This window comes from Pezoporus wallicus, unplaced genomic scaffold, assembly GCF_028554395.1.
Source record: "Pezoporus wallicus isolate ANWC-B61680 ecotype Strahan unplaced genomic scaffold, APGP_CSIRO_Pwel_v1 contig_8166, whole genome shotgun sequence".
NCBI lineage: Eukaryota > Metazoa > Chordata > Aves > Psittaciformes > Psittacidae > Pezoporus > Pezoporus wallicus.
The window spans coordinates 2,975,323-3,202,630 of NW_026638114.1; the positions used below are offsets into that span (position 1 = coordinate 2,975,323).

At 55.7% G+C, this 227,308-nt stretch overlaps 11 protein-coding genes across 23 annotated transcripts; 6 read left to right on the forward strand and 5 right to left on the reverse strand.

Annotated features, from left to right (window-relative positions):
- Positions 1–634: 634 nt before the first annotated feature.
- Positions 635–27,696, reverse strand: PDGFRB (platelet derived growth factor receptor beta). The gene is made up of 23 exons (XM_057409548.1): positions 27,444–27,696; positions 14,730–14,807; positions 13,266–13,562; positions 12,558–12,827; positions 12,166–12,293; positions 11,667–11,841; positions 10,933–11,125; positions 10,609–10,724; positions 9,992–10,118; positions 9,178–9,389; positions 8,372–8,466; positions 8,074–8,206; positions 7,700–7,804; positions 7,498–7,608; positions 7,037–7,190; positions 5,947–6,113; positions 5,674–5,792; positions 4,831–4,953; positions 3,794–3,905; positions 3,419–3,518; positions 3,194–3,299; positions 2,475–2,713; positions 635–1,998 (listed from the first exon to the last, which is right to left on the reverse strand). Exons 2-23 carry the CDS (start codon positions 14,788–14,790, stop codon positions 1,848–1,850), a joined length of 3,294 nt encoding a protein of 1,097 aa, XP_057265531.1. The 5' UTR covers positions 14,791–14,807; positions 27,444–27,696; the 3' UTR covers positions 635–1,847.
- Positions 27,697–35,593: 7,897 nt separating this feature from the next.
- On the forward strand, positions 35,594–46,727 carry CDX1 (caudal type homeobox 1). The gene is made up of 3 exons (XM_057409576.1): positions 35,594–36,020; positions 46,061–46,206; positions 46,448–46,727. The coding sequence occupies exons 1-3, from the start codon at positions 35,594–35,596 to the stop codon at positions 46,652–46,654; spliced, it is 780 nt and encodes a 259-aa protein (XP_057265559.1). The 3' UTR covers positions 46,655–46,727.
- A 6,217-nt stretch (positions 46,728–52,944) lies between these two features.
- SLC6A7 (solute carrier family 6 member 7) lies at positions 52,945–64,894 on the forward strand. Of its 2 annotated transcripts, XM_057409556.1 has the most exons (14): positions 52,945–53,091; positions 57,617–57,797; positions 57,889–58,020; positions 58,542–58,776; positions 59,436–59,574; positions 59,834–59,968; positions 60,512–60,615; positions 61,092–61,216; positions 61,585–61,697; positions 61,779–61,910; positions 62,245–62,344; positions 62,451–62,551; positions 62,680–62,847; positions 64,080–64,894. In XM_057409556.1, the coding sequence occupies exons 1-14, from the start codon at positions 53,059–53,061 to the stop codon at positions 64,287–64,289; spliced, it is 1,908 nt and encodes a 635-aa protein (XP_057265539.1). In that variant the 5' UTR covers positions 52,945–53,058; the 3' UTR covers positions 64,290–64,894. The 2 variants fall into 2 exon arrangements, with proteins under 2 accessions (XP_057265539.1, XP_057265538.1); XM_057409555.1 differs by having other exon boundaries at positions 61,585–61,910.
- Positions 64,895–72,109: 7,215 nt separating this feature from the next.
- Positions 72,110–99,534, reverse strand: CAMK2A (calcium/calmodulin dependent protein kinase II alpha). 2 transcript variants are annotated; one of them, XM_057409562.1, is made up of 19 exons: positions 99,263–99,534; positions 93,924–94,018; positions 90,496–90,555; positions 87,419–87,473; positions 87,036–87,101; positions 85,553–85,625; positions 85,217–85,319; positions 84,620–84,703; positions 84,080–84,174; positions 83,562–83,684; positions 82,720–82,803; positions 81,372–81,414; positions 79,844–79,884; positions 75,979–76,011; positions 74,850–74,898; positions 73,859–73,934; positions 72,991–73,085; positions 72,389–72,626; positions 72,110–72,266 (listed from the first exon to the last, which is right to left on the reverse strand). In XM_057409562.1, the coding sequence occupies exons 1-18, from the start codon at positions 99,322–99,324 to the stop codon at positions 72,394–72,396; spliced, it is 1,470 nt and encodes a 489-aa protein (XP_057265545.1). In that variant the 5' UTR covers positions 99,325–99,534; the 3' UTR covers positions 72,110–72,266; positions 72,389–72,393. The 2 variants fall into 2 exon arrangements, with proteins under 2 accessions (XP_057265545.1, XP_057265546.1); XM_057409563.1 differs by lacking the exon at positions 75,979–76,011 and having other exon boundaries at positions 99,263–99,532.
- CD74 (CD74 molecule) lies at positions 77,457–153,304 on the reverse strand. Of its 4 annotated transcripts, XM_057409571.1 has the most exons (9): positions 153,151–153,302; positions 151,852–152,027; positions 151,662–151,753; positions 151,511–151,564; positions 151,190–151,285; positions 150,883–150,976; positions 150,275–150,463; positions 149,863–149,952; positions 149,413–149,665 (listed from the first exon to the last, which is right to left on the reverse strand). In XM_057409571.1, exons 1-9 carry the CDS (start codon positions 153,219–153,221, stop codon positions 149,658–149,660), a joined length of 870 nt encoding a protein of 289 aa, XP_057265554.1. In that variant the 5' UTR covers positions 153,222–153,302; the 3' UTR covers positions 149,413–149,657. The 4 variants fall into 4 exon arrangements, with proteins under 4 accessions (XP_057265555.1, XP_057265554.1, XP_057265557.1 ...); XM_057409574.1 differs by lacking the exon at positions 150,275–150,463 and having other exon boundaries at positions 153,151–153,304; XM_057409573.1 differs by lacking the exon at positions 149,863–149,952 and having other exon boundaries at positions 153,151–153,304.
- Positions 89,019–226,014, forward strand: MYOZ3 (myozenin 3). 5 transcript variants are annotated; one of them, XM_057409581.1, is made up of 8 exons: positions 89,019–89,025; positions 220,907–221,030; positions 221,629–221,715; positions 222,097–222,251; positions 222,486–222,554; positions 222,647–222,794; positions 222,960–223,131; positions 225,837–226,014. In XM_057409581.1, exons 3-8 carry the CDS (start codon positions 221,685–221,687, stop codon positions 225,997–225,999), a joined length of 738 nt encoding a protein of 245 aa, XP_057265564.1. In that variant the 5' UTR covers positions 89,019–89,025; positions 220,907–221,030; positions 221,629–221,684; the 3' UTR covers positions 226,000–226,014. The 5 variants fall into 5 exon arrangements, with proteins under 5 accessions (XP_057265564.1, XP_057265563.1, XP_057265560.1 ...); XM_057409580.1 differs by having other exon boundaries at positions 89,021–89,025; positions 220,907–221,039; XM_057409577.1 differs by lacking the exon at positions 89,019–89,025 and having other exon boundaries at positions 221,610–221,715.
- On the reverse strand, positions 103,612–109,230 carry ARSI (arylsulfatase family member I). 2 transcript variants are annotated; one of them, XR_008972196.1, is made up of 3 exons: positions 108,257–109,230; positions 105,173–107,299; positions 103,612–104,599 (listed from the first exon to the last, which is right to left on the reverse strand). XR_008972196.1 is itself a non-coding variant. In XM_057409561.1 (2 exons), exons 1-2 carry the CDS (start codon positions 108,574–108,576, stop codon positions 105,895–105,897), a joined length of 1,725 nt encoding a protein of 574 aa, XP_057265544.1. In that variant the 5' UTR covers positions 108,577–109,230; the 3' UTR covers positions 103,612–105,894. The 2 variants fall into 2 exon arrangements, 1 of the variants encoding a protein (XP_057265544.1); XM_057409561.1 differs by having other exon boundaries at positions 103,612–107,299.
- Positions 126,545–148,286, forward strand: TCOF1 (treacle ribosome biogenesis factor 1). Of its 2 annotated transcripts, XR_008972195.1 has the most exons (17): positions 126,545–126,683; positions 127,163–127,218; positions 128,744–128,886; positions 129,525–129,631; positions 129,901–130,243; positions 132,748–132,842; positions 133,277–133,513; positions 134,150–134,419; positions 139,206–139,362; positions 139,526–139,668; positions 141,396–141,569; positions 142,059–142,320; positions 142,572–142,663; positions 143,402–143,630; positions 144,196–144,744; positions 146,733–147,407; positions 147,843–148,286. XR_008972195.1 is itself a non-coding variant. In XM_057409547.1 (16 exons), exons 1-16 carry the CDS (start codon positions 126,573–126,575, stop codon positions 146,987–146,989), a joined length of 3,225 nt encoding a protein of 1,074 aa, XP_057265530.1. In that variant the 5' UTR covers positions 126,545–126,572; the 3' UTR covers positions 146,990–148,286. The 2 variants fall into 2 exon arrangements, 1 of the variants encoding a protein (XP_057265530.1); XM_057409547.1 differs by having other exon boundaries at positions 146,733–148,286.
- On the reverse strand, positions 158,582–161,870 carry RPS14 (ribosomal protein S14). The gene is made up of 5 exons (XM_057409584.1): positions 161,751–161,870; positions 160,374–160,524; positions 160,080–160,241; positions 159,614–159,690; positions 158,582–158,692 (listed from the first exon to the last, which is right to left on the reverse strand). The coding sequence occupies exons 2-5, from the start codon at positions 160,520–160,522 to the stop codon at positions 158,625–158,627; spliced, it is 456 nt and encodes a 151-aa protein (XP_057265567.1). The 5' UTR covers positions 160,523–160,524; positions 161,751–161,870; the 3' UTR covers positions 158,582–158,624.
- NDST1 (N-deacetylase and N-sulfotransferase 1) lies at positions 178,371–188,223 on the forward strand. Of its 2 annotated transcripts, XM_057409551.1 has the most exons (14): positions 178,371–179,262; positions 179,644–180,126; positions 180,335–180,422; positions 180,596–180,750; positions 181,841–182,026; positions 182,380–182,508; positions 182,669–182,851; positions 183,208–183,304; positions 183,452–183,575; positions 184,047–184,221; positions 184,425–184,595; positions 185,463–185,572; positions 186,395–186,497; positions 186,610–188,223. In XM_057409551.1, the coding sequence occupies exons 1-14, from the start codon at positions 178,753–178,755 to the stop codon at positions 186,727–186,729; spliced, it is 2,634 nt and encodes an 877-aa protein (XP_057265534.1). In that variant the 5' UTR covers positions 178,371–178,752; the 3' UTR covers positions 186,730–188,223. The 2 variants fall into 2 exon arrangements, with proteins under 2 accessions (XP_057265534.1, XP_057265535.1); XM_057409552.1 differs by lacking the exon at positions 179,644–180,126.
- SYNPO (synaptopodin) lies at positions 206,498–219,711 on the forward strand. Its single transcript, XM_057409399.1, has 5 exons — positions 206,498–206,687; positions 208,397–208,493; positions 209,260–209,546; positions 215,500–217,340; positions 218,456–219,711. Exons 1-5 carry the CDS (start codon positions 206,498–206,500, stop codon positions 219,224–219,226), a joined length of 3,186 nt encoding a protein of 1,061 aa, XP_057265382.1. The 3' UTR covers positions 219,227–219,711.
- Positions 226,015–227,308: the final 1,294 nt, after the last annotated feature.

The window sequence follows — 227,308 nt, forward strand, 5'->3', positions numbered from 1 at the left end:
AAGGACATCAGCCCACAAAACACCTACTCCTCTTTTAGCTGCACAAATGGCAGCATTGCAACGATAGACAACTTAAAACAGAAGCTGTTTTGCTGGGGGGCTCTGGCAGAAGTTTCATATGTTGAAGTAAAAAGAAATCTCAGTGGCTCTGAGGTGGCAGAAGCCCAGCAAGATGCTGAGGGAACTTCTGAAGCTGTAAACCTGCCTGTGCAGCTTCTGCATGCACAGAGGAGCATAAATGAAGGGGTTAATGGGAGTGGGGGCATGCAGCGAGCAGAGCTCCGTGCAAGAAAGAGCCCTGCCAGTTTCTATGGTGTCAGACCTGCTTTTTGGGGCTCAGCTTCCATCTCTGCAAGAGGTTTGTTCACAACTGATTTGAAAAGCCCGGTGTTCCTCCTGCTTTGAGTCTCCTCATTCAAGTGCCTGCTTGAGAGCGTTAATCCCAGGCCTGCCTGTGAGGAAGGAGGTGAGAAGCAGGAGGAAGGTCTCTGCCCTTTTATTCATCAAACCACTCTCCAAGGGGGAGAAATCCTCCCTGGTTCCTCCTGTCCTGCTTGGTTCCCCATGGCACTTCATCCACAGCCCAGTAAATGGCTATGTCTGGCCCCCAGAAAGTGAGATCCAGTTCAGCTGTGACCAAACATTTCCCAGTCTCTCCCTATCTCTCTTTTAAGATACCCCTGGGTTGGTGTTCTGGCATCTTTATTGCTCCCCACAGTCTTGCTATGACTCAGGAGGGACCAGTGAGACCTCCCATCCTGAGAAAGGGTGTTTGAGTGGACAGTCTATCAAAAGGGATCCCTTGCTTCCCAAAGATAAGGCACAAACGTTTTGCAGCTGGCAGGGTTATATGATTTCCCAGCGGAGGAGCTGGGCTTTGTGGCAGTAGATTAATGAGTAGCCATATTGCTTCTTATACTGGCCCTGGCTAGTGGATTAATATATTTGTTCCCTTTAAATCTTCAATAGAGAATAATTAGCTTAGTGTCCACACAGACAACACGAACAACACTGGGCTGCCCTCTTTGCTACAACAACAGTCATTGTGAGAGCATTCCGAGTTCTTGGCCTGCCCCTGGGGCTCCTGGTGCCATGCAGGGCACAAAAGGCTTCAGGGTGTGACAACCCCTCTAGATGGGTGCAGAGCTGTGCCCCAGAGCCATGGGTACCTGTAGTGCTTGTGATGCTCTTTCCACCACAGAAGAGCTGTCAAGAAGGGAAGATGGTGATTCGGTATCCGAGACGCTGTTGTTCTCTCCAGGACTTGGCTGTGCTTGGAGGAGAATCTACCCAATGTACTCTTGATCTCCAGCAGCTGAAGGCTGGTGTTACAGGTTCTCTGTGCCCCAGCAATAGACTCCAGGCACATCATCCATCCCGCTGGCATTTCACAGAACCACAGTGTGGCTGGTGCTGAGACCATCAGAGAAGTGCTGGTGCAGAGGAGATGAAACTCATCGCCGTGGAGGGGGGAAGAGGCTGGAGTATCATCTTAGTAACACAGAAAGTGGCATCTCTTGTGGAGAACCAACCCACGTCTTCCACTTGAAAAGAAGAGGTTGGTCTGCGAGATGTCTCCCTCCTGCAGTGGTTTCATCACCGAGGAGGATGTGGCAGTGATCTGGAAGGTTGCTAGCACTGAGCCACCTCTTTGTAAGGGGAAAGGGGATGGCAATGGGGAAAAGTCTTCAATTCCCCACCCAACGCTGGGAGACAGGAGGGAAGGAGGGATGCTGGGGCAGGCGGGGTGTCCCAATGTACAGACACAGAGCATGGCTCTTGTGACATCTGGGTCAGCCCCTCGGCTGGCCTCTCCATAGGGAGATGCAGAGGCAGCCCAGCTCTGACTACAGGAAGCTCTCCTCCACCTCTTGGTGCCCTGTGGTCAGCTCCTGGCAGCCTGGCTGTGGGTCGGATTCCTGCTCCTCGTCCTGCCGAAGGCCCAGGGGGCTGTCACAGGATATTGTAGATGATGTGTTGGCCTCATTCAGCATAGAGCTGAAGGGAGACAAGAGGGAGAGACAAATGAGTGCCTTGCCCTAAGTCTCCTGATGGGAGAGGATTCCCAACAGCTGAGAAGCGTGTCAAGCTCCAGGCACCCCCACTCTATCTGTATAGCTTTCCGGACAGCATCAGTTTGGTCAATTCAGCCCTAAAACTCAACATGCGCCCCTTTGTGTTCTGCATGCCATGGGTCCCTATGTGCCCTCCTCCTTGTGAGTGGGGCCACTTATCCCCAGCTGTGCTGGCTGATGTATGGGGATGTGAGATGGCACCGTATCTTAGCTCATGTCCAGCTCCCCTGGTTCATTTCTATCCCTGCAGGCTCAGATGGGGGTGACACTGCCCTTCTTTTCCTGGTAAGCCCAGCCCTGGTCTATCCCTCAGCAGAGCATCCCCATTTCCTCTTGAGGCCCCTGTTTTCATGTCTGGGGAGTCAGGAGAAGGGACGGCTTTCAGAAGCGATGCTTTACCTGGCCCGGCTGATGGAGGCCTCCTGAGGGAGGTCACAGACTGCCTCTGGTTTGGGGTCGGGCAGAGGGATGATGTAATCGTTCTCAGCCCCGTTCTGGTGCACGGACGTGTAGAGGATGCTGCCGGGGGGGGAGCTGGCTGTGATCCTGGCGTTGTTCAGCCTGGGGATCGTGGGTCTTGTGCGGACAACAGCGGGGTGGTCGCTCTTCATGAACTCTTCATCCACCTGCTGGTACCTCTGCAGGTTACCAAAGAAACGGGAAGGTCTCGTGAGTGGAGAAGATGCACTCGTGTTGTATTTGCTTTCCCTGCCTCCTAGGCTTTTCCTAGAGGGCCTGCCATCTCCTAGCTGGGTTCAGCTACCCTGACTCTACCAGAGACAGATCATGAACGTTTCCTAAAGGAGACATCAGGGGCACAACTCCACAGCTCCAAAACACCAAACAGCTGGAAGCAGGGTTTTGATCTCCTGGCAGTCCTGATTTCTGCAGTTGCTTAGATCCAGGCTGCCTGTCTGGTAATGCTGATTGTCTCAGCAGTATCCCCAGGATGCCCAAGCCACCTTCATTGGGTATTCAAGCTAATGCAGACTTAACCACAGCAAAATCCTCTGGTATAGCAGCCCTAAACACTGGTCTCCAAACCCTGACTGAGGACTTAACCAAAGCTTCCGTAGAGCACTCTCCTGTCCTTCCAGCACAGGCTCCTTTGAACGTACCTTTCTGTAGCAATCCACCAACAGGTTTCCCATAAGCACCACCAACTGTGAGAAGGATGGTCTGATCTCGAACTTCTCCTCCCAGCACTTCTGCATGATATCATAGCTAACAAGAGGGATGAGAGAGCACTGTGGTGAGTTATTGGGTGGGGAAAGGAGAGGCAGAAGTGCTTCTGTAGCTTGTGTATTGCAGGCCCAGGGCAAACACGTGTGGGCAACACTTACATTTCATCAGAGGCATGGGTGGGTTTGGACATCCGATAGCCACGTTTGATGGCATTGTAGAACTGTTCATTCATAGGCAGCTCAGGGTATGGAGTCCCCCCTGGGTGTAAAGGGAGAGCAGGAGATCAGGCTGGTGGATTGCTGCCACCCCACGCTAACATGCATTTCACACCAAGGTTTCCTTTTTCTTTACCTTTCCTGTTTCATTTCGTTCCCAAACGACAATGTCAGCATGGGAAAGAAGGAGATAGGGAGTGAAGTGCTGCCCTGACTGGTAAGGTTGGGACTTGGGGATTAGAAATGGGAATCTGAGAAGGGATCCTGCTAACATGCTATCGGACCTATAGATACCACCATGATCTCCAGGGCACTTACCTAGAGTGAATATCTCCCAGAGGAGAATCCCAAAGGACCACACATCACTCAGGGTGGTGTAGAGGTTGTTGAAGATGCTCTCAGGAGCCATCCACTTAAGGGGCAAGAAGGTCTAAGAGGAAAAAATGGAACAAGAAGAGAGTCAGCTGCGTGTACAGCCCTTGTTTCAGCCAGCACTGGCGGTGCTGTTCCTGGGATTTGCTTGCACAATGAATACCAAAATAATCTCCAGGAAGGATTGCAAAGGGGCCCAGTTTCATTTCCCTTTTTGGAAGGAAAAGCAGCTATGGCAAGGCTGGATTGGAAAACTGCAGCCCCTCTGCAGGAGGGTCTCCTTGCCCAGGCACTGAGTGCCTGTCTGCTGTCCCATGCAAATGGCAGAAAGCACAAGAGAAGAGCAGATAAAGACTGAGGTTGGAGGGGCCTGGCTCCACTCTCCGCTCCCCCAGCCTCAGTTTCTATGGGAATTACGTGGCCTGCTTTGCTTGGGGTTGCACATCCCCTAGTACCTTAGGGCTGGAAGCAGGCATGCTGTGCTCAGGTCACAGGGCAGGTTCTGGGCAAGCTCAGTTACAGCCTCATCCTCTCCTGCCTTGAAAGACTGGAGACCTCTTTCTGGAAAGCAGCTGCCTAGAGGAAAGCACTTCCTCTTTGTCTGTGGTCTGGTGGTTGGAGCAGAAGTCTGCGAACCCCTTCCCAGAGTGGCCAATGACCCACTGCAGCACTGTTGGGTTGCCCAACCTTGTACCCCTCCTGCCTGCAGCTCAGGACCAGACTCAGTGCTGTATACGGAATGGATGCAGCACTGCTGCCAGTGACCGGCTCTGCAGGGACCATCCTCAGCTTTACTGCTGCTGCCCCTGTTCTTCTGTAAGAGCCTGGGGATATGGACATGCAATTCTACTCCACAACCTGCAGAGCACATCAGGATGCTGGCACCATCTCCTGGGGGTCCTGCCCTGTCACCGCTCCCGACACAATGATGGACAGGCCCAAAGCCCCAGGAAGAAGGGTCTTGCACAGCTCCTGGTACTCACGCTGCCTTTGGAGATATAGTTGGAATCCCTCATGATGTCTCGTGCCAGGCCAAAGTCACAGATCTTCACCAGCTTCCCCTCACAGATGAGGACGTTCCTGGCAGCCAGGTCACGATGCACACACTGTAGGGGAGAGGCAGGACACTGTCACTGCGAGGGACCGCCAGACAGCCCAAGGAAGCCCTGACCATGACCTGTCTGGCTACAGGCAGAGAGCCAGGAATTTCCCTCCTCTCATCATTGATGCCATCCTCACCCCCTCTCTTAGCCCTGCCCTGTGTTATGTTTCACACAGTCCAACTCTATTACTGCCTGCCCTAGGCTAAGCCAGGAAAACCATAGGAATCCTAAGACCTTATGAAACCTTAGGAAATCCCAGAGCCCAGTCCTGTGTGATGGCTTAATTTCCACTAAACAAGCACTTCTGATGAGGCCTGGGGGGCTCAGAGCATGTGGTTTAATAGGGGTGATGCGGAGAATAGTGGCTCCACTGTGGAGTGCCTTGTGCTGTAGCACAGGGAGGTCATCCCTGTTTGGTCATCCTGTAAACAGGATGATGTAACACCACAGATGTGCTGGGCATGGCTTGGGAGGAGCTCAGAGTCAGGGAATTTGAGGTCTGGAGCTCAAACTAAGCCAGGGTTAGTTGTCATGTGCAAATAAAGTCATGCTGATCCCCAGGTCTGTGTTTCCAAACAAGTGGTCAGCAGCTATTCAATCTCACTGCCACTTCTCCCATGAGGAGGTTGGCACGGACAGAGGGACAATGAGCTGACCACAGCACACAGCAAGGCAGCACTGGTCTTCAGTGCTGCAGGCACTATGGACCAGAGCCATACATACATTTTTGGAAGCCAGGAACTCCATCCCATTGGCCACCTGGAAGCTGAATCCCACCAAGTCCATGTAGCTGAGGAGGGGAGACTCATTTATCAGTGTCACCCGGTCTGTTCTTTCAGGAGCTGAAGAGCAAGCAGAGACTGATGTCAGTGTTACTCAGGCAACTGCTGAACTCATCCCAAGGGTGACCTTTGCAATATAAATCACCCATCTCTGCAAGCAAAGGCATCCATCGCCCAAAGTGCAAACCCCTCAGCCTCCCGCTGTGGCTGTTACCTGATGGGGAATAGCTGTCCAGCTCATATGGGGTGCCGTAGTTAGAGGACTCGATGTCGGCATACTTGACTTCACCCTTCATGTCAGACATGGGCACATAATCCAGGGAGTCGTCCTTGCTCATGTCCATGTAACCCCCATCACTCTCGACAGACAAGGAGAGGTGACTGTGGGGAAGCAAAGAGGCTGTTCAGATCCAGAGGAGAGGAGGAGACACAGGGAATGGGGACAGTGATCTGTGGGACTGCAGCTCCTGAGCCCTCAGCCCCAGCACTGAAATGCCCCACACAGCAGGGAGTGAGCAACTACTGCATCTGGGAAACAGTACCCATCTTCGACATGCTGGTGCTGGGCAAGGGAAGTCTGCTGCATGGTTGGAGCTGTGGGGCACATCCCCATGGGCTTGGGAGACTTCTTAGTGCTCAGGAGGATTTCAGCTGCCTTCAAGCAGGAAGTTTAGAGAGCAGCTGTGCTGATGTCTTGACACTGCTCTGGTTTATATTGTTTCAGCCTGCTAGAAGGAAATGCTGCTTTCTAACTTCCCATGGGACCATTTCTCTGTGCTGATGTGCCTGCATCCCTTACAGCTGGCAAACAGATGAAAGAGTATTTCCCTTTCTTTGTAGGACCTCTTGTGCAACTGCACTCCTTATAGTGCTTCTTCCTTAGGCTCAGTAGCAGCACAACCTGCCCTGAAAATGCAGAACTGAGGTCTCTAAGGGTAAAGACATGCTGGGAAACCCTTTGTGTCTGTACTGAATGCATAGCCATGGTTATGCCAGTGAAGTTAGCGATGCCAGGGAATATTCCCAACTGGCATGGAGCAGCCGGCATGTGTGCTAGCAAACCCATCCTCCAGGACACACATATTGCCTCTGCTAACTCCTCATCTGCCAGGAGCTGTTTGGAGGTGGCTGTTTGACACATGGGCTGGTCTCCCAAGGTAATAGAGCGATCAGCTGCGTCCCAGCGCTGGCCCAGCTTTTATTGCACTGGTCTGGATTAAATGTACTTATCCTTCCTGGGAATACCAGCCTTATTGATGGGGGCTATGATGGGGTAGGCACCAGGGAGGAGGACTTTCCAGTACCTTTGCACGTGGTCCTCCTTGGGGGTGTTCCCGTAGAGCTCTGCCTCTCGCCGTGCCTTCTCACCATAGCACTGCAGGAAGGTGTGCTTGTTGCGGTGCAGGTAGTCCACCAGGTCTCCATAGCGGCAGTACTCGGTGATGATATAGATGGGTCCTGGTGGGAGATAACACCCAGGTCAGCCCTGCCTTGGCCCTGTTCAGTGAGTATCATCCCAAAGGAACAGTGCCAGGTTGCAGGATGTCTAAGCAGGGCCAGGAGGGAGAGCCCCCTTTCTAGTACTGAGCATTTTGGGACTCTGAAATCTGTGTTTGGGATGGGAGGTGGAGGTTAACAGAAACATGGCTGCTCAGTTTCAATCACATCGGAAAGAAATGCTTTCAGAACCTCACAAGGTTTTCCATCGGGAAGGGTGAATCATTCTGAACCAGAATTATTCACTCCAAGGACAGTTCCCAGGTACCTCCTTTGGTGCAGGCCCCCAGCAAGTTGACGATGTTGAGATGAGGTCCCAGGTGGCTCATGATCTTCAGCTCGGACATGAGGGCTTGCTTCTCGCTGCTCCGGGCAGTGGCTGTTGGACAGGGCAATGAGGGGAGTTAATGGGCACTGTTTGGCCTTTGCAGCTTGAAAATAGGGAAAGGGATGGTGTGGGGGAAACTCACACTTGAGCATTTTGACCGCCACTTTCATGGAGGACTGCGAATGGCTCAGACCATGGGCTGTTGCCTCCACCACACGTCCAAAGGCACCGGAGCCAAGAGTGCGTCCTGCAAAGAAAGAGCAAGGAGAAAAGTCAGTGATGGTCCTTGAGGAGAGGAGACTGGAAAAGACAAGTCCCTGATCTGAAACCACACCAGTGGTCCTGGTGGGCATGCAAGTGGTTGTGAGCTATGATGTTTGGGATTGGGACCACATCCAGGGATCTCTGCTCCTTTCTGGGTTGGTCTCTTCTGGAGATCACAAACCCAAACCTATCCCAAACCCTCAGACATCCAGGACCCCGAGGGTCCATCAGTGGGACCTGCAAAGCCTTTACCTAACACCAGCTTGTCCCTGGGCACCTCCCAGCTGGAGTCATAAGGCAGCTGCATGGGATCCACATAGATGTACTCGTGCCCATCGGAGCTGACGGACTCGATCACCTTCCAGCGGATTTCATAGCGAGGTTTCTGGAAAGGGGAGCAAAGGGAAGAGAGGTCTGAGAGGCTGAGGGTCAGAGAGGGCATGGGGGATACTGGTAGCTTTGTTAGGGAGTCTTTGGTCCCTTCAGTCATTGCCTCATTCCCTGTCTAGCCAGGGGCATGCAGAGACTGATGGAGCCCATGGGCTTTTACCTTTTGCCACAGGACGATCAGGATGATCAGAGAGATGACGGTGAGGACCAGCAAGGCCAGGATGACAGAGATGATGACCACCTTGAACGGCAAGGCTACAACAGTAACAGGCACAGCAGTCAGGCTCCTCCACCTCTGCATGGCCTGGGTACCCCAAGGAAAGGAGGACACAGCAGTGCAGCTTGTACCCTTCCCCTTCCCTCTTCTAGCCACTGTCCCCCTCCTGCTACATGCATCTCCCCCAGACACTGGCCCTGAACTCTTCTCTGTGTGGGGACTGCCTGTCCTCTCCTCCTGGGCAGACCTGTGCCCTGCACCCCCATGGACAACAGAGTGATGGGTGGTTACAGCCTGCTGCCTTGTGAGGGGTTTGACCATGGGGCAATATAAGGAGCCAGGGGTTTGCCTGGGGGGCACTGACAGCTCTGGCCTGGGCTCAGACCATTCTTCCTCGGGTTTAGGATTCTCAGTGTGTGGATGTTTGAGTCCGTGGCACCATCTAGTGACCCACGGGTTAATAACAAGGCACCAGGGATCTGTTCAGGCCCTCCCATCTTGCCCCCCTAGACGGATGACCCTGCTAGTGGTGGGAAGGGGATGCCCACGGGGCTCCAGATTCCTCCTGGAGCATCCTTTCCTGCTCGACTTAAAGGAGGCTTTATCTGGGGCAGAAATACCCAGGTTTCCTGCCTGTGAGGACGGCAGTCATCGGAGGACTGTCCTGGCTCCAGCACCTGCGGGCTGGAGACATGGAGAGAAAACTCCATCTCCCCACCGTTGTCCCAAGTGTTTCCCTCAGCCCTCACCATGCGGGACCAGCGTGATGTCCTGCGAGCTGGTGCCCAGGAAGTTGTGCACGGTGCAGCGCAGGAGCAGGGGCTCGTCCACCCTGTGCAGGTGCAGGGTGCTGTTCACGCGGTACACCTGCAGCTCCGCATGGTAGGTGGCGTTGGTCTGCAGCCCGATCTCTGCCGACTCGTTCCCCAGCAGCCGGGTGGGCTGCCCCTTGGTGCTGCACCTGGTCCAGGGGAGGATAAAGGCATCTGAGGGGCAGCAGGGACCTCCATGGGCTGCCTGGGTGTGTGGCCAGCAGAGCACAATAACATTATAGAATCACAGCCTCATGTGGGTTGGAAGGGACCTTAAAGCTCATCCAGCTCCAACCCCTGCCACGGGCAGGGACACCTTCCACTAGAGCAGCTTGCTCCAAGCCCCAGTGTCCAACCTGGCCTTGAGCACTGGCAGGGATGGGGCAGCCACAGCTTCTCTGGGCACCCTGTGCCAGTGTCCCACCATGCTCATAATGAAGAATTTCTTCCCAATATCTAGTCTAAATCTCCCCTCTTCCAGCTAAAATCTATTCCCCCTTGTCCTGTCCCTACAAGCTCTTGTAAAAAGTCCCTCCCAAGATTTCCTGTAGGCTCCTTTAGGTACTCAAAGGTGGTAATGATAAATTTCTTCCAACTCCTCCTCTCCCCCCCCCCCCCCCCTATGTGGGAAATCTCTTCTGAGGTCAGCAAGAAAATTTTGCCCTAAGTAATAAAATAAATAAATAATAGTCTGTTATTGTAATAAATGCAAGTATCCAGCCATTCCCATGGGCTCTATGGCTCCACTTACCATTTGATGTCTCTGCAAGTAGACCAGCTGATCTCTGGCTGGGGCATGCCTTCAGCAGAGCACGTCACAGTCTGCTCCCCACTACTGGCACTGCTGTTCTCCTTGAGATCCACCACTTTGGCTGGCACTGAAACCAAGAGACAGTGATGGGAATTAACCCTCCTTTCTGACTGCAGGATGGAAGGGGAATGTGATTCCATTGTGCCCCTGACCTGGCCTGGGGATGAGGAGGCAGTGAGAAAGGACTCATTGCATTGATTGTGTGGGGTTTTGAAAGCTAGCAGCAAAAAGAAAGGTTTGAGGGGGTATGGAAGAAACCTGCCCCCATCTAACTTGCTTGGAGAGCACAGGCAAGCACAGGGGAAAGTGCCATCTCTATATCTACTACACTGAGAAAGAGCGTGAAAACCAAGTTGCTGATGTCTGCAATGCGTCCCTGTCCCCCTTGCTCTGAGACCAAGGAGGAGATGTGAGCATGCTTCTTTCTTGAATGTTCTTTCTGTAACTCAGACCACTCTGGAGCCACAGCCAGAGGACTGAGGGCTTCAGCTGAAGGTCCATCTTCACCCTGAGACTGCCCTTGCTCCACAGCCCCATGTTAGCATGCCCATCCTCACCATTTATCTGCAGATGGAAGGACAGCTCCTGCTCATCATCCTCATTGGAAGCCCGGATGGTGTAAAATCCTCCTTCTTCCTGCTTCACCCGCACCAACACCAGGCCTGTCTGGTACCTGGAGGAGACACGGTCCCACAGTGATGGATGTGAGAAGGTATCTGGGGACTGATAATGCTCAAAGGCAACCAGCTCCCACCCATCCGAGGCATGCTCGAAACCCACCCTTAGAAAGTCATTCATCAGCTGTGTCCAACCAGCAATTTGGAGGTTGCCTCATGAATTAACCCTTCCCTGTACCCTGGTGAGGAACGATGGGCCCTCACCTGGTTTCTGACAGGTTCCTGCTGGTGATGGTGAACTCGCTGCTGCTCTCCATGGTCAATGTCTTGTTGTTCTTCAGCCACACGATGCTGGGTGGTGGGTAGGCTTCCACCTCCACCTGGATGGTGCGGCTCTTGTGCACCTCAGCGTACACGGTGCTGGGCAGGCGGGTGTGGAAGCGCACGAAGCCACGCTCTGAGAGGGGACAGGAGGGATTGAGGGGTCAGAGAGAGAAACAACCCCTTCTCCAGCCCTTTGGACAAACATGGATCTGGAACAAAACCCTCTGAACACACAGAAGTGGTGGGGCAGCTCCAGGTCCATCCTTCAAGGCTTCAAGCTCGGTGTGAGGGGAGCGTGGCTCAGAGCCACACTGGACCAGAGCAGCTCATGGGGCAGGTGGCATGTTGGGAGAAAGCTGTTATCTTGAGATGGGGCAGGTTCCCTCAAATTACATGCGAGAAGGACAGATGCAACTTGAAGGTGACAATATGATCTCACATCACTTTGGCACTGCACAGTGCAGAAGAGCTCTTACCTATACCCTCAACTATCATAAAGGGTCACAAAAGCCATAGTGGGAGGTTTGGGATACTGAAGTGGACAGGGTGTTACGAGGTGAGGGTTCCTTTTTGCCATGGTTACTTAGGGCAGTGCCAAGGGACTCTGACTCTGGGACATCCTGCCTTGACACCCATGTGCTGTGGTGGCTTTGGGTCTGTGGGCATCAACACACCGATCACATGGACCGTGATGTCCTTGCGGTCTGTTTTCTCATGGTAGCCCTCAGAGACATTGCAGACGTAGGTCCCGCTGTCCTCCAGCTCCGCATTCTGGATGATGAGGATGGAGCGGATCTCGTGGGTGGATCCGGGCAGGAAGTCGGTCACTGGCTCCACGGTCTTCCCTGCCTGCACAACAGGGACAGGAGACAGGGTCTGAGAACTCAAGAGCATGTTCTGCCATTGGAGCTACAAATTCATGCTCACAGGGAGGGAGCAGGAGGAGGCAGAGGACCCCAGTCTGCTGCCGTAGCAACAGGGAACAGGCACTGATCCAAGGCCACTGAGGCAGCCTGAATCTAAGGATCATCCCATCAAGCCCCTCTGCGTGGCAGCAGCAGCATCCCACAGCTTCCTGTGAAGCTTCACCTAAGGTATTGATGAGCTATTGCCATGGGATATCAGGTGAAGGCTGGAGCTGCTGCCTGGAGCCCATGGGGCTGGAGCACTCACCTGCTTGCGGGGATAATCCCAGTTGAAGTTGACCAGCTCATTGCCGCTCACAGTGCACATCAAGGTAACGTTTTCTCCCTGGCGCACTATGGTCTGCACTGCGCTGATGGAGACATTCACGGATGAGACTGTGGAGAAGGTGCAAGAAAGGAATGAATCATGAAGGAAGGGATTAGTGGGTGACAAGTCCATTTATCCTGGGTGGACTCGTTCATTGGAAAGCAGCTGACACTTCAGCAGAACCCATTCTGTAATGGAGACAGGACTAAATCCAGCCTCTGGATTGATCAAGAGCATCACTAAGGAGACAGCTGGAGAGCTTTGCTGTCCCCTGCCACTGGGCTGAAGGAACAGCCACAGCAGGTGCACAGGACAAGACAGTGGCAGCTCACCCTGGATCCTGTAGACGTAGAAGGTGTCTGAATCCACCTCCTGGTCATCCACAATCGTCCGACAGAAGTAGGTCTTATCCTCAAAGAAACCTCTGAATCCCTGCTGTGGGTCATAAGCTGCTGGGATGGGGTTCTCCACCTTCTTCTCATAGAGGGTCACCTGCATCTGTGGGTTTGTCACACGGCATGGGATGATGGCCTCGGTGTAGCCCGTGATGAAGATGAAGAGCTCTTCAGAGGTCATTGTGGGAAGGAAGACTAAGGAGGGATCTGTGGGAAAACCAGAATGCTGGTTACAGAAAGCTGCTTGAAGCTAAACCAGGGCTGCTCTGTGCTCCTCCAGGACTGCCCCAGGGCTCTGTCTCCTGACAAGTGGAATGCTTCTTCCTTTACTCCCCATAGCAAAGCAGAGCTGCAATGTCACGGGCTTGTCAAACCACTTGTGGGAGGGTGAGAGAAACTCGGATGCTGTTGTCTAGCACCATTGCTTCCCCTGCCACTTGTCCAAACAGCACCACACATGGGCTTCTCCCATGACCTGGCATACCAGAGACATGCCACAGCCAGATGACATTATGAGGGCTCTTCTGCAATGGGAAGGAGGATGTGGGGAGGCCAAGTGCCTGGAGATGGAATAATCCAAAGTCCTTTCTCTCCTGGCTGCTAAAGACTGAGTAAATGGGGGGATGAGGCCATGCTTTCCCCTACCTGGAACGTAGATGTAGATGGCTTTCCTCTCCGCCGGCTCCGGAGCCTGCTCCTGGCTGTAGGTACATGAGTACTCCCCGGTGTGACGGCCCGTCACGTTCTTGAGGGTGAGGTTGCTGACAAAGGCACCATCCCTGTGCTCCAGTGATGCGGCGAGGGGCTGACCCTCCCATTCCCAGAGCAGTGCTCCATCCCCATAGCACAACAGGGAGAAGGTGCTGTGGAGGCTGAGGACAAGCTCAGTGTCTCCAGGTTCGATGTGCAGCCTGCTGGCTCCGGATGCTACCTTCAGCAGACCTGGGAGAGGGGGGAGATGAGACCAGGTTGGATTCCTCTGCCATCCAAAGGAAGCACGCTGGAGCACAACCTCGTGCCAATGTGTTTGGTTTGTAGGTGTTAGCCTTTACACTGAAAAATAACCTTCCTGGATTTGTCCTCCTTGGTCACCATAGGAATGTCCTGTCAAATTAAACCTACGTGGGTCACCATTCTCTGTACCTCCTGAAACCCTCACTGGAGAGGAAATAAGACATCATGGGTTTAGCAGTGTTCAAAATTGCCCATGTTGCCTGTGGCAGTAATGGGCAGAGAGCCTCCCCTTTTATGCTTTAACTATGTCTTGTGTCTGCCCAACCTTTCTGTGAGGTAACTGCACCCTCAGTGCCACTCAGTGCTGCTTTGTTCTCCTCACCACCCGACGAGACCTTCAAAGGCTTGGAATGGCCATGCATTTAGCAGGCAAGGAGGAGAGGAGGAGATGAGGCAATTCCCTGCTCTGCTGGCTGCCTCTCCACAGGCACAGTGTCAGACAGGACACAGTCTAGGCTGAAACAATGTCAGTTTACAAGAAAGTGAAAAAGGAATGACAGCAAAACCTGGCAGGAAATCCTTTGGAAGCAATAGAGCAGGCAAGGTCTTCCTGAATGGCTCCCCATGTCTCTCCCAGCTTCCTTGCCTAGATGTCCCAGTGGGACGTGTGGTCCTCCCCAGTGACCCCACTGGTGGGGAGGGCAGCTGGGAACAGCCCCCAGGGACACAGCAATGCTCTGAACAGCCCAGATGCAGCTGGGTGTCCTGTTGTGCTGCTGCGGGGTTATTGTATAGATGGGGTCTGATCAAATCCTTCCTGCTGTTGGAGTGACCATAACGTCCAGTTAATGGGGGTTCTCAGATGTCTACTAAGGACTGAGCACACCTGACAGTGCTCCCTTTGCAATGGTCTTCTCATTCCATCCAGCTGTGCATCAGCATTAAGCAGGTGAGGATTTACATCAACCCCACCATAGGGCTGGGCATGGATGTGCCCATGGACCCAGTCATTAGGAGGGACAATGTGCCTACAGTATATTGTGCTGCCCAACAGCATTGCTTTTTTCCTCCAGCTTGCCCTGGAGTGAGCATCTCAGGGCAGCATCCCCATGCAGGGCCCAATCCTGCACACCCATCCCCAGCCACAGCACTCACCAGTGAGGATGAGGAACCACAGAGATGTCTTCAGAGAAGGGCACACCATGGTGGGCTGCATGGCTTGGTGGCTGTATCCTGCCAAGAGCAAAGCAGGATGAGCTCAGCGCTGCAGCAGGGGTGGGGGGGTCCCTCAGCCACCCTTCTCCAGCTCAGAAACCTCCCATCTCTTCCCGGTTTTCAGCCTTTTCCTCCCAGCTGGGTGGTTGGTTCCATCTCAAGCCGGATCTGCAGAAGGAGCTGTTTCTAAGACATCTCCCGCTGGTAAACAGGGATTTTGCTGGAGGCTCCAGCAGTTGTGTCAACTCTTGCTCATTCAAGTCAACTAGTCAATCTGTGCTCGAGATGCCGCTCCCCCGGCTGCAGAGCCCTGCTTCTACCTCCCCCTGCTCTGCAGATTGCCTTTTTCCCCCTTGGTTTCTACTTCCCTCTGTCCCAGTGAGATAAAACTTGCTGGAAAACAGATCCCCCTCCAACCCTCCCACATTTTCTGTTCCTTCCAGTGAAATAAAACAAGCCCAAGGAACCCCTATAAAAAAAAACTTGTATGTAACTTTGAACTATGCATATTCTAAAAGAATATTGAAGAGGGTTTTGTAGTTAAAAGTCCCTTTTAACATTTCTCAAGAAATCTTTCCTACAGAGCGTTTTTAGCCCTGCCTGGTGCAAACCAAGAGCCCGGATGAGTTTAAAACTCCCTAAGAGCAGTGGGGTCTGCCTCTCATGTAACATGGTGACAGTTAACCCTTCCCATAGTGCCTGCAGAGTGAGGGATGAGTATTCCTATAAAGCAAATGCAGAAGCTGACAAGGGAGGAATTAACAGGGAAAAGGGTTTTTCTGTGCCTGAACAAATGAATTCAACAGTCCTGAATCTGAGGATGCTCAGCATGGAGCTGAACCTCACAGCTCCAGCCCTGCTGCTGGGTCACAGGAGGCATTTTGACCCTGCTCACAAGGCACAGCCAGAGGAGAAGCCCTGTGATGTGGACGCAGTGCCTGGGGAGCTGCTGGCCAGGCACGAGGATGGCCAGTGGCAACCCGGACTTGCTGACCCAGCCCCTGACACCGTCTCTTCTGAGACACCTCTTGGCCCTGGCGTGGCCTCTGGGTCTGCTCCGTGTTAAGGAGGAAATGGTTTTTAAATGACGTGCGCTTGTCAGATGTTTTTAGTATTCTCTTGCTTTGGCTCAGCAAACCCTTCCAGGTCTCCAGCTTATTCAGCAGCTTCCCTCTCTGCTCCAGAAAACCCGGCCGTGACTCCTGCTCCCTTCTACTGTTGCCAGAGGGGACGAGAGCACCCACAGGGAAGAGCTGGGGTGGGCAGGGTGAATGGACCGAGGTGAAATTCAGGCTGTAAATGGATGTGACCTCACTGCACCCACCCTCAGAGAGCACCAACCTGCAGGAGGGAGGAGGAGGACGGGCAATGTGAACTCACTGCCCCCCCAGCACTGCCATGTGAACAATCACCTCTGTTTCCCAATTCTCCTTTACAGAGGTGTGTGATTCATCCATTATTCAATGATCAAGGTTCTAAGGATAGCTGGGACCCTCTCCTTCACCCCTCCCTGCCTGCATGCACAAGCCAGGCTGTATTCATCCCCCACCATCCCCCAAGTATCTGCCTGCCAGCAGCTATGCTCTTCCCAAGCTCATGCCCAGCTTTTAGCTGTGTCCAACTTCATGGCTGTCACTGTTAGTCCTGTTGCAGGCAAGATCTTGGCTTCTCTATCCACATAGACAAGTCCCTCTGATCTCTGCAGGCTCACTGATGGGGCAAACTACTGCTCTGCCAGGGCTGGTGGGTACATGCTGCTGCCAGGCTACTATGGCTGTTGCTTCAGCGGGCAATGAGAACCCTGCAGGCTCCATCTGCTGCCTCCCCTGTGTTCATAGCTGGTTTTAATAAAGCTGCTGGGTTTGCAGAAAGGCATTTCACTTGGAGATGCTTCCCAAGCAGAGTGGGAGGGTGGCAATGTCTCAGAGTGGTGACCTCTCCCTTGTTTGTCTGCTCTGGCCAGGGCTAGAGGCAATGCTCGGAGATGCTGAGCCATGCCTGTCCCGCAGGACGTATGCAGTCTAGCTTGCAGAGGGGCAAACCTTTCTCTCCCAGTCATGGGGATGTGTGCTTGCACATGTGGGTGAACACAGGCCTTTCACAAGGGATGCAAATGCACCCAGAGATTGAGAGCACTTCTGTTCCCTTCTCAAGCTCAGCTTTTGTTCTTAGCAACAGCACGCTATGAGTGCCAGACAAGGAGGGGCTGAGGTGGGTGCAGCCACACTCAGTGATCCTAAATAAGACACCCAGATGTTATCCCACCCAGGGATGAAACACAGGCACCTACGTGATGCTCAGCTGCCTTGCACTGTCTCCTTCCAGTCCTATAAATTAGCAGGGTGCCACAGACCCCTCAGACTCCTACATCCTTCCCACGGGCCAGGATCTGAGCATTTTCAAGCTATAGGGCCTTTTGCCTTCTCCCATCCTGGCCAGCGAGGTCCTGCAGCAATGCCACATCCAGCACTCTTCCCTCAGCCCTGCAGCTCCACGGTGCCTTCAAGGTGAAGTCCCAGCTCTCCATCCCCACACTGTACCCCTCACCATCCTGTCCTCACCACCAGCACACGTACAGACCTCCCCTCTGCCCCTGTCCAGCACTGCAATGGGAGGGCAGCCATCAGGGAGCTTTCCTCTGTTTATTATTCTAAGGGAGGAATGTGGCTGGGAGAGGAGACAGGCGGTCAGCTGGCTCTCAGCGAGGCCGGGTGATGCAGCCCTGCGCCCACATCCAGCCCTACATGCCTATGGGGTGGCTGCGCTCGCCGGGGGTTAGGGTCCCTGAGGACACCCCATGGAGGAGGGTGGCTCCCAGCCAGCCTGGAGCTGGACACCATGGCATGGGACGTCTGGGATGGTTTTGAGTCCAAACGAGACATGGGTAGAGGCGACTGTCGCTGCCCAGTGACACAGCCACACTGTCCCTATCTCTGCTCTGTAATCACACCAGGCTGGCCAGCACGCTGTAAGCGTGGCCGCAGGAATGCGCTCGGCGCTGCTCCTCCTCCGGATGCCGGGAGCGGAGTTTGCAGAGCCGCTGCCCGCTGGAAGGAGAGTGTCTCACATGTGGCAGGGGCCAGGCGCTGCTGAAAGCCCCTTGGAGCACCCCTAACCTCGTGCTTTTGCAGTGCATTGCGTGGGGTGATGGGATAAACGGGGGGACCCCGACATCCCTGAGCACCCACAGTGCTGTGCAGAGGGCACTCCGGGCTCTGACAGCTCATAGAGATGTGATCTCACAGGCAGAACACAGGCAAAAGGGCCGGAGCAAAGAGGTCAAACAGCACAGCCAAGGCCACACAGCAGGGCCATGGCTGCGCCAGGACCAGGATTCGAGTCTCATGATTCCCCATCTCATGACTTCACAGCAACCTGCTCCCGTTTCTGCTGCATCCCAACCCTGATGACAGCTGGGCTTTCTCCTCTGCCTCCTCTCCTGATCCCCTACTTGTCATAGCTGGGGGCTGATGCCTCTGTGGCTGATGGACTTGGATGGGAATTTCTGCAGCAGGAGCAGGGCTACACCCAGGGGGCTGGATACAGGGAAGAGCCGTATCCAGCCTCTGCTGGGGATTGTCCCACCTTTATTTAGGGAGGACCATCCCTTCAGCCATCTCTGCCACTCTTCTTATCTGTGCCTTGCTAAGGAGCTCACCAAACCTCAGTGATTTATTACCGTTCTCCCGTTCCAGACCTATCTCTTGTTTAAGAATGCTGGTAAGCCAAAGATGCCTTTGCTAATGCCCAAAATATGTTGTGTGGGCTCAGCCTTGACTATTCTTGTGTAACAAGGCATGAACTCCCTTTGACTTTGCTTGGTATTCCCTGCCACAGCTTGGAGCCCCCTTCCCTCTGCGCGGTGCTCCTGGCAGAGCACCTCAGCACACATGGCAGCTACTGCTGGCATAAGCATCCCCAAGCATGGATCACATGGGACAGGACCATCTCCAGCTCTGCAAATGCCTTAAACCATGAGGTCTACACAGACGGGCATCCACACCAAGGAGGCCTTCCCAGCCCTCCTCCCAAACATGCCTAGACCATGTTTCTTGCCTCTCCTCCACAACCAATAATGCCTTACAAAAAAAAAAACAGTAAGGGGGGACCTTCAAGCATGCCCAGAGCTGTGGGAGCTGGGAATAAGCCTGCAAAGCTGGTGCACAGTGAAGGGGATGGCTCAGCATGACAGGGAGGGTGAAAGCCCCCTTCGAATGAGCTCTGGTCCCTACAGACCATCCATCACCACAAGGGGATGTGCTGCCTGCTGGAAACCAGCAAATCCCATTTACGTTTCCAGGGGCAATTCCTGCATCCATTGCCCCACATTGCTCTTGTCCCCCTTGCCTGAGCCTCCCTGCTCCGGTGGCGCTGGGCAGAGATACTCCCAACTAGCACAGCCCACGAGGGCATCTCTGTTGATGGCTGTGGGGAGCGCAGAAGCGGAGCCAGGCCTCTCACGCAGCCGCTGGTCCTTTCTCTTCCTCCAGCGTTCTATTTCTATCCCCTTTTCTTGCTGGGGCTGTGCTTCCAGGCGCTCCCACAATGCTCCCTGGCTCTGCTGTCCTGCCAAACAGCGAGGGACATCTGGTGCAGATTAGCGGGAAGTAAAATATACTTTATTTCTTCTTTGTCTGAGCGCATCTGAGTCATTAACTGAGATCATGGGTGCCCGTATGCAATAAAAAAAGCCCCTTATGAATCCCATGATCCATGCCACTCACAGCTAGGGAGCCAGGGCTTCTCCTGGCTGGGGGGGGGGGGCACCATCCCCTTGCTTTTGAAGGCAGAAAGCTTTCCAAGCAAAGCCTGGCAACCCATGAAACCCAAGCCGTGCTTGTCCGGCAGTGAAACTCCTTGGCTTGTCCTGTTTTCTTCTGCCACCCTCCCTCCGGCCTCTGCTTCTTTCCCACCCTTTAATCTAAATAAAACTGAGCTGCTTTTTTTTCCCTTCCCTTGGCTGGAGCCGTCCGGAGTTGCAACATCTCTGCTCTGGGGTCCCTCGGCTCCCATGACACCGTGTTTACTCACAGGCCAGATTATCATCACAGAGCCCTTTTGCTTTTTCCCAGCACATGGCTAGGATTAGGCAGGGCACACACATGGGGAGTCACCCCAGAGCCCATCAACAGCTGCTAATAAAATGCAGAGGTAGGAAACGTGAAACCAGGCAGAGGAGCAGAGGGGATGGGGAGCTCCTGGGGTCCCACAGGACATCCCTGCACAAAGAATGAATGCCTGGGGGGCAAAACCCTCCTTGCCCTGTCACCTTCCAGCACCAAGGGGCCTTCCTGGTGAGACCAAGGGATGCTGAGAGCCCTGGGCGCCCGTTTGCAACGTGCAAAGATTTGGGGGGTTCTTTCCGTCACTCAGAGGTGAGGTTTTGCAAGTGCTCACAGACAGCATCACTAGCACCTGAGCGGTCCAAGTGGTTTTGGCAGATCTCTTTGGTCTGTGAAGTGGTTAAAGCCACGGCCCTGGTGTGGACCAGGGGTTCTAGGAGGTGGTCAAAGCAGGCGGCAGTAAGCTCAGGGTTATTTGCCCACTGATGGGGAGAGCTCTCCTGCCTGTCTCTGCTGCAGAGAGCAGGGCTGGTGTGACTGGAGATCCTGCCCCGGACCCTATATCCTGCCCCCAGCTTTGGTGGTACCTGAAGGAGGTGTTTGTGTAGACGAGAGCACTGGTTCTGCAGCAAGCAGCAGGACATGAGCTCGCAGAGCCAGCCTCCTCCCTTTGACAGCATCTGTCAGAAAGCTGAGCACGAGGATAGTGCCTCCAAAGCAGGGGAAAGCTGCTGGAGAGGATGACGAGTCCGTGTTGGACCCCAGCAGCGTGATTCAGCAGCCCCGGGGTCAGCCATGTGAGGAATGGTGTGGGGTGGTGAGCCCCAAGCAGCCCCTTTTTGGCTGCATCCATCCTCCCTCTCCGAGCACTGCAAAACCCATGCACGTGCCACCCAGCAACCCCCAGCCTTGGGCTCTCGGTGAGGAGCTGGCACAGGGGGACGTGGGATCACAACAAGCCCCACACTCTCACCCCTATTCCCCCCCATTTTCCTCCTCTGTTTTAAGCCCATGGGAGACGGAGGAAGCGAGTGACCCGTTTAGTGCAGGTTCAAAATAAAACAAAACATCTGTTTGGAGGGGTGCCAGAGTTATAAATAATCCCCCAGCCCCAAGTGTTGGTATCCATGGCCCGTTGGGCTGCGCATGCTCCCCCGCTTCCGCTCTCCGAGGAAAGGCCAGACCCTGGGGCTGATCCCCGGGGCCTAAGAGCTTGGCCCAGGTTGTGGGAAAACCCAGGGGGGGCCAGGGAAGGAGGGATGGGGGTGTTGGGATGAACGGCTGCCACGCGCCGAGCAGGGCTGGTGTGGTGCCTGCCTGTCCCTTGTTGTGTACCCCGGCCAAATCCTGCCCTCCTTGGAGTCCCTAGGGCAGCGGGAGGGTGCCCAGGCCATGGTGATGCTGGGGCTGGCCTTGTGGTGGTGCTGGGGGCTGGCCGGAGCACTGCCCTGGAGGGTGTGCACGACCGGGGATGCTCATGAGGGGGAGTGGAGCAGGGCTGTGTTCACCCCTTGCACTGTGATGACTCCCTGAGGAAGGCGCAAATGTGCCCCTTTGGGAGTGTTTCAGTTCCTGCTTCCAGCAGGATGCTCTAAAGGATGCAACACAGCCCAGCTGGGGGTGTCCGTGACCGACCCCCAACTTCTCCGTTGCCCCTGACAGCAGAGACACCACGCTGCTTCACAAGCATGTGAGCAATGTGAGTGATGAACGTGGCTGCAGGGCACCCAGACCATGAGCCAGGACACACACAGCTCCCTGCATCGCTCCACTGCTGGCCCCTCCAACAGGGCAGCAAATCCTCAGGGCAGCAGTGACGCAAAGAGCTCTCTGGCTTCTCCAGCCCCAAACCGGCATATGTGGGGTCCCAGCTCCTGAGCATGTGGGGCTGGATGGGGCTTGCCTCTCTGAGCAGAGCCCATCTGCTCACCCAATGCTTTTCCCCTGCCACCAGTGGAGTGGAGAGGGGAAGCAGGGGATATGGGACCATGGGCTGGAAACCATCTTGGCTGCACATCCAATGCCCTGGTACCCCCAGGACTTTCCCTGCTCCTGTACCATGGCTGCCAGAAAGCCAGGTCTGCCTTCAAGGGAATTAAAGGGAAGCACTCTGCTAAGGTAAACATGAGGAGCAAACGGTCCCTAACACATCAGCATCTCCATCACCTGCTCAGGGTCACTGTTTGAGGGTGGCTGCTAAGGCAGGGCCAGAGCTGGAGCCAGAGGTCCCAGCTGGGTTTAATTAACACTAATCATCAGCTGCGAGGGGAAGGCAATAGGGGCAGGACAAGAAAAAGCCATCCTGAGCCCTAGTAGGGTGTAGGGGCTTTGCAGAGCCCCAAGAGCTGTCGCTGTTGTGCTCTTCCCATCCCCACATCCCAGCAGAGGATGAACAACCTGATCCCGCTCTGAAAATTGCCCCGAGACAGGGAGCAGGGACCAATCTGTGTGGGTACATCAGCTCTTCTTTCGGCTGCCTGAGAAAGACCAGAGCTAAAACGCTTTGTTCTGGGGTTTTAGGCTCTTGTGGCCGGGATTAGGTGCTCACCAGCTCTGTGGTCAGGGCACCCTTTGCCATGTGCAGGACCCGGAGAGGAGCCTGGTGCTGTGGCTGGGGTCGGAGAGGATCCCCACAGCAGGACCTGGAGGCAGCAGTGGAATTCCCTGGAGCAGGGGATGCAGAAAGCCAACACATTCTCTATGCATCTACAGGCTACAGAAGGGATGCTTCCCTCCTGGATAACCTCATCCTATGTCCTGTGGCCAGGAAGCACCAGCCATGCCTGCTGTAGAATCATGGAATCAACTAGGTTCTATGGACCTTTAAGATCATCAAGCCATCCAGCATGAAGAATCCTTTATAACCTCCAACAGTTCCTCTCCCCACAGTCACAGAGCAAAAATCAGCTCCTGTCTGCATCCACACACTGCAAAGGGCCTCTGTCCCAAAACCTCATGGATCCTCCATTGGAGAAACTGAGGCAGGACTCAGCACTGGGGCTGCCAGCCTCCAGCACCCCCTGCCCTCCCCTGAGCGCTGCTTCACAATGGACACCAAATCCTGCTTCCTGCACAAGGAATCCTTGAACCGGACCATATTCTCCCAAACAGCTCCCAGGCTGGAGAGGGAAACTTGGCAGCTGCCTGTGGGCAGAGAGGAGGGGACCCCTCTCTCGATGCTGGCAGCGCTCACCCCAAGGAAAGCAGGTTTCTGTTCTACAGCCATTTGCTCTGCAAAGGCTGGAACCGAGGTGACTTCAGTTTGCGAGTGGAGAATGCACTTGGAGCTCGAAATGGTGCATTTTCTGCTGGCCCCGGTTCAGACAAACCCACAAGCAAACATATTTTTTGTATAAATAAGACAGTGTGTCTCGCCAGTTAAAGCAATTCAAACATGAATGTAGCAATTTAATTGGTGCCAATTACTGTGTCTCGGTAGCATTAAGATTTCAGTCACAGACTCTTTCGCGTGGTAGACGGGCTAGGAGGGAAGGCAGAGGGACCAGCAGGATGGGGCCTCACACCGAGGGGCACGTTTGCCTGTCCTCTGCCTGCTTTGGGACCCCCGGCCCCCGAGCAGCCCTGGTGCTGCCCATGGGATGTGCTGAGAAGCCCCTCTCCATAGCAGGAAGAAGGTACCTCCTATTGCATCCGTCTCCTTGTTCACAGCCCAGGGTCTGACAGCCAGCACAGTGCCCTGGTTACATCCCTGCACTCTCTAGCCCTTCCCTGCTCCTGCACCTCACATCCTCCATCACACACTGGCTCTCATTGAGCCCGGGGAAGAGCATAGGATGCTCTCCCCAGCAGAGACCCAGATGGATGGATGAGCAGGGAGGATGAGCCCACCCAGGGTGCAGGACATGCACCACTTTCACAGCACCATCCTGGCTTTCCTGGCAGTAGCCTTTCTGCTCCCTGCACAGGCTTTCCACACCACAGTGCTCCAGCTCTGCAGGTTGGTGTTTGCAGGAGAGCCAATCTAGGGCATGCCACAGCCTGTGCCCCAAGTGTGTGCCCAGGGATGATGAAAAACCAGGATGTGAAGGGCAGCCCCTCACTGTAAGCCTATTACCAGGCTGGGGGAGCAATGGACCTATAGGACCACCTTGCTCAGTGCATGACCCATCTCAGCACCCCTCTGTGCATCCCCGGTATATGTCCCTGTCCCAGCTGGGTCTGCTCCATGTCCCCTGTAGTACCAGGAAATTGCTGCACTTCCAGGAGGAGGTGTCCCGGTGGGATCGGAGCAGGGCAGGGATGCGCTTGGCTTAAGGACCCTAATTAGGCAACTGGGGAGAGAAGGAGGAGGGAAACAGCCACCCCTAAAACAAGCCTTATTATGTCCAATTTGCCTGGCGGAGCGGAAGGAGCCTCCTGGAGCTGCTCCAGCCTCTCAGGAAACAATACCCGGTCTATACCCTCCCCTTGCAGCTCCTCTCCAGGGGATTTCTTTCTCTCGGTTAAAGTACAAACAAACAAACTCCACGACGTGTTCAGCCTGGATCCTCCCTCGCAGGAATAGGGCACATCCAGCCAGCCCTGAGCCCGCAGGGTCCCCAGCTTCCTCCAGCTCTGGGCCAAAGGCGGCCGCTGGAGGCTGCGCTCCCGTGGGATTCGGCCACTGCGCAGATCTTCCACTCTTGCCCTTTGCTGCTGCATCCTGGGAAGATGCTTCCTGGAGTCTGACCCTATGAACACCACTGCAACCCCATCCCACTTCAGGATCGCATCAGACACTGGGGCCGGAAGGACCTCAGGGACTGTCTGGCCCTAGGGTGCAGTGAGGCACGGAAGTCCTTGCCTGCACTCTGTGGCAGTGGCTGATCCCACCTCCCCGTCATTCAGGTGATGCTATAGCCAGCCAACATAGTGTCTTCTTGTATAGCATCACTAGAGAGCATTTCTTAACCTCAGCTTTCCTCTGGTGCTCACTAAGACAATGTCATCTTGCCCTCATCCTAGAGAAGGGCTCAGTGCTCTCCCTAACAATGTTGGTCTGGAAATCCTATCACAGACCCATTAAAAATGAAGCTGAGGGAGACCCTGGGGTCATTGTCCTGCTGCAGTGCTCACATCTCCCCAGCCAGAGGTTTCCCCAGCATGTCCTTTGAAACCTGTGTTGCCAAAGGCACCCAGTCTCACATATCTAAACCCACAGACATTTCCCCTAAAAGCTAACTTTTCTCTTTGCAGTGACCTTCCCTGTACATGAAGACAGTGTGCTACCTCCTTATGACACCTAGTGACCAAAGATTCCCATTAACCCCTCTCCATAACCTCTGCAGCCCCTTCTGAGCTTCTGATCACCCTCCTTGCTCTCCCCAAGCCTTTCCACTCCATGTACATCCCTGCTGAAGCTCTCAGCATCATTTGCTTGGGAGGACCCACTCCTTCCACCTTGCCTGTTCACACTGCCTCCAGTCCTGCGCCTTTCAGCGCATCCCATGGGAAGAGCTGTGGGTTTCACCCCGGTTTCACCCCACCACACTGCAATCTGGTTTGTGTCCACTATAGCCCCCAGATACTTTCCCACCATACCAGCTGTTAGCTGCCAAGGTTGTGCACAGCCATTAGTATTTCCTTCCTAATGGCAGCACGCCGACACAGCTTGCTGTGCCTGGTTGAGACCAGACTTGTGGAGCCCTTGGGTGCTCTGATCTGCCCATACACTGGCTGCCCATCCAGCTTGGTGCCAGCCCAGAGCTTAGTGCATGTGCTCGTCCATCACCGAGGTGGTTAATGGAGAGATTGCAGAAGGACCAAGCCCAGGCCCTGTGGGACCCCACTAGAAATGCCCAGGGCTTTGGTTAGCAAGGCAAGGCTGACTGCTCCCTGACTGCAGCATTAGAGCCGAGTGTGCTTGGGTTCAGACCATGTTCCCTGCTCAGACCTGAACCCGGTGCAGGGATGCAGAAGATGAACCAAGGGCAGGTAATTGGGTGGTTGCAGACCCTCTCCGTTCCTTCAGTGAGGACCCTCCATGACACTGAGCTGGAGGAAGGGACAGCTGGGTTTAGGGAGAGAGAAAAGCCCTTTGCACTCTGCAGATGGGTCACTGTGACTTGATGCTTCTCCGAAACATGACCCCTCTTGATGTACCAATTGACACAGGGGTGCTTCCTGGACCCGGGGACGCAGACAGGGCTGGCAGCTGCCACCGGGGCCACAAGCACACCCCAGCCTGGGTGACATCAGTGTCAAGGAGTGACTTCAAGCCTCATGTCAGACTATGCCCAGGGCTGCCTGCCAGCCAGGATGCCTACCTGGCATCTTCTGCTTTGAGCCAGCCCAACACATGCCCTCTGCCAACCAGAGCCACCTCTTTGGCACTGCCAATGGAGCATGCCCCTTTCCCAGCAGCATGGGATGCACAGGATCCTTGTCCTGCAGGGTGCTGAGGGGCAAACAAACCTTCAACCAACCCCTCATTGGTCCATGTGGGGCACTGGGGCTCAACATCACTAGTGCTTGTCATTGATGGAACATCCTCTGAAAAGATTTGGGAATGCCAAGCCCCTTCTAACAGGGTTTTCATGCCACAGTGACTACTTTTAGCTATTTGCCCACTGCTTTAGCAGAAGCCCCAAGTGCTCTGGGGCAAGGATAGAGGAGGACAATATCCCTTTCCACCTGCTTGAAAGCCTCCCTTGGCGAGTGAGTGCAGGAGCTAGATGCTCTGAGCCCACAGTGGTCCCAGTCTGAGCATCAAAGTCCTACAAGTCATGCAACCCCCTGTCAGTGAGCTGCTGCGGCTGCCGGAGTCAGCACAGCTTCATCCCAGACCAGATCCAGCCTGTTGGAGTCCCTTAGCTCCAGGGCTCCTGGGACACTAAATAGTTGCCCATAGCCATGCCTGTAAGGGTTTTACCAGGCTTTCCCCCTCCAGTATTCAGCACACCAGGGCAGAGGGCCTGAGCAGGGCTTGTGGACATTCCCTCTATACCTTGGCCTTGCCTACAGGGACAGGAGTCCCATCAAGGGCACGGGCTGAAGCAGAGCGGTCCTAGGAGCACCCTGTATTTAGGGATGATCATGGGTGTGTTTGGAGGGTCTTACACTGAGGTGACACTGTTCTGCAATGGGGCACACTCACACCTTTAAAAGATGCCTTACTGGGAATGGCAACCCCATGCACAACACAGTCCTCTCACAGCTGCCAGGTCGGGAAAGCCAGAATAACTCCCTGATGCAGGGACAGACCAAGAGCTCCCCACAGAGAAGCAGAGATCCCTTGGACCCCACTCCAGTTGCAGCAGAACCCCCTCCTGCCCTACAGCCACAGCTTCCCCTTGGATCCCTTCAGCTGTCCTAGCCCAGGACCTGGGGAGAGCTGATGGGATGGGTTTTCCCATGGGATACTGCAGAGCTCATTCACTCTCCACCAAACACCACCTCCCCAGGGCTTGGTGGGGCATTTTGGGGTGCCAGCCCCTTGCAGGGGAGCAAAGCCCCTTGCAGGGCACCCAGGCTGGCTCAGTGAGAGGATCCTTGGAGTCCATAGCACCTCCAGCAAAGGTCTTCCTGGTTGGAAAGCCAGAGCAGAGAAGGAAAGCGAGCCTGCACCCGGGTGGGCGAAGAGAGGGCTTACCTTGGTCAGGGTCCCACCGGGCGAGCGCCTGTGCCGCACGTCCCACGGGCGCTGGCCGCCCCGAGATTCCTTCCTTTCCTCCTCCGCACTCTTTATCTGCTGTGTGCCGAGGCTCTCCCTGCCCTCCCAGCCTTCCCCAGCTGGCAAGGCTTTCCCACTTAAAGGAGAAAGAGAAGGAAAGGGAAGAAACGAAGTGGAGGGGAGGAGGGGAGGGAGAAAAAGCCCAAATCAAATCAAAAGGAGAGGCTGGGCTGTGCCAGGGCTGGGCTGCAGCCAAGCCCTCTCTCTACTCCTCTAGTGCATCCCTGCAGCCCCCAGCCCGTCTGGGACATTGGGTCCGGCCGGCTCGGACCCCAGAGTGGAGCGGAGCCCCTGGCTAAGGGATGTGCACGCGTGTGAGTGCGTGTATAAATAAAAGAGAGCTGGGGAGGAGGAGAAGGGGGGAGGCTGCCTCGCCAATGAGGAGCGGGGAACCTCCGACTTCCTCCCTCCACCCTCTGCGGGGACCCTTTGCAGAGCAAAACTTGCGATTAAAGCCCGGCAGACGGTGCCATGGAGGGAGGGGGGGGAAGGCTTTTAAAGAGGAGGAGAAGCCAAAGAGGCTGCGAGGAAAGGGGAGTTTCGCTGCAGGCTGCAGGAGGGGAGCAGCGAGGGCCCGGCTAACGGGAAACAAAAGGAGCCCGGCCCGGCTCTCTCCTCCTTAAACCGGAGGGACGGAGCTGCTCTCTCCCTGTGTCTGCTTTCAATTCTGGCCTTTTTCCCTGTTTTCTTTTTCTTTTACACTTTTCCCCTCCCCACCACCCCCCCCCCCCCCCCCGTTTTCTTTTTCTTTCTCTTTTTTTTCCCCTTTCTCAGGATATGAGGGGATGTTTAGAAAATCCGCTGCCCACGCCAGCAGCTGACTCATGTTTTTATTAAAGAAGGCCTGTACTGAACCGGCTCCGAATATTCCCCCCGGACGCCTTCCCGTGCCGGCGCTGCGCCTCCAGCCCCGCTGACCCCCAGCCGCCAACGCGCCCTCCCAGACCTGCTTTATGGAAAGAGAGATAAAAGCTCTGTGGCGCTGGGATGCTGCGGCACAGGTTGGGTTTGGTTGGGGACACGGAGCTGGTTGAGCTGCTAAAGGGTACGGAGCTGGGAGAGGTGGCAGGAGTTTAGATCTTACCATGCCATCAACTCCGATGTCCTGCACCCCTCCTGCGCTGCGGAGGTGCAAACCAGCTCATGAACCTGCTTTAAATCCTCCCCACACCTTTATGATGTCAAAGAAAGTTTCTGAGAATCTCTCAACAGGCAAAACTTTTTCGTTTGTCCAAAAGAGGATTTGTTTTATTATTATTATGCATTTCAGCACTGTAACAAGGTGCAGAAGCTCTTTGGATCGAAACTGTCTTATGACCCATCAGTTCTTACCACCATTTCCATCTGGGGATGTGTTTTTGTCCGATCCAAACAAGACAAACTGCAAAGATGCATCCTGAAAAAGGAGACTCCCTAAAAAGATACCTTTCTATCATTTTTTTTTTCCTTTCCAAGAATTGAAAAGCCCTTCCCATAAAGACAACACTGAAATCTGCGTTATTGATTTATTTGCAAGGCAGGTTCATTCCCTTCTGCCTCACTACAAACGCCTGCACAATGGGCACAGCTAATGATTCCCGGGCTGGATGAGCCTAAGAGATTGCCTCTTATCGTCCATTATCAGTGTTTTCTTTGCATCTACGGAAAACAAAAGGGAAAGGTCTTTATTCCGAGTAGCCACAGAGGGTGAGGAGAGTTGGGCTATGGCACCCCCCTCTATCCACACGAAGTTAGCAGCACTTTGCTCAGGGCTCACACACCGGCTCCTTGCCAGCACGCACAGGGCACAGGAGATGCTGGTCTGGTTAAGCCCGGGCAGGAGATGGAGGATGGAAAAGGAAGGATACTGCAGAGGCAGCCCCCGGGAGCTGGCGGGCTTTTACAGCGGGCCGTGCAGTGGAATGAAGGGTGATGGCCGGATGAAACCCTGCTTCTCCTCTGCACTAAACTGGCTGATTCCCTGACTGCAAACGTGGTGACAGGCACATGTGAGGGGGCCCTGGCAGCACCCCCAGTGATCCAGGATAATCTGTCATGCAGAAGAGTTATCGAGTGTGAGAGCGGCTCATATGGGGGACAGGCTGAGAGGGGACGTGCTGCGCACATGGCTCTTCCCGACACTTTTCCCGAGGGATAAGGACGTGTCTGACAGGACCCTGCGCGGGGGGGCTGCTGGGAATAGCTCAGCCGAGCTATTTCCAGGCAGCATTCCCCCTCCAAGAACAACATCGCTGCTCTTAACGCAGTGGGAGAGGGAGAAACTCGCTGGTACAATCCTGCTGGACCCCTCGTACCAGGGACGGGCTACCTGGGGTGAGAAGGGGGTGGAAAAGCAGTCACAGACCATGCTTGACAGCAGAGCATCCTTATCCCGAGGTCAGACGTAATTCCCCCCTCTCCCCTTTGCAAATAGATGACCCAAATGCCCACTCATGGGCTGGGAGCAGGGACAACTCGGACAAACAAAACCTTCTTGCAGCATAAGCCTGCAAAGGGCAGGGTTCATTGTTTTGGGATGCTGGGAGAGCCCCGGAGAGCTCTCAGCATCCCGGCAAGCACACAGCCGCCCGTGCTGTGCATCCCCAGGGAGCATCCAGGGCTGCGTGCTTTGTTTAGGAACAGCACATCGGGGTTACAGCAGCTCCTGGGAAAGGCCAGCCCGGAGGAAGCGCTGAAGCCGGAGGGACTTGTGGTGCGAGCGGGTGGGTGGAGGGGAGCAGCGCAGCTACGTCTGCCTCATCCCCCTTCATTGCTCACCTCTATTTTTGGTGCCTGCATTCCCCGTTCATGGACTTCGCGATTCCCCCGGGGCTGGGACAGCTGCAGTGTGGGCTCAGAGCGGCTCCGAATGGAGATTTCCAGCCTCAGTAAGCATCGTTAAGTGCTAGCGGAGCTTGGGGTCATACAATGAGATAGGGACTCTCCAGGGAATGGTCTGCTCTGGCATCACCTGGACCAAAGCAGCTCTCCATGTAGATCTGGGACCATGGGTAAAGATCATATCCCGTGCCTGATGTGGAGAAGAGACACCAGGTGACAAACAAAGATGGGAATGGCTGTGCTAGAGTCAGCAACAGGTCCCACGTACCAAGAGGTGAGAGGCAGGTGGTGAAGAAGAAGCAGATGTTGGCCTTTCCCACTTCTCTGCAGGTTTAACGAGGGCCAGATTTGCCCTAGCTTCGTTTCCTCCAAACTTCTATCAGCTCCAAGCCAGCCCAGGAATTTCAGCTTCGCTCTGATGTGGTGTCGAGCCACAGACCACAAGAAAGGAGCAGTGATGCCAGGGAGCACAGCACCACATCGGGGCAAGCCGTACACCATGGCAGCTGCCAGCCCTTGTTCCTGGCTGGATGCAGCTCTTGAGACCTGGGGGAGAGCTGTTTGGAGACTTCATCCAGCCCTTTGCAGAGCTCTGCTCTGGCCTCTGGAGGAACCACTACCATGGGCATGGTCCTGCTTTGTCAGGGTGGCAGTGGGTGACAGCAGTGCCCAGGGAGGAAGGGGAGGCAGAAAGTGCTGTGGTCCTTCCACAGTGAGTGTACAGCCAAGCACAATGTGCTGGGGAGCATCCCGTGCTGGGGAGCACCCTTCAGCACCAGGAACACCAGCCATGGACACTACAGGGTGACTGTGTCAGGAGGCAGCACCAACCCATGCACGGTGCAGTGCTGTGTCCCTACAGATGCCGACCCATCCCCTGCATCTGCTGGGTTCAGGCACTTTGAGGAGGCTCTAACCAGCAGCAGAGGTTATTACTTTGCTGCCTTTCCCCACCATGGGACCTTTCCACCCCCATCCCACACATTCTTCCTAACCCCCACGACGAGCCTTGATATTAAATGTGCTCTGTGGAGCCCCGGGAGGCAGCGGCAGGCTCCTGGGTGAATACTAATAGCGATGCCGTCCGGTCGCCCCAGCCTTTCCCACACATCTGCAGTCACTTAATGTGGGAGTCGTTAACCCTCTGCTTACACAGCGCCTGAAACGGGGAACGAAGCACTGTCAGGATGCTCCTTGCCAAGGCCTGACCACCCTCAGGAATATGTGTCCCTGTCACAGGCTGCAGGGTGAGGCATCCTCAGCTCCCATCAGCTGCACAGAGAGCACCCAGCTCTGTGCTGGTGCAGGGGGAATCATCACCAGCATGTGAGAGAAGGGGCCCTGCACATGGTGGAAAGCCATGGGAGATGCCAGATGTGTCCCTGTCCCCTGTATGTATGCTCTTGAGGATAGTCCCAGGGTTTGTGCCATTTGCATTTTACCTGGAAAGGAAAGCTGATCCGGATCCCTGGGGAGCAGCTCTGTAGAGCCATCCTCAGCATGGGGACACAAGTGCCAACAGAGATGCTGCCCAGGCATCTGGGAAAAGCCAAAGGGCATATGGGATTCTGCAGTGGGGCTGATGGAGGTGTGACAGGGGGGGTGTCCTCTGCAAGAGAGTTGCACTGGTGTCTGTTGCCAGACAGGAGGGGATGCTCTTGGGTGTTCAGTGGAGTGGCTGTGCTTGCCCCATCCTTCCATTGCTCTCTGGGATGCTGCTCCAAAGACATATGGCAGGAATGATGCACAGGAGACATGCTCTACTCTCCCCGTCTCCCTGTCTCCCTGTGGGGGGGACCTCACAGCTCTGGGATGTGCTGGTCAGGGGCCACAAGTTTGCCTTTGAGAGCAACAGGGGCTGGGGAGAGTGGGATGGCCACAAGCTCATGGGGCTGCCAGGGAGCTGATGGGGCAGGATGCTCTGGAAGAAAAGGAGAGTGAAGGGAGGCACCTTCTTGATCCTCTGTAGGGATCTCCCTGTCTTGCTGAATCCATGGTGTGGTTCAGAGCAAGCCAGGGGACAAGGCAGGGCTTGGTTGCTAAGGTGAGAGCCTCCTGCATGGGAGGAGGAGTTGATGGGGCGCTTTCTGCTGCAAACCTGCTCCATCTCTGACAGCTGCCTGCAGCCTGGCCCCGGGGACTTACCCGCGCTTCCTTCCCCAGCCCTCCGGCTTCCAGGAGATGGCATCACTCGATCACGGATAGCAGCACCGAGCCCCAGGGAGTGCCTGGGGAGCCCTGGTTGCTCTCCCTCTGTGCTGCATCTGCCTGGTTTCCACCAGGAATCTCAGGGCTGGAGGAGTAGCAGGAGCTCCGCAGGCTGACTTTGATGCTGGGGGTCCCTGGGGTGGATGGGGAGGGTGCTGTCATCTCCTATCACCCAGCTGGGGGCCCCTACAGGTTGTGGCAGCCCCTGACCTTCTCATGCATGGGGCCCTGCAGTGGGTGTCATCCTGAGGCACCGAGGGTCACCAGCATCACCCTTCAGGCCCATTCTAGCAACTTCAGTGAGCCCATGGAGGGGAACCTCACCTGGCTCTTCCACAGCATAAAATTCACCAACCATGATCCTCACCAGCAATAAACAGGCCAAAGAAAAGGAAAAGAGGGAAGTTATTGCTGGTGGATCTTTATGGCCCAATTGTCCTCTCCTGCCTGCTTGCCCCGCACAGGGGAGCTGGTGGCAGGGCCCTGAGCAGGCACCTGGCGATGCTGTGCCCCAGTAAGCCCCTCACCTACCATAGGATGTAGCATGTGGGGTGCTGCACCCAGACTCCCTGCTCCCGACAGCTGCCTGAGCCCTTGGCCTTGGCTCCAGGGGCTGGGAAAAGAGAAAGGGGGTCCTGGCTGCCCATCACTGTCTGCAGGATACAGCCAGTGGCAGGAGTAACCCCAGCATCCCCATCCCTGAAATGCAGCCACTCCTGGTGTGGGACCCAGCGGCCACCTGGCTTCAACCACCTGCTCAGGGGGAAATTTTCTTCTTCCTTTTTTCCCCATTTTCTGAACCAACATCTCTGCTGGCAGGAAGAGGAAGGCCTTGGCTCTCTTGTTTAAACTCATGGCTGTGCTGACACCTTGGGAAAAATCCACGATAGATGGGGTTATAGAGCACATCAGTCAATCTGTGCTGCAGTCTGAGCAGAGATGCTCCCTGAGTAGGATATCCATGATGGTCACCTTTGTCACTAGCTAGGACAAGGCTGGGCAAGGAGCTGGGGACACTGGGAGCACAGGAAGGATGCTGCAAATAACTCATCTATCATGGTACCTCTGGCCTTGCTCAGTCTTAGGAGGCAGATGCCAGGTCTGGGGGAGTTTTCCCATTGCTGGGACTTTATTCTGCTCTTTTCTTGCAAACCAGCCCCCTTACCTCTTTCCCCATCTCCCCTTGACCTCATCCTGCCTCCCACTTCTTGCAGGGAGTGGATGTGCCACAGGGGCATCCATGTAATATTTTCAACGAGACTCAGCCAGAATCAGGCCTGCAATGGGACGAGATGCCCAGGATTGATGCAGAGCTGCTGCAGGTCCACAGCTCCAGGGCTGGAGGTGGCTCCTGGTTGAATGCAGGTTGGAGACAGCAGCAGCCCGACCTGGCTGTGTCTCAGAGGGCTGTGAGGAGGGGACAAGAAGCTCTCACAAAGTCCACCTTGAGTAAACAGATGACAGCAGTGCTGCAGGGGCTCGGGGACATGCCGATCCCTCCATGAGCACAGGAGAGCTCAGGATGCTATGGGGAGGAAGGGCTGGTGTGCGGGTGAGTGGGGCCCCATGGAGCGCTCATGATGTCCCCAACCCACCAGCTAATGCTGGGGACATTGGCCACCAGCAGCAATGGGGCAAGAAATGGCTGTGCATTGAATGTACTGAGCTCCTCAAGTCAGAGGGGCTTTGCTGGGATTCTTTTCCTGTTAAACCCCACAGATCTGAGGCAATCCCAGGCTGTTCATATCTGCAATCAGAAAAAGCTCTGAGTCTCTTACTTTATCCCCTCCTCTCAATTTCACCCTAAATTCCTTTTTCTGCCTTTTTCCCTCTCTTTTTTCTGTTCCTTGTCACATTCCAGGCTGTTCATGTCCCAGAAGGGTGAGGACTGACGAGCCCTCTCCCTGCTCACGTTTCCAGCAGGTGAATGGGATGATGCAGAAAAAAGGATCGAATTGGCCTTGGAGGAGGCGACAAAACACCCTTCTGAAGCCTCTGTGGGGTTGTGTTTGGGTTTGAGGAGAAAAAGCCAGCCTGTAAGTGATGACTGAGACTACATGGTGGTGGCCAGCACAGCCAGGGTGACACAGCTTCAGCAGGACCTCGTTTCTGCTTGGTTTTCCCTATCAGAAAACATGGAGATGGTTTTGCTTCTTAAAGGAGAAAACAGATGAGGAACAATGCCACAGGGTCACAAGCCCCTCGGAGCCACTTCGGAGCCCAAGGACTACCCACTGGGCCCATGGTGGGGCTTTCCTTCTGCACACAGCTGGCTCTTTCTGTCCGTCTGTCCTGCTCTCTGAGGCTGAGCTTTGCTGTAGGGGTTGGAGGGATGCGTTTGCCCCGGATGGAGTAAACACAGGGGCACCCAGTGCCTTCCTTTCCCATCAGACCCCCTTTTCTGTATCAGTTGGATGCTGCTGTCAGGCATGAGAAAGCAGCACAACGAAGCATGGGTTTGATACCCCCCAACATCAGTGTTGATGGCAGGCACAGACCAGTTTGCCCCTGCCCATAACCAGGCTTTAATAAAAGAGCTTATCCCAAGGCACCCTCCTTCTGGGGTACCGATGGCTGCAGGGATCGGGTGTGCTCCCTTGGGGCATCCTCATGGGATGCCCTAGTGTCCCCAAAGCCGGCTGCTACAAAGGGACCATATCTGGTAGCATGAGGACAGCTGTGGGGTGGTGACAGCGGAGGGGACAGGGGGTCTCCAGTGCTCCCAGGGGTCACCCAGTGCCTCGTCCCTGCTGCAGCTGGGATGGGAGGTTTGCATTGTCCCCCCTCACCCGCTGGGGTTCCTGCACTTTGAAATGCAAACCTGCCTTTCAATGCAAATGCTGCGAGAGGTTGGGCCCAATAAAAGCCTGTGGGCAGGGAGGTGCCTGGCCCCAGGACACAGCTCCCCAAGGCGTCCAGGTGAGTGGTGGAGAAGGAGGAGCAGCCACCTCCTGCCAAACCAAACCCAACCAAACCGAGCCCAAGGCGGCCGCAGTCGGCGGCACGGCGGCGCAGCATGTGCATGGAGCCGGCCAGGGAAGATGTATGTAGGTTATCTTCTGGATAAGGACACCAACATGTATCCCAGCCCCGTCCGGCACCCCGGCCTCAACCTCAACCCACAGAACTACGTGCCGGGGCCGCCTCAGTACTCGGACTTCGCCAGCTACCACCATGTGCCGGGGATTAACAACGACCTGCACCACGGGCAGCCGGCAGCCGCCTGGGGCTCTCCCTACACCCCTGCCAAGGAGGACTGGCATTCCTATGGGACCCCTGCTACGCCTTCCACTGCCAGCCCCGGGCAGTTTGGATTCAGCCCCCCAGATTTTAACCCCATTCAGCCCCCGGGCTCTGGACTCCTGCCTCCGCCCATCAGCAGCTCGGTCCCCCAGCTCTCCCCTAATGCCCAGAGGCGCACCCCGTATGAGTGGATGAGGCGCAGCATTCCCAGCACCAGCAGCAGCGGTAAGGAAAACCCCCCAGCACTGCTCCCCTGCGCCATCCTCGGGATTGAAGTCCTGCAGGGCCGGATCCTGCTCTGTGGCTTTCCCTGCCCAGGGCATGCCCCTGCCTTCACCATGGCGCCTGGCCCCAAACTGCAGGGGGACCCCACCACTACGTTGGCAGGGGCTGAGGATGGGCAGGGAGGGCACTGTCCTTCCCTGCTGTCGGCAGATGGGGTTCTATGGCTGGACCGTCCTTTTCCCAGCCAGTCTCTTCTCCTGCACCCCTGCCCTTGCCTGGTACGATGAGCAGAGCCAGAGATCACACAGATCCTGGGGCTCAGCAGTCCCAAGGGGGGTTGGATGAGGTGCCATGTATGTTCAGGGGTGAGAGTGTGGGGCTGCGGCTGTGCATGAGTGTGAGCTGGTGTGCAGCTGCATGTGAGAGCCCAGGTATGGGGATGTGCAAGGTGCCTTATGCTGCGTGCATGTGTACTCTGTGTGTGCATGTGTGCAGGGACGGTACCGCATGTCTATACGTGGGGGGAAGGTGCCACATGTGCTCTCTGTGTGTGTGTAAGGTGTATTCAGTGCCCATGAGGTGCTGTAGGCTCTGTGTATGTGTAAGCACCGTGTGTGCATGGGGCTTGCTGTGTAGATAGTGTCACCGAGTGTGTACGGGGGATGCTACACGCTCAATGCGTGCGCACACAGTGCATGGTGTGTGCAAAGCGTGGTGCCTTTGGGAACGGTGCCAATTGGAAGGTGCATGTGGGTGCTCCAGGAGCAGCACAGCTGCGTGTGCATGTACACAGCGTGCGGGTGCCCTGCACCCCACGAACAGGTACCACCCCTCCTGTGCCTGCCGTCGGTGTGCTGTCCCCAGGGTCCTGTCCCCATGTCCCCGGGGTCCCGTCCCTGCTGAACTCCTGACCTAGGGCCAGGAGGAAGCGTCTGGGTGACCCCAGCCCACTGCCCTTGAGGCCCTGCTGCCCACTTCAAAGGCACTGGGCAGATCCCCCTTGAGGCCAGCCCAAATTGACAAGGGCTTGGCTTTGTCATGGAGATGGTGGTCGGCTCCTTTGGCAGCGAGGTGAGGTGCGGGGCCCTTTGTCCTGCCCTGCCCGTGCCCTTTCATCTCCCCCTCCAGGCTGTGATCCTGCTGCCAGCCCAGACCGGGACCTCTGCCCACCAGCCCTGCCTGGACCCACCACCCCTGTCCCTCTCTTGTGCTGGCCATGAGCTCTGCTGAGCACTGCTGAGGCCAAACTCACTACAGGAGTGGCTCTGGGCATCTCTTGGGGGCAGGTTTACTTCTGGCTACCCATGTCCCTGGGGTAAGAGCTCTCTGTTTGCAAAGTGTCTGCAATTTTAGGCTTGTTTCTGGCTCCCTGCTGATCAAGACCCATGTAGAGACCTCCATGTTAGGGGCTTGCGCAGATGTGCCTGGAGTCTTCCAGCATGGAAAATTGCTCCTCCTGTTTGCCACATTCATGTGGCAGGGATGTGGCTGTCCCAGCGGGACCAGTGACTGTAGTGGAGCAGGCAGAACATCCCAGTAAATGTAGAAAACCAGCCTGGGTCTAGGAAGCAGAGGGGAGAGGCAGGCTGGTGTTTCCTGGCCCATTTTAACCACTGCATAGACCTATTTAGGGAAAACGCCTCCCCCCATACCCAGTGATGGAGACCCACAGATGTGCCAGGGCTTGGGGTTTTCCTCTTTCCTGCGATGGAAGTGGGGGTGACCCTGCAGCCCCTCCAGGCCGCTGGGACCCCCCCACACACACACTTCTGCAGGCTTTGTAGGTCTGAACATCTCAGTTTCTTCTGAGGAGAGAGATGGGAGGGAAAATTAATGAGGGGAGAAAGAAAGGCATCAGCACAGCTCTCATGTGGATCAAGGGCATGGCTTTACACCCAGCAGTGGGCCCGAGATAAAACTGGGGCTTGAAAGTGCCTCTGATTGAGTTAGATGACAATTGAGTTGATTCAATTCTGGAAAGCTATCATTAGTTGCTTAGTCTGTATCTCTTAGATGAAACACATACAAAGGGACAAGTAGATCAGCCTTGTTCTTGCAGACAGACGAGGAGCTACCCCAGCAAAGCCGCAGTGATGCAGGGATGGGTGCTGGGGTGAAACCCCCTTTCTTGTGGTGCTTCCTTGGAATGGATGACCAGCGAGATCCCTTTCTAAGGCATTTGCAGGTGAAGGACCTGTCCTTGCATGTCTGCTGGCTCCAAAGCCAGTGCTGCTGGTGCTAAGCAACTGCAGGATTTGACCATGGTGGGACTATGTGCTGGGAGACAGTGGGATGCAGCTTGTGTTTTCCAGGGCTGCCCGTCAAATATAAAAAGAGCCCTTCGCCATTAAACTTGAAAGAGAGCAGGGCAGAGATGGGTTTGACAGAGATAGGGGTGGAATTCTGAGATGAATCACTTTATTGAAATCAATAAACTGGACTTTAATCAGCGTGGATTGATTAACAACCCATCTCACCGCAGTGGGAATAGGAAATGAATTCGCGGCTCTTTTGCTATAAATATCAACAGTTTCATTGCGAATGCTATAAATCAGAATACTTCAGAGGGTTGTAAATTAAGGTTCCCTCTCTGTCTTGCCTTGTATAAACAGCTCTTGGCCGTAGTTTGAAAGCTGCTGGGAATGAGCTATGCGGTGGTAACAGAAGACTTTGCTCAGGGAATATGAGTGTGCTGGGGCTTCTGCAAATGCAATCCAGAGGCTGAGGGAAACCAGCGAGCAATCTCCCAGTGATTCATGGCAGAGTCAGGCTTTACCAGGAGTGATTCTGTATACCTGCTGCTAAATACATGTGTGCTTCACCCAGCTGAGCCAAGGTAACCCTGCAGCAGAAGGGACTGCGACACCAGAGAGCCAGTGCTGGAAATCAGGACTTAGAGGGGACCAAGCTGGAAGATTGGCCTCATTTCTCCCTCCGATGTCACCTCTTTTTCTGCTCATAAAATGTTCATGAGCAGTGTGGCAGAGCCTCAGCTTCCTCCTTATTCACAATTATTTGCAAACTTCCCTGTGAATTGCACCCCTGCTCTATAAAAAGCTCAGGAAGGCGCTGGAAGCAGCGGCTGCCTGGACTTTGAAATTCACCCTCTGCTCGTTAGTCATGCAAATCCTCAGATACTGCCTCGGGTCTGGATTTTAGGTCACTAATCGACCTGGGGCCGCAGGGCTAAATATTGCAAGCGAAAGTGCAATTGGGGCATCCCTTGGAGAGGTGAATGTGCTCAGGGCTTCACGTGGCATCAGTGCCCGTGATGCCCGGGCAGGATATGGGATGATGGAGAGCAAATAGTGATGCTCTGAGCATGGCAAGTGGCTATCTGCTGGGTGTGCAGTTTTCTATCTGTTTTCACATTTTCCAGCTTTATTTGTTGCCCTAATGAGATCCATAAAAAGTAGAGGAAAGACTAAAAACCCCAATAATGAGATAGAATCATTTTCCCTGGACAGGCAGGGCTCATGTGTACATTTTGGGGTGATGATGGTGCTGGAGGACAGTGTGTCTCCTCAGTCAGTCCCTGCATGGGGTGGGGGACCCCTCTTTAGGAGATGGTTGTTCTCTGTAAGACCCTTTGCTCCCCCAGCTCTCTTGGTGTGTGCATGCATCAGGCCCCATGAGTCTTCTCCCCTTGAATTATTAACCCACAACCTGCTCCTGGCCCCCGGTGGGATTTGTTGCCTGCTCAGCCTGCTGGCCAAGGTACAGGCTCTCAAACTTTCCTAGAATTGACTTTCCTTGAGCAAAAAGGGCTTCCCTGGAGCACTGGCAGTACCTACGTGATGGGCTTGGCCAGCTAATACCCCAGGATTAGCAGAGGGACACTTTAAACCTCTGGTCAATGACAGATATTTCCTACAAGGGGACCCTTCAAGGACGCTCACTCCAGTGATGTTAGCTTTGAGATTGCCTGGATAAGGGAATGGATTCTTCCACCCTGTCTGCCTCACAGTAAGGATGGGCTGAGCCCTATGGGGTTGTGAAGGGGGCGAGGAGTCCTGGTGAGCAGATGGGACCACCAGCACCTTGCTGACCTCTTCCTGCCACAGCCAGGCCAAATCCAGCCGGGTGGCAGAGCTGGATGAGCTGGATCCAGGCTCAGTGCCATGGGGCTGGTGTGAAGGTGATGCTCTGGAAGGGGCTGTTTCCAGCCCGCATGCGCTGGCCAGCCCTGGCTGCCCTAGTGCAGTCTTTGACCTGGCACAGGAGCCTGGTTGGCAGCGCTTGGCTCAGCGCTCATAAAACCATGGGAGCAACTGAAGGAATCTGCTGGTTGCCAAAATAAAGGGTTGAATCACTGCAGGGCTGGGAAATGCCACAACGCCCAGCCTCGGGGTTGAAGCATCTCCTGTCGTATTGCTCCGTGTCCAAGAATGCAGGGTTGGGATTAGGAACCACCAGCCCACTGCAACCACCAGCAACCTTCTCCTCATCCCCTTGGGGTTTGCAGCTCCTGGGAGGAAGATGAGGCTTGCAGGAGGGGTGGCTTTGCCTATGGGTGTGGATGCAGATCTGGCCTCATCCTGCTGTGCCAGCAGCACAGAGCCCAGCCAGGGCCAGCCTGTGCTCCTGTGCACCAGTCTGTGCTCCCTGCATCCAGCTCTTCACCCAAGTGATTCTGCCCCTTCCCACCTACCAGGCTGACCTGCATGGATGTGCCGTACACCAAACCCCAGTCTCTGCCTCCTGAATCAGGTTTTATCCCTCATGGGTGCCCATGGGAGCGTTGCTGCTGCTCTGAAGTCCTTGGAACCAGGAAGAAACCCCCAAGTTGGGACAATGTCAGGCAAAAAGCCATGCACGGAGCTACCCTGGGGGTAGGAGGGTTGCTGGGACCCTCAGCACCCTCAGGCATAGACGGGTCCTGCCGTCAACCCTGATGGCTGAAATGATTTCTCCAGCTTGGAGCTGGGGGAGACTTGGCAGGGTCCATTGGAACATCCATCCTCCCTTTCTTCCATCACCCCTTTCCTCTGCAGTACAGAGGCATTCAGTATGGTGGGGGGTGTGTGGTTCTTCTCACCCAGTTTTTGACACCTGACAGTTGTCTAAATCCAACGCCCTTTGTCAGAGGAATGATCTCAGGCAGGGATCTGGGGAAGGATTGCCCTCTGGAGGGGTTCGTTTCTCTCTGGTGGTGATGAAGCAAGCCACATGGCTCTGGTTCTTTACCCCGTGTTGGTCCTCCCATCCATCACTCCTCTGCTTCCTGTGGCAGAGGAGAAATAGCTGATGATATGGAAGCATGCACGGAAGGGGGAAGGCTTGTGAAAACTCTGACTTGCACGTTCCCAGCATTCAGGGAGGGTGGGGGGATTGGGTTTATCCCCCTTCCAGACCACAGAGGAGCGTGGGTGCTTGGGGGAGGCTGCTAAGGAGGGGAAATGAGGGAGCAAGCGAGTGTGGGGCAGGGGGGCAGAGGGAGGTGTCAGTCAGTGCAGACCCAGGCATTCCCATTGCCAGTGGGTTTAGGAACAGCAAAATGAGCTGGGCTGCGTGTCCGGAGCAGCAGTATCCCTGCTGCACAGCACGGCTGCTGTCACCGCTGCTCGGCAGAGGGAGCATCGACCCCTGCTCGCAGAGGCAGCTGGAGCACATCTGGCTGCCAGATGAGTGTGGCTCCAGCCCGCCTGGAGGCCCCTGAGCTTCAGGAGCTGACCCCAGCCCTCTTCTGGGTCTGTGGTCTCTGTCATGGGGCATTGCTCTGCTGTCCCTATGTTTGTCCCTATGTTTGCAGTGGGGAGGATTTCCCCTCCTGAAGGAAGGGGGGTTAAACTGCCCAGAGTCCCACCAGTCCCAAGGCTCTGACCCTGGGACTCCACTCTGTCTCAGAGCTACTTATGCGCCTCAGTTTCCCCACCCATAGCATTGCCTAATCTATGGCAGAGGTGGGGAAAAGCTTTCCTTGATGCTTTCCTTGTAGAGGAATGGCAAACCCTGATAGAGCACTGATTCTTCTGGGGTGGGAGGATTTAATTCTCTTTCCAGGTAGATGCTGCTCATTCAGAATGAAGCAGCTTTATCATGGAGAGAAAGCACCCACCCCAGTGATGGGGGAAGAGACGCCCCATCTTGCTGCACTTCAACTCCAGTGTGGACAAGTTCTTCCCTTGGTTCTCACTGGTGATGGGACTTTCCCACCTGGTGCTTCTCAGCATTAGAATCTTGTAGTGCCATCAGATAGTGTGGAGCCAGGTACCCACTACAGACAGATGAGGCTGTACAGATGGAGCCAGTGCACGGCCAGAGCTCTGCCAGGAAGGTGACACCACGCAGGGCAGCTCCAGGAGCACATTGCCCAGGCTCTTCACACCAATCATGCAAGCAGCCGCCGTGCAATGGGGCGTGCAGAGCTGCTCAGCAGCCTGGCAGAGACACACCAACACCTCCTGTCCAAGGTGTCCCCAGGCCTCCGCAATGGGGCGCAACACCCAGCACCATGATGGGCTCTCCTCTTGGTGCCTCCATAAGTGGGTCAGAGCTGCCCTGATCAGAGCCCTGATGGCTGCACGGTGGCTCCCTGCAGAGCCAGGGTTTGCTGCTGCTGCAATTTGGAGCTGCTTTGACCTGTGAAACAGAGACCTTTGGGAAAGCCATGCGGGTTTATGCTCCTCGCTGCTGGCAGTCGCGCTGCTTCTGCCGTGGCTGTGAAGGCTGTGTATTGAGGATGGGGACCTCTGTTCAGAGATGGCCTGATCCCCTCTTAGCCATGCTGGGTGCATCGCTCTGTGGGACGTGGAGAAGTTCCAAATAACACACATCAACTTATGCTCCTTCTCTGTATTCCACATCCTCCCAGGGTGCCACTGCCACCACACTGTTACTTTCCTCCCTGGTTTGAACCAGACCCTTTGCAGCTGTTCTTGGACCTCCTCCATAGCCTCAAAATACCCCATATTACCTGTTAGAGCGTTTGGGGCACCGTTTCCTATTGAAAACATCCTCTGGGCACAACGGGGCTGGAGAGAGGGAATTACCATCTCTCTGACAGGCTCCACCATGGCCATGAGGGTGCAAAGAACTGGATGATGGGCACAAGGATCTAAGTGGATTTGTCCTTCCCCTGCCAGGCTCCTGACCCAGTCCAGGGCAGGAGCTCCATCCCTGGGGCAGGGATGCCATGGGGAGTGGATCCAGGCTGGGGTTGAGACCCCATCCTCCCACGTGTGTGTGAGCATGAGTGCGGGTGAGTGCACGCTCAGGAGCGCGTCCCCTGGGGTTTGCACAGCACATTAAAGCTGTTCCCTTATCTAATCACGGCTCAGGTGAGTGCTATTAGGGTTATACATTAACAGTAGTAACGATACCCTCTCCCCACGCAGCCATTGGCCCTGCCTTGATCCCAAAGCCGAAACCACTCCCACTGGCCCTGTGGATGGCTCCGTTTGGCTGCCTGAGCAGTTCCTTTGCCTGGTCTTCTGGGGACAAACAGGAGGCACTTTAAATGTGTATCAGGGCTGAAAGGGTCCAGCGGCTGTGCTAGGAGGCATCACCAGCACTTTGCCGCCTGTTCATCCCATCCATGCTCCCTCCTGGTGAAGCAGCTCCGGGTTATCCTGCCTGTGGGACAGCTTGGTCCACGTCCACTGGACTTCCCTGGAAATGTGAGAGTGATTCCATCCCTTTGCTCAACCATGCTCCCCACTGCAGTGCCAGGGTTTACCCATAGGGACCAGGGCTCCTCATAAGGAGCTTGTCTGAATTTCCTCTTTCCTTTCCCAAAGCCATAAAAAGTCTCCAGGAGAGAGTTAAGTGTAACCCAGCATTCATATTCAAGGTGGTTGAATTATTCATTGTCAATAGTATTTCTTGAGAATCCTTCTCTTTATCCCGTGAATCACTCTCAATACATTCCCGAATACAGCAAACATCCGTAACCAGCAATTAGTTGACATGAACAACTTTCCATCACTGGCTTGGTCAGAAGATCTCTGCTTTTAGTCTTTGTTCTCTTCTACTGGGCATAGAGAGACTGGTACCAGCTCACACACTAAAGTCTCACCAGCACAGCCGGTAGCTGTCAGACCTGAGGCAAAGAACAGGCTTCCTCGAGGATGAAGAGGGAAGAGGGAATAACAAAGAACAGGCTGTGATGGATCTATTTACAGCTGCAGCATAATTCTTGCTGAAATTCATGGCATATGTGGTATTCACAAACCGCCTTATTTCTTTATTCTTTAATTTTTTTTCATGTTATCTGTCAATTCCTTTGCTTTCCAGCTGTGTTTTTTTACCACAAGCAGAAGCATTCAAATAGCAACATTGCAAATAAGATCATTTTTAAGTCATTATCTCTTCAAAAAGGTTTCTGCTTTCAAATGAAAAAGAAAAAAAGGCAGATTTCTGTGAGAAAAAAAGCCTTGTAGGAGTCCCTGATCCCGAGCTGACAGAGGAGCCTGGTTTCTCACGGAGCTGCTAAACCTTGCATCCACCTCCACCAGCGCATCTGGTTTATTCTGTAGCACCCTGGGAATCGCTGTGGTCGTGAATTGAGCCCAGGTCCCTCCTGGGCTGGGATGCAGGATCCTTCTCACACTGATGAACCCTTCTCCATGGTATGGACAGGGACCCAGTGGGAGAGCAAGAATGTGGGGTTCTATGTGTGCCGTGTGCCCCGGTGTCACTCCAACCTAGCACCGTGCTGTAGTCAGGTTTGTCCTGAGCTGCCAAAGAGGAGACAAGAACTCAGCAATGCTGTTTAGGACCCCTCGTGCATGAAACCACTGTGTTTCAGCCGTGTGTCTGCAGACATCTCCATACACATCTTGCTCAATCAAATCACCTTTCTTACCCTGTCTTTGCCTTCGGTCACCCTGTGTGGCCAGAGGCAGGCTTGCTCTCAGTGGCGGTGAGGAGGGATTAGGTGTTCACTTCTAAACAGCTCCAGGATGAGCTGAGCTCCACACTCTAAAGCAGTGATTGGATTCATCATATCCCTCAAGTATGAGTTAGTGGCTAAAGACTGGAGGTCTGGTTTCTGTTCCTGGCCATGTTGCAGCCTTGTAATGCTCCTACTTTCCTTCAAGCTGGAGAGTTTCACTGCTTCTTGGGGACCACACTGGACTTCCAACCATCACCCTACACTCGCATCATGATAAGCCCATGCCAGCACCTCCAGGGCAGTGGCAGGAGGACACAGAGTGCCATAGTCATGGAAATTGGGTGCTAAATTGAATCATGGGGCTGCTGCTTTTGTGCCTGGGAGCATGGGGTCAAGTCCCAGCAGGGCAAGACATCTCTTGTGCCCACCCCAGCTCCCACTTGCATGCAGGGGTGCTTCTACAAGTGGTTTGCCAGGACCTTTGCTGTCCCTTGCTTGTTTAGTAGAAAAGCAGCTGCCTTTTTGCATCCCATGGGATGCTGTGAGGGAAATGATCCCGAGGGAACCCCTCTCCCACTTGCAGTGTACCATGACCACGGGTTGTCCTGTCTCCAACGCTCTTTTACATTTATCTTTCAGCATAAGAAGTGGCTTAGGAAAATCTGCACCTCCTTGCAATGAGGAAGAGGGGGAGAAATAAAATTGGGTTGGCTGAGAAACACATTTGCAGCTTGGGGGTTGGAGCTGTGCTCTGTGGAGATTCTCTGATTAGAGTTTCTGAAGCACAGCTTTGCTCTACACCACCCAACCTCCTACTTCCACTAGGGATGGTATTGCTGAGACTTCTCAATGTCCTCAGCCCACCACAGGGCTTGTAGCTCCTCTTGGGGACAGTGTGTCATGGCACATGGGATTTATGGTCCATCTTCTCAGGATGCCTTTGAATCCCTCCTGCTCTTTCCACCAAGCAATCTCCCCAAAGCCCAGGTATTTTCCAACATGGAAACACACCTTGATGCTTACCAGGATGGACATTAAATCTAGTAGGAGTCTCCTGCCTCTCACACTGGTCCCCAGGGCATTGCCATGCTTCTCCTCAGCTCTCCACGGGTGGTTATGTATCTCCTCCGTGCCCCTGGGGATTCATCTACCCCTCCACTGCTCCCCTTTATCCCCACATGCCCTGCTCTGCTCTCTCTGCCAGGCAAAACCAGGACGAAAGACAAGTACCGGGTGGTGTACACGGACCACCAGCGCCTGGAGCTGGAGAAGGAGTTCCACTACAGCCGCTACATCACCATCCGCCGCAAGGCTGAGCTGGCCGCTGCCCTGGGGCTCACTGAGCGTCAGGTCAGTGCTGCAGCATCCCAGAGAGCCACATCCAGGCAGAGATGGGTATGGAGAGAGGAAGGGATGCAGCCCAAGCAGGCAGTGCCAGTCCCACCTTGCTCCACAGACCTCCCTTCTCTTCCAAACTCCGGGAGGATCTCCCTGCCCCAGGGGGACCCTGAGGGTTGTCATCATCTGCATCCATCCCCATCTCTGCCATCCCCATCTCTGCCCCATCTCTGACATCTTCGTTCTTCCGCAGGTGAAAATCTGGTTTCAGAACAGGAGGGCAAAAGAGAGGAAGGTGAACAAGAAGAAGATGCAGCAGCAGAGCCAGCCCACCAGCACCACCACACCAACCTCACCGGCTGTCAGCACGATGGGACCCATCGGAGGCCTCTGCAGCAGCAGTGCCCCGAACCTTGTCTCCTCGTCTCCACTGACCATCAAGGAAGAATTCATGCCTTAACCCCCTTCACCAGCTATAGACTCCAAGAGATAAGCACTATGCAGCAGAGCCCAGCCAGCCCATGTGCTCTGAAGAGTGACAGCCCCTTCCCAAAGACGTGATGGGCCCTGGCTGAGCCAACGGGGTGGGCAGCGAGGCTGGGCAGGGTGGCTCTGGGACCATCCCAAGGGGCTGGTGGGGTCTCTCCCATGTAAAAACCATAGGGTAGGTAGTATTGCTCTCCTGTGGACACATGCACAGATCTGGTCTCCAGTACTTGTAGCCCAAAGCAAGGTCCTAATGTCAGCAGAAGGAAGGGGGTGGTGGAGGAGGATGACTTTCCTGTGGTGCTTCAGGTGGAGCTGGTAGGATGCTTCCTTCTGTCCTTCTGCCTGGTGCTTTTGGAGCAGTTCGAACAAGACTGGACTGAAAAGAGACCTGGCTGGACTCAAGGCAGAACAAGTTTCCGATGAGCTGTTCTCCTGGATCTGCTGTGCTGGGAATGGGGGTGCTGAAGGCAGAGAGAGTTGGACTGCAGGAGCCAGGCAGGACTCTTGGCTGTAGGACCCAAGGGGGCACTCCTTCAAGCCACGGTGATGGTGATGAGCTGGAGCACGTTCTTGTCAAGAGATCCTGCACATCCTCACCCACATTCCCCACTCTCCCATAGTGCCCATTCCTGTGCTCCCAGCTCTGCCCCTGCAGCCACAAAGGGACACACAGACGTGTGTCCAGCAGCCCTGGTGCCCCAGCTGTGCCATGGTGAAGCGGCACTGCACCATCCTCTACCTGCAGCACAGAGAGGAGAGGAGGGAACCAGGCACAGGCACACGGGTGTCAGACCACTCTGCTGAGCCCCGAGACCACTTTCCTACAGGGAATAGGAGAATGAGAAGGTTTACCACTGGGACAGGATGCAAGAACCGGACCCAGGTCCAGGAGGACCGATACCAGGAGAGCTTTAGGGTGCTGCTCCAAAGGACCGCAACCACCAAGGGCAATGGGAGCTGCTGTCAGGGTGGGCAGGGGGTGTCCCAGGCAGAGGAAGGGCTGCACATGCTCTGGTGTTTGGTGATGGAGAGGTGGTTTCCAGAAAGACAGAGGATTTTCTTCAAAACCCAAAGGACTGCAGGTTTTGTTCTCCCTGTCTGCCTCATCCTCCATGCACTGTATCACCTCTTGCCTGCTGTGTGTCAGTAACTTTTCCTGCTGGTGAGCTGCAGCTGAAATATCCCTTTATCCTGCTGGGTCCTGACCACTCCATTGTCCTGGGTTAACCTACAGTCCAGTTTCAAATGCCCCAAAGGCCACTGGGTGCAACTGGGACACAAGAGAGTCTGCAGCTCCTGGGCTGCAGCTTCCCAAGACAGACAGGGATGAGGAAGCAGAACCCTTGCATGGCCTTTCCCAGCACCATCTCTCCAAGCTCCAGAACTGTGGAGCAGCAGACATTCCCTTGCTGCCTGCAGAGCACCCTCACATCACACCCAACACTGCTTGTGCACTGCATCCCTCGCTGCACTCTCTGCTGCCAGCCTCTCATCCCTCCCACCATGTCCCGTCCCAGAAAACAAGGTGCCCAGGCACACTCTGGGTTTTACAAGCAGGTCCCTGCCACCCTACCGTGCCCACAGCCCCACTCCATCCCTTGTGGGATTTGGGTCTCCCTCTGTGGCGGCTGGGGACACCTCCATCATCCACCACTGCCAGCTGCATGCAGTGGTGAGGATGCTGTTTGCATTGGCTCGGGACTTTGGCTCAGTTTATGTGTATATAAGGCAGAACTGGTTTTCCTTTTTATATTTTAGGCAACAATATTGGTGACAATAAACGAGCAGGAATTCTGTGGGTTTGTTGCTGTCTCCTCCCAGCCTATGGTGCTGTGGCACAGGGAGGATGCCAGCCCCGGGGTTGCACCAGCACTGATGCTGCTGAGCCCAGACCCACTGAAATGGGATGGATGGATGGATGGATGGATGGATGGATGGATGGATGGATGGATGGATGGATGGATGGATGGGGGATGTCTTGGCACAGCAGCCTTGGCCCTGTAACATGCAGTGCGCTCATCCCATAGTGATATTGCTGGCAGTGGTATGGCCCATACCATTGCATGGCACAGCCACATCCCATTGTCACCAAGGGAGGTGGCTGTGCTGGGCAACCCATCACCTCCAAACTCACAGCCCTGGGGGCAGCCAGGGAAAGGGTGAGGCCAGGCTTGGGTTGGTGGAGGCCAAAGAACAAGGCCAGCTGCCCACAAACGTAGCCGCCTCCCATTGGTGCTTCCTGGCCTCTAATCTTGTTTTATGGCTGTTGATGGGCTGAATATCCTCCTTGTCCAAGAAGAGCAAACAGAGAATGAGGATGTGAGATAGTGCCTGGGACAGCTGGCATCGGTGCCTGACACTGTCCTCCCCTGCATCCCAGTCATGTCCTCCTGCTCCTGTTGGGCACTGAGCACAGGGCTGTCCTCAAATCCCTGCCCAAAATGGCTCCTCCACCTCCAAAATGTGCCAAGTGTTGCCTGGGAAGAGGTGTGGGGAGGTTGTGTCCAGGTGCCTGGGCAGGAGAGGCTGTGGAGGGACACCTGATGCAGGATAAAGTCCTGTGGGTGGAGGAGATGGAGGAGCAGAGGCAGGATGAGGTGGCGTTGCAGAGATGGGCAAAGAGATTCTTCCTGACCTTGTGAGTGCAGCTGCACCTCCCACCGCACCCTGGTGACTCCATGCTCACCGGCATGGCACCTGGGCTGCCCGTGGCATGGGACCACCACCTCCCTGCATCCCTGCAGGGGGATGTGAGGCGTCAGGAGCTAAAACAGGCTGGGGAGGCAAAGACAATGGAGCTGGTGCTGGGTGGGAGAAGGGATGAGAGTGGATGGGCCACCTGCACAAAGAACTGGGCTGGACTGCGGAGACTGGAGTCACTTCTGCATGGAGACTTCAGCATGGTCCCCACGCCAAGGGCTGGATCATCCACATGCATCCTCCTCCCGCACCCAGCTTTGCCTGCCTTTGACATCCAATTTGTCATTGCCACATGCAGACTGGCCAATGGGATCCAGCCATGGCAGGGGATGAGATGGTGGCAGCCCCAGGCATCCCCATCACCTGCAAGGGGGAAGCTTGAAGGGAAACAGAATCCTTGGGGAGGATGTAATGTGCATGTCCCCCATTCACTGCTGTGCTGGGTGCCTATGAGTGGGCAAGGGGCTGGGCTGGAGGGAAGATGCTCCACCGCCCTCCCAGCGAGCCTGCGTGTGCCGTTGACAGGATGAAATTCCAACTGATACCCTAATCTGGCGCCTGCCTGTTTGCACAGCAGGGTAAAAGTCCAGCGAGCCGTGGGGCTGTGCCCTTGCGTCCTGTGTGTGCACAGGGAGCCAGCGCTAGCGGGAAGAGGCAATAAATGCACCCACACGCCCAGGCACCCCTTCCCCCAACACACACACACACCCCTTGGATGGGTGATGAAATGCATCTGCTGCGTCCCAGTGCCTGTGTCCTCCCCTGCCTCCTCCCTCCACCATCCTTTGGGTAGGGATAGGTGAGTCCCGCAGGGCCCCCTCCATGCCAGGTGAGGGGCTGTGGACCCCATGTCCCCACCAGCTTTAGGACCTTTGGTCCAAAACCCCCCACACGTGTCACCTTGTCGGTTGCACCCCAGGCAGGTGACAGGCACCTGGTTTACCACCTGCAGCAGCTGCCTCCCGAGTGGCACAGCCCCACATGGGCATCCTACGGGGAAAGCCTGGGTGCAAGAACAGGGAACCCTGGGGACTGTCCCCAGAAAGCCCCTGCAGCTTCTTCCTGCTCCATCCTCCACGCTTCCCACCGGCTCCCGCTGCCCCTCCTCGAAGGAATCATCATCAAAATAAGGCCACGCACACCATGTGCCGAAGACGCCGGCAGCCTCCGGCATGGCACGCTTCCCGGCGGTGACTAACCGGAGCCGCTGCTGCCTTCCTTGTGTCTCGTGGAGCGGATCTGGGCACGGGCCCATCTTGCTGCCAGCCGCCACCTTCTCGCCTCTTCCCGGGTGGCTGCCACTGGGATGCGGGTGTTTTCCCCCTGATGGCAGCACGCACAGGGCCAGTGCCTGTCGGGCACTGCATCGGGATGGGGAGATGTGTGTGTCCTTCCCTATGCTTCAGCCCAAGGGAACGGAAAGGGCTACTTGATGTCCCAGGGGTGGCTCAGGTGTGGGAGAAGGCAAAGCTTGATAGAAATGCTTGCAAGCCCCATATGTGCTCTCTAGTGTTGGGCACTCGGTGATCGGAGCATGGGGACCCTAACCCTAATCCTGTCCCCTGCCCAAGGAGGGTTTTGGGGTACCTGTACTGCATTGCTTCTCATGGGAAGACTCCTCTGGCTCCTACTGCCTCTGGCAGGTGCTATTCCATGAAGTGGATCTCTTGCCAGATCCAGGGTGATGCAAGACTCGCACCAGCTCTGCAATGAGATGCTGGAGCACCCCAGATGCCCTGGGTGGGATGTCTACACCCTGGTGGTCCAAGGTGATGGAGAGATGATGTTGCTACCAAAACAGCACCAGCTTAACCAGAGAAGGGAGCTCCAGGTACAGAGCATCCCACCAGCAGTGGTATCAACACAGATAACTCAGGGTAGTGTCAGCCCTTGATATCCCTACTGGTAAATACTGCCCTGCAGGCAAGACAAGGGCTTGAAGTGCACCCAGGGAAGGCTGAGTGGTTTGTGCAGGGCTCAGTCCATGTGACGTGGGACTGGGACAGCTGTAACAAGGTGCCACCAGTCTCTTCCCTCCCATCCTGCAGAGGTGGCCGTGGGACACTTCTCATCAGTTGTATCCCAAGGGAAAAAGCTGAAAGGCTGATTCAGATCACACAGGTATGAAGAGCAAACAAAGCATCCTGCCCTGAGCAGGAAGGGTGAGGTGGGGACAGTGCCCAATGGGGCCAGCCTGGCCAGATCCAGGCTCAGGATTCCCACCAGCATCCCAGGAGAGGGGGAAGTGATAAATGAGTCCAAAGCAGGAAGAGCCTGCCTGGGTGGCTGCCCAAAGACCTTCTTCTTTTGGGGAAGCTGAGTGCAAATAAAGATGTTGCGTTATGCAGTTTGCTCCTTCCTTTTCCCGCTGGGAAATGCAGGTAAATGTCAGCTCTGAAAGGCCCACAGTGCAAACAATGAGCCACTTCATCGTGCTGGAGTCTGCAGAAACGTGTCTTTATGCTCAGGAGGTTTTCTTTTGGGGAAAACTGTCATAAGTGCTTGGAGGGCTGTAGGAGCACGATGGCCATGGGGTGTCAGGGAGATGTGCTCTTACATCAGGCAGGCTGGGTCCTCTCATTGTCCTCCATATCTCCAGTGCTGCCCGTTCAGCTTTAAACCTGAGCAAGGCGGTTGGAGCACTGCAGGAAAAGGGACACACGCCCTGGTGGACGGGGCACAGTCCAGGGGGAAAGTGAAGGACAAGAGGATATTATCAAGGGAAAGAGGTATTGCTGTGGCAGACAGCAGCAATCCTGGTACCACATTGGCCCTGGGGCATGTGGGGTTGTCCCTCTTGGGGACATTTCCCACCATGAAAGTGGGAGGAAAAGACACACATCACCTCTCTGCCATCTCACTGGGGATGTGACTGAGCATGATGGGGAAAAGCCTGCACACCCCTGGGCTTTGGGGCTGTAGGATCCCATTGCTGACTCAACAGGGACATCCAAACCCTGGGCATGTGGCCTGTGCTCCAGCATCAGGCCCATGATATGGTGGGCTCAGCTTCTCACCCATGGACCTGTCCAAGGATTCTTCTTGCTCACAGTGGGATGCACTGGTCCTACCCAAAGGGATAGATGGATGTTGAGCATCCCACTCCCCTCCACTGGGATCTGAGCTCCAGCAGCATGGGGAGAAGTCACTTCTGACCTGCTCAGGCTCCAACCATGTCCTGCCATGAGAAAATCAGCTCAGAGCTGGACAGAAAGATGCTGGGAGCTTCTGGCACCTGCACTTGCACTGCTGCCACCACTGCTGGGGCACATGGGACCAGCGCGGTGCCTGCAAAGTCAGCTCAATCCTTAGGGAGACCTGACGCATTCATGCCATGAGTAAGGCAGCTCCCTCCCTCCCTGCTCTCCCGGCGGGGGGCTGAGGTCCCGGACCCCCTCCCCGGAGGGGTGCTTTTGACAGACAGCCCTTCTCCAGCCTGCGAGAGCCGTCCCTCCTCCCTCCCCGCTCAGCAGCCATCCTCAACTCCAGGAACACCTTCCCTCCAGCCTCGCTCCCCCCGTTCCCCCGCCGGCAGGAAGGTGTTTGTGTGCCCCCCCCCCCCCCCCCGTTTGCCTGTTATCGCTTCGCCCTCTCCCCCTTCTCCCTCCCTATCTCCGGAGAAAGCGAGAGGAAAAAGTGTCAGGAGCGGGGAGCTCATAGCAACAGGATTCTGGGATGAAGAAGATTCGGCAGCAGCATCTCCGGGAGGTGAGAGCCGGGAAGCGGGGATGCCCCCAGGGCTGGGAGCCGGGGACAAGGCATGGACTCGCAGCCATGCCCTGTACGGGAACCTCCGTGGGGAGACGACAGACTTTTCCCTGTCAGGGATTGCCCACGGGAATAGTGTGTGTGCGTGGGGCAGCAGCGGGATGTGGGGCAGAAGGATGGGGACATTCCGTACGCGGGGCTCGCTGTGGTTAGTGGCCAGTGGAGGGCCTGAGCTGCCCCTTCCCCTGCCCCTTCCCGCGGGATGCCGGCGGTGATTCCCGGGGCAGAGCTGCCGCCCGCAGCGTGGTACCCCGGGGGGGAGGCTCCCAACGGCCCCAGGGGGGGCTGCCCGGGCTCGGGGTGGTGGAATGTGAGGGGTTCCCCCCCATCCTCCGGGATGAGCACGGGGAGCTGGGTAGTGCCTTTCCCACCGAATGTCTCCTCCTCGGATGCGTTTAAAGGTAGTGCTGGACCCTGACTTCTGGGGTCAGGGCAGAGCTGAAAACCCTCTTTGTACCCTTATGGAAACCCGTTTTAAGCCCCATTCAGGCTTTCCTATCCTTGGCTCCCCTTAGAGCCACTCCAGGCTTAGAGTCCCCATCTACCCTCACACTGAAGACCAAGCCCCTTCTCCTGCACGGGGGCACGCTGCTGCTGCCGGTGGGTCAGCCCTTCCCAGAGCATCCCAGGCTCTACCCTCTGCCAAACCATGCCCACTAACCACAGGGCAGAGCTACTCCAACCTGCACCAGCCTTCAGATGAATGAAAACCCAGGAGAGTTTCATCCCTGTCAGGAAATTCCTAGGATATTGGGATATGACGTAAAAAAAGGCAGCAGTGGCCTGGTGAAAGCCAGCAGCCTTGGGGTTGCCTTTCCTCCTCCGTTGTTGTTTGGAGCCATCATCTGGCTCTTCCCTCTCCTCCTCTCTCCTGCAGATTGCTTTTTCAGATGACTTTGTGACTGCAAGAGCCATTAAAAGTTGTCCTTGCCCCTTCCAAAGGCTTCCTGAGATCCTTGAATTCCTCTGCTGCTGGTGATCCTGTTCAGCATTTATTCAGGAACTCATTTAGTCCCGCAGCTATATGCTGGAATGGAAAGCAGATGTCTCCGGAGTTATTTTCCTCATTCCCACTGCTGCCCAGGGCCCTGCTGTCCTTCATTACCCCAAAATACTCTTGCTGAGTTCCAGATGGAGAACCTGATGCTCACAGCCACCCAGCACCTTGGGATCCCCATGTCCAATGCTGGGATTGGGCTTGTCCAGAGCCATGCATGGCCAATGGAGGAGTTTGCACAGCCCCAGCTGCAGCACCTACCCTGGGGCCCCAATAGCATCCTCTCCCTGTCACTGTGATCTGCTTTCCAGCAGTGAGCAGGGAGTTTTAAGCCTTCTCACCAGGCATGTTTGAGACATATGGAAATTCCTCTTTAATAGAGAAGATCTTTCTCAGGCTCTAAGGATTTCGGGTTCGCATTTGCATAAGAGAAGTTCCAGAAGAGCAGAATGGATGGGTTTTATTTGTTTGATTATTTGCTTTGGGGGTTATTCAGTAGAAGTGGACTAAAGCCCATGGAGAGCAGTGGTGGGAGCCAGGATTTGGGCTGTGCCTCCCTGTACCCAGCCAGGCCTGAGCCGCTGCCCTCCTCTGCCTGCCTCAGACCTTCCCCACTCCTTCCCCACGGTTTTAGGATGAAAGTCCATAAGAATTCGCAGTGGTGCACACTCCCTCTGGACACCGCTGCAATGAGTTTGCTTCAGCCTCAGCAACCTCCTCATATCCCCTTTGCCGGCTCCAGCATCACTTGCTCCCTCTCCTGGCATGTGCTGCGATCCCAGGCTGGGGGAACCCAGGGTTGGCGCAGCCCTTCGAGGGGCTCCTCCACCCCATCGAGGTGTTTCATTTACCTCCCTTTCTAAGAGATTTTGCATTTGAATTTTTGAATTCATTTTTATGCTGTTTTCTCTCATTTTTTTTTATTCCCCCCGAAGAGATTAACCAGCAATTCAAACTAATCCGAAGTGACTCACACTCTACAGACGCACTGTGCTCGCACATGGCTCAGATCCACAGGGGAGGAATTTGGTGCCGGGTGGCATTCCTCCCAACCAAAGGCTGTGGTCCACGCAAAACCACCGACAAAATAACCCCACAATGCCCGTTTGAATGGAGACAAAATGTGATGAAAAAGTAACTTTAATCTGGCTGGTTTCTCATGGATGCAGCCGAGATTTGCACTCATTAAAACAAATTGGTTTACAGAAAATAATTAGCACAAGGCAATTTCCTTATGGAAGCCAGCTCTTGTCTTGGCAGAGACTAAAATGCTTTTTCTTCCCAGTGACCTTTGCTTTGCTGACTTCTTTGGGAGCATCTTGTGGTGAATAATGGAAAGTGATGCCGTGTTCAAAGAGGACGTGGTTGCCAAGGGAGCTGTTAGTCCCCGTCTGTTTATAACCGCGAGACAGGGGCCCGCTTTGAAAGATGGCTGTTGACTGTGGAAAGCACTAGAGCAATATTGTAGCACTACAGCACTTCAGCTGCGGCTGGAAAAGAAGGTTCCTGTTATGACAAAGGCTGAAAAGGAGCATTAATCCCCAAAAAAGAGGACGGAATTGAGCCAGCATGTGAGATTTCAGCAGTCTGAAGTAGTGTGCATCTCTCTGCTATCTAGGATAAAGATGGGCTGCAAGCCCTAAATACTGCATTTTGCAGTTCATTTTTAGTAAGTCAAATAGGCCAGGTTTGCTGTGATTTCTATGGAAATGCTATGATTTGAGGCATTTTGGGGCATTACAGTCCTGGAGCAACCTGTCTGTGTGTTTTCCAGCAGCATCCCTGGCCCATGTTTCCCCAGCCTGCCCGTGGCTGCAGTGTCTCACTCCTTGGGGCCTATCTGACTCCAGGTCAGTCTCTGCTGTCTGCTCTGGAGTCCCAAACTTTTAAACTGCAGAGCTCCAGCTAAAGATACCAATAAGGTGGGGCAGTCATCACTAAGGCATGGGTGACAAACTCTATCCTATGGACTCTGGAAAGGGTGACAGAGATGGGGACTGGGGAAAGGTTTTCGTTTGGAAAAGGTCCTGTTGGTTCCTTTCTTCTCATTTGGTTGCTTCTATGTTGATTTCCATGCCACATCTGATGGATGGGCTCCTTCATTTAGACAGGTCATGCAGCTGCCCTTCTGCAGCTGTTCAGGATTCAGGCAGAGGTGCAGGAATTAAGCAAGAGGATTTAATGATGTCCCAGCATCCCTGCCTGCTGTTTTGGTGTGATGCGTACCTGGAAAGCAAGAGGTCCCCAGCAGTGTGACAGACTGGGAAGCATTCTGGTGGGTGTAAAGACCAAACTATGATGGCCCCATAGCTCCTGTTCCCATGCAGAGGGACCTTTGTGAACACAGGGTTTAGCTGCTGAAACTCTGGGGGGGGGGGGATGTAGCAGAGCAGTCTGTCCCTCACCCACAAACACAGGTTGCTGTGGGTCACGCTCACTGTGTGTGCTGGGTTAATTATCAGGCATGGCCATGGTTTGGAGAAGTTGCTAAGCTGGAGAGCTGTGTTAGCTGCAGGAGGGCTGCCAGGCAACAGCTTTACAGCAACAGGATTGGGGTCACATTCTGACTTTTCATCCTGTGTTTCTGAAGCTTTTTCTTCTGGCCCTTGCCTTGTGAAGGCACCATCCAGCGGGTATGGGCTTTTAATGATGGGGTTTAGTGTAACACCAGAGCTCAGGCTCTGCAGTTCAGGTTGGCTTTGGGAAGAGTTTGCTCTGCTTGTCCTGTCCCCCGGGGGGTTTTCATGCTGGGTGGGGATGGGTTCACCCCTGTGTTTGGTGCCTTAGGGCTATGAGCTGGGGTGCATCCTGTGAAGGGTGGGAGCCTGCAGCCATCTCCATCAGCAGCGGCTCCTTGTCTCCATGGGAACTGACAGCAAGAGTGTCCTTTGGTCCAGCCAGAGAGGAGGAGGAGGAGAGGAGATAGCTGCCACCTTCCCCAGGGGCTGAAACAGGGCAGCACTGGGCTCTGCTCATCCAGCTCTCATCTCCCAGGGGATGGAGGAAGGCCTGCTGCAGGCTTTAAGCACATATGTCCAGTGGGGACCAACAACTCCTTCTGGCTGATCCCTCCAAATCCAGGCCCCTCTCCCTCAATCACATCCCATGGGCTTGTTCCCTACAATCCACGAACTCAGGGACATGGAGATGGCTGCTTTTTTTCTTTTGAGAGCCCAAAAAGAAGGGAAAGTTCCCAAATGGGCTCCTCCTGTCCTGGTCCCAGTGCCTTGCCAGCAGGTACCACAGCATCCTCCTGTCTCTGTACCTCAGTACCAGGTGAACTATGCATCCTAAAGGGAGTCAAATCCTCGGGCAAGGTAAGGACTGGACAAGTGTCAGTGCTGTAACTTGGAGTCACAAACTCACACCAGAGCTTTCAGAGCTCCTTCCTTCTCCGCTCTTCATCTCCTGCTTTTATTCCTTCCTTAACCCTCTCTGCTCTATCCCATGCCCTACTCTCTTGCTCAGCCGGTGACCCCAGAGCTCCTGGTGAGCCCCAGCAGCCAGGATGGGGACCTAGGCTCTGGGTGCCCAGAGGACAGAGGGAACTGGACGGGGCGGCTGGATTTCCTCCTCTCCTGCATTGGGTACTGCGTGGGCCTCGGAAACGTCTGGAGGTTCCCCTACAGGGCTTACACCAATGGAGGAGGTACTTGGGCATCCTTTGGAGGGGCCACATCTCCCCCTGGCTGAGCTGGGCTGGTGCAACGTTTTAGGGTGTTTTTCCTTGCTTCTTGCAGGAGCTTTCTTGGTTCCTTACTTCATCATGCTGGCCATCTGCGGGATCCCCATCTTCTTCATGGAGCTGTCCCTTGGCCAGTTCTCCAGCCTGGGGCCGCTCGCTGTCTGGAAGATAAGCCCTCTCTTTAAAGGTGCGTGAGTGAAGTCCAGAGCCTCTGTGTGGCCACTGGAAATGCTGCTTGGTGAGGACATGGACCAGCATCCGCATCCCATGATCCTCAAAGCTCGTGTCAGAATCAAAGGTTAAATCCTGGGGGCAGGTGGAGCAGGCTGGACTTCTGGGTTAGCTTAGTAGCTGCAAGATATGTATGAGATCTATCAGTCTTTGGAGGCTCTGGATGTCATGTTATATAAAAAGCCAGCCAGTGTACAAAATACAGCCCCAAAGCTGAGCAATGGCTGTGGAAGACAAAGGTAATAATAAAGCATTCAAAAAAAGGTCAAATCAAGCACTTTTGACATTAAGTTGGAGTAAAACCATCTGTATGATGAAATAGATCATCAGTTCAGAGAAGGCTTCTTCAGAGGGTGCAATAAGGTCCCCCCACCGGTTAAACCTTTGGCTGCTGAGCTCCAGTATCTGACCCTGGTTTTGGGTGTTCTCTGCTCCGGAGAGATGGCTCATTCCTTCTTTACCCTCTCCTTCCTCCAGGCGTTGGCATGGGCACCATCCTCATCGTCTCCCTGGTGGCCATTTACTACAATATGATCATTGCTTACGTTCTCTTCTACCTCTTTGCATCCCTCACAAGCGACTTGCCCTGGCAGCACTGCGGCAACTGGTGGAACACCGACCTGTGCCTGGACCATCATGTCATCAAGGCGGGGAACGCCACCTTTCCCGTCAACATCACCAACACCGTCAGCCCCAGCGAGGAGTACTGGAGGTACAGAGCTCAACCTGGCCATGGGGACACAGAATCATAGAATCTTTTGGATTGGAAGGGACCTTCTAAGGTCATCTAATCCAACCCCCCTGCAACGAGCAGGGATGTCTTCAACTAGATCACTTTCAGTTAAAGATTCCCTTTCCTCTTGTCTTTCAAAGTTTTCTACAGTGCTCCTTGTAAGTCACTCTCTGTATAGACATGGTTGGCATCCAACCAGCGAGAGCATGGGGATGGGGTGAAGGGTTTGTGCTGGATGCCTCATGGTTGGTGTTATGGATGCAGTGATGGGCTCTCACGGTCAGCTGTGGGCCATGTCTCAGTTTAGGCATTAGGATCATGTCTCTGGGATGTGGGAGATGCCCATGAGTTAGCACTGCTTTGCTGCCCTGGAGATACGTTAGACTGAAATGCATCCCATACCTGGACTGGCTGGGAATTCACTCTCAAGCCTCCAGGCACCCCTTGTGGGCTCTTTAATGCATGGTGAAGAAATCCCACCAGCTGCTCCCCCTTCCCCATCAAACAGCTGTCACTCATCGCTGGGATTTTTGACAAGGTTGTTTTTTGAGCAGAGGCATTGCTGGGTCCAGAGAGGCCTCAGGGAGAAGGCAGGGATTGCCCATGACCACTCACTAGTGGCTCTCCTTTCTCCCTAGCCGGTACGTCCTGCACATCCAAGGGAGTTCTGGGATTGGAAATCCTGGGAGGATCCGCTGGAACTTGTGTCTGTGCCTGCTCCTTTCTTGGACTATCGTCTATTTGTGCATCCTAAAGGGAGTCAAATCCTCTGGAAAGGTAAGAGCTGGACAGTCTTTTTGGGGGGATCTACAGCGATGCTCACCAGTGCCTGTGATTCTCTGCACATCTCGGAAAGTGAGACCCAGAAAGAGCATCCTGGGCATGGGTCCCACATCCAGACAGTGCCAGGGCTGACACCACTGGTCCTGCTGCATCCCAAGGACCGGGCAGTGCAGGGAGATGCAGTGGAGGGCTGGGAGGGACCACTTGTGATGTGCTCTCGCCCCCAGCTCTCTCAGTGGGCTCTGCTCTGCAGGTCGTGTACTTCACCGCCACCTTCCCCTACCTCATCCTGGTGATGCTGCTCATCCGTGGTGTGACCCTGGAGGGGGCCTGGAAAGGGATCCGGTTTTACCTCACGCCCCAGTTCGATCACCTGCTCTCTTCCAAGGTGAGCAGGGTCTTGTCCAACACAGAAACAAACCTTTTCTCCTGCACCTCCAGTGTTCAGCAGAGGCGGGTCCTTTGGTGCCTTTTCTGGCCACCCTCTGACCTACAGTCCTCTCTAGATTGATCCTAGACCAGAAGTACTTGCCTTTGAGCAATGTCTTTGCTCCACACCTTGTCTATAGGGCTCTTCTCATGGGGCACAGCCCCATGCCTGCATTTCTGGTTCTCCATGCAGGGGATCCATTCTCACCATCTCCCCTGGCTACCAGAACCATGGGCAGGATTAGCCCCTGGGATGGGCTATGGGGTGCTGGATTTGGCTGTTTTGTTTTTCTCAAGCAATCTCAGTGTGCAGAGCAGGGATTTTCCTGGGATCAGCAGTGTTGGTAGCAGAGACCACCCAGTTTCACAGGGGCACTTAAATGTTACACTGGGCTGGATCTAAAATCCTCTCCTTAGTCCTTCCACAAGCCAACTGACCCACTGTGAGTGCTGGGTGCATTAGCAAGGAAAAGCTCTCCTCAGACATGCTTCCTTTCCCCAGGTGTGGATCGAGGCTGCCCTGCAGATTTTCTACTCCCTTGGGGTAGGCTTTGGGGGCCTCCTCACTTTCGCCTCCTACAACACCTTCCATCAGAATATCTACAGGTAGGAGCCAGCTCCTGTCTTGTGAAGAGCACGGGTTGGGGGAGCCACTGAAACCTCATCTGGTAGGTTCAAAGTACACGATCACTGAGCACTGCTCCTTGCCCAAGCACCTTATAGATACCTGGCAGCTTGCACAGGCTCAAGAGGGACAGAGGGCTCTGTAGAAGAAAGTTCTCCTAAGAATCAAGACACAACATCTGGCTGAGAAGTTTTGGGCTGTAGGTGCTGAATGCTGAGGATGTTTGGGGCTGGAGTTACGCCTGTTTGTCCTGTCCCTTGTCCTAGGGGAAAGCAAGCTTGGAAGGAACCCCACAAAATGACCTATGCCATTAGATAAACACTCCTTTTGACTATGAAAAGCACATGCCAAGAGAGGGCCTGGAGGAGAATCACTGTGGCACTTGGGACTGGCAATGCCACTGGTGTGGGGTGGGAAGGAGTGGGCATGCTCAGAGCATCTTCTTTCTCCTCTGTAGGGACACCTTCATAGTGACCCTGGGCAATGCCATCACCAGCATCCTGGCAGGGTTTGCCATCTTCTCCGTTTTGGGATACATGTCCCAGGAGCTTGGGGTCCCTGTTAACCAGGTGGCAAAAGCAGGTGAGGCCAAAGACCCTTTCCCCTTCACTTTCTGCCTGGGTGCACTGAGGAGCATCCCTTCTAGGGTGGGAGGCACCAGAGGGGATCGTCATGAGGGATGATGCTATATGCTCAGCTGGCCAAGGGGAGGGAAGAGGAGAAACCAGTTCCTGCCATGCAAACTGCAAGCAACACCAAGTGATGTCTAATAAAGTGATGTCTGAGCAAGGAGCATGCTGGTTCTCCTGCACCTCTCCCTCTGCTGCAGGACCCCTCCTGCACCTCAGTTCCCCACTGTGGTGCTGCTCTGCTGGACTCTCCTCTCCTCCATCCCCCTATGTCCAGCGCTGTCACCCCCTTTTCACCCTGCTGTCCTTTGCCTCCTTTAGGTCCTGGCCTGGCTTTTGTGGTGTACCCCCAGGCCATGACAATGCTCCCCCTTTCTCCATTCTGGTCTTTCCTGTTCTTCTTCATGCTGTTAACCTTGGGCCTGGACAGCCAGGTAAGGACAGAGCCCACTCAGCCAGCCATGGTGCCTGGGCAGCCCAGGGGCTCTGGGGATCCTCTTCTCCTTTGCATGCAGTTTGCCTTTATGGAGACCATCGTCACAGCAGTCACAGATGAGTTTCCTTACTACCTGCGGCCAAAGAAAGCTTCGTTCTCTGCTATCATCTGCATTGCCCTCTTCCTGATGGGGCTCATCCTCACAACAGAGGTAAGGGTTGGGGCTGGATGCGTTGCGGAGAGCTTAGGGCACAGGCTGAGTTTGCAGAGACACCGATATTCACATCAGCTGTCGAGGTGGAAGAGAGACAACTGATGATTTTGGGCTTCATTAGGATGTAAGGTCCAAGGGGAGCAACACAGCATTATCCTGTCCCTGCACAACCCCAGAACAATGATGTCTTCTGTGGGTGCCAGACCACTGTCTTCCTCAGTGCCCACAGAGGGGCTAAGAGGACTGTATCCCCAAAAGCAGGAGGACATGGGTAGGGGTTTATTGGGATGATGGCCCCAGAGATGCTGGCCACTGTGCTTTGCCTCCACAGGGTGGGATGTACTGGCTGGTCCTACTGGACGACTACAGCGCTGGCTTTGGTCTCATGGTGGTGGTGATCACTACTTGCCTCGTGGTGACACGTGTCTATGGTAAGGTGTCTGTCCCCACAGGGGCACGGGGAAGGGTGGGCTGTGTCTATGATACAACTGTGTCTGTATCACAGCTTCTGTGTCCTGCTCCCTCTGCCTTCTCCAGGCATAAAGAGGTTCTGCCGAGATATCCACATGATGCTGGGCTTCAAACCAGGTCCCTACTTCAGAGCCTGCTGGATGGTGCTGTCCCCAGCAACAATGATGGTAACTACTGGCATCTCCTGCCCCAGGGACCATTCGGGTTCTGCTCGGAGGTTTCCATCATCTCCAGGCCCTTTTTGAGCAGGAGACCTTCAGAGGGCTCTGGGGTCTCACTTTCCTCCCATCCGCAGGCTCTCCTGGTGTACAACATCGTCAAGTACCAGCCCTCCGAGTACGGCAGCTACCGCTTCCCCGCTTGGGCCGAGATCCTGGGCATCCTAATGGGAGTCCTGTCCTGCCTGATGATTCCCATTGGCATGGTGGTGGCTGTGCTCCAAGAAGAAGGGACACTGTGGGAGGTAGGAGGTGCTGGGGCCGGCATTGCTGGGGAGCACCCCACAAACACGCAGGGGTGACCACGAGCCCCTGTATCTTCTGTCACCTTCTGCATCCTCTCTCCTGGAGGTGCGTGTCCCCATCCCTCCTTGCTGCCCATGGGGTGTGAGAGATGGTGCATTCCCAGGGCATGTCCAGCATCACCTTCCCGTGGTGCCCGGCAGGCACTGAGTCACACTGCTTCCCAAGGGACATCCCTTTGTGCATCCCCCCTCCAGAACAAGCCTTGTCCTTTGGGTCTCACATTGTCCCTAGCATGGGGCAGGCATGGGCGCGTGGGACTTCGCACCCATTTTGCAGGAACAATGACAGCGAGGAATGCAGCTGCCATCCCCTGCAGGCAGCCACAGGCAGCACGGGTGGGATGCTTGGAGCAGGCTATGGAGCTGCCTGCAGCTTTCCCAGCCCTGCTGGGCTTTGCTGCTCTCCCCGGGCTGTCTGAAGCAGAGACAGCAGAGCCTGCTTTCCCCCCACCCCAGAAACTCCCCAGCCATAGCAGGGCACTTGCACAGAGCTGCCTTCCCAAGAAGCTTCAGCACAAGTTTCCATCCTATTCTATCCCATCTCATCCCATCCCATTCCACTGCATCCCATAACATCCCATCCCATCCTATTGCATCCCATCCCATCCCATTGCATCCTATCCCGTCTCCATCACATCTTATCCCATCTTATTGCATCCCATCGCATCCTATTTCATCCCATCACATCACATCCCATCCCATTGTACCCCATTCCATCTCATCCCATTCCATCCCATCCCATTGCATCCCATCACATTGTATCCCATCCCATTGCATCCCATCCCATCATATCCCATCCCATCCCATCTCATCCAATCCCATCCTATCCCATCCCATCCTATCCCATCCCATTGCATCCCATACTATCCCATTGCATCCTATCCCGTCCCCATCGCACCTTATCCCATCTCATTGCATCCCATCGCATCCTATTTCATCCCATCACATCCCATCACATCCCATCCCATTTTACCCCATCTCATCCCATCCCATCTCATCCCATTCCATCCCACCCCATCCCATTGCATCCCATCACATTGTATCCCATCCCATTGCATCCCATTCCATCATATCCCATCCCATCTCATCCAATCCCATCCTATCCCATCCCATTGCACCCCCTCCCACCCTCACTGGGTGCAGAGGTGTGCAGGGTGCCTGTCTCCCCGCAGCGGGTGCAGCAGGCCAGCCGGCCCACCATGGACTGGGGCCCGTCGCTGGAGGAGAACCGCACGGGGCTGTACGTGGCGAGCCTGCCTGGCAGCCAGTCCCCCAAGCCCCTCATGGTCCACATGCGGAAATACGGCGGCATCACCAGCTACGAGAACACGGCCATCGAGGTGGACCGGGAGATGGAGGAGGAGGAGGAGTCCATGATGTGATGGGACCCCGCAGGCTGGGAGGGGGCTCACCCCCCAGTTCACACAGGTTGCACTGTGGCACTTCAGGACAGCCCCAGCGGGTGGGTTTGGGAGCAGTTGGGAGGTGCTGACCCTGCCGGTGTCCTCATCACCGCCCTGACCCAGCCAGGATGGAGCTGCTGCTCGTCCCTGTGTCCCGAGGTGTTTCTGTTCAGTGTGACGACTGTGTGACACGTCTGTGTGCTCCTGTGACGGTGTCTGGCTGTAGTGTCCGGGCTGCCCTTCTCCACCCTCAGCCCTAGCCCTGCCCTCCCCATGCAGGGATGCTCCAGCTACAAGGATGCGCCAGCTACAGGGATGCAGAGATGCTCTGGCTGCAGGAGGTGGGGAGGAGGAGGACATCCTCTGCATTGGTCTGCTCTCTACTTGTGTGTATTTAACTCCAGTAACCCACAAACACGTGTGAGAAAGGACTATAGCATCCTCCATGCCCTGAGGATAGTGTGTACCGGAGGCACTGCAGCAAAACCAGCACAAATCAGTGTCCCGCTCAAGGAATGTGACCTAATAAATGAGCAGTTGAAGCGATGAGAAGGAAGAAATAATAAAGCTTTCTAAGCAAACCAGCTTGGGCCTTTCCAAGCTTGCACATCCCCCAGGGACCCCAGTGGGTCAGGCCAGCTTTTCCCCATAGTGTCTGGTAGGGCTGGGGCGAGCTGTGCTCCATGTGTGCAGGAGGTCAGAGATGTCTTAGCTGGACCCAGCTCCAAAGGAGGATCAGTTCCCATCCCCAAGGGAGATCCAAGGGTGCTGCTTTTCCCAGGGAAAGAAGGGCTGTGTTTCAGTGCCTGTGTGTGATTTTGGGGTGTCTCCCAGGGCTTATGTCCCAAAGACCAAATCTGCTGATGCTGCTGTCCTGGGAAGTGCCAGTGAGGTCCTGGATGGGGCTGTTGGGACCCAATGCTGCCAGTCCCTGTCACCCCAGTGTCATGTGCACCTTCTCCCATGTCCCACCAGCTCACCATTAAAAAGCAGTGTGTGACACAGCTTCTGCTTGGGTTATTTGGGGATCCTCAGCATGCAAAGAAAGGCACATCCAGGGATGCTTCCAGGGGTTGGGGGCACAGCCCTCATGTGCTTTGTCCTGCAAATCTCTGTCCTGGTCAGGTAAAAGCTAAAAACCCAGGATAAAGCGAAAAAATAGTGTTTATGGCTGGATGATGTGGCCCTGGTGCACTGGGCTGTTAACCCCATGGGCCATGCAGCCCAGGAATGAATCCTGGGACAAGGCTGCAATTTTCCTGAATGACCCTTCCTAATGGTGGAGGAGCTTTCGTTACTGCCTTTGTCCTGCTCAGGCACCTCCTCATGCACGGGGGTCCTGAGCATCCTCCCCAGCCAGCTCTGCCCTTCCTTTTTCCTGCAGGACCACCAATGGCTTTCCACATCCCCACAACGCACCCCACTATGGCAGCAGGGATGATGGGGGACCCCCAGCCTCAGCTCCTCCATGTGTGCGGGGCTCACGACTGTGCTGCAAAGCACCTTTGGCAGCTAGGCAGGGTTAATCATTAGAGACCAGCCATAAAAGCATCGCTGATGGAAAGTTCAGGCTGTGGTGGCTGGGCAGCAGGGAGGGCCTGCCATAAACGTTTATGGCCCCAATGAATCCCTCGCTCTAACCTTGACACTATTTACCGAGCAAGAGGCCTCAGCAGGTCATGGTGCTGCCCAGCCATTGCTGGGGGTGCTGGCTGGGGAGCACAGGCTGGGCTGGCCCCTGGAGGGGCACACATGGGAGTCTGCTTGGTGTGATGGAGCCGGTGATGGTGTTTCATGTTGCTGGTGGCCACCATGTGCCAAAGGAACCAGGAGAGCCTGATGCGTTCCCACAGCATGGAGATGGAGGTGCTTTGGGCTGACCAAGCTGGTCTGGTTTCTGCATGTATCTGACCTTTTTCTATTTGCATGAGGTCCTGTCACATTTCCTAACCCCCCCCCCTGTAACCCCAGGATCCTCAGAACTTGGTAGCTGCTGTCAATCAGTTGCAGAGCGATGGGAAGGATGGAGCAGAGGCTGCACCAGGGATGTGTTGGGAAGCAACGCTGATAGCAGTGAAAGGAAACCAAGGGCAAAAGATGCTGGGGCAGTGGCACAACAGAGGGGTCATCCCCAGGGCCATGTGTGGCTGAGCACAGGGAGGTGTGGAATGCGCTGGTGGCAGCACACCCTGCTCCTGGCAGCGATACCGGCATCCCGGGATACCAGCCGGTCTTCCCAGGGACCACGGAGACAGGCACATCCCCCGCGCTGCTTTGGGCTCCAGGGAGTCCCGCTGCTCGCTCCGGGAGCCCGGGGCTCGCTCCCGGTCTGATGCTGCTCCCTGCCGGGGACGCGGCACATGGCAGGGATGGGGATGCGGAGGAGGGATCTCGCTGCCCAGGAGCGGCGGGGCCTGACGTGCGCCGTGGGGCACAGGGACCGTGGCAGCCCGACCCCAGCCCTTATCCCCCGATGCCACCCTGACCTCATGGGCAAAGCTGCCCCTGCGATCCCCAAACCCACCCTGGGGTCCCTCTGGCTTTTCACAAGGGCGGGTAGTGTCAGGGGAATGGCTTCAAACTGACAGAGGGGAGATTGAAATGAGCTCTTAGGCAGAAGCTCTTCCCTGTGAGGGTGCTGAGGCACTGGCACAGGGTGCCCAGAGAAGCTGTGGCTGCCCCATCCCTGGCAGTGCCCAAGGCCAGGTTGGACACAGGGGCTTGGAGCAAGCTGCTCTAGTGGAAGGGGTCCCTGCCCGTGGCAGGGGTTGGAGCTGGATGAGCTTTAAGGTCCCTTCAACACAAACCATTCTATGGTCCTATGACATAAAGCTCTCCCGAAGCCCAGGGATGGTGGTGGCCAGGCAGGGTCAGGCATTGCCCACGGTACCAACATCCTGCAGGCAGGAGGAAAGCCCCCGTTGCCTGCAGCCGCTGCCCAATGCTTGATCCCAGCCTTTCTGCTTTCAAGGAAAGAGCGCGGTGACAGCGGGACAAGGCGGTGACAGACAGTGAGTCACTGCAGTGACGGAGAATCACCCGTTTCCATGCTCAGAAGTTGGTAGCTATTTATTGCACTTGAACACCAAGAATAAAACTGACACTCGCCCTCCCTCCCACACCCACCCCGCACCCGGTCCCCCCGCCGCCCTCCCCAGATAGAGCATCCGATTTGAGCAGTGATCATTCTGTTCACAGCCACAGGTTCCAAATAAAACAAAGGAAAAGGAAACAAAAACATCCCCCCCCTCCACCCAGAACCCTCCCACCCCAAGCTCCCACTGAATCCAACACGGTCACACTGCTCAACAGTTCGAGTGCACTTACGAAAAGAGAAGAGAAAGGCTTCAGCTGCAACCGCACGGACTGACAGACACGAGGGGACAGGCAGCCACCCCTCCCCGGGGCCTGATCTTCTGTTACGTGACAAAGCTTGGTAAACTCTTCCTTATAATATATTTTTTTGCAATCATCTTAAATAAATATTTCCATAGAGGTTTCCTGTAAGTATATAGTTTTATATATATATAATATATATGAGAGAGAGATCTCATTTTTTTTCTCTTAAATCACTGTTAACATTTTCCCTGCTTGTCCAAAAAATGTTACAAAAGCCCTAAAATTGTGCAACAGTTAGAAAAAAGGGACAACAAGAACCCAAAGAAGGAAGGAGCCGCTCCATACAGCCCCCTCCTCTCCCTGTGACCTGCAAGAGGGAAGGACTTTTGGCCAGGAGCTGGTGGGTGGCCTTTAGGGATGGATGGCAGAGGGGCCATCAGCCCCTCCTCTGATGTTCTACAGCCTGTTCACATCTGGGTTTCCCTGTCTGGTGTGGATGAGCTGGGATCTGTGCCTTTGGAAATGGGCAATGTGAGGTCTCTACCCTGCTAGGAGGAGGATGGTTGTTGCATCAAGAGAGTGGTGTACACCGTGAGGTGTCCTGCAGTAGGGAAGAAGGGTTAGCCCTTCTCGTCAGAGGAAATGGTGATGGGATCTTCTGCTGACAGACACGCCTTGGTCCACAGGGCTATGTGGCTTTCCCTCCCAAACGTGGCACTGCTCTTTGCTGGTCCTCCCCAGCGATCCTGCCATGGGCTGCAGAGCAGACCATGATCTCAAAATGGGAGCATATGGTTACTGCTGCCTGCTCCAACCTCTAGGGCTCCATGGGGGCATCAGCTCATAGAAGGCAAAGGGAAAGGAAGCAGGTTTGGGGTCAGACAGGGGTTTGATGCCTGGCAAAGAGGACATATACTTGAGGAGGAGGGGACAGACAGCACTCCTGTCTGTGCGTGACCAGGGGAAGGAGCAGAGCACCCACTCCCCCAGCAAAGAACAGAGACCCAGGATGGCCTCTTCCTTTTCTGGACCAGCAAGAGCTGAGACATGATGATGTTGCAGCTGAACCCTGGCAGGCAAGAATGGAAAACAGACCATTGCCAAGCTCACCAAGGCGCTGTGAGCCTGAGACCACCCCAGCAAGGGCTTCCCCTCGGATAGCCCGTGGTCTGTAAGAGGTGGAAGAGATGACCCTTTTGAAGGGTTTGACCCGGATAGCCAGGCACCCAAACGAGTTGGGCTTTGTCTGTACTAGGGGATGAAATGTGCCACAGCCTAATCTCCAGCCTTGAGGCTGATGGGGATCCAGCAGGTCCATGGTAGTAATCTCCATCCCAACAAGGTAGCCTTGTCCATATTGCTTATGCTCTGGTCCTTGTCATCCCCAGGGCCATGGTGGGATTGTTGGGGTGATGCCAGTTAGCATGTGCCAGGGACAGTGCCAGCAGCTTAAAGGTACAGACATAACAGCAGCAGCCCTGGCTCTGTGAGCCAAAGGACAGTGGCAGTTGATGGTTATGTTTTAGTTTTCCTGCAAGTTTAGGAGAAATCAGGAGATACGAAGGAAGACAAGAGACAGAAGCTGTTCACCATGGCTACTGAAAGAAAGGGTTAGTGGTGTATCAGTGCTTGCACAGAGAGGCTCTGGGAATACAGAAACCTGCTCTGGAGAAGCAGGGTGAGATGGGGAATAGAAACCAGGCAAAGCAGACCCCTAAAGTGCAGGTGCTTAATGCTGCCAGCGTGGGCAGGTTGGGAAGTTGGGTCTTCCTTGGTCAGGCTTCAGCTTGACTGGAAGACTGGAAGGAGTTGAAACCCCAGACTCTGCTTCCCTTGGAAAGGATAAGGAACATTTTAGGTGGTGCAAGGACATCCAGCTGCCTCCAGAGGAACCTGTCCCTGGAGAGACGACCACATTGAAACCTCAAAGAGGAGAAACCACCTCCGAGAAGGCACATCAGAAGCCTTACTGGAAACCAAGATGTTCCTCCCTACCAATGACGGCCCAAAGTGGGCTCTCAATGAAAGGAGATTGTGTCCATCACAGTATCTCATCCTCCATCCCTCGCAAACTCCACTGCTCCTCCTGTCCCAGTCCTTCCTCCAGTAGTGTCTGCTGGAACAGCTTCACCCTCACAGCTCATCCGAGGTCCACAGCTATCAGCAGCTCCAAAGCCAGGCTGAAATGGCATTTGCACTATAGCCCCTATGCAGGGCCCTGCTATGACCTCCTCCATCCTCATCCATCTCATACCGATCCCCAAAACCACTACTGACACCTGGAGAACCTGGGCATCAGGAGGTGGATGAGACACTCACTGTGGTGTCAGAGGGAAAGAACTGTGAAAGAGCCAAGTCCTTCCTTTAGAAAAGAAATAAAATCAGCACTACTTGACTACAGGAAGAAAAAACAGGTCTGTAAAACCACCCAAACTCTACCTTAAAAGCTAATCCTCTCCCTGCATGGATTTCCCTGCTTTGGGGCCACCTCTTGCAAGCCAACACAGCTCCACGGTCAAACATCACAGGTCCACCAAGAGCATGGAGAAGAACATTTGCATCTTCTACACACATCACCAGCAACCACCGCACCGCCGGCACAGCGGGACACAACAAAACACCTCTCAGGGCCTGTTCATGCCCCAGCAGTTTGGATTTCTTCCCCTCTATCCAGTGGAAAAATAGTTTTGCAGTCGGCAAGGACGAGGCTGCATTTTGCACAGCAGCTGTCCCTGCCTCAACAAGAGAGCAAAGCATTCAAAACCACAGAAAAGGCAAAATACACACTCAGAATTTACATGGAAAAAAACATCACTTTTTTTTCTTTTTTCCCCCTTTTTTGTTTTTTTTTTTTTTTATGTCCAAAACAAGCATTTTTTTTTGTTGTTCGTTTCTTTCTTTTTCAACACACACACTGTCTAGAAAGTTAAACACCATGCAGATGAAAAGAGTGGAGATAGAAAGTTCCCCCAGGGCAGCAGTGCTGCAGGAGCCTCACCTCAACGAGCAAAGAGCTTCCAGTCGGAAAAAAGAGAACAAGAAATGGAAGAATTGCCAGGAAAATATCCAACCTCGGACCTCTCCCTGATGGCAAAGAGGTGAGACCAAAATTCCCCTTCCCTGCCATGTCTTCTGTCCTGAATGCCATGTCCCAGTGGCTCCCCAAGAGCCGCTGCCTGGGTTTACCCTGCAGGAAGACCCATGGGGTGCAGGAAGGTGCCCCAGGAAGGTGGGTGCCCCTGGAGATGGGTGCCTTTGCCCACCCAGTGCTGAGGGATGGGATGGGATGGGGTGGGGACTGGCATCCGCAGGGCCCCTGGTAGGAGCATCGTGGCAGCACAGCCCATCTACAAATGTAAACGCAACGGAAAACAGCAACCCCCAAACCCACCCCCCCCGCCCTAAACAGTTGAACATTTCTAGTTATTACATAAAGATCCATTTCAGCAAATACTCAAAGTCAAGTTACGAAATACACAGAAGGTTGTTCTCCCTATAAAAAGGCATGCGCTCAAAGTAGAAGACAGCTAAAGGCTTGTTTGTTTTCTTCAAAGCACAGAGTTTTGTTACTAAAGCTCGCATTCCTCGTTGTCGCTGGAAGGAGTCGGGTAGGTGATGGAGGTTTGCACCCCGAATCCATGCCCAGCTCTGCTGCCCCCATCCCAGCATGGGGAACACTGGGTGCTGCATGCGAGGGGCAGGGCTGGAGGATCCAGGATGGGTCGTGGGTGAGGAGGAGGGCACAAGAGAGATGCTGTCACCATGGCATGGCTGGGAGAGCCCCGGCTCCCGCCTGTGCCAGCGCAGTGCTGGGAAGCAGTCATCTTTCTCCTCTCTTCTCCCATCTTTTCTGGTCCCTACTCCAACAGGAGAAGGGAGGAAGGAGGGAGAGCACCCCCATCCGTCCGGAGCCAGGGTGCAAACCTACTCGCTTTCCTGAGGAGTCAGCCTATGCTCCTGGGAAGGGGAAACAAACAGATAGCCTTTACTCACCCATCCAAACACTGCCCTCCTCGCCTGGGGGCACGTGGAAAATGGACTTTGCAGATGGTTTAAATTGTGGTTCCCCAGTCAAGGCTGCCTGGAAACAGTAGTTCGGGTCGGGAGCAGACAAGAGCCACGGTGACAGACAGGGACCTTGATAGCAGCAAAGCAAAATCCACTGCACACAGGGAGGGTACAGCACGGAGCGGCTCCAAACTACCCCACCGCCTTCCTCGTCCTCAGGGGGCTCCCGGCGGAGGTGGGGATGGAGGCAGATGATGAGTCCGAGCCCAACTCAGGAGACGTGCTGGGTAGTGGGGGGGGGTCCCACCAACGCCATGCAGCTGAGGGCACATCACCTCACTGGCCAGACACTCGGGTTTAGGTTCATGGTTTCTCTTTTCTTGGTTCATGCAGAGGAAGGGGGCCCCGGCGGGGTGGAGGGGTTCGATGGGAGGTTTGCGCGGTGCCGGCAGGGCTGTTGCGTGTGTGCGGTGAGAAGCGAGGGGTTATTCCAGCGGGAACCAAGCAGCAGAGCCAACAGCCAAAGTCCCGTAGGTGAAGATGTCGGAGGGGGCGTCCCCTTGGTAGTCAGTCAGTGACAAACCCGACACGGGCAGGACCGCGCTTCAGCTGCAAAACACAAACCAGGAAGAGAAGGAGCTTGCTCCGACCATCGCTTTGGCAGAGCATCCCTCTCCTTATCACCTGCATCGTCCCCTCCTGCCCCCCACTCCCCATCCCCGGAGCCTCACAGGGGTTACTGCGGTAGGACCGAGGGTGCACCGGATCTGTGGAAGTGGACAATTTGCCATTTGCCATCCCGGCGGTGCCAGATGCGGGTCTCCTCGGACTGGGCAGTGCGGGGAATCCCTCCCGCGTCCACATACTGCGTGATGCGGATGTAGGCGATGCATGCGGACTCGTCTCCCATCAGGTGGATGTGGGGATTCAGGATCGTCGTGTGCACAGGCTTGCTGTTCCGGGACCACACTGAAGAGGGCACAAGGACAAGTGGCTTTAGGCAGGGGAAAGAGTCTGGGTGGCTTTTGCAGTGCGGGAAAGGAAGATGCTTGGTTTAGGCTCTCTGCTTGGTGGGGCTGAGTCAGTGCTGCAAGGGTGGGCTCAGGATGGGTCCACGTAGCAAGCAGCTAACCAAACAACTCCTCTGCATGCAGCCTGTCCCCAGCTGACCTAACAGGCTTGATTCTCCTCCTGCTGGAATCTTCCAGATCAGCCAGAGATGCTCCCAAAACCACCCTTACCCTCCTCTCTGCAGGAAGCTGATGGAGATCAAGACACAGCCGGGCCCATGGGAGGTGGGAAGGGTCCCTCAAGATGCAAGGGGGCTGCTTACGGTTTTCGAAGTAGAATCGGTGGAAATCCAGGCCTTCCACGAGGTTGCCCAGAGCCTCGGGCTCGAAGGCAGTCATGCCAGGGTCACACATCTTCCTGGGGAGGTAGCAAGGGGAGAGAAAAGGGAGAGGTTATCTCAGGCATGGGACCCTGCAAGCCCATGCTCAGGATGACTCCCTCAGCAAGTAATTCAAGCAGAACACTGACCTCAGCCTGGTATGCTGTATGAAGCCCACCCCACCTCTCCTCCAGCCCGCTGACTGCAGCCAGGACCCCAAGCAGGCAGGGTAAATTCTCCATCATTCACCATCTCAAATTAAACCTCCCAAAACACGGCTATCTTCTTTGTAAGAAATAAAAACAGCAGGGAAAGAGTCATATTCTCTGCTCTGCATCAAAATATCCCTGCTGTGATTCTCTGAGGCAGGGATGAAGACCTGCACTCGCTCAAACAATGCTAATTAAATAGGCCTTGGACACAGAAGGGTACTCTGAAGAGCATCAGCTCAGCAAGTAGAAAGCAGTTATGCTTCCAAACAGCCTGTGGCAATCTGGATATAATGGATACCATGGATGCAATGTTCCCTCTTCCACCATAAATCATGTTTACAGTTAGTTATTCATCCTTCTGCAAACCAGAAATAGGCTCATCTATAATAATGAGACCAGAGAGCTGTGGTCAGCTTAGTGTGAGAGAAGCATCAGGTTTGGAAACTGATGTCCCCTGCCTCCCAGTTTCAGTGCCACACCGCCACAACCTCGCCACCCTGGGCAGCAGCAAAACCTCCTGGGCTACACTTCCAGTGGAAGCACCCACTCTGGGAGGCTGAGCCCACACCCCGATCCAACCCCATGCTGAGCATACTCACGTGTAGGACTCAAAGTCACCATTGCTTATTGCTTCGATCAGCTGCTCTGTGACTTTAATGATTTCTTGCTTCCGTACTGTTGGTGTAAAGAGAAACAGGAAATAAAAGGAGAACACAAAGCAGAAGTGCTGGTGTTGGAACATCAGTGAGAGCTCTTGTTTTCATTAGAAACAGACCGCATGGCTTTGGGGGGCTTTGGAAACTGTCCAGGGAAAAAGCAGGGGAGTGACTTGGGAAAGAGATGTGGGAAAGGGCTTTCACCCCTGAAAGTCAGGGCAGCACAGAAAACCCCTGTATTTTCCTAAAGAGCAAAAGGTTTAATCACAGAGTGGTGAGCTGCCCTTGGCCACTGTCAGCTCATCTGGGAAGGGACTGGGCTGCAAGGGCAGGTTTAGCTTCCTGGGATGCAGGAGGAGCTGTCAGAGGTAACCCTGGTCTTATTAACAATGCTCTGCTTCAAATGCAAAGGAGCATCATGCTTGATTTAATTCAAGGATTGAGGAGAGGGACACCCACCACTTCCCAAGCACCACCTGCCTTCCCCAGGAGGACTCATGTCCCATTAACCCTCATGTCAGGCCAAAGTCCATCTTGGTTTGTGCTGAGATCGCTTTGAGAGACTTTACAAATTAGCACTGGTACGTTATTCCCTGGGTTATTCTTAGAAAGCTGACTCTGGCAGGCAGGTGGGAGGCAGGGATTTCCCCTGGAGGCTATTCCCAAAGGGCCATTTCTTTTGGAGGAGCGGGTAGCTGGGCTGCTATCCCTGCAGATTCCTGCTATTTCCATGCCTGTTTTCAGGGAACATCCCTATTTTTGGAACACCCCATCCTCCTCACCATTCAGAGGATCAACATCTGAAAGGCCCAGAGGCAGCTCGATGGTGGTGGGCTTCTCCAAAGCCAGTATCTCATTAGAGATGGCCAGACTAACAACCCCGGGGCACCCTCTGGAGCATCCTGCCCGCTTCCCCGTGTGCCCCCACCGGTACCTTTGGTGTCTTCATCCTCGATGGTGGTGTTGGTGCTCTCCGACGATTCCTGAGCAAAGAACAGAAAGGAGGGACGGGGCGGTGAGAGGGGCCATCTCCCCACGCCAGGTGGAGCTCGTGTGTTCGACAGCCCCCCGAGTCCGACCCGACTGTGCCGACGGATGGAAAGCAAGGAAAACACCAGCAGGTCCAACCCGTCCTCAACCACAGCTCTAGGGCAGCGCTGGCAGAGCCCTCCCTGACCTCCACTCCTTGTAGCCAAGGGCACAAGAGCTGGGCTGTGGAGGGTCCCGTAGGAACGGCGCTGCCTTTCCTACCGACACCTGTGGGGACAGAGATGGGGCAGGTCCAGGGGGGTTTGGTGGGTTCCTAGGAGCGTTGCCGGAGGGGCAGGGAGAGGGGCTGTGCAGGGGTGGAAGACACCATGTTGACTGTACGATAAAGAGAGAGATGTACAAATTAACAGCGAGGAGGAGCTGGGATGAGAAAGAGGGGACTGTGCAGGAGTGAGAGAGACCACACTGACCGCAGAGTAGGGAGAGAAATGTACGATAAAACAGAGTGCTTCCAAGACCCACATGGACCATCGAAGGCTGAGACACAGCTCTTTCAAGAAACAGCTGAGCACTACACAGATTTTGGGGGGAAAGAGGGGTTCTGACCCCCTGTCTCTCTCCAGGAGCCCCATCAAGGCAACTCTGCTAGCGGAGCTAGAGCAATGGCTCTGCTAGCTCTTCCCAGCAGAGCCTTGCTTATGTATTACCCATAATACCCCGATGTAGGTTGGCAAGGTGTCCCATGACCATACAGTCCCCGCAGAGGCATGGAAGGTGTTTCTCCAAGGCTCCTTGGACCGATGCAGCCTGCAGACCTGAGTCAGGAGAACTGGGAGAAACGGCATGAGAACCCATCAGCAAGAACCAGGGCTGGCTTCCTACCAGCCGGTGGCCAGCAAGTGCCTGCACCAACCCTGTTTATGGGGTTTGTGGGTGATACGGCTTTGAGGATGTTCCCTCCAACCCCGGTGTCCCTTCTTCCCTACCCCGAGGTAACTTCCAAAAACGGGGGGAGCTGGAGCATGTGGAGGCGCCCAGCAATATCGGCATTGAGGAAGACGAAGGACACTCACCATTAACTGAACGCTGGAACTGGACTTTCTTTTCTGGAAAAACAAGGAGAAGAGATGGAACAGGAAGAGACACAGAGTGAGAAAGGCTGAAAGCAGCACGTGAGAGGCAGCAGCTCCTGAGCCACCCTTCGTGGTCCTCTTGGAGGGTCAAACGAAAGGCACGGGGGGGGCAACCTGGTGCTCCTGTAGGGGTGTGCTGCAGGCTGTGGTGCTGGTGGTGCCATGCCAGCTCCCTCCCCATGTTCCTGCTGGCACCTGACCTGCCGCAATCTCTGGTGTTGCTCATCTCAAGGACCTGGCTAGTCCAAAAGGGAGTCTCCTAGGACTTGATGGCCACTCTGGTGGCTTTGAGACCAGGCCATCAAGTTCGCAGGAACAGGAGTGGGATGCTGAAAAGCTAATGCAGCTCCACCACCCTTCACCCTGTGTGTATGCCATACTGACATTTAGGCTCTGGAGCTGTTCTGGGTGCATCTGCCCATGCTGCTAACTAGTGCGGAGATGCTCAGTTAGCTTTGGACCTAGACCAGTACTAGTCTGGCTGGTTTAAAGCCAGCGTTTCTTTTGCTACTCAACCCCACAAGGCAGACACACCATGTGGGAAGCTGTCCTGAGCACCGGTCCAGTGCTTTAAATCAGGACAAGTCTCCTCCAAAGAGAAGACCTTATATTTATCTCCATTCCTGACCACTACCACTAGGCTTTAAGGCTTTGGGGTTGCATGACCCCATAGCCACATTTCTGCCTGCAACTCCAAACTACTTTTGGACTCTCCTTGCTGTGTTCTGCTTCGCATCTCCATCTTTAATCTGCCCAGGAGACAGGGGGATGTGCATGCTGGCCTCATGCCCTTTCTCCACCTCCAGCTCCCAGGGGATGAATCACAGCAGGCAGCAGGGAACACCAGCGTGCAGGAATTAGAGGCTGCAGTGCCAAATAGTGAAGTATTTACCAGCACATTTAACAAGGCACTGGCTCTTCCTGCTCTCACAGGGGAAAGCAGCACACAGAGTGCAAACCTCCTGGAAAAGCCCATGGAGCAACCCATTAGGGGGTATGTGTGGGCTGCAGTGTAAAAGCTGTTGCTATCCATTCCCCCTCACTGCTCCTTTCACATCCTAACTGGCTCCCCGCAGCAGCATCACTGAGTTTCCCCCTCTGCTGATGCAGCTCTCTCCTCCCTCACCAGGTCCTACTTTAATCCTCATCCCTCCTTCACCAAAACAACAGATGTCCTAAAGGGCAGCGTGAGCTGCAGTACTTCAGAAGGAACCTCGTGTGGAACAGAGCTGTTGGAGTGGGGCTGACAGCTTCTGCTACCCAAGGATGTGAGAAGGGGCAGCAAACTGCAGAAGTTTCAGACGCAACAGAATGCAACACAAAGCAGTGACCGCGTCGAGTCTGGACATACAGTAACAGGATGCGACACGGGGCAGTGAGCTCATTAATTTAGGACGGGACAGGATGTGACATGGGGCAGTGAGTTCATTAGTTTACAATGGGACGAGATGTGACACTACACAGGGCAGTGAAGGTATCGTAACTGCTGGGACCAGAAGACTTCCCACAGACCCCAGCGCAGGGCTCAAGAGGGAGTTTTGGTCCCATGAATGCTTTAGTAGGGGAGGAACCTCCTCAGGAGGGTGTTTTGAGTCCTCGGAGCTTGGGCTAGCACCATCCCCGTGCTGGAGGGCTGTGCGGGCAGGCTGGGAGGCAGCAACCTGCTGCCCACTGCATTGCTTTAGGCAGGAACAGCAGCAGCGGCTGCTCTCATGGGGATGGTCAGTCCAGCAGATTCCTCCATAAGGGGACACAACTCTTCCTGCAATGACCCACACCGTGTAGCCTGACTCACAGCCCTGCTCTGAGCAGGCAGGACCGTTCCCTTCCCACCCAGCCAAGGCAGGTTTCCACTTTCCTGCCTTGCTTTTTCAGCAAGATGGAAAGAAATGACCACCGACCAGTGATGCCCTGACATGTGCCAGCTGCCCATGGAGGGCCATCAAAGCTTTGTCCAGAGCACCCAGCCTCCCTGTGCCCCATGAGTGGGTTATGCTGTAAATCCCCCCAGATTAAGCATGGGAATGAGGTGGGAATGGTAATGCTGAGGGTGGCCAACATAAGCAACCTGTTGGGAATGAGTTTGCCTCTACTTTGTCTTCTCCTCTTCTACCTTCTGGCCATCTAGCCAGCTTGTCTCACCTCTCCTTACTGGAAAGGGGGCAATAGAAATGCAAACTCATTCTGCAGAGCCTGTACACCCTATTGAGCTGAGTGTTGGCTGGCTGGCTGCGCTCAGGGTGAAGCCTCCCTTGCTGCTTTCCACTCTCCAACAAGGGGCTGAGGACTGGGGATACCAACCAGCCTCTGAAACCAGACCCTCCTCACTGAGTTGTAGTGATGGGCTAGAAGCCTGTTTACCCAAACCAGCTATTTTGCTATAAGTGCCCCACTTCCCAGGATAACAGCTGCCCTCAAAGCTACTTTGAAGTCCAAGAGGGAGTGTCATTAGCAAGTTGGGCTGGCAAATGGTCTTCTACCACCACACCATCCCAGCAATGCTAGAGATGAAATTCAAGGCTGTCCCTTTCTGTTGGGCTGGGCCTGACGAAGCCTCTCCATGCACCAATCTCCTTTACAGCTTAAAAATGCATCTCCTGATGGCTCTCACAGAATCATATCATAGACTCATAGAATGGTTTGGGTAGGAAAAGACCTTAAAGCTCAGCCAGTTCCAACCCTTGCCATGGACAGGGATACCTTTCACTAGAGCAGCTTGCTCCAGAATTGTCTGTTGTGGAGCTGAGCCCAGGTTTGGAAGCTGTGCATGGTCTCAAGCCTTGCAGGCTTGTCCTGTCCCAGCTGCTGGGTCTGGAAGGAGTGGGAGAAAGACAATCCAGCCCCAGAGCCCTGACTCCACTGAGGAGAGCAGCAGCCAGCTGAGGGCTCTGCGCTCCAAAAACCCTGCTCCCCTCACAGCCCAGCAGCTGGGTGCCTGTGAAAGGGCCCGAGGAAGGAGAGCAGCCATGCTGCAGTCAGGCTCCCAGAGCTCTGCCTGACCTGTCCTGTGGTGGGGAATGTGATCACAGCAGCTCTCCCTGCTGGGTGATGGCTTGTGTCCATGAGGGAACAGGTAAGGAAAGACCTTGGGTGGACCATTCCTTCCTGCAGGAGTTTGGCAGAGCTTGCTAACCACTGCCAACCACCACATCTCCATATCATCACAAGAAACCGCTCAGCAGCAGGATTTTGCTGCCTCCAGGAGCCACCTTGTCATGGCCTGGCCCCACATCGGAGGGTCAAGCGAACCTGAGGGCTCTGCAGGCCAAGAAAACAAGCACCAGCTTGTTCTGAGAGCATCACCAAGCCATTTATTCTGCCAAGTATCACCAAGCTCCTTTGCCCTGCCTGCACTGGGCACAGCGGGCCGGCAGTGCTGCTGAGAGGGCTGAAGACACCTATGTGCCACCCAGGAGCACCTCAGCCCTTGGGGACAGGATGGGACAGGATGGTGGGGATGAGCCCAGCCCCACCAGCCACACACTGGGGTGAGCAGGAGATGCAGCCGTCCATCTCACTTGATGGGTGAACCCCATGTCCCCTGTCCCCTCTCCTGGTCCATCCTCTGCCTCTCCCCTTCCCTGGGGGTCAGCAATGAAACGCTCTCCTCTCTCCCCTCTCTGGGTGCGCTGTGCACTGCCTGTCCTGGCAGGAGCCGAGCACGGGGACACACGGGGACAGCCGGGCCAAGAGCTGCCCTTTACAGCACCGGGTGCCGCGGGGTCCGGCGCTGCACGGAGACCCCACCGCAGCGCCCCGCAGCAGCGGAGGGCAGGCGGGACAGGGCGGCGGGGAGCGCGCTTACCTTCACGCCGTCATTCTTCTTGTTGCCGCCGCTCTTGCCTCCTGGAGAGAGGAGGAAGGAGATCAGGAGAGCCAGGCAGGGCACCAGGACCAGCAGGGCGAGGAGCAGCAGCATGGTGCCGGGCGGCAGGATCCCTCGGGAACACCGGCGCTCGTCCTCTCTCCAGCACAACCCTCAGGGGTGACCGTCCCGGCCTGCCCCGGTGGCCCGGGCCAGGGGCATGCCCCGTCTCCTCGCGTCACACTGCGCGCTATGGGGGGGCCGCAGGGCTGTGTGCGGGGGGTGCTGGTGCCCCAGCGTGGTGCAGCGCTGTGGAATGGGCTCCCCGCCTGCCGCCCTCTAATTTTAGCCCCACGCTGCCGGGATCATGTGCTGCGGGGCCGCCGACAGCTGCAGCCATGCTCTGACATGGATGGAAAGCAGGAGCCTGCCCCAGCGCCCACCGCCCGGCCCGCACAGGGACACCCTGGGATCGGAGGGGCTCAGCGCCATCCCCTGCCGCGCTGTGCGTGGGACAGGCAGCGCGATGAGGGATGCTTTTGAGTTTCCTGCCCTTTGATGCTGCGTGTCCCGGCGGCGCGGGGGCTGACACCGGATCCCCCCAGCTGCTGGGCTGCTCCAGCCCCACCTCAAGCTGCCCACAAGTGCTAAATGTGGGACCAGCACGATCCCCCCATGACAAATGCAGATACCAGCCATGGACACAGCCCCAGCACCCAGTGGGGCCACAGCTCCCATCTCCTACACCTCGCTCCTGGGGTGCCTTGGCAAAGCACCCATCTAATACCAAGCAGATACCACCAGTCCCGTCAGCATGCCAGGCTTGGCTGGCTCATCCCGTCACTGCAGCACCTCTTCTGGGGCCATCCACAGTGGTGGGGAGGGCTGGAGGTGACAGCAAGAGGATGAGCTCTGTGCCTGGGAATGGCCAGGATGCACTGAATCCTGCCTGTGGAATCCTATCTGCAAGGCTTGCTCTGAGGCAGTAGAGTGTCCCCAAGAGGACCCTGGGGCAGGGGAGCTTGTGGATGCACCATTACCTCTTGCCATGCAAAGGTTGGCTCCTTGCTCTGCTCCTGTGTCTCTATGCAGACTTTGGGATATAGGGAGCAGGAGGAGATCCCTGCAGGATCAAACCCAAGGGACCCTGCTGCCATCTGCCTGCAGTGGAACCCAGGGAGCTTTCCAGCACTTTCATGGTGTGGAGGATGCTCTCCAGAGCCAGAAACATCTCTAGGAGGACACTAAACCAGCTGCTTGAGCCCTGGCTGTCCTCAGCACCCACATCCTTACCCTGGCACAAGCCAGATGGTTGGATGTAGACTAAACCTCTGGTGATCACTGTGCCTCAGCCAGACACCTCTTCTCTTGCATCTCAACCCAGCCTGAAGGTACCAGGTAACATGGCCTGGCCTAGCATCAGGCTGCAACCTCAGCCCCACTGTAACACCAGAGGCAAAGCCAGCTCTCCAGACCCTATAGGTTTGCCCTGTAAGACAAGGAGGTGAGCCCCGGAGACGGCACCTACCGGAGAAATTCCTGGTGGCCAGCATGGTGGTGAGGATGGCCCCCTGAAAGACACAGAAGGCAGAAGGAAAGGGTGTGCTGGGTTCTTGCCCCCTTGCATCCCTCTGCTCCCCCCAGCCTTAGGGATAGAAAGCCCTGCTCATCACCTGTCCCCAGCCACCTCGCTGGAAGGAAACAGGCCCACGGGATGATATCCTCCTCCTGCCATCAAAAGCATCCCTGGGTACCCGACTCCACATCCTCAGCATTGGGTTGCATGCTCCGAAACTGCCTTTCCTCCAGGATTAAAGGGATATTAAATATCCCCAGGACACATTTCAGTCTCATTCTACCTTGCCCTGGATGTAGCACGACTCCACTGACTGGGGCTGGCAGCAGGGGGAGGCACCGGGAGCGGAACCGGATTTCATTGCAATTAAATCTGCGCCAGCTAAGTGCAGCAGGACAGGGATTTTTCATGGGAGCCACGCAAAGATCACCACCACAAAACAACATTCATAAACATGCTTCCCCTTTTCCAGACGAGGCTACCAACTAACTGCTCAGTGAATAATGGGATTACTTCGGACTGATAGCTTGCAGTAATGAATTACTATTTTGAAGTGTGTGCCTGAACTAATTGGATTACTTGTCTAGCCAAAAAGTAATAATAGTTTATAGCCAGTTTCTTTCCTTGATAATCCTGTTAGTGGCCTGCAGCTGTACTGCTCTGTGCCACATCACCTCCAGTCCTGGAGTGCTGATGGCTCTGATCGTGGCACAAAGCAGAGCTGTCCCATTCTGTGTCTCCAGCTCTGGGGGAAGCACTGTGATGTCCAGAGCCTGTTCCCAGCACTGTGCTGAGGCTCAGAAGCACCAGGAAGGTGGGTGCTTGGCAGTGAAGCCTGGGGAGACGGTGATTTCAGAGGGGGTCCAGGCTGCGGCACATGGCAGCATCCAAGAAGGGGAAGCTTGTTGGGATGCTGGTGCGGATGAACCAGAGCTGTTTGACTGTCTATGGATCACTTTGCTCCCTGCCTGCCCAGTGGATTGCTCATCATGCAAAGGGGCTTCCCTGTCCCTCTCAGATCCATGTCCTGCCCCACAGAGGAGCTTCCTCAACACTGACTCCAGTGGCAAAGTCCTCACCTCGGTGCCCAGGGCAGCCATGTGTCTCAGTGCTTTCCTTCACCATGGCTTTCCTCTAACCCCAGTCAGATGCAGCCACCACTGCACTCAGTCTTTTTTCCCCTCTTTGCAACGGGGCTCCCCAAATGTCTGTCACCCCCATGGCACCACCCTGTCCTTTCCCACATGGGGAACAAACCCACCATACATTCTACAGCCAGTTTGGAGAGTACGAGAGTTACCTTCAGCTTCCTCCGGGCATTGAACTTCTTCAGGCAATCCACCGTCTCCTGTCTGTGCATGCATGATGCCACAGTGGCACGGTGCTGGGGGGAGAGAGACACGGCTCAGAGCAGGTCCAGGGTGGGAAGAGGCTCCCCCAGCCCTGCTCTCACACACATGTACATGTGTGAGATCTCCCGTGCCCAAGGCAGAGGCCAGAGCTGCCTGCAGCAGCAGCAGCAGGAGATGAAACTTTAATAGGCAGCAGGAGATCACAGCTCTGGAGTCAGCAGGATCTGCTCTGGCGGGGGGGGGGTGCATTAACCCCTCGCCTGACCAGTCAGTGTGCTCTGGGTCTGCACATGGTGTAAGATCCCAGGGTTAAACCCATGGACTCCTCCTGCCTTTAGGTGCTGATCCAGGGTGAGAACCAGCACCTGGAGCAGCAGGGTGCAGCGAGCAGAGGGGAGGTTGCTGATGGGGTGTGTGGATGGGTAAACATGAGCCTGCTCCCATCATCCCTGAGGAAAGCCCCCCCCCCCCCCCCCCATAGCACACTGTAGTGCCAAGGAACCAGAATGTCCCCACCAGGGCTGGGAACATGTGTGTCTCTCCCATCACCAGATCCCTGGGGACATGCTGTTTGCATTCACACTCCCGGCTTTTCTCTGCTGCAAAGCCTCAGGGAAAAGACTGCTCTGAGAGCACTGGGAGGAACCATGCCAGGAACCATCTTCCCAGGATGGAGAAGAGAGCCAGGCAGTATGTTTGATAACATGTGCTCCCGGTGAGATGTTCCCCTCTTGTGAACCCCCACATCTCCAGATCTTCGATCTTAACCACTGAGTGCCACCAAACTCACTGATATCCAGGGATGCTTCAGAGCCTCTGCTGCTGTGATGCGCTTGGATGGGTTTATGGTCAGCATCTTGTTGATGAGATCTTTTGCTTCGGGAGTCACTGTGTCCCACTCAGGGGAGGGGAACTGCCAAAGCAAAGGGACTAGGGTGAGAGACTGCAGGGAGCAATAGAAGGAGCAGAAGCCTGTTGAGTTGATGCTCCTGCAATCCTTTGTTCCTGCCTATGGGACAGGGTGGGGAGATAGTAGCAACTGCAAGGAGCTGCCAAATGGAAAACTGAAGAGCAGGAGTGGAGGGAGAAAAGTGGAAGGCCCAGGATGAGACCTATCTGTCCTGCAAAGTGGAACTGAAACAGGTCAGTGTGCACATGGGCACGGCAGCTTGGACGGAGCAGAGGAAGGAAACTTGCTCCCATCTATCTGAATTTGTCCTGGTTGCTCTTCTGGAGCAGCAGGCTGCAGGGCAGGGACAGCAGGAGAGAGGGGACACTGAAAGGGGGGAGCAAGAGAGACCCACTCACATCATAAGCCCCAGCCTTGATCTGCTGGTAGAGTCGGTGCTGGTCTTCATCCCAAAAGGGCGGGTACCCAACCAGCAGGATGTAGAGGATGACGCCTGCCCAGGAGAGATGTGGGATCAGTGGGAGAGTTCATTGTTGGAGGTATGAGCAAACTGAACCCAGGGAATGGCCCAACTCAAGCAGAGGAACCGAGACATTAGGGGAACGGGAGGATTTGCTCCCTGATTAAGGAGCAAAAGGCTTGTTGGTGGGTCCAGCTCCATGCTGATGTGCTCAGCAGCTGGGGAGATACACGGCAGCCACCATGCACAGCCTCAAGCTACGTGCCCTGGCAGGGCTAGGCAATGCCTCCTCCCCGTTGTGAGTGGAAGAAGGCTCCCCTGTGGCTGCTGCTGTGCCACTTCCTGGGTGAATCCTCCACCCTGACCTCCTGAGACGTGTCTAGCAACCGTGACTCAGTACATGCTGGATGAACAGCCTGCCGCATCCCACGCAGCCATCCCGGCCCTCTCCTGGCATTTCAGCCCCGGTCTCACTTACCACAAGCCCACAGGTCCACGGCTTTGCCATAGGGATCCTTCCGGAGCACCTCGGGAGAGAGGTATCCTGGGGTGCCAGCGAAACCTGGGACAGACAGCCCGTCACACACTGCCAGGGCGCAGCTCCCACCCCACACAGCTCACCAGCACTGCCATGAGAGCCAAGAGCCCTGGTCCTGGCACATGCCAACCCATCGGGACAGGCACCCTCCCTCCAGAAACCTCTGTTTATCCCAAAAGCAGAGCAAACCGTGACACCCCAGGCTGGTGCATCAGTCTTGAGTGCTCTGCCGTGCACATCCAACACTTGGAAGAGGCTTTCCTCCACCGGGGTCTGTCCCTGTTGCTGGCTTATCTGGCTCACCAGGACATGTTGGTGACTCACCAAGTCCTGTGGAGCTGTTTGCCTGTGCCTTGGATCAGTACTGGGCTGTTTCCAGGGGCTCAGCTGGAGCCATCAACCTCTGCCTCCCAGGCTGGTGCTGCCAGGATGCTCCCATAACCCGGAGTCCAGTTCCAGGGGATGTGCATCCCTCCTGGAGCATCCCCTGACCAAACAAGGACTGAAGCATGCCCCACCTCAGCCAGTCCTACTCACCAAACCATGCTTGCTGGTCCCCCTCCACCTCGATGGCGAGGCCGAAGTCAGCCAGCTTGACGGCAGCACCCTTCAGCTTGGATGCCAGCAGCAGGTTCTCGGGCTGCAAGAGGAGAAAGTGGTTGAAGAGGAGCAAAACATGGACTACAAGGACCTCTCTAGCCCCTTTCCCTTGTGCTGTTTCACCCCGGAGCTGGTCTTTGCTGTGTGGCTCTCCAGAAGCCCTACATGCTGTTCTTCGCTACTGTTTCAGTTGCCTTGGAGGACACTGGGCATTGCTCCACAGGGTTTTGCATGGCATACGGGGTTCACAAGCAACTCCCCTGCAGCTCCTACCTTGAGATCCCGGTGGACCACCCCCATCTGGTGGCAGTGCAGGACGGCCTCCAGGATCTGCTGGATGCAGTGGCTGCAGGAGAAAGACGAGAGCTCAGGGAAATGCCAGCAAGGCAGAGTTCCCTTTGACACTTCTGCTTGGCTGCATTTCACCCCCTGCCCCTCTCCCCATCATGCGTCCCACCAGCAGCCCTGTAGCACAGCTCACTGTCCCCCTCACCAAAAGCCACACCACCATAGAGAGCAGTTGTAACTGAGTAAGATAACCAGTCACTGTGAGCATGGAGGTACAGCTGATCCCATGGGGTCCCCATAGAAGCAACAGCAGAGGGGACCTGGAGACCAGTGGTGTAGTCCCAGTGTGAGCCCAGACTTGGTCTCCAAACCCAGATGTGTTCCTCAAACACAGAGGTAACCTTCACTTCAGCCCCATTTCCCTGGCCTCCTCTAACACGGGTGGCTCTTGCTGTGTCTGTTGGCTTTGTATCTAGTTCATCAAACCCCATCTCTCCTGCACGCATGAGAAAGGAAGGGAAAAAGACCAAGGCGATGATCACTTTGCTCCCAAACAGCTGTGTGCAAGGCAGAACGCCTTTATTTACATGTATTTGATTTTATTTGCATGACACTAATAAGTGGATGAGTTGTAACTGGATTCAGCGCAGGCAACCCATTAAACGAGATTGCTTTCTGCAGTATTTCCACGCAGACAGAGCTTACCACTCCCTTGGACATTTGTATGGGCTATGCTTATCCTGGGGGCAAAGCCAAGAGGCACAGCAATAGCTGGAGAGCCCCTCACACAAATGAGGCTCCTGCTGTCCCGTGGCCAAGCTGCATGGACTGAAGGGGTGGCTCAGATGGTCCCAGCCCCTTGCCTTTGCAGCAGAGTACCTGGTGCCAGCAGGACGATGGGAGGAAGCAGAGCTCCAGCACATCCTCCCACCCAGCCTGTCTTTACTGCTCCTCCTTAGTGCTTGCAAGTGGTAAATGCCAGAGAAATGCTTGCAAACGACGGTAGTGCAGCTGCGAGTGGAAGGGGTGAGGACTGTGCAGTGTCTGTGCTATCACGCTTCTGGCTGGGGCACCAGCATGGTGCTGGGCTTTCCCCCTGCCAGACCAGAGAGCCTTGGTCCTTCACAGGGACATGAGATGTGTGCTGGGCCATCAGGCCGGGGAAGAAGGATGCTGCAAGTGATGGCTGGCAGAAGCCTTATTCAAAGGGAAGCCATCCCTGCAGTAACACACACACTTCTTGGCGCAGGGGCTGAGTGAGTTAAAAAGAGTTGGGTTTGTGGTTGGTTTTTTTCCACTACACATCTGGTTTATGTGGATGTTCTGCAGAGCGGCTGTAAAACACCTCCCAGCATGGAAGGAACTTGTGCTGTGCAAGCCAGACACGCAGGACCCTGGGAGGGAGCAGCTCACAGGAGAAGGGGACAATTGCTGTCCCCTCCACAGCCCGGTGTGTGTCCGTGCTCACCTGGCATCCGCTTCGCTGTAGTATTCCCTGGCCACAATGTCCTCAAACAGCTCCCCACCAGTGACCCTGCAGGAGAACAGGGCAAGTCACACTTGGCCATCTCAAAGCGCTGGACTGATTTACAGCACACTCAGTGCTGGCAAACCCCTCCAAAATACCACTGCAGCATGCACAGGGGGAGCATTGGGTGTGCAGGGCACAGACTGCCTTCTGCCCAGCTCAGGGAACCCAAGCTTGACTCAAACCCAGCCTGTGGGAAGGTTTTGGGTGAGGTGACGGATGGGGGAGAGCTTGGGGGGGCTGTGGGATGCAAGGGTGCATCACCCTGGGGTGGAAGCACACAGCTGCCAGTGGATTAAGAGATGCATTTGACTATTACTCACAGGTCAAATATCAGGTAGTGATGGCCCTCTTCAGAGATGCTGTCATGGAGCCGCACTGCAGCAGAGACAGAAGGGGTATGGGGTATGTTTGTCTCCCACCCTGCACCCCTTTGCTCCCCTTTGGGCACAAGCAGGAGCTGGGGAAGGGCAGAGCGGGGCTATTCTTCCTCTTGCTGTTGCTGCTGGCTGGACCCCAGCACGTCCCCAGCCTCGGGCAGGGGTGCAAGGCTCAAAGGTCACATCCAAATCAGGGACTGACGGGACTGGTGCCTGGCTGAGGTCCCGGGCAGCTGCTGGGCTATCTTGGGTCCTGGGCAGGCTGCAGGAGCAGGAGCCTCAGCCCTCTGCCCCATTGGGGTACAGGGAGAGCTCAGCCAGGGCGCTGGGCTGCCAGCCCAGACACTGACACTGCTCTTGTTTCTGCTCATGACCTTCCTTTCCTCCTTGGGCAGTCTCAGGTCAGGGATACCCAGGAATCACCATGTGATAAGTTTCCTTTGGAGGTAGTGCTCTCCCTGTCTCCCATCTCTTCCTGTGGGGCCGCATCTCACCCCGATCATCACACCAAGGGTCACACCATGCCAGGTATAGGCTGGTGCAAACCTGTCACCCTGCAGCAGGTTCTGGTTATTCAGGCTTAGATTCCCACTTGGATGCTTCCCCACTGCTGGCCTCTGCAGACATCCCCTGCACTCCAAAACCTCTGTCTGCTCCCTGGTTTTCTCCAGCACATAATCCCAGCTTTTCCACCTTCCTCTGCTGGAAGAAACATATTTCCTCCTGTTTCATCCTTCCTGGGAGGGATTTGAAGGTATTGCACCAGGGATCCTGCAGAAGCCAAAGTGTTCAATGGGGGATTAGGTGGGTTCAGTGCGGATAGGGTCAGTGTAATGATAAGCAGATGGTCCGGATACAACCCCTGCTTTGGGAAGCCCCATTGCCTGTAGCTGCCAGGAGCCAGGAATAAGGTATAAGAAAGAGCAGCCGCTCTAAATATAGCCTGATCCTACAAGTATCTGTTACTGGCCATAGTCACAAAGAGCTGTGCTGGCCAAACCACTCCAGCTCAGCACCAAAAGCCAAGGCAGGGGCAGGACACAGCTTCAGGGCTGAGAGTCAGAAGGTTTAACCTGGAGTTAAACCTCCAGGGCTGGGTGTAGCCAAAGTTTCCCCAATAAGGAAAGATTCCATGAGGAAAAGCAGCTTTGGGAAACCACAGCTCTCCCTGATACATCACCCAGTGCCGTGGATGTGCTGCAGGTCCTGGAGCTGCCCTCGACCACCCATGCGAGGCACAGTGCAAAGCACAGATTGGCTCCTCCAGGATCACAGCCACAACGCAGCATTCCCATAAGGAGATGAAGGGGCCCCTCCTCACAAGTAATGGGCCAGCAAAGCCCCTCAGCAGCTGGGATGCTTCTCCTTGGGAGAGATGGAGAGCTGTTTTCTGCCTTGCCTTCCCCTTGCCCCCCGCAGCAGCGACTCTTCTTCCTCTCATTAGGGCTGGTCTGCAGTGGCAGAGCTCATTCCAGCTCCTGGTGGGTAATTAGCTGGCTTGTGCTGCATGCAAGGGAAGCTGGAGCCCAAGTTTCCAAGCAGCAGGAGCGGGGGGGGGGGGGGGGGGGGTAGGGGATGAAGGGACAGAGGGTGAGGGGTGGAGAAGAACCTCCTGGGTATAAATAGTGGAGATTGGGCTGTTAGCATCTCATGCCGTTAACCCCTTCCAGCCCTGTGCTTAGAGCAGGGGTGCTCTGAGCCTGCAATCTCTGCAGGTCATGGCCAGTGAGGTGTGGTGCAGGGATGAGGCAGCAGGGAAGGCAATGGGCTCCTCTATTTCCAGTATTTCTTGTTATTCACACACTTTACAGCACATTTCCTTCAGGTCTCAGCAATCCTTACATGCATTTTGGAGCAAAGGAAAGGCTCCAGATGCTGCTGTGACCAGGGCAGCCTTCACTTCCCACCAGGACTGCAGGGAATGGGGTCCTGCTGAAGCAGGGAATGAGGAAGGATGGAAGCTGGATCCTGCAGTGTCCAGCACCCCAGCAATGCAGGGCAGAGCTGCCACTCACCCGTGTGCCTCAGGCAGATGGAAGCTGACAGGCTCCTTCCAAACTGAAATATTTATGGAGCGGGAGCCGCATGGCTGGTCCCAGTGGCCCTGGGTCTGTCCCCCTTCATCTGCTGCAGGACATCTTGGGAAGGACAGATCCAGGCCACCGGGAGCAGCCAGGGGAGCATGGACGAGCTCCCAGCTCCTGGCTGCAGATTCCAGGGCTGCAGAGCTATTGTCCTACCCCTAAACGCTTTCCCCAAAGGATCCCACCGGGGTTGGCACACCCTGGGGTGCAGCAGAGAGGGGATTCATCCCCATTCCCACTGCTGAACCACCAGCATCAGCATCACTCTCAAAGACGGGGTTTGGGAATTCTTTTTGCTGCAGTTTTTTCCCCTCCCTTCTCTCTCTTTCTCTCTTCTGGCCTATTTTTGTCTTTTGCAGGGGCTCAGGAGTTTTCCTGAAACAGCTTTTCCGAAGGAGGCTACTCTCAGATGGACGGTCGGTGGGAAAGTCTTCGCTTCCCCCCGCCATCGCTCCTCCTACACTCCCCGTGCTGCTGCTGCTGCTCCAAGCTGCAGCCGCTTTTTGGAGCATGCAGAGGAACACAGCACCCGGGGAGCAGAAGAGGAGTAAAAATAGCCCCTTGCAGCCTGCTGGGGCCCCACTTCTCCCTGAGGAGCTATGGCCAAGTGGGTTAGATAGGACTGACCCCCCTGCGCGTGGTGGAAGCTTCTCCCCATGACCCCGTTTGGAGGTGCTGCCTCCCGTGAGGAAGAGGAGGGATGCTCTGCGGATCTACAGGGCAGGCACTGAGCCCCTTCTCCATCTCTGGGGTGGTGGCTGGAGCACCAGGGAAGGACAAACAGCCCGTGATGCTGCAGGCAGGGTTATGTTATTGATAGGGGCCCCCCAGCCCTGGCAGCATGAGAGAGCAGGGGGGCACAGAGCCAGCATGAAACAGTGGCACATTTGCCCGGCTGCTCGGCTGGCAGGCAGGGAAGGAGCAGGATGTGCTTACCGATGTTGGGGTGCTTCAGCAGGCGGCAGATCCGGGCTTCTCGTTCCAGCTTCTGGTGATCTGAAAGAGGCAACAGCCCTAAATTAGGGTCTGGGGAAGGGGATAATCTGCTCCCAGCTCCTGCCATGCTCTCTCGGATGAGCTGCCAGCACAGGGATGCTGATGGGGATAGAGCAGCTGGCAAGGAGCAAACCCATCCTTTTTCTGCTAAAGAAAAATGGGCCTGGGGACATGCTCAGCATCAGGGCCTAATGGACAGTATCCCAGCAGGGATGCAGCCCCCAGTCACCAACGCCACAGGCAGTCCTGGGCTTCGAGTGATCCCTCACCCTCTTCTCTCCCTTCTGTTTACTGAACAGCCCCCGATCACCTCCAGAATACCCCGGAGCTGCCCAAGTTATCACTGCCAGCAGCACTTGCCGTTTTCTCTAATGCAGTCAAGCACAAGCACTCAGCAAGGGCATTCCTGGCCCCGCATGGTACAGTTTGAACAGCTGAAGATAAAGCCGATCAGCGAGAGATGTCAGGCTGAAACGGGGCCATCCACTTCACTCCCTTCTCCATCCCCAGCCATTTCACATCACGTCTTTGCTTTCTTATATCACAAAACCCTGGCTCTGAAAGTCTGCTTTGGTCTGGTGCTGGACTCCAAACAGGCAGCACAGGTCCATCTCCCTGGCTTCTGCCAGCCTCAGGGATGTGAGACAGCAGAGCTCTGGGTAAAGCAAATTGAGCTGAGCCAAAAAAGCCTCCTCTCTGGGGCAGCTCAGAATGATTTTCAAATCAGTTTGTTTCTTTTTCCCTGTCTCTGCACTTTTCTCCCTCCTTTTACCTGCCCCAGCCACCCTGCATGGAGGTGCCTTGTCTGGAGGCACTTCACACTACAGGGAACCCAGAAGTGAGGATATAATTAGAGCGGCTTGTCTCTCAGTGCTATCACTGTTACCTTGCAGGTTCACACCCCAGAGTCTCGCTCTGCATCAAACCAAACCTCAGTGTTTCTGATGCTGAGACATCAAGGCGCTGCAGCCCCTTCACTGCTGGGGCTGGAGCTTCCCTGGGGCTCACCATCACCCATGCAGCAACTGTGGGGCTCTGCACGGACGAGACATTCACCCTGGGGCTTGAGGTGGATTCTGAAGCCTCTGTTGGGATCTGCAAGCCAAAGGCTGGGACAGTCTTGTTGGCCTTGTTCAGCCCCCAGCAATGTTCCCCCGATGAGGAGCAGCCTTCCCAGGGTGGGACACAGCAACAGGGACAAGGCAGGGTTTAGGCTGTTGCTGTTCACAACGAAAATCCATTGTGGGGTGTAGAGCAGGGAGAGGATGGGGGAACGGTGTGACCAGTGCGGACAAGCACTTCTCTGGGCAAAGGGGAGCTGCTTTCTGCCCCTCTTTGCTCCTGCCTGACAGTGACCATCGGTGAATCACTGATTTTCACTTTTTGCCTCAGTTTCCCCATCTACAACCTGGAGCCAAACGGGCCAAGGGGAATCTCGTCCGCAGCAAAGCTCCTTTGCTTGCTTAGAAGAAGGCAGAGATCACAGGAAAGGGCAGGGAATGTGACCCCCATCCCTTTCCCACCACAAACCGCCCGACTCAGCTCCATCTCCCTGGCTGAGCCGCGGCACCTTCAGCACCATGCAGCCCCCCCCCCAGGCGCTGCCCCCCTTTTTGTACCCTCGCAATCTGTCACCACCAAAACGCCTGCGAAGGCAAAGCCGGGCACAGGCGGCTTGGCGGGAGGCCGGTGTGCTTTGGTAAAGTGCAGACAGCACGGGGAGGGAGTGGGAGACCAGCGAAAACCAGGCAAAGAGGAAAATGGATCAGGGAGATGAAAGGGCGGAAGAGATGGAGCGCTTCCAAAGGGGAAGGGGCAGCGCTGGGGAGCCAGGGGCACCCAGGAGGGTCTGGGAAAGGTGCTTATCCCTATGGAGTGAGGGCTGGGCACATCCCTGCGGGAGAGTGGCTCCTTGTTCGGCTTTGGGGATTCCTCGCAGCACCATTCCCGGTGTTATCGCGGCAGAACCGGGGGTTTCAAGGCCATCAGCAGAAGCAGGTGGTGATTTCAGCAGGGAAAATAACCGCGGTGAGGTCTCTCCAGGGGACAGAGGGACACGGAGCTGCGGCAGGGACGGGGCAAAGCCCGGAAGAGGATGGAGAGGGGCAAACTGGGGAAGCGGGAGAGCGGAGGCAGGAGGGAGCAGAGGGAGGGCGGCTCAGTCTGCTGCTCCAGGCGGCCCTGCAGGCCAGGAGGTGTTTGCTGCCCATCGCGCTGCTGGCCGGGGTATGGGCAGGAGCTGAGCGCCGACACCAGTGCAACCAGAGCAGACCCTGGACTGGGAGCCTTCAGCCTCAGAGGGAGGGGATGGTCCACATCCACAAAGAGGGATGCTGGGGAGAGCAGGGGGGAGCTCAGCACCAGTGCTGTGCCTCTTCGGCAGCACTGCAGGAGGGAGATTGCAAAGCACTCGTTTAATTTGGGGTCAGAAAGGAGTTTGTCACCGTTTTCTGCATCTCGGTTTTGCCATTGGAGGTGAGCAGCGGCATTAGGGAAGGAAACCAAGGAGGGAGTTAATGAAACCCTCGCTCGCTGCCGGCACCCATCCTGCACTCCCTGATGGACCCGGACAGGAGGAGCCAGAGCCAGGGGCACGGCAGCTGCTGTCCCATCCTCTCCATCCTCTTCATTGCAGCTCTTGCTGTCAGATACTCTGGGGCAGAGCGGTCCCTGCCTCGGGGCAAGGGCTCACTGAAGGTTTTCTGTGCTGGTTCAGCTCAGCCTTGCCCCGAGGAGCAGCCAGAACAGATCCACCAGTGCCTCTTCCAGCAGCAACATGCTTCACCAGAGCGATTAATGAGAGAGCAGCAAGGGGTGGGGGACCATCCCCGGGCAGAAATGAAACCAAACCCCCACTTGAAGGATCTTCCTATCTCATTGATGCAGGTACGTGAATAAGGGAACCTGCAGCCCCTGAGACGGGGGACAGAGGTCACCTCTGAGGGGTGATGCTCCCAAAATGACTGTGCTACCCAAGCACCCAAGGCTGGCAGCAGTTTGACCTGCTGCAGGGCTGTATCCATCACTTTGCTGCAACATGGGGGGGGGGGGGGGTATCTCAGTGAGAAGTGGGGTTCTGCAGCTCCACAGGCAGGTTGGGGTCTGGGACACCCCCAGAGCACTGGTATACCCATATGATTGGATGGGATGCAGTGAGCAGCCATGAAGACATCTCCTTGGGATGTTCACAGCTCAGTGTGTACCACACAGAGATAGGGTGGGATAAGGGGTTCCTCCACAGCACATTAAACACCCCCTGCCTTGCTGCACATCAAAGGCATCATCCCAAAACCATCCAATGGGGATAAATTCCTGGTCCAGAAACCCTTCTTGCCTCTCACCTCCCCAAAACCACCATCAACACCTACCTCGAGCAGACAGCTTCTTGGTGTTGATGATCTTGGCTGCATACTCTTGTCCTGCCAACACCTTCACACATCTCCGGACAATGGAGAAAGCACCCCTGGAAAGACAAGAAGCCAGAGGGAGAAGTGAAGGGCTCAGCCCTGAACGTTCCTGTGGGGTGAAGGACAGGGATGGGGCTGAGTGCTGGGCAGGGAAGGGGCTAAACTGGCTTCCTTGCACCACTGTCCTTGGGGAATGAAAGGGACAGGCACATGGATGAACACAGGATTTGCCTTTGGGACACCCCAGGCATCATGCACCTTTCCTCCTCCTCTCCTTCCCAGGCTCTGCCCTACCTATTCCCTCGGATGGAAGGGGCAGTGATTTACCAGGGATATTGGCTCCGAGGGACACCAGGATGGCTGCAGCCACCATGCAGCATTCTGCCACTTCACTTCAGTCTACGTGCATGGCTTTGCATGCTCTAGACCACGCGATCACAGCAGCACTTTGCAGAAGGGTGTGAGCACCAGCCGTGGGTGCAGGCCAGAGGTGCAAGGTCCCCCCATATGCAGAACTGGACAGGATCAGCACAGGGGACCTTGCAAGCCAGGACCGTTGCAGCAGAGCAGGATGGGTACTGCTGTTGCTTGCACACACATGAGCCAATGTGCAAGGGTCTCCTGGCAGGAAAATGAGTGTTTGGGATGCTCCAAAGAACCCTCTCTGCCCCCATACCCCACACCGCAAGCCCTGCCAGCTCACAGCACTGAGAGCACACCAGTGCGATGCTGAGAGCTGCGGCACTGCACACACACACACACACACACACACACGCATGCTCCAGCCCTGCTGAGCACAACCTTTGTACCAGGTTCCTTCCCTGCCAAACCTTTCCAATCGCTAAAATAACAACTATCAAAAGCACTCCCACCTCCAGCCCCACCTTCCCCCCCCCAGCTCCCGCTCCCTGCTGAGGAATAAAAGGCCGCAGGCTGGCGAGCAGCAGCGGATAATTGATTTTAGTGGTGGGGGCGGGTGGAGATGGGCAATTTGGGGTTGAATGGGATCTTTAGGAGAACAGGGGAGCGGCGGGATGCGGAGGGATGGAGCTGGAGCCCCAGCGGAGCCGGCAGCCCACGCACCCAGCGCCGCCACGCAGAGCATCGCTCACGGCACGTGCCAGGGGAACAGCATCCCGGTGCTTCCCGGCCTCCCCATCCTGCTGTCTGATCCCGGCTGCTGGAACAGCTGAGCTGAGAATATCCCTGTAGTTTGAGGGGGGGGTAATTGGAGAGGGGGAGCAAAATGCTTTGTATCCAGCTTGCCATGGGTGCGGGAGATGGGAGCCCTCACCAGCCCTGCAGTGCCGCTCTCCCCATCCCGCTGGGAACCCCGCACAGCCCAGGACTGGGGGACTCCTGTGTATCCCTGTGACCCATCTTTCCTATTTTTTTCTCCTAAAGACATATGTGCTGCTCTTGCAGTGTCAGAAACGTCTGCAGCAGAGAGTGCAGGAAGCAGGGAAGCCCTCACCCATCCGCCCCAGCTCGGGGTCTCTGTTCCAGCCACAGGGTTTTGCTGCAGGACGTAACATGGGGTTAGAGGGACGTAGATGTCCCGGATGCCCTGGAGGCTGTGGGACCCATGGCCACTCCTGGTCCCAATGCCCACAGCCACTCACTCATCCATTTATTCAAACTAAACCGAATGGCAAAGAGGGAGCCGTGGGATGTGGGATGCAGCATCCAGGGATGGGATGAACTGAACTGGCACAGAAGAAGGTCTCACACCCCTGCCTGCATTCATGGCTTTTGGCTTCACTGGGCCTTTTTAACAGAAACCAAATGTCTTTTTGGGCTCCATGAAGCACTGGCAAGACCCTGTGAGCCCGGAGGGCAGAGGGGACACAATGCACTGGGTGCTGGACAACCTGGGTACAGCACACTTGCCATAGCCTCATCCCAGTCCTAGTCAGGTCCTTCAGGGAGTCCCTCCTTCACCAGGGGCTGCCTGCGGGCACTGCAGGGGATACCAGGCAGGGAGCTCAGCCCCATCTGGGTGCAAGAAACCCCTTTGGAAGGAGACGTGTCCTGCTCCCTGGCCATGGCCAGTGGTGTGGGTCAGTTCCCTCCTGGGGTGCTGGCTCTTTGGATGGACCCCAAACCTGTTGGCAGCTGGGGGTCCCCATCTCTACCTAGCTCCGAGATGGGGGATCCATCCCAGACGTGACAGCATGTCCCAGTTTTAGCACTGGACCACGAGTAGTGACCATGTCCACGTCCCCACCATCGGCTGCCATTTCAGGGTGCCCCTGGACCCGCAGCCCAGCATCCAACCCTGTCCCTCCAATCCCAAGCTCCAGCACCGCTGCATCCCAGCCCCGCAGTCCTTGGCCCTTGGGCCAGGTGCGACCCATCCATGCCTCGGCCCCACGGCCTTCCCCAGAGCAGCAGCTCTGCCACGGGGCTGCTCTGCTTCTCCCTTTTTCACACCTTCCCTGCCAGCGCTGGGCTGCGCTGCTGCCGCCCTCCCTCTCTTCAACACCTCCTCCTCCTCCGAGGCATTTTATCTCCTCTCTGGAGAGCGCAGTGTGGGCTGGGGATTTTTTGTTCCTCCATGTTTGCTTTTTTCCCTTGGTCTCTTTAATTACCCCCATCTCCCGCAGCTCAGCTCAAACTGCTCAGTGCCGTGCTTGTCCCCAGCCTCACCCCCAACCTGCCATGGAAGCGGATTTGGAGGTGCTGATGGAGCTGCACCTCATGTTTGTCCTACTCCACAGGGGCCGTGGGCAGGATCCTTCCCCACTTGCTGCTCCCCACCTTCACCTGGTCCCCTTCTGCAAGCACGGAGCAATGGGGGGGATTGGAGTGGCCCATTGCTTGCTGGGCTTTGGCAGGCATGAAGGGGTGGGTTTTCCACAGGTCCATGTCCCCTGCTCAGTACAGATGCCTTCCCCATGCCTGGGAGGTGCAGAGGATCATGCCCCATGGGGCAGGCCCTGCAGACCCCTATCCACAAAGCCCCTTTGCGGTGCTATCATTTCATGTGTGGGACCTTAACCCCCTAACCCACCTGGGTGTCAGGATGGGTGACAGAGGAGGAGGTGCCAAAGGAGCATGGTGGGTGCAGCAGCCTGGCACCCAGCACCTCTCTTCCTGCCAGCCAGGCTTGGGGACACTCCATATGCCCCGCAGGGGACTGTCCCAGTCCCTTGGGGCAGCAAATTCAAGATGGACCCTTTCTGCTCTGAGCTCCTGTGGGATGCTGCTTCCCTTTTGGGTCTGGATGTAGGAGAGTTGTGCTGTCGCCCTGCTTCACCCCTGCCAGACCCCGCTTCCCGACCGGCACTGGGAGCATCTCGCTGCAGGAGGAATGCCATTTCCCACCGTGAGCGCTGCTGCAGCAGAGCAGAGGTGCAGCTTCGTCCTCATTTCCTTCTCTAAGCCCAGAAAGTGGAAATTTCCCCATGGGAAACTGCTGATTTTTGAATGTGCCAGGATGCGCTGGAACCCATCCCAGTGGAAAATCCCCAACCAGCTCCACAGTGCCTTGACCAGCCTGGAGAAACCCAGAAGCCCCTAAGCTGGGAACACACCTCGGTGCTGCGGTGGTACCTGTCCGCCGGAGTGGAGGGAAAAGCTGAGGGATGCTCCAAGCTGGGAATGCTGCCTGGAGCTCAGTCCCTGCATCACCCTAGGGGTCGGGTGGGCTGGGGTATGATGCTCACAGGGAGCTGGCACATGTTCCTTTATTCAGGAGCATATCAAAACACATCTGTCAACGAGGCTTTACACCGTGGTGCTGAGCAGTGTGGGCAGCCCCCGAGTCTGGGTGCTCAGCCCCCAGCGTCAGCACCCTCCTAGCTAAGTGCTGCATCCCAAACACATCCCGGTGCTCCCCATCGCTCCCGGCCTTCACGCTCCCCTGCACATCCCCGCAGCCACATCTGCCCAGGCAGGACACAGCAGCCTCCCCGCAGGCTCCCTGCAGCCACTGCCTCTCCTGCCCACCCCCTGCCACCACCTCAGAGCCTCAGAGCACGGAAAAGCCGAGAACCCTCTGGAAAAGCAGGTCCCAAATCTCACCTTGCCACCAACTCCCTATTCCCATGCCCGCAGTGCCAGCGGGGACTGTCCCCACTGCAGGGACCTGCTCCCTGACCCACTGCTCCCTGCCAGAACCGCAGTGCCAAGGGGATGGATGTGCACATCCTGGGACCATGCGTTCTGTTTGCATCCAGGGAGCTGCACTTTGTGCCACTGTTTGGCTGGGGTATATTGACAATGCTCAGACTGGCCCAAAGTCCTCCCCTGTTTCAACCTTCGATTTCTCCATCCTCATCCTCTCCTCACCCCTGTTTCACACTCCCACATGTGTGTGGGCACAGGTTTAGGCACAGGAGATGCAGGAATGCAAGGCTGGAGCCTAGGGATGGACACCACTGCACATCCAAAGCCCAGGCACCAACCACCCGGCACAGGCACCACATTGCCGAGCTGCTCCGATGGGGACGTGGCCACATGCCCCAGATTCACAAAACAGCTCCAAGAAAAGGCACAGAAACCAAAACACAGACACACGCCTGCTCACTCCTGCACCCGCTTCACAGCCACACGCTCGGAGAGACACGGAGCATCCCTCCCTCAGCCCCGCATGGAGGACCTGGAATCTCCTGGAATCCACCCTGGGATGCTCGGTGTCCCCCAGGATGCTGTGCACAGGCATTTCTGCTTGCACACACATCACACCCTGATCCAGGCACACACAATGACACCCGGAGCTGCCCAGCTGAGCCCTCCGAGAAGGGTCAAGCTGTGGCTCACCCAGAGGGATGCTCACAGTGGGATAGGGGTGGGAGATGCCCCAACACTGTCCAAGCGCCACCAGGGGCTGCCGGGCAGGCTGGGTCTCCTGCAGAACCTCCAGACCCCAGTGAATCCACAGGGAGAAATCCCCTAAGGAAATGCAAGGGGCACCCGCGGTTTGGCTTTCCTCCTCCGCGGTCCTGTCCCTCCTCCCAGCTGGAGAAGTTCCCAGGGGAGCCGGCAGCATCCTCATTCGGGAGCGGCTTTTCCCTCGGAGTGGCAGCCGCCCCCTTCCCTGGGCAGCTCCAGCCCCCTGGGGTTGACCCCAGCTCCCAGCCGAGCACCCGAACTCGGGAAGGGATGGAGCAGGCAGCCCCCATCCTAACCCAAATCCCCCCCCCATCCTAACCGAAATCCCCCCCATCCTAACTCAAATCTCCCCGCACCGCTCCCTAGTGCGTTTACTCCATGCCTGTCTCCTTTCCCCCATCTCTGGCAGCTCCCAGCTGGAGCACAGCCCCACTCCGAGCATCCCATCCCCATCTCCAACTTACTTGCCCAGTTCCTCAAAGAGCTGGTACTCCTCGGTGAAACGATTGCAGGTGATGGTGGCCATTCCGAGGGGCTGGAAATGCTCCCTCCCCAGTGCCGAGTATGGGACAAGCAGCTCTCCTCTCGCTCCCTCCCTCTCCGTGTGCTCCCGGGGCTCTCTCCTCGCCGAGGTAAATAAGGGAATATGTTTGATTGACAAGCCCGGAGATAATGATGAGGGCAATTTGTCTTCTCAGCTTCACAAGCCTTCGTCAGCATCCCCGTCCCCATGGCGACCACCGCTGCCAGAAACGCCCTGTTTCTGTTGCCCGGGCAACTGCAACCCAAACCCGCCAGGCACCCGTGGGGACCAGGGCCCTGATGGGGACCCGGCCCTGGGGGCTGCCCGGGGGTCACTCTGCTGCTGAGGAGAGGGGAGGGGGGGGAAGCCTAAAATGCAAATATTAAAGGCAAATTAAAGGACATGGCAGTGGAAGGATAATTGGGGCAAAAAGGGTTTCCATGGAAACCCTGGTTTTCATATTGCAGGAGAATGCTGTCACCCCGGCAACTGATTTTACCCCCCAAAATATAGGCCCTGCAGTAGCATCCCTCCAGGACTGGGGGACTCTGGGATGGGGGACACTGGGGTGGGTGGGAGCCAATGGAGCAGAAGTATGTCAGGAGAAGCTGGAGCAACCATGGCAGGTCCCCAGGTCCCTAGGCTGGCCTTTCATCAGCCAGGGTCCCCTGACGGGGTGGCCCCGATTGCGCTGCAGGGGAGGGCTGGCAGTGCTGGGGGATGCTGGGGGTCTCAGGATGGGATAGGAGCAAAGTCTGCCCCCTCCTCATCAGGCTTTTTGCTGCTACTTTTAACTTCAGAAGACACAGAAAGGGAAATGAAAGTGGAGTGATGAGGGCCAAGACCTTGCTGCCAGCACCCACTGGGGATCCAGCACCTTCTCCTCCATCTACACATCCCCCCCCCCATGCACCTTCCCACCTCTGAGCCCCCCAGAAGAGATTTCTTCTAAGCTATTGCCCTGTTTCTGGATGATTTTGCAGCAGGAGGAGCTACCACAACCCCAAAAGATGGGGCTCCCATCACTGGCTGGGAGGGTATTGCCTTTGGCAGCTGAGATGGATTGAGTTCCCTTTCAGGCTGCCATGGAAGGGTTAAAAGGAAAAGAAAAGGCTCCAACCAGACAAAAATAGGGAGAAATCTTTGAGAGGAGATAGAGAAGGAGGAGCAGAGAGAGGGAGAGAAGAAAGGAGGTGGAAGTGGAGGAGGACAGCAAGTGGCGGAGTGAGGAAGAAGAGGGGGAGGAGGAGAAAGGTCTAATGGCTTTTCCATTAATTGCACCATTACCCACCTTCATCCGCACCTTGCATCCCCGCATCCAGCCTCCCGCTCCTGCATGGCCCAGCCAGAGGGGGACCCTGGTGCCAAGGACACAATTCCCACTGCACGGACAGGGCGTGCAGCCGTGTGCCCTAAGGGCCGACGGACTCCAGACCCATAAGGCCTTGCCATCACATGGGCAGAGCACACCGGCCACCACGGATGACATACGTGTGCAATCTGTGCCCTGGGATGTGGTGGTACCCAAAACACCACCCTGCCCATGCCCGTCTCCTCCCCATCCTGCTCCCACATGACAGGGGATTCATTCATCCCACCCAGAGCTGTGCCTGGAGGCAGGGGGCTGCCGTGGGAGCTGCTGCAGCCATATGGATGCTCATGGAATGTTCTCCTCCTCCAGCTTTATGCTGCCAACCCCTATCAACCCCTTGGAGCCAAAGGATAAGAGGAAGAACCCCCACACCAGACCCACAGATGCCCGGGGGCAGCTCACCCCGCCTCGCTCCTGCCTCTGCTGTCATACGTGTGCCCATGGGCGCTGCAATGTGACCTGCCCCCTCTTCCTGCGCCACCCTGGGGCTGGCACATGTGTTCAGCCCCACACACATGATCCCGCAGTCAGGAGGAGGCACCTGGCCCTTCCTTCCCTCCCTCCAGAGCTCCTTCTGCACTCCGACACCCTCACAGGGGGCAGGGGGGATGCCAAAGCTCTCCATGGGGACCCTGCCTCCCTCCCCAGGCTTCTCCTGCCTGGCACAGATGTGGCTTTCTAGGAAAGGTTTCTCCCTTCCCGCACTCTGTTCATTTTCCCCCTTTTTCCTCTGCTTTTTCTCCCTCCTGGGGGTGAAGGGGTGTCAGGCTCCTGGGTGCTCAACATGCTCTGCTCTGCCGGTGATGCACTTCCCAAGCGGGAACCGCTGTGCGGCTCCGCTCCCGGGTGCCTGGAGAACACCCAAGGGGAGCAGAGCTCCGGACGGGATTGTCCCGCTCTGCCTGGGGGCTCTCCCGCCAGCTCCCAGCGGAGGGCAGCAGCTCCAGCCCCTTCCCAGAAGCCCTAGGATTTGTTTTGGATGTCTCCCTTTGGCCGATGCCTCTGCTCCCGGCCAGCCCAAGACGTGCTCCTGCAGGGCCCTGGAGAGCCAAGCCGCCGTGCTCGGGTCTGACCGCCTGATGGAGACCTTCATCCCCAGCAGCTCCTCTCCATCACTGGGCTGCGTCTCCAGGGACGCCGCCTGCTCTCCCAAATATACACACACACAGCGGGTTTCTGCAGCCCAGGATGGGCACCTGAGGTCTGGTGCTAAACCCCAAATGCACTGGATGGGCTCAGGGAGGACCAGTGTGTCCGGGGGGGGCTGCAGCAGGTTCCCCCCTCCTCCCAGGACATTTCATGGGCCTCCGGGAGCTTGCAGCAGTTCCTCACATGCAAAACCAGTGAAGCTGCCAATTACATATTGCAGACATCCCAGAATTACTGGGACAGTTTCACACACAAGCTGGGGTCTGGGGGATGTTCAGTTGCTGTCCTATGGGAAGCTGAATTTGGGGTTATTTTTAGATAAAGATTATAAATACCATGGTAAGAAGAGTTGATTTACATTGAGGGTTGTGTCTGCAGACGTGCCCTGTCCCTGCAGGTCCCAGTGCTCACTCCTGCAGCCACAGGAACCTGCTTTGAGCTGGGACACGGTGTCCCCAAGGCCACCTTCTCCCAAACACCAGGATCCATGGGCAGGGATTCTCCTGCGGACATGGCCATGAATATCTGGGGACCCCCAGCAGGAGCCACATGGCTCCCTGGAGCTGGCTTTGGGTGGGGAGAAACCTCTGCAAAGCCTCTCGTCCTCAGACCCCTGGAAGGAGAAAGGATGCGACTGCCTGGTATGAGATACAGCCCCTGGTCCAGAGCAGCCTCTCCCCAGCACGAGGTGCCCAGGGTGGACACCCTCCCACCATGGCATTTCGGTAAGATGCCCATCCCCTTTCCACCTACTTCCCAAGTGGAAGATGCCTGTGGGGCTGGAAAGGAACCTCCAATCCTGCCTGCTCCATCCTACCCCCATCCTCATCCTTACACTGTCCCCATCTCCATCCCATCCCAACTCCATCCCACCTCCATCCCCATCCCATCCCAACTCTATCCCACCTGCATCCCCATCCCATCCCAACTCTATCCCACCTGCATCGCTATCCCATCCCAACTCCATCCCACCTGCATCCCCATTCCATCCCATCCTATCCCCACCCTCATCCTCATCTCTGTCATCATCTTATGCCCTTCCATCCCACCCCACTCTCACCTCCTCCCAGCCCGCTGGCCCTAGATGCATCCCCCTGCCCCATCCTCTCCGCAGGGCCTCATCCTGCACCCAGCTCCTGCTGGAGTTTGGGACAGCCTTGGGTTTGGACTGCTCTTTGGAAGGTGGTTGGGAAGGAGGGGTGTGCTCAGCCTGTCTGTGCAAATACATCTCCACCACCCGAGCACCTCCCCAGCTGCATTAACCCCTTGGTACCCAGAGTGCACAGGCACTGCTGAGGGGCTTGAACTGTGCGAAAACACAGGATTTGGGCACAATCTTCATTCTTTCCTGCAGAGACCATTAATGAGCAGTGGTGGGATGGGGAACCCAAGCAACAGCCAATGTTCAAATACGGGACTGGAAACAGGTGAAGGACAACTGCTGTCCTCGGGCTGGAGGCTCTGCACTGAGCACTCAGAGATGCTCCTGCTGACTTTTCCTCGTCGTTTGCAGGGACCGAGACTTTTCTTCAACTGTTTCTTTTTGTAAAAACTCATAATGCAACTTTTTTTTTTAATTAAAACAAAAGAAGAACGCAGACCCAACGCTATGGCCAGGCTGTGAGCCTGGCACCAGCCCAGCGACTGGAAATGAAGCAGGACCAGGCCAACCTTGTCATGGGGATATTAGTAAAAGTGAAGGCAGAAAAATCAAATGTGTTTTCATGGAAATTTCCATTTTTGAAGAAAAAAAAAAATAAAAGAAGGACTAAACTTGGATGCATTTATATAAATATGGAAATGAAAGCTGTTTCCCAAGCCTTGTCGCCGCCCCATGGCCAGCCCCGCTCTCCCGCTCCCTTTGGCATCAGTTCTCCCTTTGCAGTGCCTTGTTCCAGAGCCCCCAGCAGCCATCACCCCTTGCCCAGCTCCAGCTCAGCCTGCAGCAGTCTCCTGTTCTTCAGCAAAGCATTGCTTTATATTCAGCAACTGGTTGGCTTTGCCAGTGGGCACACTGATGGAGTGAATCCCATGGGACCGGGCTGGACGGTTGAGGTAGTTTGGGGATGTGCAGCATCCTCCTGGGGCTCACCTCCAATGGGGTGATGCTGCAGGGACTGGTCTCCATGGAGCAATGTGCTAAGGGAGCCAGGGATGGAGAAGGGGCTGATGAAGGAGCTGAGTTCCCCTCTGAAACCTCTCCTTAGGGATGCAGGGGGCCGACGGGATGGCACGGTGATGGGCGTGCATGGAGCACCTGGGACAGATGCACACACTGCCACGCTCCAGCTTCGCAAACTCCTTCTCATCTCTACAACAAGAGGTCTCCTCTATTCTGCCTCGCTGTCAGCTTTCTCTTTTTTTTTTCTCTTTGTTTCTATAGAAAATCCCAATTCCCCCAAATAATCCAAGCTAAGAGTAAGAAGGGGGGAAAAAATACAAATGTGTCATTGCATTCTCTTCCCATCCCCGTCCTCTCTCTCACACGCAGGGCTTGAAAGCACACTGAAAGGTATTCAGCGTGCACGCTGCCAATTGTCACATCTTTCAATGACAGATTTTAAATGAATGTTATTTTGCAAGGGAGAGAGAAAGGGGGGGGGGGTAAAAAAGAGGGGAAAAAAATAAAAAAGAAAGCCCACACTGCTCATCCAAGAGCTGACAAGTCCTAACGGGCCTCATTTTCCAGAGACAAAAATAACTATTTTCAAAATTCACAGCAGGGCCTTCGCCTACACACGCTGCACCAAGAGAAACCTGTGGGGAGAAATGTAAAACACATTGTGTAAATGGAAATGCACCATGCATCCCAAGTGCTTTTCGAGCTATTTACCCTCTTTCATCCTCGCCAGCTTCTCCTCCGAGCACACGTACGCATGCGCGGGGGGGCTCGGCGCTGGTCCCGAGCTGCCGCAGGGGCTGGCTCCCCATGGCAGGGGGGTGATGATGGGGAGGTGTTTCCCAGTTCAGTGCTGGTGCTGATGGGAGAGTGGTGCCCATCTGCAGGGAGGGGGTGTGGTGTGGTGCTGGTAGGCAAGAGCTGTCCCTGCCCCTCTCCATGGCTTTGGGGTCCTGCAGCTAACGAGCAGCACATCAGCCTCTGCAGAGACCTTCTGGGGATGTTCCCTCTGCCCCAAGATCAGCAGTGGGGATGTGGGGATGGGGCTAACCCCAGCACAGGGAAGGGGTAGTTGGATGGATGGATGTGTGGGATGGATGGGGAGGAGCATGGGTGCATACAGCCGTGCACATGGTGATGGTAGAACCTGTGGATGGAAGGGTCTGCTGGGTGGCTGATCCATGTGAAATCCACCAGAACCTGTGACAAACCTGCCTCCCAAATGTGGGGTCATAGGGAACCATGTGTCCTCTAAGATCATCCAACCACATCTGCATGGGCCATAGTTCCTCACAGGGGCTGCTCCTGGTCCCCCAAGCCAGTGGAGGGGAGAAGGCATGGTTCCTGTAGCAGCAAGGCTGAGTCCAGCCATTGCAGTCTCAGATCTGATGTCCATGGTCAGGAATCCATCCTTCCACAAAGAAGTACAACAGGGAAACACCATGGTCTTGGGTTTGGGGGAGCAAGAGCAAATGTAGCAGCCGCCTGGAAGCAGGCAGAGTCAGGAGCATGCATATACAAGGACAAGACGAGGGACGACCTGCAGGCAGAGCCACCCCAGGGTCTCATGCTTCCTCCTGCCATTGCAATGGTCAATATCAAAGCTTGTGATTGCCTGCAGAGTCCTTGGCAAAAGGGTCTCTCTCTTCGGAAGGGGCTCTGCATGGGCCAGCTCAGCTCAGCAGACTTGCACTACATCACCAAGGACCATGACCGAGCCCACATCACCCTTCCTTGCCCACCAGGACCACCTCCCTGCTGCCACTGGTCCAGCCAGAGAGGAGAAGTGTTTTGAGGTGAACCCTGGATTAAGGAAGAGTAAGAGACTGTTGTCCATCTCCATATCTGTCCCTCTCCCTCGCTCCCACCCCCTGGCACTGCCTTCCAGAGCTCCAGCCTGGCCAGGCTGGGTCAATGCTGGGGGAGTCTCCCATCAGATGCGGTTGGACATGAGCCTGGTGTTCAGCTTGCGGAAGAAAGAGCGCAGCTTGCAGATCTTGCACTTCTTCTTCTTCTTGTTCCTGCTTTTCAGGGGCTCCCCACCACCTTCCCACTCCTCCCCATCATCCTCGCTGGCCCAAGGTCCCCAGGCACCGCCATTGAAGTCCGGGTGTGCTCGGGGGTTCTCCGCAGGGTACCGCACTGGGATGGCCGTCCGGTTGTAGTGCACCAGCCTCATCAGGAGGGTCCTGACCACGTCTGGGCGCTGGTCCGAGAGGTCGTAGCGCTCATAGGGGTCAGCGGTGATGTTGAAGAGCCACACGGACTTCCTCAGGCCATTGGTGAGACGCTCCAGGTTCCACCAGCTCCCTGGGAAGTTGGTCAGGGTCTGTGGGGGGATCCAGTCGCTGTATCCCGGGTCACCAGTGAGAAGCTTCCACTCCCCGACGCGGATGGAGGCCTGCACGGCCGTGTTCCAGATACCAAAGCCATCCTCCAAGGAGCCATACTTGGCGTGGTTGTACAGGGGGTCAATGTTGTGCAGGATTTCAGTTCGTGGCGACTCCTTGCCCTCACTGATGGCAGGCCACACGTTGTATCCATCCAAGCCTGGCACGTTGCTCAGGTTGCCCCTGGCCAGGCTGACGAGAGTCGGGTACCAGTCTGTGATGTGAACCAGTGCCCAGCTGGTCCGGCGCTTGCGCTTGATGAGGGGACTATGGACAAAACCGATGCCACGAACTCCTCCTTCCCAGTACGTCCCTTTGCGGCCCCGTAGCGGCCAGTTGCTTCCCCCAGAGAAGGTCTGCCCACCGTTGTCGGTGGAGAACACAATCACACTATTGTCATAATAACCATACTTCTTGAGGGCCCAAGTGATGTTCTTCACCGCCTCATCCATGCACGTCACCATGGCAGCGTACTTGCGGCGGGCAACATTGCCCATGGAGCGGTAGCGGTAGATGTACTCCTTGGGGGACTGCAGAGGCGTGTGGACCGCTTGGAAGGCCACATAGATGAAGATGGGCTCCTTGGGGCTGTGGGATGCCAGGATCTTGCTGACGCGCTGGGCATAGAGGAAGGTGGAGTATTTCCCACTCTGGTCCCAAGCCACGTCCTCCCCTTCGTGCAGGTCGTAGCCACAGACACCCGGTCCATCACAGTTGTCATAGGTGTAATAGTCCACATTGCCCGTCAGGGAGCCCAGGAAGGTGTCGAAGCCCCGGCGGGTGGGCAGGCACTCCTTCTTGTAGAAGCCAAGGTGCCACTTGCCCACCATATGTGTGGAGTAGCCGGCTTCCTGCAGCTTCTGTGGCAGGGTGACCTGGTCGAGGGGCAGGCAGTTGGGCTGCCGAGGGCGGATGATGGAGTGCTGCAGCCCTGTGTGGATCTGGTACCTGCCAGGGAAGAGCCAGGAGGAACCAATGGTGACAGGGAGCAGCTCTGAGTGGGAATGAGATGGCATTTTATGTGCTGGAGACCACAAATGTATACAGATCTCCATGTCACCCAAGGCAGCCCTGTAGAGCAAGCTCCACACCAGAGACCTGGAGGTCCTGATCTATTCAATGATACTAAAAGCAGATGCAAAAACAAGAGAGGGGCTGAGCAGACATCTCAAAAGCACACTGGGCTGCCCCACCAGGATGCCACCAGCAGTTATCCCTGCTGCTGCCTGCCCATGGAGGGTGGCTGGGCTCTGTCAGGGCTGGGCAGCACAAGCAAGAGTTGTGCAGCAATTCCTGTGGGTTTGCAGTGCCATATCCATAGGCACTTCCTACGGTGAGTGTTGACTTCCCAAGGCTGCTCCAGGGTAAGCCCCTTCTGTCCTAGGAGGCAGAACGTCCCAGGGTAAGGGGAGATTTGACTGTGTGCTATGGGAGAGGGCAATGGACCAGCAACCAGCAGGCCCTCGATAATGCAGCACTGAACACACAAGTGGGAAATACACAGTCCAAGGGACTCACAGATGCAGGGGAGAATGATCCTTCAACCCCATAGCCCAGCAGCAAATCCCCAAGGACCAGTGTGACAGCAGCATGGGACAGCCAGGGGATGCAGCTCCTTGCCTGGCACTGCAGGACCTCATGGCCAGAGACCACCTTTACCCAAAGTGACACCCTCTACCCAATAGCATCTGCATTTTTGGCCTTGCCATGTGCTACTATCTCCCACGAGAAAATCAACTGTTTACTCATGAAGCCTTCTAAGGAAAGCCAGCAAGATGCCTTCTCTGGAGGTTCTCCATCATCTGCCAATACACGGGGCCATCTGCCTAGCAGTGAGCTGGGGTTAAGCTCCTCAGAGCTAAGGAAGGGACAGGAGGAGGGACACAAGTGGGATGTGAGCCTTACCTGCCAGTTATGAGCTGGCTCCGGGACGGGGTGCAGATGGGCTGGATGTAGTAGTTCTCCAGCTTAACCCCCTCGGCCGCCAGCCTGTCCAGCGTCGGTGTCTGGATATCAGAGCCGTGGTACCCAACATCGTGATAGCCCTGGTCATCAGTCAGAATGAAGATGATGTGGGGTGGCCTGGAAAAGGTGGGGGGCAGCACTTTCTCCATGGGGTCCATGGCCACGTCGGCCACCAAACTGGGCTTCATCCAGTCCCAGGATAAATAGCCAAAGCTGAGCAGGCTGACGAGCGAGAAGCCCGTGAGGGCATAGACGGCCATCCCGGAGCACGCCTGCGAAGGGAGCTACTGTCCCAGCATCGTCTGGGAGCCACAGAAACAGGAGATATCCCGGTCCTGCAGGGGAGCCCCCCAGGTTATGGGATGATCCCCGCACCCCCTGCAGCTGGTTTAGCGGGAGCAGCTCCCAGGAAGGCACACTCTGGAGCACACAAAGAGCTTTAATCCGCCGGGGCTGGGTTGCCTTCAGTCAAAAGAAAATAACCCTCGCGCCGCTCCAATCAAACCCATCTGCGCGGCAGGACGGGCTCCTCGCCGTGATCCCCAAGCATCCCGAGCGCTGCAAACACTTCCTGCCCGCCTGGCGTTCTCTCGCTGCTGTTACTGCTTTATAAAGGACCCCATTAAAACCTCGCTGGAGGAAGTAGCTGGCGTCTCCTCTGCTATCCCGACACGATGCGATGATCCTTTCCTTTCAACTCCTGCGGAAGAGGGTGCTAAAGTTCAAGCCCAGGGGTACCGAGCGCTCCTCCGAGCTCTCCCAGGGAAGGAAAGCCGTCCCACTCCTTTACCCAACCTCCGCTGCAAAACACTGAGTCCCAACATCTGTCTGGGACGTGGGCTAAGCCGCCAGGTTTATGGGGAGCCGCAGGCTCGGCCCCTCCCAGCTCAGCAGCTCCAGGAAAAAGCTGGGAAGCTCCAGAGAGTGCAGGGTCCTAAGCGTGGTGTTCCCTGAGCCACCAACCCTGCCCTCCCTGCTTGCCCTGAGATGTGTGACCATGGCACGGGTGGGATGCTCAGCCCAAGCCCCGCAGCATCCAGACAGGAGCGGGAAGGGCTGTGTCCCTGGGGCGGATTGCAGGGGCCAGAATCACCAAACAAATAAATCCAATCCCCATCCAAATAAATCCTGGGCAAGGGGAAGCTGCTAAAACTTGTTGGGACACCCCCAGTGTTGAATCAAAGCACCCAGGGGCATGCAGAGCGCTACAGAGTGGGCTGGGTGCTGCTGCACCCATTTTCCAAGTGGGGAAACTGAGGCAGAGAGGGGCCGTTCATACTGGCCATGGCCACAGCCAGCCAGGGGCAGGATTTGGTGTGCACTAGGTCCCTCTGTCAACGCAGGGCACTGCTCTGAGCCTGGGGGCTCAGGATGGGGAGCAGGGGGGTGGGAGGCAGGGATGGGTGGCTGCTCCTTCCCTGCTGGCAGCAGCCCCGGCTCACTGGAAGGAGCACGGCAGGGCTGGGTTGAGCCTTTCAGTGAGGTTTGATTAATCCCTGGGGCTTCATCACTCATTTCTTACGCCTGCTTCTCTTCTCCCTTCTCCTCGCTCCTTCCCACCACTCGCCTGCCTCCCTCACGTCTCCCTCTTCTCCCCTGACAGCGTTAAACAGTTCCCTCCTCTTGGCAAAATCTGGACCTGACTGAATAGGAAGAGAGGTAGTTTGGGATCCCCAGCTGCTGGGTCCTGTTATTCCTCCATGGTTCCCAATGGGTCCCTGCTACCCAGGGAGACCCCTCTGTGCCCCCCTTCAAGGGGCTGTAGGGCTCCCTGAGCATCCCAGTCTGTGGCCCCACAGACATGGCTCCATGCAAACCTTGGGGCAGAGACAGAGTTATCACCATGGTTTATAATCACAGCTCTTTCCAAATACATAAATAATAGTCAGTTTGGGTGAACAGCACAGATTAGAGAGGAAACTGGAGATGTCAGGGCTGAGATGAGGCAGAGAAAGTGTGTTTGAAGCAGCACAGACCACAGATGAGCTGTGTCTTGTTCGGCATGGGAAGGGAGGTGCAGGACGGGGGCAGCAGAAGGGATTCTCTGGCCACAGAAGTGGGGCTGGAGCCCACCTCCAAGGAGAAAGAGCAGAGCTGAGCACCTCCTGGGTCCTGGATCTGCATGGAAATCGATGCAGGGTCCGAGCTGGTCCCAGGTCTGGGAGCAAAGAGCAGGGTTAACTCAGCTCAGGGCTTTCCCAAGGGCCAGATGGTGAATCAGTAGTGAGTTTGGTGGCACTGACCCTGCTCTGAAGGGTTGGGGCAGCCAGCTGGGTCCCAGCACATAGACACCTCCCAGGAAGGGGATGATGGGTTCTCCTCCAAGGCATGATAAGAAGGTAAAAAGCATCAAATGGCACATGGAAATGCTTTCGCTCCCAGGAACAATGGGGTGCAATGGGACTCTCAAATCCGTGTCCCTGAAATCATCTGGTGGGGAGGCAGGAGGTGGCAGGGAAGAGGAGGAGGAGGAAGAGGAAGAAATGACAACCCTTTCCTGGGTCAGGACGATTCAAGCCAGCCACATGGCTGCTCTGTGGGTGATTAATGCATCCCAAGGTCTAGGGATGGAAAAAGGCCTGCCGCCTCCCTCCCCACTGCTCTTCATTCCAGGCAGTCACTCGTCCAGCCTTGCTCAAAGATGTCTCATGAGCCAGGAGCTTCCTTGGAGAGCTCCAGCACGTTGCACAACAGGGAGGTTTCCCCTGGCAGCCAGCCTGGCCATGGATGCTGAGCCAGCCGGCAGACCCTGCCTGCTTCAGTCCTGCATCTGCCCAGGCGAGGACAGCCCCGTTCCTCCCCATACACCAGCTGCTGACACAGAAGACACTGAACCTCACTCCCAGCCTGACCCATGGCGGTTTTATTGGTTCAAGGGGATGGGGAGTCCCGTCTGGGGAGCTGGGTGCTGGTTACAGACCCAGCAGTGGCTCTGTGGGCAGAGCATCACCCACCTCACCCCAACCCAGCTTCCCCATCCCAGAGTATCACCTACTGCACCCCAGCCAAGCTTCCCCGTCTCACAGCATCACCCACTGCACCCCAACTGAGCTTCCTCATCCCAGAGCATTACCCACTGCACCCCAGCCAAGCTTCCCCATCCCACAGCATCACCCACTGCACCCCAACCCAGCACTTCCACATATCCGCAAACCCTTCCCAGCTAGAAGCAAGCCCCCCGTTCCAAGAAATCACACAGCAGATGGGATAAACCCATCAGCCAAAGCCCAAAATGCCCTTTTTGATGCATTTCAACCTGGTGACATGACCCACAAGCAGCAAACCCTGACCACTGCCTGGTCCCTGCGTGTCCCTGCAGCTGGCAGAGCTCCCCGCATTCGCACAGCTGGTTCTTTAACCAAATATTTGAATATTCCCTTTTTTTTATTTCATTAATTTCATGTGGCCTGGGGCAAGAACGAAAACAAACACAGCCCTTCCTGCTTGTTTCTCCCCACTGCCCCCCGGCTCCGGCCGCACTTGTGTTTTGGCTCCGAAAGCACTCGCTCCAAGCGGGGTTATGCAAACAGGCTCCACATATTTCTCAGCGCCTGCGATGTGCCACGAGGCCACACAGCAGAGTTTCAAACCAAGCTTCAAATCTTCTACTTCTTTTTTTCCCCTTATTTCCCCCCCTTTTCTTTATTTTTTAACCCTTCCAGGGGCTGGAGCCCCTTCAGCCCTCAATGCTGCCTTTCTCTCTCCATCAATGGGGCATTATGGCAGGGGAATTATTGAAAGCAGAACTCCCAGGCTTTACAATGGGAGCTCTGTGCAAGGCAAATATTGCACAATCTGTTTGCACGGTGCCCTTCCCCCTCACGCTTTGGCCTCGGGCCTGTCGAAATGGACCTTAAAAATAAGAAATATGAAAGGGTTTTAATAAGTCCCCTCTCTCCTTCTTCAGAGCAAGACATTTGACCTAACGGGGCATTGGGGAGCCAAGCCCGGCCTCGAGAAAACACAGCACGTCGCTCTCGCCTCTCAGATGTTTAAGGGTTTCCGCTCTCCCCGGCCAACGTGTGATGCATTTACTTTTTTATTGGCACGATGAAAGAGCCCAGGCAAGTCTGGAAAAGAAGGGAGCAGTCCCAGGAATGGTGAGAGCTTGTTATTTTGTCTAGAAGGTGGGGAAGAAGGGCTCAGAGGAGGGAGAGGCAAGGAGATGCATGGGGAAGGAAGGAGGCTCGAGGCATCGATGGTCCCAAGCTGGAGGTGAACGTCTCTCTATTGACTTTGGGAGCCTCCAAGAGGTCCCAGTCTTCATGCCCTTGGACTAGGGATGGATCATGGTTCTATCCTGGTCTTCTCTCTGCCATGAGCACTCTGCTCCCCTGATGTCTTTCTTGTGACCATCTCCCCTCCCTGGTGCACAACAGGCAGGCAGCACTTCTGCCAGGCAGTGCCAGGACCTGTTTCCTCCCTGACATCCCCTAAAAATCACATTTTCCCACTCCAGGACCTCATTTTCCCCACTCCGAGCCCAGCACCTCCCTGCCTCTGGCCACAATGGACCCTGTGGGGAGAAGATGATTTTGTAGCAGCAACCATTGAGGCGAGACCTCAACCAGATTACAGGGATGGGGCTTGGATTGGGGGAACTCAGAGGTTTCTGAACACACCATAATGTTCTTTCTGGAAGCTGGAGCCAAGGGAGGAGAAAAGAGCAAATGTGCATTGGTTCCTGCTTATGCAACCCTCATGATCGTTAAAGGAATGAGGAGCACTGCAGCAGCAGCCATGGCATTGGTTGCCAAAGCCCCAGGGTAGCACATTATGGGGGCAGAGAGGAGAGCATCAGCCGTGGCTCTGTCAAGGGCTCAGCAGCACTGCTGGATGTTGCTCTTGGAGCCAAACAGCCTCTTTTTTTCAATACCCTGCCCGTATTTCATTGCCATTTGCGCAGTTGAAAATAATCATCATCATCAAAATGCACTTAGAAGCCGTAGCACAATATTAGAGTCTTTTCTAATGTAAACCATAGCCTCTAACAACACATGTTGGGCTTGGCGAGGATTTGTTCCCAATCAAAACACTGCAGCTCGCCTTCCTCCTTTCCCAGTCTCCCAGCACTAGTGAAATATGAAATAAAATCCCTAAATTAGAGCAGTTCGGCTCTTTAGTTAAGGAATTTTTCTTCCAGTTTTGGTCACTGAGGATACATCTCAATGATTCTGCAAATTCTGCCATGAAATGGCTTCAACACCTTCCTGCTCGTGTTTGATTTTCCTCCTTCCCCTTCAATCAGGAGACTTCAGTCCATCGGCTCCCCTTCCTCCATCTGATATTCCTCCCCTCGCCGTTCCCCACTTCCCGGGAAACTGCAGCTCGCCGCCTTCTCCTCTCCTCTCTCTAACGACTGGCGTGCTTGCTTGGAAGAGCTGGAAAGGAGCCCATGGGTTTGGCACCGCTCCTTTCTTCCCATGCCTTATGGCAAGCTTTCCACATCGCCTGGGTGCTCTCCCTCCTCATCCTGCTCCCCCTTCCCAAGCCCAAAATCCACACCCCTGGAATCAAGGCGCATCCCACTGCAGCTTCCCAGCAGAGCCCTGCTGCTCGCGTGATGGATGGAGAGTTCCCAGTTGATGTGAGTCAGGGATGTGCTGGGACATGGATCCCCACAGGATGTGGGGAGAACGTAGGGGAAGCAACCTCAGCCTGGCTTTGCAAGCAGGACAGGCTGGAGGTGAGGAACCTGCCTGTGTGATAGAGATGGAAAGCTAGAGAGCACACCGGGCAGGTGGATTTGCGCTGAATCCCATTGGGCTCTCATGGCTCAGGATCCTGATATTGCTCTGCCTCAACACACGTCTCTTCCAGAAGGACTGACCTTTGCTAAGGTCTCCTGGCCTCAGTGGACTGGCTATCTCTGAAGCAGAGGAGTAGGTCCCAAGACAGCGGAAGGAAGGATTTAAGCATTTAGCATAGTTGGTTTCTGGCAGCGATACTCTGTGACCCTAACATCAGCTTCCCCAGCTTATTGATTTTGGACTCCCCACCTTCATTCCTGACATGATTTATCATGGGATACACAGAAACTCCTCAATCCTCAAAGCATGCAAGATGCTCGCATCTCCTGCAGCCTTGCCTGGGCTTGGGAAGAAAGAGCAATTCTTCCCAGCACCGGTGTCAAACATCCCTCCATCCCATAGCCACACCAGGCTGAACACTGGTGCCTTTGGCAGAGCCAAAGGCTGTTCACCCTCACCACGAGATAAGCTCCATCACTAACCCTAGGAAGGCAGCTCTCCTAGAAGCAGCAATGGCAGGCAGGGACCCATGGACCAGGCACACTGCTGGGTCCATAGGAGCAGCCCCATCACCTCTACCTCCTCTTAACACCCAACCAGGGTACTGGCTCCCCTCCCAAGCCACAGCATGGGACCAGCCACCCACTCCCCAGGGCTGGGCAGCCTCCTGTCTCCTGTCTGCTCTTAGCTCCCATCTCCCATTTCAGGTGCAACCTCTTCAAAGGCAGCAGTGGGTTTTGGCTGGCAGGAGATGTGATGGCCAGGATGCCTGCCCAGAGCCCCAAGCCAAGGCATGGAGGAGGGGGATGAAGCCGGCACTCCCCGGCTTGGCTCAGGTACTGGCTCCAGACAAGGAACCCTTTCTCGCCGGGGGAGCTGCAGCAGGGCAGGGCAGGATGCTCTGAGCTCCCTGCTTGTTTATAGCCCTGGTTCAGAGCAAAGAAAACACACCTGCCTGTGCCAGCCGTGCTCCCACCTGCACCACAGCAGGGGGAACAGCCGCATGTGTACCCAGGATGTGCTCCCTTCGCATCCCAGGGGTTGCTTCTCCCCAGGGCACGGGTGCTGCCACCCTCTCTAAAGGTCTCTGCTCTGCTGAGCACAGGCTGGGGAGCAGTTCAGAACAGGCAGAGCCCAATTAGACATCGCATTACTTAATACAAAAGGTATCAATAATCCAGCAGGAGAGATGAGAGCTCTTTTCTCGCTGAGGATGCCAAGAGCACAAATTGCCTTCTTGTAAGAGAAAGGCTTAATTTCCATAGAACATGACAGATTAAAGCACGAGTGGGTGAGTCCACTCTATTATTCATCAGCCTTCACTGCTAACAGGAGAGGGTGTGCTGCCTCCTCTGAAGTTTCTTCGAAGGCCCAGGGTGCCCACATTTTATATGGGTAGAAAGCAAGGTATGAATGGATGGAGCTTTGAATGCTCAGTGTTTGCATTCCCCTCTGCCCTGGGATTTTATGCATCAGCCTTGTCACTGCTATTGCTTCCCAAGATGAGTCAAACCAGACAGTCCTTGTTTAAACCCAGAGACCAGTCTGACTTCTGGACCTGAACCAGAAGAGAAGAGGTCCAGGATAGCCGTGCTGCTGCATCAGTCATGCCCAAAGCATACCAGAGCTTCCTTTCCTAGTTGTGCAATGACTTCCATCAGCAGAGAAATCTAGGATTAAACTTTGGAGCTTGAATACCTCCCTTTTGAACAGGAAAAAGAGCAAAAGGAAAAGAAATCCCAGTTTCTGTCAGCTGGATTTAGTGGGGAGCACAGTGGAGTAGTTCACTTGAATGAAAAACTCCAGAAGTGATTCTCTGGGGGCAGCACATTGCATTTGCAGCTCTACTCTGCAGTGAGACTGATACATGGAAATAACTCCATTCCAAAGCAGAGGGGCCTGGAGCAGCCTCCTCCTGGAGCTGTGGGTTGGCATGAGCTGTATTTACTCCAGCGCAGGCAGCTGTAAGCCCACCAGATTGAGCAAAGAAATGGGGGTTACCCAAACAGAAAGCACCAAACCCAGCTCTGGGGGACCCTGCAAGGAAACATGGGCAGCAAGGAGGAAAATTGAGGGGAAGGGGCTGGAAGCAAAGTCCCGGGATGGTGCTGGGAGCTGGATCTGAGCCACAGCATGTGCACAGGGAGTCCTGTTGCACGCAAGGATGGCAGATAAATGTGCTCCAGACACCAGATCTGGAATGCCATCTCCCTGTTTCAAGCCCACCCCTTTTACCATCAAGGGTTTTCTGCTCTCAGTCGCAGGCATAACTTACAGGGTGGCTGTTGGGTGGCTATACCTATATCAGTGCTGCAGAGGGTGATTCATGATTAGCTGCAGTAATCCAGAAGCTATACAAAATCACTAATAATAGGTCTTCAAAACCGACATTTTAGTCAAGGTAAGAAATGACTGGAGCAAAATCCAATCATGCTTCGCTAAAACTATAAATGGAAAGGTATAACCCATATTCAGCTCCCCTAAACACCCAGCTAAACGAAAGCAGGGGTGTAGATCAGCCCCAGGAACCAAGCCAAAGCACGGTCGGGATCCCGCCCTGGATGAAGCTGATTCTCAAACAGGCTGAAAGCAGCTCCCAGTGCACCGGGTGCCACAGGACTGGCTTAAATCCAGGATGAGGAGAGGGATTTGGGAAGGGGGAAGCATGAACACGGATTATGGAGCTGCCCTGGCAGCACGTGACGGGCCGCAGGAGCCGAGGCTCCAGCTGCAGGGATGCGGATGTGGGGCCCAGCAGGGTTCATGGTCCTGCCGAACACCACTGATTTAGCGCTGCCGTGCGATCCGATGCACAGTTGCTAGGTGACCAGAGCACAGGGCTGCAAGGTCCAGCCTCTCAGCATCACATCCCTGGTACGCATCAGGATGTGGCTCCGTGTCAAGGAGCAGCAAGGCAAATACAGAGCTTGTGCAGGGGGATTCTGGAGAGGCCACCTGGGTCTACACAGTCCTGTCCCACAGCCCTACATCCCTATGGGCAGGGAGGGCACAAAGCTTTCCCCAGCCACAGGTCCCAAAACTTCCTTTCCCTTGCAGTTCCCACACTCCTCCTGTCTCCAAATGCTTGCTTACCCTGTTGGGAAATCTCTTCTCACCCTGCCTGACTTGCACTGTTTCATCTGCCTACGGATCGGGTAAGCTGACAAAATGTGCTGAACACACCAAACGGAGCCTGTTCCCTCCACCCGCTCCCTGCCGCTGGCTCATCCAAACCAGCGCCGCCGCGGCCAAGGCCTCCAAAATCTCCTTTGCCATCGACACTGCAGCAGAGCGTGGCGTTTGCACGGCCAAAGACAACAAGAAATTTGCAGGGATTTTTGTGGTATTAAGGGCAGCTTAGAGACTGAAGCCCAAGGCAGATTCGCTGTCACAAGATTCACTGAGAACTGTAACATTCAGCATTGCAGCCGGCTTTATTCCATGGTTCTGGCTTGGGAAGTGGCAGCAAATGTTTCTGCCTGTTGCTGTGGGACTGTAGATAGTGTGGGATGAGCTGTTCCCCACCAAACCCCATGGTTTCAGCATAGCCAGCCCCTCTTTCATACCACTCTTCCCAAGGGAAGCGATGTTTTCACCCTCCTGCCTCGGAGAGGTCTTCACAGCGAGTCCCGGGTGGGTGAGGAAAGGTGGGGTTTAACCTCATGGAAGCTCCAGGGAGCCTGGAAGAGAAGGAGTCTTTCTTACTTTTTTCCTTACCAAATCATCCGGTGTTTCAGACTGACCACTTAAATGAAACCAGACTGTTAAGTCCAAGCGATTACTCATAAGCAGCTTCCAATTACTTCTAATGTTTAAAGAGAAAATAGAAGAACCTCCTTGGGGTATAAACTCAGGGCAGAAGCTGCAGCTGCAAGAAGAGAGCCTGTGTTACCTGGACACACACCCTCCTTCACATCACACTGCATGGCCGCATCCCAGCATCCCACATCCCTGGTCCCCTGAAGCACACAGGGGTCTTTCTATCAAGAGCAGCATAAGAAACAGATGGGAGTGAGGGGATCTGCAAATACACATCCCAATATACATGCACTGGTGCACACAGATGCTCCTGCAATAGCATCAGGGGTGAAATGAAGTCATGCTCCATGGGAAAACAGGGCTAGGCAGGCCATCAGGGCCAGGGAGGCACAGCCAGCTCCCTCCACAGACTGCTCCCATCAGCAGATAAGATCAGAGGTTGGCAGAGCCACCCTCCTGTCTGGTGCACTGCAGGCTCTTCCCATCCCAGCAACAGATGAAGTTACATGGGAGCTGGCTGGAGCTCACGGTCGGTTTTGTTGTCAAGCTCACACCACCACTGTCCAGGCCTCGTGGGATAAGAAGAGGACAAGATTCCAGCTTGGATACCTCCCAGAACACTTGAATCTCCTGTCTCGGGCAGTGCCTTGGGCTGCTGTTCAGGAACACGGGCTGTCCCTCTCAAAGCAAAACTGCAAAGAACGTCTAGCAAGAAGCCCACACAGTGTTCCAGGGGGATGCTGCAGCTTCCAGGGAGGCAGGCGGAGAGTGCAGAGGCAGCGAGGACCACTGCTTTTCCCCAGGGAAGGGCACAGGGCTGGGAGCTGCAACAGATTCCCCACGGGGGCAAAAGACATGGCCGGAGCAGGAGCATCCTCCCTGCTCAGTACTACTTCCACGTGGTGCAGATGCTCTGGGAGCAGTTACTTACTGGACAGTTACTGAGCAGTGCTCCAAAATTACTCCGAAATGGGGGCTTCACATTAGATCGCCAATGGGGATCAAAGGCAAGGTTTTTTTCCCTGCCTGCTACAGTGATTTTGGGGAGCTTCCCCCTCTTTCGGCAACAGGAATGGTTTGTCAATGCCACCACTGGTGCTAACTAAAGCCAGGTGAAAATAAAGTCCCCTGCTCCTCAGTACCAGCATCCCATTTGTAGCCAGCATCTCTCCCATCTAGGACTTCAGCAAGGACTTCCCAAGAGCCTCTGGTTGCCAAGCCTGGCTTGGTCTCCAAGAGGCCCTGCTGTCCTCTGCCAGCCAGGGACATCTCTGGGTCTGTCCATGGCCACCACAGCACAGGATGGGACTTTGTCACCCTCTTGTGGCTTACAAGGGCCGGCAGCCTTGCTGTGGCTTTGAGGGGCCACATCCAGGACCTCTGCTCCAGGGAAGGCAGGGGAGTGCCTTCAGCCTGCTCCTTGCTCCAGCATCCCTGCTTTGGCTGTTTGCTCCCGGGGCTTCAGGAAGGCTGCTCCTGGAGGATGAGCTCTCCCGCTTCTTTGCACTGTGAATCACTCATTTCAAGAGCTAATTCTTGCCCATCTGGTTCAATACTGGCCAAGGAAGAGCTTCTCTCAATCCGGACGCCCCTGCTCCCCCCACGCTCCCAGCAAGCCACTGAAAGCATCTGCGAGTCATTCAGATGGGGCTGCTTCAAGGCACTCCCTCCTTCCCAGTTTAGGTGCTGGAAATCTCCTACCCAATTCCCAAAGCAGCCAAATCTCCGCTAGGAAATTAAGCCACACCAGCCTCTAAGACAGAGGGAGATTCATTCAGCTTTATCTGAAAGCCATTTCAAGTATGTCCAGATTCCTAATGAAACATGGATAAAACCCCGGAGATTAATGACAGTGTAGGGCTTTTTTTGGATAATGTTTTTTTTCTGTTTCCAAGAGAAGCACATATATATGTGCTTTGGTGGAATCTCTGAATAGCTGCATACATGCTTTGGCAGAAAAGCCAACTTAAATCCCTGTACTGCAATAACCCTCGAGCAAGATAAGGCAAGAATCTGTTTGCAATTCCCATGTACTGTTGTCATACACAGATTAACAGGCATCTCTGGCTGCGCTGTCCCCTTGGCAAGGCCAGGAGAACAGGGACTAACATTGCTGCAAGAGCCCATCTCTGCTGTCTGCACCAGCGCAGATCCAATCCCGGTCCTCTCCCGTGTTATTTCATAGAATCACAGAACGGTTTGGGTTGGAAAGGACCTTAAAGCTCATACAGTTCCAAACCCCCTGCCATGGGCAGGGACACCTCACACTAGACCATGACATCCAAGGCTCTGTCCAACCTGGCCTTGAACGCTGCCAGGAATGAAGCATTTACCACTTCTTTTGGCAACCTGCTCCAGTGCCTCACCACCCTCACAGTAAAGAACTTCTTACTTCTACAGAAGCACATGTGTACGTGTTGTTCCTGCATGAAACTCGAGCTATTCTGGTACACCAAAGTCACACTAAACCGGAGAATGTGGCTGGAGCCAGCGTGGGGCTGCATCCCACTTGAGCAGAGGCAGAGTGTTCCACAGCCTGCCCGGAAAGCCAAAGACAAGACAATTTTGGGTACCAGGAGCACAAGCTCTGTATCCTGCCCACTCCTCATCTGGCAGGGAGCAGGGTGGTCAGGTAATGGCTCAAGGGTGGTTCTCCCAGTGCCTCAGAGGACATCCTTGTGCTGGGAGGAGTGGGGCATCACTGCTCTCCTCGAGTCAGCTCACACACCACTCATGTGCTATATCACCTCACAGCAAAATCCCCCATCAGGAGAGGGAAAGCCACCTCAAAACAGACCCAAAAGGAGGGATGTCCAGCAGGATTTGCCTGTGCTGGGTTGTGGCTGCCTCTCTTGTGCAGGGCTCAGGCTGGCTCGGCACTCATGTTCATGGAGGATGAGGATGCTGTAAGCAGGGCCATCACCCCAGCCCCAGCTCCTCATGCCACAAGCATCAAGAAGGTCTGGCGCCACTACAGCACGATGCAAAGCTCATGCTGGATGTGCACATGCAGGTCTTCCTTGCCTTCAGACTGAGCCCTGCCCAAACAAGGGTAGACTTTTGGTGGGTCCCACGTCCTGAGGCAAAACACCTAACAAATGGGCCCTCCATGATTGCAAATAGCACTAATGCACCTGGCATCTGTCCACTCCCTTTAACTACTGTGGCTTTCTCCATAAGCAGTGAAAGCAATCACTGTAAGAACAACTCTAAAGCTCTCACTGAGATGTGCTAAACGAAATAAGCACATATAAAGAGCCTATTACTGGTGCTCTCCTTGTGCCCACCAGGCTTGTTCAGGCACAAGGGGACCAGGGGCAGTAACGTACAAACCAGAAACCATCAGAAAGAAAGAGGTCTTCCTTATTTTTTCTTCTTTTTTTTCCCTGTTTTCAGATCACTGCATCTCCACCATCAGCACATGGCTGAGCCCACACCAGGATGGGTGACAGGGCAGGGAAGTGGGACACACAGTGATGCTCCTCACAGCGAACTCTCCCTGGGTGACCCATTCTGTTAGTTCATCAGCTTACTGCTGAGAAACAAGGGCTTGTTCATCCTCTCTCAGGCTTATCCTGGGACACTGAACCAGGAGAAAGGGTTTTGCTTTGGTCAGAATTGAGCTGAGAAAGCACAGGATGCTGGAAGGGCACAAGACATAGCACAGGTTCACAGTATGACCCTGGTGTGAGCAGCCTCTTCCCACTCCCTCTTTCCCCTCCTTTTCCTGCTGCACTGCTTTTGACTTATTAAAGCAGCAAAGGATGCCTGATGGGAGAAAAGTAATACCTCAGACCTACGGCTTCATGAATGCAGACACAACCCCTTCCCTCTCCTCCCAGGTACAGCTGCTGGAATCTGGATAAACACAGCGGAGCTGTTGTGGCTGTTGGTGTTGGCTGTGCTACGCCATGAGCCTGCCAGGCCTTTTAACAGGGATATGCTTGCAAATGAGAGCAAGAGCCTGGGGGACAGCAGGGCTGGGATGGGGGTTGATTCATAACAGCCCTTCTGCTCACTGCATCCATGTATGTTAGAGTTACAACCAAAAAAACAGAGGAATTAAACGGCTTAATGCTCCTGTGCCAGCACTGAGTAACTGCCACGGCAGTAGACACAAGCAGTTAGACGTAGCAGATATACACTTCCAATCGAGACTGTTAAGCATATTGCAACCAAATTTTAATGTCACGTCTTCTGCTCGTTGGAGTTCTCAAATCTGTTCTTTCAGCTACTGAAATTAAAAGGCTGCTTTATATTCTGCAGGCTTAGAGGTGACTTTTCCCCCCACGATTATTGAGTTTGAAGCTGAGAGGGCTGGCTCGCTGCGAGGTTCAGTGATGGAGCTGTTGGGATGTGTGTATTTTATTACTACTTTTTTAATTCCTGAGCTGTTCCTTCTCATCTGGCAGCAAGCTGCCAGCGAGTGAGTCAATATTATCCAACTCCTGCCTGATGGCTTAGATGAAACGGTTGGATCACCTCAAGCAAAGCCCTGTCAGCAAGCGGCTACATCACAGAAACCCACCTCAACCTTGGCTCTGTGGATCCATCCCAGCTGTGGGGCAAAGGATGAAGCACAGGGACACAGCCCAGCTTCCCAGAGGGACCATGGGCTAAGCTGGAGGTGGTGGGGAGGGCTGGGCTGTGCTGGGTTGGGTTCTCTCAACCCTGTTCTTCCACCTTGTGTGGAAAGCCTATAAACACAACATGGGAATGGAGCGTGATTTATAACCCCCACGGCCCCAAAGGCACCATGGACCAGATGTTTCAAAGCTGGCTGCTGGTTCCACCACTGATAAAGCAATAATGCACTTTGGGCTCAGTTTTGCCTCCAAAATGAGGCTGGTTTATTAATTAATAACACCCAGGTCCTGGGGGGCACCTGCTGGGGTGATCCCTCAGCAACCCAACATGGATTAGCAAAGCTGCAGGCACAAAGATGCCCAAGCGAGGCCGAGCTGCAGCAGGGCCATGTACACAAAACAATGCCATGATTCATCCGAGATTGCCATAACCCATCGAGTTTCATCAGGATGCTGTGGCATTTAAAATGGCATTTCCTCCCATCTGCTGCGCATTAGCAGACAAAGAAAAAGGAGGAGGGGGAGAGAACAGCAAAACAAAGGGGGGGGGGGGGGGGGGAGAAAGAAAAAAGCCGGGATTCCTGAGTCAGACTGTTCCCAAAGCAGCTCCTTGTCCTTGTAAAGCCCCAGCCCACCCCAACGGGCTGAGGGCACTGAAACTGGCGCTGCACAGTTCTGCCCCCAGCGCTGCCCAGGGCCTGGCTGCAGCCCAGGACGTGCTCCCCAGGCTGTGGTGAGTGGTGCTGCTGTCAGAGTGACCCAAAGCCCTGCAGAGCAGCACCCGGCGGCCCTCCCTCTGCACCCCGAGCTGCCAAGCAGGGGCTACAGTGAACAACCCCCCCCAGCTAATCCCTGGGCTGGCTTGATCTTTCCTTGGTCATTTCTTCTTCTCCATCCTCCTTAGATTTCTCTTCTGTTCCATTCCATTCTGTTCCCTTTCCCTTCAAAATGAGAACTCCTTCCTCTGTCCTCATGTCTCCTTTCAGTGCTCCCCCTCTTCTCTCTCTGTGCTGTGCTCCCACCTCCAGTCCTCACCATCCCTTAACACCCTCCATCTCCATCTATCTCTTGCACTCCCCCTGCCCTGACCCATCCCCATCTCCTGCGATACTCTCGTCTCCGTCCCCAAGGGTGCTTTTCAAGAGGGAGAGTGCAGGGGACTTGAGCAAGGAAATTCATCTCAGCCTCTGAACTGGGCCAGGAAGATTATCCTCCTAAACATGGATTGCACATTGAGCCAACAATCTGACTCATGAGACTTATCAGAGTTACTGCTGGAGGCAACAAGGGTCCTGTCCCTGACCACCCATCCCACCCCTCGGCTGTGGAGCCAAGGCAGAGGGAGCAGCATCCTTGAAAACAGCCTTGAAAACTTACGGAGGGACAAATGCATTCAAGTGAAGCCTGCAGAGCAGCAACACATCCCTGCAGGCCCAGGGGTCCAGCAGATGTGCCTGGAGACTGTCAGCTCCCACTGGAGGCAGGACAGCGCTCTCCAGCCTGCAAGCACGCTCCCTGACCCCGGGCTTGGCCCGGACACAAGCACTCATTCAGAACGGAATAGGTGTGGACGAGGCTGACCCCAAGCCATAACCAAGGAACATGTGAAAGCGGCAGCGAGCAAAGCTCTCAGCTTGTAGAGCTGAGGGCAGGGATGGGGCTGTGTGGTTCTGAGCAGACAGAGCTCAGCTGGCTCCTCAATTACAGCTGCTTTATCCCCTGTCTGGATCTGAAACAGCTTCCTGCAATCCCTCCGTGACTCAGTGTCTTGGCATGGAGAAGGCATACCCGAGAGGCTAGCTTCTGAAACCCACCGGGGACGTTCCACCTTCCTAAAATAAAGAGTGGGCAAAACAGTTTCGACCTCCCTCCAAAAAACGCACACACACACAAATCCCTCCTTAGTGTGTGCGTGTTGCTGGGTCTCAGCTGGGGTAGGTTTTCCTATTTATAATCCTGCAGCTGTTTGCGGACTGAATAGCTCTATTTATTATTTGGCATGTTTACCAACCGCCTCAAATACCTTCGCTACCTGTAATTGTGGTGCAGCGTACATACTATTTGTGTTCAGATTTCTTCATTCAAGTGGGTTGCGTTACTCCCAGGCCCCACGCTGCGGTTTGCTGAGGGTATTCATGGTTCCAGGGGACGAGGCTTTGGACTCAAGTGACCCTAAACTGTAGTGGACCTGTGAAGAGATACCTGGGGGGGAAATGGAGTCAAGTTTTCAAGACATTTGTCCATGATGCTCAGGGTTTTGAGATATTCAATTTGGTTTTCATAAGAGCAGTTCTCCTGAATGCGTTTTCTCCCATCTATGCTCATCCAAGTTTTTCCCTTCCATATTTTACTGAAACTGGTCAAAACCAAACCATTTATGCTTTCTAGTGCACATGAGTTCTGAGCCAACGGAGAGGAGAGGCCTTGAAATGCAGCAGAGCAGGGGCTTGTTGGTATTCTAATGTCCGGGGAACTAATGCACCCCATTTCCCCAGGCACCCTGCAGAGCATCTTCCCTTGGCACAGAGAATGGAGAGCCCTGGAAAAGCTGTCCTGGCAAAACACTTCCAACCCGGGCCCAGGGCACCGCTACCATGGACTTTGCTCCCCTCTCCTGTAAAGTGAGCTGAGGGATCTGCCTGTGTTGTCCTACCCTGAGAGCTGTCGGGATGTTCTCACCCTCCTTCGTCACCCTGCTGGCATCTCGACGGCTTGCTGCTCTGGTGACCTGCCACCCTCCAGCCTTCCTCCCACCCACCCTCCATTCAGACCAAGAGAAACAGCACTGCTGCACTTCTCTGCACCACACAGGGATCCTTTAACTGTGTGACATTTGTCTGGAGAGCTCCATTGCTCAGGAAGGACCCTCTGCTTCTTTTTAGCTGAGGTCTGGGCAGCACCTCCTGTAATCACAAGGATCCTGGTGGCAAAAGGCAGAGACAGGAACTGGGTTTTAATAAAGCAAACCGAGGGGTTCCCGGAGGTATAAAACCATTCCAAACTGCACCAAAGTACATCTAAATCTGTCCATCCCCATGTCTGCAGCAGGCTGCGCCCTTTGTGGACCAAGGAGGCTGAATCTCCACCCAATCTCACTATCAGAGGCCAGCTTCTGCAAGAGGCACCCACCCTTCACTGCTCTGTCCCAGGCTGCTTTACCTGGCTCTTCCCCTTGGGTTAGGAGATCCAGGTCTCCAAACCAGGCCTTGCACCTTGGGTCGTCTCAGAGCATCAGCAGTCACCCTGGGACACAGCCCCAGGCCAGCCACCCTGCTGTGGCGTGTGCTGGAGCCGCATGAACACCGAGCATCAATGAGTGCTTGTGCCAGCCCCAGCCAGGGATGTGATTCATTTCACAGGAGCTGTAAAGCTGCCACCCGGGCAGTGGCTCTGCAGCTCTGGGTGATGCCGGTCTCAAAGGCACAAGAGCCAGCTGGAGCCGGGCCAGGTTTATATTTAATCTTGCCTATAAATACAAATAAAGGGCCTGTATCTCAGCGAGCGATGGGCGCACCATGGACATTATTGAACCTCCCAAAAATAAACCCCTGCTGAAGCGCAGGGACCCAGGCTGCTCCTGGAGAGTGTCAGTGTGGAGCAGGGTGATGATGGGGCAGCCGCTTTCCAGTAGCTGCTCTGCATCAGCAGCTCCTTGTCCCTCTCTTTAACTTGCTTGGTTTAGCCCCAAAATTGCCCAAGCACCTCAATTTCCTACAGCACTACATCAGCCTTGAGAGAGCATCATAGGAGCAAAGCCTCTGCCTTCAGAGCAGGAAAACTGGGTGGATGTCATAGACCCACGAATCACAGCCTGGGTTGGGTCGGAAAGGACCTTAAAGCCCACCGAGTTGAACCCCTGCCATGGGCAGGGATGCCTTCCCCTAGAGCAGGGTGCTCCAAGCCCCTGTGTCCAACCCGGCCTTGAACCTTGCCAGGGATGGGGCTGAAGTAACCACAGCCCTCCCCACCCCGTTGTTAGCGGCCTGCCCCCCGTTACCCCTGCCTCAGCCCCCACTGCCCACGGCGGATGCAGCGATGGAGCCCCCATGTGCGCCCCGGTCCCCGTCCTCCCCACCCCGCACTACAACTCCCATCGGGCAGCGCGGCGGAAGCGGCTGTGACGTAGCGGGCGCGCAGCACGCGGGCCCCGCAGGCCGCGCCATGGCGGCAGACAGGCGTGGGGCTCTGGAGCTGCTCGCCCTCATCCACCAGCACCTGCTCCGCGGGGGGTTCGCCCGGGCGGCCCGAGAGCTGCAGGCGCAGACCGGGCAGGTAACCGGCACCGGGGCACCCGCACTGGGGGCAACCGGCCCCGGGGGTGAGGCGGGTAACGGCCTTCGGAGGGTCTGGGCCCCGCTTGCTCCCTCGCCAGGCCCCGGCCCGCTTTGCTCCCTCACAACGGAGGCCCGGCGCGCCCTGCGCCCTCCGCTTTGTGCCGCTTCCCGCTGCTCCACGCTGGACCCACGTGTTGTCCTGGCCGGGGAGAAGGAGTGGGGCCGGCAGCCCGCCGGGTAAAGCCGTCCCGAGCACGTGTTGAGCAGGGGAGGTTCCGCCGCTGCCGCTCAAGGAGGCGGCTCCCGGAGCGGAGGGCCGGGCCGCTGGTGGGGAGCGGGGTGTTACTGGGGGGGATGTGTGCGGGGAGGACACGGTTCCGTTATCCCGGGGATGCTGGAGGGGCCGCTGCTGTCTGGTGTCGTCCTGACCTGGGGCTGATGCCTGACGCCTGACTCGTGTTCCCTGTGCTTTCACAGAAGCTGCTCCCTTCCCTCTCGGCCTCTCTCGAGGACATCTTTACCCACTGGGAAAAGTAAGTCAAAGGGGGGAGTGCCTATGGAATAAATTCCAGCCTGTGTTAACATCCAGACTGCATGGGACGTGTGAGCTTTATCTGCTAGAATTTCCTGTGTCAGAGTATTTCTGATGATAACTGTTCAGCAGTCTGAGCTCGGGGATAAGTTGTTACACTCTAGTTTTGAGCAGCTGATGCTGTTCTTGCTGGCTGAGGTTAATACTGGAGTATTGTGGTTCTCAGAATCATGCTTTACTGGCAGAAATCTTTCCTCCAGTTCTGTTTCACTTTTGTTTTAAAGCCACATGATTTGCAGGAGCGTTGACCCAAGAGCAGGGAATTAGAGCAGATGCTGAAATGCCAAAGTTCTTACAGGATCTTAAACCTTGGCACAGATGATGTATCTGCTGGCTCAGCCCAGCACTTTCCTGTGTAGTTATTTCAGTGAGTACCCCATGTGAAGGTCTGCAGCACCTCCCCTGTGGGATGCAGTGATGTTTGCACCCACCCTCTGTACCGCTGGCTTTGGTCTGACACTGGTGGCAGCAACAGAGCTGGGTTGTCTGGAGCTGGCTTCTGTGCCTGTATTAATGAGCGCTGGAATGAAGATGCTCCTCAGAGATGTCAGCAGCCTCAGGAAGCGGGTCTTTGCTCCAAAGATGTCTTTTGCTAGAACACCTTGTGCCTTGGTGCAGGATGTGGCAGTGTAGAAACAGGCTTGCAGTTCCTCCCTCTAACAAGTGCCTTGGGGCACTGCTGTTTGCCTTCATGCAGTATCCCTGAGCTCCTGGTCACCCACAACAGATTCTCACAGTAGTCCCTGTTGTGTTATCAGCTGCTGCTGAATCGGGAAGGGTTTGTAGGGTCAGAGCTGCCTGCATGGCTTGCCCTGTTCTTTTAAATTGTTAAGAGTAGTGAACAGGACTTTGTAAATGTGCCCTTGGCTTTGCCTGCTTGAAAAAACCTTGCTGTTACAGCGCTGCTACTGAAACACTCTAATAAGCACAGTCTTTACTGGCCAAACTGTTAAACTAACTTTGTTTCTAAATCAGATGAACAAATAGAATAGGGCTTTTACAGCCTTCAGACTCACTTCTCCTGGCCTTGTGTCATACCAAGACCTGTTTGGCGCTCATTGTCCTAACCTTGGGGTTGCGCTTACTGTCTGGCTGTAGCTGCCTCCTGGAGTAGGAATTTGTCCTGTAGGATGCTTTTGTTCTGTTGTGAGAACCAGCCTGACCATACACATTTTTACTTCTCTGATGAAGTGTGAAACACTCTGCTTAGGACACAGGAGAAAACATGTACAGTATCTCTTCTGAGTATTGCAGGGGATATGTTGCTCTCAAGAGTTGCCTGGGGAAGACTGGAGTTGTTCCTTGCAGATTAGAGAAGTATTTCTCCCACCCCTTTTAGGAGCTGTAGAGGAATGGCACTGATTGTCCTTAGGCTGGAGCCTGACCTGAGAGTAGGTGAATAATTGTATTTTATTCTTTTTAAGACACTTTTTTCCCCCATTCTGATGCAAATTCTGTTCCTTCAGAACTCCCTCAAATACCAGGAGAAGAAAGGTGAGTGATGATGAAGAAGCCATCCCAGGAAAGATCAGAGTTCCTGATCCCGTGAGCAGCTCTGAGAGCTCAGACAAAGAAGAGGATGAGAAAGAGAAGGCAAAAGCTGCAAATGGTAGGAGCGTTTCACCTCCCTGGAACTGACAGAGTGGGATCAGAGGCTTGGACAGAGAAAATGCTTATAAAGTGATGGCTATTCCCTTGTGTTTAACTAGTTTAGCACTTCCTTCTCATGTGGAATTTCTGGGAGCACAGATGTCTGCTGGAGCTAGGAGAAATCTGTTGCAATTCACTGGGGAGAGATGGGTGTTGTTGCTTGGATGAAGCATTGGGAACCTAATGCTGCCCACTGTGGGGTACCTTCTAGTTGGTCTCTGGTGTTTGTGGGCCAGGAAAGGCAGGCCTGACTGACAGATAAAGGAAGAATTTATTAGTTGGAAAGCCTCTGTCTTGAGGTTGTACTAGATCCCTGGTGTAGCTGATGTGGCTCATGTTGTGTAACAAAACCCCATGTATCTGATGTTTTGGCTCGGTCTCATCTGCTGTAGACCAGTCCTTGGGAGCATTCAGATCTGGGCCGGTTCCTTGTCTTGGTGGTGGGAAGGATGGGGTGGAGGAGAGAAACACTTGCCTATTGCAAGGACGGTGTTGGGGCAGGTGTAGGGATGGGACCCTGCCCTCCCTGCAAACCAGAGGCCGTCTTGATGCGAGAGGTGCACTCACAGGATGTCTCTGTGGCTTTCTGCCATTCAGCAGTCGGCCTTCCCCTGGCCAGCAACTCGGCAGTGAATGTAGAAAGCAGTGAAGAGGATGACTCCTCATCAGAAGAGGAGACACCAGCTGGAAAAGGTGCAGTTGCGGTAAGGCAATTCTCTTGGCTTTGAAGGCTGATAGTACTCTGTGGTCAGGACTATCCCAGGCTCATTAGGATGTGTAGAACTGGTGGCTGGAATTCATATTTAAATGCCCCTCCTATGCTGGCATAAGCCTTCTATTAGATCTGTCCCGCAGGTGCTTCCCTAAAGAGCTCTATGGCTTGCCTGGCTGCCAGGCTGTTCTTTAAGATACATTACATCTAGCTTAGCCCCTCATCTGTTTACAGGCTTCTAATTTCTTTTGTTCCTTGTAGGTGCCACCAGGTGTGGTGAGTGGCAAAGCTGCCACCAACTCCTTGCACTCTCCGAGCATACCCACTGCCCCGGCAGGCAGAGCAGCCATGCCCTCTGCTGCAAACAGAACTGTGTTCTCAAACAAGCAGCTGCCCAATGCGCCAGCTGCATCTCCAGCCAAAGCTGGGCAGAAACTGCTTGGTCCTGGGAAGCCTGGACATGCCACAACAGCCATGACCACAGTAGGTCAAAGCAAAGCACTGGTATCGACCAAAGCACCAGAAAGCTCCAGCAGTAGCTCGTCGTCAGAGAGCGATGAGGAAGAAGAGACACCGGCTGCAAAGGGCCCAGCTCCCAGAGTGGGTAAGGAGCCAGCGGAGTGTGGTAGATGCATGTGTGCTCCAGCTCCACCATGGAATCGGGTCTGAGCTGTGCTTTCAGCTTGTGCCTTTCAGCTCCCGTGCTGGAAAGCTCAGAGCGATGCTTGCTCCTAGGGGAGGCTGTGAGAATACTGCAGAAGAGCCAGCTTCGGAGCTCTGTGGGATGAAGCCAGCATGCCTGCTCCCATTTCAAGCAGCAGATTCTGTGCTGAGATGTCTGTCTGGCAGCACCCAGCACTATGGGGTTGGAGATAAAAGCATAGCATATCTGGAGGAGATGCAGTACTAACACTGCAGATGCTTCGAGCTTTTTGGAAGGGCACTGCAGCATCTTCTCTTTATATTCCCACTTGTAAAGTGATTGCTTTTCGGTTTTGAGGTCTTTAGGGAAATCTTACTGCTTTGAAGTGTGTGTGTGAAGTGTTGCCTTCTTTGTCTCTGTCTACTCTGCTGCAGGCAGTCCTGAAGAGCCCTGTACCCCTGAGACCTTAGATGAAGTCAGGTCGATGGAGCGGTTTGCCTTAGTCGATGAGGAATGGGTTAGAGACCAGTTGAGCAATCTGGACATCCATAAATCCATGGGTCCAGATGGGATGCACCCGCGGGTGCTGAGGGAACTGGCGGAAGTCATTGCTAGACCACTCTCCATCATCTTTACCAAGTCTTGGGAAACGGGAGAGGTGCCTGAGGACTGGAGGAAAGCAAATGTCACTCCAGTCTTCAAAAAGGGCAAGAAGGAGGACCCGGGTAACTACAGACCGGTCAGCCTCACCTCCATCCCTGGGAAAGTGATGGAACACCTTATCCTTGGTACCATCTTAAGGCATATCAAGGATAAGAAGGTTATGAGGGGCAGTCAACATGGCTTCACCAGGGGGAAATCATGTTTGACCAATCTCTTAGCCTTTTATGAGGAAATAACACAGTGGATGGATGATGGCAGAGCGGTGGATGTGGTCTACCTTGACCTCAGCAAAGCATTTGACACAGTCTCCCACAGCATCCTCACGGCTAAAATGAGGAAGTGTGGACTGGATGATCAGGTAGTGAGGTGGACTGCGAACTGGCTGAAGGAGAGAAGCCAGAGAGTTGTAGTCTATGGGGCTGAGTCTAGTTGGAGGCCTGTGACTAGTGGAGTGCCTCAAGGGTCAGTACTGGGACCGGTATTATTTAATATATTCATCAATGATTTAGATGAGGGAATTGAGTGTACTATCAGCAAGTTTGCTGATGACACTAAGCTGGGAGGAGTGGCTGATACGCCAGAAGGCTGTGCTGCCATCCAGCGAGACCTGGATAGGCTGGAGAGTTGGGCAGGGAGTAACTTGATGAAATATAACAAGGGAAAGTGTAGAGTCCTGCATCTGGGCAGGAACAACCCCAGGTTCCAGTATAGGTTGGGGAATGACCTGTTAGAAAGCAGTGTAGGGGAGAGGGACCTGGGGGTCCTAGTGGACAACAGGATGACCATGAGCCAACACTGTGCCCTTGTGGCTAAGAAGGCCAATGGCATCCTGGGGTGTATTAGAAGGGCGGTGGTTAGTAGGTCGAGAGAGGTCCTCCTTCCCCTCTACTCTGCCCTGGTGAGACCGCATCTGGAGTATTGTGTCCAGTTCTGGGCCCCTCAGTTCAAGAAGGACAGGGAGCTGCTGGAGAGAGTCCAGCGCAGGGCAACAAAGATGATTAAGGGAGTGGAACATCTCCCTTATGAGGAAAGACTGAGGGAGCTGGGTCTCTATAGTTTGGAGAAGAGGAGACTGAGGGGTGACCTTATCAGTGTCTATAAATATATAAAGGGGGAGTGTCACGAGGACGGAGCCAGGCTCTACTCAGTGGCAAACAATGATAGGACAAGGGGTAATGGGTACAAACTGGAACACAAGAGGTTCCACTTAAACTTGAGAAGAAACTTCTTCTCAGTGAGGGTGACGGAACACTGGAACAGGCTGCCCAGGGAGGTTGTGGAGTCTCCTTCCCTGGAGACATTCAAAACCCGCCTGGACGCATTCCTGTGTAACATTATCTAGGTGTTCCTGCTCTGGCAGGGGGATTGGACTAGATGATCTTTCGAGGTCCCTTCCAATCTCTAACATACTGTGATACTGTGATACTGTGTGTGTTGGGAGAAGCTCTGAAAATGGTCCTTATCCTGGCTCTTTTCCAGAGGAGCTCCAGCCATGCTAGGTACCTCTGGAGGGAGCTGTGTGTGGCTAGGCAGCTCCTGTAGGGTCAGAGGGTGGCCAGGAAGGATTTCCCATCTTTGCCTGCACTGAGGGGAGGCGTTTGTGGCCCAGTGTTTGTTTGGAGAAGTTGTTCCCAGCAGGCCACTGATGCTTTCAGCAGGGCTAGGCCCTCTTCCCTGCAAATCCCCTTAGTTCTCTCTGTGTCATGTTTTGTTGTCCTGACTTCAAAAGCCACATTAGCATCACGCTAATGGGGGAGCTCAGAGCAGGCAGCAGCTGTGACATCTCCTTGCTTGTGTTTCAGAGGCAAAGCAGGCAGCTGGGGCTGCTGAGAGCAGCAGTGAGGAATCAAGTGATGAGACATCCTCCGAGGAGGAGCTTGCAACTCCAGTGGTCCAGGTAACCTCTGCAGGCCAGGTTCCTTGTCTCCAGGAAATCACTTGCTTCCCTTCAAGTAGAGAGGAAATGCTGCAATGCTGTATTCTGACAACACCCCATTCCCTGGGTGTGTGAGATCTCCAAAGCCAAAGAAACATGCTGTGTGGCTGAGAGTCCCACTAACCCCTGCCAGCACCAGCCATTCTATCGCCGTTCCTCTTAGTGCCTGAAGTTGAGGGTGATTGTTTGGTCTGTAGGAGGTGATTGGTGTGCAGGTCCACAGATACAGTCAGGCAATCCATGGAGAAAGTGGTTTGCTTCAGATACACCCCAAGCTGTGGTCAAATTAGTGAGGTAGCCTTCTTTAAAGCAAATTCCATGCAGTTACAGCTCTCAATGGGTTTCTTCCGAGATGTTAACTGGCTGTGATTCCCTTTTGTTCCACCTGTTCCCAGGCAAAAACAGCTGTGAAAACAGTGCCGGTTAATACAGGGCCTGTGAAAAGTGTACCAGCTACTCTAGCATCCCTCAAGAGGAATGCAGTGAGGCAGACAGCAGTGGCACCAACCCAGGCCAAACCTGCACCTACAACGGTTCCTACAATGGTTTCTGGGGCTGCAAAGCCCGATGACACATCAGAGAGCAGCGACTCATCAGACAGTGAAGATGAGGAACCTCCATCAGTAACCCAGGTGCGTCTGTCTGAACTTTTGTCTCTCTTTGCATGCCCCTCCAGGGCCAGGAATTGCAGTGAAAAGGAATTGTAAATGCATGTAGTGTGTAGCAAGGTCGTACTGGGGTGGGAGGCAAGAGGCAGGGGATGTTTAAAGGCACCTCGGTGTCTTTGCTCCGAGTTCTATTCAGGCCATTGTTCCCTTCTTAAAAATAATTACAAAAAAAAAAAAAATCCATCAGTACTTTTAAATAAAAAAGCTACAGCAATTCTTCTGCCACCTGAAGAGGCAAATTGTCATGGTTGAATTTGCTTCCCAGCTGTAAATTGCAATAAATAGTGTCTAATTTGCCAAACTGAAGCGCAGCTCAGCTTCCCCACTGTGAAGAGTGCAGTGTGCCGCAATGCACCTCACTGGAGGGGACTGGTTGTATCACAGGCTGATGGAGAATTCCTGCTCTTGCTTTTCCATCTTGGGAGACCATACCCACGCAGCTAGATGAAAGGATGCCTTGTGTCCTGCCAGTTGCTAATCTTCCTTTAACATTCACCTATCCCAGGAGGCCCTGAAATCTATTCCCTTGATTACAGTGTGAGCAAAATGAATTATGCTACTGTGATATTTGCCTTCTTTCACTGTTCTTGTCTTGTCCAGACAAAGCCACCTCCAAAATCCTCCCAAGCCGTCCCGTCCCCAGGGAAACCTACACCAGCAGCATCACTCTCCAGCAAAGCAGCTCCAGCAAAAACACTTCCCCTCTCCCAAGGGAAGCCAGCACCAAAGCCAACAGTGCCCAGGCAGGCCAAAACCACACCGGGAAGTACTGCTGCTCCCACAAAGCCTGCTGAAAGTGCAAAGCCAGTGGAGAGCTCTGACTCCTCAGACAGCGAAGAGGAGGATCATCCTGTGCCTGTCAGCCAGAAGGTAGGTAATATTGTGTTCAACTCAGTGCTAAGGGATGGGATATGCAAAAAAATTGTTTATCCCTTAAAATGCTACTGATCTCCTTGAAACACCAGCAGTATGTTGTATCTGTCCCTTGGAGAGGAGGATCTTTCTTTGTACTTGGAAACTGGGGGGGGTAACCTTTTTGATCCCAACTGTTTAACTCGTGCTTTGCCCCTCAAAATGCCCATCTGTAACTCTTGTGTGTGGGGTCATAGACAGCTTGGTCTTGGCTCTTCTGTGGGGATTTATTTAGGACCTCTCTTGAGAGAAGGACCATGAACTTAGTCTGGACTCAGGTGGCTGAACTTACAAAGAAGCAAATCCCTTTCTGAGAGCACCCTCAGGCATGTTGTACAGAGACGTTCTGCATTGACTCTGAGCTGCAAGGCCCTGCAGAAACTGCCCTGAGAGCAGCATTTTGGAGATGGCAGCTATTATCTGCAAGGGAGGAAGGGAAGCCGGGGGCAGAGGCTCACGTGTCCTAGCAAGGAGGCTCTTTGTCACCACATCCTTTCACTATTGACAGGCAGGAGTCAGAGAGGCTCTGCATTTTTGTCTTCATAGCCTTGGTCTGCTAAGGTGGGTGGAGGGGGATGGAACTCTAACAGTTGGCTCTGTGCTGCTCTCTTCCTGCGTGATTTTATGTGAAGCTTCAGTTCTGGGTGGCAGGAGCAGCTATTCTGATAGCTGTGTCATGGGGTCCTGCTGCAAGACTATCAAGACTCATCCACGTTAGAGTTCTAGGTGAAGGATGTGCTGGGGTAGGTTTGTTTCTCCCAAGTGTTGATTGGAAGCTGGAAGCAGCAGGTAGCTGTCTTGCCAATGGTTATTTAACCACTTCAGCATCTTCCCTCTTGAAGACTGGTGATTACCTCTCAACAGCCACAGTCAGCAAGGAAGAGCTTGTCATCGAGGAAGCTCTATTTTTGCCAAACAGGCTGTTTCTTCACATATAAGTAGCCTACAGGCAGAGACCACGAGTGAAGCCTGAAGATAAACCGTTAGGCTTAGCTGTGTCCACAGTCCTGTCCTCCTAGTCAAACTCTTCTTAGCTCATCCTCACCATCTGCTACTTGGGCATATGCTAACCACTGACTTACTGTATCCTGCAACTTCCTCTGGCTTCTGTGCAAAATCCAAACAGATACAGAGCGTTGGAAGCTGCTTCATCTTTCCCTGTGGGGGTGGATTAGCACAATTAAAATGAACATCATGCTTAAATTGAACTGCTTAATTGGTATGTTTACCCCTGAAGATTCAGGAATATTTAGTCAAAGAAGTTGACAAGGTGTTTGCTTATTTGGGGATGGGGAAGGATGGTGATGGGGCACAGTCTATATTGATCTTAAAGATGCTGTGAGCTCCTTTTCTTTTGGAACTGCTAATTCTGCTCTGCTTCCTCTTTCCTGGATGTTTTGGATCAAAGATGGTACTCAAGTCCTCCATGGATAGGCTTCAGCTTCTGCTTACCAGGACTGGGCATGAGATGCACATGTGTGTCTGGAACCTGTCTTTCTTTAGCATCCCAGGAAAACCTGTGCAGGCTGCACTGGTGGAAGCTGTGCCTGCAAGTCTTTGTCTTGGACCACAGGCCAAATCTCCCACCAGATGGAGAGGCTCCCTTCCTGAGCCCTGTCCTTGCTCCTGTGCAGATGACAGTTAAACCTCTGCTGTGTCGTGACATGGCTGAGATACTTGGTCCTGGTGCTGATACCCTGGTGGTGCACAGGCAGCAGTGGAGTGTGATTGTTACAGCATGCGCAGCGCACGTGGCTCAGTGTTGTTTCCCCTCTTGTCATGCAGCACTGCATGATGCAAATGGACCCAGTGGAGTGGCAGATGGGTTGTGCGGGCGCTGAGTCACTGCACTGAGCCACAGGCAGCTCAGGGGGCTGGAGAGGGAGCAGGAAAAATGATTTCCTCATGACTTTCCTTCTCCCTGAGTTACTTCAGTACCTGTGGCGCTTAAGTTGTCTGCCTGTGTTATCTGCTCCCTGGGCTCAAACAGGAGATTTAGGTGGGGTATAAGGAAGAAGCTCTTCCCTGTGAGGGTGCTGAGGCGCTGGCACAGGGTGCCCAGAGAAGCTGTGGCTGCCCCATCTCTGGCAGTGTTCAAGGCCAGGTTGGACACAGGGGCTTGGAGCAAGCTGCTCTAGTGGAAGGTGTCCCTGCCTGTTGCAGGGGTTGGAACTGGATGAGCTTTAAGGTCCCCTCCAACACAAATTCTATGAACTCAGCCATGCTGCTGGCTGTAATGGATGGGAACCTATGTGGGAGCTGATTCCTGTTCATGACTGAGAGACAAAACAGAGTATGTTTTTGTCAGTGTGTTCAGTAGAGTATATATGTTTATGGAAAGAGGCAGGAAAACATAAGGGTGCAGTCGTCTTTTGACCTTCGCACTTAACAACAGGGAGATCATGAGAAACTGCACAGCCCCATGAGTAAATGAGCTGGCATAAAGCTGACTGTTTTTCCTAAGGGTATAAAAGCAGGATCCTCTTGTAGCTGAATCTGCCTCACCTATGGGTGGATGCACCGCATGGGAATTTTCCCAGTTACCTGAGACTCCTGGCATCAGCTGCAGCAGGGCTTCCCAGCTTGAAGTGTGGGCCTGGGTGATGATTTGATGGTAACTGGTGATGTATTTCTTCTTAATCTCTGTTCTTTCTATGCAGTAATGATTTGATGCATTGCTAGTTTTCCTCTGTGCTTTACTTACATCTCTCTGATTTGCTTTATTGTCCTTATTCGCTACATATAGAGAGCTAGATACTTGATTCACTTTAGTGTGCTTGTCTGCTTTAGTGTGCTTGTCTATTAAACTGCGCATGTTACACGGTGAGTGTGTTGTGGTTTTGTTGATGCCTGTCAGCAGAACACTGGCCTGATCCCACCTGAAGCCATGCTATAGGATGTGACAGCTGTAAGCCATCTGGCAGTGACCAAGATGAGGTGGATGGAGGGATCTTGGCCTCCCCCCAGGAAGATCTGAGGAGTCCTAAGGCTGCGTAAAGCTCATGGTGGTTTCTCTGTGGATGCTGTTGTGTTCTTTCTGTGTCAGGATGCCTCTGTACAGCAGCTCTTTCCCAATCTCTTGCTAAGCTAGGAAATGAAGCAGCCCTTGTGCTTTGCATCCAGGTAGAGGGAGAAGTCAATCCCATTGCTATGAGGGTCTTAGAAGTGAGTGAGTGGGCTCTGATCTCTATACACTTCTCCCTTGCACAGCAGTGCTTGGGACGAGAGGGAGGGAAGCTTGAGCGTGTGAATTTTTGTGTCTGCTTCAAGTAGTTCTCTTTTCACCACTGCAAATCTGGCCTCTCTCCTGGAGCTAGTGACTCACTGGTACCAAAACAAAACAGACAAGTGAGGTTTGCAGTCCCCCCCCTCCAAAGTGCTAGTGGAGGTTTCTGTTTCTCTAAGCAGAGTCAAAATGTGCTTGGCTTGTTCGGAGAGCTGTTCTGTAATGGGATAAACATGCAGATGCTGTTGTCTGTTTAGTGTTTGGCTTGGAGATGATAAACACTGCCCCAGTGGCAGGCCTTGGTAGGGCTGTGCCAGGAAGCACAGGAAGATCTGTCCTCCGGGGAAGCTGCTTGGCTGGTGCTCTCACATACTGGCCAGGAGCAGCCCTTGGCTGAGCTGGCACTGCTGAAGTGCTCCTGGACCTCTGCTGTGGGCTGAGTGGGTATGGCTGTGTTGGGAGAGGGGGTGGCACGGGCCATGCAGACAGGCAGGAGTCTCTCACCTTGCAGGAGTGTCGTGGCTGGAGATGGAGCACTGGAGCAAGCTGCCATCATGTGTGGGTTGGATGGGGTCTGCCTGCCCTGGCAAGCATGGTGTGCTCTTTGGCAGAGCAGCCCAGAGATGAGCCGTGAGTGGAGTAAACTGAGTGGGTGCAGAGCACTGCTTGAATATCAGTGGTGGTGAAGTTCCCAGATCCCTCTGCCACCACCAGCCCTCAGTGGTGTGCAGGAGGGGGCGTCTGCAGCCTTTGGCCCAAGCCAGAGGAGGAGCTGAGAACAGATCCTCTCACCTGGCAGTTGTGTATCTTCTGCTTTGATAGTCGTGGCTTCCCAGCACTGACACACTGCTTGCGGCACTGGCTTGTGGTCTGTTCTGGGACATCACAGTGTTGATGGGAGCTATAGAAAGGTACAGCCCAAGTGAGTTGCAGAGGTTTGTTGTCTGGAGATGTCTCAGTTTTTAGACCTGTTGACAGATTGGTTTCCAGGGTGGATACTGATCTGTCTCTGCCTGCCCTCTGTGTTCCCAAGTGCTTGTCAGCTGTGTCGATGCTGAGCTCTCCAGCAGCTCTAGAATGGAGCTTCTCTCATACTGCCTCTGAATCTTGCAAGTGTTTTAGCACAAGACTCCCCAGCTCCCACTAATTCTCCAAGCTGGGGGAAGGTCCTGCTTAAATGATATCGGGTTGCAGTGATTTTCCTGCCCCCAGGCTCCTGTTCAGTGTCTCAGCCTCAATAAGGAATTGGTGTTATGAACCCTGTGTGCTCGTGGGATAAAACACACATGGGCTTCCTGTTCAAAAGCATATTGCTAAAGGAGGAGGTATGTGTCTTCAGCAGCTCAGTCCAGGCACTGCCTGAAGCCCCTTCCAATCTTGACAGGCCAGAGATGGAGTTAGTAACAGCTGTGTTAAGAGTAAAACAAAAACCCAGCTTGAGCTGAAACTGCATGTAAACTCCTGGATAATACCTGCACTAATTCCCCATTTCTGGGCCCATGTCTCTTTTTTGTTAAGAGGTTAACAGAACAGCTTGGGCCTGTTCCCAACCTGAACCAGGCTCCTAAAGCAGTGGGAAGCACCTTGAAAAGCCAGACCTCGGAAAGTGAGAGCAGTGACACTTCTGACAGTGAAGAGGAGTCCCCTGCAGCACAGACACAGCCTCTGCAAGCTGGTGAGTCCCTGGTAGTGGCTGGGATGCCTCGCCTTCATCCTTGTGGGTTTCCTTTTGTCCCCTGCGTGTGGAATGGCCCAGCTTGGTGTGATAGCTCCTGCTCTGGTCAGCCATGGAGAACAACTCTTTCTGATGGTGACAATCTTTTATGCTTTCCTTGCAGTGAAAACGAATGCTGTGCCACAGCCAACAAGTGTAAAGAAGCCACCAGCTCCAGCAGTAGCACCAGCCTCTTCTCCTGTGGAGATCAGCGATGATTCCAGCAGGGAGTCAGATTCAGAGGAGGAAACGGTGCCCCCTTCTCAGGTAAGGAGTTGCTGACCTATTGTGTGTGGGTCTCTGGACTCACGAGGTGGTAGTTGGTGAGTGATGAGAGGCGTAGAGAGGAACCTTCCCACTGGCTGGATCAGTTTTCCTTGGTGGCATCTCTGGGTCTCATTGACCTGGCTCTGGGCACGTGTCTCGGCTGCAGCACGCTCACAGTATGAGGGGGCAGTGGAGGGTGTGAATGTTTGGGCAGGAACATGAGTAGATACACAAGGCCAGGCCTCCTTTGAGACTCTGTCCCCTTTGCCCTGCGCTAGGGAGTTAGGTTGGAAAAGCAGCCAAATCTTTGCAGGCAGAGTCTTCTCATGAGCTGGGTAGCTCCAAGGCAACCTTCCCTCTGGTTCCTCCCAGTCCCTTGGTTGTGTGGTGTAGCTGGAGCTCTCTGGACTCCCCCTCTACAGGACTTCCAGGGAGGCTGGAAGGATCTTCCCTGTAGCAGTATCACAGCGACCCTGCTGCCTTTCAGCTGGAGGAGCCAGACTTCTGCTGATATGAGGTGACCTCATATCTGTGCCGAGGGCACTGCTGTATGTCGTGGAGCCAATCCCAGCTCTCTCACCTGAATCTCTTCATGTTGCATCTTTTTGTGTCTCCATGCCAGTCCTGCAGAGCAGTGGCTGAGGTGCCTCACTGTGCTGTCTTGGGTCTCTCTGCACTTCTGCTGCAGTTTGAGCCTGAGGAAGAAACCATGCAAAGAAGCACTGATTGAGGAACATGGCTACTGTTCCTATGTGGTGGTGGCTTGGCTGCTGCTCTGAGCCCAGGGCTTAGTGTCCAAGTGCTCTTCTTGTCCTGCACGTGTGTCCCCTGCCTGCCCAGCACCCTTGCTGAGAGATGCACTCCAGGAAACTTCCCTGTGTTTGCCTGATGCTGTGGCCAGGGGAAGGGCTGCTGGGCAGGCAGCCAGCCTGAGCAGTGCTTGATTAGAGCCTGTTTATAGGATGAAGCCTGTATAAAGTAATGCAGTTGCTGTAACTGGAGCTGTGTGCAGGACCGCTGTGAGCTCACGTCGCAGTGACGGCTCTCGGCACGGCAGAGCATTGCCTTCCCTGCTGAAGGCCAGATGTTGTGTGAGGGAAATGTCAGCCCACAAAGGCCCAGCTTGTGAGGGAGCTGGGGAGGAGGGAGGGCTGCTCACGTAGCCTTGCTTGTAGCACAAGCCAGGGGGCTGAGCACTCCTTCATCGCTCCCACTCCCTCCTCTGCTGGCATTTGTGTCTTGGACTTGATGTCAGTGTCTGATTTCCATGCCCCTGGCTCTTCTATTTTTAATCCCCCTTACATTTAGTGTGGAGGTTTCAAATGGGAGGCAACAAAATTGCTTCTTGTTAATGTGCTTTGTGAAATTTGTGACTTGCTTGTGGACCTGAAGGCAGATTTGCCTTGTGGTTGGTGTCTTTGTTGCCAATTAACTCTCAATGTGTGATTTTTAGAGTGTAGGGAAACATCCTGGAGTCCAAGTGGCCACTTTGCAAAGTAGGGTTTACAAAAGCAGTCTTGCTGGTGTTGCAGTGGGTAGGGATCACATCATGTTTTGCCTGCCTGCCCTCAGGATGAGTGTCTTTGGGGCACTGAGCTAATGCAACAGCCTTGGTGCTGTGCTGGAAATGATGGAAGGGCTCAGGAGTTAGTGGTGGATTGGTCTCTTCTGTCTCTTTTCCCCTGCAAGCTGTGCTCTGTCCTGATTTTTTCTCTCACCTATTTTAGATTCTGCCCCAGCAGAACATCAAAGCAACCAAGGTTTTGAGTGCAGTGGCTGCTAAGGCTAATGCCACACTGCCAGGAGAGAAGAAGATTGAGGCACCTTCTGCCCCTCCGGTTATCAGAGTGTCCAAGAGCTCATGTAGCGATTCCTCAGATGAAGAGATGGTGGCAGAAAAGGTAATGACAGAGGAGACTGAAGTGGGGAGCTTCTCTGAGGAGATGGGTCTGCTGGAGTCTGAGGCTGGTGCCTTGTCTGCAGCTGAGGGAGTGTGTTTGTGGAGTGTGGGGAAGAGAGGTGCCCTGGTTTAACCACTGTTACCACACCATAAGGTAAGGCAGATGAGCTGAGGATCACCCTGGTACCTTTTGTGTTCCTGCCTCCCAGCTGGCTGGTTGGTTTCTTCCTTCTTTTCTGATAGCAGTGCTCTGTAGAGTCAGGAGTTGTCTGCTTTGCTACAGCTGCCCGCTTCATTTGCGGGCCAGGGGAGATGGAGATTCTGTGCCCTGGATGAGAGATTCTTGGGCTGACCTTGACACAGACTGAAGCACTATTGCTGAAGAAGGGCTGAGGTGATCACAGCCCAGAGCAGATGGGCTTGTTCTTATAGTTGATGGGCATGAGGAGTTATTCCTCCTTCCAGATGCATTTCATCTTCCTCTCTCCAGGTCCCCATTGCTTCTAGCCTAAAGCAAACGGTTCCTGTGGGAAAAGCTCCCCCAGCCAGTGCTGCCACACCACAGGCTGCTCCGCTCCTGGGAAGCCCCACGGCCAAGTCGAGGAAGCCAGGCCTGAAGCCAGCACAGCACACCCATCTGAACCAGGCTGTGCCACCCACCCAGGCAGAGGAGCCCATGGACAGCAGTTCTTCGGACAGCAGTTCCTCAGACAGCAGCGAAGAGGAGTCACCCAAGCAACTGCCCAAGCCTGGTCAGTTCTCCCAAGAAGATGCTCTCAGTGCTGCTGGCCAGGCCAGGGTGGGGACAGTGTTTTGTTACTCTGTGGGAGGTGTGTCACCTTCACATAGTGCTTGGAGAGGAGTTCTTCCTCTCCAGCTTTGTAAGGCACTGCTTTCTTTGGAGGCAGAAGGCCTTTTGGTGGCAGTAACTGTGATGGGAGCGTGAGCTCAGCCCCAGGCAGCAGTGCTGGCTTTAATGGGATGAACTCTGCTCCTTCAGCAGGCTCGCTGCAGAAACCAGGAGGGACCCAGATAGCCCACAGCTCCTCCTCGGAGTCCAGTGAGGAGGAGGAGGAGGAGGCAGCACCATCACAGGTATGGTAGCTGAGCAGAATGGGATCCTTTCAGGTCTTGCAACTGGATCCTCAGAAGCACAGAGAGAGGATTGAATTCTGAGCCATAGCAAACAGGGTGCTGGGTGGGTTTGCCAGCACAGATATGGGGGCTCCCCAGTGCAGTGCTGTGAGCAGTGCCCTTTTGGTGAGTGGAGAGAGGCTTTTGAACCTGGAATGCTTCCCCAGGCTGCAGGATCTTGGATCTGGGCTCATGGTGCCTTTCCTGGGGGAAGAGCATGGGAGGAGGTGGTGCCTTGCAAGGGTTAATCCAGGAGAACTGGTGCACAGTGCCAAAAGCAGCAGGATTTCTTTCTCCACATGTATTTGTAACTTAACCTGTGTCCAAGCCATTAAATTCCCTTTGTAAGTAACGTGCGGGGCGTGCAGCGCATCTGCAGTGCATTATCTGTGCATGGGTGCATGCTAATGGCCAGGAGCCTCCCCCAAGCCTCATTTACTAGGCAAGAACAAAGAGGAGAACCTCTGGCCATCAGCTCTTGCTGCAGTCAGCTCAGGCAGCAGCTGAGTGCTGGCGCCTCTCGTGGCAGCCCTGGCCTCTGTGCAGTGTTGACTGAACAGTGCAGGATCTCTCTGCGGGTGGCCGAAGGTGGGCTCTTCACTTGGAGCAAGGGAGCATTAGCAGCAGGGAGAGGTCTTAATGTCTGGTGTGTAGGAGGCTGCCCTGCTGTGACTCTTCAGTATGTCTGTGCTGTTTCAGTCCCTCCTCACAGGCTATTCGGGCCCCTCCAGGACCCCAGCAACACCCCAGACACCAAAGACCATTCCCCTCCAGCCTGTGGGCAAAGCAGGGCAAGGAAAAGCAGCTGTGACTGCTGCCAACTCCCACACCAGGGCCCCTGTGAAAGCAGCCCCAGCCAGCAGCTCCAGCAGTGACAGCAGTGACTCTGACACAGATGTGGACCAGGTGGCTACGAACCACAGAGCAGGTGGGTCTCCTTTGGCAAGGGCTGGAATCTGCCTGGCTGAGGAGCAAGGTGGTGCTGGCACAGGAGGGTGACACTGGGACAGGGCCCTGTTCCCAGCATGTCTCCACTGCAGAGCCCAGCAGTGTGGAGTGCTGCTGCCGTCTGCTGGCTTCCCCTGGCCACAGCACAGCCCTCTCTGCCTTGAATGCCCCTTTCGCGGGGCTCTGTGCTGTGTGCCTTGGCCTCTCCCAGTTCTGCTTTAACTGCAATAATTAATGCAATTAATGGGAGTGAGTAGGGCTCTCCCTGAAAGTGATACACACTGCACTGGTGTGCTGTGGTAGTGATGGCTTCTATGGAAGGTCCAACAGTCAAAGCTGTTGCAGCTGTTGTCACCCATTTCCCTCACCAGATACTCAGTTTCAGGCTGAGATGCCTTTTCCTGACCCTGCTATAGCAGGATTTGCTTGTGAGGGGGAGGGCCAGATGCTCCTCTTCACATGCATGCTTCCATCCTCCAATGACCCTGTGGTCTATGGAAAGAATGCTCCCTGAGTTGTCGTCTCTATTGTCGATGTTTCTGCAGAGAACAGCCGTCCTCCTCCAGGGCAGGAAGCTACAGGAGCCTCCAAAACAGAGAAGGTGGCAAGAAAAATGGAGCCAGATCATGCCAGCCTCAAGCCTTCCCCAGTCAAGAAAACCCTGGCTTTAAAAGAGAATGATGTTGAGGCAAAACGTGCACAAACGACCGCAGCATCGTCTGCACCATTCTCCGTCCCACAGTCAGAATCAAGCTTGGGGACTGAAACCGGGATCACTGGGGCCAAAGTTCCTTCAGTGGAAGGGCTGGAAGGGAAGAAGAAGAAGAAAAAGGATAAAAAAGAAAAGAAGGAAAAGAAGAAGTCTTCCTCCACAGCAGACAAGGCTGTGAAAGCAGCGAAGAGCAAAGAGAATAAGAAACAGAAAATGTCTCACAAGCGGAAACATCCAGAAGAGGATGGGGCCGTGGGGCAGCCCAAGGAGAAGAAGCAGAAAGTGCAAGCTAATGAAGAAGTACCCAAAAAGAAAAAGAAGAAAGTAGCTGGTGAGCTGGGGAAGCTGCCAGGCAGCAAGGAAAAGAAAAAAGGAGCTAAAAGTAAGCATCTGGGGCTGCATTTGCTATAGGGTCTTGCATCTGTGAGGAGCACCCACTTTCCCCTTAGCTTCCTGCTTGCCTACTTCCCTTCTAGAATCATAGAATTGTTTAGGTCGGAAAAGACCTTTAAGATCATCAAGTCCAACTGTGAACCCAGCGCTGCCAAGTCCACCACTAAACCATGTCCCCAAGTGCCACATCTACACATTATTTTTCCTAATATCCAGTCTAAACCTCCCCTGGCACAACTTGAGGCCATTTCCTCTTGTCCTATTGCTTGTTACCTGGGATAAGAGACCTACATACACCTCATTACAGCCTCATGTCAGGCGGTTGTAGGGAGCCATAAGGTCCCCCTGAACCTTGCCATCTCCAGACTGAACCCCCCAGGTCCCTCAGCCGTTCCCCATCACACTTGTGCTCCAGGCCCTGCACCAGCTCCATTGCCCTTCTCTGACCCTGCTCCAGCACCTCAATGTCTCTTGCAATGAGGGGCCCAGAAATAAACACAGGATTCGAGGTGCAGCTTCATCAGTGCCCAGCACAGGGGGATGATCACTGCCCCTGGCTCTGCTGGCCACACTATTTCTGATACAAGCCACGATGCTGCTGGCCTTCTTGGCCACAAGCTGGCTCATACTCTGCCTGCTGTCAGCCAGCACCCCTAGGTCAATTTACAGTGGGCAGCTTTCCAGCCACTCTTGGCCCACCTAAAGCCAATGCCAGGTTTTTAACACCTCACTTCAGTGGTTTTCTGCAGGCTCAGCACCACGTTGTATTGAAGACAGCAAGCTGGGCTCTCCTACCTCTGTTCTGGGAGAGGTGTTGCTGGTTGTAAGCCACGAGGGCTGTGTTCTGCCCACTGCACTCCGTGGTGCCTTGCTCTGTGTCTGCAATGCAGAACAGCTCTGCTAACCCAGTTCCCTGCCCTGGCTCTTCTCTGGCAAACACCACGCACTAACAGAGAGCTAAGGTGCAGTGTGGCTGGGGATGGCAGGCAGAAGGTCCCTGTCACGCTGTGAGCATGGCAGAAGCAGCCCAGTGTTCATGTGCGCAGGGCTTCTTGTTAGTCAGAGCTTCCTGAACGCAGCCCCTTGCTGCCAGCCTCTTTAAACCATCAGCCTTGAAATCCGTGCTGTCATCTGCTGTATCATCTACTGCTGTTCCCTGCAGGGTGACAGTGCCCCTTCCTGGCCCTGCCTGAGCACTGTGTGTGCTGCAACGTGGTGAGCAGCTCAGTCAGGAGATTTGACTCGGGGCCATTACTGCTGCTTTCACATCCCTAGAGAAAGAGGAGGATTGTTCCATCCTCCTGCTCGCTGCTCCCAATTAAGAGCATTTCCTGCCCCTCTTGCCTGCATGTGCTCTGTAATGCTGTTTGCTGCCCTAATGCAAAGGCAGTTTTCTTTGCACTGCAGAGTGCATTTGCAAACCAGAGCTGGTTCTTTGTTGGATCTTGTAGGCTTTAAAAGACAAAGAGATAGAATGGGTGGGCCAGATCTGCTGGGGTTTCTCTTCCACAGAGCTGCAGCCCTTCCTTTTGGAGTAGGCCCATTGTCCATCAGCTCTTGTGTGGGCTGTTGCCCCAGGTGAGCTGGGGCCTCTTGAAGCAGTTGTGCTGAGCTGAACCTTTTGTCCATCCGGTGTTAGCAGCTTCCCTTGCTCTGATTTCTGGTCCAGCTGCTCCAGCACTGAAGCAGTTGCTCAGAGGGGGTGGGCAGCAGGAGGTGGAAGGAATGGAATCTTGTGTAATTCTGTGCACACGTGTGCATGGATGGTGGGATCAAACCGCTCTGGGCCAGAGGTGCTGGAGAAGCAGCCCTGGGGGAGCTGCTGCATACCAGGGCTCTGCTGTCACCCAGTTACTGCTCTGTAAAGCTTGCTGAGGTTTGATCAAACCCTTAGTGGAGATGCTCCTGCCACTCTGTGCTCCATCTCAGAGGCTCACAATACCAGAGTCCCTCTCTTAATTGACTTTTCTCTCCCAGAAAAAAAGACTGGAAAAGGAAATAAGAAGGGCAAAAAGGTGACTTCTGAAGGGGATCCTGTAGCAGATGGCTCTGCCGAGGTTCACAAGAAGAAGAAAGGTACATGCAAGACCCTGACGTGTGGTACCACAGGGCGAGCTGTTCTGAACTGCACTTGTGATGCTCATCATAATAGCATGCCAGGCTGCAGAGGAACAGAGCCTTGCTGCCTTGCTGGCAGGGCAGAGGAGGCTGCAGTTAATTGTGGCTGTTCTTGAGTCACCGTGACCTTTAGCTGGCTGGGATTGGGGTGGCTCAAAGAAGGGCTTGTTCCTCTATTGCTCCCTCAGGAAAGATCCCTTTCCCTGGAAGGGTCAAACCCAGGGGCCATTCTGGTGGCAGAGTCTGCCCAAGGAAGCAGTGCTGCTCTTCAACTGTATTCATCTAGTTTTCGGCAGAAACTGGACCTCTGAGCTTGGCAGGCTGCTGCCTTCCATCCCAAGGGCTAGGAAAGGGTGCAGAGGGAAACTATAGGATGTTCTCTGTAATGGATATGTCCCTGTAGAGATGGTAGCCAAGAAGCCTCCATGGCTTGTGGCTTTGCTGTGTCCTTTATGTTTGTGGTGTGATGACACTGATTTATTTTATGCCCTTTTCAGAAGAAGAAAACAGCTGAGCCTGAAGGATTGCGAGAAGGTGCATGGCCTGTGGGGACTGTCAGTACCCCTGAATAGCAGTAGCCTTGGCCCAGGCTTGGGAAGACAGAGTGCCCTCTGAATGGTCACTGAGTCAGCCTGGCCTTAGGTCAGAGGGTCGGAGAGCGCAGTGATGTAAGGAAAGTCGCACAGCAGTGTGCTGGCTTCTCAGTATGTGTTTGACCTCAAGTCTTTAGCTGCTGAGAACTGGATTTCCAGCCTGGACCTTGCTGTCCTCTCTCAGCAGCAGAGATAAGCAGCCTCTGGCACTGTCTGCCTGCCCCTGCTGAGCACAGGGAGCTTGGAAAAGTAGTGTGGAATGGATGGTGATGTTGTAGGCACCTGGAAGTGGACCAGATGACTCTGCCTTGCTCTGCTCAGCTGTAAGACTGTTCTCCTCCTCCCCATCCCTAACTCTTAACTCCTTTCCCCAAAGGTACCGCATCCCTGTGATTAAGGATTTATGGGTGAAGATCACACAGCAGAGAGGAAAAGGAAGGTCGTCAGGAGAATTCCAGCCTTTTTCTTTTTCTTAGTAATTTATAACTTCTTTTAACTGTGACTGTTAGAGCAGAGCAGTGCAACTTTCTGCCTCCTCCTGCCCTGCTGGGGCCCAGAGACTTGTTTGTTGCCCCTCACTCACGATGGCTCACCTGTTGCACAAGAACTGAACCCAAGGAGGCAGTTTGACCAGAGCAGAGCCAGCTTACATAAACTGCTTTCCTCCTCGTTGACCTCCACCACCTCTTCCTCATCACAGAGCTATATTTTTAAGAGAAACATTTCCCTTTTTCTGTTCTTTTCCTCTCCCTTCCTGTGATTTGTGCTGTCCTTTTGCTACTATGGAAGAGAGCTCTTGGATTTACTTTTTATTCCAACACTGGTGGTTATTGCGTCCCCGGAGTTGCACTGAGCAGCTGCATCCAGCAGTTGCTCTTGCCCAAGACGGAGTTGTTTTATGTGGGTGGTTGGGTTTTTTTTTATGGAATACAGAAATAAAGAAAAGCAGGAGGTTTTGCTTCAGCTGGTTCAGGGGGAGGGAGGGGAGCAGGGCTGGGCAGTGGTGGGCTCAGCCATCACCCAAGGATGCTGCAGGTACAGCAGAGTCCAGCATCTATCCAGGTTTGTAGGCATCGCTTCATCCCCTGGGAACGATGGACTGCTCTCTGCCTGCTCCTGAGGACAAGGGCTGTTGCTCCCTCAGCTTTGAACTGTGTATTCTAGCACTGGTTTGTATGGGGGTTTTCATTACTGGCTGGCACATCACCCAGCCTGCTGCTCCCCTGCATCTTGTGTGGGCTGTGCCTGGTTCCTCACTTCATTCCCAGCCATGGGGTTTAGGAGATGAGGAACAAAGGGCCTGGAGCCCCTTGGCTTCCTCCTTCCCAAGCTTTGCTTTGAGGGCAGAGCTCTGTCTGCTGCCCTCATACCTGTGCTGAGTCTCACCTAAAGGGACCAGGCTGGGGTGCAGGGGGGACCCCAGTGTGCACTGAGATGGACCAACTGCTGGGCCAGGAATGGGGCAAGGAATGTGTATGGCCCTGGGTTGAGGCACAGATGTCAAAGTGGCTTTGACTTGATTTTTATTGAGATTAAAACAGTCCAGGACAGTGCAGACGTTGCAGGCGCAGCTCTGCTTGAGCTGCCCACAAGGCTTTCTTATTCAGGAAATTTATTGGAAATAATTAGCTTGTCAGGTCATTGATAAAGGAATTATCAGCTCTAGTCAGAAGAATTAGAAGCCCCTCTGGCTCCAGGGCCAGCTCCTCTGCCCACTGTTACCCGCTGCTGAGGCTGTGCTCCAGCCTGGGGGCACAAGCTGAATATGAACATGAATCAAAGCCAAGCACTCCACAATAAAATCCCTCTATTGCACTCAGCCAGGGCTTCAACCTACAGGGGTCAGTTAAGAAGCTGATGGAGGTTGTTTTGCTGCTTTTAATGTTCATTCAGTGTAAGAAAGCATTAGTGACTCGTTCAGCAGGGAGAGCTCTGTGCCTGTTGGGATGCCCATGAGCAAAAGGTAACAGGATTTATGGGTCTGACACTTGAAATCATTCTCCAGCCCCCTGTACCCACCTTGAGGGGACAGTGTGGCTCTGGCACTGATGGCAGCTTGGCCCTGCATCAGGGGAAGGGGCACCCACTGTTAATTGCCTTGGAAAGCAGTGTAAGAGCAGAAATGAAACAGCAAAGAGACTAAAGGTGAGCTGGATGCTGAAGTCTGGGCCAGCAACCGTGGCATCCTCTTCTAGTTAACTGGGGGGGAAAGAGGGCAGTGAGTCAGTGAGATGGCTCCAGGACCCCCCAAAGCTCAGGCTGCTTTTGTTGTGTCTCCATCACCACCTCCACCTCCCCAGCACCACTTTGGTGCTCTTGAGGGTGGACGTGTACCTCCCATAGCCCCCTGCATCCTCTGCTGCAGCCCCCAGGGCTTTCCCCATCCCAGGACTCACCTTTCTCTGCACCCAGCTTGAGTGTGTCCACCCCGGAGGACATCATGTCCTCCAGCTCCGGGTTGGTGCGGGGGGCAGCGGTGGCAGCAACTGCAGAGAGAGGGCAGGATGTGGGTGCTGGACCCTCCGAGGGCAGTGGGGCAGAGCCTGCACCCACACCATGAGCTGTAAGTCTGTGGGCAATGGGGGGCTGATGGAAGACCTTGACCTCACACCTCAAGCTGCAGATACCCAAGGTGAGGGCTGGGTTTAGGGGACCCCTCCAGCCTTAAGGTGCTGGCACCAGCGAGGGATGCTCCCTGCAGCTTGAGCACTCTCTGCCCTCTGTCAGCTCTCCCTATCCACAACTAAAACAAGGAGCAGCATCCACGCAGGCTGCTCCTTGCTCTCTTTCCCTTCCCTGCCCACCTACCCTCGCAGTCCAGCTCTTCCCGGGTAGCAGTGCCCTCAATCCTGGTGCCGTTTTTGTAGGAGCACCAGCAGTAGCCGGTGGAGGCATTGCACTGCTTGGGCTTGAAGTCACCGTTCTCATCGCACTGCGGCTGGAACCGGCCCGGATGCACACCCCCAGAACTGGCCTCCGCCTGGCACTTAGTTAGCACTAAGGGCAACAAGAACAAAGGGGAGATGCTGGAAGCGCCCCCCCCCCCCCAGCCCTTCTGCTGCCTGGGGTCTGCAGGAGCTTCTCATCCAGAGCAGTTAAATCCAATTTGAAAGGTGAAGAAGCCCCACCACGGTGACCTAAAGCTCTAGGGCCAGCCCAGGACTGAGGGTGTGGGGAGGTGCTGCAGTTTCCCTGACATACACTCATCCCAAAAGCCCTACAAGCAGCAGCCCTGTGGTATCCCAAGCATCGCCAACCAGAGGCACCCCATGGAATGAAGAGGTCCATGACTGACTGGCCAAGGGATGAGGGTTTGGTTGCCTTTGGGAAGCACCATGGTGGCACCTACAGGGGGTGGTTGTTCCCAAAGGGCCTCTCCCAACCCTTCCCAGCTCAGCAGCCCCCATCCCTGGTACCTTTCTTTGCTGGGATCTCCTTATGCTCCTCCTCTGGCTTGGGGTTCTTGGCCATTTCAAACAGCAGCCACTTGTGCATCCAGGACTCGAAGGACTGCAATAAGGGGAGCAGCACATTAACGATCACAGGGTGAGAGCTGTGCACCAAGCTGCAGCTTAGACCAAGGAAGACCATGAGCATCACCACCATCCTTGGAGTGAGAGTAACCCTGGCCTGGCTCAAGTGGGACTGGTGGGGACACTGCAGTCCCTGCGCAAAGCAGGGCACTCCTCAAAGGGGATGAGTAGAGCAGCAGCAAGCACTGACCTGCCAGTCCTCAAAAGTCATGGTGCTCTTCAGGCGCTTCAGGTTGTCCATCAGGCTGTCCTTCAGCTCCGGGAACATCTTCCTGGGGTCTGCTTGCTGCAGAGGGACCACCGCAGTGAGACAGGGCAAAGAGAAACGAGGTGTGATGCCTGCAGCTCTGCTTGTATCAGCCACACTGGCACTGCAGGAGGCCAGGAGCTCCCACCAGCTCTGAGCATCCCAACAGATCCCCAGCCACAGTGAGCTGGAAGCAGAGGGTCCCATCGCCTCATGCAGCGGAGAGGAAAGCTATGGGGTCAGTAGGGGCACAGGGGACCTTACCAGCAGCAGGTGCTTGACTTGGTCCTCGGTTCTGTTGCTGGCCGGGGCCACGGCCTCAAGGGAAAAGACAAAGGGGAAGGGTGAGCATAAGGGCTGGCATTGAGCCCCGAGGGCAGCGGGCAGCAGCCACACAGTGCTCAGCATCTCTTACCGTGTTGGCCACAGAGGAGGCCAGGGGCCAGACCCTCATGACCATGGGGCTGTTCATCATGGCCGTCTTCATCTGGTTCACCGGCTTGGCACCTGCCGAGGGAGGAGCAGTGTGAGGGGCGCCGGGACTGGTGGTCCCCTCTCCCAGCCACCCTCCATCACCAGCACAGCGGTGCCGTGGGGTTACGGACTGGCCGGCAGCTTCCTCTGCAGCGCCTCCAGCTGCAGGGTCTGCGAGGTCTTGGTCAGTTTGCTGATCTGCCCGCTCTGCTGGTACACGAAGTAGATGGTGACAGCCTGGCCGGCGATCAGCAGGGCCACCAGGATGGAGAGCGTGGAGAGGGCGGCACTCCTGCCCAGCACAGACCTGCAGCACAGGGAGTCGTAGACGGGACCTTAAAGATGATCCAGTTCCAACCCCTGCCATGGCAGGGGGAGCACCAGCCGCCAGCAGCAGATGTCCTCACACCTCATCATCACCATCACCATCGCCTCCCAGGGGCTTTGCCACCAGACAAGCACAAACTGCCCCCGTCGCGTTGTGCAGAAGTGAAATCTCAGCGTGAAGGTCCCTCCTCCACACTGGGGAACCGAAAACCACCGCGGGGTGAGAGGGAGGAGGCACCGGAGTGCCAAGGGGGATGTGGGGGCACGGCATCGCTCTGGGCATCGCCTTTTGCAACGATGGAGCCCCCTGAAGCCTTTCTGATCCCAGGGGGTGGAGTACAGAGTGCACCTCAGTGTTAATGCTCGGGGCAAACAGCGAAGGTGTCACTGCTGCCATCGTGCCCCACTCCAGGGGAAGGCAAAGCCGACGCTATGCAGCAGCTTGCCATGCTGCCAGACCTGCCCCGGGGGGAACGGGGCGCTGATGGGGTGCAGCAGGGCCGCAGGGAGCCGCCGGTACCCGGTGAGGTGCGGGTACCCATGGGTGCTGCCCGGCTGCCGCAGGCAATGGCCGGAGCGGGACTCGCCTCCCCGATGTCTGCCTGGCTACTGATGATGTCAGAGCTTCCGGGCTTCTGATTGGTTGGAAGTTTTGGCGTGCCCCGGGGTGTGGGAGATGGGGCTGGCTGGGACATGGGGGTGGCCCCATAGAGTTGGTTGGGGTCCGGGTCTGCACTGTGTCCCTGCCTGCCCCATAGCCGTGCTGTTCCCCTGCCACCCCATAGCAATGTCATGTCCCCATTGCCCCAGAGATACAGTGACCCCCTCGACCCCATAGCCACACCATGCCCCTGCCCTCCCCACAGCCATGCTCCAGCTCCTTCCACCCCATAGCCACGCCACGGCCCCCTTGCTTCCACAGTGCTCCATAGCCACAGCATGACCCCAACTTTCTGCCCCACAGTCACTCTGTGCCCTCCTGGTCCAACCGTCGGGTCCACTGCATGGTCCACCCCACAGCCACGCAACACCCCCTCTGCCCCACATCCCCATTGCTCTGCCCTCCCCATGACCCCCATCTCCCCGTGCCCCCAGCACAGCACCTTTGGGTGCCCCCGACATTGAGCATGCTGCTGCCGCGGTTGGAGATGAGGTCCCGCTGCTCGTCGGCCATGGCTGCTCCGCGCACCCCGATGGGCAGTGAGCACCCCGAGCGCTGCCGCGGGAAATACCCCGGCCCTCACCCTGCCCCGGCACCCCTGGGGGGGCAGAAGAAATCCCCATTGGCTGCCGGGACGTGCATCACTTGTTGCCAGGCAGACCTCAGCTCGGCAGGTCCCCGGTCCACAAATGATGCTGGATGCAGCTGTGAGCACCACAGTCATTCCGTGGGGCGTCGCTTCCCACCCCATTGCCGCTGGTGGGTCATGATGTCCCGCATGGTGACAACCAGTGCCATGGGCCTGGGGGGCTCTGGGACAGCTGGGTGTGGGCAGGAGGTGGGATACGGGGTACAGGAGGTGGGATGGGGAGGTGGAAGGCAATGCGTGAGGAAGGAAGTGGAATGCTGATTGCGATACCAGAGGCTGAGCAGGACCCTCCATGGGGTCACTTTGTACCTTCTTGGGGCGGGGGGGGGGTTGGTCAGCACCTCTCAGGCTGCAGGTAATCAGGATGATTAAAGGACCACCGAGTGTTTCCAAACCCCTCCTGCAGCAACCCCCTTGCCCTATCTGCAATGGCTTCAGGGGTTGAACCCCCAAACCCAAGGGAGGAGAAACAGCCCCTCAAGGTGAGTGACCCCAAAGCATCAGTGGGAGTGGGGCAGTGTGGGCTCATAGCCCACCCCACAGCCCCATTAGTGCTATATGTGCAAGAGCAGCCATTCCACCCCATAACGCTGATTGTAGGTGATTTTATACAGGACCTGGGACACCCTGGGGCTGACACGTCCCCAGTGCCAGCGCTGAGCCATAGGGCTTGGCCTTTCCGGGCACCCCATGCCCAGCACCAGGACCCAGCACAACCATGGCCAGGGCTCAGCAGAAGTGAAACCGAGTGCGAAACCAAAAGCAATGACCCGGACGTCGCTGTTTACCTGCAAACCTCCACACGGCCCCAGGGCTGGAAAGTGGCTGAGGACAGGGTGAGGACGTGGGTGGGTTTCTTCAGCGGCTCCATCCCTTCTCCCGATCAGTCCTGGATCCATCCATCGGGATGGCACGGCCAGGCCGGCAGTGTGCTGGGAGAGTGGGGTTAAGGAGTAACCTAAAAGCATCCTGCTCTAGTGCAAGGTGTCCCTGCCCATGGCAGGGGTAGGAACTGGATGAGCTTTAAGGTTCCTTCCAACACAAACCAGTCTGGGATTGTATGAAAAGCATTTCCAAGGAGTGAACAGGGTACCCCAGCAGATGCCCTGGAGGAGAAGCAGGCACTGGTGGGTGATGCTCCAGCTTCCCAGGAGGGAAATCACAGCCTCCACACAGGGAAAGGACTTTGGGGTTCGGTCCCATCCCCATGCAACCCAGCAGGAAAGCACTGGGGTTCCCAGGGGTGCACAGGCCCCCTGCCCGAGGGTGAAGACAAACCACTTATCTGCTGCTTGTGAAGTGCTGCTGCATTCAGAAACCATCCCGAGGTGTTAAAGGGGAGGGGAACAAACTCACATCAACCCCTCCATCATCTTTTGGCTCTCCCCTCGCTCTCAGCCCATGCTGGTCACAGGGGCACGTGGGGGAACAGGGTTTTCTCTCACAGCCTCAGCCCAGCTCCCCATAAGACCCCCATGCCGGGCCCACACTCCAGGCTCATTCTGTGACCTACCTCAGCCCTAAGGGGAACCAAGGAATGCCTGAACAGGAACCTGGGGAGCGAAACCCCGCAGTGATTTCACGGAGCGGGGCCTGACTCTGAAACCACAAACATAGGCAATAAACTGGCTAAGCGCCCCGAGCCCAGCACCAAATCAGCCCATGCTCTGCACACAGACATCTCTATTGACTTCTTCAGTACTTCCCCTCAACCTTTCTGCACTGGGCCATGGCATCTAGAGTGGTTTCTGAGTCAGTAAATGGATTTTCCTGGGAAAGCACAGATGTTTTCACAGAGCAGCTTCCAGGCTGCTTTATCCCATTCCATAGCCTGCTGCTGGCACCCGCACCAGCACAGACTCCTCACCACTCATCACCTCCGAGACTTCATCTCTGCGCACATCCTGTGCTGCCCATGTAAAACCTGACAAGCACCATGAGAGGAGGCTGGGAACCGGCTGATTTTGGGGTGAGAAGCAGCCATCTGGAGCAATGAGCAGGCTCAGGGCTCAGCTCAGACCTGCTAATTCCCCAGGGACCTCGACCAGAGCCAAGCAGAGCAATTATCTCAGGCAGGGAAGCAGAAACTACCCCAGGGGCATTCACGTGAAGCTGTTTGTAACCAGCCAAGCCTCCATCCTGCAGCTCCCAGCCCATAGATCCTGCCTGGGCTGGTGGCTGGTGAGGATGTTCCCCACTGCCCATGAGGTGACAGCTCAGCAGCACAGGATCAGCCCCCTGGCCAAACCCAAGGGAATGAGTGAGCCACAGGGCTCACCAGAGAGCGCAGGTCAGTCTCGAGGGGTTTATGGGGCTGGGACAGGCTGCATCCCAAACAGCCCTGTGCCTGCGCTGGGATGAGCATCCCATGCCGCAGCTCCTCACCAAATCACACATGACATCCAGCTGAGAAAGGGCAGGGACCAACACAAGCCATGAAACCCATCCACACGCTCAGCCAGGGGAGCCTTTCCCTGCAGACAGCCCCGGGACACGTCCTGCAGCCGGCTCTGCGCTGGGCTCTCCCGTTTCCCTTCCTCATTCACCAGCTCTCCCGGGGGGTTCACACGGACGCAGGGAGCTGTTTCAGATGCCAGGTTGGCTGAGAAATAAAAGCTGGTTTTGCCATTACTTGTGAAGTGAGCCCAGGGAAATCCCTGCCCACGGCATGGTGAGGGTACGCGGCATGGGTTGGGCTTACAGCAGCTCAGCCTGGACAGCAGAGCTCCTGCCTCCAAAGGGTGAAGGATAGTAAAGCAAATCCACCTTCCTGTACGGAGCAAAGTTCCTGCCCCCTGTCTGAGCCCCAAAAACTTCCCCAGGGGAGGATGCACCAAGCAAGGGGGGAGGTCTGGGTTCCTCCTGCCCCAGGTTAAACCCAAAGGTCCCATCTGGTTCTTCAACAACCTCCTCTCCAGAGCCAAGCAAGGCCAATGCCACCGCAAGGCTCACCACCACTGGGTGCCAGGCAGAGCACTGTGACCTGACCCTGTGACATGGTAGGAATGCACCAGCCAGGTGAAAAGCCACTTCTTGCCCCACTGAGCAGACACCTTCCTATTTCCATGCCTATCCTTGAAAACAGCTGGGATAAACCCTGGGGTGGCTGTGCTCTGCCTTGTGGGCAGCAGGAGATGGAGCCGAGCAGGAACCACCTCAAACGACACCCGGAGGCAAGCAGGGTCTGTTAAACTATTACCAACCTGCACTGGATGTTATATTCTTGTAGAGCTTTCCCTAAGGTACCCTGTGAAGCAGCCACGTGAATGTCACCAGGGACAAAGTAAAACACACCAGGACAGCAGCAGGTTTCACTGTAAGAGTATATATAACACTACTGCCTAGAGGTGTTAGCAGCAAGCAGCATCCTGATCCCCTGCCTTGTTCCATCCTCAGCTCTGTGTTGGCTGAGCCGCTGCTGGCTTCGTGTTTTCAGCCCCTTCTCCACACAGACTCAAGGAACACTTTAAGTACAGGAAAAGAGCAATTTGAATGGGAAATAGTGCACTTTTCGGACAGCGAGGGAAGTTTCCCCTCAAGTTTTCCATGGCCACATCTGAAACTACAAATAAACCACTGGCTGTGCCAAGGGAAATGCTGGCTTAGGAGCATCTGTCCAGGCAGAGATTTTTTTTTCCACAGAAAAGGGAAGTCATGCATTAAGCAAGTTTGCAGAAAACCCAGCAGCAGCGAGCTTGCTTGCTCACAAGCCCAGCTTTCTTCTCCACAGCAAGGACACCTCCAAGAAACCATGACTCACCTCGAAACCACGAGCATCCAAGTAGTTCTCCCTGTGAAGACCGAGGCACACCATGGCTTCAGATCAGCCAGCCTGGTTTCCTCTGCTGTGGAACTCACCCCCTTTCACTGTGCCAGAGCTGGGGCTCAGCAAGTGAAGACCAAGCTTGATAGGAGCAACACAGCCTGGATCCAACCCAGGCTGAGTAACTGCACCAGAACAGAGACTGCTTTGAGAGCAGAGCACCTCCACCACCACCATCAGCACAGCACCCTTCCTGTGAGGGAGGGAGGCTCAGGAGGATCAGGCAGGCAAAAGAATCCCCTCCAAAGCATTTGGAGATGCAAAGCTGTGGGAAGGAGCCCACATGAAAGGGATGAGGTCCTCAAGCCTTGGGATCATAGAATAGCTTGAATTGGAAGGGACCTTAAAGCTCCTCCAGCTCCAACCCCTGCCATGGGCAGGGACACCTTCCACTAGAGCAGCTTGCTCCAAGCCCCTGTGTCCAACCTGGCCTTGAACACTGCCAGGGATGGGGCAGCCACAGCTTCTCTGGGCACCCTGTGCCAGCGCCTCAGCATCCTCACAGGGAAGACCTGAGGGGATACTTTGTCCAAGAGCCCAGGATATCAGAATACTGCCTCTCAGCTTCACTTCACAGGTCACACATCATGTATAAACTGTTCCTATTTGCCATGCAACTGCTAAGAATCCTTGTTTTTCAACCAATTCTGATAAACAACCATCACTTAAACCTGACCACAAGTATTCCTGCACAAACATTTCTCCAGCTCCACATGAGCTCACTCACTGCTAAGAGCCCACAACCACAACCAAGGAGGCAAAGCTGGACGAGCTGTAGCCGCCTTGACACAAACCTGACTACAGCACACTGCACTGTGAGGAGACTGGGATTCATGACCAAACAAGTGGGGCTCTGTGCAAGGGCTGACCTCACTATTGCACAGGAGGTACAAATGACTACTGCAAATGACAGTGTCATCTCTCCCTCGAGCTGTAAAGCCACAGCTATTTTACCCACAGGCACACAGAACGCACCAATCTCAATCTGCAGCTCTCAAGTACTGCATACTCGTGAATCTTGGTCTAAGATTTTGCCACATCTGAGGAAGTGACAGGAACAGTTTCAAAGCCTAGAGAGCTACAACATTGGCCAAGGTGGATCTGGGCACTTATTCCAGGTGATGGCAGCACATTCCATGGAAGTAAAGAGCAGTGCCTAAGAAGTAAGGAGTCATTTTCTTAAACACCCCTGCAAGTATAAATACATAAACAGAGCTGCCAAGGGAGCTGTAATTCCAGTGCTTTTAGAAGCTTTCCATGTATAATCAAGAGCACCTCCTTAGCAGCACTAACCATCCCCAGCCAAACCAGGCCAGCCCCAAGAGCATGAGCCATTTGTGCATGTAATTAAACTGAAGCCACTCAACTTCTGAGCATGCCTCAATAAGAAACAGTGGAGAAGAGGTTTAAAAGAGAGTTTTAATAAGCAAAGGTGCAGCACTGTTCACAGACGACGTCCACGGCGACCACCCTTCCTGCGAGTGCTGTCAGAGGGGATGGGGGTGACATCCTCTGCAGGGAGAAGAAACAAAGAACCACACTGTTACCTTCCAGAGGTACCCCAAGAAACCAACTGGGCACACCAGAGCCACCCACCACACACTCTGTGACCTGGTTTCAGCTGGGTCATTTTACTTAATTTCAATTACTAAACTGCTCTCATCTCAACCCATGGGTTTTACCTTTTCATTCTCCCCATCCCACCAGGGGTGGAAGCAAGTGAGCAGTGGTGTAGTGCTTAGTTACCATCTGTGCTTAAACCACAACACCCCACGGCTACACCCTCTGGGTACAGAGGCCATGCACAGGCAGAATGAGCACTCCATAGGCAAAAAGCTATCTCTGAGCTCATAAAGGACTTAATGCTGCAGAAGCAAAAATCCCCCTCTCCCATCCTACTTAAACTGAGCAGCCACAGCACTTCCAAAGAAACAGAGGGTGCTTGATGTAACTTTTAGAGCAGCCAACACCACTGCTTCCCACAACCACCCAAAGCAAACTGGGACATTCCCTGGGCAGCTGGAACCCCACTAGTACTGACTCAGAGTATTAAACCGAGACCAGCACAGTATTTCCAGGTGACTGAACAGCTCTGGCACAAGCACTGCTCCAGCAGAGGCCCATGAGCACCCTGCTATGCAGCTGGGGTTTATCCTGCAGACAGAAACTTGTTTCTGAAGCCTGCTCACGCCGCCTCCTGGTGAATCATACCCTTAAGAATCTGTTTAAATTAAATCACACCTTCAGTGCCATCTGAGAGAGGCCAAGAAGAACATCCCAACGTGAAATCATCAAACCGAGTGGCACATGTGCCTGTAAAGCTCTTTTTACTAAATAATCCCTCAAAACTGGTTTGTTTGTTTTTTTTTTCTGAAGTAGCAAGGCTCTGCACCATAACGGACACATCTAGGTACTGCTTTCTCCATCACTCACCAATGCGACCAATCTTCATTCCAGATCGGGCCAGAGCTCTCAGGGCTGACTGGGCACCAGGTCCGGGAGTCTTGGTCCTGGAGGAGAACCAGAACCAATAATCCCTTAAATGATCCAGAAGCTAGACACAGCTCACGGTGTTAAAATCAGTTTCCCCATCCCAAAACATCCAGGTCCTCAGACCCAAATCATTCACAACCAACCACTAGACAGGCACTGCAATGTCATTCCAAACACCTTCCCATCTGCTACCAAATAAGAGCACACCCCTGCGCCAGTCAACTGGAGAAGCCATTCAGAACGGGTTCAGAATGGGTGACATCAGCCAGTCACCACACAAAGCGACAGGCATCCTTTGGGTCATCTGAAGTCAAGTTCACAGACTGCACTCACGTTACCAACTGAGGCAGCACGAAGAAAAGCTGTGGTTCTGGTTCTAAGACCATGCCACATCCAGCCAACACACCTATTTCCACCGGTAGCACGCAGCTTGATGTGCAGGGCAGTGATGCCCAGCTCCTTGCACCTCTGGGCAACATCCTGGGCCGCCAGCATAGCCGCGTAGGGAGAAGACTCATCTCTGTCTGCCTTCACCTTCATGCCACCAGTCACCCGGCAGATGGTTTCCCTACAAAAGGCAAAGGGGAAGTTTAGGAGAAAGCTCAAAGGCTTTGGTGGAACCTCAACCCAAATCTCATTTCTGTGTTCAAAACTGAAGGACCCAGGGTCTGCAGCAAGGCCATGGGTGGTCAATACTCACTTGCCAGAGAGGTCAGTCACGTGGACAAAAGTGTCATTGAAGGAAGCAAAGATATGGCAGACACCAAACACGTTTTCTCCTTCAGCAACCTGAGGTCCCAAGCTGATGACCTGCTCTTCCTTCTTCTCCTTGCCCTTACGAGGTGCCATTTCTGAACAACAGAAGAGAAGTATGAGCGGTGGTGGATTTCTCAGCACCCTCCTACAGGATTTTACTGAATTCCCTGCTACTGCAACCCTTTACCAAGCAAGATATGTTACTATTGGCAAAACACAGGTAGCAATCTGGGGTACAAGAGGGCTTACAAAATCCAAGGCTCCCAGCTTTGCTGTATGCTGCCAGAGAGGTCACCACCCACAGCTGTTCAGTGGGGTCCCTCCTGCTGCCCTTCAGAGCAGGAGGTACCTAGGCTGTGCTTCATACAATTGATGTCCCCAGAGCACGAGACCCTCTCCCTGATAACCAGCACTACTGAGCGCTTCCCCTTGCTTGTTCGTGCCTATAGGAAAGGAAACACCTAACCAGACAATTATTAAAGCCCCGGGTACTGTCACAAAGCTCTGGCTCTGCTGACCTTTCAAATACTAGCTTGGATTCTTCTCTGTTATTGGTGTCCTGACCACATCCTTGGCACTAACCCAGGTATGTCTTCGCTCTGAAGCCCAAACCCAGCTATAGAAGACGCGGCACTCAACAGGGCTTGGCTGGGTGGCTCAGGAGCCCGTGTATCTGCTCCCGAGCACAGGAAGATGGTTCCCTATTGCCCTCTCCTGCCACATACCAGCTACAACCAGCGCCTTGCACATGAGGAAAACCTGACGGCTTCATTAAGGAACTCCATCCAAGCACGACCTGCTTTAGCCCGATGGTGCTCTCTGCACAGCAACCCGCACTGAGCACCGACTCTTAAACCAGCCACTCGGACAGCCACATCCTCTCCCCTCACCCAGCAAAAGGCTCCGTGGACGTTCCAGCTGTGAACCCCAGGGACACACCACAACTGTGCAGCCGCTGAGCCGCGGGCGCGGTGCAGCCAACACTGACCTCAGTGCAAGGAACCCGCTGCTCTCCAGCGCTCACCCGGGCCCGCAGCAGGGACAGCCCCGGCCTCTCAGGGCCGGGCCGCAGCCGCCTCCCGCTGCCTCCACCGCGCACAGCCCGCGGGCCTCCCGCTCCTCCACTGCACCAGGCCCAGCAGCTCCGCCAGCCCCCGGCTCGCCCGCGGCCTAGCGCCGCGCTCCTTCGGGTGCGCTCCCCCAGCGCCATCCGCGCTGCACCCGCGGAGCCCCGGGCCCCCGGAGGCGAGCCCCGGGCGGGGAAGCCGCGGCGAGGCGCGGGCGGGCGGATGGCGGCGGATGCGCTCGGGGCCCCGCTCACCTGCGCCTCTGCTCCGGCGGCCGCCGCTGCAAAGGAAGTGGTGCTCTCAGGAGACGGAAGTCACCGCCGCTCACCCGGAAGTGATGGCGGGAAGCGGCAAGATGGCGCTGGGGAACGGCGTTTCCCAATGGCACGGGCAGGACTTTGCCCCGTTCCCGGCCCCGCCGGTCCCTTGACACCGTGAGCGGCTCTACCGAGGGAAAACCGGGCCGGTTGTCCTCCCCAAGACGGTGCGGCCGCCTCCCGAAGGATCCCTTCTCAAGATGGCGGCGGCCACGTTCCGATGTCCCTTCCCAAGATGGCGGCATCCTCCGTCCTCCGCGTCCCTCCCAAAAATGGCGGCGGTGCGTGTGGTGCTAACAGAGCCCTGCCGGGAATGCTTCGGAAACGCAGGCCTGAACCGGTTTAAAAACAACGATGAAAACCACCCTAATGCCAGCACGCTGCCGCAGTCCGCACTGACCGGGCTCAGCTGCGACACAAGCGTTCCCCCTCTGCTGTCAGGGTTCCAGGCAGCTGCTTGTCCCTGCCCTGAGAGCGAGGAGGTGTTTGGGATTTTCCCTGTAAGGGGATGTATGTGGTGGGTTTAAGACACAGAAGTCTGGAGTATTTTCTGTTAAGGAACTAATGGGAGAGATTCCAACCCGTGTCATTCCCTGTGGGCTCTGCAGCTGCGAGCGATGGTGCTGGGACTGCCCTCCCAGAGCAGTCATTGGGAGATCTGCTCCACCTCTCCAGCAAACAATATACATTTGTAAAGTTTTACATTAAGGTTGTCCAGTAAGAGAATGTTTTCTGTTTCCAAATGATTTTAAAAGCATTCAGGAGAGTAAAGATGGGAAACATCAAAGACCTTTGGAAAAAAGTAGATTGAACCAGACCTTACAGAGCAGAGACTTTACATCCACTTCCTGGTCCTGGAGCTGCCCTGCTTCAGACGCCTCACCCCTGCGCTCAGTGGGCTCGGTGCCACGTGGGTCTGGGTTGTGAGTGACAGGCGGGGAGCACGCCCGTGGGTGCCTGCACGGGTGGGGAAAGCCGACAGGTTCCGATCTGCACCCAGGAGCTGCAATCAGAGCTGATCCAGCCGCAGGGGAGCAGATGCACGAGGGAGGCTCCTTATAATGGCCCCGTAGCAAAGCTGCACTGTCCAAAAGCCGGCAAACATCTGCAGCACCTCTGCCTGACTGACAGCATTTGCTGCTGCCCTGTGGGAAACTTCTGATCCCCTTCTCGCACCATCAATCAGCTCCACAGCTCTGGGGTGCTGAGTGTTTATAGGGGCGATCCCTGTGTGAACAAGGCTGACGTCTTTTGGGGTACCTTTTCCTTTCTCTGGCCAGGCATCGCAGGTGTCTGCAGGTTGCAAACCTCCCAGCTGCCACCCGGGAGAAGAGCTCCCTGCTCCCCACGTGTTGCGCTTCTTCCCCAGGAAAGCTCTCTGTGCCCACTGTAACACCTGGCTTGACCCCATGGGCCACCTTCACCTGCTCCTCTCTTCATTAGCAGACAGGGATCTTCCTGTTTAAATATTGAAGGAGAGGCTTTTAAAATATACATTGGCAGGAGCGCTGTAATTCCAGCCGGAGGCTCCAGTGACACAGCCTGTGGCCTGATTTGAAGGGAGGGGGAAGGAAGGAGTTAGCAGCAGGCGAGTGCTGCAGAGGTCACCCTACATCAGGCCATGTATGTGGCTGTGGGTGACCCATCTGATAAGGAGTTTGGGGACGGTGAAGGCTGTGCAAGCAGCCTGGGCTCCTTCTCTCCCCAAGGAGCCACGTGTGCAGGGCAGGCTGTAAGGATCCTCTGCCTTGCACCAGCCTCAGATGTTCCCCAGGGACAGATGCGAGCCAGAAGCAAGGAAACAGGCAAGCGTCCACTTATGGGGTAACAGGCTGAAATAACCAGATGAGCTTCTAAATAGAAACAACCCAACATTCAAAATCCAGTACTGTCCACAGCCCCAGAGCAGCTGGGAGGCAGGCTGCTCCCAGTCCCTCCAGGCTCTGTGTGGGATGGGGCTTTCTCCAGTATCCAGGACAAATTCTTTCCTTTTACTTTGCCTTCCACCAGTCCTTGAGTGTCTGCCTGCAGAATGTGCCTAGAGCTCCAGTGCCAGCTCCAGCCAGGCTGTCCTAGCTGCTGCAGACAGCACTGAAGACCTTCTCTGGCTGGGATGCGTTAGAAGGGAGGCACCCAGCAGGGGCTGCAAGGATTGCATCCTCAGTCCTGGATGGGAAGGATGCTCAGGCCACGGTGGGGTCAGTGCCAGAGATTATGTGTATTTGCTTTGAGAAATCCCCCAGATTTAGTTCCTTAATGGGTAATTAACATTCCAGCTGCTCCTTGGTAATAGCCTCTCCAGCCCATGGGAAACCCACAGACACAGTGACGCTGCAGGCGGATTTCATAACTCAGCCAGTGACTAAACAGAAAGGGAGCTGGAGAAGCGAGGCAAATGGGAATGATGCTCCGGACCTCTTCTCCTGCCTGGGCTTTGGCCCTGCTGTGAACTGGTCCTGGTGAGGGGTCAGTGGGAGGCAACTGGCCTGACCTGACCTGCAAAGGTCCCTGCTCCAGGCTTCCCACAACAGGAATTTTGGCTCTCTTTCCATGCCTGGGTCTTGTTCCCACAAACCACCAGACCAGAGGCCTTACTGGTGGCCTTGAAACAGAGATTGGAGCTGGAAGAGGTCAAAACTCTCCCCAACAGGCTGAACCATTGCTGTCTACTTAGTACGAAGCAGGGTCTGTGGTCCTGGCTCTCAAACAGCTCTGGGCCCCTTGAAATGGCGTCTTTCCTCTAGTAGCCGTGGCAAAAAGAAATTGGGGCCCCAAATGCAGCCATTCACAGGTAAAAAAAAAAAAAGGAAAGCTTTTCCACTTGCTTTTAAGGCCATTTTTAGTTCTGAAAGGCAGTTTGTGCATGCACACATGTAAAATGATGTGTCAGAAACAGGCATAAGGAGATTAAAAATCTCCGACAATGAAGTTAAAGCATTTAAGGAATTGGCAGAGACTTCAAGAGCTGGTTTCTGGTCCTAATGAAGCCAGTGGAAGTGCTGCCATGGACTTCAAGGGGACCATAATTTGGCTGTAACTCAGTAGGGAGCTGAAAGTGTTGATTAATAAATTGGAGACAATGCGGAGGAAAGCTGCTAAACTTCTTTCTGACAGATGTGCTGAAGAAGAGCCTGGAAGCTGAGGCATGCAGGAAGGGAACTGGTTTCCTTTGTGTTTGCAAACAGAATATAGGCAAGGAGAAAAGCCCTGCTACCTGATAGTCATGTAAACTGCAGAGCTGGTATTAATAAATAGCAATGCCTTCCTGAGCAGCCTTCTGTTCATTCTTGGAAAAAAAAAACTATGTATTAGCAAAAGCCAAGCCAAGAATTCATCAAATTCCTTTTTTTCTCAGAAGTAACTCTTCAGTGGAAAAGTTTACAGCTGGAGATTGTGGATTCTGCAGATTGTCCTTGGAGTCTGGTGCGTGCCTTTGAATTACTCATTGCTGGCTTTTTGCTCGATGATTTGTGCATGAAACTCCTGTGCTAGAGCTCTGATAGAGGTTAGCATGGCCTCAGAAAGCCCTTCCTACCACAGATACATTTTCAGGCTGAGTTTGCAAATCCTTCAAGGCTGAAGAAAAAAGAAATCCCTTTAATACCCTTTACAGCAGTTTGCAGCCGAAAAGCTTCCTGTTTGTCCCTTTTTGTTTTCTGAGCTTTCCAGTAGCTTTGGCATAAGCAAAGATATTCTGAGATCTTCAGAGAAAAGGCTTGTGCGGGAAGTGAAATGTTTAAGGATAAGAAGTCTTTGACTTCAATGAATGCTTCAGAGCACGTTAGAAAATGTGCAGCCATAATTGTCTGCGACTCTTTGTGTCTCCTTCCCTACGACTTCCTTTCTTCTTTGCTTTTTGTTTGTTTATCTGCCTGTTTCATTTGATTGAAATTGCTTCCTCGACTCCCGTTAAGTCGGAAGCTGTCCCAGAGCGCGCCACCAAAACCAAACCCGGCAGATATTCTGCTATATCTCATCCCCATGGGTTGCACATGAAGCTTGTCCCCATGGGCTGGACATGAAACCTGATGGGGTCTTCTTCATGTACTGCATCCCTCCTCATGCAGGTGATGAGGCAGACCTGGCTAGCTCTTGCTAGGTTATAGGCTCCCTTCCCCTGGACCAGAGCATGTCTCTACATGCCGGCAGAGCCCCTCGCAGCCTCCATGGGGAGAGCAGGGGCAGGAGAGCTGAGCCACGTTAAGCTCATTTTCCCCCTTTCTTAGGTATGAAGGGAATTCTACGTGTGTTCAGGCAGGTTGCAGGGCTGCCAGCCACGACTCAGATGCGCACCTTGAGCTTGTCTTGAGGTGGAAGGGGCGAAAAGATGTGATGTACTGATGCTCTGAAATCACACCCGGGTTCTGTGCATGGGGAGGAGGATGGGGACAACCTCAGGCTTCAAAACCTGACACGAAGGGCGCACTGAGACAAGGATAAAAGGATTCTGTAGGAGGCATCAGCCTCACACCCGCCTTGCACCAAACACACTGCCTGGTCTTTACCCTTCAGGACACCTCATGGTGCTTGCCCCAGCGAAGAGCCGTGAGAGCAGGGACCTGTTGTGAGCATCGCGGGGCATCACTGTACACGCCCCACGCCCGGGGCATCAAAGGAGCCCTCCCGTCGGGGGATTATCGCACAGCCCATGGTCACGCCGTGTGCCCGGCACCACCGGGGCTGGACACGGCTCTCACCGCGGTTGAGCAGCCGGGAGCGGCGCTGGGCAGCCCCGGGGGTCCGCCCCCGCTGTGTGCGGGACCGCATCCCGCACTCCCCGCCCTGCGCTCGGCCGGGCACGGAGCCCAGCGCGGCGCTGCCGGGCCTGGGCCTGCCGGGGGCCGGCCGGGCCGGGCCGGGCCGGGCCGGGCGGGGGGCGGTGCCTGGCCGGGGCGGCGGGCGGGACGCGCTCAGCGGGGCCGGGCCCGGCGGTGCCGAGCGGAGCGGAGCGGGCGGTGGCGGCGGCCTGGCGGAGCGGTGCGGAGGGGAGCGGGCCCGGCCGGGCAGGCAGGTACGGGCCGACCGCGGCGGGAGCGCAGACAAAGGGCGGCCGGGCGGTAGCGCGGGCCGGGACCCGCCGGGCCTTGCACCGCCGCCGGGCTGGGGCTGGGGCGGGGAGCGGGGCCGGCGGGGGGGCCGGGCCCCACAGCTCTTCTCACCCCCGAGCCCGGCCGTCCCGTCCCGTCCCGTCCCCTCCGGTGCCCGGCGGGAGGAGCCGGCCGGGGCCGCGCAGCGGGAGGGGAGCCGCCGAGGCCACGCCGCAGCACGGGCACCCGGGGCGTGGGGTGCGAGGCCTAAAGCGGCCCCGCTCCCGGAGCGAACGCGGCGGGAGCGGGGAATCATAAAGGACTGGAGGAGGTCGGATGTGATGGAGCGCGGCGTGGCTGGACTGTTGAGCGCCGTATCTTCCCTCTAGGAGAGGTCCATGCATTTCCCCAGCCACCCGTGAACTCAGGGCCTCTCAGACATCGCTGTGTTTATTATTGCCCCCAGATCTGTTGGGTTTTGCTGGCGATGGGGCAGCCGGTGATGCTCGGTGGTATGGAAGCTGCACCAGCGTGGCCAGCTTTGGGCATCACTGATAATGGGCTTTGCTTCCCATGGAGGCTGGTGCTCGCTCCCAGCACCGCGGTCACATCCCAGCACAGGGGCTCTCCCTTCCCGCTGCCGCAGCACACCGTGGGGCTGGTGTTCTTCCCGCTGCCGATGCTCGCAGGGCTGGGAAGCAGTGCCTTGCAATGCTCCTTTGTCACCAACAGCCTCGAAGCAGCAGCTCTTCCTGCAGCAAAGCAGCATCTTTGTTGCTCCAGTCTCGGGAGTGTTTTGTACCGGTGCTGTGCTGGTGCAGACTGGGAGGTGAGCAGCCCCGTGCCTGCTGCTCCCGGCTGCACACGGGGACCGTAGCCAAGGAAGTCGTCCTTTTCCAAATAAAACAACGAGGACGGATTCAGTAGGAAATAAGTTCCTTGCTTCTCAGTGAACTTGCTGTGGGTGGGGAAGGAGGAAATTAAACAATAGAGAAAACGTGCGGGGCTTTATAGAGCAGGAAAAAAACCTCAAATCCTGCTGGTGGGGTGGCCGAGCATCTTCCCTTCACCCGTGTCAGCGCTCCTTTTTGGTAAGGACGGCAAAGGTGATGGCCAAGCTCATGTTTCCCAGCACTGCGCCTTGTCTGGAGCATCTGTGCATGGGTATGGAGAAGCCAGGACCTCCCGTCTTGCCGTCCTGCTGGTCCCCAAGCCACTCAGGAGGGTCACCTCTCCCAGCCCTGGTGCATGCCATGGTGCTGCAACCCCCGAATCCCTCCTTCCCACCCTGGAGCTGCCGGCACAGGGCACAGATACTGACAGGAAAGCTCACACACGCAAACCCTTTCCCGCTTCCTGCGCCTTTGGGAAGCTGGCGGATCTGGTGTGCTTGTGTTTGGGTGGGGATGGAAAACCCATCCCATCCAAACAGGCTGTTTATTGCGGGTTGCTTTGGGTTTTTTCCCCCCTTTTGTTTCTGTACTGCGCTGTCAGTACTCTAGAACAGGACACACTGAATGCACTGTTGGTGGTTATTTAAACAGAAGAAAAGGTGATGCCTCTTCTATGTCAAAACTAGGCTGGAATGGAGAGGGAATGATTAATACTTTTTTCAGTAGCATGTCATGGTGAAGTATGGCACAGCCGAGTGTGTCCCTGCTGCAGAGTATCACTGGTGATGTCTGCCCCTCTTCACTTGCAGGCTTTTGTATCCAGGTTTGGTTTTGGGGGCATCTCTGAGTGTCTGTGCTGGAGGTGGAGGGCCGTGGTCCCATCAAGTGTCCCATCTCAGGTAGTGGAGATGGAGCTGCTCTCTTGGCTGTTTGTGCAGTGTGGCAGCATCATGGAGAGCTTTGCTTAAAATGGTCTTTTGTGGAATTCTGACTTCTAGATGTACTTTCTTGAGTTGGGTTTTAGTTTTGGTTGTAGAGGTCGAGCACGCTAGAATGAGGTTAGGACAGAGAGAGAAGCAAGATATTAAGCTCTTATATCTTGCGGTTGCTTCGTGGCCACAGAGGACTGGGGTTCATCATCTCACTGATGTTTCCTGCCCTGCTCTAGAAGGTGCTTTAGGACTTCAGGATTGGAGACGTTCAAGGCCAGGCTGGATGTGGTTCTGGTCAGCCTGGTCTAGTTGAAGATGTCCTGCTCATTTTAAGGGGTTGGACCAGGCGACCTTCGAAGGTCCCTTCCAACCCAAACCATTCTGCGAGTCTATGACTGCCCTTGACTTCCTTGTGTGTTTTTGGCTGAGGTGCTGGCATTGCTTTGTGCATTTTGCAGTGTGCCATCATCACGAGTGTGCTGATGCCTTTGTAGCCTGAGACAGGGGAAGGAGGACTTGGATGGAGGGAAAGCATGATGCTGCTTTCTTGGAGACCACCTCATAAAAACTCAGGACCCCGTCCCCAGCTGTCCATGGGAGATGGTGGCTCCTGCACCCCTGTTCTGTGCCCATCACTGGGTGCAGTGGAGCAGGCAGCCCTCAAACCAGGACCCCTGGAAGGGCTGGGTGAGTCACACAGCACGGACGTGGGGAGAGGGCGGTCTGTAGCTTATGATTCATGTTGTTTTCCTGCAAAAGCCACCGACTGGAATGGCAGAGCCTGCAAAGACGAATCAATATTGAGCTGTAAATCCCACACGTGACTGCCGGTGGTGGCAAGGAGGCTGGGGTTGGGAGCGCCTTGGTGCTGTGTCCTTCCCAAAAGCAGCAGGACCTTGCTGCAGCCCTTGCCCTTGGTGCTACCTTCCTGGAAGGATTTGGGAAGGTCAAGAGATCCTCACTGTAGCTATCCTAGGAGGAGCTGCACTGGTATTAATGCCTGGAGTTCAACCCTGCTGCTGGTTTGGTTCAAAGCCATAGAGATGGAGGTTGTCTTGGAGAGACCAAGACTCTCTCTCAGGGGCTCTCTCCCCTGTTGTCCCACTTCTGCCAGGGAACCCAAAGTATCTTGGAAATCTCATCACTGATGCAAAGCAAGGAAGAAGTGTTTTCTTTCTGTCTCTGGGCATGTTGAGGGTTGGATGTACAGCGAGGGGTGTCCTTCTCTTCTCCTTCCGCTGCATGTGGAGATGTGGATCTTGTCCAATGGCTCTGCATATGGTCTGGAAGGATGGCAGCCCCTCGGTGTCCCTGCTGCTCTCTTGGCTCTGCTTCCTGCGCCTTGGCCTCGGCAAAACCCAAATGCTTTTCAGCTACTTGTCAGCGTCTCACCGAGTATCCCCCTTCCTGACCACTGTTTGCTTCTTCACAGCCTTATACAGCCCTGCAGGGCTTGGAGCCTGGGGCGATGTTACCAGCGTGAAGAAAAGGGATGTGTTAGAAAGTGTCAACAGCACAGTCCTGAAATATGGCTGCAAAATGCTGTCAGTGCCTGAAGTATAAACATAGAGCTCAGGCCATTTTATGTGTGCTCCAGCAGCCTGGATTCATCCCTTGGCTGTGCTGGCCTCATGGATTTATGATGGAGAGTGGGATCAAGGCTGGGAGAGAAGGAGGCTATGCGTGGTACCTGGGATGGGGATGCTGTGCCTGATGGCTGAGTGGGGGTATGGGAGCCCACTTGAGTGAGTGGGAGTATCCCCAGGTAGAGAGGCCAGGAATGGTGTGGTCCTCTGGCCCTGCTGGCTGGTGAGGTGTGAAGCAGCACATGTTATGGTGGTTTATTAGCTCTCACTAGCTGAAAGCACAACCTGGTGCATGAGGCCTTGGGGTGGAGGTGTAGATGGGGCATCTAGCTTGGTTCCTCAAGCATTTGCTTTGCTTGGAACCTCTGCAGAGGAGGAGGAGAGGACAGGGCTGATGCTGTAGCCTGGGAGCAGGTAAACTAAAGCAACAGGCTTCCCATGGACATGCTACTTGATCCATCCAGCCTCATACAGGGATCTGGAAAGAGGGGAGGCCAGAGGCAGCTTGGGTGCCAGCAGCCCCGATGCTGCACTTGCAGGGTCACACGTGGGCTTCGCCATCAGTGAGCACTGCAGCGTCTGGTACTTTTTAAGGGTGGTGAAGTCTGCATGCAGAGGTAATGTCTTTTATTAGCCTAATACCTTTAGGAGAACACAGATGTGCTCTTGGGCCTAGGAATGCCTGCACACCCAAAATGTGTCATTTATTCCAACTCTGTCCATTGTCCATTGGTCTGATAAAGGATCTGACCTCCACTTGGCTCGGCCATGACCTCAGAGTGTGCTGGTCCTGGAGCATCCCGCCTCTGCATCCGCCTGTGCTTCCCAGCCCTTCCCCAAAGGACCTGCCAGCCCAGGAGCCGTCCCTGCAGCACATCAGGCAGTTACCTGGCTTCATTCAATACCTGCTCCAAGCACCTGGCCCCGTGGGTGCGTTAGGCTCCTGGCAGACTGCAAGGAATCAGAGCTTGGCTGTGGCTCAGCAAAGCATCAGGCAGGATGGATGCAGTCTGGATCCTCAGGAGACCCTGGGAGGAGGGGGCAGCTTGTGCAATGCTCCATCGTTGCAGGGTTAGGATGCAGGCATTGGGGGTGGTTGCTCTTCATGAGCTGGTTCATGATGTGTTTTTAGGGATGCTGCTTTGCAAAGCACCATTTTGGAGCTAGTTTAAGTGCTTGGCAGGGCAGCCTGCACTCCCCAGAGCAGCTGGCAGTTCTTCTGTGGCAGGATGGATCTGCTCTCCTTCCCACTTCGAATTCCCTGTAATGGGAAGCTGTCAAGAAAACGAAGCAGCTGGTTTGTCCCATGGGGCACACGGTGCTGCCATGGCTGAGGGGGAGAATCACTGCTTCCCTGTGATCCAGCATCACCCTCGCACTCGCAGCAGGATCAGCATCTCTCCAGGGGAAATCTGGCCAAGCGAAGTGTCACAGGCAGCAAAAGGTGGTGTTGAGAGGTTTTCAGTCAGGGTTTCATTGGGAAGGAGTCCTTGTGCGACCTGCAGTGAGAGCACAGGCTGCCATCCAGCACAGTATAAAAATTGATATGAGGTTATTTTCCCCTTGTCCCTTTTCCTTTTAAAATACTTGGGATGCGGGCCCTGCTTGTCCAGAAAGGCTCTTGGGCACTTGGAGAGCCTCAGGAACCCACATGGCACATTTCAAAGCAGGAAAACCCGATTCATTGAGTGGATTTCCCCCTCCTTTCGAACCCACTTAAAATTCATGGGGAGTTTTGTCAGTAAGAACCTGTTTCAATTAAGGGACAAAAGAAACTCTCCTCGTTAAGCGCCTCTTTCAATTAAGGACTGGGAGAATTCCCCCAGCTCCTTCCTCTGGAGGGAGGCTGTTCCCAAAGATTCAAGGGCAAAAAATACCCACGAGGAGTCGTCACCTCCCAAAAGCTCCTGCTGTTTTAGGGGGAGGCAGCAGCATGGCCCAAAACACAACCTGGTTACAGGGCGTTGGGGTGTTTGGTAGGGATGCTGTTGGGGAGCATCAGTGCCCAGCCAGCAGCCCTGGGACATAGGAAAGCTAATGACTGCTGCTAATTGCTGGCCTAATTAATAGAGGAGGCTGATTCATGCTGGTGTTTGGAGATGGGGGGAGTGTGGAGGGGTGCTCTTCAAAATCAGGGTGCTGAGGATAACGGGGGTGGCAGCCACCAGTGCCCAAGGATCAGAAATAGGGTGATGTCTCTGGGGGGGTTCCTTGGTGGCTGCAGCACCTCAGGGCTGGGAAATGGGGATTAGCAGGGGTAGGACCTGGGGAGTGGGTTTAGGATATGGGGTTTGCTAGAATTAGTCTTAAAAGCCCTGTCAGTCAGGCTTGCCATGGGGAGAAGTTTTAATCATGCGCTTCCAGGAACCTCACCCAATTCTTTGGGATTTGGAGTGGGTTTTATCATTGTTCTAGGGTTGTTTCTCCCCTAAAAAATCAGCAAATATTGGCAGTGATTTACCACACACCGAACGTTGCTTTTCCATCCCTCTGCAGGGAAAGAGCCATTTTCAGGATTGTTTTTTTTTGAAGAAAACACGAGAAAAACATTACTTTTATCTCTTCAGTAAAACCAAAGTGCTCACAGGGCTTTCTGGATGAAAAACAGCTCTTCCAGAGCAAGGGGCTTTGGCCAAAAATAACTTTTTCAATGTGAAGATCTTTGACCGCTTGCATTGGGCTCATTGTTTCTTTCTTAGAGGAGCCAGGCAGGTTGTGGGCAGCCAGAGGCAGAGGTTTATATCCAGAGGGAGCGAGGTGTCAAGGGGGTATTCGGTTCAGCAGCAGCAATCCAGGAGGATGCTCCAACCAGGCTTTGTAAATCAGGTCTTAAAGTGCTGAGAAAAAGGGAGGATTTTCCTCCTGAAGTCCTTCTGGGGTGCAAACCCTCCAGACCTTGAATAAATCAGGATAAACTTTCCCAATGTTCCCTTGTGTTTGCTCTCATCCAGCCCAGCTGGGAGGGTTTGGAATGGGAGCAGTTGCTTGTCCCAAGGGCAACTGCTGGGGCTGCCTTTGTCCTTGTTTGATTTTACACCTTTTGGGCACTGGACAAACACGGGTGTCCTTAGGAGAGTGGCGCCGGGGCTATCCCCGGCCAGCAGCAGGATGTTTTTCTCCCTGGCATGTTGTAACTACTGTTTGCAAAGCACTTAAGCAGCCCGTGTAATCTACAGCTAAGACGCTCCTTATCTGCCATTATAAACCTGTGGTGCACGGGCAGCCTCGGGGAGAGCGGGTGGCCAGGACAAGCTTGTTTCTGCTTGTTTCTGCCCTTCTGCTTGTTCTCCCCTCTCCAGGTGCTCCGCATCCCTCTCCCTGCCTGGACCCCCTGGGTTTGCAGCCTGGCAGGAGCGATCTGAGTGCCCATACCGCTCATCCCTCCATCCATGTCTTGTTGGGGCCATCCTAAAGGCTCTCCCGGGCTCTCAGTAAATGGGGATCACCAGGAAAATCCCCTGGTTGGAGCTTTTATGCTGGATTCCTCTCCCTGGGCTGCTGCACCAGGAAGCTGGGACCTGCTACCTCCTGTGCTTTGGTACCAGCGTGCATCCTCACATCACTGCGTACTGAAGCAAAGGAGTTCATCTCCTGATGGTGCCTTCTCTTGGCCGGTGAATCCAGCCCTGGCTGGGGTGGAAGGCAGCAGTCCTTTGCAGCCTGTGACGGCTCTTCTCCCATGCCAGCACTCCCAGGTCTTTGCTGTTTCCAGCCGAGGTTGGGATCACTGCTGTTCAGAGCTGATAAAGGCAGCAGTGCAGAGGTAGGTGCTTAAAGGCAGCTTTTTCATGCCAGTTACTTCTTCATATTCAAAGCAAGCTCCCCTGTCTTCAGCTCATAGTTGTCTCCTGAATAATATGATGGCATTAATCTCCTCTCTAAAGACATGCTTAGCTCAGTGGTTTTATATCTGTAGCCCTCTAAATATTACCAGTGGAATGAAGGGGATTCCCTCTAGAGGGAACTTAAACCTATTAATAACAATAATTTGGCTGCCTTTTGTGCATCTTTTAAAGGTAGTTGTGATTCCTGGGGCTGCAGGGCACCAGTTAGTGGTTGCTGAGGATGCTGGTGAGGATGTGAAGGTGTGTGAGGCACAGCAGGCATGGTGGGCAGAGTGCTGTCACCTTGCTGGGATCCTGGGTCCCAGCCTGGCTGAATTTAGACCTTCCAGTAGCCTTTTACCATCAAATCCCAGCCTGGGTTGGGTTGAAGAGACCTTAAAGCTCATCCAGTTCCAACCCCTGCAACAGGCAGGGACACCTTCCACTAGAGCAGCTTGCTCCAAGCCCCAGTGTCCAACCTGGCCTTGAACACTGCCAGGGATGGGGCAGCCACAGCTTCTCTGGGCACCCTGTGCCAGCGCCTCAGCACCCTCACAGGGAAGAACTTTGTCCTAATGTCTAATCTTTGTGGCCTCCTTTGCACTCACTCAAGCAGGTCCATGTCCCCCTTGTGTTGAGGGCCCCAGAGCTGACCAAGTGGGAGATAAGCAGATGTGTTGGTGAGGCCAAGCTGGCTGTATCCACTGTGGTGGTCAGATACGGGAAGGGAGGCATTGGAGCGAGCAGAAGAGATTGCAGATCGCTGAGCTGGCAATGCAATTTAGCATCCTGAGTCCAAATCCTCCTCCATCCAGGCTTAACCCCCAGGGCTGGCTTACGTGGGGAAGTGGAGCTGGAGTGGGGGTGATGAGGTGATTACCCAGCAGTGCTGGTGTGATGGGGCTCTCCCTCAGGGGTGAGGAGCAGGGTTATGGTGTGTAGGATGTGGCCTGATCTCTGTGGGTTGAATGTTTGGGAGACTGTGAGCTACTGGAGCCAGGGATTGGACATGGAAGGTCTTGGGGTCTCTTCTCCGTGCATGTGGATGCTTGCTGCCTCCCTTACAGCCCCTTCCAAAGTGGTGCAAGGGAGATGCGCACGCAGTTCCTTGCTGCATCGCACCATAGGTTTGAGCTCATCTCCCATCCCGGGGATGGGTTGGGACAGTTGATTTATCTGACAGCTGGGACTTGTGAACTGCCTGATGTTCACATCTTGCACCTGCAGCCGGACCTATTGCACCCTGATAAATCAAACCCTGCTGTGGCTGTCTGCTGGGACTGCCGATCCTTCCCTCTCCTCCGGATCTGCTTGCACTTCCTTGCTTATATTTAATCCTCCCATTGCATCCCTGCAAAATCTCACCGGAGCTTAAAGGAAGAGTGCTGCAAGCTGCTGACAGACGTGGTTTTGTCCCCTCCAGTGCCCCTCTGGCTTTCTGGGGTACAGTGGTTCCCCAAGGAGTGTTTCTGGCCAATGGCTCTGGACAGGGGGAAGCTGCAGCCCCCAAACCGTGCTGGGGAGTGGATTTAGTGAAGCTCTTCAACCATTTCCCCTTCCTCCTACAGCTGCCTTAGACTGAAGTGCTGATAGTAAAGGGCTTCCCTGGACACTGGTCCAGCCCTGCAGGGTGCTCCAGGCTCCGGCTGCACTGGGGAAGCTGATCGGATGCTGATTGTGTTTGTCAGGGCAGCCGGATTAAGAGCACTGTGGCTAAGCCTCCTCTCCAAACCTCTTCTTCAGTGGAGCCTGGGCCAGGGCTGTGCTCAGAAACCCACCAGAAGAGAGCATTTTCTGGGCCTCTTTTCTCCTGTGGTCGTTGGTGTGAGGCTGAGCACCCCCTGTGTGATGGGAGCCTGCTGGTGCTGTGTGATGTTTCTGGGGGCCTGAGGTCTGTGTGTGGGACTCTGGCTGACATTTCCAGCTAGTGCCTTTTAAATAAGCACTGTGGTTTTAAAAGGCACCTGAGCAGCCTCTAAAAATCAGGTTAAAAGGAAGTTTGACTCCTGCTGTCACCCTGCCAGCTCCTGTGAGCTTTCTTCTGTTTTACCATCGTGTTTCCCTTTTTGTTTCAGAAAGGCTGTTGCTCTTGAGAGCTGGTTTTGTGCTCTTGGAACTAAACCTGCTAATGCAAACCCTCCCTGACTTGCTGTTGGCTCTCCCACCACTGCCAGGGATGAGCAGGGGTTTGCTTGGCAGCGTGGAACCAGCACCCATTCATAGAACCCCAGCCTGGTTTGGGTTGAAGGGACCTTAAAGCTCATCCAGCTCCAACCCCTGCCACGGGCAGGGACACCTTCCACTAGAGCAAGTTGCTCCAAGCCCCTGTGTCCAACCTGGCCTTGAACACTGCCAGGGATGGGGCAGCCACAGCTTCTCTGGACACCCTGTGCTAGCGCCTCAGCACCCTCACAGGGAAGAACTTCTGCCTAAGAGCTCATTTAAATCTCCCTATGAGGATCGCTGACATAGGATTCACATGGGGAAAGCCCTGAGCTGGAGCATCCCCACCCCAGAGCATCCTCCCCATGAAGGGTTTTCTCTGCAGTGAACTGGCAGAGCAGGATTCCTGCTGCTTCCTGCCTCAGCACCGGCTTTGTGGGGCAGGATGCTGCCTGCCCTGGTCCCCGCTCACACGTGGCTGGCTGCTCCAGGGGTCCAATGCAGGTGTTGCTGTTGTGCTTTGAGTGGCAGACTCCCTCCCCAGGGAGAGCCAGTCAGTGTCTGCCTGGAGATGGCGCCTCAAAAGCCTGCTCATTAAGTACCATAATTAAAAGCTTTTAGAAGAGAATGGACTAACGAAGCCCCCTTGGAAATGCCAGGTGATGTAGATGTGGGGCCCCATTCCCATCTGCTGTGACTCGTGGAGGGTGGTGCAAGGATGGACACATGGTCATGCCCATCAGCCGCCATCTCCACCACTTGGCATCAAAGCTGCTGGTTGTCACTTGCCCACCCATCACCATGGGGATGTGTCTGCCAGCACCTACTGCTCCTGATAGATGAAAGAAACAGAGGGGGAGTGGGATGGCATGGGCAGTGTGCTTGAGAATGTGGTCCCAGCTCTTCACATCCCTAGGGATGGTACCTGGGCAGGGAAGCCTCCCTAAAAGCAAGTCCCATTGCGCTGCTTCTTTTGAACCTGGAGAAGTACCCTGGTCCAAAGCCCCGGTGGGGTGTTCTCCTTGGGATGCTGAAGGTCCCGCCCCACTGGAGGGAAGGAAGCTGTGAGCTGGGGCAGGGCACACCTCAGGGGCTGAGGAGCAAAGGCTCTCATGGTCCTGCCTGGAGATCATCCATGTGCACAAAGATAAATTACAAGTCAATAAATCCTGATGTCCCACTGTGCCTGGCATAGCCGGCAGTGAGGGATGGTGGTGGGTGCTGGTGATGGAGGCTGGCAGTGTGCATGGGGCCTGGATGAAGCAGCACGCTGCCGGCAGCGGGAAGCAGGTCCTGGAGCAGGGTTTATGCAGGAAGGGCAGGGATGACAGGATTACCCTGCCGAGCCCCAGCCTGTAATCCACAGTACCGCTCAGCGCACCACGTTTAATCCCGTTATGTACCTGGCTGGTGTCTGTGGGGTGGGTGCTCAGCCACGGTGCAGTGGGGCACAGAGAGCTCTCCCTGGGGAGGAACAGGGGCTCCTGCCCTTGTCCCCACCACTGGTGATGAGTTTGGGGACGAGCCACTGTACCAACACTTTCACTTCTTCTTTAAGCACAGTGGCTGCATCAGTGTGTGTGCCCTGGGTGACTTCACCCTCAGCAAGTAGTGCCCAATCCTTTTTTGTTTGTTTGTTTCTTTTCTTTTTTGAAATGGGCTTTTCACAGGGAAAAGGAAATATTCCCAAGGTCCCTTTGGCTCCGCGTGGCTGCTCTCATGTGCCCCTCTCAGTGACCTTGGCTGTTGGCTCCTGGCTCGGCCTCATGCTGGCTGTCTGCCTGTGTCCCTCCCTGCCCTTGGGCAGGGAGATGGGGCTCAGACCCCTCTCACCCCTGTTCTCACCACACTGTGCCAACAGGAGGAGTGGGGCTGCTTTTCCACCTGCTTCGTGTGATGGGGGCTCCTCTCCATAGCACCCCAGCGATGCTGCTGTGCTCCAGGCTCACACCACAGCCGGGGTCCCATGCACATGTGTGCTGCTGTGCTCATGCCACCACCAGGAGCTCACAGCACCCTCTCAGCAAGCCCTGGTGCACAGCAAGAGATCTGGCAGTAAAAGCATTGCCATTGGTACCAGCACCATCCATCCCTGCTCATCCCACCTCTCTCTTGCAGGGTGCTGCGTGGAGCCAGGACACCAGGACACCGCAGGGAGCCACCATGTCCCCATGCCTGCCGCAACCTGCGCCGAGGCCGCCCGCCGCCCCTTAGTGCCACTGCGGCCATGGTGCTGCTGCTGCAACCACTGCCACCACCACGGGGATTTCGGCTCGGCAAGGGGACTCTGGGTGCATCTGCCATGGTGACATGAATCGGGCAGCGAGGGACGCCAAAGCTGGAGGGAAGAGAGCCTGCCCGAGCGGTCCGCTAGTGGTTTAATTTATTAGGAGTACCCAGTTTGACTTTACCTGTTCTTTAGTGCATTGCTCGTTGCTTCTTCCCCTCCCCAGCACTCGCAAGGGGAGGGGGTGAGCAGGGAGAGGGGCCCCACCTCACCCCGCGGATGCAAGGATGACTGTGCTGGCCAGGGCCCGGCGCGGTGTCTGGCAGCTCTCCCCGCAGGTGGTGTTGCTCCTGCTCTTTGCCTTCTGCCTGCTCAGTGTTTTCGTCTCTGCTTATTATTTATATGGGTGGAAAAGGGGCTTGGAGCCCTCTGGGGATGTGGTGGGGCCGGACTGTGATGAGCCCAAGGTGGCCCCTTCCCGCTTGCTGCCACTGAAGACCCTCAAGGTGGCTGATTCCTCCCGCACGGACCCCTTGGTGCTGGTCTTTGTGGAGAGCCTCTACTCACAGCTTGGTCAGGAGATCGTGGCCATTCTGGAGTCGAGTCGCTTCAAATACAGGACAGAGATTGCCCCGGGGAAGGGGGACATGCCCACGCTGACCGACAAGGACCGGGGACGCTTTGCGCTCATCATCTATGAGAACATCCTCAAGTATGTCAACCTGGACGCCTGGAACCGGGAGCTGCTGGACAAGTACTGTGTAGAGTATGGCGTGGGCATCATCGGCTTCTTCAAGGTAAGGGGGTGCACGGGGTGAGCTGAGACCCCGCGGCCAAGATAGGCATAAACCAGGGGGGCTGTGGGGTCCCTGTAAAGACTTTGCCCTCCCCTTGCTGTCTGCAAGCAGCTTGAGATGGTGTGGAGCCAGCTCACAGCCTGGCATGGGCACAGGCTTCTAGTAGAGGGCACTATGATAGCCCTCTCCCTGTGGAAGGGCTGTGCAGCCCCTGCGTGTTTTGGGGGTAAAAACACACCTCTGGGATCATTAGCATCCCATTTCCCAGCTGCCTCCCCCCTTGCCATGGTCGGTGCCCCCAGTGAGCCCTTGCCTGCACAGCCAGTCTGGGCACTCATCCCCAGTACCCCACCTCCTCTAGCTCCTGTCTCTCCCATGCAGGCCAACGAGAACAGCCTGCTGAGTGCCCAGCTGAAGGGCTTCCCCCTCTTCCTCCACTCCAACCTGGCGCTGAAGGACTGCAGCATCAACCCCAAGTCTCCCCTGCTGTACATCACGCGCCCCAGCGAGGTGGAGAAGGGTGTGCTCCCCGGGGAGGACTGGACCGTCTTCCAGTCCAACCACTCCACCTACGAGCCTGTCCTCCTGGCCAAGACCAAGTCAGCCGAGTCCATCCCACACATGAGCGTGGATGCAGCGCTGCACACCACCGTGATGCAGGACCTGGGCCTTCACGATGGGATCCAGAGGGTGCTTTTTGGCAACAACCTCAACTTCTGGCTGCACAAGCTGGTTTTTGTGGACTCTGTCTCCTTCCTGACGGGCAAGAGGCTCTCCCTGCCCCTCGACCGCTACATCCTGGTGGACATCGATGATATCTTTGTGGGCAAGGAGGGCACGCGCATGAAGGTGGAAGATGTCAAGGTGTGGATGTGATGTCCTGGCTGGGTGGGCAGGGGAGGGATGGGTGCTTGTGCCTGCTCCAGAATGTTCCAGGGATGAGCTTTCCTGCTCCCAGAGCATCCCTTCTCCTTCTGTGAAGCTTTCTGGGACATGGTTCCTCACCCTGGCATAGCAGCCATCCCAGTGGCCACATCCTGAGGACATCTTGCTTTCTCTCCCCCTCTCCCAGGCACTGTTTGACACACAGAATGAGCTGCGCACCCACATCCCGAACTTCACCTTCAACCTGGGATACTCAGGGAAATTCTTCCACACGGGTAAGGAGGGTGAGGGCGTTGCTTTGCGAGTTGAGGCACAAACCGGTGCTCAGAGAGGCTGATGTTGGGGCTGCAGGGGTGTCCTTGGGCATCCCACCCTGCTGCACCCCATCAGCTGGTCACCAAGAGGGGCTCTGTGTGCCTGGTGGTGATGGTGGGTGTCATGCCCACAGGTACCGATGCTGAGGATGAAGGCGATGACCTGCTGCTGTCCTACGTGAGGGAGTTCTGGTGGTTCCCCCACATGTGGAGCCACATGCAGCCTCACCTCTTCCACAACCAGTCGGTGCTCGCCGAGCAGATGACCTTAAACAAGAAATTCGCTGTCGTGAGTAAGATGCTGCTGGTGGGGTTGCTTATGGTGGGGGGAGGATGGAGAAGTGGGGTGAAGAGGTGACCTGGGGGACAGTCTCTGCTTAGGGACCTGGTGATGTTAAGTCATGTCCCCCGCGTTACAGCTGGGTGGGTAAATCCATTTAGACACTAGTACCTGGAGCAAAAGGATTTATCTGCAGCAGCCAACTTGCTGCTGTGGCAGTGAGCTGCTCTCGTGTCTGTTCAGAGGGAGGTATCCCTTGTGCGTTGCAGCCATGCCTCCCTGGCCAACTCCATGGGGGATGCAGAGCTCCAATCCAGTGGGATGCGGGTTGGGTGCTCAGCCCCGTGCTGTTCAATGCTGGGCAATGATGTGGGATCCTGGAGCAGTGGCTGTGTGCCAGGAAGCTCAGGCTGGTGGAAACTCCCTCTGCAGGCCGAGCTGTTGGAGTTACGTTTGGTTCATAAAGACAGGCTTTGACCTTCAGCTTGGTAAGGGGTTGTCCGTCCTTTTGGACTATCCCCTTTGTGGTCCTAATAAAGTCAGAACTGAGACCAGATCATGCTGTGATCGAATGGTTTGCTCACAGCTGTCTTGAACCCAAACGAGTAGAGCCAGATTCATGGCCTAAGTGAGGGATCTTCAGGCTAACTTGAAATCATTGCCTGATAATTAAAGGTGCTTAGTATGAGGGAGACCAGACCACCCTTACTTGGGATGGGCAGTTTTCCAGCTCAATTTCTAGGCTGCTTTATAAACAATAGAAGCAGACTGGTATAAACCAATTTACAGTCCTATGTAGATATATCTCCTCATGCTCTGCAGAAGAGCTTTGTTGCTGTTGTGGACAGCAGAAATGGCAGGGATGAGGATGGTCCACATGAAGCAGACAAGCAAGTGTCCACCCAGCATGCCTGCTTCTGGGCTGCCTTTCAAGGAGACAGCCCTGGTTAGGAGAGGATGGGTGGACACAGCCTTGTCCTGGTTGCTCCCCAGAGGCACAAATAGTTGGGAATGGGCAGTCCCTTGGGGAGAGGTTGGTTTGGGACCTTGTGGTTTTGGGGTCTCCACAGTCACCCACTCCCTGCTGTCTTCTCTACAGGAGCATGGCATCCCCACTGACATGGGATACGCCGTGGCCCCCCACCATTCAGGTGTGTACCCCGTCCACGTGCAGTTGTACGAAGCTTGGAAGCAGGTTTGGTCAATCAAAGTGACAAGCACGGAGGAGTACCCCCACCTGAAACCCGCTCGCTATCGCCGTGGCTTCATCCACAATGGCATCATGGTAGGTGGCCAGGCTCCATCTTCTCTCTTCTTGCCTCCACCACCAAAACCCAGAACCTCAGTAGGTGGGTTTTGGGCAGCTTTGATTTGAGGAGGCTGTGCCCTCTGCTCATCCTGCATGGGGGAAGCTTACATAAGGACAGTTCTTGGCTCCTCCCTCTGTTCACCTTCATCCCTTGTGGGTAGCGGGATTTAAGTTGAGGGTGCTGAGGGACAGTAGAGCTGGTCCTGACCCCTGAGGGGTTAAGGACCCCCTTTTTGTTTAGAAGGAGAAAGGGACCCAGCCCTGGCTGCCCAGAGGAGGCAGTGTGGCCAATTCACCACCTACTCCATCCGTATCTTTCTCCTGCCCAGGTACTCCCCCGGCAAACCTGTGGCCTCTTCACACACACCATCTTCTACAACGAATACCCTGGTGGTTCCAGTGAGCTGGACAAAATCATCAACGGGGGTGAACTGTTCCTAACTGTGCTCCTCAACCCTGTGAGTACTGAACAGGGACAGACAGATGTCTCTTGCAGAACTGCTCCCCAGTACCACTGTAGGCGATGTCCCCAATGTCCTCATCCAGGGTGAGAGCCAGTGCATGGGACGGCTGCTGGTTGAGGTCCCACTAACCCCTGCTCCATCCTCTCTGCTTCAGATCAGCATCTTCATGACCCATCTGTCCAATTATGGCAACGACCGTCTGGGCTTGTACACCTTCAAGCACCTGGTCCGCTTCCTCAACTCCTGGACCAACCTGAAGCTGCAGACGTTGCCGCCGGTGCAGCTGGCACAGAAGTACTTCCAGATCTTCTCTGAGGAGAAGGACCCACTGTGGCAGGTACCCCCCATGCCTGGAATGGGGAGAGCAGCCATGTTTATTGTGTTGGGAGAGGGAAATAGGGTATATCTGGCCCTGGCTGTGGCAGGAGGTTGGAGTCAATGACCTCCTCAGGTCCCTTCCAGCATGGGTTTCTCTCTGATCCTCTGGGTGGCAGCGCTTTGAAATGTCTCTGTGGCTCTGGGGGTGGTGCCAGGAAGGAGTTTGCTCCATAGATGTGGAGATAAGCGTGGCCTTTTCCCTGCCTGCTGAGCAGTGTGGCCTCCCTGTGTGTCTGTTGGGGCTGGAGGGGGCTGAGCAGTGGTGTGTGGTCCCATCCAGCCTGCCCTGTCTCTAATCTTCCCTCTGTGTTTCAGGATCCCTGTGAAGACAAACGGCACAAAGACATTTGGTCCAAAGAAAAGACCTGTGACCGGTTCCCAAAGCTCCTCATCATTGGGCCTCAAAAAACAGGTACTTCCCTTCACCTTGGTGCCATGGGCATGCCAGGGGGATTGCCAGGTTCTTCACATTCCCAAAGAGCCTCTCAGCCCTTCTGCCATGCAGCAGAACTCAGAGGGAGGTTTGTCCCAAGTCAGCTCTTGCTTTGTCTGTCCAAAGGAACAACTGCCCTTTATCTCTTCTTGGGGATGCACCCAGACCTGAGCAGCAACTACCCCAGCTCAGAGACCTTCGAGGAGATACAGTTCTTCAACGGACACAACTATCACAAGGGCATCGATTGGTAGGTCTCCACACTGTGGGAGCTGAGCTGGGAGCACCAGTTCCTTTGGGAACAGGAGCAGTGGTGCTGTGGGGTTTCCCATCAGCCTTGTAACTGCTTGGCTTTTGGCAGCTCTGGGTGCTGCAGGGTGGGATGAATCCCACATGGGCTCTGCCCTGTGCCTTCAGGCCATCACATGGTTCGTCCACGAGGTGTTGTCTGTAAGGCAAAGGCTGCTTGTCGCGACTCAGAATTGCCCTTGGCAGAAGCCAGGCTTCTGTGCGTATGTTATCTCCTGGTTTTGGGGTCTGCATGGAGAATATTGTGAGGCCTGGCCCTCTGGAATGGCTGGAGGGGATTGTGGAGCCCCAGGCAATGTGTCAGAACTGGGGGGACTCTGCTTGGTACCGAGTGTTTGAGATATCACCTGCGAGGGGGGTTCTGGGGCATCTCGTGGTGCCTGTCCGCCCACCTCACACTGTGCCTCCCCAGGTACATGGAGTTCTTCCCCATCCCCTCCAACACCACCTCTGACTTCTACTTTGAGAAAAGTGCCAACTACTTTGACTCAGAAGTGGCTCCCCGGCGAGCTGCCGCCCTGCTCTCCAAGGCCAAAGTCATCACCATCCTCATCAACCCTGCAGATCGAGCCTACTCCTGGTATCAGGTGAGCTGCCCACCACTGCCTCTCCTCCACTGTGGGCAGCCCCCATGGGGTGGTGGGCAAGGGGATTCTATCAGCTTGGTTTGGGAGGGGGGAATTTTCTGGTTGAACACCATAGCATGGTGGTCTGGGACACACAGTGCCTCACGGGCAGCCCAGGATTTGGGTTGCCCCAGGAACAAACCTGCCTTGCTCCTGCCTGACAGCACCAGCGAGCTCACGACGACCCGGTTGCCCTGAAATACACCTTCCACGAGGTGATCACAGCAGGACCTGAGGCTGCTCCGAAGCTCCGGACCCTGCAGAACCGCTGCCTGGTGCCGGGCTGGTACGCCACACACATCGAGCGCTGGCTCAACAGCTACCACGCCAACCAGGTACGGATGGGAGCGCCCACTCCTACAGTGGCAGCACACTGGGGAGCATCCCTCACCAAGCAAGGGTGTGGGAGAAAGAGAGCTTGGGTCCAAAATCAGCTGTGAGGGTGCTCCCATGGGAGCTGCTTTTCCTATACACTAAAAAACACAGGGAGGGAGGGTAAAAGTACTTGGAGAAGGAGCAGAGGGGAGATACTGCACAAGGAAGCCCTTGTAGTGTGAGGGTGGTGATGGATGATGCCCAAAGATGTCCTTGTGCTGGTCCTCTGCCAAAGCAGGGTTGAAAATGAGCCCCGGGGTGAACGGCTGTGGGTGGCTCTGCATGGTCACCCCCCATTCACCCGCCACTCTTGGCCACAGACTCCCCTGGGCTGCCCTGTCTGGTGTCACCACGGCATCAGAGGACAAAAATAGCAGCAGAGCTGCCCGTGGTTGAGCTGTCTGCAGGGGAAACGGATGCTGGATGCCAGCTCTGCTGTGACCCGCTCACTGCAGTGCTGCTGGCACTGTGCAGGCTCAGTCCCCGAATGATTTTTCCACTGTCACTTAACCTTATAAAGTCTATTAGTTGGCTGCTGCTGGCGTAATTGCTGTAATGCAATCCTGGCTGGCTGCGGGTTGGGCAGCCCTGAGCTGAAGCTCTGATGTCCTGGATGGATCCTGGCCCTGGCTTTTGTTTGCATTTCATTTTCAACACCCAGTGTAAGTGAACACCAGAGCACATTAGCATCCAAAAGGGGACCCTGCACAGGCTGGTGGCCGGTTTGGCTTTGAGATGGCAAAAGGTGCAGTGGAGGTGGTGTTGTGCCCCAGGAGAGTAGGGCTGGGAGCCAGCAGCACCTCACTGCTGTGCCTTGCTCCTTGCAGATCCTGGTCCTGGACGGCAAGCTGCTCCGAACGGAGCCTGCCAGAGTGATGGAGACGGTCCAGAAATTCCTCGGTGTGACCAACTTCATCGATTATCACAAGACCCTGGCGTGAGTCCTTCCCCGAGCTTCTCCTTGCCCCTGGTGCAGCCTCCAGCCCTGGGGCTCTCCACAGAGCTCTCCTGGTTTTGGTGAGACCAGGGTTTCACCTGAGGCTGGAGCAGCAGCTCCTCATTGCTGCAACCTACACCAGGGTAGCTGTCGTCAGACAACATCCAACAAGTACCCTGCTTTGCTGTGCTTACCCAGACGCCGCAGCAGGGATGGTGGTGTCACACCAGGCAGCCTGGGAGCAGGTCTGGGCTCTTGAGCAGAGTTGAGGGACGCATTTGTGCTGTATGTGACAGTGTTGAGCCCTGGTACTCCGTCTCCTCATGCCCACACTGCAGGGAGCAGCTCTTGCTGCTGGCAGCATGGCACCTCTGTGGGTGTCACCTTGCTCTGAGCCTTCCAGACATTAAAGCCATTATGGGAAGCAGGAGGCTCCAGAGCTCTTAGAAAAGTAATAATCTACCTCTGTGCAGGGCTTGTCTACACACGTGGATGCTGTGAGTCTGCACCCAGGTGCTGTGGGCTCCTGAGGGCATCCAGGGCTGAAAGTGCCACAGGAAATAGTAACTAAACCTATGTAGGCCCCTGTCCTCCCTCAGCGGGGCAATGTGGTGATGAATGAACCTTGGTGGGCTGCTTACTGTGCAGCTGCACAAGGGAACCTGCTGTACCAGGGGGTCAGTAATGAGATGTTAGCTCGGATGTGGGTTTAAATGAGGTGGAGAAGTGCTCCTGTGGAGGCTTGGGAAGCAGAGGGGCTTGTTGCAATGCTGCGGAAAGTGTGTGGGGCAAGAGGGGTGAGGCAGAGCTCTCGCTTCACAGGTTTGATCCAAAGAAAGGATTCTGGTGTCAGCTTCTGGATGGAGGGAAAACGAAATGCTTGGGGAAGAGCAAAGGGAGGAAGTACCCCGAGATGGATTCGGACGTGAGTATGCAGAAGGCCTCATGGGATGGTCCCAAGCGGGGCCGGGAGGTAGTGCTGGGGCAATGGGCTTGGGGCTGGTCCCCTGACCCTCCTCTGTGTTCTCCCATTGCAGTCACGCGCCTTCCTGCGGGACTATTACAGGGACCATAACATAGAGCTCTCCAAGCTCCTGTACAAGATGGGGCAGACGCTGCCCACCTGGCTGCGAGAGGAGCTGCAGAGCACCAGGTAGCTGCTGCCCACCATGACCCAGCGATACCTGAGTGGGGATGGAGCCCTGCACCCGGCGGGACCTTCCTCAGCAATACCCGGCCTTGGAGGGGACCCCAGGAGGAGAAGGCTGCACTGGAGGCTGCCCAAGGCAGCCCGATTGCAGTCACTGTGCTGCCACCTACCCCATACCCCTTTCTATTTCATTTTATTTTCCCCTTTTAATTCCTGGACCTATCGGTGAGGTCCCTTCCTGCCCTACTCTGACATGGGGAAGTGGCACAAATTCCCCTTTTCTCAGCCCAAAATGGGCTTCAACTCCCTGGGCCTCAGGGCACAAAGAGCAGTCCCTCACCTCCTGGTCCGAGGGTGGAGAAGCCACTCTGGGCATGCTGGAGGTGACTTTGCTGAGCTGGAGCAGAAGAATGAGCTGGTGGAGACCCAAAGCGCAGAGGGACCCAAAGCCGCTCCTGCCACCAGCCCCACTGCACAAAACAGGAGAGTTTACTGGATTCCCCAACATCTACTTAGAAAAGTGGATTTTTCTATGAAAGGTTCAGGCATGAATTCTTTCATCATCTCTATTTGTTTTCAAGCTCCTCAGCCTCTTGTTCTCCCTCCATGGGCAGCATGATGGGACTGTGGCGGAGCAGGAGGCTGGTCCGGGTGTGCTGGTCCCAGTGTGCAGGTCCCAGGTTGAAGGTCCCGGTGTGCTCCTGTTCCCAGCAGCCCACCGTCAATCTTGTTCACTCGTGGTGTTTCCTGTGGTAAAGCCAAGCAGTGCCCAATGTCCCCTGGCACAGAGGAGAGCTGGATCTTGGGGACAGGGCGGACGTTGGGATAACGGCAGTCGGAAGGATGCTGAGAACTTCAAACCTCTTGAATATTAAAAACAAAAAGTATTTTAATAATGTTTGGGGGGGGGGGGGGGGGGGGGTCGTTTGGTTCTCATTTTGCAGGGGGTTGTTTTTCTTCAGTGCCAGAATTTGTACCGAAGCCCTGAGGGGTTCGTGTGGTCTTTTTGGTTATTACACGTGACGTTGGACGACGGTCAGTGCAGATACAGGGGATGGATTCCCAGCTGGAGATGCGGCTTTATGGTGGTGGTGCCATACAGAGCTGCATCCCTGTGTCCTGTCCCCTGGGGTTTGCTGCTGGGGATGGCAAATGAGACTGAGCCATCACAGGTTTACTGGGGTAAGCACCCAAATTCCCCCTTGGATGGAGGGATGCAGGGTGGCAGTGGTTGCTGCTGGAGGTGGATGTGGTACCCAGGATGCTGCCCTTGCCTCCGGAGCAGGAGGAACATGATGTTTCACCCTCAGTGAGAGGGGTCCCACAGGCAGGGGAGGGTTTCCACTGTCTTATTCCTGCAGGAGCCCCTGCAGCCATACATGGAGCCGTTGGGGGGCTGCATCCCCTCTGTCCTCCGTGGGGTTGTACTGGGAGCAGCTCCCAGGTGCTGGTGGAAGGTCCTGTTGAACCAACTGCTAATAAATGGGGGGCTCTGGTTTTACTTGCTGATTGTTGCCTGTTTCTCTTCGCTGGCATGATCACATCCTCCCCCTGGGGATCCCATCTGCCTTTGGGGCCCATTTTGGGGGGATATCTGGGGAGGAAGGGGCAGCCCTCCATGCACGAGGTGGCAGCAGCTGTCTAGTCCTGAATCTGGCCATGTTGCACAGCTTCCCATAGCCTCGTGTTCCTGGGATGGGGCCTGCATCCAGCCAGGACAGCATCCCGCATGTGTTAGCATGCTGGTGTGCTACCACCGGCTGTGTTAGCACTGGGGCAGGGATTTGAGGGGTCCAAGGGGACCCTTGCTTGCCTTCCCCCCCCCTGCCCCATACACCAGTCCCTGCCTGCTGGAGCCTGCCCATGTGCTGGCTCCCACAGCCCGGCCCCTGCTCAGTGCTGCAGGAAACGAAGATGGAGCCTAATTAATCCCAGCCGGGTTTGTCTGGACCTGTCGGAGTGACAAATGATGTGCAGCGCCGCGGGAGCCACCGGATGGACGGGAGGGGGCTGCGAGGGGAGAGCTGTGGAGCCGCCTGCCCGCGTGCTCTGCCTGCCTGGACACGGTGCTGCAGCAAAGCCAGGCCACGCACCGTGTGCCCGTTACCCTCAGTTCCCAAGCCCAGGGTGCCTTCCCCGTCATCCCCATCCAGCCACAGTGCTGTGCCCCAGGTGGGACCAGCTGCTGCCCAGCTTGGCCCTGAGTTAATTAATTAAGAGGGCAAGGAGGATAGTGCAGCCCTTGTGATGGCCTCAAAACGCCTGGGAGGATGAGGAGAGCTGTGGGTACGATGGGTTCCTCCTCCATGTGCTCTGTGCTGTGTTCACAGCCTGCTGAAGCTCAACGTTTAAATCAAGCTTTGCAATGACATCTGGTAGAAAGGGGGACAGAGCAAGGGGGAATCTCTTTGTGATGAGATTTAGATTAGACATTAGGAAAACATTCTTCACTATAAAGGTGCTGAGGTGCTGACACAGGGTGCCCAGAGAAGCTGTGGCTGCCCCATCCCTGTAGTGTTCAAGGCCGGGTTGGACACAGGGGCTTGGAGCAAGCTGCTCTAGTGGAAGGGGTCCCTGCCATGGCAGGGGGTTGGAGCTGGATGAGGTTTAAGGTCCCTTCAACCCAAACCAGTCTGTGGTTCCATGACATCAGAATTATTGGAAACGAAAGATGTCTGTACCCTGGGTTTGTGTTGGAGAAATCTCACTGTGACCCTGCCCACCGAGGAACCACCTCCCAGTTCTGCTCCTCCAAAGAGGTACCTGAAAGGGGCCGAGCCTGGCAAGCACGAACCTGTCCAAGACCTCAGCCCTGCAAAGCTAATGAGGGAGCCAGGAAGGGCCATGGAAACTGCCCTCACAGGGAGAAGCCAGGGTGGGTTTGCACCCTATAAATGCCGGAGCTCCCAGAGGAAGGCATCCCTGGGCCAGATGCTGCAGGTTAAAACCAGGTGACACAGATATTCCACCCTGCGGTAGGATTGTGGAAGCAAAATGGCTTTGTCTTCTTCCACAGCCCTTTCCTCCAGGATGGGGACCTCCTCCGGAGGATACTGTCATGGAAGTGCGTGCTGCTGTGACACGAAGGGACCCGTACCGATGGGGATGTGGCAGTGGTGCTGCTGGTGGAGCTGTGGCGGCTGTTGGATTGATGGGACCCTCATGGAAAGCCAGGTTTTGGGCCACCAAAAGCCTCTTGAGACCCTGTGCTGTGCACTCGGAGGGGACAGTGGCCGTGCCAGCCCCGCCAAAGGGACGTGTCCCTTTGCATGCCCCTGAGCTGCTGGGACGTGACCTTGGCTCTCAGCCCTGGCACTTGCTGCATCCTTGTGGTGGGACCAGTGAGCAGAGCAGGGACAATGCCCAGGCGGGGCAGTGGATGATGCAAGTCACCAAGCCCTTGAATGAGAGCCATGCAGAGTATTTCTTCTAATGCCTCCTGTGATTTGGAAGTGACATGTTTACACTTGGCAGAAAGCAATGCTGGATTCTGGCGTCTGAAACACGCCAATGTGTTTTTATTGTGTGTTCATCTGCCCCTGGATTGCAAAGAGATCTTTTTGTAGACATTGTGTGTTTTCCAGTAAAGATTTATAGCTCTTGTTTCTGAAGCTACAAATGTATAGAATGTTTTCTATACGTTAGAAGACATTTATATACAAGATATTTATGACGCCTACCGCTGTAAATACCAATCACCCATTGAAATGTCACAGCCTAAACCAGAAATCGCAGGAGATGTAAAATAGGCTCGAAATGTCAAAGGACAGATGACAGCAATATGTTTCTTCCATCCGGGAAAACCATCTTATAACCAATTTCCACTAATCCTGGCTTTCCGGTGGCTGCAGTTAACCCAGTTCTGGAGTGGGATTCCTTAGAGAGATGTGGTGATGGGCAGCGTGGGGCTGTAACCTCAGGGACTCCTCCAGCTCCTGGGCTGATGCTCCCCTTTAGCATCCCCCTCATCGAGCCCATGTCCCCCCTCTCTCCCCACCTATCACCTCCTCCTGCCCCCCTGCTTCCCACTGCCCTCCCACAAGATGCCTTTGTCCCTTCCCGCGCTGTTTATTATTAAAACCATGTGTTGGAGCAGCTCAGAGCTGCTTCCCGGGGGTCTCCAGGCAGGGAAGCAGCAGGTTTCTCTGCAGAGGGGCTGCAGGGGGATGAAATGGGGGGGGCAGCTCCAGCTCCCCAAGGAACAGGACTCCCTAGGGACCTATTGCTTAGTGGCCTTCTCAAAGCCAAACCCGTCAGTGTCAGCACTGAAGGGGTGTCCCAACGTGTTCTGCCTCCTAATGCAAGTGCTGCCGGCTGGCAGAGCTGCAGCAGCAGTGGAAAAAGATAGGGGCTGATAAGGTGGGTCTGGTTTAATAATGCAGAGGCCAGGCGGGAGGCAGGAGGAGCGGAGCCGGGTCAGAGGCTCAGGGCTGCTTTGGGATGAGGAAGGACTGGGAGGTGATGCTGAGCCCTGAAGAAAAGCAAGGGCAGGCGTTAAACAGGGCTCTGGGTGCTGAGGGTGTCCAAGATGTGAGGGGTTCTAACTCCATTGGCAGCTTTTCATTCCTCAGACTGTGTAAATGCAGATATAACTGCTCTGGGCTCAGGCAGCAATAAGAATCATGCTGGTACCAGCACATTCCCACCGCCGAGGGGCTGGCACTGCTGTGGAGGTGTAACTCAGCCCACATGATATACAGTTTTCAACCATTTTAATAATTTTCCTCCTCTTTTTAAGCCCTGCAGGGACTCAGCGCTGACTGTTTGCTTGCTTTCAGGTTGCTGCTCACCTTTCCCCTGCCCACTGACCCCAAGCAGAGACCAAAGAGCTGCTGGAGCATCCCTAGGGAGCCATTGTCCTCATCCCTCCCTGGGACAACGCTTGTGGCTCCTTTGCAGGGCGCTGGAGGAGCAAAGAGGGGAGGAACTCGGGATCCAGGGCTGCTGGAGGGGCTTTCCAGCTCTCGGTGCAGAGGCTTCCTGCTGCTGCACATCTGGGTTGAGTTTCGCCGCTGGTCCCTCCCCGCGCATCGTGGGGCCGCTGCTGCCGGAGCCACTGGGGCTTGGGGGGCTGTGCCGTGGATCCCAGCACTGGGGCAGGCAGAGGAGGGTGCTCGGGGACGTCTTCCCCCATTGCATGGGGGGGCTCAGCCCCCATCTTCCCAGCTCTTCCCTGCAGCCCAGCACGAGCCCTGCAGACCACCCAGCACGCAGACACCGCCGGGACCCTCTGGCTCCTTGTCCTTCCACATCACCTCCATCCACCCGCCCGCACCCGGGATGCTTTCACTCTCCTATCCCTTCCATTGCCTCCATCCTCCCCTACCCCGTGTCCTGCAGCAGAGAGGGGATGAGCTGGTCCTGTCCATGTGCAGTGCCATTGCCATGCACACACACACTGCCCTGCAACACACAGCCCCCGGGACACTGGGAAGATGCTCTGACTTTGCAGAGAGTTCACAAAACCCTCTGGCTCCCACTCAGCCCTATCACAAAGAGGGGTGTTAGGGGCCCCCTACCAATAAGGGACCACCCCTTACTGCAGTCTGCATATTCCCAGCACCTCCTGCCCCTGCTATGGTCCATTCTCAGCCTGGCATTGGGGGGACAGCAGCTGCCCCCTTGCATTGGCAGCACTGGGAGAGCAGTTCTGGGCTCCTCCTTGACATGGATCCACAGCTATTGGCTCCGGTGAGGAGATGGAGAGTGCAGTGGTATTGCTGCCAGAGCTGCAAAGGATGTTCTAGAGGGGTCCCAGCTCTGCACCCCCAGATGGGTGAGCAGGTTGTCCTCAGGGACCACTCCAGTACCAGCATGGGGTCCCATCGGCCAGGGTGGGATGGAAAGGAGCCCCATGGCGCAAAGGTGGGTGCAGTCCATGGGCGTCTGGAGGTCTTCATGGGGGACTTACAGTGGGAAGGGGGAGAGAAGCATCACAGTGAGCTGCTGTTGGGGTCTCCTCCCTGGGCCACACACATCCACATGGATATTTATACAGGATGGGAGTGGAGCATCCAGCCCCACGTGGCCGTGTGCCTCCCCAAAGCCATCCAGACCCAACACAAATCCAAAGCCTCGGAATGAGCCAGAATAAATATTTTACGGTAAATTACCAAGGCTAATAATTATAAAAATCTGTACTTGTGGCCCGGAGCCAGGAGAAGGTTTCCAAGCAGCTGGGGACCACATGGGTGACAGCCCCTGGCCGGGCTGATGGGCTCCTCCCTGCCCATGGGGAGCAGCAATGGGGTAGGGACCAGGGGGTGGGTGTCCTCCCCTGGTGCTGGGGTTGCTGTGGGGTCTCATGGAAGGAGCAGAGACAGGATCTCCCACAATGGATACGGCTGCTGGGGGTTGGGGAGGCTCTGGGAGCCCTTGTGGCTATTGTATTGCTGATGTACTTAGGGGAGGGTGAAGGACAGAGGAAGAGGAGGCACAGCCCTGGCTGGCAATGGGGTGGGTTCAGAGGTGATTTTTGGGGTGCATCCATCCCTCCTTGGCTGGAAGGAACCAGATCTGCCCTCAATCCCCGCCACCCCCCCCCCCCCCAGCTCTGCCCATCCCCAGGGCTGCTGGGCTGGGCTGGTCCCTGATGGGATGTCTCAGATCTGGCCACGTGCTTGGGGCTGGATGAGGCGCGTGCGGGGCGAACATCCCCATCCCTGCCTGGATGGGGACCTGGCACAGGGTGTGGGAAGCTCTTGCCATTTCTTTCCTCTTCTCCAAGCTTTAGCTGGGAGGAGCACAGTGAGAGCATGGCATGGGCATCCCTCAGCCCTCCCTTCTCCTTGCAGACCCTGCTGTGACCATCCCCATCATGTCCCCATCTCTGTGCCCACTGCCTGGCCTAGTCTCCTTCCAGATCAGTTTGACTTGAGCAGCCTGACCCCATTCATTGCTCCCCGCTTCCCCCAGCCTCTTTTCCTTCCTCCCTGCCCTGATTCATAGCAGAATACGGGCTGTGGTTCAGGTCAGACATGGCTCTCCCTCGCACCGCTCCTCTGGACCATGACTCAGTCCACGGCGGCAGCATCCGCGGCTCCGGCCCCTCTTGGCTCCGCTCCCACCCGGCACGGCTTCAGCAACAATGGTGTTGGCCTTGAGTGAGCTTACACAGAGCGACAGGCTCCCCCCACACCCGACCGGGCTTGGCTGAGCCAGGGAGGGAATGAAGTGGGGGGGGGACCCATTGCTTGTCCCTAACCAGAGGCTTGGAAGCGTTTGCTGAACGCTGAGCATCCCACCGGCACCCCCGTGGTGCTCCCGCTCAACCCCTCCTTGTCTCCGGGGATGGGGATGCCCTGAATCACCCCAGGGCTTTGTTCTGCTCATAGGGGCACACAGCTCCATCCATCCCCTTGTGTGTCCCCCGCATCCCCTGCCCTGTGCTCAGCCCTCCCTCCGTGTGCCTGCAGCGGCAGCCCTTGGCTGAGCGCGGCCCTTGGCTCCCAGCGATCAACAGGAAACGGGAGATGGATTTCTCGGCAAACTGGGCTTTCCATAAACAGTCTGAGGGGCCGACCCGCGACGGCGGGAGCGGCTCAGCGCCGGGGCCGGGCTTTCCAGCTGTTTATCACATTGCTCTGCTCTCGCTTCCTCCCCGGGTCCGCAGCTCAGGGCTCCTCTTCTCCCATGCGCAAATCAGACCTGAGCCCGTCTGATGGGCTGCTGCCGTTCCCAACCCGATGCACTTGGGATGCTCACACTGGGCAGGCAGCATCCCACGGGTCCTGCGCTCCGCTCTGGATGTAAAGTGCCAGAATCCCACCCCAATCCTTTCCAGATCTTAACCCCAGCTCCCTTTGGAGCGCATAACCCAGCTCCGTGGCGCTGGGGCTCTCTGCCCCAGGCCAGCCATCAGCTAACCAGACCTCACTGGCACACCAGCCTCCAATTTCTCGGCAATCAGGACTTAAGAAAATACAAGCTGACCCCGAGAGGTGAGACAGGGCTGTGGGGGGGAGACAGCGCTGGGCTCTCCGCCTGCTTCTCATTAAAGCAGCTTGTTCAGCTCCCCCATCCCGGCCTGGCGAGCTCAGCAGCTCTGGTATTTCCCAGTGATGGTTTGCCCGCCTCAAACAGCCATGAGATGAGAGATTCCGTTGTAGAGCATCCCTCCATCCGCCCGTCCGTCCCTCTCAGCAGGACAGAGCTCCTCCATCCCTGTGCACCCTTTACAACCCACACCGGCATCCCCGGGTGCTGCTCCTGACCCAAGAGGCAGCCCCGAGGGCTGCCCCATCCGCATCCCCATGCACACCCCATCCAAGGGACAGCAGGGGCTGTGTTTTCGGGTTGTGGGGTCAGCCAACAGCACGGGCCCCCTTTGCTGAGCCAAACAAAGGGGCTTTCTGTTGGCTCGGGCTGGGGGGAGCACGGCCAGTCTGGAAGAGAACCTGCCTGCGTCAGAGGCAGACGGCAGCAGGCCGGGGTGTCTTCCAGAGGGCAGGAAAAGCGGCGGCTGCATGGAGCTGCAGGCGGGAGCTTTGCTGAGGCCAGACCCCGGGACCCTCATCCCTCAGCCCCAGGCTGCCTTTGTAGGCAGGAGGATGCTGGATGCACAGGGACACTGTCCTCACCCCATGGTGCCACCGGGATGCTCGAGGCGCTGTCAGTCCATCGCACAAGCCAAGCGGCTCTGACAAATAGGCTATTCTTTGGCTCTGAAAGGCACAAAAATGGCCCATGGGAAGGTGAGAGTGGGCACAGAGGTTAAAGCAAAGAGCGAGAGACCTGGCACAACACCAATTCCAGCAGGTCGGAGCCAACGGCAAGTGCTAGCTCTTGGCTCCTCCCCACCGCACCAGGTACAGCCAAAACCTCCCCACAAGGGTCAGCTGTGTGACCACCACAACACAGGCAGCTCTGTGCAGCCCCACAGGCGCTGCTGGCACGGCCGCCGCGCATGTTCTGGCACCGAAACACACATCCTACTCCATGTGGTGGATGTGCGGGAGAGGGAGTTTGCCTGCAGAGAGGGGATGCAGGTGGTGGGATGGGGTCCGGAACAGGGCTGGCAGGGGAGGTGGGATGCTCGGGTATGGGGCTGGACAAAGAAGAACGCTGCTTGGAAACAGGCTCGAGTGGTCCAGGGCTGTGTTTGGGAGGCAAGCTGGTATGTGGGTGTGCTGGTGTGTGAGGACGCTGGGTTGGGGAGTGCGTTGAAACAGAAGGGTTTGATTTCTTGAAAGGGCTTTTCTGATGGCTTGGAATATAAAATGAAACGTTACCAAAGGGGAAATAAAAGGAAGAAAATCAGCACGAGCTGTTCCTTCCCAACCTGAAAAATCCCCTCTTGCAGTCACATTTTTTGCTTGCTTGCTTGTTTTCCAGCCTGGGCACGAAGCTGTGCCTCAGGGGCTCACATGTCCCCATGCCATGGCCCTGCTGCTGGGTGGGGATGGCCTTTAGGGAGTCACACTGCAGGGATGCTCCTGGCCAGGGATGTGCCAGTGTGGGATGACAGCGGTTGCATTCCCTTGTGTTTGGAGGAAGGAAGAAACCCCATGGATGTAGCTCAGTGCCCAACTGTTGCAGGAGTGCAACCAAACAGCGTCTGATCTTGCAGTGAGGGATGCTCTGGGACCATGAGCTGATTTCCTCAGCCCTGCATCCCAGTCCCCAGTGGGAGCAAGAGGATGGTTAGCACATAGGGATGCTCCAAGGGTGATTCGTGCCCTCGCACCCAACTTGACATGACAACATGGTTGTGCAATGGGAAGCTCCTGCAGGATTTGCTTTTGTAACTGTAAATCAAAACAGCAGCTTGTCCGTGGCCAGCAATCCCAATGAAGGATGCTTCCAGCCATGCAGGACTTCAGGGACTCCAGCCTGGGCTCTCCATGAGCACAGGCACAGGCGAGGGCTGCCGGAGCTGGAGGTGCTAAGGCACGCGTGGGTCCCTGGCACAGCCCCTGCCTGCCTTGCCTGTCCCTGGGCAGCAGCCAACAAGGATTTGGATCCATACCCCTATTCCCATTGAATTTACCCCTTGCATTCCCATTCTTTATTCTTTCTGGTGGTATTTGGTTTAATTTGTCCCTGGTGAGGTGTTGGAGCCTGCAGGGCTGCAGGGCTGGAGCCATCCCAGCTACAGCCATTGCTATCCCATACCAGCCACCACATCCCCTGTGCAGCAATCCCCATGCAAGGGGCACCCAGGGGTGCAGACACCACCACCACCCCCCCCTTGGTATGGTGTTCATCCAGCCTGCTCCAAGCATTGCCCCGTCTGCACAACTTCCCAGCTCCGGGAATGCCTCGAGCCGCAGACCCCGTTGGTTGGAGACGTTTCACATTCCTCCCAACGCCAAAGGGATATTTTATCAGCGGGGCTCTTTTTTTCCTGCAGACTATTTTCTTTTCATGAAAGCATTAAATGGCCTCAGAGATAAGGAGCAGATTTACAGCAGTTCACACCGAAGCAGCCAAGACACTGGCAAGGAAAAATGCCTCCCCTCGCACGCTCCCCACCCTGGCCGCTTCCTCTCATTCTCTCCCAATTCTCCTGACTCCCACGACAAGCTCGGCCTCCCCATCCCAGCTCTTCCTGCCCACAGCAGAGCTCGACAGGAGGTCACCCCCTGAGCCAGGGTCTGTGGCATGAGGAGGTGCGGGCACCGTCCCGTTCGCCATCGCCCCAGGGATGCTGATGCGTACTGCCTGCATCCTGGGGCGATGCGGCCTCATGTCTGGCACAAGGATGGATCCAGGCTGTGCATAGCCTGCCTCACCTTAAAAGCGAGCCAGTCTCAAACTGGATTGATGTTAATGTGGGTCTGGGTGAGACCTGCAAGCCCTCCCTTTCCCTACCCCAATAAAGCATCCCTTGTTCCATCCCTGCTGCTGGGAGCTGCTCCGCAAGCCAGCCTTGGGCTCATGGAGCTGTAATGTTTAACTTAACCAAAACCTGCAGTAAATTTTCCTCACAGCCCCCAATTTGCTGCCCTCCTCCCCCCACGGTGCTGCAGCTTTATGGGCTCTGAAGAGCTGTAAAGGCCTTTTACTGGATGTGCTTTTTATTTCAAATTAGAGTGGGACTGGATAAACACCGGGCAAAGTACGGAGTTAGCGGGCACCAGGCATGGCGCAGGGATGGGGACTCAGGGACAGGCCCTGCAGCATGGACAACATGTCCCTTCGCCCTGGACAAGCTGGGCTGGTGCCTTTCCCATCTTGGTCAGCCAAAAACACAAGGCCTGGGGAAGGGGAACACCTTTTGAGAGCTCCCGTGGATGCCATGGCAGGGGGTGGGCTCCACTGAAAGGCCCCAGTGCTCGGGGTCCCCCCCAGTTTGGCAAAACCAAAGCACATCGGTAGTCCCCTCTGTCTCAAACCTTGCTTGAAAGTTTGCCACCAGCTGATGTCCTCTCCTGCCCAGCAGGTCAGAGTCAACATCTCTTCTATGGGAATAAGGGAGGGATGCAATGCTAGGGACCCAGATGTCCCCGTCCCATGCTGAGGTGGCTGGTGGGCTCTGCAGGGAGCAGTGCCAGCTGCTCTCTGTGCTACAGACCTGGAGGTGTCCCTTCTCTGCTTGTAAAAGTGGTGTCACCCTGTTTGCAGGCACCACGGTCTATCCCCAGGTTCCATGAAGGGAGACAGTGGGGAAATGGGTGAACAGCACAAGGATACCCAACACGGATGTTTTGCAGCCCTCCCCTGACAGCATCTTGCCTGATTTCTTGTGTAATCAGGGTGTAAGTAGGGAGGAACACACCACTAGCCCTCCTCAGCCCCTCTCTGTCACTGCTGCTCCATGGGACCATGGGGCTCTACTGTGCTCCCAGGATAGGAGGGCTGTTGAGGTCTCATATCCCCAGGGATGGCAGGACCAGTTCCCCCCACTTCACCACAGGAACACGCAGCATGTCCCAAAACCTCGAGTCTGGGGATTGGATTCTGTATTGAATGGCTTCTGGTGAAGCCAAGCAGTTTCCAGGCTGTGATTAAGGGATTCTGCCCCCCCCCCCCTTTCCTCCATAGGGAGGGGTGTTGGGGCAGAGGGGCCGCTTGCTGCTGCCTGCATCCCCTGGGGATATCCACCGTGCCCCATAGCTGAGCGTGGGGCTGTGCTCCCAGCCGCTGCGCGCGCTCGAAGAGCATTGGTGGTTAATGCCTTCAGCATGTATGAAATATCCCATATGCTGGGAAACAAAAGGGGCTCTGTGCTATTAAAGTTCCATTTCCCCACTCCCCTCCTCCCGCCCCTCTCCCCGCTGCTCACCCTGCCCTGAGCAGCGCGGCTGCACCAGGAGCAGGCAGCGAGACCCCCAGCTCCCGGCTGGGACCTTGGGGTCCGGGCATGGAGGGGGGAGCAGAGGCTTGATTTCCCCCCCCCTCCGCCACCCAGGTCATCTGGAGCACATGGAGAGCAGCGAGCGGTGCTTCCCCATGGGAGAAAAGGGAAGTGGAAAGAGGTGAGCGTGGCGAGCACGAGCATCCCGGAGCTGCGTTGGGATCCGTGGCTGCCCCAGTGGGATGCTGGATGGGAATGGGGGGCAGAGTGATGTTGTCCGGCATGAGCTCTGGGAACCAGGGTGGAGGAGCCTCACAGCAGAGCAGAGGGTGGAGGTGGGCTTCCATAGGACCCCTGCCTTGTTTTACACACAACGGGGGCTGTCTTGGCTGCACAGGACGTGGTGCCGCTGTGCCAGCATCCAGCCTGCTCTTGATGGGGTGGGATGGGGATTGAGCAGGGGGAAGCAGCCCTTTTCCCCAGGACCCCCTGGAGCTGCTGGGGGGAGGATGAGCTGCTACAGGGGACAAGAGGGACATCAGTGCCGGGATGGGGGTTGGTGGCTCAGAGAGGCCACCCTGTGCCCTGGGGGCACCCAGGCACCCCATCGCTATCCCCTCACCTTTCCTCATGCCAGGACCCCTGGGGATCCATGGGGTTTGGTTTCCAGGTCCCGCGGGGCTCCCGAAGGGGTTAAGAGAGGAGAGGAAGAGCAGAGAAAGAAAGCAGAGGGTTGGGAGAGCGCGGCTCGGTCAGGGGCTGTTTGCACTGGCTTGGATGTGTCCTCAGCGTGTTTATTCCTACTGCACAAGCACTTCAGCCAGAAGGAGAGCCAGGCTGCTGAGCACACTGCACACACACACACACACTGCTGCTGCTCGTCGTGCACAGCTCTATCCCAAAGTGCTTCCCACTCTTCCCCTTCTACCTCCTGCCCATCACATGGGGAGCCCTACGGGTAGTGAGCCTTGGGGACCCCCTGAGCCCAGCTCTGTACTAACCAGGCTCTCAGCCGGATGGGAGCAAACCTCATGTCCCAAGGCCACCAGCCTGCTGTGCTGCTGGGGCCAAGGCCTGGGAATGGGCATGTGCTGGGGTTTGGCTGCTTTCCTGGGCTGGAAAGAAAACACCGCCCTCTCTGGGATGCTCTTTGTTTCCCATGGACCAACCCAAGCGCTGCCCATGGGGCTCGGAGGGGACAGACCCTGTGCTTGGGTGCACTCAGTCCCCATCTGTGCTGCTGAAATGTCCTTCATCCTGGTGGTCCCCAGGCTGTGTGCATCCATCTCTTCTCTCAGGTCCCATCCTCTCTGGGACTAGAGCTGGAGACAAGGGACTATGCAGGGCTGTGGGTGCGGGATCCAGAGGGAGCTGCTCCCCCTCTCTCAGCAGCACTGTCTTGTTCTGCATTTTCCTCCTCCAGCCTTCAGGGATGCACGGTGGGGAGGGTCACAGGGCTGCTGGAGCTCAACAAACCTTATCCAAGCCGTCAGCTCTGACAGTGACTTTGCATCCACACATGGGCAGGTCGTGCGCCGTGATCCCAGGGTCATGGCCCCTTGTTTGTCTGCTTGGAGGGAGCTGAGGGCTGTGAAATCAGGATCACACTGAGCTATCCCATGGGATGGCCCGGAAGCTCCTCAGCAGTCCCTGGACCTCAGGGGACTGGGATGCTCCCATTGTCAATCATCCTAGCTTGGGCTGCCCCAAGGAGCAGGCATTGCTCAGACTGGCTTGTCGAGCCCCTGTGGGGCTTTCTGCCTAGTTAATGTTAATGGGTCTTGCTTTATGTCTGCTGAGGCTGAGCTCCCTGGGGCAGGCTGAGACCTAAATCCACTGCAGGAAAAGCCCAATCCCTGCTGCAGGAGGCCGTCCTGCCCTCCCCACCCAGGCAGGTTTTGGCACAGCCAAGAACAGGCACCCCAAGAGCAGGGGCTGACCCCATTCCCACGGTGCTCTCCCCCAGCAGTGGGATTTTGTAGAATTAGGGAGCATTCATCATCAGCCCCAGCAGATGTTCAATGGGATCGCGTGGGAAGGGTGTGAAGGTGCCAGATCCCTCTGGCATCTGCTGCTGCAGCTCTGCAGGGAGACCTGGGTGTGAGACCCACCGTGCTGACGGCTGCGCGATGGATAACGGAGCAGGGATGTGCAGGAGCAGCCAGTGCCCATCTCACTGAGCCGGCTCACTCCAGCATGTCAGGCACGGGGTGAGCTGTACCACGGTGTGAGCCTTCCTGCCCTGCCTCCTCCGGGATGGGAGCCTCAGCTCTGCGTGTCCCAGAGGCTGGAAGGAGCCCCCGGTTCATCACTCAGCTCTGAGCTGGTTTATAACGGTGAGGATGGGCTTCTCCATCCCGGTGCCACCAGCCCAGCGGCTGGTCTTTAAGGCTGTTTTCTCCCTCAAACCTGGTTTTTGTTTCATTTGAGCTCTGAAGAGGCCAGGCTGCAGTTTCACCCCTGGCTTCCTGCAGCAGATCTGCAGCCAGGGCTGCAGACCACCACCCTGTTTGCAGGGGTCCCTGGGGATGGTCGCCCACCTCGGTGGCACCTTGGAGTTGGGGTCCCACAGCAGGACCAAAAACTGCACCAGGAAGGGCTCGAGGCAGCTGTGACAGCAGGGATGGGGCTGTCCTCATCCCGGGAATGCAGCAGCTGAAGCTGAAGTCAGGGTCCAAGATAAGCAAAGGCCAGGACAGGCTGGGACCTGCCCTCTTCGGGAGGATGGGAAGAAGTAATTGGCTTCTGAATCCAGCCAGAAGGGTTGAGCAGGGTCAGTGTCGCTTGGGTGGAGCGCACAGGCTGATGTTCAATGGATGTAAATCCCTGTGCACCATCCAGGTTTGCTGGATTTTCCCCCAGCCTGGGGTTATGAAGTGGGCTGAGCAGCGGCCCAGGGCCTGCGTGAGGGATCTTGCAGTGGTGCAAAGGGATGCAGAGCAATGCAAAGAGATGCTGAGCAGCAGCTCCTGCCACCCCACCCTTGCTTCCAGCGTGGGCTGAAGGAGGGAGGGAGGACATGGTCCAGCTGTCCGGATGCCACTGTCCTCCTCTTCCCTTGCTCTGTTCACTGCTCAATCACAGCAACTCCGGTGCCCCGCAGCCCCCGTGCTATCCAGGGTGTTTCCCCTACTACTTCTCCCACCAGCCATGGGCACGCCATGGGGGCACATCTCGGTATGGACATGGGATGGGGGCACAGCTACTGCATGTGGGGCTGGCAGCCCATGTCCCCGCAGGCAGGCGGGGGTTGCCTGGGGACAGGCACTCAGGAATGTTGTTTTTTCCATCCCGGTTTCCGTCAAGGTAGTAAATCAGTGCTGCAAAAGGCTTTTGTTTCCCTCAGCACGCTGCTGGCTGCTGTGCCTGCCAGCCCCTGCCTCGCCTGCCGGAGCCAGGATGCGGCCATCCTTGCCCACACTCCCAGGGCTTGCTCTGGGGTCAGGGTCCATCTTGGTTCAGTGAGGCTGGGGACCTGTGATGCCAAGGGAAGCAATCACATCACATCCCAGCTTCCTTGTGCCCCTTCCATGGGCACTGGATCCATGTGGAGAGCCCTCAGCCATCCCACACCACACAGCCGCATCCATCCCATTGCCATCCCTTCCATACTGGAAGCAGTCCCTCTCTCCCATGGAAGATTCTGGGGTGGCACCAAGCTGGACCCAGCCCTGCAGGGCTTTGGGGTTCAGCTGTGGGGTCCACAGGCTTCACTGTGCCTCCTCCTCAGCAGCAGGTCCTGGCCAGGTACCCAGGGAGCTTTTTGGGGGGGATATTGGATTGCAGAAGACGGGAGGGTGATTGGGCAGAGGATGGCCCAGGCATAGCTCTAAATGCCACTGGGTGACAGCTACACAGCACAGACCTCTCCTGTATCAGCTCAAGAGGCAACTCTTCCTTAAAGAAACAAGGGGTCCCCAGGTACGTGCAGTTGCCTTTTGGAGATGACGCTGACCCAGGCCCTTTCCCCACCATGGAGGGCGGAAGGTGCCCATCTCCCCTGAGGGTATGTTCAGCTGCTGGCACCGGGAAGGTGTAAAGATCCCCTGCTGTACATACATCGCTGCTGGGCTATTTTGGAAAGGGACAGAGCCGATCTTGTGACTGGAGCTGGGGACTGCAAATCTGGTCAGCAGGGTCCTGCCTGAGTGACAGCGACCCGCTGCCTGACCTGGGGGAAACCCGAGAGCCCCCGCTGTGCCAGGACAGCTTTCCCACCCCTTCCCACCCCCATCCCGCCTGGGTCGATGGTGATGCAAACCGAGGATGTGGCTCGGGATGACACGGGGTGCAAACCTGACCCCCTATTCTATGGCATCCCTATGGCTGTCCTGGAGCTGCACCCCATTATCCCGCATTGGTGCCACCTCCTGCTCTGTGGAGTCCCTCGTGCGGATGCTGGGAGCAGATGGAGATGGAGGCTTCCAGCAGACCCCGTCTCCCCCGGGCTCGGCAGCCTGGATGCCAGCAACGCCTGCCAAAAATATTTGTGTGGGACGTGGAAAGTCAACTTTGGTTTCCCCCCTTTCCATAGCAGGGGGGGTGGCAGGGTGTGAGGGAGGCAGGCAGGGGGCTGTGCATCACCCACCGGCGAGTGGGAAGGGAAAGGAACCGAGAGAAAGGTCTTCCCGCTGCGGGATTTCAGCACCCTGTGAATTGAAGGGGATTTTCATCATCATCATCATCATCATTCTTAAAAACAATAATATTGTTATTATTGTTATTCCTTCCCTTGGCACCATTTTGTAGCTTCTTGTAGGGACTCGCTGCTGCTGGGGAGGATGAGGTGCTTGCTGGGGGGTAGCTGCTTGTTGGAGCTGTGAGCCTGCACTAATGCCCAATGCCAGCCTCCTTTGCTGTTTAGTTTGGTGCTGCACTCCTGAAATGGTCCCGAAAACAACCCTCACACCCCTTTACAGCCTCATTTGTGGGTGGTTATCGCAGCTGGGGTTTGGGGATATGGCTGGAGATGCTGCTCCTCTTCACTAGTGCAATGGTGCACCCAGGGCATGTGTACCCCATCCTACCCAGCTGGTTGTAGAGCAGACAGGATCAGCCCTGCAGCTTCTGCGAGAGATGCCTGTTACTTATAAATATTCCCTTCTTGTACTGCTTGTGGAGCACAAGAGCCATGTCCCGGGGGGAAGGCGGCACTCATTCCCCCACTCATTGCCCTACTCATTCTCTGCTGCAGTGCCGGGCTCAGACTGGCCCTAGGGAGGCAGCAGACGCGTGATTCCATATTCCGGTAGCGTGGGAGGCCCCATCCCTGCAGTGTGTCCTCAGGGAACACCGCTGCTCCCGTCTCACCAAGGAGGGGTTTGCCCAGGGAGTGCCGGGATCCTGGGTGTCCTCCCCTGGGCTATGCCCATCTGCAGGAAGTGCTTCCGAAATGGATGGGGTGGCTGTGGAAGGTGGTTTTTAGGGTGGTACAGGCTTGCCCAGCAAGCTGACAATGCAGTTCTGATGCAGGATGGATGGGAATCGGGCTGCCTGAGAAACCTTGTCCCTAAGGATGGGGCAAGGAGGTGGGAGTGGGGAAGCAGCAGAGCCGCTCCAAGAGCATCTCTGCTGACCCAGGCTGGGCTGGGGCGATTTGCAGCCGCTTTCTCTTTGTCCTCATTTGAGATAAGCCAGCTCCCTCCAGCTTCCACAACTTGCCCTGTTTCTAAGGAAAGATGTGGGTGGCTTCCCGCGACTATTGGGGAATTACATAAAGAGCAGGGTGAGATTACTCTTTCAGAGAGGAGCACTGAAATGTTCCCCCCAGGATCTCCCTGCAAATCCGTGCTGAGTAACTGCGACAGAGGAAGGATTTCTGAAAGGGCAGAAGATTTCCTTTGGGAATCCTCCAAAAAATGCAGCCTTGTGTTTGGAAAGCGCCTGAGTGCCTGTTCAGCAGCAAAGCTGCTTTCAAACTGCCTTTGCTTCCAACATAACCTTGCTAAGGGTGGGAAAGTTTTGTAGCAGGGTGCATTCCTGCCTCAGCTCAACCTGTGGCATGGACCTGGGGCATTTTCTTGTTCATAGACTCACAGAACGGTTTGGGTTGGAAAGGACCTTGAGAGTTTCAACCCCCTGCCGTGAGCAGGAACACCTCATACCGGACCATATAGCCCAAGACTCCATCCAACCTGGCCTAGAACACTGTCAGGGATGGGGCATTTACCACTGTTCCAGTGCCTCATCACTCTCCAGTAAGGAACTTCTTCACTATATCCAACCTGAACTTCCCCTGTTCAAGTTTAAACCCATTTCCCTTTTGTCCTGTCACTGCAGTCCCTGATGAAGAGGACTATAGCAATATTGCACCCAGAAACCTTGCAATAACTCAGGGAGGAGCTTGCGTTGAGCAGAAACCTCTTCTCCTCTGTCTGCTGTGTTGGGAATCCCAGCGTGGTCCATGTCCTCTGGGGGTCTCCCATCATCAGCGATGCCCAGCGGATGCTCCCCTGGATCTCAGCCCTGCATCGAGCAGGGCTGGTGACGCTGTGGAGCACTCACAGCACAGGAATTTCCCCGTGTGCTGTAACCCGTATCCTGTCCCCGGAGCGACGACATCCCTGTGTCCCAGCTGGTACCTCGCCTCTCGGCTGTGTCGGTGCATGCCGTCATTCAGCAGGATTTATGCTGGCCACGAGGGAAGCGAGTCTGTCTGCACGTGTCCCGGCGCCGCCTGAGTCACTCTGGTTAGGGACAGATTTGTTAGCTGGATGCTGGGAGCTGCTGCCCCCCAACTGGGGTGTCTGCACAAATTGTACAAGCAAAGGGAGCTGGGCACAGGGGTCCAGCCCTGGGTGCTGTCTCCAGGATAAGGATGGATGGATGAGGGTGCTGGGGTGGGGAGCATTGGCAAATGAGCTTTTAAGGAGTGTTTGCATCTCAGGGAATTCTTCCTCATGGATCCTAGGCTGGGGATGTCGGAAGCCACCCGACTGGCTGTGTCCAGAAGAAATCAGTGCATGCACAAGCATCCTCAATGCTCCCTCTTCCTATTGCACAGGTCCTTGGACACTGCACCTCAGCCTGCCTGGAAAAGAGAAATTCCTGCAAAATCCTCCTTGCTGCTGGCTTTCCTCTGGGCAGATTCCTGCGCCTAGATCTCCAAAAGCTGCCTGCTCCCGTGCCATCGTGCCTGGTCCTCCTGCCTGCAAGAGGAGTAAAGCCCCAAGCACGTGTCCATCTTCCCTCTGGGATGCTGCCCATGGTCTGAAGGATGCTGCCGGGGAGGAGCCACCCCCCTGGCCATGCAGAGCAGGTTTGAAAGTGCCAGTGCAAGAAAGCAGCAACGACACTGAAGGCGAGGATCCTGCAGCCCTGCCTGCACTCCCAGCCCGGCCAGGTTGCACATGACCCCTGTGTCTGTGGCACAGCAGAGAGGGACACCCAGGGGGACGCCAGTTGCTGGCAGGAGATGGGGAGCAGAGCGGTGCAGAGATGCTATCAGCTCCGGGATGCTCCTGCCTCCGAGCCGGTTGAGCACGAGGAATTGATGGGACCAGAGGGAGGGAAGCCCGAGGGGCTCAATGGGGACACGATGGGTCCCATGTTGGATGGCAGCAGCCTGAGCTTGGTGGCTGAACCTGCAGCCCCCCCAAAATGCCCCAGCTCTGCCCCAGGGGTGCCCACTGCAGCAACCAGCCCCACAGCCAACCCCAGCCAGGAGTGGAAAGTGGTGAAGATCCAACGGGTCCTCATCCAGCCCGCCAGTGAGCCGAGGAAAGCGGGTAAGAGAAATCCCCTTTGGCCATGCCCCCCATCCCAAAGAGCACTGCATGCTCCCAGCACAGTGCTGGGAACACCCAGCTCTTCCCAAGGCAGGACCTCTGCTGGGTTCGAGGTCCCAGGCTCCCGGCTGAGCCCTGGGACTGTTTTAGCTTGAGATGATCTCTGTGGCCTTAAAAATAAGAGGAATCTGTGGCTTTTCTCGGGAGGGGGGTGGGAAGGCAGCAGGAGGGTTCTTGCAGTCTCCAAGAACTCAACTGAACCCGGAGTGGGGCACGGATGGGGTGGGATTCCCGGCCCTCACCCTGGCCATGGGGCCTGGGAGGACCCTGCCAAAAGAGGGTGATCAGAGCCAGCTCCTGGGGTGCTGCATGGGACAGGGACTCCTTTCCCTGTTCTGCTGGGGTGGGAATGACCAAGCATTCATTACATGGCTTGGAGCCATCTCTCTTTCAGCCCCTGGGTTAAAAACTAAGCACTTTATTTCGGGCTGGTTGTTCCCTACAATGCTCTCTGCCATTGCAGCCCTGTTTCACAGACACTCCTCTCCACCCGTGACTGTCGCTTCAGCCACAGTGACACAAATACAGGCACATACCCAGTGTTACTGTGGCTGCTCCCGTGCCTGGACCATCCCCCCCCCCCGTGGCAGACCCATCCTCTTACAGGCATCAGACCCATTTTCACACCCTGCTTCCACCCTTCTGTCTATTTTCCTCCTGCCCAGCTGTTATCTCTGCAGCCATGTGGCGCCGGGGCCGGTGTGTCACTGTCCCCATGGGATGCTGTATTGGATGCGGCTACTCTGCTCGCAGCCTGCTTTTCTCCAAGCAACCCCCATCACAGGGAGGGATGGGGATGCTGGATATGAACCTGGTGTCCAAAATCCATCCCCTGCCTTTCTGGGGTGTCAGACACCCTCAAAACCGAACAGCTCCCTGCATGGGAGAAGGGCTGTGAAGCGCAGCCAAGCTTTTTGGCTCGCTGCTGCCCCAGCAGCTCCCTTTGCCGTCCGAGTGTTGTGTTTCAGGGCTCAGCCCACAAACCAGATGGACCCAAATAGTCTTCCCATTCCTCACTGTGCGCTGGGATGGCAGGTCTGCGGTGGGGAAAGGTCAGGCCTGACCGTGTCCAGGCTCAGCGTTTTCCTACCCCTCGCCTCCATCCAGCGCTTTTGCTGCCAGCCTGGAATTTTAAAGTAACTCCACAGGTTTGTTGGAAAGAGTTTGTCCCGTTTCCTCCCCCTCCGAAGTGAGATCACCACCAGCCGCTGCCTGCAGCACCCGTCACACTTTCCAGAGCCTCCGGGCAGGATGTCACTGAGGGTCCTGAGTGCTGGCAGCAGGGATGGGATCTCCCCAAAACCCTTCAGGGTTGCAAAGGAGAGGTTTGGTTCAGAGCAGGGATGGCAGCAGAGGAGGGAGGGAAGGGCAGGTCCCCATGCAACATTGGCTCATGGCATCAGCATCGGGGCTGCCTCTGCAGCAGGGTGCTTGCAGGAGCACCCATGGGCTGTGCTAGGGATTTGCTTCTCTTCTCCATACATGGCTGAGGAACAAGAAACCCCACTCCATGTCAGAGAAAGAGGCGCATCCATCTGCACCCAGAATCATGCAGGGGTGGCCCTGAGAGCTGGGAGCCAAGCAGGTGCACCCCGAGCAGTGCAGACCCACCCAGGCGGGTCCCATGTGCCCCTTTGGTCCCCATCCAGCAGCCCAAGGCCAGGCTGGCTGCTCCCAAATATCCGGCACAGCGGCCCGGGCTGGTTGGCACCTCTCGGGGCAGGCCGGGGAGCGCAGGAGCCCCGGGTAGAGGCAGGGACGGGAAGATGCAGGAGGCAGGACTGGTTTCTCTGTCTGGTGTGCAAATACACGGCAGGGTTTGCTCCCCGGGGGCTGCCGGGCCAGCGCCAGTCTCCCTCAAAAACCAGAAAAGCACAAAAAAGCAAAGAGGGGCAGGAAGAAAGGAAATCAGGCAAAAAATGAATCCAAGAGCTTATCCTGTGGTGTGGATAGGCAGGGAAGGGGGTGAGGCTGGTCCCACCCGCAGCAGCGCCCGGGAGCTCTGCAGGGCAGTGAAGCAGGGGTTGATGCTGGCTCCACACCCGCGGCTCTGGTCTCCTTGTCACAGGGAGCAGAGCACCCCTGGTAGAGGGCTCTTGGTCCCAGGGTGTCCCCAGGGTGGTGACACCAGTGCTGGGGTTTTGCCCTACTCCAAATGCCCCAAACCCTTTATGCACTGGGGAAACTGGCCCTGCTACCCTGCCAGTGCCTGAAACGTGGGGTCCTGCAGGTCCCCAGCAGTGCCAGGAGGAGGGAATAGGGTGAGGACTGGGAAAGGGGAATGCACAGGGCTGGGGAAGGGGAATGTCACAGGATGGGATGAGGGGAATCCACAAGGCTGGGAAAGGGGGTTTCCCCGGATGGGATAAGAGGGGTGCACCAGCATTGGATGGAGGGAATGTACAGGGCCGGGAAAGGGGTGCCCCAGGATGGGATAAGGAGGGTGCCTCTGACGGGGTCAGGGACTGCCCGGGCTGGGTAAGGGGCCGCTCCGGCTGCTCTCACCCGGCAGCCGGCTCAGGGCAGACCCACCCGGGACGGGCAGCGGCGGAGCGGGGCCGCGGGGGGCAGCCGGTGCCGCCGGGGAAGGGGGGACCCGTCCCGTCCGGGCGGGCGGGCGGGGCGGGCAGGGGCAGGACCAGCGGGACCCGCCACCCCCGGCCCCTGCCCCCGCCCGCAGTCCCCCGTCCCCCCCCCCCGGGCCCGCTCCGAGGGCGGAGCTGCCGCAACTTTCCTGCCCGCCGCCTCCTCCCCGGTGCAGTCGGGCTGCGAGGGGCGGCGGCGGCACCGGCACCGCGGGTAGGGCCGGGGCTGGGGAGGCGGCGGCTGCCCCCGGCAGGGGCTGCGGGGCTGGGGCGGGGGGGGGACGGGGGCAGGAACCGAGGGGGGCGAGGGGTGCCCGTATGGAAGCGGGGAGCAGGTGGGAGCGCAGGGGGGGTGCTGGGATCTGGGGATGTCCGGGGGTGCAGGCGGCTGGCAGTGCATGGGGGTGCATTGGAGGGGGGTGCACGGAGGGTGCATGGGGGTCCCGGAGTGCACGTCCAGACCCCGCCTTGGGTGCTGATGGTGGGCGAAGGGCAGGCGAGTGGAGCCGCGGGGAGAGGAGGGCAGAGCGGGGTCCTTCTCTATAGATGAGCCTGGCGGGGGTCGGTTCCCTTTGCCCACACCCGGGGATCCGACGTGGGGGGCACAGCGGGGGGATGTGAAGGGACGTAGGGGTCTCCCCCGGGGTTCAGCAGGGTCGCAGCTCCCAGCTCTGCAGAGCGTCTTCCCATTGCACTGTCCCCTGTCCCCCGTGACGGGGACGTGATCTCCCTTGGCTGTGCTACCCTGTGCTGGAGACACGAGGTCTGTCCCTCCGCCTTGGCACAGCCAGCGGGATGGATCCCTTACGGGTTGTGCAAGGGACAGGCGAAGGCCCCGTTTCATCCCGCTCCGTCCAGCCGATCCGGATGACCTTCTCTCGCCAGGCCACTGCCTCTGGCTTGTGGCACCAGCCCGATGGGGCTGTCACCCTGCAGCCTGGGATGTATCACAGACAGTCCGAGCACTGATGGGGTAGAACTCACTTGCCAGGAGGGATGGGGTCCTGTGGTACCCGGCCACGGGCTGTGCTGGCTGTGCTGCACTCAGGACGGAGGGATGGCAGGGCAGCCCGGAGGAGATCTGCCCAGCTCCAGCCTCCTTCTGCAAAGCTGAAAGCTTAATTTAGGCTGGCTGGGGGAAGGTGCTGCCTCTGCTTTTGCAATAGCAACAGTCTCTTCTTCCCCAGCACAGATATAGCAGGGCTGGGACTGCTCCTTGGGCTTGGCATGCCCAGGGGGGCAATGGGGCTGGGGCAGGGGCAGCCAGCCCCCATTAACTCCCCCCAGTCCCTGGACGGGAGTAGGAGATGAGAGCCTCAGGACTACTTTCAGCAGGATTTGGGTGCTGAGCAAAGCAGGGGCACGGCTGTGAGCCGGCAGGAGCGTGGGGAGGCAAAGAGCTCCAAATCCAACAAAGCCCTCGCGAGCAGAGCACAGGGAAAACTTGCAACCACATCGGATTTTCTCGCTGTGCCAGATTTTGTCACTGGCAAAGGCGCCCATGAAGAGAGGCCCCAGCACAGTGCATCCTGCCAGGCAGGAGGGGTTGCTCCCACCACAGCACCCACTGCTTCAGATGGAGACTTCCAGGCCAGCACAGATAGAAACTTCATGAAGGTTTTATATCTGGAGTGCAGGAGGGTTGGAAGCTGGGAATGAAGCTGAAAATGGACATGGTTTTATCCATATGTTTGAATCAGATCTGTTCCTAGCTGGCTCGGCTGCCTGCCTGTGCTACCCTCCTTGTTTTCCTAGCAGCAGATTATTCGGGATAACTCTGGGAGCTGGAGGGAAGCGCAGATTTAAATGTGTGTGAATTAGTGCGCCTTGCAAAAGCCCTGCACAGCTGTAGCTGGGGCAAAAGGCCAGTTGGCTTCTCTACCAAAAAACCTGCTTCCATTTCCTCGGTGTCCAAAGCCCTCAATGTTTGGGTGAAAACACTGGCTTCCCCCTCTCCAGCACTGCTGGCTGTAGATGTGTGCGTGAGTTCATGGCAGGGGGATGACACGAGGCCTGTGTCCCTCTGGAGATGGGGTTTGTCTTTGTTTAATTCTTGGGTTTGCCAGTGGGATTTTGCCAGCAAAATGCACCATTTGGGATCATCCACAGCATCCCAAGAAATGCTGGGAAAGCGGGAGAATCACCTGCTGGTTATGGAAGGCGGCTGCTGCACTGTGTGAAGGTGGATCTGGAGGTTCTGGTCCATGCTCTGCACGGCAATGGGCAGCCCTGGGGCTGGTGGGTTGTCCAGTGGGACATCCTGAGCATCACCCTGTGAGCTGGGCAAGGTGGGCTGCAGCATTGGGATGGATGCAGCCATGAGCATCCAAACCAGGAGCAGAGTAGGGATAGAGCCCAACCTGAAGGTTCTGGATTCCAAGATTTCACAGCCTGTTGCATCCCACCGGCCCCACCAGGACTCTGGTACCTCTTGGCTTCTCCATACAAGGACTCAGCACCATGGCCTGTGCTCACAGCCACCCACTGCAAGGTGACAGCTTCCAAATCACTGCTTTTCTTCTTGTGACATCCAGGCCACATCAAGACCAGCAATGTACACTGAATCTGCCAGCTCAGAGAGCCCTGGGGCATCTCCTTTCCCTGCATCTTGGAGCCAGATCCTCACCCCATTCCAGCTGTTGGAGTCCATGGCAGGGCAGAGGACAGGCCACAGGCAGGGCCTAATACATTGCTCACCATCCTTTGGGGTCAGATGGTGTCTCCAGCCTTTGCTGGCTGGACTTCAGACACTTTGCAGTGGCGCTGTGCAGGGAAACCCATCCTTTGCATGGAAAGCTGAGCTGGAAGGGATTTTTTCCCCCTCATCTGGCCAGGAGGGGAGAGCAACAAAAAAATGCTTTTCATCACCTTCGTCATCCTCGCTCTGGAGGGGAAAGCACAGAACGTGCTGCAAGAAGGATGACTGACAGCTCGGTAAGAAGCTGTTAAGCCCTGCACTTGGGGGATGTTGCTGGAAGTCACCTTTGGAGCAACAGGAAACCTATGGAGCAAGTGCCTGTATAAATATATAGATAGGGATCTAAAGGCCCCTCTGGCTGGAGCTGAAGTGCTCAGGGGCTGTTGGCTCAGCTCACATGTGCTGGGAGCCCAGGGGCCTTGTGGGAAACATGGATCATCTCCTTCCCTGGAATCCCTGGGCGCAGAGGACTCCCAGTGCAGGGATGCAGCAGTGGAGATGGCTGGTGGGATTGGATTCATTGTTCTTGGAAGAAGCTAGGACATTTGGAGAGGGGAGACGTTTCCTTCCCAAAGGGTGGCGTGGTGGTGAGCTGGTGTGAGGCATGGGAAGGAAGGAAGGAAGAGTGGAAGAGCTCAACAAGAGCCAGTCACCCTTTGGATTTTGGACTGGACTAGCGTTAATGGGCGGAAGCCAGTTTCCAGTGCCTTGTGAGCCCCTTGGCTGCACATAGCTCTGCTTTCACCTCCTCCCTGTGCTCCTTGGGCTGCCTTCAGCCCCACAACGCTCCTCCTCCTCCTCAGCATCTCCGTGTTCTTAGTGTGTTCAGCTCCTTCCTGCCTGGGACTGGGAAAAGCACCCATCCAGAGCCTGTCTGGGAGTCCCTCCATGGCTTGGGATGCTGGGGAAGGATGAAGGGTCATTCCCTGTGGCCAGGATGGGTGCTGCCAGGGACGGGGTCCCTCAGGCTATGGTGGGAGATGGCTAAAGGCTTTCACACCAGGTTGAATAACTTAATCCCATGGCTCAGCCTGGAGCAGAGAGGGGAGGGAGGAGGTCCCTGTCCTTTGCCTGTGGATGGTATGTCACCCCTGGTCAATAGATGATGAGCATCATTTGCAGTGGTACCTGCAGCGCCGGTTGCAGGGCTGCAGGGTCTGTCCATCTGTCTGTGGAGCTGAGCAGGCAGGGTGGTGTGCAGGGTGTGCTCTGTAATTTCCTGGCCTGCCGGAGGAGTCGGTGCTCTCCATCCGTGCGATAAAAGTTGGGTGTGAAGAGCAATTCTTATCCCCATTTAGTATCCTGAGGGATTCAGTTCCAGCAGGCTCAGGTGGAGCATCCCGGGAATGGTGGGTACCAGGAGGGCAGGGGCAGAGGAGCTGCTGGAATTGCATAGAGGATAGGGGACTGTGAGATGATGCTGGGAATGGATGTCAGGCAGGGAATTTCAGGTGGGGGGTTCCCACTCTGCAGCACACCCTGGCCCAGAGGGTTGGGGGAACAGGGATGGGGGTACCTGGGAGCAAATTCTGTGGGACAAATCCTGGCGCTGGTCCCGGCTATACAGGACTGTATCCGGTGGCCTGTCCAGGCAGGAACGGGCTGGCCAAGAGCTGAATCATCCCTCCAGCATGGAGGAGATCCCCCAGGGCCCCTCGGTTGCTGTGAAAAGGCAGTAGCAAGAACGAGAGGCTGCGAAATGGCTCCGCTGAGATCTCGCCTTCTTTGGCGGCCCGGGCCTCCGAGGAAGCGGGATGCTGGGCTCGGAGCACGCAGGCTGCAGACAGCTGGAGCCTGTGGCTGGTTTCTCAACGGCTCCTTGGCCCTGGTTCTGCTCCGCTTCGGAGATAAAGGCGGCGAGGGCGACCCCATGGAGCAGGAGCCGCGGCGCTGGCCGCCCTCCAGCCAGCGCGCCCGGAGGAAACCGCGGCCCCGCTCTGTGCCGCCGCCAAAGCAAATAGGAACGGGGCGTTAAACAATGCCGGGCGCTAAAGGGGATGCTGCTGCTGCGGGACGGCTCCTCGGCTCTCATTGCCTCTCCTTGCCTCTCCAGGGGAGAGTTTCCATTGGCATCTCTGCCTCTCCTCCTCCATGCCCAGCCAAACCCCTCCTATTCGGCAGCCTGAATGCTTCATCCACCCTCATCCTCCTCCTCTCCAGTGAGGCAGGGCCATCCTACACGCCTTAGCGATGCTGGGATCAGGGCAGGGACTTGCTGGGTGCAGAAGGAGGTGGGAGGGATGAAGGGTGAGGAAGAGGAGATGCCGAGATGCCCAGCTTGCACAGCCCTCCTGCTTTACCGTGGGCTCGCTGGAAGGATTTGGCTTAGTCATCCATCCCTTCCCTCGCTGGTAGGCTGAGCCACTGCTGAAAATATCCTGGAAGGCTCCCAAGCGGCACAGAAGGCAAGAAAATGAGAAACACATGAAGGAAGGGAATAAAGGAAGAGTTGGGAAGGGAAGGGCCCTCACCACCCACTTCCCTGCCGGGACCGGAGCAGGGACACCCCATCACAGCTATCCCAGCAGCGCCTTTGAGGAGGGGGCTGCACCCTTGCTGGGCACTGGGGTGATGCTGATGCTCCCAAGCAGTGGGCTCGGCAGGGCCGGGAATGCTGCCCTTCCCACGGGCGAGATTGTAGGAAATTGCTCACCCTGAGAAAATGTGTTCCCGGCAGCTCCACATCCTTTTGGCCTTTGGGAAGGGCTGGTGCCATGACCTTTTGGCCAACACACGAGAAGCACAGCGCTACTCCTGCTGCTCACTGCGCGGCTTTCACCGGGCTTGTAACGCTTCGCTTTTAGCACTTACATAGGCTCTCAAGCCATGAGGTTGGCTCCTTGCGTGTGTCCGGCGGGTCAGGATCTGCACAGCCTCTGTCAGCTGCTGCCATCTCGTGTTGCTCCTTAAATCCGTCCCCAGATGGGGCTGGCCACCAGCCTTGCCATGAGGTGATGGTGGGATGGCATCTCCCCGCTGGTGCTGGGTTTGCTTTCCTGCCCGCTCCGGGCTGAGAGTGCCGGGATTAGGGGCGAGGGGAACACGCACTGCCCCCTTCCCTGCCTGTTGCCTCTTCGAGCCGGGGGCCAAAACCGTGTGAGCTGCAACATGAGACATGCTGGAGCCCTGGGAGAAATTCCTTTCCCATGGGGTCACTGCGGTGGGTGCACAGAGCCCAGCTGAAATACAGGGTGGGAAGGGAGGAAAGGTCCTGAGTGCCCCTGAGCTTTGCTGTCTGTTCCCCCAGTGTGCAGAGCTGCAGCTCAGCATCTCAGTGAGGGCTGCAGTGGGTTCCCATCACCCCTGGATTGTGATATTCCTGTGTACCCCAGCCTCGGGGCATCCCCCTGTTGTCAGGGAAGGGGTTGGTCTGCTGGGGGATACCTGGAGGAAGGGCTGCTGGTCCTGGCTGGGGAGGGCTGAGACCCGCATTCCCTCAGCCCCCTAACCCTTTATCCCCTCTGCCCAGGTCTGTCCCGCAGCGCCAGCCTCTCCGAGAAGGAGCTGAAGGAGGCGAAGGCTCGGAGCCGGCGGATCGCGGCGCAGCTCACCACGGCGCCCGGCCCCAGCTCCAAGGGCGTCCTGCTCTTCAACCGCCGCAAGCAGCGAGTCGACGGGCTCTCTGGGGCCGGGCATGCCGCGGGGCAGCCGCTGAGCCCCCCGCCCCGGCCGGCAGCCATGGAGGAGGGCGAGGGGCAGGGGGTGAAGCTGGAGCCGGGCACCCCCTCAGGCGGGCTGCAGGCAAATGCGTCCCCATGCAGGGATCCGCCGGCTGAAGCCCAGCAGGTCCCCCTTAGCCTCTACCTGAAGGAGAACATGGCATCGGCTGCCACGAACGGCGTGCAGGAGCGGGCGGCCAGCGGGATGGAGAGCGGGGCAGGGGTGCTCGGGGATGCTGCAGCCCCTGCGGGGCCGATCACGGCGGCTCTTGGCCTGCCGCGAAGCCCCGAGGAGGGGAAGGATGGCGAGGTGCCCAGTGAGGTGCCCAGCGCACCAGCAGGGACAGCCACAGGGACAGCCTCCCCTGCCGGCCAGCAGCACAACGGGGCTCAGGGCCGGCAGTACTATGAGGTCCATCTCACCCTGGCCAAGCCCAATCCGGTGAAGAACCGAACAGCCAGACCCTTCGGCACCCAGGCATCCCCCACCAGCAGCCAGCCTGCAGAGGGACCCCCCGCAACCGAGGTGCCCCCACCACCCACCTATGCAGAGACCCTGAGCAGCCCCCCGCCGCTCACCCGTGTCCGCTCACCCCCTGCCTACTCAGCCCTGTATCCCCCGCAGGAGCAGAAGATGCTGCCAGGTCCCCCCATGGGCTGTGGGGAGAGCGGGCCGAACCCCCTGCCTAAAACAGGGATCCTGGAGCAGTCGGCTGCCCGGAGAACCGGCAAGAAGCCCATGTTCACCTTTGTTGAGAAGCCGAAGCTGGGTCCCAACCCCTTTCTGCTGGACCTGGTTCAAAGTGCGGACAGCAGGAAGAAGCAGAAGGAGCAGGGGGAGCCCGGTGCTGAGGATGAGCCCTTTGCCCTCGGGGCTGAAGCTGCCAACTTTGTCCCCAACAGCACGGCCCGGGGCGGGCAGCAGCTCCTGCCGGCGGATGATGCTCCAGCGTGGTCCTCCTGCCTCAAGTCTCCCACCATCAAGCCCAAGCCGAAGCCGCAGCCCAGCCACAACCTCACTGAAGCGAGAGGGAAGGGAGCCGAGCTCTTTGCCCGCCGGCAGTCCAGGATGGAGAAGTTCATCATCAACGCTCCCTCGCAGCCCGAGCTGCTGCGGTCCCCATCACCCACCATGTCCCTGCCTCCCTCCTGGAAGTACGATGCCAGCGCTTGCCTGTCACCCATGATCTCCAGACACCCCCCCAAGAGTCCCTCCAGATCCTCCAAACCCCCCCCAACATCTCTGTACAGCGGCAACCTGATGGAGAATGAGGTCTCCCAGAAGGAGCTGGAGATCTCCAAGCACCAGCCCTACCAGCTCCAGTCTTCACTCTTCATCCTCTCTCCATCCAAGTCACCAACAAGGTCCATGCTCCAGGAGATGCCTCCACCCAGACCCTCTCTTCCAGATGCCTATCCCTACTCACAGCAAGCCTCCTGCCCAACCTCTCCGTTGCCTCCTTCCCCTGTTTGGCATCCCTCTGCCATGCCCAGTTCTGGCCAAACCACCTCCAGCCCCTTCCCTGGTCCCGGAGCCCCGGCCGATGTGCTGCTGGCCTCCCCATGCCGCTTGCTGCCGCCCCGGGCAAAGGCAGGATTTCAGGCACCCCGGCCCTCCTACTCCACCAGGAATGCCGGCATCGAGCCACAGGTGTGGAAACCTTCTTTGTATTACAAGTAATGGTGGCGGAGAGGAAAATACGGGAGTTTTGGGCTTCCCTCCTAACGGCGCACGGGGGTGCCAAAAGCTGAACCAACCACTAAAAGGAGGGAAAAAAGACATAGAAGCAGCTGGGAGGCTGCAGTGCTGGGACAGTGGTGAGACAGGCGCTGCCGAGCTCCCGGTGTAATGGGAGCAGAGGGGTCCTGGGAAGGTGGCAGAGGTCGGGGTGTAAAGCCCACAGGATTCCAAAGAGCCATCGGGAGCCTGCCCATCCCATGGGGCCACCGGTACTTTCTCTCTTCTCTTGCCTGGAAACTGTTCGAAGCATCGCAACTCTGGCTGCGTCCATCCTTCCCTCGCCTCCTGCCTTTCCAGCTCTCGCAGCCTAGCTCTGCCCGCTCACCCGCAGCCTTTCTCTCCTGCCGGCTCCTATCGCCTCCTACCAAAGCAAACCCGGAGGGCACACACCGCCTTTCCGCCTCACTGTGCCTGCTCCTGTCTCTGTTGCTGCTCCTTCGGGATCTATCCTCGTTTGCTTCCACGCTGCGGAGGAAGAGCCACATCCCCGGGGGAACAGCGGAGCCCCATGGTGCTGGGACCGGGATGCTGTGGGGTTCCTGTGCAGCCGGGAGCCAGGGATGTGCCGGGCAGAGGCAGGGTGCTGGTGATGCTCAGCCCCTGGTCCAGCCGTGCCTCTGCCCATCCCTCGCTCCCACTGCGCTCCCTGCGGTACTGAGCTGCCTTTCGACTGTGCTTTCATTTCTCCTGTGTTTTCCGTTGTTTCCCCCTCTTTCTGAATACACTCTGCGCTGTCAGACCTGGCTCTTCTCTTTCCTGCCGGCTGGGGAGCAGCGACTGGGTGATGGTCCTGGAGGAGGCTTTAGGATGCTGCAGGTAGTGAGAGGTCCTGGTTCATACTTTGGTCAAGGATCATTGATTGCAGGCTCAGCCTGCTCCTGGTATGATGAGGGGTACAGAGGCATTTTTGGGGAGCCCTCGCAGGGGCTGCAATGCATGAAGCCTGTCCTGCACCAATCCTGCCCTTGTCTCTCTTCTCTTTCCCCTTCATCCCCCGAGCATTAACCCGCTCTCTGTCCCTCCAGGAAAGGCGAACGTCCCTCCCCGCATCACCCACATGGACCCCGCGGCTGGCGCGGCGCACGGGCAGCCTGGACGGCTGGGCCAGCCCTGCCTCGGTGCCCGAGCTGGACGAGGGACCCCCCATGTCCCCTCCGTGGAGCGAGCGGTCGCTGTCGCCGCTGCGGCAGGACGCCGACCCGCGGGCCAGCCGGCAGATGCAGGCGCGGCTCGCCAGGAACATCATCAACGCCGCCCGGAGGAAGAGCTCCTCTCCCAAAGCCGTGGGGCCGGAGGGCTCCCGGCCCTTCACCCCCATCCCCGCCGGCCCCCCCAGCCTGCCCCAGTCCCCGCGGCCGGCACGGATGGAGGGGTGCCGAGCCCCGGCTCTGCAGCCTGCCGGCAGCGTGATGGGGAGCCCCTCAACCACCCGCAAAAGCCCCCTGCGGTCACCCCGGGCGGAGAGCCCCCAGTTCTGTGTGTCCCCCGGGATGCCCCGGGCCCCATGGGCAGAGGGTCGCCGGCTCCTGCTGCCACCCAGCACGGCCCCGTGCCCCGTCCCTGCGCTGTCCCCCAGCCCCAAGAGCCCGCTGCCATCCCCCGTGGTGGGCGCACGGGCCGTGGCCAAGCGCTGCACGTCCCGGTCCCCGACGGACTCGGACGTCTCCCTTGACTCCGAGGACTCGGGGACCAAGAGCCCCGGCATCCACAGCTTCAACCTCTGCCCGCGGGGCTGGACCGGCAGCATAAGGATGAAGGCGGGAGGGCTGCCCTCGGGGGCCCCCTGCACCTCTTAAACCAGCCAGCCCCGGGCCAGGCCGCCCTCTCCCCAGCCCCACCAGCACCGGGACCGGCCCCACCGAGCACACATCAACCCTCGGGGCTCAGGTCCCCAAATCCCGGTGTCCCCTCTCCCCTGTGGGGCTGCCGAGGCCCCTCGTCGTGCCAGTGGGGTCGGGTGTCTCCTGCCTCCCGTCAGCCCATGGCCACGCTCTATTTTTACACCCTAACCTTTCGGGGCAGGACTGCGTGGTCAGCAGCAGAGAGGGAGCAGGGGGAGCACAGCCCTTGCCTGCTGCAGCCTATGCCCCATAGCCAGGATGGGGATGGGTTCTTTGGTCCACTGTCCCCATGCAAAGGTGTCACCAAGGGTGTCACAACAGCTTTGCTTTCCTGGGGTGGCTGTGCCCTCTCTCCCAGCTTCTCCCAGCCTCCAGATCTGGCTGGTTTCAATTGAAACCGGATTTGGGGAAGAAAAAGTTAGGGTTTTATTCCAGCCTCCCCTCCTAGTTCTTTATTTCTTTTGGTTTTATTTTTAACCCTTCTTCAAAGAAATTCCCCCAAATCCTTCCCTGGTGACCAAAAAGAGAGCCAAAGATATTTATTGCCACATCAAGGTGCCCTGAGACCCTGCCCAGGCAAAGAGGCTCAGCCCCATCCTGTACCCAGTCGCTGAGTCACTGTCCCTATCCCCAGTCTCAGTCAATCCCTGTCCCCATCCCTGTGGGATGGAGGGACACACTGGGATCTGTGGGCACTGTGGCAGCGGGGGTTGTGGGACGGGATGTGGGCCTATGGGGGCTGAAGGAAGCAGTACAGGTTGCAGGGGGCTTGGAGGAGGTGCGGGTGCAAGAGGTGATGATGAGAGTGTCTTGGGGACATGGTGTCCCCATGAGCACCCCTGCAAGGGGCTGGGGGCAGGCAGAGGCCCCTGAGGGCAGCAGCGCCAGAGGGAGGTTTTGGATGGGTGATGGAGACAGGAGGGTGTCAGGGTGGACACATGTGGCAGAGCCTGGGCAGAGCATTGGTGCTCAAAGAGGGCAATGGGTGCCCAAAGCACTTGTCCCCAGCCAAGGGTGAGCAGGAGCTGGTTGGGGTATCAGGAGATGTTACAGCAGAGACCAGCGGTACCCACACAGAGCATGTGGCCTTGGTGCTCATGAGCCAGGCACCAAGAAAGGATGCATTTGAGCTGCTGGGGCTCTGGCACATTCCCTGTTCAGGGAGTCCTTGTCACCCCTTCCCTTCCTCCAGGACATTTTATCAGAGACAGCCCATCCCTGCTCCCATCCCTGCAGCTTGTCCTGCTCAGGACACAGCTCCCATTGCTTCACCAGCCACAACCCGCCTTCGCCACACATGTGTATATCCTACTTGGAAATAAACTGCCGTTATCCCACCAGCCTGACTCTCATCTCTTCTGAGGTGGCCCTGTGCACATGTGGCACATGGTCACCTCCTGCTGCTGCTGCTGCATGGACACCGTCCCAGTCCTCAAGGGCCATCCCTGCTCCATGCAGGGTGACAGATCCCTGTCCCCAGGGGCCACCCCTGCTCCATGCAGGGTGACAGATCCCAATCCCAAGGGTCAGCCCCGCTCCGCCCCCTTTCTCAGCCAGAAATAGCTGCTGTCCCGCGCTGGACCTTGGCATCTGGTCTGGAGCCCAGCACGGGTTGGGGCAAGCAGCAGGAGCCCTGGGGTGTCCCGGAGGACCAGCTGGGGCCACCAAGCACTGGTGACCACAGCTTGGCTTCAGCCTCATCCCCGGCGCAGCAGGAGAGCATCTTTGGTGTCCAACGCCAGGGACATCCCCTGGCCAGGTAAGGGAGGTGAGGTCCCACACTGGGGTCAGCGGATGGGTGGGTGCTTGGGAGCACTCCACCCTTAGTGGTGGGGACATCACCACCATGGGGCCAGGGTATGGTGTGCCCAGAGTGGGGTGCCCGGTACACAGCTCCTGGCTGTGTGCCCAGCTCCGGCAGGGTCAGGGTTGTGGCTCCCACACCCTCAGGGCCGTGGCTGAAAATAGCTCTGCTGGAGCAGAGGTGCTGGTGGGTGGCAGCCAGGGCCCTGCTCGGCTGCAGGCTATGGGTGCTGCTCCCAGGGGGCTCAGGGCATGAGGACACTGGCTCATTGTGGGCAAGGAGGACACTTTCTGCCCTACAGAAAGGCAACAGGCAGAGGCTGAAGGGCAGCATGCTTTAAATGTTCTCCTGCATCCAATAACTGAATGGAGAGCAGAATAGGAGTGATGCTGACCAGGGAAGACACCTGGGGACGATGCTGGCCAGGGGGGATGCTCAGGGATGAAACTGGCCAGGGAGGATGCTCAGCCAAGCCTGACCTCTCCCCATGGAATGCCTGGGGCTGATGCATCCCCATGCTTGGTGTCACCCCACGGCTGCCTCTCTCTTCCAGCCAGGCAGGATCCGTCCCCCTTGCACAGAGCTGCCCCAGGAGCACAGCAGCAAGTAATGGCCATCATGAGACCGGGCCCTGAGGATGGTAAGGGGGTTCTGGGGGTGCTGCCAGTCCCGGGACAGTGCTGCCCTCCCTGCCCAGGGGCCAGACCCAGCTCTGGTTGAGGTCCTGCAGGGTCTCTGTGCCTTGGTGCCCTCTCGCACTACAGCCCCAAGGGGCAGCCATTGCATGTTGAGGGCTGGAGGGGTCCATGCATGGGGGTGAGAGGAGCTGTTAGAGCCTCTGGAGCTGAGGTAACTCCCAGGTAATTCCCCACACTGGTCCCTGGCACAGCTCCGGGTGCAGGCACAGCAGCAGGGACCCCAATGATGGGACACCGCTGCCCCTGCACAAGGCACGGGGGTCCCCAGCCCTGCAGCAGCCTCATTTGTGGCTGTGTTCTCCCCTGCCCCCCTCCACCCCCAGAGCCCCAGCTGGACCTGGGCAAGAAGATGAGCACCACGCAGGACCTGATGATAGAGGAGCTCTCCCTGCCCCACAACCGCGGGTCCCGGCTCTTCCAGCAGCGCCAGCGCCGCATGCAGCGCTTCACCTTTGAGAACCTCGGCAGCCACAGGGAGGTGGGTCTGCGGCTCAGCCCCAGCTCCAACCGGGACAGCCCCTTCCCAGCAGAGAATCGATTCCTGGTGCGGTCAGGGGGGTCTCAGCCATGCAGTTACATTGAGATGAAGGGAGAGGAGGGGTGGCTTGGTGGGATGGGTACGGAGATGGGCAAGGCTCAGCATCCACCAAAGAGCAAGGGGAAGGCACCAGTCCCTCTGTGCATCACTAACCCCTCTCCTCACCTCCTGCAGCTCCCAGGGCCGGGTGGCTCACACCGCACAGAGAGAGGTGACAGGGAGGGAGCAGCAAATGAGTGGACGGTGAGTTGGTGAAGGAGGCTCCAAGATGCTTTCAGCAGCCTCTTGAAAGGGCAGGGGGAGCACCCTGTGCCCATTGACTCTCCCCTCTGCAGGCAGGGGAGGATGCTGGGGGCCAGCAGAGTTACCACTCCGAGCTCCACGTGGCAGCATCGCCCCAGGGCGGCCCCCCTGAAGTGCCCAAGAAGACACAGAAAGTCCTGCAGATGAGTAAAATCCTCAACCCCGATGCTCTGGCCCCAGGTAAATGCCACCTGCACCCCAGAGGTGACACCACTGTCAGCTCACAATGAGAGGCTGCGGGCAGCGAGCACCAGACCCTTATATGTATAAATACATAACAGGTATATCTGTTGTATGTTCCTACTCCTGTACCCACATCAGCCCATGTCCTCTCCCCCTCCACAGGCTACTCAGGTCCCCTCAAAGAAGTCCCTCCGGAGAAGTTCAATGTCACCGCCATCCCCAAGGGCTACCGATCCCCATGGCACGACCTCCTTGGTGACAAGGACAATGCCGTGCTCGGCGAGTACCAGCCACCCATGAGACCCTCTCAATGGGACTTCAGGAGCTTCAACAGGTAATGCTGGCCAAGGAGCAGGCACCAGCATCCTGTCTGTCCCTACCTCAGCAAGCACTTTGCATCCTGCCAGGGAAATGCAATGTTCCATCCCGTCTTTACAGAGCACTCTGTGGCTCCTCTGCAAAGGTCCCTGCCTCAAGCAGCTCCCCACATCTCCTATTAGCTCCACCACTGTGTTAGTGCAGCTTGATCTCATGGTCCTGGAGAAGGAATAGCTGCTGTTCCAGCCAGGCTCAGCTCTGGGTTGGGTGGAGGAATGGCACAGATAGTGCCAAGTCTCTCTCATAATGTCACTAAGGTATCCAAGCAGCTGCTGGAAGCAGTGGGGGGATAAGGTTAATCTTCCCACAAAGTGCTAAGAGGTCACCAGATTCCTTCCAAACACCTGCTTGAGACTGAAGTCTTCAGGCCAGGGAGGTCCTGCTGGCTCAGCCTGGCAAGATCCATGCTTTGAGTGGAGTATGGAAGGCTGCTGCCTCCTTGCACCTCCAAATCACACTGGGGTAGAGTTTGGGACCCTAGATAATCTCCTTTCTGGAAAGGTGCCTGGTGGGGATCCAGAAGATGGAGATCTGGTGGTAGCAAAGCATCAGCAGCCCGAGGTAGGATAAAGACAACTGAGTTTTTAAGCTGAACATCATCCCAGGGAATCTGCAAACTGAGCTCCTGGCTCTCCTCCTTCCCAAAAGCTTCTTCCATGAGGATGACAATACGTTATCCTTGATGGCCAAAGTCACCTTCCAATAGGCAAGTTCCCACTGGAGCTAACTTTCCAGGGCACAGCACTGCTCCCTGTCACACCATCATCTGCCATGGTGCTGGGCCTCTGCAAGCAGCAGCTCTCCTGAACCCACAGTCAAGCTGTATCCAAGTTGAGGGTGACACAAGTGTTGGGCTTTGAGCGCTTGGCAGAAGGAGCTGTTGGGAACTACAACCCCTCTGCATGGCAATTGTGTCCCAAAGGGCAGAGATCTCAGCTGGTGGAGCTGAGATGGTGCTGCCACCATCCCTCTGCTTCTCTTCTCTCCCTCAGCCCTGTGGCTTTGCTGTGTGGCACGGCGAGGGGCACAGCACAAGGCTGCTGTATGCTCATTCCCTCTGCATTTCCCCTTCCACACCAGTGAGTGCTGCACTGGTCTGCACTGGAGTGAGGCTGAGGGAGAGAGGGAAGAGGGATAACAGAAGGGACAAGCAAAGGGGCTGCAAGAGCTGTTCCCTCAGGTTTTCCTTCCCAGAAGCTTCCCTGGAGCAGTAACATCCAAGGAGGTGCCATAGGGGGAGAACAAGGAGCTGCTGCACACACTGAGCTCTTTTATTCAACATTTACCCATATTCCTGCCTCAGGATTTATTTATGGATGGGGACTGAAGCAAGGGCATGTTTCTGAATAATGCTTTCCCCTGTTCTCTTTCTCCCTTCTCACATGCTGCCTTTCTATTTAAAGTCTTGAACTGTTATTTAATACAGATGGATGCTAATTTAACACCAAGCCTCTCGCCACCTCCTCTAATTCTTCACCGAGGCATGAAGTTTCAGAGAGCCAATCTGCTTTTAACTGGGCTTTTCATGATCTTCCAAGCTGTTGGCTTTTAAATCACTTCTCACTTCATCAAATACCAAACTGCAGGAAAACAAGCTTTTGGGAACAGATCCGCTAAGAGAGAAGCCAGTAGTGTTGCCCAAAGCGAGGTGAATCCCAGCTCAGCTCACCCAGGTCACAGGGCACATTCACCATCTCAACAGCAACTGTGTTAAAGCAGACTTCAAGTCTGCTTAAAGTTGGGATTTATTCAGGCTATGATGTGAGGACACTTTGCTAAATTGCACTGCCTTAAGAGAGAGTAAACCCAAGCTTTGGAAATGACTGTCATTTCCCAGAAGAGAGAAAGTTCCTGGAACAAACCTCTCTCTTTTACCTTTTCCCCCTTTATTTCTCTTCTGTTGCAAAACAGTGCCACGTTACTCATGTTCAAGCAGCGCTTCCCAAAGCAAATATTCCCAGCTCTGCCTCATTGATAGCTCAGCCTCCATGTGCTGCTCCAAAACCAACATTCTTGGCTTCTCAGAGGCTGTCACTCTCTTCCCAAATCCCTTTCCACATTTCTCCAAAAAGGGATGACAGCTCTTGCCCCCGCACTGCTCCTCCTGTTAGTCATTGTTGAAGAGAAGCTGTCCCAAAAGGCTACCTAGAGCCAAGGCCAAGAGAGAGGCAGTTGCCTGCACACATGCTAGAGCCATCAGGAGGCAGCACTATTGGCCTCAGCCCTCTGCAGAACACTTTAGCTGTGGATAAGTCACTTCCTGAAGGCCAGAGGGTTTGTTACCATCACTTGCTCTCTTAATCTAACCCCTTTCACACACAGCTCATCTCTACTGCTGGCGGTGAAGCCCATCAAAAGAGACTACAGTGAAGGTAACAACACGCTTCCTCCCTCCCATTCCACAGCCACTCAGGCACCAAACCCCACTCTGGCTTGCTAAAGCTTGAGCTGAGGTTGGCTCTGTACAAGAGAGGCCATCTCCCTGGGCTGGCAGAGGCTCTAATGGCATCCTGGGGACAAAGAGAAGGGTTATCACTTTCTACAGGCCTTGATAGACTACTGCTGGGCTCAGTTACTAAATCCAGACCTGCTTTTTCTCTCACCTTTACTACTCACAATCCCTCCTTGTAACATGCTAAATCTGCTGCTTCTCTGCTGCAGGACTCCTGCCCCGTTTGACAGAACACAGCTCAGTGACCTGTTCTTTGTGCCTGCCACGGAGCTGGACAACCTGAGCACTCTGGAGGTGATTGACAACAGGCGTAATTTCAACAGGGTGCCGCAAGGCTGGGTGCGGATTCTACCGGAGAGCGACGAGCTGTAGCACATGTGCTCCCTTCCCCATCACCATGGATGCTTCTCTTGCTAGACTCAAGCACACTTCGCACTGTAGGGGAGAGAGGAGTTAAGTGTTCTCCATGAAAGCCAAGCTGGTGGTCTCTGGTTGTTGCCTTCTTCAGCAGGATTTGAACAAGTTCAAGGCCAGGACCATTTTGAACCCCCCTTGTACCTGCCACTGACACAAGGGCAGCCAAGCTCTCACCATTAACACAATTCCATGTAAAACATCCTGTTCAGCCTGTCCTCATGGAAAATGGCAGGAGCACTGGCTGCAGCACACCAAGGTGTCCCACTGCTGCTGCACCGACACACAAAACCTGCTCTAACAGATGGAGAAATTCCATCTTCAGGACAACTCTACATCTGTCTTTCCGGTCAGGACAGCAAGAGGAGGTGATAATTGAAGAGCAGCAGCAAAACAAGTCACCAGAAGCATTGGCATGTTAAAAGCTGTTACCCAGGGCTTGGCTAGACAACAAAAACAAATGCGGAACTGGAAATCTGCCTGTTCACCAGCACAGCACAACCAGGGTATATGGGAGAGAAACATGCTGGAAACTTGTGCCCCTTTTTCCATAAGCTTCTGGCTGGCACTTGGCAGCTGATATTTTCCCCTTCTCACTGCTATCTGCATGCCTTGCTTAAACATCTCAACTCTTTGATTGACTTATGCCAGATTTGCTTCTAATCCAGTCAGTAAGGATCAGGCCCTGCCTGGAATCACTGCACTGCAGAACTGCACCAGTCCGAAGGCACTGCCAGGGTATTTCGGTAACTTCTGCATCAGCAGGAGGGAAAATGAGCACAGCCACAACTCCAGAGCAAGCACAGCCTTCCCTCTGAATGTGAGCATCAGCAGTGACACACAGTGGGACACACAGCTACCAACAGGCTCCAGGACAGTCACTGGAACATCTGGAAAACCCTGCTCATTGCTAACAAGAATCTAACTTCAAATGCTTCCATCAGGTTCTTACCTTTATTTTATCTTCCAAAAGCAGGAACATCAGCATAAATGGTTTTTCTTCCACCACCATGGTTGAATTGGGCAAATAAATTTGCTGGTAAAAAAGCAGCTAACAGCTGCCTCAGGTGTATGTGTGGTGCTGTGGAGATCCCACACAGGGAGTCTGCTGCCACAACACACCATTCAGGGAGGAAACTTTAACTGAAGGGAAATGGGAAATGCAACTGGAAAGCAAAAAAGTCCTTTCCTTAAAACATTAAAATTTTGTGATGATCAAGGGCTGTTCCAAAGCCCTCTCTCCAATTTGTCCATTAGCTGTAGAACC

Bases quoted from the DNA above. Each gene is read 5' to 3' on its own strand.
- CAMK2A (XM_057409562.1), bottom strand. From the start codon at position 99,324: ATGGCCACCATCACCTGCAATCGTTTCACCGAGGAGTACCAGCTCTTT. The intron at 79,885-81,371 runs GTAGGTGCCGTC...TCCTCTCTCCAG, and splicing joins GGCCACCAGGAATTTCTCCG to GAGGCAAGAGCGGCGGCAAC. The intron at 76,012-79,843 runs GTAAGCGCGCTC...TTGTTTTTCCAG, and splicing joins AGAAGAATGACGGCGTGAAG to AAAAGAAAGTCCAGTTCCAG.
- ARSI (XM_057409561.1), bottom strand. From the start codon at position 108,576: ATGGCCGTCTATGCCCTCACGGGCTTCTCGCTCGTCAGCCTGCTCAGC. The intron at 107,300-108,256 runs GTAAGGCTCACA...CTTCCCTGGCAG, and splicing joins AGCCAGCTCATAACTGGCAG to GTACCAGATCCACACAGGGC.
- RPS14 (XM_057409584.1), bottom strand. From the start codon at position 160,522: ATGGCACCTCGTAAGGGCAAGGAGAAGAAGGAAGAGCAGGTCATCAGC. The intron at 160,242-160,373 runs GTGAGTATTGAC...TGCCTTTTGTAG, and splicing joins GTGACTGACCTCTCTGGCAA to GGAAACCATCTGCCGGGTGA. The intron at 158,693-159,613 runs GTGAGTGATGGA...TTCTCCCTGCAG, and splicing joins AATGAAGATTGGTCGCATTG to AGGATGTCACCCCCATCCCC.
- CDX1 (XM_057409576.1), top strand. From the start codon at position 35,594: ATGTATGTAGGTTATCTTCTGGATAAGGACACCAACATGTATCCCAGC. The intron at 36,021-46,060 runs GTAAGGAAAACC...TCTCTCTGCCAG, and splicing joins TCCCAGCACCAGCAGCAGCG to GCAAAACCAGGACGAAAGAC. The intron at 46,207-46,447 runs GTCAGTGCTGCA...GTTCTTCCGCAG, and splicing joins TGGGGCTCACTGAGCGTCAG to GTGAAAATCTGGTTTCAGAA.
- SLC6A7 (XM_057409555.1), top strand. From the start codon at position 53,059: ATGAAGAAGATTCGGCAGCAGCATCTCCGGGAG. The intron at 60,616-61,091 runs GTAGGAGCCAGC...TCTCCTCTGTAG, and splicing joins TTCCATCAGAATATCTACAG to GGACACCTTCATAGTGACCC. The intron at 61,217-61,584 runs GTGAGGCCAAAG...TGCCTCCTTTAG, and splicing joins TAACCAGGTGGCAAAAGCAG to GTCCTGGCCTGGCTTTTGTG.
- NDST1 (XM_057409551.1), top strand. From the start codon at position 178,753: ATGACTGTGCTGGCCAGGGCCCGGCGCGGTGTCTGGCAGCTCTCCCCG. The intron at 180,751-181,840 runs GTGAGTAAGATG...TCTTCTCTACAG, and splicing joins TAAACAAGAAATTCGCTGTC to GAGCATGGCATCCCCACTGA. The intron at 186,498-186,609 runs GTGAGTATGCAG...CTCCCATTGCAG, and splicing joins ACCCCGAGATGGATTCGGAC to TCACGCGCCTTCCTGCGGGA.
- PDGFRB (XM_057409548.1), bottom strand. From the start codon at position 14,790: ATGCAGCCCACCATGGTGTGCCCTTCTCTGAAGACATCTCTGTGGTTC. The intron at 12,828-13,265 runs GTAGGGGAAAGC...GTTTTCCCACAG, and splicing joins CATCTACATCTACGTTCCAG to ATCCCTCCTTAGTCTTCCTT. The intron at 3,906-4,830 runs GTGAGTACCAGG...TTTTCCTCTTAG, and splicing joins ACTATATCTCCAAAGGCAGC to ACCTTCTTGCCCCTTAAGTG.
- SYNPO (XM_057409399.1), top strand. From the start codon at position 206,498: ATGGGTCCCATGTTGGATGGCAGCAGCCTGAGCTTGGTGGCTGAACCT. The intron at 208,494-209,259 runs GTAGAGGCAGGG...CTCACCCGGCAG, and splicing joins GGGGAGCGCAGGAGCCCCGG to CCGGCTCAGGGCAGACCCAC. The intron at 209,547-215,499 runs GTAGGGCCGGGG...CCCTCTGCCCAG, and splicing joins CGGCGGCACCGGCACCGCGG to GTCTGTCCCGCAGCGCCAGC.
- TCOF1 (XM_057409547.1), top strand. From the start codon at position 126,573: ATGGCGGCAGACAGGCGTGGGGCTCTGGAGCTGCTCGCCCTCATCCAC. The intron at 128,887-129,524 runs GTAGGAGCGTTT...TCTGCCATTCAG, and splicing joins GAAGGCAAAAGCTGCAAATG to CAGTCGGCCTTCCCCTGGCC. The intron at 141,570-142,058 runs GTAATGACAGAG...TCCTCTCTCCAG, and splicing joins AAGAGATGGTGGCAGAAAAG to GTCCCCATTGCTTCTAGCCT.
- MYOZ3 (XM_057409581.1), top strand. From the start codon at position 221,685: ATGGCCATCATGAGACCGGGCCCTGAGGATG. The intron at 222,252-222,485 runs GTGGGTCTGCGG...CACCTCCTGCAG, and splicing joins ACCTCGGCAGCCACAGGGAG to CTCCCAGGGCCGGGTGGCTC. The intron at 222,555-222,646 runs GTGAGTTGGTGA...TCCCCTCTGCAG, and splicing joins GAGCAGCAAATGAGTGGACG to GCAGGGGAGGATGCTGGGGG.
- CD74 (XM_057409571.1), bottom strand. From the start codon at position 153,221: ATGGCCGACGAGCAGCGGGACCTCATCTCCAACCGCGGCAGCAGCATG. The intron at 151,754-151,851 runs GTCCGTAACCCC...CTCCCTCGGCAG, and splicing joins GCAGAGGAAGCTGCCGGCCA to GTGCCAAGCCGGTGAACCAG. The intron at 151,286-151,510 runs GTAAGGTCCCCT...GTCCCTCTGCAG, and splicing joins AAGTCAAGCACCTGCTGCTG to CAAGCAGACCCCAGGAAGAT.